The following is a 288,358-nucleotide window of genomic DNA, read 5'->3' as shown; positions in this document are numbered from 1 at the left end:
TTGGCTCTCTCTGTCAAATGTCCACCTCTGACTCTTGCCTTCCCTGATCTGAGGGATGGACTAGAATACAGTATCCACCATATATGTTCTGGGCCTCCTCCATTGTCAGAGTGAGGCCTAGCTCAAAATGGAGGAACAACACCTCTTATTTCGCTTGGGCAGGTTACACCCCAGCGGTATGAATATTGACTTCTCTAACTTCAAGTAACCCTTGCTTTCCCTCTCTCTTTCCATCCCTCTCCCAGTTCTCTGACCAATCTGACTGCCCCGCTGATTACATTGTATCTGTTTGCTTTGTTGTCACCTTCCTCACGCTAACAAGTTCAAGTTCAAGTTCAAGTTAGTTTATTGTATGAATAATGGTCTATTCTACATTTTCCTTCAACTTCATCTCTTTTGATCTCTTACACTTCCTTACCTCTGTAACTCCCACTCCCCTGACACTCAGTCTGAAGAAGGGTCTCAACCCGAAATGTCACCCATTACTTCTATCCAGAGAGACTGCCTGAGTTACTCCAGCATTTTGTGGCTACCTTCGATTTAAACCAGCATCTGCAGTTCTTCCCTAAACATCAGGATATTAGATTAGATTTCAATAATAATTTATTGATTATTAGAATGAATTGCAGCATCCGTTGGTTTCTTTTCCGTTGTAATATCAGATAATTATTCTGGTTCTGCCATTTAACGTTTGCGGACTGACATTTGTTCCCTCACTTGTTGCTGGAAATCTGAACTAAAAATAGATGATGCTGAAAATACTGAGTGGATCAGGCAGAGAGAAGTGAATCTAATGTTTGAGGTCAGTGACCTTTATTGGTGCTTAATTGCTTCTTAATCTTAATATCACCATCTTGTACATTTATATTTTTATGCTTTTTGTCATTTAATCTTTCCTGCTTTCCACCTTATCACTTCATCCCTTTTTGGGGGTATTTCAATATGCAGGGTAACTCGGGTTGGGACTGCATCCCATTCGAAGGAATTTGTAGAATGCCTATGAGATAGCTTCTTAGAGCAGCTCGTGGTTGAGCCCACTAGGGAAAAGGCAATTCTGGATTTGCTGTTGTACAATGAAACAGATTTGATTAGGGAGCTTAAGGTGAAGGAGACAACTTCATCAAGGACCCACACCATCCTGGCCACTCACTCATCTATCTGCTGCCATCAGGTAGAAGGTACAGCAGGGCTCGAAATTAACAGTTGCCCAGGTGCCAATGGCCACCTAAAGTCCCGCCAGGCAACCTAAAAGCTGTGCCATTTTGCCCGGCTTGGCAAGCACCCGGGGCACCTGCCATTCAACTCTGAGTGGGGCCCCACTCTCTATCTCTCTCTCTCTCTCTCTCTCTCTCTCTCTCTGTCACTCTCCGTCTCCGCCCGCCATCCGTATCTGGGCTGCCGGGCTCCGCTCTGTGATCTTTGGCCGGGTCTCCACTCTCCGGCCGCTCCTCATCCGTCAGCACGGCCGGCCGCCTTCCACATGCGCACTGCTACGGCTTACACATCCTCCCCCTGCACATGCACACAACCACGGCCAGCACATCGGCCGCCCATCACATGCGCACTGCCATGGTAACTCGTCGACGCTGGGCACTTTCTCACTCCCTTTGCATTGTGGGAGATCCGGCCGCCATCCTGTGGCCGCCTCGCCGCGACCGCTGAAAACCAACGCAGAATCTCTCCCTGGAGCTGGAGTAACTCCATGGAGTAACTCTTGCTTCAGGGAGTAAGAGTTGCTCCAAAAATATTCTAATGGAATTTAAACTGGAGGTGGTGAAGGATCCACCACCAAACTCCAAACTTTGAACAATAACAGCCTATTGCACTTTATCTGTTTATTTATTGTGTGTATCTATATGGTCTATAGTATATAGACACACTGAACTTTATCTCCTGTTCTGTATTATGTTTACATATTCTGTTGTGCTGCAGCATGCAAGAATTTCATTTTCCTATCTGGGACACATGACAATAAAACTCTCTTGACTCTTGACTTGGACTTAAGCAAAAAAGGGATCTTGGGGGAAAAAGAGCTACCTTAAATTTAGTTGCGTCTGGTTGGGTAACTATGGTAGGGTGAAGACTATTCCATGCTTTAATTGTGCGGGGGAACTCCATGGAGCAGCCAGCATCTCTGGATAGAAGAAGTTGGGTGATGTTTTGGGTAGAAGCCCTTCTTTAGACTCCCTTTGGTTTTAGTGTTTTTAGTTTAATTTAAAGATACAGCGTGGAAACAGGCCCTTCGGCCCACCGAGTCCATGCTGACCACCGATCACTCGTACACTCGTTCTATCCCACACATTAGCGATGCAAGTCAAGAGGGTTTTATTCTCTCACATCCCAGTTAGAACAATGAAATCCTTACTTGCAGCAGCACAACAGAATATGTAAACATAGTACTCTGTAAACAATGTTATAAACGAGAAAACAAAAGTATATTTATATATGAACATATAACTATATAAATATATATATGTGTGTGTGTGTACCCACACACGCATGATTTCCCTCCTAGGATTAATAAAGTTCTATCGTATAGTATCGTGTGTGTATGAAGGAACTGCGGATGCTGGTTTAAGCTGAAGATAAAGCTGGAGTAACTCAACAGGTCAGACAGAATCTCTGGACAAAAGGAAAATATTACGCTTTGGTTGGGTCTGAGAAAGGTTCCTGCACACCTTTGGAATGTGGAAGGAAACAAGAGCACCCGGAGAAAACCCATGCGATCAAAGGGAAAAGGAGCAAATTCCATACAGACAGCACTCGTATTCAGGATGAATTCCGGGTCTCTGGCACTTTTAGGCAGCAACTTTATGGCAAATGTATTGCCCCATAGTCTTGAACTGAATTAATACATACAGTAGCTGTAAAGGGGACATAGCGTCACTTATATTTAAGACTGAAAATTGATACTTTCTTTATTTTAGTAACCAAAGTTATCAACATATAATTTTCTCTGTTGGAACACATAAATATAATGGCATAGCTGGTAGACTTGCTGCCTCACAAACACCAGAGATCTGTGTTCGATCCTGTCCTCGGGCACTGTCTGTGTTGAATTTGCACATTCTCCCTGCAAGCATGTGGGTTTTCTCCCATATCCCAAAGGTGCATTGGCTTTGTAGGTTAACTGTATATGTAAAATTGCCCCAAATATGTAGGGAGTGGGTGAGGAAAGTGGGATAACAGAACTTGTGTGAATGGGGAGACAAATGCTGGAGAAAGTCAGTGGGTGAGGCTGCATCTATGCGGTGAAGGAAATAGGTGATGTTTCGTCGAGACCTTTCAGACTGATGTGAGGGTGGGAAGAAGAAAGAAAGAGGAGGAGGCATTGGGCTGAGGGAGAGCTGGGAAGAGGAGGAGAAAGCAGGGACTACCTGAAATTGGAGAAGTCAATGTTCATACCGCTGGGGTGTAAACTGCCCAAGCGAAATATGAGGTGCTGCTCCTCCAATTTACGGTGGGCCTCACTCTGGCCATGGAGGAGGCCCAGGACAGAAAGGTCGGATTGGGAATGGGAGGGGGAATTGAAGTGCTGAGGCACTGGGAGATCAGGTTGGTTATTGCGAACTGAGTAGAGGTGTTGTGCAAAGCGATCGCCAAGCCTGCGCTTGGTCTCACCGAGGTTGATCATACGCTGAATAATCCAGCCACATTTTTGTTTGTAAGTGGAAAGAAATAATAGAAATTCCATTCATTGCAACGTGTAAAAAGAGATACTGTATTATAATTTTGCTGCATGTCGTTGTGGTATATATCATGTCTTTATTTGGTGAATATGTTTAGTTTATAACTTTAAAATGAGGTAGAGTTGAGGTGATTTAAGGTGGAGTTGAGGTGATTTAAGGTGGTTGAGGTGATTTAATGTAATTTAAGGTAGAGTTGAGGTGATTTAATGTAATTTAAGGTAGAGCTGAGGTAATTTAAGGTGATTTAAGGTAGAGTTGAGGTTATTTAAGGTAATGTAGCATTGAGGTAAGAGTTGAGGAGATTTGAGGTCAATTAAGGTAGAGTTGAGGAGATTTGAGGTCAGTTAAGGTAGTTGAAGGTAGAGTTGAGGTCAGTTAAGGTAGTTGAAGGTAGAGTTGAGGTGATTTAAGGTAGAGTTGAGGTGATTTAAGGTAGAGTTGAGGTGATTTAAGGTAGAGTTGAGGTAATTTAAGGTAGAATTTATGTAATTTAAGGTAGAATTTATGTAATTTAAGGTAGAATTTATGTAATTTAAGGTAGAGTTGATATTTAATTTAAGGTAGAGTTGATATTTAATTTAAGGTAGAGGTGATTTAAGGTAGAGTTGAGATGATTGGAGGTAATTTAAGGTAGAGTTGAGATCATTTAAGGTAGAGTTGAGGTGATTTAAATAGGGAAAGTTAAGTTAGAAATAGGGAAATTTAAGGTAGAAATAGGGAAAGTTAAGGTAACGCTAAGGTAGAAATAGGTAAAGTTAGGTAGAAATAGGGAGCGTTAAGGTAGAAATAGGTAAAGTTAAGGTAGAAATAGGGAGCGTTAAGGTAGAAATAGGGAAAGTTAAGGTAGAAATAGGGAAGGTTAAGGGAAAGATAATGTAGAAATAGGGAACGTTAAGGTAAAAATAGGGAAAGTTAATGTAAAAATGGAGAATAGAAAAAACTGGGGGGAAATTAGAGATAAAAGGGGAAAAAATTTGAGAAAAGGGAAAAAAATTAGAGGGGAAAAATTGGGGGGGGAAATAGAAAAAAGGGGGGAAAATAAAAAATAGATATATATAACACACACACAGTACTGTTCTGTATTTATGCTTACTATATTCTGTTGTGCTGCAGCAAGCAAGAATTTCATTGTCCTATCTGGGACACGTGACAATAAACTACGTGACTTGACTTGACGATCATAATACGATAGAATTTAATCCGCAGTTGGAGAGGGAGAAGCTGAAATCAGACATGTCTATATTACTGTTGAGTAAAGGTAACTACAGCGGCATGAGGGAAGAGCTGGCTAAAGTTGACTGGAAGGAAACTAGCAGGAATGACGGTGGAGCAGTAGTGGCTGGAGTTTCTGAAAGTAATGCGGAAGACGCAGGTTCTTGTTTTGTTTAAAACCATTTCACTTCCTAATTTTTCTCCGTTCCATTAACCTAAAAAGTTTTGACGTAACAATGTCTGTTTGTCTTTCAACAGGTGCTTCTGATCTGCTGGATGTTTTCAGCATTTTCTGTTTCTCATTTTCTGGTCTCTGTTTTTATTTTAGACTCAAAGTTAATGCTCTCTTCTGATTTAGTGTTGACGTCTTGTTTTTTGGCCTACATATAGGAATAGGATAGATACTTAAGCAGAAGTTGAGTTTAGGGGGAAAGACCCTAAAAATAGCACCAACTAGATTCTATTTGAAACTGTTGGTGCAGAGTTGATGGTTGAGATTGTCTTTGGAGTGAAATAACTACTTTTATAGTTCTACACTGATTGTCAGGAGGAGAAATGCTGTTAAACTGGGTGGGTCTTGAAGTAATTGGATTCCACATTGATATAGAAATATTGAGAGCTGGTGGTGTTGTGATATTTAGCGCATATGATGAGTATATAATGGCACCTTGTTACTCTTGCTGGTTAAATGTTTTGCTTTTTTATCCCCAATCTTGCTGGACAGTTATTCAACAAGCAGTCGTTATCCTTCAGTCCTTGACCAAAAGTCCTGGTTCATTTAAGTTGAGACCTACTAATCTCTATTTATGGCAATCAAAATTAGTTTATTTCCACTTTTACTTATTTCTGTGCTGACAAATCGTCTAAGCCATCCACCAATTCAAGCCCAAAGCTATAGAACTTTGTTCCTAAACTTTTCCATTTCTCCACTCTTTTTTAAAAACATACCTATTTACTAAATTAAAAAGTGCAAGTTATTCATTGGTAGTTCTAGAAACATAGAAAATAGGTGCAGGAGGAGGCCCTTCGAGCCAGCACCGCCATTCATTGTGATCATGGCTGATCATCCCCAATCAATAACCCGTGCCTGCCTTCTCCCCATATCCCTTGATTCCACTAGCCCCTAGAGCTCTATCTACAGAAACATAGAATATTGCATTTCTTAAATGCATTTTGCACGGTTCAGGAATGATTTGTGCTGGTGTTGTTCATGAGAACGTAGTGGAAAAAGTCCCAAAAACCAGGAAACCATTCATGCCGTTTTAGAGGAGATGAAAATGTGCTAATCATATATCAAAGAGTGGAGGAACAGGTCAGGCAGTATTGGGGACTCTGATCCACCATATGATAGTTTCCTGCAAAAAACTTTCAATTATAACTAGCATTGCCCAATCCCATGGCGGAACAAATAAAACTAGACTGCCAAGAGCAGAGTATTAAAAGAAGCTAACGCACAGTGGAAAAGGGATAATAAATGGCCAAAGAAATGGATAAACCAACTGCTTTACATTTAGCATTTGGATTAAATATTTATTCTGTATAAAATATTGCACTAAATTTGTACTTGTGTTTGCAACTGTTTCAGTTTGCATAAAATAACGCAAAAAGGACCGAACATTGTCAGAACTCCGCTGCTGTTGTGACTTGTTAATCTAGTTCCTTGTTGCATATGTTTAGATGCCTTTGCAATCTCCTTGCCGAGTACCGAAGTACAATTTTTAAAATTTGAGTTCTCAACCAAATTCTACCGCACCTTCACAGCCATCTCTCCCTTGTTGTGGCAAAATGTTCTGACATGGCACTCATGTTTTTTGAGGATGTAAAAGAAATGTTCTAAAATGATAGACATCATTAAACTGATGCTAAGTGTGGATTCTGGTTCTGAAATTGAAAACATTAGTGATAATTAGTCTCATGTGCCTGCTGCTCTCAGAGTTAGGAGGAAAATTAATGTGCAACATTTGTACCTGCTGATTAACCCTCCAGGTAAAGTAGCTTTGTATGTTGCTGTCGTGAGTGTGTGTGTACAATACTATTCAAACAGAAGAGCTCTGGTAAACAGTCACTTAGGACCATTGTTTAAGTAGAAGTAATTAAGGTATCTGGTGTAATTAATGATAAACCGAGTGCATTCCTCGGGCAATAGCATTTCAGGACAAACATCAGGAAATGAGAGGGCAAAAATAAATCCATTTATAAATGGAAAAAGTGACAGCTCTTTATATACATTGAAATGTAAATGGTGGTAAAGGCAGTTATTAAATAATTAAAATTAATAGTATATGTTAACATTTCAGTTCAATGATCTGTCATCAGAAGATGTAATGAATATAATTTTCCTCTTCATTGAATACTGTCTTTAAAACAAATGATTTGGGAGCAAGAGAAGTGAGTTTGGTTTAGTTTAAAGATACAGCGCGGAAACAGGCCCTTCAGTCCGCACCGACCAACGATCCCCGCACATTAACACTAACCTACACACACTAGGGATAATTTACCCCAAGCCAATTAACCTACACACCTGTATGTCTATGGGGTGTGAGAGAAAACCAAAGATCTAGAAGAAAACCCACACGGTCACGGGGAGAACGTACAAACTCCGTACAGGCAGCACCTGGAGTCGGGATCGAACCCGGGTCTCTGGCGCTGTAAGACAGCAATTACCACTGCCCCACCGTGCCGTCCCACAAGGCTGATCCACCACTTGGTATATTCATGGAAGGTTTGAATGTAACCACAATTGCATGTGCATCTACCCATCATAGATAGCCTTTCAAGTCTTGTTTAGTAATGAATCATCAGTACCTAACATTGTTGCCTGTAAATAGCTGATAAACATCAAGAAGTTTTTCATTGTGTTTGTGGCTAAAACAAAAGGCAGAAAGAAAGCTTGTATTGATTTTCATATCCATTACAAAGTTACCTTAGCAATTTGTCTCGGAAGTCTGAAGAAGGATCTCAACCCGAAACATCACCCATTCCTGTCTCACTGAGTTACTCCAGCATTTTGCATCTATTTTCCTTAACAGTTTATTTCATCTTCTCTTTGCCACAATAACACTGATCTACTATATTTATTGTTAACTTTAAAGTTGCAGGGGAATCAGCTCCCCCCCCCCCCCCCCCCAACGAAAGCAGATATGGAAGTTGGAAATAAAACAAACCGTGAGATGAAAAAATAATAAGTAAGGGTCCTGACCTGAAACATCACCTATCCATGTTCTCCAGTTGCTGCCTGACCAACTGGATTACTCCAGCATTTAGTCATTTTTTTGTAGACCAGCATCTGCAGTTCTTTGTGTCTCAATGATATATAATTATATGGTTTTGGTGGAGCATAGGCTGAACCTTGGTGATGCTTGCACCATTTCTGAGGGGACAGTTGAGATCAGTATTGAAACTGCGATCTCTCGTATAGATGGGGTCCGTGCACTCTGCATTATTTACCCCGGACTGCTGAATGTTCCGAATGCATGAACTTGAGGTTTTCCACCGTATCTTGATGCAGGAATCATTGGGAGATGTTTACAGGCAGAACAGTTGTTCTCGTGTCAAAGCTGCACGCCGTGGTCAACAAGCACCAGACGGCTTACCCCGAGGCATTTACCACCGTAGCCGGGGACTTCAACAAAGCCAACCTGAAGAAATCGTTCTCTAACTTCCACCAACATGTCTCCTGCAGCACCAGAGGATCAAACACCCTCGACCACTGCTCAAAGATGCCTATCGCTCTATCCCTCGCCCTCACTTCGGAAAATCCGACCATTCAGCGGTGCTGCTTCTTCCTGCATACAGGCAGCAACTGAAGAAAGCACCCCCAGAGGTGAGGTCTGTACAGAACTGGTTGGGTGGGGGGGGGAAGGGGCAGAGGAACAACGCCAGGACTGCTTCGAGTCTAGACTGGACAATGTTTAAGGACTCAGCAATGGACCTGAATGAATATGCCACAGTCGTTACAGACTTCATAAGGAAATGTGTGGAGGACTGCGTTCCAACAAAAACCTTCTGAGTGTTTCCTAACCAGAAGCCTTGGATGAACCATGAGATCCGCATTCTTCTGAAGTCCAGATCCCAGGCATTCAGGTCTGGTGATGCAGAGGTCTATAATAAGTCCAGATACGACCTTGGTAAGGTCATCAAAAAGGCCAAAAGGGACTTCTGCTCTAAGCTGGAGGATGAGACGGATGTATGGCAACTGTGGCAGGGCTTGATTGCCATTACATCCTACAAGGCAAAATCAGGAGGTGGCTCAAACGACAACGAAGCATCACTCCCTGACGAGCTCAATGTATTCTACGCACGGTTCGATGGGGAGAACACTGATGTGCCTTCCCGAGCCCCCATTCGCCCTGACAGACACAGGCACAGAGGCCGACGTCAGAAGGTTCTTCAGGGGGGTGAACCCTCGGAAAACACCTGAACCTGATGGTAACCCGGTCGAATTCTCAAGACCTGTGCAGACCAACTGGCTGGAGTTTTTGTGGACATTTTTAACCTCTCACTTCTGAGGTCTGAGGTTCCCACCTGCTTTAAGAGGGCATCAATACTGGTGCCCAAGAAGCGTAAAGTGACATACCTCATTGACTATTGACCAGTGGCACTAACGTCTGTGGTGATGAAGTGCTTTGAGAGGTTGGTTATGGTGCACATGAACTCCTACCTCGACAAGAACCTCGACCAACTACAGTTCGCATACCGCCACAACAGGTCAATGGTAGATGCAATTTCACTGGCTCTCCGCTCCGCATTGGACCATTTGGACAATAAAAACACTTGTGTCAGGCTGTTGTTTATAGACTACAGCTCGGTGTTTAATACCATCATCCCTTCTAAGCTGGTTACCAAGCTCACAGAACTGGGCCTCTGTGCATCCCTCTGCAATTGGATCCTCAACTTCCTCATCCACAGACCACAGTTTGTTCGAATTGGAGGAACCACTTCACCCTCAGTAACAATTAGTACGGGAGCACCTCAAGGCTGCGTGCTCAGCCCCCTGCTGTACTCACTCTATACTCATGACTGCGTAGTCAGTCATAGTGCAAACTCCATCATAAAGTTCGCCGATTACACCACTGTGGTTGGACGAATCACAGATGGGGACGAGTCAGAGAATAGAAGTGCCAGTCCATCACCGGCTTTCACCTCCCCACCGTCGAAGGGATCTATCGTAGTCGCTGCCTCAAAGGCAGACAATCATCAAGGACCCACCCCATCCTGGCCACACATTTATCTCACCACTGCCATCAGGAAGAAGGTACAGGAACCTGAAGACTAACGTCCAGGTTCAGGAACAGCTTCTTCCCCACAGCCATCAGGCTATTAAACACAACGACGAATAAGCTATGAGCTCTGAACTGCAAAATACTATATTATTATCTGTTATTTGCACTATATTTGTTATTTATTGAACTTTTTTTTGTTTCCCGTTATATACAATGTTTATATATTCACATATTCTGGTGTGCTGCAGCAAGTAAAGGGCCTGTCTCACTTGGGCATCATTTGCGCTTCACGCAGATGGCGCGCAAAGATTTTGTACATCCCAAAATCCTGAGGCGCCGCGCGTCACTGCTTACGTCACCACGCACCATGCGTGCGTAATGCGCACCATATATAATACACTTCTATAATGACATCACGTGACGCGTAAATGATGTCGCATATGACGCCCAAGTGGGACAGACCCTTAAGAATTTCATTGTCCGTCCGGGACATATGACAATAAAACACTATTGACTCTTGAATAAGGAAATTCAAGGTTCTTGTAAAGTTAATACAACTTTCATTAGGGATTTCAATGTACATTGGGCAAACTGAATTAGTACAAGCACCACAATGGATAAATTCCTTGAATATAGATGCCTAGATCAGTTGCAACAAGAAAAAAGTGAATTAAAAGGGAACATATTAAGAGAAACCATATTAAGAGAGAATTTCACGTTAAGGTTGAAACTGATGTTGTATCTAAATGAAGGAATGGGAGGGGCAGCTTGGCAGCGTGTAGTGGTGAACTACATTTCAAGGTATGACGAAGAAAAAATAAACTGGGGAAACACCGTGAGGCAGGCAGCATCTGTGGGTGGGGAATGAGCAGATAATGTTTTATGGTAAGGTGGGACTTTGTAATAGTGTGTCTGAAATTTTCTCACCACTAATGAAGTTTTCCACAATTAAGCTATTGTTTTTCTAAAGCCTTTTTTTTGCTATTACATGTGATTTCTTAGGAATGCAACCAAGTGGGACAAAGGAATGCACAGCCAATGAAGCACACTTGAGTTGCGTTTACCTGCGATTCAGTGCCATCACTCAAAGTTCAGTAAAAGCTGTGAAATAAAAGATTTCAGTGATCTGTTTCAGTGTTGAATGACAAACAGATATTGGCCAGGACTTTCAACAGTCCAGAGTGTTTAATTGTCATTTGTACTGACATCAGAACAATGAAATTCTTACTTACAGTACATAACAGGCCTGTAAACACAATACACATGGAGAATATATTTAACACATAATCTCAGGTAAATGAATAACCCCAATAGTATTGCAAAAAACAAAAACAAAGTCATGGTGCGACTAAAGACAATACATTAGGAATACTTAAGTTTCCAGATATTTTACATCCACGTGAAAGGGCAGGGAAGGCATCCAGCCTTTCTGCAACTAGCACTATCAACTAGACAGCACCTCCTCTGAGAATATGCTGTTATTAACCAGAATTTTTTTTGACTCCCTATCTGAAATTGTGAACCACACCTAATTTGGAACTGTTTCTTTGATACAAATTTGGTGTACAATGCCATTCGAGAACTTCCTGACTACAGGTGCTGTCTGTACGGAGTTTGTACGTTCTCTCTGTGAGCGTATGGGTTTTCTCCGAGTTCTCCGGTTTTCTCCCACACTCCAAAGGCAGGCAGGTTTGTAGGTTATTTAGCTTCTGTAATTGTAAGTTGTCCCTAGTGTGAAGGGTAGTGCAGATAGAACGGGTGATCTCTGGTTGGCATGGACTCGGTGGGCCGCATGGTCTGTTTACATGCTGTATCTCTAAAATCTTAACATTAGAACATAGCACAGGAATATGCCCTTTGGCCCACTATGTCTACACAACACTTATCTACCTGCACCCATATCCCTCCATTCTCCGCACATACATATACCTTTTAAATACCACTAACGTATCAGCTTCGAACACCACTCCTGGAAGCACGTTCTAGGTACTCACCACCCTTTGTGTAAAAAAAGGAACGTGTGGTCCATCTCCTTTAAATGTTACCCCTCTCTTTTTAGAGCCATGTGTTCTAGAATTTTAATGTTTCCATTATGGAAATAGATTTTGACTGTCTACCCTATCTTTGTGTACTTCTATAAGATCTCCTAGTAACCTCTGGTGTTCCAACAAAAACAATCCAAGTCTGTCCAACCTCTCCATGTAGTTAATACACCCAAATACAGGCAGCATCCTGGTAAACATCCTCTGCACCCTTTCCTAAGCCTGCACATCCTTACAGTAATGGGGTGACCAGAACTGCACATAGTATTATCCGATTCAGATTCAGATTCAGATTCAGATTCAATTTTAATTGTCATTGTCAGTGTACAGTACAGAGACAACGAAATGCATTTAGCATCTCCCTGGAAGAGCGACATAGCAAATGATTTAAATAAATAATAATAAGTGATAATAAGTGTCCGGGGGGTGGGGGGGTGATTGGCAGTCACCGAGGTACGTTGTTGAGTAGAGTGACAGCCGCCGGGAAGAAGCTGTTCCTGGACCTGCTGGTTCGGCAACGGAGAGACCTGTAGCGCCTCCCGGATGGTAGGAGGGTAAACAGTCCATGGTTGGGGTGAGAGCAGTCCTTGGCGATGCTGAGCGCCCTCCGCAGATAACGCTTGCTTTGGACAGACTCAATGGAGGGGAGCGAGGAACCGGTGATGCGTTGGGCAATTTTCACCACCCTCTGCAATGCCTTCCGGTCGGAGACAGAGCAGTTGCCATACCATACTGTGATGCAGTTGGTAAGGATGCTCTCGATGGTGCAGCGGTAGAAGTTCACCAGGATCTGAGGAGACAGATGGACCTTCTTCAGTCTCCTCAGGAAGAAGAGACGCTGGTGAGCCTTCTTGATCAGAGTTGAGGTATTGTGGGTCCAAGAGAGGTCATCGGAGATGTTGACTCCCAGGAACCTGAAGCTAGAAACACGTTCCACCTCCGTCCCGTTAATGTGGATGGGGGTGTGCGTGCCGCCCCTGGACTTCCTGAAGTCTACAATGAGCTCCTTGGTCTTCTTGGAGTTAAGGGCCAGGTTGTTGTCAGCGCACCATGCTGCTAAGTGCTGGACCTCCTCCCTGTAGGCCGACTCATCGTTGTTGCTGATGAGGCCAATCACCGTTGTATCATCTGCATACTTGATGATGGTGTTAGTACCATGTACAGGTGTGCAGTCATAGGTGAAGAGGGAGTAGAGGAGGGGGCTCAGCACACAGCCCTGTGGAACGCCGGTGTTCAGGGTGAGGGTTGAAGAGGTGTGCTTGTCTAACCTAACAGACTGGGGTCTGTTGGTTAGAAAGTCCAGTATCCAGTTGCAGAGGGAGGGGTCGATGCCCAGGTTACCGAGTTTGGTGATCAGTTTTGATGGTATAATGGTGTTGAATGCTGAGCTGTAATCGATGAACAGCATTCTTACGTAAGTGTCTCTGTTGTCGAGGTGGGAGAGGGCGGAGTGAAGTGCCGTTGAGATGGCATCCTCCGTACTCCTGTTCTTGCGGTAGGCAAACTGATAGGGATCCAGTGTGGGGGGTAGGCAGCTTTTGAGGTGTGCCAAAGTTATGTGGTCAAAGTTCTATAATGCTGCATCATGAAGTCTTATTCTGAAATCTTATAATTGTACAATGAATGAGGGGGAATCTTATAGAAACATATAAAATTATAAAAGGACTGGACAAGCTAGATGCAGGAAAAATGTTCCCAATGGTGGGCCAGTCCAGAACCAGGGGCCACAGTCTTAGAATAAAGGGGAGGTCATTTAAGACTGAGGTGAGAAAAAACGTTTTCACCCAGAGAGTTGTGAATTTATGGAATTCCCTGCCACAGAGGGCAGTGGAGGCCAAGTCACTTGATGGATTTAAGAGAGAGTTAGATAGAGCTCTAGGGGCTAGTGGAGTCAAGGGATATGGGGAGAAGGCAGGCACGGGTTATTGTTGGGGGACGATCAGCCATGATCACAGTGAATGGCGGTGCTGGCTCGAATGGCCTCCTCCTGCACCTCTTTTCTATGTTTCTATGAATGCGATTTTTTGGGGTGGAAAAAATAAAAGAGGAAGATTAACATTTGGATAAATTCCACAATCTCAATTTGTATGAAAACAAAAATGATTTCACAAAACTAATGTCCAAATTTAAATTGTAACAAATCATTTAAGCACTAAAGGCCAATGTTTGAAACTTTAGGATGGGAATAAGGAGGTGCCAGGTAGCTCTCTTATACTCAAGGAATAATGAATTCTGAAATAACTTGTCAGGGATAATCATTTGAGATGAAAATATAAGTGAATTCAAGAGAGAACTATTTTTCCTTTAAGAGTAAGAAAGGATGGAGGTATTTACTGGAAGGTGGGGCACTGAGTTAATCTATATCAAGGATGAGGCAAATTTGACAACAATTCTTTTGTTCTTCAAAATTAACAACTTTTCTTTCTTTCAAAGATGCCCGAGAAAGCGATGTTCTCCAAGAAAGCCAAGGATGGACACGACCCGAATGGTTTTGAAATGTACATCTGTGTGACCGTTTTCTGCTTTTCCTGAGAAGACATGAACTGCAGATAGTGACTTTGGAGAAATGTCGATGACAACTGAGTGCGCGGCAGAGGTGATGCCATCACAAAATGCCAGCCGCTACTTCAGCTACACACTGGAAAGCCACACGGTGGAGGCCTTTAAAATAATGAATGAGATACGTCTAAATAAGCAACTCTGCGATGTGACACTCAGGGTGAAGCACAATACTGTGGAAGAGGAATTTGTTGCACACAAGATCGTTCTTGCTTCCTGTAGCCCTGTTTTCAAGGCCATGTTTACCAATGGCTTGAAAGAATGTGGAATGGAGGTGATACCCATTGAGGGTATCCACCCTAAAGTCATGCAGCGTTTGATTGAGTTTGCATACACTGCCAGTATTACGGTGGGAGAGAAATGTGTGCTGCACGTTATGAATGGAGCAGTTATGTACCAGATAGATAGCGTTGTGAAAGCATGCTGCGAATTCCTGGTGGAACAATTGGATCCAAGTAATGCCATTGGTATCGCCTCATTTGCAGAGCAAATTTCCTGCCTTGAGTTGAGTCAAAAGTCCAGAGAGTATATATACCTGCACTTTAGTGAGGTAGGTACAAATATTGGTTATTTAAAATTTTGTATGGGTCAATGAGATTTATCTGGTGCTTTTGGAACATAGTAATAAGAGGAGGCTATTAAGCCTATTGTTTGCTCCATCACTTGGATCACAGCTGATTAGTGAACTTCTGCTCGAAGGTGTGTCTCCATAATGCTACTTCGATATAATGCGATCATTGAATTAGGAAACACTATTTGTATTAAATGGGCTGAATCAATTGTAACCAATTTCTTTCAGGAACCTGAGAACCACTTAAATTACTTTGAAATTGTGCAGAAATAAAGCTCTCTTGGGGGGGGGGAGAAATGTTTCTGTGCAAACCCCCGAAAGTAATCAGACACTATTGTCTGTTAAGAACACAACATGGAGCAGCACAGTGTTGTAGCTGGTATAGCTGGCTGCCTCACAATGCCAGAGACTTGGGTTCAATCCTGGACTGGAGTTGCTCCAGTTTCTTCCCACATCCTGAAACGTAGGTTAATTGGCCTCCAAAAATAGCCCCTAAAATAATGTGTAGAGGGAGTGGATGCAAAAGTGAGATAACAGAACTGGTGTTAACGGGTGATCAATGCTTGGTGTGGGCCGAAGGGCATGTTTCCATGCTGTGGGCCGAAGGGCATGTTTCCATGCTGTATCTTTCAAACAATTTTTAAAAACCTCCTTTATTGTGGAAGGCATTTGAACTTGGCAAACAATCTCCTCTATTGACACTTGTGCAAAATTACTCTATTAAACACTCTTTCAAGTTCAAGTGAGTTTATTGTCATGTGTCCCTGTATAGGACAATGAAATTCTTGCTTTGCTTAAGCACACAGAAAATAGTAGGCATTTACTACAAAACAGATAAATGTGTCCATATACCATGATATAAATATATACACACATGAATAAATAAACTGGTAAAGTGCAAATAACAGAAAGTGGTTGTTAATAATCAGAGTTTTGTCCGAGCCAGGTTTAATAGCCTGATGGCTGAGGGGAAGTAGCTATTCCTGAACCTGGTTGTTGCAGTCTTCAGGCTCCTGTACCTTCTACCTGAAGGTAGCAGGGAGATGAGTGTGTGGCCGGGATGGTGTGGGTCTTTGATGATACTGCCAGCCTTTTTGAGGCAGCGACTGCGATAAATCCCCTCGATGGAAGGAAGGTCAGAGCCGATGATGGACTGGGCAGTGTTTACTACTTTTTGTAGTCTTTTCCTCTCCAGGGCGCTCAAATTGCCGAACCAAGCCACGATGCAACCGGTCAGCATGCTCTCGACTGTGCACCTGTAGAAGTTAGAGAGAGTCTTCCTTGACAATCCGACTCTCCGTAATCTTCTCAGGAAGTAGAGGCGCTGATGAGCTTTTTTGATAATTGCGTTAGTGTTCTCGGACCAGGAAAGATCTTCAGAGATGTGCACTTATTTTTATAACAATATTTTCTATAGCATGAGGTTTCTTAGGAATACAACTATTGTGTTATAGCAGAACTCATTGTACCTGGATTCCATTTAACCACTCTCTCTTAAATACTTTGGTACCCTTGCTTGAATTGAATTTACTGGTTTTGAAACTTTCAAATGGTTCACAACTACATATCTCAAAAAAGGTATGTGTTTGGGTTTTGGGGTGGTTAGTGCAAAAAGCAAGCCTAGTTATTAAATTTCCAACATTTATTAATGCATTCTGGTTGCAGTCATAAATAATCAGCCACTGACATCTGATAAAGAAACATCCTGAGTACTGAGGTTGCATGGATGAAGCATCGTGCATGTTTGGGTCATCAGAACAGAGAAGCTGAGTTGGTTGCAATTTTAAAATCAAATCTGAGTCCTTCTGAATTCTGTCACATGACCATTTTGCAATTTTGGCAGGTTAGTTAGGAAGGATGACATTGCATTTATTACTGGAGGGACAAGTTACATAGAAACATAGAAATTAGGTGCAGGAGTAGGCCATTTGGCCCTTCGAGCCTGCACCGCCATTCAATATGATCATGGCTGATCATCCAACTCAGTATCCCGTACCTGCCTTCTCTCCATACCCTCTGATCCCCTTAGCCACAAGGGCCACATCTAACTCCCTCTTAAATATAGCCAATGAACTGGCCTCAACTACCCTCTGTGGCAGAGAGTTCCAGAGATTCACCACTCTCTGTGTGGAAATTTTTTTTCTCATCTCGGTTTTAAAGGATTTCCCCCTTATCCTTAAGCTGTGACCCCTTGTCCTGGACTTCCCCAACATCGGGAACAATCTTCCTGCATCTAGCCTGTCCAACCCCTTAAGAATTTTGTAAGTTTCTATAAGATCCCCTCTCAATCTCCTAAATTCTAGAGAATATAAACCAAGTCTATCCAGTCTTTCTTCATAAGACAGTCCTGACATCCCAGGAATCAGTCTGGTGAACCTTCTCTGCACTCCCTCTATGGCAATAATGTCCTTCCTCAGATTTGGAGACCAAAACTGTACGCAATACTCCAGGTGTGGTCTCACCAAGACCCTGTACAACTGCAGTAGAACCTCCCTGCTCCTATACTCAAATCCTTTTGCTATGAAAGCTAACATACCATTCGCTTTCTTCACTGCCTGCTGCACATGCATGCCTACTTTCAATGACTGGTGTACCATGACACCCTGGTCTCGCTGCATCTCCCCTTTTCCTAATCGGCCACCATTTAGATAATAGTCTGCTAAGACTGTTAGAATACTCTTCACTTGCCTGGGTGAGTGAAACTCCTCCAGTGCTGAAAGCTCAATATCATTCTGGATGCAGCAGCCTGGGTCATTGACAAGGCTTCTACCAGGGTAATGTTCATACCCGGACATTGACCTGCCTACACTATTTTGAAGGCACTTCCCAAATCAGTGCCTTTTGCCACAAGAAGGATAAGAATTAAAAGTAGCAGGTTCATGGGAATACCAACAATCACAAGTTATCCTTTTGCAAATATCTTCAGTTTCTTCATGGTTATTGGGTCTAAATCCTTGAACTCTACCCGACACCAGAAGCATTGTAGTCGTCCTATAAAGCAGCTTGCTTCTCACTTCTCTGTAGTGATAAATGCAATATTCAAATTTGTTAATGATTTTTTTTTAAAGTAATGATAAGCTTGAAACTACTGAATTATTCTGATGCTTAGGTTGCATTTTTTAGAGGAACTAATCTGATGTCCATAATCTTATTTGGCCTTGATGTGGGATTACCTATGGTAACATTGTTCACTTTTTCAACACTTCGCTGAAATGGCATTTGGTTATTTTCACCATCTTCCCAAATTAGGTATGTTGACCTTGCCAGATATATATACATGTCTGGACCTGAAACGTCACCCATTCCTTCTCTCCAGAAATGCTGCCAGTCCTGCTGAGTTACTCCAGCATTTTGTCTATCTTCGGTGTAAACCAGCTTCTGCAGTTCCTTCTTGCACATAAATGCATATCTTGTCAGATTTAACATAAAAAGAGTAGGACATATCATTTATATGTCCATACATTATGGGCTAAGACAAATGTTTCTCCATATTGGCACATCTATCAAATGTCTGGGGTGGCAGATTAAATGCATCCTTTGCAAAATAAATTATTTCCTGCCCCTTTTCCTAATTTGCCTTGTCCAACAACATACAAACAGGTAGGAATAGCTATGAATACCGAATCAACAGCACAAAAAAACAAGCGACTTAATTGATCTGAAAATTCATTTTATTATAAAAATAATAACTTTATTTGGATAGTAGTTTTCATAAAATTGAATTCAACCCAAATGCTTTCCACAAAAACAAAAAAACAATTTAAAACAGTAAGGACATAGACAGTTAATCGCATAAAAATCACAGATTTATATAAAAAATATAAAATAAAAGAATAAAAAAATGGAGAGTATAAAAAGACAAAAAACAAAAGCACTGAGGTTAAATACAGAGTCCCATATACTATATGAGCACACAAGTTGCTGAAGGGTATGCTGAAATAAATACAATAAAGGTAATTTTTACAATGTCAGAAGAAGAAGTAAAGTCAGTTAAAAGCTTGATTGAAAAGATAGGTTTTTAGCTGCCATTTTAATAACGTTATTTCATGATCAACTGATTAAAACAGTTTCATAAAAGATTGCATAATGATAAATAATTGAATGTTTTGCAAACAATCTAATTCGATTTGTCTTGAGCAACAAGGCTTCTATTTTTTTACCCTTTGGGTACATCTGTGCAGCTATTCCCAATTCCCAAATTCCTTTCCATTTCCGCTATTAAACTGTCAAATATCTGATGTCTGCCTTACTAGTGCCAGCTACTACTAATTCTGGACTTGAATCAAAGTTTTAAATTGCATCCATGAACTGGGGGAAAAATAAGGACAACTCATTAGGCTAGAGTAGAACGGTTCAATAATGCAAAGGAGCTATCTTTTAATAAAAAAATAATGTGGGGTTAGATGTGGAGAGTGGGAGTTGATGCGGGGAATAGGATTTGAAGACTCCAATTGATCATGCATTGACTTTGGAATCACCACCCTTGGTCTTGCTAAGCCTGTTCATCCTTTTATTGTGATACCTGTCATGTTGTTCTCAAGAAGCCAGATTTATTTGGCACAACTTGAGCAGCAAAATTATCATTTACAATGCACCGTGGAACCCCGATCCCCAAAGCGCTTCCAAAAACTGCTCCAGAGTCTTGACCCAAAGTCCTTCCGAAGATGCCATCTATCCCGCTGAGTTACTCCAACTTTTTGTGTCTATCCAGGGTTCAAAGTTATGATGAGCATTTAATTGCTCTGGGATTTTAAAGCTCTTAAAAATCAAGTAATCAAGTAAATTTCGCACTTTTTAAAGAAAATAAAACAAATTTAACGTAGAACTGAGGTTTTTTTAGAATGGCTTGCCCTTTGTATGGCAGCAGTAAAGGAAGCAATCCGCGATGAAAGTGATGCAGCATCTGAGCTGGTTTTTCATTTTCTGCCCCAACATTAATGGAGAGGATCGTTAGCAAGACACCACTTTGCTGCTGTTGCTTCCTGCAGAGAAGCAAGCTGACACATTTGCATTCCAAACCTATTAATGAGCTCCAGACTAGAATAAATTCTGAACATCTGCATTTTGTTTTGACGGTGTGTGTGCAGAAGTTCCCTTTATCAATAACATCTGGACATTAAACTAAAGAGGAAAAGAGGGGGGGGGGGGGATAAACAGGAAGAGATGGCACCAAAGAAAATGTCACCATTTGTTTGTGTCTAATGTTTACAGTGATGATCGAATACTTGGGCAGCTTGTTGTAGAACAGCAACAGGTATCTCTGCTTTAAAGGAGTATTCCTATATTTCCATCTCCATTTATTTAAAAACAAATTGAAAAAGTAAACCTTGGAGGGTGGGTTGGTGTGAGGATTGTGATCATTATTTATACCTGGAATTGGTTGGAGTAGATAGGACTTATTTACTGAAAATCTTTGTATCCCCATGAAGCTAAAGCTGGATTTAAATCCAAGTTCCTAAGCTGTAAGATCACGTCAAGCTTTCTTTACCTTTCCCAAATGATTTTTGTATTGAAGTGTATTACTATGATACCTCTTCAGTTTCAATGGTATTTTGGGGAATGTAACATTCCATGAGTAAACCTGTGGGAGCAGATGATTTATTTTTACTGAATTGGGAGTTGTACAAAGGCTCAATAGATCTAGTAGATGTGAACGCTACAAGAAGGTTCTATGCACTTTTAATGCTGAGAACCTGTCACTAAAGCACCAGTCTGACTTCTCATTTAAAAGTGGAGAGAGTTTTTTGAAAGAGAGAGGGGAGAAGGAACAGAAAGTATTGGCACTAAAGAGGATCTTTAATGTGAAGTATCTTCTTCCATTACCCATTCCAAAAGCTCAGCAGTAAGGGGAAAGATACCAAATCATTTTTTTAAAGTGTGCTAATTAAGATTGGAGTGTGAAGGTGTATTATTTCTGAGAATAATTTGTATAAAGATGTGTTGAACTCTTCCTGCAATTACTAGAAGTTTGTTTCGTAACTACCACATTTTAATAATTTTTTAAAGATATGTATTTTATGAAAAGACTGATCAAATAAAGTTAAATAGGGATAATATTTTACAAGAGCTATGCTTCACTATCTTCCCAAGAAGTAACAAAATTCTACTGCATTTTTCTGATAGGTAGCAAAACAAGAGGAGTTCTTCAACCTCACTCAGTGCCAATTGGTCAGCCTGATCAGCCGAGATGAATTGAACGTGCGTTGTGAATCTGAAGTCTATCATGCTTGCATCGAGTGGGTGAAATATGATCCTGAGAACAGACATCCATACGTACATGCATTACTAAATGCAGTGAGGTGCCATTCTCTCACCCCAAACTTCCTGAAAACTCAACTGCAGAAGTGCGAAATACTCCAAATGGATTCCAAGTGCAAAGATTACCTCGTGGAAGTCTTTAAGGAGCTGACACTGCACAAACCGACCAAGGCATGTCCCTGCCGGTCTCCAAACGTTCCTCAGTTAATGTACACCGCAGGGGGCTATTACCGACAGTCGCTGAATTTTCTGGAAGCCTACAATCCTCTGGAGAACTGCTGGATCCGATTGACGGACATGCCGATGCCTCGGAGTGGTTTAGCAGCCTGCACGGTGCATGGGCTTCTCTATGCAGTCGGAGGCAGAAACAACTCGCCAGACGGCAACACCGATTCAGATGCTTTGGATTGTTACAATCCTATGAACAATCAGTGGTCCCCCCGCACACCAATGAATGTTCCCAGGAACAGAGTTGGAGGAGGAGTGATTGATGGCCTGATCTATGCTGTTGGTGGGTCTGAAGGCTGCATCCATCACAATTCTGTGGAAAGGTTTGAGCTACATTTCATGAGATATATTTATTTATTTTTCTGCGTCCTTTTCCGCTCTCCCCACTCGCGCTCTCCTAAATCTGAGACTTCTGAATCTTAATGCAACGTCTGGTGGCCCTGCTGCTTATCTCAGCAGTAGACTACAGTGAGCAAGTGAGCACTTGTGTGTACGACTACATCGTAACATAGCACATTACCAAGCTCTACACCCCAAGATAGAGGAAAAGATTGAAAACAAACATATTTGTCGATAATTACTCAATGCTCATTTGGACACCATTCCAATAGCTTAATGTCTTTGTTTGGTAAAGTGACCTGCAGTTGTGTTGGTAATTTCAAAGTACCGTTATATGATAAGAAAACCAGTATTTGTTTTTGTTTAATATACAAAGATGCAGCACTGCCCCATTCATCCTTTTGCGTAGCAGATCAGAGAATTTAGTTTGGGATTGTAACATGAACGTTTTGAAATGTCAAATTATAGTTCTGAGTTCAAATTATTTCTGAATTGTTTTCATTCTTCTAATCGCTAACTTGGCAATGTCTCTGACTTTGCTTTAACTATGCTGAATCAACTTTTTCAAAAAAATTGGAAACTGTTAGATGTAAAACTCAGTAAAGATACTAGATCCCAACCCGGAAACGTCACCTATCCATGTTTTCTAGGGATGCTGTCTGACCCGCTGCGTTACTACAGCACTTTGTGTCCTTCTCTTAAAGATATATCAAGCCCAGTTTCTGAGGATTGTGTGTTTAGAGCTAATTGAGAACAATGGTGTATGTATTTGCAGGTATGATCCAGAAAAAGACCAGTGGGAGTTTGTGGCCTCCATGTCGACCAGTAGAATTGGTGTCGGTGTTGCGATCGTAAATCGCCTACTGTATGCATTCGGTGGTTTTGATGGAACCAATCGTCTCAATTCAGCCGAATGCTATCACCCTGAAGACAATAGGTGGACCACCATTGCATCAATGAACACTGTGAGAAGTGGAGCAGGTGAGCCAGTGGAGAAGATTCATCAAATTGGGCAGGTTCTTGGGAGCGTTGACATACAGAGGGACCTTGGGCGTACATCCATACTCGCTGAAATTGGCAACACAGATGGATAGAGTCGTGAAAAAGGCATTTGGGAGGCTTTTTGTCTTCAAGGGCTGAGGCACTGAGTGTGAGTTGGGATGTTACGTTGCAATCAAAACTGGACCGCATGCGAAATGTGGTGTGCCGTCTGGTTGCCACATGTCAGGTTCACCAGGACGTTGCCTGATGTGGAGGGTTATGGTTATAAGGAGAGTTTGGTTTGGTTCTCACTTGAACATGGAAGGCTGTGGGACAACATTCAGAGGTTTAAACAATCAGGCACAGATAGGATAGATGGTCAGAATCTTTTTTACCAGGGCAAGGAAGTCTAGAACAAGTGGGCTCTAGTTTACAGTGAGAGGGAAGAAATTCAAAGGAAATCTGAGGGATAAGTTTTTCACACAGAATGGTACTGGAATTAGCAGATGGTTATCTGGAACAAGCTGCCAGAGGACGTGGTAGAGGCAAATATGATTACCAGGTAACTAGAGGAGAATGGCGTAGACGGATACAGACCTAATGCAGGCATAGGATCAGCATAGATAAGCATCACAATCAGCATGCACAGTGTGTGCCAATAGGGTCACTTTCTATGCTGTATGATTCCATGAAGTTTAAAACTCCTTGTAAAAGGAAGGATCGTAATGGAATAGTAAATAAACAGAGCAGTGTGGAATTTAGCCTTTCAAAGATTACAAGAGAGGATTGCTGAAGTGGCTGTACTCAATATGACATGTTGCTCAACACTTTCCGGTTGCTCTAGCCTGAGGTTAGATCGCATAGGATCCTGGAAGAGCTAGCTAACTGCATACACAGATCAGAGTCTGAAGAACGATCCCGACCCGAAAAGTCACCTGTCAATGTTCTATAGAGAAGCTGCCTGACCTGCTGAGATACTCCAGCACTTTATGTCCTTTTGTGTATTAACCAGCAACTGCAGTTCATTGTTTCTGCAAGGAACTGAATTGATTTCATAGAAGGAAGCAGAAAATGCTGGTGAAATGTGTACTTTTGGTACACTGGCCTTCATCAGTATTGAATATGAAGTTGGTACATTATGTTACAGTTAGTAAGGCCACATTTGGAGTATTGTGTTCAGTTTTGGTCACTCTGCTATAGGAAGGATGTTATTAAGCCGGGAAGAGTGCAGAGAAGATTTACGAGGATGTTGCCAGGGCTCGAGAGCCTGAACTATAGGGAAAGGTTGAGCAGGCTAGAACTCTATTCCTTGGGGTGCAAAAGGCTGAGGTGATCTTACAGAGGTGTATAAAATCATGAGGGGAATAGTTAGGGTGAATTCACAGTCATTTACCCAGGGTAAGGGAATTAAGAACCAGATGGCATAACTTGAGGGTGAGTGGGGCAAGATGTAATAAAAACCTGAAGGGCAACTTTTTCACTCAATGGGTGATGGGCATATGGAACAAGCTGCAAGCGGAAATAGTTGAGGTAGGTACTATTTAGGTAGCATTTAAAGGATATTTGGGCAGATAAATAGATAGTAACGGTTTTGAGAAATATTGACCAAACACAGGGACAATGTGACCAACTTAGATGGGGAACTTGGCCGGCATGGACAAGGGGCCGAAGGGCCTGTTTTCATGCTGTATGATTCCATGACTCCGGTGAAGGTCTACAGCTAAATCATGTCAATTGCATTGAAATGGTTCGCCAAACAAATGTATTTTTTGCCAGATTAAATCAATCGTGATGCATTCACAATTTCCAACTATGACACTAAAAGAAAGAAAATGGGGAGTGGATAAAAATATGAACTGGGTCAAGGTAAAGAATTTTGTGTGTTTGCGTTTAGGTATCTGTGCGGTAAACAACTCTGTCTATGCAATCGGAGGATATGATGGCGTCAATCAGCTGAACAGTGTGGAGCGATACGATGTTGAGTTGAACAACTGGACATGTTTAGTACCAATGAAGCATAAGCGTAGCGCTCTCGGAGTGACTGTCTATCAGGGCAAAATCTATGTGCTCGGTAAGTTTGAATATTGAACCACTTTGTTCCCACAGTTTTGCTTTCAATGCGAGGGGCATTGTGGATAAAGCTGATGAACCTGGATCAGTGCTTGGGATTATGATGTGTTGTGGCCATTGCAGAAACTTGTTTGCGAGAGGGACACAACCTGCAGCTCAACGTGCCAGATATTTCAATATTTCAAACATGATAGAGAAGGGAGGTAAAAGAGGTGGAGGAGTTTCTTCACTAATCAGGGAGAATGTCACAGTACTACTCAGAGAGGACATACTGGGAGGGTGTGTCAACTGAGGCATTATTGGTTGAGCTCAAAAATAAGAAAGGAGGAATTACTCTAATGGGATTACATTACAGACCACCCAATAGCCAGCCATGTAGACAGGTTAAGGAAGGATGCAAGAACCACAGGGTTGTTAGACTTTAACTCCCTAATATTGACTGGGACTTACTCAGGGCAAGAGCGTTAGATGGGGCAGAATTTGTTCAGTGTATCCAAGGAGGTTTCCGTAAAGAGTTTATGGAGACTCCGACTCGAGGAGGGACCATACTGGACCTTGTATTGGAAAACAAGCCTGGTCAGATTACTGGTGTCACGGTGGAAGGGCATTTTGGGACTAGTGTTCACAGCTCCATAAATTTTAAGATTGTTTTGAATAGGGACAGGTCTGGATGTTTGGGGGAAGGTAATTAATTGGGGAAAGGCAGATTACAATGTCATTAGGCAAGTTCAAAGTAGGGAAGTGGGCAATAAGAAGGACCTTAAAGGGCTATGAAATGTCACTGATGAGAACGGTGAGAAAAATCCCACGGCTCTTTAACATGTTAAGAACACAAAGGTGAATGTAAGGAGAAAGTATACAGTTAATGGCAGGACCCTTAACAGCATTGGAGTCCAAGTTCCTAACTGACTGAAGGTGGCAGCACAGATAGATAGGGTGGTAAAGAAGGTGCATAGTATGCTTGTCTTGATTGCTAGGGGCATTGAATATGAGAGTCAGGAAGATGTGATGTAGCTCTATAGGACTTTGTTTAGGCTGCATTTGGAGCACCGTGTGAAGTTCTGGTCACCCCATTACATAGTGACCTCCATAATGTTTGGGACAAAGACCCATCATTTATTTATTTGTCTCTGTACTCCACAATTTGAGATTTGTAATAGAAAAAAAATCACGTGTGGTTAAAGTGCACATTGTCAGATTTTAATAAAGGCCATTTTTATACATTTTGGTTTCACCATGTAGAAATTACAGCAGTGTCTATACATAGTCCCCCCCATTTCAGGGCACCATAGCAATGTAATGTAAATGAAAGTAGTCATGTTTAGTATTTTGTTGCATATCCTTTGCATGTCTTGACTGCTTGAATTCTGTGATTCATGGACATCACCATTTGCTGGGTGTCTTCTCTGGTGGTGCTCTGCCAGGCCTGTATTGCAGCCATCTTTAGCTTATGCTTGTTTTGGGGGCTAGTCCCCTTCAGTTTTCTCTTCAGCATATAAAAGGCATGCTCAATTGGGTTCAGATCGGGTGAGTGACTTGGCCACTCTAGAATTTACCATTTTTTAGCTTTGAAAAACTCATTTGTTGCTTTAGCAGTTTGGGATCATTGTCTTGCTGTAGAATGAACCGCCGGCCAATGAGTTTTGAGGCATTTGTTTGAACTTGAGCAGATAGGATGTGTCTATACACATCAGAATTCATTATGCTACTACCATCAGCAGTTGTATCATCAATGAAGATAAGTGAGACAGTGCCTTCAGCAGCCATACATGCCCAGGCCATAACACCCCCACCACCATGTTTCACAGATGAGGTGGTATGCTTTGGATCTTGGGCAGTTCCTTCTCTCCTCCATGCTTTGCTCTTGCCATCACTCTGATATAAGTTAATCTTCATCTCATCTGTCCACAAGACCTTTTCTTGAATTGTGGTTGCTCTTTTAAATACTTCTTCGCAAACTGTAACCTGGCCATCCTATTTTTGAAGCTAGCCAGTGGTTTGCATCTTGCAGTGTAGCCTCTGTATTTCTGTTCACAAAGTCTTCTGCGGACAGTGGTCATTGACAAATCGACACCTGATTCCTGAAGAGCGTTTCTGATCTGTCGGACATGTGTTTGGGGATTTTCCTTTATTATTGAGAGAATTCTTCTGTCATCAGCTGTGGAGGTCTTCTTTGGCCAGTCCCTTTTCGATTAGTAAGCTCACCAGTGCTGTCTTTCTGCTTAATGATGTTCCAAACAGTTGGTTTTGGTAAGCCTAAGGTTTGGCTGACGTCTCTAACAGTTTTAAAGCTCGTCCCACGGTACGAGTTCATTCCAAGAGCTCTCCCGAGTTTGCCCTGATTTGAACTCGGAGATTTATGGTAATGGCCACTCGTCAGTACTTGGGGCTCTCGTGGACATTTTTCAACATGTTGAAAAATCTTCACGTCTTCCTGTGCTTACCTGCCGTTAGCGAGTCTTCCTGAGTACCTGCCGTTAGCGTTACGAGCCGCTAAGAGACGTCCCCGAGCTCCGACATACCCGCTACGTTCATTCTCCGTGCTTACCACTAGTTTGATTTTTTTTAAACCCAGGAGAGCTCTTGGAATGAACTCGCACCGTGGGCCAGGGCTATTATTCATGTTTCTCAGTCTCAAAATGGCTGCTTTGACTTCCATTGGCACAACTTTGGTCCACATGTTGATAAACAGCAATAAAGTTTCCAAAGGAAACTTGATGGAAAGACTGGAGGAAAGACTAGGTGCTGAGAGCGCTCTTATACCTGCATTAAGGAGGTAATTAAACACACCTGAGCAATCACAAATGTCTGTGAAGCCATTTGTCCCAAACATTATGGAACGGGGGACTATGTATAAACACAGCTGTAATTTCTGCATGGTGAAACCAAAATGTATAAAAATGGCCTGTAATAAAATCTGACAATGTGCACTTTAACCACATGTGAGTTTTTTTCTATTACATTCTCTAATTGTGGAGTACAGAGGCAATCTTTGCCCCAAACATTATGGAGGGCACTGTAGCTCTATAGGACTTTGTTTCGGCTGCATTTGGAGTACCGTGTAAAGTTCTGGTCACCCCATTACAGGAAAGATGTGGAAGCTTTAGACAGGGTGCAGAGGAGGTTTACCAGAATGTTGTCTGGATTTGAGATTTTCAGCTACAGGGAGAGGTTCGATAGACTTGGACTGCACTCTCTGCAATGGTAGAGGCAGAGGTGAGATGTGATAGACGTGTATAAAGTTGTGAGAGGCATAGATAGGGTAGACAGTCAGAACCTTTTTCTCAGGGTGGAAATGTCCTATTCTTGAGGGCATACCTATAAGGTGAGAGGGGGAAATGTTTAATGGAGATGTGCAGGGCAAGGGTTTTGTGCAATTAGTAGTGGTAGGTACCTGGAACCCAATGCCAGGGGTGGTGGTGGAGGTTTTTAGAAAGGCACAAGGAAGTGCAGGGAATATAGCGATAGGGATCAGATGAGGCAGATGAGTTCAGATTAACTTGGCATCACATTTGGCACAAACATTGTGGGCCTAAGTGCCCATTCCTGTCTACTCTTCTATGTTCTAATCCTGTCTGAGCTCCCCCATGCAATGGAACTACGCCTTGTTTCATGAAGTTGTGGTTGACTGTTTATGCTGTAAGATAATTAAGCCTTCCCATTTGCTTTCTCATCAAAACCCCAATTTTCCTCTGCAAGTCATCTCGCTGAAATCTGAAGTTTCATTTACATATTTTTTTAAAATGGCACATGGTTCTTGATATGCAGAGGGATAAAGAAGATATACTTTCTGTTCTTTCTGAAGTGCACTGGTTGTGGCAGACAAATTCCTTTTGAATTATGCATTTTGCTAGAATATTTTGATATGGCTAAAGAATAAAAATAAATGAAAGAACTAGAATAACCTCCCTGCTCTCCATGCATACAACTTGGGATCAATTCCATTCATCTTGAGCAAGTAAATAACCATGGTTTAACATTTCAACAAGGAGAAGGTGCTTCCAACAATTCAATCATCCTTCCTCCGCTCTGACTGTAGTGTCTGTCTTGATTCTGTGTTGAAGTTTCAGGAATTCAGCATTGATTCCTGATCTTAGCTTATTATTCACTGTACTAGGACAAAGATGTTCAAAATATGTAATTTAATTCATTCTATCATAACAAACATGACGTATTCTCATTCAAGAGCATGCCATTTTGCACACTGAGAGGAGGTAATAAGATCATGTGATAGGAGTAGAATTAGGCCATTCGGCCCATCAAGTCTACTCTGCCATTTAATCATGGCTGATCCACCTCTCCCTCCTAACCCCATTCTCCTGCCTTCTCTCCATAACCTCTGACACCTGTACTAATCAAAAATCTATCTATCTACTGACTTGGCCTCTGTGGCAAAGAATTCCACAGATTCACCGCGCTCTGACTAAAGACATTTCTCCTCATCTCTTTCTTAAAAGAATGTCCTTGAATTCTGAGGCTATGTCCTAGACTCCCCCACTAGTGGAAACATCCTCTCCACATCCACTCTATCCATGTCTTTCACTATTCTGTGTGTTTCAATGAGGTTCCCCCTTCATTCTTCTAAACTCCAGCGAGTACAGGCCCTGTGCTGACAAATACTCATCGTAGACTAACCTACTCATTCCTGAGATCATTCTTGTAAACCTCCTCTGGACCCTCTACAGAGCCAGCACATCCTTCCTCAGATATGGTGCCCAAAATTGCTCACAATATTCCAAATGTGACCTGACCAGCACTTAATAGAGCCTCAGCATTACATCCCTGTTTTTGTATTCTAGCCCTCGAAATAAATGCTAGCATCTTGGTCTTGGGTCTGCTTGGGGATACAAAGAAATTGCAGGAATATTAAGTGTAAGTGGATGTAATCTGTGTATGCTTTAACTTTATATTTGTTCATAGGTGGCTACGATGGACAAGATTTTCTCAGTAGTGTGGAGAGCTTCGATCCAGACACTGGGCAATGGACAGAAGTGACAGAAATGACCTCTGGGAGGAGTGGTGTTGGTGTTGCTGTCACTATAGAACCGTGCAACTTGGCTCGGTGCTAATGTTCCTGATCACCGGGTCAACCTCAATCTTAACAATTCTCTTGGACTTTCTGCAGTGATCATCTTTTTTAAAAGACTTTACCAGCACTTTGGTGCAAATACCATTTTCAAATATGGAGGGCTTTTTGCACTTGTTTTTTCTGTAAATCGGAAGAAAATTTATATGAACTCCCACAATTTGACATTTAATAACTGAAAAGGAACATAACATTTCTGAAGCCCACAACCAATGCGATTAGAGATTTTAATGAATACATGTTAGATATTCACAGGTGGGTTTGTGTTGCAGGCCTTGCCTTGCGCACCAATCTGAAATCTACAGTGTTTATCACCTATTCCCAAAGACAATTTCCATGTTCTAATGAGGATGGCATCTTGTAACAATATGCTAATTACTTAAATTAATTAACTTTGATATTTGCAATTACCCACTTCTTGAACAGCATGCACTAAATAACTGTAATAGGCGGGCATATGGTAGTAAATTGGAGCAGAAGTCTGGCTGCTCCATGTATAAGTGCAGAATCCAGGTCGGATTACATCAGCTGCAGAGAGCTGGAGGAGGAGGAGCAGGGGGATGGGCACTGGAGCAAACATCCATTTAAAAGATTTTCTCTCTGAACATTACATCTGGTTCTCTTGTGCTGTGTTGAGAAGGGGAGGTGTCATTTATCTGCGGCTGTTTCCCTGTGCCATACCACTTTATTTTGCACTAGTACTTGGGTAAAAACATCCCCAAAAAAGTAATTGAATCCATTCTAACAAAATGAACATCGTTGACTTAATTTCTAAGACAGTATTTTTAATAAAATGTGTTCACTTTAATAAACATTGTATTTAATAAATAGACTGTAATGCAGTGGTCTCCTTTATTTCACAGAATGCTCTTTTCCTGAGTGTGACCAGAGTCACATCTGTGCAGATTTTTAGATAGCTTGCGTTTTTGTTGGCTTTTTACCAAGTATCAATTTAGCTGCCAAATCCAGGGGAATATTTGATTACTTGGATGCCATGTTACAGGGTTAGGAGTAATCTTGTTGACCATTGTGCCTCTCATTTGCCCATTGATTTAAAAAAGGCCAGTGGTGGGTTACTCCAACATTTTGCATCTATCTTCAGTGTATATATAAACTCCTAATGCCCCTGACCCACTTAGGAAACCTGAACAGAAACCTCTGGAGACTTTGCGCCCCACCCAAGGTTTCCGTGCGGTTCCCGGAGGTGGCAGGAGGTTGCAGGTAGTCGAAGCAGGTAGGGAGACTGACAAAAACCTCCGGGAACCGCACGGAAATCTTGGGTGGGGCGCAAAGTCTCCAGAGGTTTCCGTTTAGGTTTCCTAAGTGGGACGGGCATTACAAAGGAAAATATGCTAACCTGCTGAGCAGTTAAAGCAATGTGTAGGAAGGAACTGCAGATGCTGGTTTAAACCGAAGGTAGACACAAAAAGCTGGAGTAACTCAGCGGGACAGGCAGCATCTCTGGAGAGAAGGGATGGGTGACGTTTTGGGCCGAAACCCTTCTTCAGACTGATTAATGAGCAATTAATCAACCTTTCTCTCCTCCTGATTGCAGTATCTTTCACCCTTGGGTTTCAAGGTCAGTTTATTATCACATGTACCAATTAAGGCACAGTGAAAATTGAGTTAACTTTTTGTGGCAAATTAGTCCAATTTAGAATTGGACTCTATTTGCACCAAACTTTAAAATTTATAAAGCTGGAAACTTGGCAAAGCAACAAATTTTGGGAACTTTTCTTTTGAAAAATTGAATGTGCACCTGTAGGTTTCAAAAATAAATGCCTATCACAAAAGCAGAGGTGAGACGAAACCTACAACAATTATTGGTTAGATGGTTTTGGACATACAGATTTCAGTTGGATGGCAGGACTAGTGAAACAATACTAGGGAGATTTGCTGAGCTAGTTAGGAGGAGGGCCTTACTTACAAAATTGGAGATCAGGAGACTTTTCTCCTCTACATAAGGCTGAGGAAAAATATCTGATGGCAGTGTCTGACCAGTTAAATAGGAAAGAAACTGCTGCAGTTGATCAGTATGGAGTTAACTGAAGAACAAGGCTAAGACGATCAAAGTAAAAGGAGGGTGTGAAGGTTTGTTCATGAACTTAGTGGTTTGCAATGCTTTATCATACCAGAAATAATAGTGGGGAAATAGTCCATGAAAGTAATTTTTAAATAGTGACCATTTGAAATGGGAAGGGAGGGGACACCTGCGGTTCCCGGAGGTTGCAGGTAGTGGAAGCAGGTAGGGAGACTGACAAAACCTCCGGGAACCGCACGGAAACCTTGGGTGGGGCGCAAAGTCTCAAGAGGTTTCCATTCAGGTTTCCTAAGTGGGACAGGGGCATTATTATGACACGGCTTGTGTTTCCACAGTGGGTGTAAAACAACAATGTACCCAAAGTAAAATAGATAACTGCAATACCCTTGTTTCTGTTGCTCCCTCTTGTTTCGGCCCGAAACGTTGCCTATTTCCTTCGCTCCATAGATGCTGCTGCACCCGCTGAGTTTCTCCAGCATTTTTGTCTCCATCTTTTAATATTGTGTTTGCTGGAATTTATTTTACTGGTTAATTATTCTGTTTTACCCATCTTTGCCACTAGGGGCGCCACATTGACGACAGCCTTTGCCTACAGCCTGTTTGTTTTTCAATTTTTAGTTAGTTTAAGTCTGTTTTGGGGGGAATCTTTGACTTTTCTATGTGGGGGAGGGGGGCAGGGAAAGGGGGAAACTGTTTCCCAGTCGCTTCCTGGCGGGGACGTGACTATTTCTCTGAGTCGCGTCCTCGCCCCCCTCGCGGCCTACCAGCTGGATCGGAGCGGCCTTTCTTACCGGGAGCCGGACCAGAGCGACAACAGCGGCGGCGCGGCGCTGAATTCACCGCGGAGCGGGGGATGCCTACCTGGATCGCCGTTTGGAGCTTTGGAGCGTTGGGCCGCTGCTCCAACATCGTGGAGTTGCGGTTTGGGAGAGCTTCCAACGCGGGCGGCGCTGACCGTCTTCGCGGAGTCCTGGGGCCCTTTGCCGAGGGCCGCCAGCGTTGCATCTCCGCCCAGCGCGGCCTGCGGACTTTGGGAGCCGCGGACTCCGGTAGGAGGTGGCCGACTCTGATGTCCAGGCCGCTGAGGATGTCCTCCAGCCCCAACGTCAAACTTACATCATCCTGGCGAGCGGGCCTGAACATCGGGCCGCCCGTAGCGGTGACTGTGGAGGGCTCGGGGAGGCCCCGACCACGGGTGAACATTGGAGAACATTAGAGGAAGAGACTGACTTTGGTGCCTTCCCTCACAGTGGGAAACTTTGATTCTGCTGTGGGGATGTTTTTATGTTGAACTCTATCGTGTGTTGTGTTCTTTATTTTTATTGAATGGCTGTATGGTAAACACATTTCACTGTGCCATTAGATTAGACTTAGATCCTTTATTTGTCATTCAGACCTTTCAGTCTGAACGAAATGTCGTTGCCTGCAGCCATACATGTAATAATAAACAACAAAACACACAATAAACACAAATTAACATCCACCACAGTGAGTTCACCAGGCACCTCCTCACTGTGATGGAGGCAAAAATCTTAGGGTTACTGTCTCTTCCCTCCTCTTCTCCCTCTGCGCTGAGGCGATACCCCACCGGGCGATGGTAAGTCAGTCCCGCGGCTCACCGAGCTCCGCGAACGGGCCAGTTCAAGCTCCGCGGCCCGGGGTGGTCGAAGCTGCCGCCCTCCAGTCCAGCGGACGCAGCTGTTGCCGCGGGAGCTCCGGAAAACAGGCACCAGCCTGTGACCTGCGAGACTATTTGTCACCATCTGGCACATGTGACAAATAAATGTTTCTTGTAAGTGATCTTGTAACAGTGGTCTATAATTTGCGATTACTTTGTAACTCTGCTAATCGCTCCAACAGGAGCTCTGCAATGGACTAACGTGGCTTTTGGAAATGAAATGGCTAGATGTTTGCACTCAAGTGCTTACTCCTGACAGTAGGGACCCAATGAATTGAAGTTATGCTCACTGTGAATTAACTGTTATTCAATGGGAAGGAATCACAAGTAATAAGTGCTTGCATAAAATGTCAGATACCGAACCACTACGGGATAAATGTAGAAACAAAGAATTGCAGATGCTGGTTTTTATCAAGATGTCTAAAGAAGGGTCCTGACCCAAAATATAACCCATCCTTTTTCTCCAGAGATGCTGCCTGACCCACAGATTTACTCCAGCCTTTATGTCCAGCTACAGAATAAATCTGCCTTCAACAGTTGGTAGAATGCAGAAGGGTCAGTAAATCCTATAAAACAAAGGGATGAGCTTGGAATTACAATATATTATCGATTTATCTAATTTGTGCTGTGGGTGTCGATCAGAAGCATTTTCCTGAAAGAAAGAAACCAGTTCTATTGCATAATTCTATTGGATAAATAATAAAAAAATCTGATCAAAATGATCCCAGTTGAGCTAAAACTTTAAAAATAAGTTGTAGTTCATTTGACTTCACTTTTTTGTTGAACTACAATGTATTTCCAAACCTTTGTTCTCTGAACCTTTGGCGTGGCCACCTTTAAAATTGGAGGAGCTGCTTCCCATTAGAGAATGAATCTAGTTCGAGCACGGCGGTGCCCACTTTTCATACATTACCATACGATAGAACGTTATTTATCCCAGGAGGGAAATTGGTCTGCAAACAGTTATAAAAACATCAAGGTACATGAAGCTAGAAATTAAAGTGTCAAGTGGAAAGGATGGGGGATGTGTAAAGATTGGAGGGAGGGGGTGTCAGTCTACCCCACGACAGTAGGGGGAGGATTTGTAGTTTGATAGCCACAGGGAAATAGGAACTCCACTGGGAAAAAAAATACGACGCAGACATATTTATACCCTCACTGGAGCAGTGATGGATGGCAGGACTGAAAATCTTTCATGGCTGGAATATCCTCTCTAGTTGCTTATGATTTTACCACGGCTTGTCTAGGTTGCTGAATACTTCAGCAGCGTCTCACAATAAAGCTGTCCATCGCAGCATTAAGAAAGTTAGACGGGCTGTTGATGCAAATAATAGCATAATCACCATCCTTCCTCCAATCCACCCAAATGGGGAGCAGAAGAAGCACATACTTTGGAAATATAAGCTTTTCCTTTGTGCAGAGTGGAATGTGTTACACAATGTCTCATAAATGGTTCAAGAGTACAACTGCAAGCTGTTGCATTTCAGCAAATGTGCAGATTATGAGCAAGCTCATTAAAAAGATATTTATGGTGAATACCAGAAACCCGTGGTATTGGCACGGCTCATCTTGCAACCATCAGTAGTACATGCTATATTTGAGTTACCCTGCCAGATTAGTTGGCTGCTGTTTGAGAAGACATTTCATCATCTAGACCCCAATCATCATCCTGTCAATGTGCATAAATAAAGTGAAGCAGTCTTGCAGAGAGAGAGAGAGAGAGAGAGAGAGAGAGACGTGCATCCACAAAGAGTACTGTGGAATCTATCATCCGCTCAGCAGGCTGTGGAAGAACAAAGGTAGACACTTTCTGACGTTGTCTTGCAGATCTATTAGTGAGACTGAGTTGGATTGTTGAAGTTCAGGTAATAAGCTGGATCTGGGTATCATATACAGCGCCCTCCATAAACACATCATTTATTTATTTGCCGCTGTACTCCACAATTTGGGATAATAGAAAAAAAATCACATGTGGTTCAAGTGCACATTGTCAGATTTTATTAAAGGCCATTTTTATACATTTTGGTTTCACCATGTAGAAATTACAGCTGTAATTGCTAGTTGCTTATGATGTTACCACTCGGCTTGTCTAGGTTGCTGAATACTTCACAAACCCCCCCTTCCTATTTCAGGGCACCATAATGTTTGGGACACATGGCTTTGGGACAGGTGTTTGTAATTGCTCAGGTGTGATTAATTGCCTCCTAATGCAGGTATCAGAGAGCTCTCAGCACCTAGTCTTTCCTCCAGTCTTTCCATCACATTTGGAAACTTTTATTGCTGTTTATCAACATGAGGACCAAAGTTGTGTCAAAGAAGCCATTATGAGGAACAAGAATGAAACTGTTAGAGACATCAGCCAAACATTAAGCTTACCACAATCAACTGTTTGGAACATCATTAAGAAGAAAGAGAGCACTGGTGAGCTGACTAATTGCAAAGGGACTGGCAGGCCAAGGAAGACCTCCACAGCTGATGACAGAAGAATTCTCTCTATAATAAGGAAAAATCCCAAACACCTGTCCGACAGATCAGAAACACTATTCAGGGGTCAGGTGTGGATTTATCAATGACCACTGTCTGCAGAAGACTTCATGAACAGAAATACAGAGGCTACACTGCAAGATGCAAACCACTGGTTAGCTGTAAAAATAGGATGGCCAGGTTACAGTTAGCCAAGAAGTACTTAAAAGAGCAACCACAATTCAGGAAAAAGGTCTTGTGGACAGATGGGACGAAGATTAACTTGTATCAGAGTAACTTATTTCAGCTTCATACATAAGTTCTTTATTAGCATAAACATATAGAGTGAATACACATAAACCGTTGTAGGTTCAAGCTCCAAGATGAAACTGAAAAATATCCGAGCCGGCTCTCTAGATGACGTAGTAGAAACCCGAACTGGATTTCGGATCGGGTGTACAACAGTACAAAACAGGCATGGATCAAACCAGCTAATGGTGATTGATCTACAGAAGGTGCCAGAAATGTTGGAGAATGATGTGTTGATTAGGGAGGGTGGGGGGGGGGGTGCAAGGTAAGTACCAGGGAAACTATCCTTGTTCTGTTTTAGGGGAGGGGCGAGAGTGCAGAACAACAGGACACAGAGAAGGTGCAGGTGAGGGATCCATCTATGATAGCAGCTGGAGAAACCATGTTTCCTAAAGAAAGAAGACATCTTGGACATGGACTGCGCTTGGTATTCTGCTTGGCAAGCTTATAACCTAATGGTATGAACAATGAATTCTCCAATTTTAGCCAACTAATGTCCAACTGTCTCTCTTCTATCTTCCTCTCCCCCCCTTTCCCCTCCTCTTTTCCCTATGCCCCACCTGGAAGCTCAGGCGGACCCATTTCTCCCCGTCCCACCTCTCCACCTCCCCTTCCACCTGTATTCCTTCCTCTGGCTTTGTAATTGACAATTATTCTACCAATACTTATCTCACTTTATATCTCCTCATATCTGCCCTTTGTCCAACCATCTACCAATCAACCCCCCCCCCTCACCTGTATCCACCTATCACTTGAAAGATTCTGTCCCGCCCCCACCTCTCTTCCCGCTTCCCCCCTCCCCTGACTACAAACCGTCTGAAGAAGGATCCTGACCCGAAACATTGCCTATCGATGTCCATCAGACATGCTGCCTGATCCATTGAGTAACTCGAGGATCTTTTTAAAAAAAATCTCCCTCCAATGCTTATCATCTCGGCATCAGCTTGAGCATAATTAACCCATGCAGGTCATTGTTACTATGTTTCCACTAACCTTTACCTATTCCACTGTTGCATTCTGTTTAATGTTAAGTGACTGCTGCATTGTCTACAAAGATGACAGTATAACTGAGCCCAATTCATGAGTGGGCATTGTGATAGATTTTTCCACAGGTCCACTTAAGCCACTGGGTAACGTACAAACTCAGGACCTTTTGTTTAATTTTTAATTTAGAGATACAGCGCCGAAACGGGCCCTTTGGCCCACCGACTCCGCACCGACCAGCAATGTCTGCACATTAACACTATCCAACACACACTAGGGACAATTTACATTTATACCAAGCCAATTAACCTACAACCCTGTGTGTCTTTGGAGTGTGCGAGGAAAACGAAGATCTGTGAGAATACCCAGGCGGTCACGGGGAGAGCGTGCAAACTCCATACAGACAACATCCAGAGTCGGGATCGGACGTGGGTCTCCGGCGCTGTAAGGCAGCAACTCTACCGCTGCACCACCATGGCTGCCCTTGATCTGGTCTGGGATCTTCTAGAAAAAAGATGCTGTTGCACTGTGAGGAAAAAATGGATTCAATTGGTTGTGGTTTTAGTGCTTCTGCTGTGGAGCCTCTGCCTTCAAAGCCAACCAGGAACAGTGGGTGAAAATTCTCAGGGTCATCCTGCTTCACTGCATATTTAGATCCTGGAGATCTTATCATTAAAGTTTCAGTACTTGGCAGCACTCCTCTGTGGGTCAGCTGTGAGGAGCCTGCTGGCCAATCTGGATCAGTTTATTCAGCTTTAGGTAATGAAGAGATGACAAGGCTTTTACTGTACGCCAGTACATTTGGCCATAAGCTCCACGGGAATCACCCTTCTGATGTTGGAGCTGCCTGCTTTGGTATCTAGTTCTAATTACTGGACTCGGGTGGGAGCAGGTTATATTGTGAAGAGTTGGAGACTGATTGTTGGAATGTAGGCTGTTTTTGAAGAGGTGAAAATATTTATTTGATAATTCAACACAAATTGAAGTGCAGTATTACTTCTATTCATTTGTTGGGGTGTGGGCATCATTGGTTAGATGTGATTTAGGTCTGTGGAATTCTCTGCCTCAGAGGGCAGTGGATGCGGGTTCTCTGGATTCTTTCAAGAGAGAGCTAGATAGGGCTCTTAAAAATAGCGGAGTCAGGGGATATGGGGAGAAGGCAGGAATGGGGTACTGATTGGGGATGATCAGCCATGATCACATTGAATGGCGGTGCTGGCCCGAAGGGACGAGTTGTTTACTCCTGCACCTAATGTCTATTGTTTATTGTCTATTGTCTATTTATTGCCAATCCCTCATTAGCCTTGACTGGTCATGGGAGGCGTATTTTGTAAATGGGTACAAACTGCTTGCCCCGCCACTTCCCCGCACATCACTCTTCCAACTATCCTCCCTCTACTCCGTCAGTCTGATGGAAGGTCCTAACCCAAAACATTGTCCGTGCATTTCCCTCCTCAGATACTGCCTGATCTGTTGAGTTCCACCAGAGGATTGTTTATTTAACTACAGTGCACTGGTGTTTGTGGACGTTTTCCCAATTGAGACACTATTCACAAATATTTTATGAGGAGGACAATGCAAGGTCGATTGGGATGACTTTGTCTGAATGAGATGCCAAGTTGTCCACTTGGTTGTATTCTTCTTTCTGTTGTAACTAGCAGCTATGATACAACAGTGGGTTGTTAGGGGATTGAAGAGGCCATCAAAGAGACAAACACATTCCTGCAAGTCTGGACTCGAATGTAAGGCAGATCACACACAAGGATGTCAAATTGCACCCTCCCAAGGACATTAGAAGGCCACATGAGTTTTTTGCAACAATGCAGTAATTTTATGGTCTCCATTGAGACAACTTAAAGAATGATATAGATTATTAAGTGAATATAAACTCCACAGCTGCCTTGGTGGAATTTGAAGTCACACCTCCTGAGTGCTAATCTAAGTATGTGGGCTACTATTCCAGAAATCTAACCACTATATCACTGACATAATTTAACTGAGAAAAAAAGATGGAGAGAATTTAGGAATAGTCTTATTCGGTGTTCTGATTTCTAGCCAGTGATATTTTCTAAAAGGGGTATATCACCCTCTGGCTTTTGGATGGGTCTATAATATAATCCCGTTAGAGTAATTACTCCTTTCTTATTTTTGAGCTCCAGTATTGTATATCCTCTCTGAGTACCGCCGTGACATTCGCCCTGATTAGTAAAGCAACTCCTCCCCCTCTTTTACCTCCCTCTCTATCATGTCTGAAACATTGAAACCCTGACACGTTGAGCTGCCAGTCGTGTCCCTCTGGGAACCAAGTTTCCGTAATGGCCACAACATCATAATTCCAAGCTCGAGGTACAGTAAACACTCGCAATAACGGACCTCTAAACAGTGGAGTTTGGTTATTACGGACCGAGGTTCCAGTCGCACCTCCCCCCCACTTCTGCCGGGTCACTCAATGAGCTGGTGTCTCGTAGCGGGAGCTACCAGCTGTGGGAGCGGAGAGCGTGAGTAGCATGAAGATGGAGTGAGTACTGGACCCGCACCACGTGTGGGGTCGGGGGCTCTGTGACTCTCTGGCCTTTGAATTCCCGCTTATTTACGCAATGCTGTGTTTCTTCTCTCATGGCTTTGAGTAAAACTTTACCCACCCCCCCCCCCCCCTCACTCGGTTATAGAAGACAATCCGCAAAAACAGACAACAGTCCCCCCACTCCATGGTCCGTTATAATGAGGGTTTAGCCCCAATCTTGCATTGAAGTAAACACACTTCAGCTCTTCATCATCCCCATATTCATGAACCACTCCCTACCTGACCTTCCTTTGAGATCTACTTGTCATATCCACCGCTGTCTCATCAGCCCTTCCATTTGCTAACCTGCAACTCAGGTTCCCAGCCCCCTGCCATTCTAGTTTAAAATGTTCTGAGTAACACTAATAAACCTTCTTGCAAAGATGTCTTGCGGAGTCTGAAGAAGGGTTTCGGCCCGAAACGTCGCCTATTTCCTTCGCTCCATAGATGCTGCTGCACCCGCTGAGTTTCCCCAGCAATTTTGTGTACCTTCTTGCAAAGATGTTAGTGCGCCTCCTGTGAAGGTGGAACCCATCCCTCTTGTGCAGGTCACCTCTGCCCCAGAGGAGATCTCAATGGTCCAAAAATCTGAATTCTTGGCCCCTGCACCAACTCCTCAGACACACATTCATCTGTCCTATCCTCATCCTGCTACCCTCAGGAGCACGTGGCACTGGTATTAATCCAGAGATTACCCCCCTCATCCCTTTTCCTATATATGTTATTTACGTCATCATTACATGGTAGATGAACAATCAGTTTAGATTAGTTTAGAGATACACTTTTGGCCCACCGAGCCCGCACCGACCAGCGATCCCCACACATTAACGCTACCCTACATACACTAGGGACAATTTTACATTTATGCCAAGCCAATTAACCTACAAACCTGTACGTCGTTGGAGGGTGGGAGGAAACCAAAGATCTCAGAGAAATCCCACGCAGGTCACGGGGAGAAAATATAAACTCCATACAGACAAGCACCTGTAGTCAGGATCGAACCTGGGTCTCTGGTGCTGTAAGGCAGTAGCTCTACCGCTACGCCACCGCGCGGTCCTTTGAGAAGTAATTATATGTAAGGAAATTCCAGTTGTTTCTTCAATTGCTCTACCCATTTGTAGCTTGAGAAACAATGATTGGTCTTATCATCTTTCAGCCCAGAACCAAAGGTCTACAGTGTACTGATTTCTATCTAGTAACAGTTGTTAATATAAATCATAAACACAGCTCAGATGAGGTGGGAGAGTCTCCTTTACAAAGAGAATCTGGAGCCCTTTCAATTAAGGCTGATTCAACACAGATTGACTGAAAATGATTTATTTCAAGTAGAAAAGCATATTTTCTCACTGCTTTTCTTAAAGCAACATCTAATTAATATGTAGACTTTCAGCTGTCAAAACACTGTTTTAGTTTGCAGGATCTTTCACAACTACAAATCACAGCTTTCCCAACTCAAATGTCACCTCATATCATCAAGTGTCTTTTGAAAGTCAAAAGAAACTCAAATGTTAAATTGTATCCAGGACAAAAAAAAAGTCTTCTTTGTAAATGCTCATTTGTAAATCAATTCTGGATTTATATCTCAACTTGATTTTCAAAGATGACCCTGAACCGTGTCCTTAACAATACTCACAATTAGTTTAACAACATCTATCAAGCTCTCCGGATTAGAATTCCCAAATCCCCTTATGAATTGATACCAGGTTAGCTGCTTCTCAGTCATCTGAGGTCTCCAAAATATTTTTTTAATATATAAATTTATTATATAACCAGTATCGAGTACATTGCTATCAATGACAACAATTTTCCTTCCAGTTTTTTGCCTCTTATTAAACTGCTGTTTCATGCTCTAGTGCAGTTCACATTCTGCTCTCCAGTGCATCAGTACATCATTCATTGGAATTGCTTCATTATCGCCACAGGTGAGATACAGACAGCAACTTTGTTTTGCATGCTATTGAGTCAAATCATACCCTACATGAGGACAATCAAACCATACACATGTCACTTGGAGTAGAGGTTTAAGAGGAATGATAGTAATGGATGACAGTAGATCGTAGCTTGCAAAGAGTCGCCGTGCTCTGGCACCATCTTTGCAGAATGAAGGGAAGTCATTATTACTGACAATATCCTCAAAACCATCAGACAAATGAGTTGTGGCCCAGATTTTTTTTAAAGAAAGTGGTGATCCTCATCTAGCTGTTCCTTGGAGGATGCACAGAGATAATTGATGCAAATTAACATTTTTTAATGATTCTGGGATATTCAACTATTGGCAAGATTGCAGCGTGGGCTAAAATACATATTAATGTACATTTAAAACAAATATTTCTGAGCGTTTCTTCTTTACATCTATCTATACTATTACTAAAACTCTCATCTTGACCACTTCCGGTTTGCTTTTAAATTTTTTAAAAATTAACGGTACCATATATCGCTAGGATTTTTTCGGCACATTACCCACCGTTCTCTGCTCCAAGCGCACCAAGTTTTGTTCCAATTGGTAGAAGATTACAAAAGTTATGATGGTTTAAAAAATCGAGAGATCCGCAGATTGGTCTTCACCATAAAGGTAACGCCCCTTCCGGCACCCGCTGCAGATAAAGCCCTAGAGGCGAGGCTGAGTCCGTGAGCACGTCTGGGAGCCATCTGTCCAGAAGCCGCCCGTCCAGAAGCCGCCGAGAATAGAGCTGAAGCAGCGGAGTGTGGGCTGTGTTCCGTGAGCGGGGGTGGGCTGTGTTCCGCAGGCGGGCTGTGTTCCGCAGGCAGGGGCGGGCTGTGTTCCAGGGGCAGGGGCGGGCTGTGTTCGCGGGCGGGCGCTGTGAGCGTGACAGGCGCTGGGGATGGGATCAACTGAGTGAGTCCAGAGCCGGGAACCGGTGAGCCCACACAACCCCCTCCCACACCCCCCTACCCCACCATCCCCTCCCCCACACCCCCTTCCCCACTCCCCCACACCCACTCCCCACCACCCCTCCCCCACACCCCCATTTCAGCATTTTGTGTCAATAAATTGGTCAGATCATAGATTAGATAAACTAGAAAAACGCTAGATTATCTTGAGTGAACAATGAAAACCAGAGCAAGAATTGTTGTGTATCTTAAACATATTACTGAATGCAGGGGGCTTCTCAATGATGTAAAGCAATATGTGTTCTTATGAAGAATCATAGAGGTCAAGGAATACCCAGCTTCAGTTGGTGTTCAATACTGTTATTTGATTTGAGCTTGTGCAGGTTACACGTGACACCAATGTGTAAGTGAGGAAAGGGGGAAAACATTCTTGTAGCATTTTACCCGAGTAAATGTGAAAAACATTTCTGTTAACACTGGAAAATTGTATGGCTGGATGAGTCTTCACTTTCTGAAAAGTGGTCAAAATAAAAAATGGGAAACTAAGGGGAAAACCCCCCCAAAATATTTGACCACGGGATTTGTAGGAAAGAACTGCAGATGCTGGTTTAAATCAAGGGTAGGCACAAAATGCTGGAGTAACTCGGCGGGACAGGCAGCATCTCTGGAGAGAAGGGATGGGTGACGTTTCAGGGCTACACTGAAGAAGGGTCTCGACTCCAAACCTCACCTCATTCCTTCTCTCCAGAGATGCTGCCTGTCCTGTTGACCACAGGATTTCCTCGATCAAATGTTTGTTAGGAATTCCTCAGGCAGTGCCTCCAAGCGTTCTTATTATTCTTGTGACTGATTCAAATGATCTTACTATGCTTTAATTCCATCATTGATGCACCAGGCTCTTTTCTGAATTCAGCAGGTACAAACTGGAACTGCATTCTACAAAGTACACAATCTAAAAATAGATATTCATGCCAAAACATGTAAATGTGCAATATATAATTTGAGGCTGCTTCCTGAATCTACTTGGTAGCCTAAATATAATCTGTCATTATAGGATTTACTTTCAGAATGAGTAGGTTGTTTCGTCTGTATATAAATAAAACAAAAGGATTGTTCAAAGCAGATTGTTCCTACAGCATTGCACACAGATATCCTGTAGCATTACTGACAGTATTAGTAAAGTGTACTTGGTGGTTGCAACTAAAAAAAAACTTCAGATTTTAATGGTATTACAGCTTTAAATATTTTTACAGTATAAACTGAAAAAAATTGCTAAACCATTACCTGTGACTTTTTCTATAGTACACACGTAGATAGTACCATTAACAGTTCACAGTATCAATTGTCCTCATCTATTGCAAGAAAAGCAGATAGAGGGTGAAAGATGATCAACAATATAAAAACTCATCTCCTGTCGCCTATTTGCTAATCTCTCTCTTGCTCCTTCTTCTTTCTTACTTCTCTTCCTCACGATCTCTTTCTTTTTTATACACACTACACGTTTTTCTACTCTCTACTATCTCTCTCTTTCTCATTTCTCTCTCTAAAAAAATAAAAAAATAAATGAAGTTGTACAGAGAATGTATCATGTCAACGTATATTTGGCACCTGAAAAAAGCTACCACTGTATTGTACTTCTAATAAATAAAATTAAAAAAAAAGAAAAGCAGATGGTTGCTAGACAATTTGATTTGGACCATTACTGGTATTTTATCCCTAATACATCAACTGCAAAATATTCTTATAGTTGTAAATTGATAGGACCCATTGCATCATTGCACCATTGTATAATTGCAGATTGTGCGCTGTCCTTCGAGCTGCGTGATTTGCAGCTGTCAGCAGATGGCGCTTCGTTCACACTTTAAACACGTCCCTTGGGTTGGAAGTCGGAGAGTCCTGGTCAAAATGTGTACGAAAGAACTGCAGATGCTGGAAAAATCGAAGGTAGACACAAAATGCTGGAGTAACTCAGCGGGTAAGGCAGCATTTATGCAAAGAAGGAATGGGCGACGTTTCAGCTGGAGACCCTTCTTCAGACTGATCCTGGTCAAATATTGTTCTTTATCACTTTGTGCATTTTTCACGATGATTCATTCTCCCACATCTTCTTTTAAGGGCACTTTACAGCATTTTAAATTTGGCTTTAAGCTTGATGTGTTAACTTTATAGAAACAAGGAACTGCAGATGATGCCGGTTCATACACAAAAAGACACGGAGTACTGGAGTAACTCAGCATCTCCGGAGAACATGATATTCATGACTGTTCAGTTCCTCCAGCATTTTGTGTCCTTTTGTGTTTACTTTATATTAGGCCCTGCTCAATAAAGACAATGTTGGTTGATTAAAAATAAATCTTTGATAAAATTGGTAGTTTTAACATATTTTGAATATACCAGATTACAAAAGGGTCAAAAAGAATGCCAACATTTAATATGAACTTTCTTTGTTCATGAAATAAACAGGGAACTGAGAACAAGCAAAAATAAAGTGTGAGAAATATGATTAGAGGGAATGCATAAGATGGAAAGAGAGGGAGGACCATTAGTGACTTTTCTAAACAATAACAATGTTTTTCAATCAATGGAACTAGTGGCAGTCTGCGATGAACAGGAAGGTAAAAGATGGCTGCACAGTCCTTTAGAGAGCGCGGGGGGGGGAGAAAAGGGGAGAGAAGGGGGGGGGGGAGAAGTAGTGGAGACACTTTTAAGAAGCCAGACAACTTATAGAAACATAGAAAATAGGTGCAGGAGGAGGCCATTCGGCCCTTCGAGCCAGCATTGACATTCACTGTGATCATGACTGATCATCCCCTATCAATAACCCGTGCCTGCCTTCTCCCCATATCCCTTGGCTCCACTAGCCCCTAGAGCTCTATCTAACTCTCTCTTAAATCCATCCAGTGATTTGGCCTCCACTGCCCTCTGTGGCAGGGAATTCCATAAATTCACAACTCTCTGGGTGAAAATGTTTTTTCTCACCTCAGTCTTAAATGACCTCCCCTTTATTCTAAGACTGTGGCCCCTGGTTCTGGACTCGCCCAACATTGGGACCATTTTACCTGCATCTAGCTTGTCCAGTACTTTTATAATTTTATATTTTTCTATAAGATACCTCCTCATCCTTCTAAACTAAACTCCACCTATAATAAAGTTTAGCAGGCATTTAAATTACCGGCCGGTTTTCCTTTGTCCTGAAAACTCCACTGAGCCAATAGTGGGGTGTAGGGGGCTGTGGGGGAACGTGGGGGAGGGAAAACCTTCATAACTTTTGTATTATTTCACCGATCGGAACAAAACTTATTTGACTTGCAGCAGAGGAGAATGGTGAGTAAGGTAGTGAAAATTCGTAGCGCTATGGGGATCCTTTTTGCGTAAAATTAATTACAACGCAGACAGGAAGTGGTCAAGATGAGAGTTTTAGTAATATATATATATAGATATAGATATTGATAGAAGGCTGTATGGTAATTCCAGTTTCACTGTACCATAATTGGTACACGGGACAATAAACAGACCTTTGAACCTTTGATGAAAAACTTATCTCAAAAACTTTGCACATTAGTTTCACTTTCGTACATTATTATACTGTAGTTCCTCCTCATTGAGATTCTCAATCCCAACCACATTGTAAATGCTACTAATTTGTTTAAATTGTGTAAATGTTGGTTCATTGAATGTTCAGCTTTCTTCACAATACCAATTTGCTGCTGTTTGTTTTGGTCATTCCAGTCATTAGATTGCTGTAACCTCAAAGGCAATCCTGTCCAAAGGGAACTTCCTGAAACAGCTCATTAATACCGCAGCTTCCCTGTCCGCAGCCTGACTCAGCATAATTGGAATGGAGTCACACTGGGTATAGGCCAATGGGGCAGCTGGGAAGGTGATAAAATAACGTTCCGTGGGATATAAGATGTAGTGTGGAAAATAAAGGGGGGCATTGCAGCTAAATAAGAACACACTTAGGGGTGGGGGAAATGATTCCATCTCAGAATATTCTCCTCCACATCATACACTCTGTATCGTGCTGTGACCTCTGTGGACCTGGTGAAACCCAATAGTGTATCCTTTATACAATCTGCAGTTAGACACAAAATGCTGGAGTAACTCAGCGGGACAGGCAGCATCTCTGGATAGAAGGAATGGGTGACGTATCTGAAGAAGGGTCTCGACCCGAAACATCTCCCATTCCTTCTATCCAGAAATGCTGCCTGTCGCGCTGAGTTACTCCGGCACTTTGTGTCTATCTTCGGTTTAAACCAACATTTGCAGTTCCTTCCTACACATACAACCTCTCAGTTTCTACTTTCAGTATTCTTACATCCTGCTGCTTTCTCTGGTCTATCCTCAATTTTGTGCAAAGCATGGGATATTTGTTGGAATAGTGGTGAAAGTCAAGTGAGATTTGTATTCCTCTGGTTTGATTTCAATAGATTTTGAATGATCACTATTGAATGAGGGTGCAGATACTGTACGTACAAGTTTCAATACTTTCAGAGTCATGGATCATTGTTGAAAAACTGTGGCGGCTTAAGCTTTATCACCGCAGACCACCGGATATTCCCCAACACTTTCTTGGATCTTTAATGCAATAAGCATTCCTTTTTAACTTCAGCATGATAGATCTAACTGGAATATAAAGGGACATTCTTCCTGTAATTAATGAAGCATCCTGATCCTGAACCTGCCCTTTACATTGGCCACTGATCAAAGGAAATATTGAGGAACTTGTTACGCTTCAATCTTTTCCATCCAAACAGAAACATTCTATTTCTGAACAGTTTTAAAGGGAACAGAAAATAACTTTTTATCAAAATGAAGGAAGTGAAATTGAAAATAAGGTTTATTTTACTTAATATACTTTACTGTTTTGGCGAATTTATGTGTCATTCATGTTTAGTATCTTGTTTGAGTCAAAGTCCCTTCCGATGCTGCTGCAAACAATATATTTATTGTACCTGTGTCTCACCATGCTTATGCATATAAAGAAGGGTCTCGACCCGAAACGTCACCCATTCCTTCTCTCAAGAGATGCTGCCTCACCCGCTGAGTTACTCCAGCATTTTGTGTCTACCTTCGATTTAAACCAGCACCTGCAGTTCTTTCTTACACATGATAATAAACTCAGCTTATCAGCAATTTCCCTGTCAGATTTGGTGCAAGGGCCCAGCAGCAGGGGAGGTACTGGGTTAGTTTCCTTTATGGCCTGTCCCACTTAGGCGATTTTTCAGGCGACTGTCAAGTTTCCAGCAGTCGCCTGAATAACAGGCGACTGGAAAGGCGACTGTCAGAGTGGAACACACACACACACATCGCTTCCTTCACCAGCCCGTTATGAAGGCGGGGGACAGGGCAAGCGGGGGGAGCGCTGTTTGAGTGAAATTCATACGGTGCAAAGCCCAGGTGATACAAACAGACACCGCGATGAACAGGAAGGTTGGCACTGTAATTAAGACGGCTAAAGCACAGTGTACGGTAAGTCCTTTAAAGGGGGGGGGGGGGGGAGTGAAGGGGGAGAAGGGGGGAGAAGGAGTGGAGACAACTTTTAAGAAACCAGACACACGGCCATTAACATTACCGGTCGGTATCCTTGGTTCTGAAAACTACTGCTGACGTTTTTTTTCCCAATGAGCCAATGAAATTCACCAGTCAGCACCGGCTCTAACCTACATGAACCTACAAGAACCTTCGACCTCCTGGCAACCCACTAGGACCTCCTGGCGACCCACCTAGTGCACGGGAATTCTCGCTACTCTCCATGGCGGCTTCAGTCTAGTCGCCGCTAATTATGTAACATGTTGAAAATTTGCAGCGACCATAATGAGGCCGCGACTAGTTCCGAGAATGCGGGAACTCCTCACGACCATGAAGGCGACTCCCCAGCAACCACCTGCATGTGTCGACCATGTGGGACAGGCCCATTACATATACTAAAGCTTTAGGTAGGATTGATACAAATGACTTGAGTGCTACTTGGTTAGGAAATCATAAATCAGCTTTGGTGCTGACTCCTCAGTGTCACCTCGCTGAGAAGTGCAAATCAGGATTCATCAGCCAAGTAGAGAACAGAGTTGTACCAGAAGGAACTGCAGATACTGCTTTAAACCGAAGATAGACACAAAAAAGCTGGAGTAACTCAGTGGGTCAGACACACGTCTGGGGGTAATAAGTAACGTTTCGGGTCGAGACGGGTCTGAAGAAGGATCTTGACCCGAAACGTAACTTATTCCTTTTCTCCAGGTATGCTGTCTGACCCACTAAGTGACCAGCTTTTTTGTGTCTATCCAGAGAACAGAGTTGTTTGTGATGGGTTTCACTATTGGATAGGATTACTCACCTACAAAAAGGGATCTTTGGCTGTGATTCTTGATGGGAACCAGTGCCTGTGTAACGGCAAGGCAACTCCACGTATTAGACATTTTGTGTGCCATGGTTAAGTGGCTGTTCCTCATGTGTGTGCATCAGTGCTGACATGCTGCTTTACTTCTGAACAAGTAAACGTCGCCCATTCCTTCTCTCCACAGATGCTGCCTCAGCCGCTGAGTTACTCCACATTTTGTGTCTACCTTACTGCTTCACAGATTGTATTCATGGACACACTTTCCAGTGTTAAGATTTTCCTTTCTTATCTCAAGATTGTTATGGTAAATTAAAATAAACACCCGAACCACCTGACTACGCTTGATGTGTACCACGTCTCAGACACTTTTAATCTTTAAAAAATATATTTTTTTATTAGAAGCATATACATATCATAACCAAAACACGATTTGTTTATCAGTAACATATTAACACAGCTTCTGTTTATTTTTTTAATAGATTTTTTTGAAAGAGAGCTTTAGTAAGAAGGGAGGGAGAAAAAATAAAAACATAAAAGAAATTACCAATAACACAATTTTGGAGATAGGTCTGTAGATTATAAAGTGTAATTATTCATCCAATCCTGGATTCAAGCTTCCGTGCTGAACCAGTTTACCCTTTCAGAAAATCAATAAATGGAGACCATATTCTGGCGAATAATTCTGATTTGTCAATTAAGACAAGTCTAATTTTTTCCAAGTGTAGGGTCTCAGACATCTCCATAATCCACATTTTAATTGTGGGGGTTGTTGGGTTTTTCCAAAATGTTAATATTAATTTTTTCCCAATTATACTATAATCAAGAAAATTTATTTGGTTTATTGTAAGTTTTAAGCTTCCTACACATACAATCTGCAGTTTCTACACTCAGTATTCTTACATCACGCTGCTTTCTCTGGTCTATCCTCAATTTTGTGCAAAGCATGGGATATTGGTTGGAAGAGTGGTGAAAGTCAAGTGAGATTTGTATTCCTCTGTTTTGATTTCAATAGATTTTGAATGATCTCTATTGAATGAGGGTGAAGATATTGTACGTACAAGATTCAATACTTTCAGAGTCATGCATCACTGTTGAAAAACTGTGCCGCCTTATGATTTTATCACCGCTGACCACCGGATGTTCTGATATTCCTAATATTATTAGTTTTGGATCAGGATCCAATTGGATATTAACAACTTCAGACATAATTTAAAAAATACCCGTCCAGAAATTTTTTATTTTTGTACAGTTTACAAAAGTATGAGTTAAATTAGCTTCTAAATATTGACATTTGTCACAGATAGGAGAAATATTTGGAAAAAATCTGTTTAATTTTGTTTTAGAATAGTGCAGTCTATGTAGTACTTTAAATTGTATTAAAGTGTGTCTGGCATTTAACGAGCATTGATGTATATGTTGTAGATTTTCATCCCATATATCTTTCATTATATTTTTGTAACACATTTATGGTGATCACTAAATGCTTTTCTACTTTGCGTTGTGTAATTACAGTGGTGCTAGGCAATGAGAGGAAGTAACTGGGCTTGAGCAGGCTAATGGGCAACTAAATGCAGAGCATAAAGAGTCTCACTAGCAAAAACAAGATGATACGGACAGCCAAGGGTGGAGCGGGGTATCAAGTAACACAGAGTTGTAACAACATGTATATTCTACATAGCAGGAGATAGACACAAAAAGCTGGAGTAACTCAGCGGGACAGGCACCATCTCTGGAGAGAAGGGATGGGTGACATTTCGAGTCGAGACCCTTCTTCAGACTAGGGTCTTCAGACTAAACCGAAGAAGGTCTTGACCCGAGACGTCACCCATTCCATCTCTCCAGAGAAGCTGCCTGGCTCACTGAGTTACTCCAGCATTTTGTGTCTATCTTTGGTTTTCACCAGCATCAGCAGTTCCTTCCTACACATTTATACAAAGCAAGTGATTTCAGACGAAGTGTGTAAGAAGGAACTGCAGATGCTGGTTTAAAACGAAGATAGACACAAAAAGCTGGAGTAACTAATTCCCCTTCCCATTCCCACAATGGTTATGGCGCATATCAACTCACCAAGACCCTGCACTCACTACAAGTCATCTACTGCCACAACAGGTCAATGGAGGATGTGATCTTACTGGCTCTCCACTCTGCAATAAACCACTTGGACAATAAAAACACATATGTCAGGCTGTCGTTCACAGTCTACAGCTAGGCGTTCAACACAATCATCCCCTCCAAATTGTTTACCAAGCTCACGGAACTCAGTCTCTGTGCACCCCTCTGCAACTGGATCCTTGACTTCCTCATTAACAGACCACAGCCTGCACAAATTGGCAGCAATACTTCCTCTTCGATAACCATCAGTACGGGAGCACCTCAAGGATGTGTGCTCAGCCCCCTGCTCTACTCACTGTATATTCACGACTGTGTAGTTGGGCATGGTTGCGAGTCCATCTTCAAATTCACCAATGACACCACCATTGCTTGACGAATTACAGATGACGATGAGTCAGAGTGTAGGAGGGAGATCGACCGACCAACAAAATGGTGCCAGAACAACAACTTTGCTCTGAACGCCAGAAAACCAAGGAACTGATTGTTGGCTTTGCAAGAGGAAGGTTGAGGATCCACAAACCTGTCTTCATCGATGGGACGGTGGTGGAGAGAGTCAAAAATTTCAAAATTCCTGGTCATTTCTCAATCATAACGAAAGCCCATCAATGCCCTTCTACTTCCTTAGATGGGATCTATCGAGGGGATAAACAGGCCCTTCAGCCCAACTTGCCCACATTGGCCACCATGTCCCAGCTACACTAGTCGCACCTGCCTGACCTTGGTCCATATGCCTCCAAATCTGTCCAATCCATGTGCCTGTCTAACCGTTTCTTAAATGTTAGGATAGTCCCAGCCTCAACTACCTCCTCTGGCAGCTTGTTCCATAGACACACCACCCTTTTGTGTGAAAAAGATACCCTTCAGATTCCTATTAAATCTTTTTCCCTTCACCTTGAACCTATGTCCCCTGGTCCTTGTTTCCCCATCTCTGGGCAAGAGACTATGTGCATCGACCCGATATATTCCTGTCATGATTTTGTACACCTCTATAAGATCACCCATCATCCTCTTGCACTCCAAGGAATAAAGACCCAACCTACTCAACCTCTCCTTATAGCTCACACCCTCTAGTCCTGGCAACATCCTCATAAATCTTTTATGAACCCTTTCAAACTTGACAATATCTTTCCTATAACATGGTTCCTAGAACTGAACACAATATTCTAAATGTGGTCTCACCAATGTCTTATACAACCGCAACGTGACCTCCCAACATCTATACTCAATACTCTGACTGATGAAGGCCAATGTGCCAAAAGCCTCTTTGAGCACCTTATCTACCTGCAACTCGACCTTCAAGGAACCATGCACCTACACTCCTAGATCCCTCTACTCTACAACACTACCCAGCTCTGTGATTTTGATTTGAAACTCAAAAAGCAGCAATCTAGAATTTTTTTTCCATGTATGATGGGGATAAGACTATCATTAGTAAGCTGTTTTTATTCATTTTGCATCTGGAAAACTATTTTAAAAATGATAAATAGTATCAAATTATTGCTGAAAATGTTTTTGAAACCTTACTGGAAAGTGATAAATAATTTATTCCTCTGATGACTAATTATTTTCTTTACTATCTCACAAATATGTATAACTGGAGCTGCAAGGAACTGTAGATGCTAAAATCTTGAGCAAACCTCAAAGCACAGGATGATTTCAACGGGTCAGGCAGCATCAATGGAAGGAATGGATAGGCGATGTTTCTGGTCGGGACCCTTATCCAAACGGAATTACCAATGTTTTTGGTGAAAGACAAATTCTATGTTTCAGTCACCCAGTGAAGCTGGTCTGGCATTTCAGGACAAAGTAGTGACACAAAGTTTTGAAAACTTTTCCTTTGAGTGGACATGCTGTAAATCCTGGCCAAAATAGAGCTAAAATAGAGCCAAAATAAAGCAGAAGATTCATGCATTCACAAGGCCTTTTTGGCCATTTCTGTATAAGAAGACACAGGCTGCTAGCTGGTGCCGGGAGGTCTAGGTCCCATTCAGAACCTCAGATAAGGGAGGGCTAAGTATCTTTGTAATTGTTAGTATGTATGAGAATCTTGCAGAGGACCTCCAAGGTATTGTAAATGCATGAGTTTGATTGGATTGCTGCAAAAGGATTGTAAATAATGTTGCAAGACAGTTACCCTGCTGGTTGTTGATTGGCCAAACTGTTAAGCCCTGACAGAATTGTTTTGAGTTCCAGGGTAAATGTTGCATTATTCAGTTTACTAGCTTCCTTCCAGAAGCTTCTGTAAGAAACATTGTTTATGACTCTCTGTAATTGGGTTGGGGAACTGGATTGTTTGGGGACCACCCCTATGTAGTTCGGCCCCTCAAGGTTCATGGACCTATAAAAGGTAGCCCCATTTAGGATCGATGTCGATCTTCTGGAAGGGTGCTTGGGACTGCGTGACCTTTTGGGTAGTGTCTGCTTGCACGAGGCTGAAGGGCTTGACCAGGCAGAGACAAGGATCGAACCCGCGGTGGTTTAGGTATCGTATAGGGGAATTTGTGTTTGTTCTAAAAATAAAGATTAGTTGGTCCAGTGCTTGAGTCAGTGTTTTTACTGAACTAGACTGGGGGGGGAAGCTTTAGGAGCGTATTTACAATGCCACCTACAATGAATAGGGATGCAATGCTGAGGCTTTATAAGGCGCTGGTCAGACCGCATCTGGAGTTTTGGGCTGCATATCTGAGGAGAGGTGTCGATGTTGGAGATGGCCCAGAGGAGAATGATCCCAGGGATGATCGGGCATTTGATAAGCGTTTGACGGCTATGTGCCTGTACTTGCTGGAGTTTAGACAGATCTGGGGAATCTCATTGCAACTTACCGAACATTGAAAGGCCTGGATGTCGAGAGGATGTTTCCACTAGTGGGGGAGTCTAGGACCAGAGGGCACAGCCTTTGAATAAAAGGATGTACCTTAAGAAAAGAGATAAGGAGGAATTTCTTTAATCAGAGGTTGGTGAATCCGTAGAATTCATTGCCACAGACGGTTGTGGAAGCCAAGTCATGGTCTATTTTTAAAGCGGAGATTGACAGGGTCTTAATTAGTAATAGTGTCAAAGGTTGTGGTGAGAAGGCAGGAGAATGGGGTTGAGAAGGAAAGATAGATCAGCCACGATTGAATGGCATAGACTCGACGGGCTGAATGTCCTAATTCTGCTCCTCTGTCATGAAATAATATGAATTAAAAGTATAGGCTTAGTTCAAAGGACACCATTATCTATGCACTTATTAAAACTTAATGTACTGCCTCCTACTCCTTTCAGTCATTGTCATTTGTGATTTTACTACTGGCTAATGAAGCATTCTGCAGGTCCAGGTTAATTTTTAGCTTGGTTGCATGCCTGTTAAATATAGGGACGCATCAGCCGGTAAAGCTGTTGCCTCACAGTGCCAGAGACCTGGGTTAAATCCTGACGCTGCCTATGTGACTGTGGTTTTCTCTGAATGAATGAATGAATGAATGGAGTAAGTTTATTGGCCAAGTATTCACGTACAAGGAATTTGCCTTGGTGCTCCGCCCGCAAGTGACAACATGACATACAGTAACAGGTAGGCATGACACATGAAACATGCTCCGGTTTCCTCCCACATCCCATGCACATGTGGGTTAGTAGGTTAATCGGCCACAGTAATTGCTCCTAGAGTGTAGATGAATGGTAGAAGTTAATGGTAATATGATGCTTGATATTTGGTGTGGATTCAGTGGATTAAACGGCCTGCTTCTCCCTCTCTATCACTGGGAAGGCGGATGAAGGCTGCAGCAGAAAAGGGTCCCCGGTCGTCTTGGATTCGATATCATTGGATTCTGACCCAGATCTGTCAAGGCCTGTGTGGTGGCTGTCTGTGCACCAGTCTCCCCACGTTAAACAAAGTCACGCACAGGGGTCCTCCATGAGAGGACAGTCATATTTGTTTCGAGTGACCGCCGATGATCACTGTATCCCTCTCTATCACTGTATATCTCTATCAATGTGTAAGAAAGAACCGTTGATGCTGGTTTAAATCGAAGGTAGACACAAAATGCTGGAGTAACTCAGCGGGTGAGACAGCATCTCTGGAGAGAAGGAATGGGCAACATTTCGGGTCGAGACCCTTCTTCAGAAGAAGAAGTCTGAAGAAGGATCTCGACCCAAAACGTCGCCCATTCCTTCTCTCCAGAGATGCTGCCTCACCCGCTGAGTTGCTCCAGCATTTTGTATCTCTCTATCACTGCATCTCTCTCTATCACTGTTTAAGAATCCCCAATCTACCTCTATCTGTATTGTCTGGAAATCCATCAAAGGTTAGGAGCCAGCTCACTGCGAAGACAGCATCGAACATGAAAATTGCCATTCCTTCCAGTTAAACTCCCAGCCTTTAACTGTGTGGGGAAGTGGATATTTAATGGATGGGTGCAGTACTTCTTGATAGAGTAGTGCCCCCTGCAGGCATCTCCAAGCACTGGGGAGATACCAACAATGGCGCACAATACTCCAAATTCACTGGCAAGAAAATATTGTCCTTTCTGATGCCAACAACACCAGCACTGAGGCTCTACTTACATTCAGCTAGTTCTGATGGGCAGGACATTTCTATCACATGTCCGTCATTAAACTCCAAAATAGGTACCTCAAGTTCCATTACAGCAAGAGATTACCAGGACAACAATCTTCTCAAAACCCCAAAATGTAAAAGTCTCACCAATAACTGGCTCATCATGGGGGAGTAGGCAGAACAACACTGAGACCCATCCAAAATGGCAGGAACAGCACACCACCTCACACACTATCTATCAACCTGCCCAGCCTAGCATGTTCTGCCCCACACTAACCTCATCAGTCACCTCAGCATCCACAAACCTGGCGTGAAAGCAGGTCACCCTCAACTCCAAGGGACTGCTAAGAAGTGAAATGGAACCAATACTTTCTGTCACAGAGTCGTACAGTACAACAGGAAGGTCCTTCGACTCACCACATCCATGTATCTCACTGCCGTCAAGACTTTAGCTATACTAAGCATCTATCCATAGGAATTACATAAAGTAACCCCCATTTTCCAGCACTTGGGCCCTCCTCTTCCTTGCCTTGGCAATTCAAGTGCTCATTTCAATACTTCTTAAATGTTATGGTAATACCTGACTCCACTATCTGCTTTTCAGATTTCCATCACTGGGTTAAGGTATTCCTCGAATCTCTTCTGAGTCTCCTATCGCATCCTTAAACCTGTGCCCTCTGTTTAAAAGTGCATCTGCTAGGGAGCAAATTACTCATTGATTATGTTGATGTCGCTCAAATCTGTGTTATATCTCCCCTCAGTGTTCTTGCTCCAAGGAAACCCAGTCACCCCTCAAAGGTGTAGTGCTCCATCCCAGGCAACATCTAGTGAGTCTCCTCAACACGTTCCAAAAACTCACTATTCCAAAACCTCAGCAGAATCCTAAGTTCAACATCTTGAATAAATGCATTGAGGAGAAAATAAATCTCAGTATAACTGTATTAGTTTTTTATTGCAGTTTGGTTGAGATTTTCCAATTACAGCCAGTATCTTTAGGCTCCTCCGTGTACACTCTTGAATGAGCCCGAATTCTGAGTTGTGGAAAGATAACAAGACAATAAAGGGAGCATGTTTAAGTTAAAAAAGCTGACACGTTGAAGCATTTTGTCTTTACCCCAAAATCGTATTTAGTTTTTTTCCCCACAGAGGGATCTCTTAAATTCTGAACCAAGAATTGTAACGTTCTTTTTATAAACAGCCTTCACAAGGCAGATTTTAAAATGGGCTATGTTTCATTGTGGTCACACCATTATTTCTACTGCTAAATACAAACAGATCTTGTACAAACACCTATAAGTAATTTAAAATCGACCAAAGGCGAGATTCATGGGTTCAAACTATAATTCTGGTTGTGGTCACAGAATTGACCGATTAATCAACATATGTTTATACATCATGCACAGGAAGCTAGTTCTGAATAATTTAGTGCAAACCATCATGTGGAAGCTGAAGAAGTTAAACACTGGGTCCAGACAGTTAAATCTCATTGCAAACGTATAAGGTATGGCTCGGGCGTTTCCTACAGGAGTTGGTTGGATGCGGGGTCTCACATTGTTACGAACTGTAAGATCTGAACAAACTGATAAACATCCCAATGCCCGTCCCGGACCTAGTTGCTGTCCTCCGGATGATATCCATCTGAATGGAAAACTACTGCACATCACGTGTGTACAAACTGGTTTTGTTCCATCATAAACTGTTGCACCTCTCCTATTCGCACCAAAGGAGCATCGAAAGGGAGAAAGCGTTTATTGAAAATAAAGATAATGGTATAATACTCATAACGAGTGACTTGAATTTAGTAGTACCCTGAGATAACTACCTCTCCTCATGTTAATTTTTCACCTGAAGCACATGCTCTGCGTTGCATGCGCCTCTGATCATGTGAGGAAGGAGAAGAAGGGGGGGGGCTTAAACATTGATTTAAAACCTAGTAATTAAATTCTGGATTTGTACAGATCGACAGTTAACTCTGCGCGAACCTAACATCCTTTCAATGACTGAGTGGTATGGCGGGAGGTGGGGAAGCGAGCGGCAGAGTTTGTTAAAGCAAAAATATGTCATTATCAGACGAGTAATAGAAACAAACGCTATTTAACACAGGGACACCAATCAGAATAAAAAATCCAGAAAGTTTACCGGGTGAATGCGACAGAAACTTAGAGTCAAACAATGGATTTTTTTCTCTCTCTCTCTCTCTATTTGGACTTTAAAGCGAGTGCTGTATTCTGTGCCAGGTTTTTGCAGCAGCCGCCGAGCGGGGGGATGCTGTGCTAACCCGGAATAGTGGGAGGGAGGGAGGTGGGTGGGTGGTTAGAAACTGCTGGCTGTGCCGCTTCTAGGCTGCCCGCTGTGGATGTATCGGTTCAGCCGACCAATGGGTGCAGCGGGTGTGTGTATCCAACTGGCCAGGTCCCGCCCCCCTGCCCGGACTTGATTGGCTAAGGGGGAGCCGTCCGCTGGGGAGACGTCACTGGCGGCGGCTGATTGGGCGAGGGTGGTGTCACTCAGGCGTGTGGGGGCGGGGCCGGGCCGGGGCGGGACTTTGCGCTGCGCGGACGCGGCGCTTTCTGCTGCTGGAGTTGAGCTGCGCTGGGCGGTGCTTTTTGCTTTTTGCTGTCGGGGCTGAGTTGAGTTGAGCTGCGCTGGGAGGCGCTTTCTATTGCTGGAGCTGCTTTGGGCGGTGCTTTCTGCTTGTGGAGCTGAGCTGAGCTGAACTGCGCAGCGCTGGGCCGGGCCGGGCTGGGCTAGGCTAGGCTGGGCTAGACTAAGCTAAACTAAACTAAGCTGGGCTGGGCTGCGTGCGGACGGACGGGACGCGGCGATGGGGTCGCCCCGGGTTTGATGCTTTGACAGGTGCCCGACGCCAGGCAGCTCCTTCCCCCCCCCCCCCCTAGAAAGAAAGCATGTTCGCCAAAAGCAAAGGCTCGGCGGTGCCCTCGGACGGACAGGCACGAGAAAAGTAAGTTTATTTTATCTTTGTTGCTGGGATAAATAGGAAATTTCTCAGCTTTTGCAGGCTCCCCGAGCTGGGCAGCGACCGCTGCAATTCCCGGGGATTCAATTGCTTTTCGCTATTATTATTATTATTATTATTGTTATTTGCTTCTGACTCGCACGCTGTGCGTTTCCGCTTCTTTGCAGAAACTGGGTTAAAGATTGTGTCCGGCGGGTTTAGCTGGGTGCAACGCCGCTCGATGACACCCCCCCCCCCCCTTTCCATCCTCTCACTTGCTCTCTCTCTCGCTCCGCATTCCTGCTGTAATAAATAGATAGCCTTGTAACCAGCTTCTTTGTGTCCCCTTCGCCTGCAGGTTGGCTCTGTACGTGTACGAATATCTGCTTCATGTCGGGGCACAGAAATCTGCACAGACCTTCCTCTCAGAGGTAACTGTATGTCTCCATCACTCCGCTTTAGCCTTTGTTTCTCAGGCGGACAATCTCGCCTCCATTTTGAATTGTGTTAACCTTTTGCCATTTATTGTGGCTACAAAACAAAAAAAAATCTATTCAACTGACTAGTTTTGAATACTGACTTCCCCCGCCAATAACCCTTCCTCTCCCTGTTTTTCACCTGCGCTTATTCTGAGTTTAAAACAAAAATTTGGTTTACAGATACGATGGGAGAAAAATATTACATTAGGAGAACCTCCTGGGTTTCTACACTCCTGGTGGTGGTGAGTAGACAATTTTAAGTGTCCCACAATGGGTTTGTGCAGAGTTCCCATCATTGCACCCAGTGTTAAATATATTCCATGATACCTTGATTCTATTTAACTTTTAGGCAACATTAAAACATGATAAAGAGGGATCAACGCAAAAGGCTACAGTAGCAACAGGCATCCCTTGATAAAATTAAAGTTTTGGAAATGATTAAATGTCATATAATAAATAGTTCATATATTTTTAAATCAACATACTAGATTGTTTACAATCTGCGCCACGCAATATGATAGGATTTGAAATGTGCAAAATGTTGTCAATTAGTGTTAAAAACGTTTCTTTAAGGTGTAATGTGTATGAATGATAGTTGTGTTGTTGGTTTTAAGACTTTGGGAACTGTGTGTAGATAGATGTGTAGGTGTAATTTTCTCTTACAATCATTCTTTGATCTTGTTACTGTGTGAAAAGTGCCTGTGTTTAAGATGGTTATTAGAACTGGCAGGTAATAACATTGTTTCAGTTGTTATCTAGACCTTGGAAATTGCATCAGGCATGGGGAGCAGGTCAGAAGGAAGCATCTTACAATTTTTTTTACCTTGATAAAGAATGTTTGGCCTTTTTGTTAAGGTGGAATTAATTCCACAGTGGCTGTCAAAAATCTCATCCCAGCAGCCATTCTTGAAGTCCAGTCATGTTAGCTGACAGAGGTGTCCATCAATATTAAATATTTCAGCATTACTTTTTGCTTGGGTTCTTGCCCAGCATTGATTCAAATATCTGTTAACTTGAATGGAGGCAATACTTATTAACTACCTCTGTTCCACTGTCCTCCCCAATTCAACTCAGTACAGGCTGGCGTATCAGATGTGTTTTCTATGAATTGTGTCCTCACCAGGATGACTTTATTGCAGTTAACTTTGCTTGTTGGTATTTAGATGGATAGGACAATATGGTGGAGTCTCTCTATTTGCCATCAGTGGGATCTTAATTGGCTGAAACCTGAATTGGAAACTACATAGCAGTTGCAAGAGAGATGTCTAAACAGGAATGTTTAATTGCTTTTTGAATAAATGATATTTTGATGTGGAGTTTTGTTGCATGCGTTTGTCTATAGCAGACCATGTCAATTGCCATTGGGTTAGTGTCAATAAATATTTACTGATTTGTATACGTTTACATGTAAAATACAGATTTAGTTTAGTTCATGAGTCAGTTTGCTTGTACCTCCATAATTTGCTGTGGGCACGTTTTCCTTTCTCATTGGGAAAAGTATTATTTTGCTTGGTAACTCCATGCAATGTCAGTCCTCATAGCTACACTGGACGTTATGTTTGGGATCCATTTCTTTCTGGGATGTGATATTTTTCAATACTGAATGTCGTGCAGTGAGAGTTAAATCATTGGAATGTAATAATACATTACTTGGAATATTGAGCAAAGGCAAAATGTTGGAGTAACTCACTGGGTCAGGCAGCATCTGTGAAGTTATTGGATAAATAAAGTTTTGGTTTGGAACCCTTCTTCAAAGTATGAAGAAAGGTACCAACCAAAAATATGAGTCCGAAGAAGGGTCCCAACCCAAAACATCCCCAATCCATTCCCTCCACAGATGCTGCCAGACCCTCTGAGTTACTCCAGCACTGTTTCGCTCAAAATTCCAGCATCAGGCGGCATGTCCATGGAACATTACTGTAGAAAAATACACCATTTTATTTTTAGCTGTATTATTGCAACATTTGATCAACTATTTTCCTTCATTCTTTGGTAGTCTGGCACAAATATTTGAACGTTTTCCTGCCAGTTCTAGATACTCAGCGGTACCGATATTCCTTGTTTACGTGAATACATCTGTTCATCGGTGGGACAAAGTTTGTGAATCATGGATACTGTAATCTGGTTGTTAAATACATTCCAATTCCAATTCATTTCTAGTGGCGGCACAAAAGTGTACTTATTGTACTTTCTAACTTTCCTATTGATTGATCTATTTCTTGTTTCAGATGTTATTGACTTGTGCTTTTGTAGGACTATGAGTAGACACCGAGTGTTTGGAACTCCTTGTGTTTCTCGGTTGAACTTTTGGAAAAACTCTTTGGACTTCATCTGGTCTGGAAATATCATCTTTGTAACCAAGAATAGGAATTGGTTAACACATTTTGTTTATATCCCTAATGTTCTGGTGAAAAGACTACCAGAGATGCTGCCTGTCCCGCTGAGTTACTTCAGCATTTTGTGTCTATCTTCGGTGCATCTGCAGTTCCTTCCTGCACACTTCAAGAGTCAAGTCGAGAGAGTTTTATTGTCATGTGTCCCAGATAGGACAATGAAATTCTTACTTGCTGCAGCACAACAGAATATGTAAACATAATACAGAATGGGAGATAAAGTTCAGTGTGTCCATAGACCATATATATACAATAAATAAACAGATAAAGTTCAATAGTAATGAAAGACTGTTATTGTTCAGAGCTTATTTGATGTTGTGTTTAATAGCCCGATGGCTGGGGGGGGGGGGGAAGAAGCTGTTCCTGAACCTGGATGTTACAGATTTCAGGCTCCTGTATCTTCTTCCCGATGGCAATGGAGAGATGAGTGCGTGGGCAGGATGGTGTGGGTCTTTGATATTGGCATCTCTTTTGAGGCAGCGACTGCGATAGATCCCTTCGATGATGGGGAGGTCAGAGCCGGTGATGGACTGGGCAGTGGTCACAATTTTCTGCATTCTTTTCCGCTCCTGGACGTTCAAGTTGCTGTACCAGGCCACGATGCAGCCAGTCAGTATGCTCTGCTGTGCACCTGTAGAAGTTAGAGAGAGTCCTCCTTGACATACCGACTCTCTGTAAACTTCTCAGAAAGTAGAGGCGCTGATGTGCCTTCTTCATAATTGCATCAGGAAAGATCTTTGGAAATATGCATGCCCAGGAATTTGAAGTTTTTGACCCTTTCATGTTTTTGATTACTGTTCAGTCTATTGCCAGCGCTAGTACTAATGCAAATGTGACAGTGGTGCAAGGCATTGCATGTTCATTCTCAGACAGCTCCTCCACCTTCCCCTACTGTGATTGTGATGTTGCCTAGGTTGTTAATGTGAGGAGTTCAGTGAAGGCAGTATGTTGTGGAATTTAACGGCATAGGCTGGGAGCAAATTGTCCAAAAACGCAGTGTTTAATACGATTTAAGTTTGATTCTTACTGATCACAATAACCAGGTTCAGCCTGCAACTTGGGTAATGTCTGTGTAGGCACTGGGGTGCCATAAATGTCCATGGTGACACTTGAGATAGGGAGATGAACAACTGGGTAGAGATGATGATTGTTGACTATCAACTTGTGTTCGAAGGGCGTGTTGTGTTTGTGTGTGGTTTTAAATGTCTGCTTTATGTAATTATCTGAAATATATTCTTGTGCACTACTTTGTTACCTTTTGTGTCTGAAGTGTCCAGATATATTTTGTAATCTTAATCGTGCAACCTGGTAATGGTGAATGAGGGGGATTATTGTCAAAAAACATCAACTGAAATAGTAGTCGCCCTGCGATTTAAGGATTGAGATAATAATTATAAGGTGGTAAAAACATGTTTTGGTTAAACATTGAGGGGTGACTCATTAAAAACTGTAATTGATACTTGGACTGGTTTACCGACTTTTGTCCAAAAGACGGTGTTATCCATTTAATGGATTAAACTGGGGCAAACAGGTGTCCTCTGTTTATTTGGGAATCAGTATGTTAATTTGGTAAAGAGATAAGGGACCTGGTGGAAGAGCTGGAAGCTGTGGTTTAGATTTTTTGCTTGCAGCTACTGCTGCTTGTTGCAACATATCTTGATAAGAATTGTTGCATCGGGAGAGTGTTTTGGTTTGAATTTGAGTTGATGGTGACATGGGGTGGGGGAGCAACTTGTGTGCACCATGGTGTTTATGACAGTGCAAGCAGTCTACTTAAAATGAGGCAGGATTTCATTTTGAGAGCTGTGGAGAGGGTAGAGTACAAGTTGAAGAGATATCGGGGGAACATTAATTATATGAAGTTATGACAAACTAGCTGGCAAATTAATGGGTTCTGTCAGGTGAATGTTTTGGTAGAGCACGTGCTGGTACAGGCCGACCTAGGTTGGAACCAGGGATTTGTTAATGTGCAGCACACAGCATGGATGGATGGATGCCTTGAAGTAGAATGAGAAGCTGCTGCATTCGAATTATAGATGTTTTCTTGCAGGTATTTCAGTTAAAGGCCATGAACCTTCATTTATTATTACTCAGCGTAAACAATCCAAGCGTTTTTACTCTTATTTTTTTTTTTAATGTCATTTCATTAAGTTATAAATTGTAACTGATCTTGGAAGATTCAATACTTATAAGCTTGTTTTTTCCCATCAAGTATTATGATTTGCCTGAGTCAGCATTTTATAATATGTGAAATTAATTGTCTTTTCTTTTCCCCTTCAGTGTATTTTGGGATCTTTACTGTGCAGCTCCTGAAAGACGAGACACGTGTGAACATTCAAGTGAAGCAAAAGCCTTTCATGATTATGTGAGTTAATTAAAAGTTCTTCATTTTTTTTCAAAACATGTTGTCATTTGTGTGATCACTTCCTGACAGGACCATGTTAATGTTTGACACAGAATCTAAACTTTTGGGGAGGACAAATTTCATTGAGAAATCTGTGCGAATTGCAGAATCTGTTGTAAAACTCTTTGGCGGAAAGAATGGACACAATCGATTGTGATTTTCTTGCTTCAATATCCTCAAGTTGACTTGCAAGTGAATTAGTTTTAATGTATTTGTTGCAAGACCTATTGACCATGCTTAAAAAAAATGCAAGTGGAAATCATTGTTTTAAAGTGGCATTAAATCTGTCATCGTTTCTGGTGGACGTATTAATGTCAATACATCTTGTTTTAAGAATATTTGAGATTGGAATTTTGTGTCGAAAGTTTGAAATGTAGTTGCAGTATGAACATGATGGTTCGTTTTTGGTTACTGTCCTGCCTGCATACTGGTACATGTAATGATTTTCAGCAGGTGCCTGGAGGACTTTAATGCAATGACTCCAAGAACACTCTGCTTTGAATTCAAGCTCTGTTATCGAAGCATTCAGGATTGTATATTGAAGATTGCTCTGCATAATTTAAGAACCTGCTATTATAATGTGTTCATCACAGAATGCAAATCATTTTATGCAGATGGAAAATAACTTTTTTAATGGGTTTGATGAAAAAGAAACTTGTGTAGTTTGATACAAATTTACCGTGAAATTGTCGTTTTGAAACAATGAGAAATTATGTACTGGTGAGAAAGAGCTGTATTGAGGGAAGTTTTGTGAGGGGGGGGGGTTGCTCGGTGAATGGCATTGTTCACGTATGGATCTGTGGTGATACGTGCTCTGCACAGTTCATCTTGGACACGGAGCCAAGATTGAATATGCTAGTAAATTATATTATAAAAGACTTCAACATGAAGCTTATGCTTGAAGAACAAGCAGCCTTTTTGTGGGTGTATTCTATTTTGGAAAAATATGATTGTTGGTATATCTAAAGCCGTTTCAAGAATTAGTTTACATAAGTGCTTTTATTTCAAATTAAATAATTGGATCTTGTCTCCGCTCGTATGCAGACTATTTGGGTTTAAAATATGGTAAAACCAATGTGAAGTTCTGAATGTATGGGATGCCTGCCAACAGATGTTATGCGATGCTTTTTAATCCTGCTGTTGCTCGTTGGCATAGTCGGTAGTGTAACCATGACTGGTGATATATCACTGGTTCAGCTGAGTTGAGGTCTGTCATTTGCTTGCTAATGGAACACGATACAGAGTCTGTGCCTGTGTAAGAGTACCTTCCCAGCATGGCTACTAGAGACTAGAACATGTATAACCCTGGCAGAAGATTTTGTGCGTTGGCTAGGTGACAGCAAACTGTTTATGATTAACTGCACTGCAGGTGGAACTCAGCGGTTGAAACCTGGCTAAAATGACCAGTTCAGTAACAGTTTACCAGGCTTGTAGGAAAAGGTGTTAAAGCGCATATGCTCTTTGATTTTTGCATTACTGCCCTGTTCTGCAATGTATTAAGGCAATACATTAGTGACCATGCAAATTATGCACATTCTATCTTGTTATATTATCTATTCAACCACTTTATTTAGTGGAACAAAATAACTGAATTTCTTGTCCTTTAAAATTAGTTTACATGGAAAAAGATTGTCAGTATATTTAGATCCTTCATTGTTAAAGTCACATCTGTATATCAACGTGTTTATTACATCAGCAGGTTTCACATTTATTTTGCTGTCATTAATAATAATGGAAGCAACAAACAAACGATTTTAATTGGTCACCACAAATGTGTAGGTAGCACAGCTTACTATGAGAATGAAAACCTACGAAACTGTTTACTGTTATAAGGTTGGGGTGAGGTGTGCAAACTGAGGATATTTAATGTGTAAGAAGGAACTGCAGATGGTGGTTTAAACTGAAGATAGACACAAAAGGCTGGAGTGACTCAGCGGGACAGGCAGCATATCTGGAGAGAAGGAATGGGTGATGTTTCGGGTCAAGACCCTTCTTCAGGCTGGAGTCTGAAGAAGGGTTCTCGACCTGAAACATCACCCATTCCTTCTCTCCAGAGATGCTGCCAATCCTGCTGTCACTCCAGCTTTTTGTGCCTATCTGAGGATATTTAATATTCTACGAGTTGATTTCAACTCGGTTGGACCTCTCTACAGGTAAAACAAAGATGTGTAGTGGTAAATTGAAGATGCTCAATTTGGACTTATACTGATGCTTAAGTTGTACAATCAAGGATTTTGTGGTGATGCGCTAAGTTATGTCGGGCTTATTTGTGATGTGCCTCTTTGATGACCCTCGGACTATCCCCCTGATTGGGCTTTGCTGGCTTTATCTGCACCAATCATTATTCCTTTATCATGTATCTATACACTGTAAATGGATCGATTGTAATCATGTATTGTCTTTCTGCTGACTGGTTAGCACGCAACTAAAGCTTTTCACTGTACCTGTGACAAACTAAACTGATCTTACCAAGTTGGCTATTTTGGATTGGGGTGGCAGCAGGGAAATAGGCCCTTTGGCCCAACTCATCAACACTGACCAAGCTGGCCTATCTAAACTAGTCTAATTTGCACACATTTGGTCCTTATCCCTCTCATCCTTTCCAATCCAAGCGTGTTTTAAATGTTATATAGTACCTGCCTCAACTATCTCCTCTGGCAGCTCGTTTCATATCCCACCACCCTCTAAGTAGCAAATTTAACCCCTTTGGTTTGTATTAAATCTTGCCCCTCTCACCTTAAACATGTCCTCTTGTTTTTGATTCCCCTGCCCTGGCTAAAAGCATGTGCATTCACCCTATGTATTCCTTCATGATTGCATATACCACTAAGGTCACCCTTCAGCCTCCTGCACTCTAGGAAATAAAGTCCTTGCCTGCCCAACCTCTCCCTGTAGCTCATCCCCTCATGTTTTGGCAACTTCTCATGAATCCTCTCTGCACTCTTGCCAGCTTAAAGACATTACGTTGATGAGATCAATAGTAAGCTTGGCTAAGATAGAGGGCTCACTGATTGAGAATGCCATCAACTTTGGGTATCAACTTGGTGCCCATGGTTGGACTGGCTGTTAAGTCTTTTTTTTTGTATGAATGTCAGATGCTATCCTTGCCCATGTAGATTTTTCTGAGAGTTTCAATTCCATGGCCACTGAAATTCTCTTCTGAATGAAACAATTGAAGGGTGAATGACATGCCCAAGAAAATGCTGCTTTTAATGGATGTGTTAATGGATTATAGCAAGGCTGCAATTAAAAGAAGAAGCACTGTGCCTCTGGAACTGCCAGTGTATGAATGCTTAAAGGATCTGAAAATTTGCTTTCTGTATACCCATTTGGATAAATTGCACAGTGGAATACCAACTTCTACAGTGAATCGTTCAAAATCAATGTTTGCCATAAATATGTACTCTGTGAATTATGGGTTTGTACATCTAGTGTGCCATCCTAGTAGTTGGGTTCCAGGAGTAAATGTCGCAACTGGAACCAACTCGGATCATTGCCAATTTCCAATGGGTTGTACACAGTTATGCTTTGAAAACATACGTTCCTTCTGTGTAAAACATGGGTCGCAAATTGTTTCCTGTTCTGCTTCATCTCAAGCTCTCAATAGGATTCAAGCCCAAATTCAGCTTTAACAGAGTACAACAGTATGGCCACGAGTTATGTGTCAATGGATTGTTTGGCTGCAGGAACAGTAGCAAAGCCTTTGTTTTAGCCTTCTCACAATGTTGAACAGAAGGGATCATTAGAGAAAGGTTGGGCACAAGTGTCGGTCTTGGAACGTGACGTTAATTATCCTAATTGCTGCTGAGATAACCAGAGTGGGACTTGAATTTGAGACCTTCTTGTACCAGACTTTACATGATGTGCTTTACCTCCTAAGAATCGGAGGATGTGTGTAGTTTATGATTGCCTTGTAATATCAGCTGCAGTTGTATGCACTTGTTCAGTGGTTTAGAAAGAGACAGCCATTTGTGGTGTACATGTCACTTTCTCGAATGACTGCGACGGACAACTAGCAGTTAGGGTGGGGTTTATTAAAACCATTTATTTAGGTCAAGTACATGTCATTCTTGTTGCCAGCCCAGGAGCCAGTGACCTTAGTTGGGATGAGACAGCAAGTGTCAGCAGTATTTGGGACGGGTTCTGGCTTGGCAGTTGGTTGAGTGCAATCTTTCTGCATCACTGAGGGTTTTGTTCATTACTAACTCGTGCCGCCAATAGATATATTGCTTATGTCCCTACTGAGGTTGCCTACGTCGAGTAAAATTGTCTCTTGCTCTCCAGGTATGAGTGTCTCCAGACCACAATGGTACACTGCTATGTACCGTTGTGTACTGGTTCATTGTCACGCTTTCTGTGCACATTTTGCTGCGACTGTCATTGTGGGTACAGCTTGGTGTAATACATCGCGTAACTTCGGCCAACCAAACCATTACGTGTATAATTGAGAGTTTCACTTTCTGAGGTTTGAGCTTCATTTTGTGGAAGATTTTTTTACTTTGACTAGCAATAAACCAGTTAGTTGCTGTGGTTTATAATTGCAATTGGTTGTAGCTGGACCGTGACATTCAGATGTAATGGGTAACTGCCAAGTTGGCTTGGCTTTGTTTTGAATTATTGTGCATAGTTCACTAAAAATTGGTTTGCAAACTAGTGAAAATAGAAAGATTTAACTGGAATAAAATGAAAATAGTTAACTGGATATAACTTTTCATTGTGTAGTAATGTGCAATTACCAATGTTTTCCAATTTGCTGCTATGTTTGGTTTTAATTTAAAAAAATATTGTGCAGAATGTTCACGGGGAAATTTTGTGCAGATAATAGAAAATGGTGATGGATGACAGAATGATCAACAAGAATCAATACAAGCTGAAGCTTTCACAGGGTTTGAACTTGGGCCCTTACAGGTCATTGCTCTGTTCTACACAAGATAATAGCTATTAAATATCTTGGATAAGTGGACTTTCTCTCTTTTTTGCGTGCCTTAGCAGATGCTGTTAGGAGCTTGCGGAAGATATCTCAGCAAATCTGATTCAATATCAACATCTATTCAGAGAAAGCCACTGAATGTCCTTTACCCTTGATTTTTTTTTTTTTTGTTGAGGGCCATTTTTGTGATCCTATTATTACTCTGGCTGGGTTCAGCAAACTCTGCCTGCCCCATGTGGAAATTGTACTTGGGCTTTCTATTCAGCACTTCACAGACAGTGAAGCACATTAGAATGTCTTAATGTCTCAGCCGACGCTGTACAAATGCAGAACGTTATGGCTCAATACAATGTAACTTGCTGATTTATTGTCTCCAGCACTGGAGGAGCTTGTGAATTGCCTTTCAGACAGCCACTTTTCTGGCAGTTTAAAAATTTGTAAATCTGGGGAACAGATTGGATAAGTGCAGAATTTACTGAAGCTGTATAGCAAGGGAAATACACTTTATTAGAGCCTTGAGTTGTGGGGCCAACTGGGAGCTATTCCTTTTCTCCATATTCTAACGTAGTCTTCAGTCAAGGCTCAGCGATGTTTGTTAAACATCCAGGTTGATCTGACATATTTCCAGCTTCAAATTCCTGGGCTTTAACATCTCTGATGACCTGTCCCAGGCCCAGCATGTAGATATAATCACAAAGAAAGAATGCCAGCCCCTCTACTTTCCTGGAACTTTAAAGTGATTCAGCATGTCACTGAATATTATTACAAACCTATACAGATTTGCTGTATGGAGAAAGTCTTCTGACTGGCCAGGTACAGCAATTCCAATGCACTGGAACTGCAGTGTGTGGTGAAGGCAGCATCCATCATGCACGATCCTCACTGCTTGCTGTTATCCTTGGGCAGGAGGTAGAGAAACCTGAATTACCACCACCACCAGCCTCTGGCAGCCAGCATCATCAGAGACCCACACCACCCTGGCTACATACTCATTTCACCCCTGCCATCGGGGGAAAAAAGGTATAGGAGCCTGAAAACTTAACGTCCAGGTTCAAGAACAGCTTCTTCCTTACAGCCATTAGGCTGTTAACCACTGCAGCCTCAAAGAAGCTGAACTACATAGACTATTATTGTTATTGCACTATTATTTATTTTTTATATGGGTGTGTGTGTGTACACACTGAACTTTAGTTTTCTCATTTATTATTTTGTGTACAGTGTACTATGTTTACATATTCTGTTGTGCTGCTGCAAGTAAGAATTTCATTGTTCTACTTCAACAACAGAACACAGTTGACCTCTTGCACTATATCATGTATTTGTTTTCTATGTGTTTTGCACTAAAGCGATTTTCTTTTCGCTGTCTTGTAAAATTTATAAATGCATTTTTCTTTCATGTGGCCTGCTCCTGTTGCCTGTAATGTTGCTGCATTACAGGCAACATCTTGTGCATATGACGATAAGTGTGACTATTTTTGATACAAAAGTGAAGTTGTCAATTCAACACAGTGGAAATTTAAGTGGGTTACGTTGGGGAAAAACGGGGGAAATGTTTTATCCTTTTAGGATGGAGAAATGTTCCGGCAGGCTTGTTCATCTGGATTTGAAAACTAAGTCTAGGTTAGAGTAGAATGTCAGAGTTAGATTGTGTGATGCAAATGAGACTGTCACCTGTGGTCTGTTTTACAGTTGTACTTGTTTGAAAGACTGGTAAATTATTTCAATCACTTGCAGTGTTACACTTGTGGAATCTTAGATGTAGTATCAATGATGCAATTAAACAGGTAATACAAATTGCAAATCCCATATTTGATCATTGACCTGATTGATGAATTTGACTAAGATGTTGTGAGGAATAACATGAGATACACGCAAGTGAACTAGATACAAGATGCTGGAGGAGCTCAGCGGGACAAGCAGCATCTCTGTACAGAAGGAATAGGTGATGTTTCGGGTCGACACCCTTGTTCCGACTGATGATGGTGAACTAGATATTCTGCTTCGCATGGGTGCATGTGAAGATCTTATGCAATGTCTCAACGACCTAATACAATAGGAGTAGACTCCCCTTCTCAGCTCTTCCACAGCCCTCTGGCTCCTCTTCCTTTCTTCTACCCGCTCCCCCCCCATCCTCACATCAGTCTGAAGAAGGGTTTCGGCCCGAAACGTTGCATATTTCTTTCTCTCCATAGATGCTGCAGCACCCGCTGAGTTTCTCCAGCATTTTTGTTTACCTGCCATTGAATTTAATGTAATTGACAAGTTTAAAAAGATTATAATCAATTCTCTTCTCCAAATCATTGCTACATATTGTGAATGGATTTGACCCCAGCACTGGTGTCATCTAACATCCCAATTAAGATCCCCTTTATTCCTTTTTGTTTCCTGTTTGTCACCCAGTTTTCCGTCCATGCCAGTGGATTCCCATGTGCTTTAATTTGCTTTAATTTTCCACTTTAACCTCATGGTGGTTAATCAAAGACCTTCTGACGTTGCAAAGCCGACTTGTGTTCCAGCCATTCGTTACAGATGTTCGCTCTCAGGGAATTCGCACATTACTGCCCAAAAGTCTTCAATGCACAATAAATTTCACACTTACAGAATTGTAAATAAATACAAAATGTGCAAATAAAAGTATTGTGTTCAATTGGTGCTTTTAGTCACTCAGAATCATTGAACAAAAAGATTTGGATATGACGTTACTGCATCAATTGGGTTGGCAGTTAGAGCTGAGTACCTCCTTTACCTTGCCCTCTGCAGTGATGATGTGAACAGATACATAGAAACATAGAAATTAGGTGCAGGAGTAGGCCATTCGGCCCTTCGAGCCTGCACCGCCATTCAATATGATCATGGCTGATCATCCAACTCAGTATCCCGTACCTGCCTTCTCTCCATACCCTCTGATCCCCTTAGGCGCAAGGGCCACATCTAACTCCCTCTTAAATATAGCCAATGAACTGGCCTCAACTACCCTCCGTGGCAGAGAGTTCCAGAGATTCATCACTCTGTGAAAAAAGTTTTTCTCATCTTGGTTTTAAAGGATTTCCCCCTTATCCTTAAGATGTGACCCCTTGTCCTGGACTTCCCCAACATCGGGAACAATCTTCCTGCATCTAGCCTGTCCAACCCCTTAAGAATTTTGTAAGATTCTATAAGATCCCCTCTCAATCTCCTAAATTCTAGAGAGTATAAACCAAGTCTATCCAGTCTTTCTTCATAAGACAGTCCTGACATCCCAGGAATCAGTCTGGTGAACCTTCTCTGCACTCCCTCTATGGCAATAATGTCCTTCCTCAGATTTGGAGACCAAAACTGTACGCAATACTCCAGGTGTGGTCTCACCATACACTATTCATCTCTGGCAATTTCAGTGATGAAGTAGCCATGTTGAACTCTGACATTGGTTCCTTAAAGTAATTCCTCTGCCTTTTCCATGCTTCTACAAGTCATTGTGCAGGAAGGAACTGCAGATGCTGGTTATACACCAAAGATAGACACAAAATGTTGGAGTAACTCAGAGGGTCAGGCAACATCTCTAGAGAAAAGGAATAGGTGATGTTTCAGGACAAGACCCTTCTGCTTGGAAAAGTCATCTATTTCTTTTTTACTGAAATAATGCTGGGTTAATCCAACATTTTGTTTCTATCTTCCATGTCATTGCACTTTAGCCCATTGCCCCCTGAACTCATTCTACAGCACCATATTCCGATCAGTAGTTTTAGTTTTCTCCCTCCCTCCACGTTTAAATTGTGCCAATTTCAGCTGTAGGAGCTGTTCCATATTTATAGAATTTCAGAAAATGACAACCAATGCATCCACTGTTTCCATATCTTTCTATTTTTAATGTCTCTAAATTCAGATTATCAGGTCCACAAATTTTCCCAGCATTTTTTTTTATCTTACAAATAGCAATTTCATTTAATTGCTTTCAATTAGGCTCTTAGTTCTTCTGCGTGTCTTGGAAGTTGTGTCCTCATCTGTGAAGGCAACTAATGAATTTGCTTAATTTTTCTTCCATTTCTTTCTTCCATGATATAAATTATCCTGTTCGTGGCATTAATAATTTTTTAATGAGTAAAAGCTATTACGGTCCACTTTTATGCTCTGAGTTTACTCTCTTTTTTGCGCCCTTAACTGGTCTTTGTCCATTGTTGTTCCACAGATTCTCATCTGTTCCTATTCCTTGTGTTTGCTGCTTCCTCTGGAAACATTGACTCCTTTTTGGATCAAAGTAGCCATTGCCAATGCACAGTCGTGCTTTTCTGTGAAGCTTGCTGAGGTGCCGTGGCCAGTTCACCCATATATTTGTAGTTACCTATAACATTTAAGATGCTGGTTTTGCATTGCACTACTTCACTTTCCACCTTAATGAACAAACCGATCAGTCACTCTTCCCTAAATGATTTGACAGGACACAATTACTAACTAATCATTTATCTGCACCATACCCAAACTGGAATAGCCTGTGGTCAACTTCACTGCTTAAACTACTGCTCTAAAATAAAATCTACTACACACTCTACAAATTTATTATCCGTGATGATGTTATTGCTCATTTGGTTTGACCTGTCTATATGTATGGCTACCCATTTTAAATGATTCTCCAGTTTTTTGTTGTATGTTCCGTGTATTATCACTACTATTTGCTGGCAAAAGGACAACTTCCATCAATATTTACTGCCAAATCGACTCTCTGATTTTGGAGTGTACATCCTATCTTGTTATTTATGGTATACATACATTGCCATGCCACCCACCTTTTCCTTGTGGATCAGTTTTGGTGTCCATTGAAATCGTTGTTGGCCAGGCTGATCCACGACTGATGCCTACTTGATGGTCTACCTATGGGCACCTGAGTGTTTGTTTTGTGACCCAGTGAAGAATGAATGTCTTCAGAACAGCTTGTGCAGATGGCAACTGATAAGAAAATGTGGGAGATAAAGGCTTTAGCATGAAGCTAAGTGACAAGAACTGGTTCAAAACTGGTGGGTAAAAGTAAGTGGCATATTTTGACACCAAGATTTTGAACTGTTCTACCATCATATTTGGCAATGAATGGACTCAGTGGCCAATTGTGTGAATGTTGAAGTGAATAAAAGGGTCACGAGACTAAATGGGAGTGGGTAGGAAGGAATTGCAGATGCTGGTTTAAACTGAATTTAGACACAAAGCTGGAGTAATCTCTGGATTAAGCATTTCTGGAGAAAGGGCATAGGTGACGTTTCGGGTTGAGACCCTTCTTCAGACTCAAGTGGAAGTATCAGATTTTCAGGGTTGGGAAGAAACATATCTTGAATTTTTCTGCAAGTGAACCTCCGCGTCATTCTGCATAGATTCTTGATAAATTATATCAGTTCTGTGAAGTACGTGCAGTTTTTAGTATGTTAAGAACATTGATTCATGGTTTATTGACAGTACACTGGTTGACTTGGTGTAACTCTGCCTGATATTTTAATGCAGTTAATGTTGAAAATGCTTGTTCAAAATCTGGGGATATATTACAATTTACAGAATAATCCATTGCTATCTATTTCCCAGTTCCATTTGCCACTTGGTAGTGCTGCCACTAATGTGTTGCTGGAAGTGACTGGCATAAGATTAAGTTGTTGTGGCTTTAGTTTGATACCAAGGATCAATGGTGTCTCCTCACAATGGGAAACAATGTCAGGTTAATTGTCCATTGATAATTGTCTTGCTGTGTAGATGAATTGGGGGGGGGGGGGGGGGACACTACTGGAACATGTATCCAGTTTTAATTGAAAATGCCATCTGAAGAATACCTCTGGAAATGCGGTACAGTTTCTGCCAGGCCTTTTCTGTAGAAAGAGAAACAATTAATGTTTGTGTACATGACCTTTCATCCAAACTAACCTGAGCTTGTCCAACATTTTCTGTCTGAATCTAGTTGATGCCCAGTTACCAAGAATGGCACATGGGAAATTGTGAGTGCATTACAATAGAAACATAGAAAATAGGTGCAGGAGTAGGCCATTCGGCCCTTCGAGCCTGCACCGCCATTCAATATGATCATGGCTGATCATCCAACTCGGTATCCTGTACCTGCCTTCTCTCCATACCCCCTGATCCCTTTATTTGATTTGATCTGGCAAAAAACAAATTAGTTTGATGAGCCATTTAATTGCAATTGACGTTATGTAACTGCAGATCTTATACTAGAGTCCGTTACAGTACTTGCCTCGAATAACTCTTTTGAAGATCGTTCTATGTACCCACCACCATCTGAGTGAATGTCACCCCTTGGGTTCCTATTAAACCTTGCCCCTCTCATTTTAAATATCTTCTGGTTCTTGATTCCCCTATCTTGGGTAACATACTCTGTGTATTCACCCTATCTATTCCCCTCATGATTTTATACATCTCTAAGATCACCCCTCAGCCTCCTGCACTTCAAATAATTAAAATCATAAGTGATAGGAGTAGAATTAGGCCATTCGGCTCATCAAGTCTACTCTGCCTGATCTATCTCCCTCCTAACCCGATTCTCCCGTCTTCTCCCCATAACCCCTGACGTCCATGCTAATCAAGCATCTATCTCTGCCTTAAATATATCCACTGACTTGGCCTCCACAGCCTTCTGTGGCAAAGAATGCCACAGATTCACCACTTTTCGACTAAAGAAATTCCTCTGCACCTCCTTCCTAAAAGAAAGTCTTACAATTCTGAGACTATGAGCTCTAGTCCTGGAGTCTCCCACTATGTGGAAACATCCTCTCCACATCCACTCTAACCAAGCCTTTCACTATTCTAGTGATAAAGTATCAGCCTGACGAAACTTTCCATGTAGCTTAGGCCCTCGAGTCCCGGCAACATCCTTGTACTACTCTTGAACTTAATATATTGCCTCTTTTTCTCTCTGCTCTCTCAGAAGGGGTATTGGGATCTTTTGCATGACCATCTCCTGGTGCATCATCGAGGTAGTTATTCTTTGCATCTGTCATTCCATCTGTGTGTTTGTGGGGGTGGGGTGGGGGGGCCAGCAGGCTTAGTATTTTATGGAAGGCCAACCCTGGCCTCGGCTGATTTGCTCGTGCATTTTTCCAACATTGAAAGTGTTACCCATGCTCATGGTTTCCAGTTTCGAAGGTCTGAGGCCCAGTTATGGTCCAACATCCAACTGGTTAATTTACTGATTAAAGGGTTCTTGAGACCTTGCTTGTTTTGAAACCTGAGTGATACATAAATATAGAGGGCAAAAATATACCTGTTTTACCAAAATTAAGGCAAATAGGTAGATACTGTTTGTTCTTGTGTTTTTAATGACAAAATTATGAAAGATTACTTTGGATCCGTCAATGTGATTTTTTTTGTTTTTGTTTTATCTGTTTGCGTGCAAATTTCAATCTCATCCTCAACTTTCTCTCTATATCAAGCAACTAACTCTATGCTTCTTAAATCTTTACATACCCAGTGAAGGATCATCAAAATTCCCTGATGAGGCAGAAAGATGAAAAAACAGGTCACGTAAAGGATAACAGATTTAAAAAAAATCTTAAAAGTGCTGTCCCAAAGCTGTCTCTTAGTCGCCAAGTGCAAGATAATTGAATCTCAATAGTTCACAAACAGATGGAGCATTTGACAGAAGTGAGTAAAATTTAAAGAGCAGTGTGCAGTTCAATTCTGTTATCTCAGTTTAAAAAAGACTGGTGAAAAAGCTTCATTTGAGGGTTTTTTATGGTGCCTATAAATTTAGTTTGTCTTCCCTTCGTCATAAAATTACATAAATTAAACTACTGGCATTGAGTACTTAATTTGTTTTTGTCCTGGGTGCCCTATATCTTTTTGTATACATGTATATAAACCAGCATCTGCAGTTTGTTGAGTCCCCTATATAAATTGCCTCTCACGGCCAGGTTAAAATTTTCATGTCCTGTAAAGATTGCTGGGTGATTCTTGAATGAATCCATTTGGTCTTGAATATAAAGCTGTGATGTACAGTAGCAGAGCCTGAGTTTCAGCAACCAATGGTTTCTTCTCGGCCCTCCTCCTTCATAAATGTGGATTTGCTGTGTGCAAGTGTTTAGCGACAAGCCTGGTGATAGATACTTGTGTTTACCAGCTCATGTTCTCCTGCTTTACCCAAGTATTAGATGACGTTTTGGAGTATATAAATTTATCAAACATTTCCTGGCTGTGGAAGTTGCATAAAGTAAATGTTTGCTTCATTTAAATTTCAATCTATTGTCAAAAAATTGCAAAAATGAATTTAAATGGCGCGTGTCAGATTTTTAAAAACATGAAGTGTTAAGTGTAGAGAATTGAGTGGTCTTCTGAGTTCATCAGCAACAGCATGACGCTGGCCATGGCTTGATTTTTTTTTTTTTCTGTTCACTACCACAACAACATAAGATATGCCAATGGCTCAGGAATAACACCCAGTTCTCCATATGAACAACCTTCACCACTGTTGCCACTATCCTGAGTTTAAAATAAGTGTTTGTTTTGAGTAGCAGCAGCAGCAGAGCTGTTGCAAGGAGCGAGCTGCCTTTTGTTTGAAGAATGTTGCTCATTGTGATGTGGCCACGTGTAATAGGGGCCAACATTCAGATCTGCCTTTGTGTTAGTGTAGAGACGGCTAGTGCTGGCTAAGTTGCACTTTCAGGCATCTGACCCTCACTAGGGAATGGGTGGGTTTTGGAGGGTGGGATCAGGAGCCTTTTTTTTATGGGTAAAAAGCCGAGTTGCAAATTTGTAGCTTTTGGTGGTGTTTGGGCCTCTGTCCAGATTCTTTCCGCAGTCTCTAAAGGACAAAAGGAAGACAAAAGAGGGAGATTTGCAATTCGTATTGGAGGCTGCAGTATGACTTGCTTTATGAACCACGAAATAAAAAGCTCTGGTTATTTGGGCTCTTCTATTCAAACGGGGCATCTGTCCCTTGTGTGCTCTTGACAGAACATCGTAAACTCTATCCTGCTTTCTGAAGTGGTGTTGTATCTGGATTTATTTGCTTTTTTAGGTTAGAACGTTGGGGGAGGATCCGCATGCATAACCCTGTTAAAGATCGCTAGAAATTCCAGCGTTATATTCACAGTGGGGTGATGGGGATGGGGGTGTCAGTAAAGGACAAGAGAGGGTCATTCCACTTTCCACAACCAGTTTCAGTATTTGCTGAAATTGTTTTTGTATTTGTAAAATATTCACTTGATGAGTAGAGAGGAGCACAGCCTTTGCAAGAACCAGCTGCAGTTGAGTTTTTTGTTGTTGTTGTTGTGTGCTAAATAACCTATAGAAGAAACAAGGAACTGCAGATGCTGGTGTACAAAAAGAACAAGTGCTTAAGTAACACAGCGGGTCAGGCAGCATTTCTGGAGAAAGTAAATAGATGATATTTTGGGTCAGGACCCTTTTTCAGACTTGGGGCTGAAAAAGAGCATTGATCCAAAATGTCACCTATTTATGTTCTCCAGAGATGCTGCTTGACCTGCTGAGCTTTTCCAACCCTTTCATTTTTTTTTGCTAAATGACCTTTCTTAAGCTAGGGTCAGCATAATATCGAAGTGCAGATTGGTTTACTGCTATATTTTCACAGTTGTGAGTCTGATATTAAGAATTTCCGTGTTTGCTGCTGAAAACGAAATTGAGATAATCCAGGTGGCACCTAATCAAATGGCTGCAGTCGGGACTGTAGAAAGGATAGTGGCTGATTTCCAACTTGTCAACTATACACTTTAAAGAGGTCAGCGGATGATCAGGAGGTAGATTTTTTTAATTTTTAAGTTCCCCACCCTAAACCACAGGTTGGAAGGCACACCCCGAGTTTCCCACGGCTAGGATCAGTTAATTTATCGAGTTGATCATGTAACTTTCTACTTTATGCCTCCATTGCAAATGCTGAGTGGGATACAGAATCTGGCCTTTTAGAAAACTAACAAATAAATTAAACACCTCAATCTTCCCTAGTCCAGAGTAAGTTTAAACATATTGTGACTTTTAAAATCTTAAGGAAGTGAATTACAAATTATCCCATGCAAACTGTAAAATTATGTAGATGCTTTACTACTGGAGTTATTAAACTAACTCGTTCAGGAAAGCTGGAACTGAACTTTAATTAACCCTCCTTTTTGCCCCAACCCACCACAAAGAAAAGCTGTACCAGATGGCAAGGATTTATCTTGCGTTGATACCTAATTTGTCTGAAAACATTAATTTATCACTTCAAAAGCTCTTTGTGAGATCCTAACCAAACTTTTCTAAGTAGGTCTGCGCTGGCTGCACATGTTATTTACATGGCTGTAGAATGTTTCTCCCTGGGTTTTTGCAGGTAACTTCCTCTTGTCTATCATGTGGAGTTGATCCAAAGCTGCATTGTCAGATGGACAGAGTCTGGAGAGGTTATACTTCAACACAAACGCTCACCTCAGTTATGGGCCTGTCCCACTTAGGCGACTAGGCAGTCGCCACATGGTCGCCGGCCAGGGTGTCGCCTGTATGGTCTCCTCAGTCGCCCAAATAATCGTAGTGTTTTTCTGGTCACAGCTGGATTTTGAAATGTTCAAAACTTTTTGGCAACAGATGGCTTGTCATAGGTGCTGACTTTGGTGAATTCCATTGGCTACTACCTACATCAACCGGCGACAGGTACCGAGAACGTCGCGGGTGGACGTAGGTTGTCATAGGTGGACGTCCTAATGGGTCACCTGCTACAACTATGACAGTCGCCGAAAAAATCACCTTAGTGGGCCAGGCCCTTAAAGCATAGAAACAGTCGAATTGCATTTCTTTTATACCAGAATTATAACCTATCTCAAATTTGTACTTTATATGAGCTTTGTCATACAAAACTCTACTATGTACTGGCCAACTCATCCAACACTCATGACATTACTGATCTATATCAGATGCTGATTCCCGAACAACTTTTAAAATTAAATCCTCTCAGCCATCTCAATTTCTGTAAACTTCTCCCTCCCTGTCGGTTGCAGTTCCCTTTACTTTCGAGCATTGGCAGAGGTTGTCTCAGTTGACATATCCATCCGTGCTTTGAAATATTCTTCCTGAAATCCTCAATCTTGCCATTTAAAAAAAATCTCCAAGCAACTAAGTCAAAGCTCCTTTCTGTATCCCTGTATTTAAATGGGCACCTCATATTAGTTAGCTGTGTATCTCTGAAACAACTTTGTGTTGTAAAAATGCGGATTATTAACTTTTGTACCAAGAGTGAAGTATATTAAGTAAATGTATGTACGTTTATGTAGATGACACATTTCAACATCTCTGCAATGTTTAGATGTTTTCATTGATGTTTACTGCGGGAAATTGGGAAAAGCTTGCAAGTCCATCAAGCTTGTGCCATTCTGATGGAGCTATGATCCTTGTCTGATAATGCCCTGCCCCTCTTCCAAGTCATGCCATGTGGTGGCAATTTAGGCCAATCAAAAGGTGCTATGGAGGGGGCTTTCTGTATGCTGCTGCTTCTTGCATATGGTGTGCACAGCCTAAAGTTGTAGATCAAGGGTAGACATCCAGGCCAGGACAGTATTAGTTACTGGGTGGATGGCTTTGATGCCACCAGGGGAAAGCCTCAGTGAGCAGTGATGGAGGTCAAAACCCAGTTTCACTGTGGGGTCTGTGATAACCTCTCTGTTTCACTGTGGGGTCTGTGATAACCTCTCTGTTGTTGGTGTTGGCATCTTTCCTAGCTCTACGCCACTCAGTCTTGGAGTCAAAGTCTTCCAGGGATTTAACGGAAGACCAGAAGGGTTTGCGGGACTTCAGGCGCATGTTGGGCCGATTGTTCGTCAGCATTGGTGGGAAGGTCAGGGTTAGCCTTTATAGTGCACCAATCTTTCAACATCTTCTCCGTTCTGCGTATGCTGGGAGGGGCGATATGAAAGAGGATGGAGTCACTGCAAAGGTGTTGACTTAAGCATCCCTGTGAGTTTTTTTGCAGAGTTAAGGACAGTGTCAACTCGTTTGGTCTGACAGCTATTAGCCCAAGCTGTTGAGCAAAACTCGGCTGTTGAGTAGACTAGGGCTAAGCTTGCGGTACGGAGGGTGTGTGCATTGGATCCCCATCTGTTGCCTGCAAGTTTCCTGATGATGTTGACCCTTGCTTTCAGTTTATCAGCCTCCTTCTTCAGGTGTTCATGATAGGTCCGGGTGCGATCCAGGGTGACTGATGTACTTGGGGAATTCTTCATTATTCACCAGCTTACCACAAAAGGACACTGAGTTTTGCATTGGTGAGCCGATTGCTGAGGTGGAAGGCAGTGACAGTTGTCTTAGATGGGTTAGGGCGAAGTCGCCAGAAGATGGTGGTACTCCATCCCCTTCAAGTCTTGGGTTAGCACTCTGTGATATCCTCAAGGGCAGTTCCCTGGTAGGCAAGGGCAAGGTTCATCTGCATATGCAAACTTCCTGGATGAGGTAGTTGGCATGTCACTCACATAAATGTTGAAGAGTAGGGGAGCTAGGACAGAGCCCTGGGGGAGACCATCATTCAGGGACCTGACAGAGCTGGTCTGGTTCCCAAGCGAGACCCTAAATCTACGGTTACTGAGGATAGTTGAGGGCACGTATGGTGGTTTGGCACTTCAAGATTCTGGAAGCTTTCAGCAACAGACCATGTCTCCACACGGTGTCATAAGCTGATGACAGATCGATGAGAGCAACACCAGTTTTCAGGGCACGTTGGAAGCCAGCCGCTATAATGGTAGTGAGGGCAAGGACTTAATCTGCACAGCTTCTACCAGGTCTAAAGCCAGCTTGCTTTCTGGGCAGAACAGGTTCTACCAATGGAGAAATCCTGGCAAGCAGGGGGCGCTCAAACAGCTTGTAGGATGTACACAAGAGGGAGGTGGGTCGGTAACTAGCTGAATCATCAGCAGGTTTCCCAGGCTTGTAGACGGCGATGACCTTAGACTCTCTCCAGGCCTTAGGGACAATTCCACTACAGTGGACATGGGTGAAAAAAGCAGCCAGCCACTTGTGTCCATGGGGGCCCAGGTTCTTCAGAAAATCCAGGTAGATCCCATCAACTCCTGCTGCTTTCCCAGCTTCAGTAGAGGACAGGCCTTTGTCTACATTACAGAAAAATAGTTTTGGATGACATTGTTAGGATACTATTGGTGAACCGATAATTTCATAACATGACATGAATATCTAGTTTGGAAAATCATTTCTATTTCTTGACAAGAGTAAAAATGTGGAAAAACAAGGAATTGTGCACTTAAAACATCTGGTAATGAAAACTAGAAATGTGTATGTAGGATTAAATATAGATCGTGGAGTATAAATTGATTTATGTACTGAGGAACTAAAATGCAGAACTATTTTTGTTTACCAAACTCATATTTTCAACTTTTTTATATCATGTTTATTTCAGAAATTGGCGATCTGTAAAGATTTTCCTGTATACTGGGACAAATCACGAATTAGTGGTTGGTTCCTTTTTGTATTAATAGCGATGACTGAATTGTGGACAGGAAGCTACCCTAGCGATAAACAGATTGGTGCATCGGAAGTATTAAATGAAGACAAAATTGCATCTATGTAGGAAAAGTAATGTTCCAAGGAAGAATGGTGTTAGAAAAGCAAAGTTCTGTAGTTTTGTAAGAAATGAGGAACAGCACTTCATATTCTGCTCGGGTAACTTATCACCCAACAGCATGGACATTGAATTCTTCAATGTTAGTTAACTACAAAGCCCTCCCCCTCCACCGTGCACCATCTGGACTGGCACCTGTTTCTCTCCCTCCCCCCCCCCCCCCCTCCCCGTTCCACCTCATTCCTACCTCTAGCTTCACAATTTGTAACTTTTGTCTCACACTTCACATCTTTTCATCTCTGTTCTTTGTCCACCATCTGCCTGCTACCCCCCCCCCCCCCCCCCAATCACCTGTATCAACTTATTATCAGCCAAGCTTTGTCCTGCCTCTTCTCTCTTCCAGCATCCTCCCCCACAATCAGTCTGAAGAAGGGTCCTGACCCAAAATATCATCTATCCATGTTCTCCAGAGCAGCTGCCTGACCCATTGAGTTACTCCAGCACTGTCTTTTAAAAAAATATAGACCAGCATCTGCAGTTGCTTGTTTTTGATCTTTTACAGAAAAGCTTTCAGGTTGCATTTGGTGTATTGTGTAACCTTTGCAAAGATAACGCAGAGAAATTGGCCTGGCTCCTGAATATGAATTGAGGTTGGCTTGTGCACTGCAAGTACATGTATGCCAACAGTACTTGAAGCCAACAAAACGGAGGTGACCTTGTCCTTGGGACAAAAGAAACTGAAGGTGAATGTAGTTCCTTCAGGTGCCAAGGGGATTACTTTGTGTGGAAAGAATGGTAATTCATGATGTTGAGCTTGTCTGCAGTTTCTATAATTTGGTTGTGACTGCTTACCTTTTTTTTTTTTGATGGCTTTGAACCTGTTTCTTGTTTTCCCTCTTGATTCTTTTTTGGCTTTTACGTCTAAGAAATAAATGGGTGCAGATTAAGGTGCCCTGTTCAGATGTGCCTTCCTTGATAAGCAAGTTTCTGATGCTGAATGTACAAGGAATGATTTTAATGGATGCGTGGCAAATTATCCTCCTTTGTTACCATCCACACGTTACTGAGCAAGAAAATTGGTCAACTTTGCAGAGTCTATGGAATTTGGCAATTTACAAGCTGTATTCCACATAACAGTACATCGCTGAGGGTGATGTTTTGTGTACGAACATATTCAGAGCATTTATGCTCCCTGCCCTCACATCCCTTACTCTGACATTTGGAGACATTGAAGCCATTTCAAATGAGGTGTTTAATTAAGAACACAGAACATCAAACATGGAGCAGTACAGCACACAAGGGCAGGCCCATGATGCCTGTAGTGACCACAATGCCAAAACTGCACATCAACTTGCATTTCTTGCCTGGTCTTGTCTGTCTAAATGCTGCTGAAACATTGCTGTTGTTTTCTACCATTGCTCTTCCTGGCACAGTTCCAGACACCAACCACTATGTTAAAAAAAAACAACCTGTAAATCTCCTTTTAAACTTTCTCCCTTGCACCTTAAAGCTGTGCCCATTACTATTTGACATTTCCAGCCTGGGAAAAAGTTTCTGGCTGTTTACCCTATTTATGCCTCTCATAATTTTACATGTCTACATCATGTCTCCCTCCCTTGACCTCTGACACTCCAGAGAAAAGAATCCAAGTTTGTCCAACACTTCCTTATAACTAATACTCTTTCTAGTAAAGGCAAAATCATGGTGAACCTCTTCTGTACCCTTTCCAAAGCTTATACACGCTTCCTACAAAGCGGCAGACAAAATAGCGCACAATATTCCAAGTATGCCATGACCTAAGGTTTTTGTTTTTGTGCAGCTACAAAACTTTCCAACTTGTACTCGATGGAGGTCAGCATGCCGTGTACTGCTTTTGCCATCATGTCTACTTGAGTTGCCACTTTCAGTGAGCTTACAAGCCAAGCTCGCTCTGTACATCAGTGCTGCTAAGGGTCCTGCTGTTCACTTTCCTTTGATATTTGACCCCAAATTGCTACACTTCACACTTGTCTAGGTGTACCCCCATCTGCCATATCTCCATCCATATTTCCATCAGATCTATATCCTGCTGTTCCATCTGTCCTCACTATCCGCATCTTTGCCAATTTTGTTTCACCCCTGCAAACTTGTTAATCAGCATTTCCGTCCAATGTCACCAACTACAGAGGTCCCAGAACTGGTCCTTATGGGATAGCTGGTCACAGACCTCCAGTCAGAATAAATGCCCTTCCCACCAGCCTAAGGCCAATCCATTTTTTAATCCTATCTACTAATTCTCCGTGCCTTAATTTTGAAATTCACGCCACCTTTACAGATCTTGTCGAAGACATTACTGAAATCCATGTACGCAACATCCACCACCCTATCCTCAGCAATCATCTTTGTCATCTCAAAATCTCAAAATCAGTCAAGTTGTTAGGACATTACCTCCTGTGCACAAAGCCATTTTGACTTGCCCTAATAAGTCTAGTCTCTTCCGGATGTGGGTCAATCCTATCGCTCAAACTTCTCCAATAATTTACATGCAGCTTATTTAATGCTCACTGCCCTGTAATGTCTTGGTTTGTTCCTATTGCCCTTAAACAGAGGAACAACATTGCCTATTCTTCAGTCCTCTGGGATCTTGCCTGGGGCTAGAGAGATTACGAACATCCCTGTCGAGGCCCCAGCAATCTCCATTTGTTTATCTCAATACCATTGGGATATATGCCATCAGGCTTTGAAGTTTTATCCATCCTAATGTTCTACAGGAGACCAAACAGTTTCCTTTATATCAGTATACTCCTTCCCAGATCTGACTATACCCATGTCCTTCTCATTGATATCAATACCGATGTGAATGTCAGTACCGCACCCACTCCTAGCTCCAGGGATAAATTCCCTCCTCCCTCCTTGAGTGGTCCTACCATATCCTTAGCTACTTAAGAAAACAAAGAATGAAATCGCTTTAGTTCTACTCAGCAAGGATATTTCATGGTCGCTTTTAGCCTCCCTGATTCCGTTCAAGTTCTCTCCTGCTTCTATATTCCTGAATTTTCATTAATTCATAAAATATCAAAAAATATTTTCATACTTTTTTTTTTTGTTTAAATTTGCAATATTTCTTGCCATCCAAGGTTCAAGCATATGTTGGACTTGAATACTGACCACCTGGACTCCGATATGCCAGATGTGAAGAAGGGTCTCCACCCGAAACGTCAATCTGAAGAAGGGTCTTGATTCAAAACATCACCCATTCCTTCCCTCCAGAGATGCTGCCTGTCCCGCTGAGTTACTCCAGCTTTTTGTGTCTATGCCAGATGTGAACTTGGCCGATATCAGTTGCTCCAAATCTCCCTCTGCTTTACAGCCTTCCCCGATTTAGTATTTTGCTTCCTCCCCTTTGTGCTCCCTTCCCCCACCTTGTCCCATTGCCCTCTCTCCACCACTTCTTTGTGCTTCCTCCCCCACATTTCCCCTCCCCCATCTCTGCTTGTATGAATGCCAGCCCCACTGGTGAGAGGGCGGTGTCAAATGTTTGCTGGCAGGAGTCGGGTTTCCTGTCATCTTCTCCGTCATACTCTTGCAGTCTATTTACTAAATTGCCCCACTGAAGTCCTGCACAAGATTCACTTGAGTATTTGCAATTTCCATGACCTTTAGTTCAGTGCTTACTCAGTGAGTGGAAAAACTACAGTGTGTGTGATATCTGACACTGTCAATTATGTAAAACTTGCTGGCTCCAACATTGGTGGATAAATGTTCCAAACGGGTTACAATTGCAAGAAGTTTGTTTTGAAGCAGCTAATTAACGTTTTGCGTAATTTGCTGCTGTCAGCCGAATTGAAATAGTTGTCTTATTCACCGAGGTTACCTCAAATGACAGAAAGGAATGTGCATCACTCTGGGGGTGTGGATCACGATGGGTTTAAATTACAGGGTGGTGGTTCATACAAACACTGTATTGTTGAAACAATGTGCATCTTTCATGAGTGTAGTTCTTAATTGTAATATTAGTCTTAAGCATGCAGTAGTATGCACATTTGCCTTGCCCTCTGTGCCTCAGAGCTAGGGAGGGGAGAAGTTGGTCTCTGTTCTGAACCACAGACAGGTCATGCTTTGGTTTGCTGCGCATTCATTTCTTTCAGAAATGGAGTTAATGTCTGCAAGATCGTGATGTATGACACTGTGACAGCCATGCACGGCATTACAAAAAGAACAACTGTGGATGCCAGTGTGTAAGGTTGTACACATGCGTGATGCCAAACACGATCTACATGACCCCTGCTTGCAAAAGCATGGCTTTGAAAATGTCATTCTCTTTCTCCATGTAAGAATCCTCTAAAGAGATGGACCTCCCAGTGGCTGTGAGTTGGCACAATGTCTGGGAAGCCTGTACTTGGACAACACAGTTCTAGCGCTGCTACTATTATGCTGATGAGAAGAATTAATTTGAAACGGATCGGAGTTTAATCCTGATCCTGTTTGCTAAATTCTTAGACTAACTGATCTATGATCTGAGGAAAGCAATTCGCTGTTCTTGATGCAGAGTTTTATTCAGGAGCATTGACAGATTAACCACCTTTGGAAACCTTCGCCGGTTAGTCTCGCAGGCATTTACTTTCAAGGGTTGTTGATGGCAATCAGGAGAAATTACAACTATAACCCACGGCTGTTCAGAATGATTACATTTCATTGCATTGCTTGGCCATGGTTACTGGGATCAACCGTGGTCTCAGCAAGGTTCAGAGGAAAAATCTGAATTGCTGAAATCATTTGTAATAACCTGAGTTAGGGTTGCACAGTGCATTGAAAACTCCAGGGAGAAACCTGTTTATTAACGATTTACCAGTTAACTTGAAGAGTATATAGAGCTTAAAGATTAGGTTACCAAGAACTCATGCCCATGGTATGTTGAGATTTAACAAAATGAATCTAAATTAAAGCATTGAGATTTTGGAGTAGGAATATATGTTATGTGCAACTTGTATGTTGCGGCCTGGCATTGAGATCTCCTGTGCCTCATTGGTGTAGTGCCATGGTGGTGGGCTGTTGGGGCAAAGAAAGGGAAGAGGGTGATTCTTAAAAATGAAACCATATCCAAGGAGGTGGTAAATTTGGATCCCAGGCCAGCTTCCTGTTGTGGTGAGGCTGTCGCCACAAGATTGTTCTGTAGCATCACAGCCCACTTGGGTTGTTCGTTCCATCCTGTTGACATATGCAGCTACTTGGTGCTCGATCTGTCATCTGGTTCTGCTTTTGCTAAAAGGGCAGGAGTGGGGCCATAAGAGTTGCCAAGGGACTTGAACTGAACACCACTTCACAATGTGTTTTATTTCAGCACCAGCTTTGTAGCCTCAAGTATTGTCATTTAATTTGAACGAATGCTGTTGTATGTCTCTGGAAAAATAACTGGTTTCATTTTATTCAAGAGGTCCAAGAATTAAAAAAAGTATTTTGTTGTGAGAAACAATTTTGGGGGCTAAAAGCCATTTATTGTTTGGAAATATTTATTTGACATTAGTGTCCAATATGAATTAATTTTTCCCCACAATTAATGCACTTGTTTTTACAATGGAGAGACTATAAATTGTGATGCCAATGAGACATTTTTTGGCGTTTACCCCACTAGTGGCATGAAGAAGGCAACAAATTGGACCCTTGATTCACAGACATAATTTCTCCTTTCTACATGTCCGGCTTCACTACGCAGTCCAATCTGTTTAATCAAACCTGAGGAAGGACATTATTGCCATCGAGGGAGTGCAGAGAAGGTTCACCAGACTGATTCCTGGGATGTCAGGACTTTCATATGAAGAAAGACTGGATAGACTCGGCTTATACTCGCTAGAATTTAGGAGATTGAGGGGGGATCTTATAGAAACTTACAAAATTCTTAAGGGGTTGGACAGGCTAGATGCAGGAAGATTGTTCCCGATGTTGGGGAAGTCCAGGACAAGGGGTCACAGCTTAAGGATAAGGGGGAAATGAGATGAGAAAAACATTTTTCACACAGAGAGTGGTGAATCTCTGGAACTCTCTGCCACAGAGGGTAGTTGAGGCCAATTCATTGGCTATATTTAAGAGGGAGTTAGATGTGGCCCTTGTGGCTAAAGGGATCAGGGGGTATGGAGAGAAGGCAGGTACGGGATACTGAGTTGGATGATCAGCCATGATCATATTGAATGGCAGTGCAGGCTCGAAGGGCCGAATGGCCTACTCCTGCACCTAATTTCTATGTATCTATGTATCAAATCTCTCTAGTTATTGCCAGTCAGGGAAAAAATCTATACATGAGGACAATCAACCCATCCACAGTGTGCAGGTAAAGGGTACCCTGTTTAGTGTAAGATAAAGTCTGGTTACAGATAGTTCAAGGGTCTCAAATGAGATAGATGGTAGGTCAGGACTACACTCTAGTTGGTGAGAGGATAGTTCAGTTGCTTGATAACAGCTGGGAAGACACTATCCCTGAATTTAAAGTATGCGTTTTCAAACTTAAATGGACGTGTGATCTCGTGGACCTATCTTGATGGAGTAGGGGATTGATCCCATTAATCCTTCCAGGTATCTGTCCTTCAATCAACATGACACAAATTGGATTATGTAATCAAAATGACATTGCGGGAGATCCCTGAGCAGAAATTTGCTGTGTCCTGCATTTCAGCAAAACTACGATAGTGATTGAGATGGTTTGGGATGAGTTAAGGTCAATGAAACACTAGGACTAGTCTATTCTGTCCTTTTTGAGTTTACCTGCCTCTTGAAGTCTGTGCTAAACAGTGATCAACTTATCATATTATTTCATACTTTGCTTTCTTGCTGTTGTAACATTGGATCATTTTCATCTTGTTGAATTCTATAAGGTTGCTTTTAATGTCCAAGTCCATCATTGTTGCCATGGTAGGATCTGGATTTGCTCTGATAACACAGGTCGTTGATATGAAATATTAATGTTGATTTACCACAGATGCTGCCTAACCTGCTGAACATAACCCCCAAGTCTGGACATCTATCGTCTTGAATTCTCGTCCTGGAAGGAAAGTGTTGGGCAAGGGACACTTTATGGGCACCACACAAGAATTCAATTGGCTCCTGTACATACTTTTCCCATCCTTCCCTCGGTTAAGTTTATTCCCAAGGGAAAGAACATTGGAAAAATAATCTGTGCCTTAATATTTGTGAGAGAGTGCAATAGAAATCTTAGCATTTAAAAATTGCCAATTATAAATATTTAATGTATAACATTAATAATAATATTTAATTTCACATCATTTTCATGAAATTTAGCAAAATGATTTTATGCAGCAGCTAGCTACTGGTGCTAACAATTTATTTTTATTTAAGTGGAGAATAATTAGCAGATGGAATGAACAAAGGGAGATGTAAATCATTTGGTTATTTTTCCCTTGTGAATTGTGTTTTGGAGAATTGTAAAACTTTGTCTGTGAAAGGTAAAGGTTTGGTTGCAAATGCCACAATAACAGGTCTGCACTGCAATAAGATGAAATTATGATCTTCCTCCTACTTCGGGAGTTTCAGGGCTCCAGATAAACAAATATACTTTATGGCCATTGCAAATTACAGTAAGTTACAGATTTTCTATTTCCTGGTCTGGTCTGTAACTTAGAGGAAGGTGCTGGTAATGGGAGTGAGCAAGTAAATGCCGAGTTAAGAAGGGTCTCAACCCAAAACACCACCCATTCCTTCTCCCCAGAGATGCTGCTTGTCCCGCTGAGTTACTGCAGCATTTTGTGTCTATCTAATGCATATCAATCCTTAATTTTCTGCAATTTGTTAGAATAGCCTCTGAAGAGTTAATCAATGTATGACTTTTTATTTCTACCAAAGTGCAAGTAGCTGGCACTTAATTGTGGTGCACCACGTGTGTGGAAAAACACATTGATAGTTCTGATAATATTGCCGTGGCAACCAACAAGCAACTAGAGGAAAGGAGATTGTAGCTGTTGTGCATAGAATATTTCTTTTTTGACTATGCAAACCAGTTTAGGTTTTGTGGCTGATTTTCTTTTTTTTCTTTTAATATACTTTGTTGTGGAACAAAACATTACGCTTGGCTTAACCTGCAGTCAATCAGGGTGGATTTGCTCATCGGTTATCTGATGTATGTAATGTTGAATTTACACCACTTATTCTCTGAAACAGCCGTCTTTATTGGTGGGTTCTAATGAATTTAAATCAACAATGGACATATGACAACAAAACGCTCTTGACTCTCTCGACTCTTGGCTAAACAAAATGGTGGATGGAAATTTGAATGTTCTGGAATATGTGATGGGGTGTGGAGAGACATTTTGTTATGCCAATTTTAACTTTCAAAAGAGCCAATAATGTTGATGTTGAGCAATAGCGAGTTGGTTTAGTTGATGATGTGAATCTGATATTTGCTTAGAATTATTTCACTGACAAGCAGCACAATTTAGGTTGGTGTCTCCAGTATACACAATAGGTTTTTGCACCTTTGATAAAACGTTGAGCATTTTGTTTTACTATAACCTTTTATCCAACTGTAAATAACGTTCCAGTGCCATGGGAAGTGGGTGGGGTGGGAATAATTAAACAAATCACACTCTGACCTGAGAATTTTAAATTTATTTTCCTTTTGCACTGAAATCAGCTTTTTCAGTCTCTGTACACAGCCTTTGTAAACATTAACTGATTAGAACTAGTCAAGTGAGTGATTTCATGAACTTATCAGTATTCCAGCTGCTACTGCTTGTACCTATCTGCCTGAGGAGACATCTGAGCTATTTAAAAATTCAGTGCGGTTTCGCCAATGCAGATAAGAGTTTTTAAAAACACTGGCTCCCGATTTCATGATCACTCTTGGAAGGTGAAACGGAATGCCTTAAAATGTGACGAATGATGAAAGGAGGCCGTTGTAGCAATACAATTCCAACTGTTCATGCTGATCTGTTCAATTCCATCTACCATCGTTTAATTCTCTCTTAATTAATCAACGCCTCTGTTTGATTTTCTGTTCGTTCTATGCTAGTTGTTACACCAACTGAATTTAGGTTATCTGGTAAAAATTAGGGATGGTTATGGTTATTAAAATCATTAATATCTATAGTTAATGGGTGAGATCTTTATGGGATAGTTTAGTTTAGATTCAACGCGGAAACAAGTCCTTTGGCCTTGCGTTCGGACACTAACACTATCCTACGTACACTAGGGGCCATTTTTACAATTATACCAAGCCAATTAACCTATGAATCTGTACGTCTCTGGCCACGCCACTCATTTCCTTTCAGTTTAGTATCAAGTTACTATCCTTGTCTTTTGGCCATCTTGTCAATCATCTATCCAATGCAAGCATTTGCCATCAGTTCTGTAATCTCAAATTTACCTAAGCTGCTTACATGGTGCCTTGTTCATCCTGCTGGCTTTGTGAATGGTTTGTGGAAGGCAATGTTTACACTGCCCGAACCTACCATGTCAACCTGACTTCCTACTGGTGAATGGGGAGAATTGGTTATAAAAGTTTTGATACTTCAGAGTTTAGAAAATCTACTGGTCAAATTGTGCATTTATTTGCTGTGGGGGAAAGAAATCATTGCGCACGTCAGCCAAACCTCTTGCTCATCTTATTTTCTTTGATCTAGCTGCTTTACGATATAATGCTTGGCAGAGTTGAGTGAGCACAGTTGGAAGTTGTGATGCTATCTAATATAAACAGAATAATATGTTACTCTCTTTATCCCAATCTTTTTCTCTCTTAATTTGCACTAATAAATTTGCTGAGCTTCAGGGAAGCAGAACTCTGTCCAGTTTTATTTTAGTCATGGGTTCTGCTACCAGAATTGGGAGCCCAGGATCTGATGTAAATTCAGCTGAAGCGGGCTCAAGTGCCTGTCAAAATAGATTGTAAAATAAAACTCTGATTTACTTGTCTCAAATTTAAAACAAAGCATTGTGGCAGAAACATTCTCATTGCAGCTTTCCACACACGTACTGGGAGCTCCTTGATTAAATTTTGGAGGCCTTTCAAATATTTGCAAATTCATTTCTCGGATGTACTAGATTTATGGAAGGTGAGGTAATATGAGAATTGTATCCGTGACGTTTAGGTAGTCAAAAACGAAATGGGTGAATAAATCATGGCCCTAAGCTCATATGTATTTTGAAATTGTAGATGTGTCGGAAACATATTTTCTAACTTCAAAATCAGTAGTACATTATTGGACCAATATGTTAATTGCCTATTAATCACCAAAGAGCTTTCACAGAGACCAATTAGTGTGACGCAGGCAAGAATATGCAAGTCACAGAGCACAGAAAGAGTCCTTTTTTGTCTTGTGGTCATATTAGATATGACTAATTTTTTGGACGAGCTTTTGCTTCCAGTGACTGTCCTAGAATGTTGGTGACGAAGAAAACAATTGGCTGATTCTGTAGCTGAAAGCCAAGGCACGATTACGATCAAAATATTAGATTAGCAAATATAAGCGATGAGTAGACCTTGTATGAAATTCTGTACAGAATAGCTAGTGTTTTTTCCTTTTAATGTTTCAGTTTTTGCTGTGCTTATTGATCATTTCATTATTGAGAATTATCTTGAGTAGTTTTTTTTTGATTCTGGAGAAAATTGCATGATTTAAAAAAAAATGTTTTTCTCAGAAATAGCAAATTGAATTTACTACTTTTCCTGATGTATAATTGTTGTCTGTTCAGCAATGAGAATGCCAGGAAGTTATTTTAAATTTATTTTGGGCTGCTGTGGCAATGGAGTGGGCAATTGAGCAGTCTGCTTGCTATTTCTGTTGTGTTTAATCTTTTAGTGTAAGTGTGAGGTTTTCAGAGTTCTGCTTAGAATTATGAATGTGATAATAGTTCTGATGACGAGATGGCATGTGCTCAACTTATTCTTGACAATCACACTTGCAGAGCCAAATGTTTTCGACTTATTTATTACTACTATCAGTATTGTACTTAGGACTTGTATATGATTTCCTTTTTATGCTCTAGAGAATATGGAGTGGTCCTAATTGGTAATGATCCAGTGAAATCCATACGCTAACTGTAAAACAGTATGTGAGAGGAATGCTGTGAGCTGTTCCTGGCTGTGTGTGTGTGTACTGAGGCCGATGACGGTGCTGTTTTGAGAGTGGCTGGTTAGATGAGGGTCTGCCATGAATAGCTAGCTGTTCAATGGAATAGTTTATATCGTAAGGGCATAGTAGAGATTTGGATTTGGTTGCTCGGAAACTGCAAGTGCATGATCATACGCCTTCTGCGTTGAGGGTGTGGCTAGAGCACAGTGGACCTGAAACCCAACTCTTTAAGATAGCGGGCATTAATTTGCTGCGTCATCTGCCGAATGGAGCTGAACTTTGTGGTGCAAATCAACCTTTCTAATTATTAGAAAATAAAGACTGGGAATCTATCGTAGCCAATAGAAGTGCCCTGTAATTTATTTCATTTTCAATTGATAAAATGAGCCATTATATTTATAGAGATGGAAGCATATTTCTGGCAGTCATTTACTTCAGATTCCTGGTTGTTCAAAACAGCAGGAAGCTTTCACATGTTTAATTGCACACTGACTGATAACCTTTGCACTGTTGATTTCTGCTAATTCATTTTCTAGCTCTAGTTTTCACTGGCAGATTGTCAAATTTGATCAGGATTGTTCATTGAATTAAAATTTCCCTTTTAGATTGTTTCAGTTTAGTTGTATTGTTACATGTACTGGGGTACAGTAAAAAGTTTTTTGTTGCGTGCGATCCAGTCAGCGAAAAGACAATCATTACAATGAAGCTGTCCATAGTATACTGCTACAGGATTCAGGGAATAGTGTTTACTGCAAGATGAAGTTTAGTAAAGTCTGGTTAAAGGTAGTCCGAAGGCATGTAATGAGGCAGATGATAGGTCAGAATCATTCTCTAATTGGTGCTTGGATGGTTCAGTGGCATGATAACAGCTGGAAAGAACTCCCCTTGGATCTGAAGGTATGCTTTTCAAACTTTTGTACCTCTTGCCTGATGGAAGAGGGAAGAAGGGAGAGTGACCGATGTGAGATTTGTCCTTGATTATGCTGGTGGCCTAGACGGGGCAGTGTGAAGTATAGATGAAGTCGATGGAAGGGAAGTTGGTTTGCGTGATAGTCTGGGCTATGTTCACAACTCTCTACGCTCTTGGGTGGAGCTGTTCCCAAGCCATGCTATGAGGCATCCTGATAAAATGCTTTCAAAGGCGCACCTGTAGAAGCTGGTGAGGGTTGTTGGGGACATGACGAACTTCGAAGTCTTCTCAGGAAGTAGAGGCGTTGGTCTGCTTTCTAGGCCAATACTTCGATGTGGCTGGCCCAGGACAAATTGCTGGTGAGATTTAATCCTTAGAACGATAGGATAGATAGAATATCAAAATAGAATTGTTAGAATAGCATCTTTTCCAGACCCTTCCACCTTGTCTTTCACATTACTTTCACCAAACCCTGTGGCCCACAATCCCTACTGTTCTGGTTTCACATAATGAAAATACTGGGAAACCCAACTAATTCAGAGAGCATCTGTGGAAAGAAAAGTAGAATTAATATTTCAGGTCAAAATCCCTCAATAGTGCATACTTATCATTTTTGGTATTTCCTTTTGATCACAAATTCCTGTATTCAACCACTAAGGCATTTGGGAAGCCTAATTTATGATCATGTCCATTCTTTTAAAAAAACATATTGGCTTTTGAAACTATTAACACTGCAGGTTTTCTTCAAAGTAAACCTTTTCTATTGTTTTCTTCTTATATACCATCAGGAACTGCCCATACGTACATTTTGGTTTAGTAAACGCTTATTTGGTGGCCTGGTCAAAATAGGGATTGGGTAAAACTGAGGTGAACCTCTGATCCACAGAGATTGTTAGAAGTGCTAATGTTAATCAACACAAAATTGTGGAAATGATCTACAAGATAGTCTTGTTTCCATCCCCAGTTGCTATTCAGTGTGCACAAAGATGGTGAGAAAGGGACTTGCATTTTTGCATCAATGTGAAACATAGCATTGAGCTTCTATAATAACTGCATCGCAGAAATGAATATTTACAGGTCATGGCAAGAGCAATCCTGTCGTAGTTAGCGACAGGCTCAGGGAATTGAGTATAAAAGGAATCATTTGGTCACATTAAGTATTGTGGAATTGGGTTGAGCTGACTCAAAAGATTTGATGTTCTTTGGTCTAATAGCGTTTACCTGCTCATTAGAACACAATGTTTTAGAGATTAATCAAAAGATGAGTGTCACATACCAGAAGAAGCTCTTCATGATGTGCTAGAAGTTGTGCCCTGTTGTTTTGCTGTCATAGTTGGGAGTTGTCAGATGTGCCGCCTATTTACCCCATGAATAAAGGTTCAATTAGAAATTGAGGGGTAAAAATGAAGGCTATTGTTTTGTTGAACTGTACAGGTTGTCTGGCTGTAATGCTAAATATTTTCCCCAGTTGTCAGATGCAGAAACTTTAGATGGAATTCCTTAATGGGATATAAGAAAAGTGCATTTTTTGAAGACTTGACCAAAAAGGTCGACGAGGGCAGAGCTGTGGATGTTGTATACATGGATTTCAGTAAGGCATACGACAAGGTTCCGCATGGTAGGCTTCTCTGGAAGGTTAGATCACATGGGATCCAAGGAGAGATAGCTGAATAGATAGCAAATTGGCTTCATGGAAAGAAGTAGAGGGTAATGGTGGAAGGTTGTTTCTCGGACTGGAGACCTGTGACTAGTAGTGTGTCTCAGGGTTCGGTGCTGGGCCCGTTACTGTTTGTCATCTACATCAATGATTTGGATGAGAACATACAGGGCAAGATTAGCAAGGCTGCTGATGATACAAAAGTGGGTGGTTTTGTAGATAGTGAAGATGGTTGTGAAAGATTACAGCAGGATCTGGATCGATTGGCCAGGTGGGCTGAGGAATGGTTGATGGAATTTAATACAGAGAAATGTGAGGTGGTGAATGGTAGGGCTCTGGGTAGTGTTGTAGAGCAGAGGGATCTAGGAGTGCAGGTGCGTGGTTCCTTGAAGGTCGAGTTCAGGTAGATAAGGTGGTCAAAAAGCTTTTGGCACATTGACCTTCATCAGTCATATTGAGTATAGGTGTTGGGATGTCATGTTGCAGTTGTATAAGATGTTGGTGAGACTGCATTTAGAGTATTGTGTTAGTTCTGGGCACCATGTTATAGGAAAGATATTGTCAAGTTTGAAAGGGTTCAGAGAAGATTTACGAGGATGTTGCCAGGACTAGAGGGTCTGAGCTATAGTCAGAGGTTGAGTAGGCTGGGTCTTTATTCCTTGGAACGCAGGAGGATGAGAGGTGATCTTATGGAGGTGTATAAGCTGCCAGAGGAGGTAGTTGAGGCTGGGACTATCCCAACGTTTAAGAAACAGACAGGTACATGGATAGGACAAGTTTGGAGGGATATGGACCAAACGCATGCAGGTGGGACTGGTGTAGCTGGGACAAGTTGGCTGGTGTGGGCATGTTGGGCCAAAGGGCCTGTTTCCACACTGTATCACTCTATGACTGAGTAGAATTTCAATCTGTACTTTGTTCTTTCCCCATCCTTGATCGCTCGCACTCTCCAGGCTCTGATATGTGCTGCTGTTATTTGTGAGCTCATCATTTTTGTTATGTCTGGTTCTACTAAGCAGCAGATTGAACGTGCCATTACCTTCCAGTTTGGAGAGCTGGACCATCCATACCTTGAGTTAATTTAGGGATTGCCGTGTGACCGTTGAGGACATTCTTTTATATCGCTTCTATTCTGTTATCTCCAATTGCATCCTTAATTAAAAATTAATTCTACGCCTTGATATTTTAAAAACCAAAACTGAGGGTAATATTTCCCTGATGGGTTGTTCAGCATACACGCTTGGATTGAGAAGGACATGAATGATTAACAAAATCCTATCCCTGTGCTATATCTACACCCTTAGCTTTTCTGGAAAGGGTTACAGAAGTGGAAACTGTGGATGATCTGTTCTTTCCTTTCTTCATTCTTCTTTACCGAAGCCCAATGTATGCAAGCTAGTTACACCACTTAATTACTAAACCCTGCTGTGTTGTCTCCTGGCAATTTAGAGGAAATACAATGGAAAACAGAGTGGGCAGCCTACCCATTGCACGCTATCTCCATCTAATTATGGCACGTGAATAATTTTGCGCCTTATCAATTGGTAGTTATGGGATAATATTGAAACGGGTCACAATTGCACAATATATCTACAGAAAATGTAGGTAAATAAGTATTTGTAAAATGCATAAATACCGTATTGAGGGTTACAAATCCGTTTTTCAGCAACAATCAGACCTTTTACAGGGCATATGGTGCCAATAGTGAGATGCTCTAGGAGAGAGTGGCTGCTGCTAACTTCTCTGAAGTGCAGACACGTTATTTTGCCAGGTTGGTCTCTGTGGCTTGCAGTGAGCATATTGATGCTGTTACTGTTCCCCCTTTTCAATGTAATTTTATTTATGGGACTCTAGTATTATTTTTCCTTTCACACCCCAAAGAAGGAATTCCTATGAGGGAGCAAATAGTTCATGGTAAAGAAGGCTTGTTGCATTAGAGGCCGGTGCGAATGTCTACCTGGGTTCTGGAGTGGAACTGATGGCAAAACAATGGTAATGAGCAGCACCTTTGGGGAAAGATCTCTGCTCATGTGTAACAGCTGAATAAGCAAAAGTCAGTTCTTGACCTAAATTTGGAGGGGAGATGGTAGGGGAAATAAATTGCAAACATTATTGTTGGAAATTATGTTTTTGATAAGTATGCTTTTAAATACACACCTTTAAAGGCCAGTAGAATCTCTGAGTGTACTGTTGCATTTTCTTTGCCTTGAATGGATGTATTGTCTTTAACTTAATAGTAGTATTCACATTAAAGTGGGTTTTAATAAAAAATAAGTATTTTGTGGCCAAAACCAATTATTAATGACAAATTCCTATATATTACCTGAATATAAATTCTGCAGCTACCATATGGGATTTTACATTTGGGTTTCTGGATTTGATCCAACTCACTCTGTTACCTGTTAAGATGACATTTAGAAATCGTGTGTTCTTCATTTGTAAGCAAATAGGGTAAATAATTCTTGACTTTCCATACTTAGTGAAATCCAAACCGTAATCTAGACACATTTCTGTATCCCTAATTCCATATTAATTTGATCTTTGGTATTAAACATTTTGAAGTTCTTCCAAATCCAGATTACTTTGGATTTTGGGCGATTTAGAATTTGGATGAAGTTTGGAGCACACATCTTTATGTTGAAGATGACAAACATGTGTATTTGGCAGCATTCACATCTTTGGTGTGTTCCTCAGTAATCCGTAAAGATTTGTTTTTTCCAGCTGCAGTCAAGGCAATGCAGGGAAATGTGGCAATCCATTTCTGCGTATCAAATTTATACGTAGCTAAGAGGTGAATAACTAACATGAATTTGGTTTTAATTGAGGGTGGATGTTGACCAGGATATTTATTTGAAAAATAGCATCCAAATTATAAGGCATTACAGCTGATGTTCATTTTAACAATATACTGAACCTCAATTAGTGACAAAAAAAAGACAAAGTGCTGGAGTAATTCAGTGAATCAGGCAGCATCTGTGGAGAACATGGTCAGGACCCTTCAGACATTGTAGTAGGGGCGGGGGAGGTGAAGAAAGCTGGAAAAGAGGAGGGGTGGTGCAAAGTTTGTCAAGTGATAGGTGGATACAGATGAGCAGGCTTTTTTATCGGCAGATGGTTGGACAAAGGCCAGAGATGAAAAGGCTTGAAATGTGAAATCAGAGGAAGGAATATAGGTGACAGGACCACGGGGAAAAAGGAGAAATTAAAGCGTGGGGCAGTGGCGAGCAGGGAAGTGAGGGAGGAAATCCGGTGGGGGGGGGTGTGAGTGTAGTGAGGTTTGTCGGTAAGTTACCTAAAATTGGAGAATTAAATGTTCATGATGTGTAGGAAGGAACTGCAGATGCTGGTTTATAATGAAGATAGACCCAAAATGCTGGAGTAAGTTTTGGGTTGAGACCCTTCTTCAGAAGACGGGTTGAGACCTGGACCATCGCCCATTCCTTCTATCCAGAGATGTTGCCTGTCCCACTGAGTTACTCCAGCATTTTGTCTGTCTTCAATGTTTATATTGTTCATACAGGACAGAGGGGAGGGACAGTATCAATTTCCGGTGCAACATCAACCATTTTGACCTCCACTCCCAGAGCACGAGGAGAGAACCCACGTGTTCACAGGGAGAATGTGCGGACTCCGCACAGACAGCACCTGAGATCAGGATCAAACCCAGGTGTCTTGGTAGATCTGCTAGCTGTACCACTGTTACCTTTATTGTGCATTGGTCTCCTTGTTTAAGGATAAATGCAAAAGCAGTTCAGTGAAAGTTTGTAGACTAATACATGGAATTGTTTTAACAAAGAACAGCAGATGCTGGTTTACGAAAAAAGACATTGCTGGAGTAACTCGCTGCGTCAGGCATGATCTCTGGAGAACATGGATAAAACTGGACTCTTCTTAAGACCTGAACTTCAACTACATGTTCTCCAAAGAAGCTGCCTGACCCGCTGGGTTATGCCAGCACCGTACTTTTTTTTAACCTGGAATGGGTTGTTTGTCTTAAAGGTGAGAGAGACTAACCTTGTATCGGCTGCGATTCAGATAAGTGAGAGGAGATGATTGAAACATAAGACTGAGGGATTTTGACAGGGTGGATGTGAAGAGAATGGTTCCTGTTATGGGCGAATCTAGAATCCGGGACAACTGAGTCACGAGCCTTTGGTACTCTGCTTCCATGGTCTTTTGAGGAGCAATTTTTGAAGATTTGCACCACAGATTCAGATATATCCTTGATATGAGATAATAGGTTATTAAAGTTAGGTAGGAATGTGGAATTTGCAATCAGATTAGTGAGTATTTTATTGAATGGTGGAGATGGATTGTTTCGATGAGGGGCCAATTCCTACACACAATTAGTATGTTCAGGTGAAATGGTGTTGTCAGTACAAGGCATGGAATAGATGGTCTGAAGAAGGGTTTCGGCCCGAAACGTTGCCTATTTCCTGCACTCCGCACCCGCTGAGTTTCTCCAGCACTTATGTCTACAAATAGATGTATAATTCTAATGGCTGATCTTGATTTAATTTTATTTACCTTGTTCTGAAGCTACCTATGATGAGATTGGAAAATTGATGTTTCTCTGTGAAAATATCGTTTGCTGTTTTTGTTTAAAATTGATTGCAAAAAAAAAAGTTAAATTAGCTGTTTTCAAATTACAGTTTTTATCCTGAAATATTTCAGTATTCAGCTTGCTCATAGTGAGCTGTGATGTAAATATATATGACATATGCTTATCCAGAAGTGTAGAACTCAGCAAGGGATTGATGACGTTTATGTGATCAAGGTAGTTGCATAGTCACTTGGATGAGGAAGTAGGTGAAGAAACGTTTAGTCTTCTAACATTTCCAACATCAGCAGCATTTCAGCACTGTTGGAGAAAATTCTCAGACACCATAACCGATGCTTATGTGGGTAAATGTGTGTTCCACTGTGGTACTAGAGGTTGATGTGGTGGTAATTGTGGAAACAAAGGTTAAATCAAAGGGATGCAAGGGATGACATAAAATCAGAAGATGGAGAATCCTTGTGGTATCTCTGAAAATTGGCAGACGCATGATGAACAATGGCTACTTCGGATAAACTTTCCTTGTGATCAGATTTCAGGCATGGTTCTTGCGACAGTCCAACTCTTCTAGTTTTGTGAATATGTGTAGGTGCTGGTGTTGTGTAGGTGCTGGTGTCTTTGTGCTGTATGTGTGCTTCCCCATTCCATAAATGTAGATCTAATGCAGACACTGCCTAGTAAGCCTACCAGACTGAGGACATTTTCATGGAGCCTTTTGGTTGAGTGGCAGGCTGAAGTGTTGACCTTAAAATCTGTTGGATTTATAGTGTGATTGCTTCCAGCTGAGAGATCCACAGAAGGGGAATGTATGAACTTACTATTGTTGATGCAGGGTGTGGCAAACAATAATAGCCAACACTGGTGTTTGATTTTAACATGGAGATGAGTGTGAGAGCAGAGGAAGGCAAGACAGTGACACATGAATACTTGCCCATTTGTTCTTCACCCTAATGTTAATTGTGTCAGTCAGGGTATGATAAAGCATAATGCTGGTTGGCAGACCATTTTTTTAACAAGGTGGAGCTATACAATTACCATTGTTTAACCACAAAGAGGGTTGAATCGATAATCTCTGGTAAAACTTCTGAATTGCAAGCAGTTTATCTTCTCCGTGTATCAAAGGAGTTCAATGCCCAAGGTGCCACCCTAACTTAACTTCCCACTTATCGCCACGCAGTGGCTGTGCAGCAATTTTCAGTAGTTTATATCAGAAAAGGGGAACTGCAGTTCTGTCCCTTTAAAGGCAATTAAATGTTTCACAAAAAGCTGCATGAAAAATATTCTACTGTGGAAAATATAGGATCAGCAAAATAAATCGGTTTATATACAGCTGAAAAGAGCTTGCATGTACATTGACTGTGTAATTAAGTAATGCATCACGTCCAGCTGTGTTGCAGCCGTACCCGCATCTCCAGATTAAGAGAACTTGCTGATTGCACATTACATTGTTTTTCAAAATGGGAGCTATGGCCCTCCGATGGGAGACTATAAAAATGGGTCACTGCCTTCGCTCATTTCGATAAACACTGGTCCATAGATCAGAGGACTGTTATTGCACAAGATCCAAAAGCATGAAAGCATACACCACCAGATTCATGAATAGCCTCTTCCGTGCTCCTATTATTAGACAATGTCAATCCAGACAACAGATCTGATGAATAAAGATATGTGCTAACTTTTTTAAATTAGGAGGGTAGCAGAAAATTATTGAAGCAGTGGTGTGTTTGCTTGAAAATAGTTGGTCCCCTATGTAGGTGAGAGGGAAGTGATGATACATGAGCATCTTGTTGGTTACGGTAGTAGTGGTCAATAATGATTGATCATGGGAACGGACTTTTATTTTATTGTTTTCTGCTATTTAATGGAGGAATGGTGGCTACAGAACTTTGTGAATAATTCGGAAAGTAAAGGACCCGAATGATGCAGTGCAGTTTCCATGTGGGTATGTGGGAAATTTCTCATGGTGTTACTCTGAGCAGTTTTTTGTGATGCATTTTTAATTGCATTGAGCAAATTCTTGATTGTATTGCGTGAGGGAATTGTTCACATAAGTGTGATTCTCTGTGCCAGGTTTTCTTGCTGGTATATTGTATGGATGACCTCGAATTGAATGTGCAGCTGCAGCAGCTCTGGTGCTCCAGGCGTAAGCACTCTTCACTGTTATTGCATCAGTCTTTCCCTGCGTTGTAAACTGTTCTGCTGTGGATGAACTCATCCGGATTTCGATCCCTGGTCTTCACAGCTTTTTACCGAGTTCAAAAGCTAGAGATGGGATTTTCCTCCAACCCAAGGATTGGACTCTGATTTGATGCTCAATTTGAATAAATTAAGTGGTGTTAATATTTTTGACGTTGTTGAATTGGTTTAGATTGCTTAACCTCTGACTTGTCTTTTTCTGAAAATGCACGGTATTCGTAGCATTTGCAAACATATAATGTAGTGCATGTAGTAATGTTACCATTATACCATTCCATTTGTTTACAAGATTAGTTTAGTTTATTGTCACGTATACCGAGGTACAGTGAAAAGCATTTGTTGCATGCTAACCAGTCAGCAGAAAGACAATACATGATTACAATTGAGCCATTCGCAGTGTACAGATACATAATAAGGGAATAACGTTTAGTGCAAGGTACAAGTAAATTATTCTTTATCATCACATGAACTTTTATTTCACAAACATGCCAGATATTGTCACATGCACCAGTACTCTGCGGAGCAGGTACAATGAAAAACTTGGCTGCTGCAGCATCACAAGCACATAGACTCAGACAATGCACTAAACATAAATTATACATAAATTGTGCAAGACTGTGATAATTACTGCAAAACAATGAGACATTAGTGCAAAAAACACAGTTAGAAACACATCTGAGACAGTAGACAATAGATGCAGGAGTGGGCCATTCGGCCCTTCGAGCCAGCACTGCCGTTTAATGTGATCATGGCTGATCATCCACAATCGGTGCCCCGTTCCTGCCTTCTCACCATATCCCCTGACTCTGCTATCTTTAAGATGCATGAGGTGGTCTGTAGAGTTCAGTTGCTGAGGTAAGATTAAGGTTGAGCGGTTGGTTCAAGAAGGGTGTCAGGGTTATGGGGAGAAGGCAGGAGAATGGGGTTAGGAGGGAGAGTTAGGTCAGCCATGATTGAATGGCAGAGTAGACTTGATGGGCCGAATGGCCTAATTCTTCTCCTATCACTTATGATATGAATGGCAAGTTCAAGGAGCTTTTCAACTGCTTCCAGCCTTTTTGGTGCAAGGTTATGAGAGCTTTAAACGACCTTTCTCAAAAAGTGTGTTGCTTAGTATGTAACTGTAGATATTGAAACATGTGCCACATTGCAGCATTCATGAGTGAACACCTCTAGGGGGGGGGAAGGAACAGGACATGGAGATAGCAAGATGGATATACAGTGTGGTGTACAATAATATGTCTGGCCATTTTGAGATCACTTCTTTAAGTGGTGGTTTTGGATCTCTTGAAGAGCATTAAGATTAGTGAGTCCCAGGGCTTGATGCACTCTGTCCTAGAGGCCAGGAAGGAGATTGCTGTAGTCTTGGTGAAGATCTTTTTACCCTCTAGCCACAGGTGATGTCCTGAAGAACCGCAGAATAGCCAATGTTGTTCCTTTATTTCAGAAGGGAAGTGGGAATGATCCAGGAAATTATAGGCTAGTAAGATTCATTTCAGTGATAAGTCTGCTACTGGAGAGGATTTTTAAGAATAGGATTTACCTACGTTTGTCAGAGAATGGGTTAATTAGGGCCGTCAGTATGACTTTGTGCAGGGGAGGCCGTGTCTTAGACGATGACAAAGGTAACTGATGAGGACTGAACAGTGGATGTTATCTAATTAGACTATAGACTGTTTTAGACTAATTAGACTGTTTTACAAGGCCAACTCCTGGTAGGCAGATCCAGAGGATTAAGATGTATGAGATCCATGCTGACTTGGATTCACAACTGTCTTATGCATGGAAGGCAAAGGGTGGTGGTGTTGGAAGGGTGATATTTTGGATGGAGTTCAGTGATCAATGATGCTCCACAGGCATCTGTGCTGGACCCCTGTGATACATATGTGGTGTCAATATAAATGATCTATGTAAATGTAGATGAGCTAGTAGGTTTGCAGGTGACAATAAAATGGGGAGAGTTTTGGACGGTGAAGAAGGCTATCAAGGGATGCAGCCAGATAGAGATCAGTTACAGATATGGACAAGGAAATGCCAGGTGGAGTTTAATCTGGCAAGCTTGCGATGTTGCATTTTGCGAAGCCAAATGCAAGAGGAAAGTGTGCAGTTAATGGCAGGACTCTTAACAGCATTAATGTACAGAGAGATCTTGAGGTCGAAGTTCGTACCTCCCTAAAATTGACAACACAACTAGATAGTAGTAAAGACGGCATATGGTATGCTTGCCTTCATTGGTCGTAGCATTGATTATCAGATTCAAGAGGTCATGTTACAGCTTTGTAAAGCATTGGTGGATCTATATTTGTGAATTCTCTGGATGCTTTCAAGAGAGAGTTAGATAGAGCTCTTAAAGATAGCAGTCAAGGGATATGAGGAGAAGGCAGGAACGGGTTACTGATTGTGGATGATCAGCCATGATCACATTGAATGGCGGTGCTGGCTGGAAGGGCCGAATGGCCTACTCCTGCACCTATTGTGTGCAGTTTGGGTGACCCCAATACAGGAAGGAAATGAATGCTTTGGAGAAATTGCAGAAGAGGTTTTACCAGGATGCTGCCTGGATTAGAGGGTGTTCAAAAGGGAACTGCAGATGCTGGAATATCGAAGGTACACAAAATTGCTGGGGAAACTCAGCGGGTGCAGCAGCATCTATGGAGCTCCATAGATGCTGCTGCACCCGCTGAGTTTCCCCAGCAATTTTGTGTACCTTGGATTAGAGGGTGTTCGCTTGAAGGAGAAGTGGGTCAAACTTGTATTGTTTTCGCTGGAGTTTCAGAGGTTGATGGGAGACCTGCGAGAAGTATATAAAATTAATAGAGACATCCATCGGGTAGACAGGCGGGGCCTTTTTCCCCAGTGTGGAAATATCTGTCAAATGTAAGATAAAGGGCATTGCTGTAAGTTGAGGCAGGGAAAGTTTAAATGCGATTTGTAGGGTAAATTGGAACCCACTGCCAGGCTGGATCGTGTACAGGCAGAAGAGATTTGTTTAAATAGGCAGTGGAGCAGTTTTTATAGTAAAGATGAGATAGTGGGGGCCTGGAAAACGGAAGTGATTGAAGAGCCGAAAGGCGTATGAGGTGCTTGGACATAGGTCTATAGGGGCTGGACCACAGGGGATTGGATGGTGTTATGTGGATTTTTTTTTAAATATAGTAAAGATGAGTGATCTTTGATCTTTAACCAGTCTGAAGAATGGTCTCGACCCGAAACTTCACCCATTCCTTCCATCCAGAGTGGCTGCCCATCGTGCTGAGTTGTGCCAGCATTTGTGTCTATCTTCTGTTTAAATAAGCACCATGTTTGGCACAGACATTGTGGGCTGAAGGGTCTTTTCCTGTACTGTTCTGAACTAAAATGCACCTTTGAACAAAATGATAATCTTGGAGCAGCAGTTTAAATTTGCCTTTGTGAGTTTCCCGTGCTGGGTCCTTTGAGTGCAATTGCACAGGCTAAACCTGAATAAAACTGCTATTTCCCTGCACAGACATCATTGGCAGATGTGGATTCCATGGAGGGGATAGATGTCATTTTTTTCTTCACTAGTTTTGAAATGAGTCCTGATTGATGTCTCCCTGGATGAATGTCTCCATGTGATTTGAGCTTGTCAGCCATGACATAACACAGTTTAACGTTCTGAAACTATCACAGCATTTTTCTTGTTTATCATTGTTCAAAAAAATCTCTCACTGCACACCGTAACATATTATTTTCCCGTTCTTAACTACTACTCCTTTGAGGCTGTTGATATCTCCAAAATTGTAGACTATATTGCATCCATTTGCAGGGTTCCCTTGCTCTAATTTCCCATGGGAGTTTGCTATCAATTGGCTTTTGTGTCTGTCGGTAGTGAGTTTAACCAAAGTTAGACCAAAGAATATGGAACATTGATCTAACTTGGGTTACTTGTGATAATTCATAGCCGTGATCTTGCTGCTAACTGAAGAGTGCCTGAGGGTGTGGTGCATCTGCCATCAATATCAACATATTACAGGCATACAAAATGGGGTCATTCAAAGGCTGCTCGTGGGTAAATCCACGTTACAAAATAGATTCCGGAATTGGAGGGAAATCAAGAGAAGGGGCTGCATGATAAATACAGGCACTCCTCAACTTGGGTAATAGGCGACTTGCATTAAATCGCGCTTGCTTGCCTAAACAATTCACGATAGTTGACCCTGTTTTGGGAATGACCTGTGTTTTTGCAACAAGAGAATGGCCAGAGCATCCTGTCCGCTTCATGGATATTAGAGTCGCCCGGCCTCGCTGCTCTTCCAGTTTCGATGTGACATTGTGAAGGTGAACGAGAATGAGGGAGGCGGTTTAGATTAACACCTGGCCAAGTCGCCAACATCTTCCACAAGGGGCACCAGCGAGTCCTTCTTCACCGACTGCTGCAGCGCCCGGTTGATGCGTCTGTTGTAGCCCCTGGCCGACAGCACTTTCTTCAGATGTTGCCACCGACAGGAGGTGCCCAGCACTGGGGCTCCTTCCCCTCTCACTAGCTGGTGCTTCTTCCAAATGGCCATCGGTTTGACCTATGCCCCCTCCACGGCTGTTGCAGCTGCCTCGCCCTGTCACTTTGTGCACTCGACTCCTCCCTCCTCCACCACTCCCGCCTCCCAGGTAGAAGATGTTGGTGACTGCGGAGGAGAAGGGGGCGAAGATGGAGGGGGCGAGCGGTCAACAGCAAGAAGCTACAGCTGGTTGGTGAGAGGGGAGGAAGCCCTACAGTGACCGAGCGCATCCTGTCGGTGACGGAGACCTGAAGATAGAGCTGTTGGCCAGCGGCTACAACGTGAGCCGCATCTACTGCTGTGTCAACCTTGCGGTGCAACAGGAGGTGAATCAGGGCTCGTTGGTACAGACTCCTCCGTTGCCATGCGGTGAGGAATGGAGAGGTTGAGAAGGAGTTTCTTCGCAGAGGCCATTCGGACTGTAAACGCCTATCTCACCAGGGACTAACTCTACTGAACGTTTTTCCTTCCATTATTTATTATGTAAAAGAATATGTGTGTTATGATTGTGTTTATAGTATGTTTGGTTGTTTGTCTTTTTGCACAAAAGTCCGCGAGCATTGCCACTTTCATTTCACTGCACATCTGGTATGTATATGTGACAAATAGACTTGACTTGACTTGACTAGCAGCATCAGGGTCTAGTTTTAAGGTGAAATTACACAAAGTGCAGGAGTAACTCAGCAGGTTGCCTGCATCAGTCTGAAGATGGGTCCCGAGCCGAAACTTCACCTATCCATGGTCTCCCGACGTGACCTGCTGAGTTACTCCAGCACTGTCATTTTGTGTATTAACCAGCATCTGCAGTTCTTTGTATCTACCTAGTTTTAAGGTAATTCCCACTTGCTTAAAATCTAACTGACACAGTTGTATACGGGGCGTGACCTTGAAGTCGGGGAGAGTCTGTTTTAAGACACTTAGTTGTGTAGAGGAAAAGGATCTTCCACAGTGCACTTTCAAGATCCCTGAAGACAAAGATGGCTGAGTAAGGTGATTATTAAAGCCGTATGAAATGTTCCTTTACAGGGCTCTCGCTTAACTTATTTCCCTGTTGCCAGCCGGGCAACCTTGGCAGCTTTTTAGGTTGCCAAATGACAGTTTAGGTGGTCATTTAAGACGGCTTGCATGACGCGTGCGATAATGTGCTCGGACGAAGTGTGTAGTTACCAGTCGGAATTATACTCAATGAAGCATTCACATATTATTTCTGCTTCAAATAAAGTCACAAACAAAACATTCACCAATCAAGATATGATATATACCACAATGACATGCAGCAAAATTATAAGACAGTATCTCAACTCTTTCTACACATTGCAATGAATGCAATTTCTATTAGTTCTTTCCATTTCCAAATTAAAATGTGGTTGAATTATTCAGCGTATGATCAACCTGTGTCAATAAATCCTGGACCATGGTAACATATATGCGTGCGTATAGTTGTGAATGTTGCTCATTAAATAACTACAGTACTGATATTCCATATTAAGAGCATTGATTTGCCGTTAAAATGAATTCTGTAATAACGTGTCAACGGTAGCAGTGACAATCGAACACTGCGGTTTTAACGTTTCACGTGTTCACAATATAATTAATCCATCTTTATGGATTAAAACAAATAATAACATTGGGAATTAAAACACATTTGATTGCATTCCATTATCAAACATAGTCAATGTTCGCTCTGAAGACATTTCCAGGACAATAGGGTCAGGGAGGGGGGTGTGTGTGAATCAGTGCGGGGTGGATAGATGGTGGGGGGGTTAGAAGACAGTCGGTGCAGAATGGATGGATTGAGGCAGGTGAATTAGTACGTGTTGGTTGGAGTAGGTGAAATTGTGAGGGAAGAGCACGGGGGATGTCTGATGTTGAATGGGGGGGTTCAGTACGGGATGGATGGGGTAGACAAAAGTGCTGGAGAAACTTAGCGGGTGAGGCAGCATCTTTGGAGCGAAGGAAATAGGCAACGTTTCGGGTCGAGACCCTTCTTCAGACTTCCCCCCCATTCTTCTTGAATGGGAGGATCAGTACACGATGGATGGGGGAGATCAGCGCAGGATGAATGGGGGAGGGGGAGGGGTCAGTACAGTGTGGATCGGAGGGTCTGTGCAGGATGAATGGGAGATCACTACAGGATGAATGAGGGGAAGGTGCAGGGTAAATGGAGGGTGGGTCAGTACGGGATGAATGGGTGGTTTAGTACAGGATGGATGGAGGAAAAGTGCAGGATGGATGGGAAAGGGGTAAATACAGGGTGAATTGGGGAACCAGTGTAGGATGGATTGCAAATCCGTGCTTCCAAATGCTTGCAAATCCGCTAACTGCGCACTTTCAAAACAAACCCTCCCGCACGCCGAGGCCTCCTCCCTCCCTCCTCCCGGCCTCGGAGTGCGGGAGGGTTTGTTTTGAAAGTGCGCTGTTAGCGGATTTGCAAGCAGCGGCCGCTATCTGGGCGGGCGGGGGGGCGGGAGGAGGAGGAGATGGAGCCGCTGCTGCTGTCGCTGTTCGGGGGCCATCATTCGCTGCGACCCTTCATCACCCCGCACCTAGTATCTTTCCCACGCAATACAGCCGTCTCCGCCGACACAAAATGTTGCGTTCCTTTTCTCCAGAGATGCTGCCTGACCCACGGAGTTACTCCAGTTTTTTGTGTCTATCTTCGGTACAAACCAGTATCTGGTTGCCAAGCAGGGCTCGAAATTAACGGTTGCCTGGGTGCCATTGACCACTCAAAGCGCCGCCGGGCAACCTAAACACCGAGTCATTTTGCCCGGCGGCGCTTTGAGTGGTCAATGACACCCAGGCAACCTTTAATTTCGAGCCCTGCTTTATTGATAAGGGGCCATGTTAAGCTAGGCCACAGAATACTGTGTAAATTACCTTGCCACACAACAGGAACAATGCAATATGAGTGTGGATGTGGAGGAGATAGAAACATAGAAAATAGGTGAAGGAGTAGGCCATTCGGCCATTCGAGCCTGCACCGCCATTCAATATGATCATGGCTGATCATCCAACTCAGTATCCTGTACCTGCCTTCTCTCCATACCCCCTGATCCCTTTAGCCACAAGGGCCACATCTAATCCCTCTTAAATATAGCCAATGAACTGGCCTCAACTACCTTCTGTGGCAGAGAGTTCCAGAGATTCAACACTCTCTGTGTGAAAAATGTTTTTAAGATGTTTGCTGGGGTTGGATAACTACAGTTATGAGGATCGACTGGCCATGCTGGGCTTGGTCTCTCTTGAAGCAAAGGAGGTAAAAAGGTATAATTCACGAGAGGCTTATCCAAGGTGAGTGGAGAGAGCCCACTCAACAATTAGGAGATGTAAATGCAAGGTATTTGGTAAAATGATGAGAGGATCTGTTTGAAAGAGTAATTCATTAAAAAAAAATAAAAAATTATACCCGAATGAGCACTGGACATAACATGGAATACTGAAAGCAGGAGTGGATCTTAAAATACTTTTCTTTCAATTGGCTGAATACGATCCTCCTATGCAGTAAATATCTTTGATTAAATATTGTAATGGTTACTCTCTCCTTTACAAACAGTTATTGTTGATGAAGAATTCAGATTGGTTTATTATCGTGTACACCAGGGTGCAGTTGAAATTCCTCGTTCACATGAAGCTCATAGTAATAATAAATGCAATGACGTGTAGAAACAGCCGAATCGTTCAAAGTTCTGTAATCTGAAGTCGTGCAAAAAAATAAATTAATTAAAGTGCAATAAGGGAATGACTGACCGAGGTGGAGATGCAATGTTGCAATGTTGAAAAGGATTGTCACAGGTTTGGTTTGTGTTGTAATGTGCTTCAACATGTTATGAGGAGGTAGACACAAGATGCTGGAGTAACTCAGTGGGACAGGCAGCATCTCTGGAGAGAGGGAATGGGTGACGTTTCGGGTCGAGACCCTTCTTCAGACTGATGTGATTCAGGGTCTCGACCCGAAACGTCACCCATTCTTTATCTCCAGATATGCTGCCTGTCCCGCTGAGTTACTCCAGCATTTTGTGCCTGCCTTCGATTTAAACCAGCATCTGCAGTTCTTTCCCACACATGTTATGAGGAGGTGTTATGCTTATTACAAATAAGAGTTTATCTTTAATTGTGTTTGTGCAAGTTATTCGAAGGACCAAAATTTTTTCAAAAATGAATTGACTTGTATCACTAAAGCTCTCAATTGTGCAGAGAGCAGAGAAAGCTGGTGCTTGCTGAAGGGTTCGGGGGGGGGGGGGGGAAGTCTCTACGACACAGGCTGAAGTGGAGCAGCTGCAGCCGAGGCCATATTTGCATTTACCAGTATTTTTGTAGTGACGGTTAAAGGATTAAGTCTTTGGGACTTTTCATATCAGACCAGAGTGACAGGAGGATCACAAAACAGTTTATATTTATGTAAGCTCGTATTGCAACAAAGAACTTAACGCTTTTTCAGCACAAGGTTGTTACACAATGAGCCAAGAATATGAACACAATGCTTAAATGTCTGAGGAAGGGTTCCGAGCTGAAACATCACCTATCCATGTTCTCCGTAGATGCAGTCTGACCCACTGAGTTACTCCAGCATTATCTTTTTGTAAACCAGCGACTACAGTTCCTTGTTTCTACAGTTAACTGTGGTGGTTTTAGTGCAATGTATTCGAAGGAATGTGAACCAACCGGCAGGCTGTTGTCATTCTTGAATCTTATTTTCATTGGTGTGGGAAGGGATTTCCAGACACTTAAAATTCATGGGAGAAATTTCTTATCATGAATGCTTACTGTAGCCGAAAAGCAGAATTGCAATGCTTGCTGTTGCCATCCCGGCCTCCTTTGGTGTATTGTGATTTGTCTTGTTGCAGATGCAGTGCTATAAAAGATTGAAGCCTGATTTATTGATGCTGCCTGCAGTATCTGACTTGACAATGACATTCCCTCTGGGGCTTGTGGTCAGTGTTGTCATGTGATTGATGCCTGTCAAGCTGCAGGTTTAGCAGATTGTGAGGGGTGGAGAACAACAGATGCTGGGCTGTGTGTTCCATATGACACAGAATCTGCGGCAGATGGGAGCACACTCCCTGCATTGAACAATGTCTTGCAAAGGTTTATTTGCCGGAACAGAACCGTGTTCGTAAAAGAAAACAAGTGATTTCTTTGTATTGTGTGTGTGTATATATATCAATCAAGGTGCCCAGAAAAATTGGGAAAGATTAACAAAAACAGTCAACATATTTTTTGACTTTGCAAGTATTTGAGTTACAATAATTTGAGGTGGAAGGGTTGAAATATGTTTCTAGGAAATGAGAGGCTCAGGTCAGCACAACACAATCTGGGGGATGGAAGGGTTGTGGGGGGGAAGATGCATGGGTAGTGTGGGGGGGGGTTATGTGTGGGGGGGGGGGGGGGGGGTGCAGGGGTTGTGGGGGAGGGGGTGCAGGGATTGGGGGGGGGGGGTGCAGAGGTTTTGGGATGAAGGGCAGAGAAAATGGCAGAAGTGATGTTTTGTGCTTATGCCTCAAAACCACCGGTCATTTTGAAGATCATATGGATTTGCACAGCATAAACGAGGCCCTTCAGCCCACCAAGTCCATGCCGACCATTGACCAACCATTCACAATGTCCCTACACTAATTCAATTTAATCTCGCCACATCCCATGAACTTCACTTCCCTAGATTCTACCACTCACCCACGCAATCATTTGACACCAGTGGCCAAATCATCAACCTAATGTTCCCGGGATGTGGGAGGAGAACTGAACATTTGGAGGTAACCCATGTGGCCACAGGGAGAAATTATAAACTCCACAGACACAGCACCAGATGTCAGGACCAAACCTGGGTCATATATTTTCAGTTCAAACAAATGCCGTGCTCGTAGTTTTAAACCATGTAAGTGGAAAATTCAAAATGTTTCATGAAAAATGTGCTGGAGGAACTCAGTGGGTCAGATCTTCAGATGACACGAATGACTATCTGCCAGCTTATTTGCTGCTGAAATAGTCATAGTGTCTTACACTATGGAAATTAGCCATTTGGCCCAACTCGTCCATGCTGGCCAAGAAGTCACATCTAAGCCAGTTAGATGCCCCTTCTATTTACCAATGTGTGGCCTATATCGATCAAAAGCTTTCCTCTCCTTGTACCTGTACAAATGGCTATTGTTATTAATCTGCAAGGGTGGTTTGAGATTAAGGAGATGGTGAGTCTCTTGAAGAGCAATAAGGTGGATAAAACCCCAGGACCTGATGAGTTTCTTCCAGACTATTGAGAAGCAAGAGAGGAGGTTGGAGGAGCCTAGACAAAGATCTTTGCATCTTCGTAGCCACAGATGAGGTTCCGGAGGTTTGGAGAGTAACTAATGTTGCTTTTTTAAATTAAGAAGTAGAGATAGTCCAGGGAATAATAGCCTAGCGTTGATGGTACAGAAACTTATGAAGAGGATTCTTTGGGATAAGATTTGCTCCCATTTGGAAGAGAATGGGTTAATTAGGGATAGTCAGCATTGCTTTGTGCATGGCAGGTCATGTCTTACTAACTTGATCGAGTTTATCGAGGAGGTGACAAAAGATGATTGAGAGTAGGGTGGGGGAGTTCAGTAGGAATCTGTACTGGGACCTCTGCTGTTTGTGACATATAAATGACTTGGACGTAAATGTAGCCGGGTTGCTTGGTAAGTTTGCAGACGATACCGAGATTGCTGGGGTTGTGGACTGTGAGGAAGGCCATCAATGTAGAGCGGGATATAAATCAGCTACAGAAAAAGGTGGAAAAATGTCAGATGGAGTTTAATACGACCAGTGTGAAGTTTAGTTTAGGGATACAGTGTGGAAACGGGCCCTTTGGCCCACTGAGTCCGCGCTGAACAAAAATCAACTGTACACCAGCTCTATCCTACATACTAAGGGCAATTTATAGAAGCCAATTACAAACTCGCACATCTTTGGAGTGTGAGGGAAAACCGGAGCACCCGGAGAAAATCCACGCAGTCACAGGAAGAATGTCCAACCTCCATACGGACCACACCTGAAGTCAGGATGGAACCTGGCTCTTTGGTGCTGTAAGGCAGCAACTCCTCCACTGTGCCGCAAAATGGGTTGCACTTTGCGAGGTCAAGTGTGAGAGGAAAATATATGACCCATGGCCTTTAACAGTATTGATCATGTGTACCAGTTTATAACTCCATGAAAGTAGCACACAGTGGCAGAGCTGTTGCCTCGTTCGATCCCGACTAGGGATGCTGTCTGTGTGGAGTTTGTATGTTCCCCCTATGACCATGTGAGTTTGCTTCGGGTGCTCTGGTTTCCTCCCAGATTCTAAAGACATGCAGATTTATAGACAAATTGCCCCTTTGTGTAGGATACAAAAGTGGTATAACAGTTTACAGGTAATCAATGGCCAGCATAGATTCCAGGGGCTGAAGGGCCTGTTTCCATGCTGAATCTCTATCTCTAACTCCACATTCTGCACTCTAGACGGACGCCCCTAGATCTCACTCTGAACTAATGAGTGGGCCAGGTACCAAAATGGTGGCATTTCTGAACAATTTAGATGGCAGATTGGAGTTTTGGCACATTTATTTTACAGTGCCTATATTTGACAGTGTATAAATTGGTTCAATAGACAATAGGTGCAGTAGGCCATTTGGCCCTTCGAGCCAGCACCGCCACTCAATGTGATCATAGCTGATCATCCACAATCAGTACCCCGTTCCTGCCTTCTCCTCATATCCCCTGACTCCACTATTTTTAAGAGCCCCTATCTAGCTCTCTCTCGAAAGCATCCAGAGAACCGGCCTCCACCACCCTCTATGAGGCAGAGAATTCCACGGTTCCTCAGATGAACTGAAGATTGAGCATAAATGAATGACCCTACAGAAAACAATGGATTCAAGAAACTGTTGACTGAAGAATATGGAAAGACGTTATCAGATGATATGAAGATTTATCATCAGAAATGGTTTCTTAAATCCAAGCACCTTTCACAGATCCTAAAGTTACTTGTTCTGGCACTTACAAAGTAAATATTTGTTCTGAGGGCAAACTTACTTGCCCATCTCAAATCTAAAGTTGTTTCATCCTGATAAGGATTAGAAAGCACCTTTTCTCAATTCTTTGAATAGGTAATCCTAATTTTCAGAGCATGTACAGCCTGGAGTCTGATGGGCTCAAGAAAAAAATATCTTCAATTTTACTTGAATTTGAGGACAATCTTGGTTTATTTGTCTACTACCATTTCATCGATTATACTATGACATCAACTCAGCAGTTGATGTCACAGAGGTTGTTTGGTTAGTGAGAGGGCTGCGATGGTCCTTCTTGGCTATGGATAGGAGGTGGACAATATTCCCACTTTTGGTCACAGTTTGGTGCATTCTTCTATGAAATAATACATGCACATTTTGGTAAAAGTCATGTAATACAAGATGAAATAGTTCACTATTGACCAATTAGTTGCCGGAGTGCTTCGTACAAGAATGTCCCAAATCTACACAAGATACAGAAAACTATATTCTGAATCTGAAATAAAATGAACATAACGCTTGGCAGGTTGGGCAACATCCAGAGAGACACCATGCTAGCGTTTTGGATTAAAAATAGTGCTGGAAATCAGTGGGTCAGGTAGTATCTCTGGAGGGAGAAAAACAGATCAGTGATACTTCACCAGAACTGTAATAGTTGCCAAGAGTGGATTGTAAATATCTGCGCTGGGATGGAGACCCAGGTTACCCTGGAAACGTGCATACTATTTAGTGGCAGCTGCTAGTGAGTGGAAGAAACCAAGTAACATATTGGAATTATGAAAACGACTGCAGCATTTGCTGTAAATCTGAAGCAAGTATATCCTGGAAATACCCAGCAGATGGGGCAGCATTAGTAGAAAGAGAAAAATTAATGTTACATCTCTCATAAGGAAAATGTTTCATAATGCTACCTTTCAGGGCAGGGCAGGGCAGGGCAGGGCAGGGCAGGGCAGGGCAGGGCAGGGCAGGGCAGGGCAGGGCAGGGCAGGGCAGGGCAGGGCAGGGCAGGGCAGGGCAGGGCAGGGCAGGGCAGGGCAGGGCAGGGCAGGGCAGGGCAGGGCAGGGCAGGGCAGGGCAGGGCAGGGCAGGGCAGGGCAGGGCAGGGCAGGGCAGGGCAGGGCAGGGCAGGGCAGGGCAGGGCAGGGCAGGGCAGGGCAGGGCAGGGCAGGGCAGGGCAGGGCAGGGCAGGGCAGGGCAGGGCAGGGCAGGGCAGGGCAGGGCAGGGCAGGGCAGGGCAGGGCAGGGCAGGGCAGGGCAGGGCAGGGCAGGGCAGGGCAGGGCAGGGCAGGGCAGGGCAGGGCAGGGCAGGGCAGGGCAGGGCAGGGCAGGGCAGGGCAGGGCAGGGCAGGGCACTTGAGAAGAAAATCATGAGCCAAAGTCTATTTGGTTTTGTGAAATCCAAATCACCGTTGTCTTATTTATCGGACAACTTTGAAGAAGAGACATTCAGTGGATAAATCCAGGTATACAATAGTTGTTGTACACCTGGATTTCCAGGAAGCCTTAGCTAAGGTGTTGCGTCAAGGTATTTTGGAAAATAAAGACTCTCAGTGTAGGTGGAGACAATATAAATAGAAGATTGGCTGGCCAATGGATAACAGAGTGTAGGTCCGTTTTTTCTCCATTCCTTCTCACCAAAGTTGCTGCCTGTCCCGGTGAGTTACTGCAGCATTTTGTGTCAAAGATGTTTATATTAGGGCCTCGACTTTTTACAAATGGCGTAATTAAAGGCGGCAATATGGATATTTGATATTTTTGATGGAGACAGAAAGATGCCTCAGAAATTAAATTGTGAAAAGGAGATGAGGCTGCGAAGGGGTTATTGTTGTTTGTCACTGGCCAATGGAGTATTCTATGGAGGTGAGTTTTCTTTGTGCCAAAATCAACAGAAAGTTATCTAAAAGTCTCCATTCACTCATTAGTTTATGGTTACCCAAGCTGTTTTACCTGATCAGAGACATTCACAACCCGCGCCCACCTTTCTAACAATGTAAGAAGCTTCTTTAGTCTCCTATGCAGTTCTGATAAAGGGTCGGCAACCGAATCATTAACTCTTTTCTCTTCCCACAGATGCAGCCTAACTTGCTGAATATTTCTAGCACTTTCTATATTTTGTTTTGGATTTCTAGCATTTGCATTTTGTTTACATTTTACTTTTCATGAGGAATGGAGTGTATGAAGCCGAGTCGTCGAGGGTCATCGGCCTGTAACGTTGACTTAGTTTTTCTCCCTGTGCTGCCTGATCTGCTGGGTATTTTCAGTCAACGTTCACTTTTCTGTCAGATTTGCAGCAACTCCCATGTTCTGCATCTCTCAGTTCCCAAGTTCTTTTCTTTATTTCAGCAAAGTGCCAGCATAGAAACCAATTATGTTACGTGGACAATCACTTCCTGTACGTTGTCATAAATCCTCTTCCACACTTCTTCCTATTTAATGCTTTACTTTTCCATTTCTGATGGAGAGATAATAACCTAAACTGTTGGTATTGTCTTTTCCTTCACAGGTATTATCTCATCTGCAGAATGTTCTGTGTGTTTTTTTTTGCATCAGATTCCCAGCATCTGCAGATTTTCTTTTTGCTTTGGCTGATGATTTTGCTCAATTGCCTTTTAAGAGAACTGGAGATAGCAACGAAAAAGTCAATTTATTTCCTTGGGGAAAGAGACTGGAATATCTCTACATGATGGCATAGACTTGAAGCATTCAGGATCAGAATACATTGAAAGGTGCTACATCTATATAGGTTGTTGCAGATTTGAATTGAAATTCATTATTTTTCCCATCACTTTTTTTGTAAGACCATGGAGTGTATCAATGTGCCTGACGTGAGACTTGTACAAAAGAGGGTGTTATGATTTTTAAGAATATTTGATTTACTATCTTTTACTTGCTTTCTACTTAGAATATCTTGGGAGGAAACATTTTGCAGCACTTCGTATTGTTATGGGTTGGAACTTTTCAGATGTTTGATGGATCTATGAGGAATTTGGATTTGTTTACAATTAGGATATCAGTTCCTTAATTTGAACGTAATTACTGCTGCTTTGCAGAATCCTACACACCTGGCCTCAATACTTTCAGCAGATAAATGTTAGATTTTCTTTGCTCTCTTCCAAGTGTGGTGGGAGTTGCTACACGACATGATTTGAAATGTTCTTGCAAATTTTTTCTCATATGAACTTAAATAGTGCTCATTGTGCAGAAGACATGGTAAGGAACAATTTTTTAAAAAGAGGGTAATTTGGGGAGCTATGATTGAAGAGGAGACTTTTTAACTTACTGAGTTGGATAAAATGGTCTGAAGAAGGGTCTCAACCTGAATCGTCACCCATTCCTTCTCTCCAGAGATGCTGCCTATCCTGCAGTTACTCCAGCATTTTGTGTCTATTTTTGGATAAGTTGAGGAAAGAAATGAGAATTTTCAGAGGGGAGAGTTTCACAGTGATTTGGTGAATGTTGGATTTGGTTGTGGGAAAAGATTGAGTACAATTCCAGAAGGTGAATGGATGGAGAATGCTCACGGGGTGATACAAAGGTGTGAGGAGATTTTAAAATGTTAGTCCGAAGTTGACAACTGTTGTACATTTTGGGGTGATATCAATAGCGGGTTTGACCCATGTGGGAACTGATGTATGTGGAATGTGCTGCTGCACTATGGCTGTGCATTTTGAGTAGACTGCCATGAATTGAAAGTTTGTGGCTAAAAGGATATGAATAGTTTGTGGCATTTTATCGTGGTAAAGTGATTTTATTTTTTAGTAATGCTTTATCATTGCCGTGTGTACTGAGAGAGTGAAAACATTCTATATCCAAGTACAATCAAGCCATGCACATGTACAACAGGTAGGTAGGCAAGGAGAAAAATATCGAAATGCAGAATATAGCATTGAGAAGAAAAATGCCAAAATACAGAATATAGCATTACAGTTAAGAAAGTGGTTGTTCGGGATTACACCCCCAGTTTATGAGGACCATTCTGTAGTCTGATAACAGCGGGAAAGAAGCCGTTCCTGTATCTGGTGGTAAGTGTTTTCAAGCTTTTGTACCTTCTGCCCAGCAGCAGGAGGGAGAAGTGAGAATGACCGAGGGAAAAATAGTCCTTGATTATGTTGGCTGCTTTCTTAAGGCAGTCAGGTGTAGATGGAGTTGATTGGGTGAGGAGGGAGGTAGGCTGGTCTGTGCGATGGACAGGGCTACATCCACAACTCTCATGCAATTTTTTGCAGAGCTTTTGCCAAGCTAAGCTGCGATGCATCCCGATAGGATGCTGTCTATACTTTCTAATGCTTTTTGCGTGCTTAATACATGTAGGGAAGGAATTTTATCAGAGTTGTGTTTTTTCCCAATATTTAAGAATGTAGTTGCCCAGTGCCAGAGACCCGGGTTTGATCCTGACCTCGGGTGTTGTCTGTGTAGAGTTTGCATGTTCTTCCTGTGCCCGTGTGGGTTTCCTTCCACATCCCAAAGACGTGTGGGTTTGTAGGTTAATTTGCCTCTGTAACTTGCCCCTACTGTGTTGGGAGTGGGTGTGAAGGTGGGATAACATCTAAATGGAGACAGAACCCAGAAATCAGAGGTGCAAAGGGACTTGGGAATGCTGGTGCAGGACTCCCAAAAAGTTAATTTGCAAGTTGAATCAGTAATAAGAAGTGCAAATTCCGTGCTAGCATTTATATCAATCTCTTACCTCGACGGAGATGCAATTCCCCCCCCCCCCTGTATTGTATATCCGTTCGCACTGCGGCCTAACATCTTGGAGTTGGCAGCCTTTCCTGGAGACCGACCTGGCGCTCCAAGCCGTGGGAGTCTGTGGGACTTTAACATCGCGGAGTTTGCGATCCCTTTACAGAGGAAGTGTTTCTTCTAAATGTTTAAGTTATGCATCCTAACCCAAATTTAAAGTTACATTTTATTTGTTGTGTTTACAATGATTTGAACATTGCTCTTGCATAGAGAAGACATTGCCTATTTTGGCAAATTTTGTTGTTGCCATCTGGTTTCTCCACACTTTTTGTTCCTGTAATTTTGGAGTTGGTGTTCAGTCTTTGATTTTTCCATTTAAATATTTAAATAAAACAATCAATTCCATATGGTAAATAAGAATGTTTGACATTAATCCAGAAACACATCCAGTCTCCCGTATCTCGTCATTCAGTTTTCTCATGCTCTGTTTAATTTTTAATGCTGTGTGTCTAATGTGTTTTTAATGTGAAAAACATTGCTTACCAGCTATCACTTTTCCCAAACCTTTCACATTTACTTGGAAGTTATTGCAATTATAGTTAGAAGTAGACTGAATCAATTCTATGCCAGACCGTCGTGGACTACTGTAGTAAGTTCCATTTCTATTTCGCTCTATCTAAGCTCCCTAAATCTTACCTGTCCGATTCCCTCTTGAAAATGCTGATCATGTCTTTTTTCATCACCTCAACAGATCATGAATTGCAGATTATAACTAATCAGAATTTTTAAAAAAAAAGGCGTTTTCTTCCATTCTCTTTGTATCTTTGCTGAAAATCCAAGAAGGTTTCCTTAAAGTATGTGGATAGTCTGACTCGAGGAGGGACCATATTGGACCTTGTATTGGGAAAAGAGCTGGCCAGGTAACTGGTGTTGTGGCGGAAGAATAATTTGGAGAAAGGAACCATGGAGGTTGCAAACTTTGTCAGGAAGAAAAAGGAAACGTATGTCAGTTTAAGAAGGTGGCATGAGACTGGGCTGATGAGGAATATAAAACAAATATGAAAGCACTCAAGCGGCTAATTAGAAGCGCCGAAAGCAAAAGTCATTGGAGAGTCGGATTAATGAAAATCCCAAGGCTTTTTATACGTACATTACAAATAAGAGGGTGACCAGCAAGAAGATAGGATCACTCAAAGGAAATGGAAGGAATCTATGCTTGGAGTCAGAGGATGTAGGTGAGGTGCTAAACTAGTTCCTTGCATCTGTATTCACTGAGGAGAAGGACTTTGCGGACAACAAGATCAGTGTAGAGAATACAAATATGCTAGGATAGTTTAAAATCGAGAAGGGGGTGGTGCTGAGACTCTTGAAGAGCATTAAGATGGATACGTTCCCATGGCCTGATGGGATCTATCCCAGGTTATCGAGGGAGGCAAGAGAGGATATTGCAAGAGCATTAGTGAGGTTCTTTGTTTCTTGCTGAGGTCCTGGAAGATTGGAGAGTAGCCATTGTTGTTCATTTATTTAAGATGGGAAGTAGAGAGAATCCACGGAACTGCAGGCCAATGAGCTGCACGTCAGTAGTAGGGAAACTATTGGAGAAAATTCTTCGGGATAGGATTATTCCTCATTTGCAACAGAATGTGCTAATTAAGGATAGCTAACGTGGCTTTGTATGCAGCAGGTCGTGTCTCACTACCTTGAGTGAGAATTTTGAAGAGGTGATGAAGGAGATTGATGAAGGTAGGGTGGTGGATGTTGAACACATAGATTTTTATAAGGCTTTTGATAAGCCCCTCATGGGAGACTGATCCAGAAGATTAGGATTATGGGCTTCACGATGTCTTGGTCGTATGGATTCAGAACTGGCTTTTTTGTAGAAGACAGAGGATTATGGTTGAAGATAGATATTCTGCTCGGAGGTCTGTGACCAGTGGAATTCTGCAAGGATCTGTGCTGGGACCTCTGCTGTTTGTGATATACGTATCTATAAATAACTTGGACATACAGTGCATTAGAAAGTATTCGGAACCCTTCCACTTTTTCCACATTTTGTTACGTTACAGCTTTATTTTAAAATTGATTAGATTCATTTTTTTTATCATCAATCTACACACAATACCCACCGAATGCAGAAGTGAAAACAGCTGTTTAGAAATTTTTGCAAAGTAATTAAAAATAAATAACTGAAATATCCCATTTACACAACTATTCAGAGCTTAGGTTCATCCTGTTTCCATTGATTATTCTTGAGATGTTTCTACTACTTGATTGGAGTCCATCAGTGGTAAATTAAATTGATTGGACATGATTTGGAAAGGCACACACCTGTCTATATAAGGTCCCACAGTTGACAGTGCATGTCCAAGCAAAACCCAAGCCATGAGACGAAGGAATTGTCCGTAGACCTCCGGGACAGGATTTTTGTTGAGACACAGATTTGGGGAAGGATATAAAACAATTTCTGGAAGAACTTTGGAACCACCAGGACTCTTCATATAGCTGGCCACCCGGCCAAACTGAGCAATCGGGGGAGAAGGGCCTTGGTCAGGTAGGTGACCAAGAACCCGATGGTCACTCTGACAGAGCTCCAGAGTTCCTCTGTGGAGATGGAAGAACCTTCCAGAAGGACAACTATAACTGCAGCACTCCACCAATCAGGCCTTTATGGTACAGTGGCCAGACGGAATCCACTCCTCAGTAAAGGCACATGACCGCCCGCTTGGAGTGTGCCAAAAGGCACCTAAAGGACTCCCAGACCATGAGAAGCAAGATTCTCTGGTCTGATGAAACCAAGATTGAACTCTTTGGCCTGACTGGCAAGCGTCACGTCTGGAGGAAACCAGGCACCGCAGCATCATGCTGTGGGGATGTTTTTCAGCGGCAGGAACTGGGAGACTCATCAGAGGGAAAGATGAACAGAGCAAAGCACAGAGAGATCCTTGATGAAAACCTGCTCCAGAGAGTTATGGACCTCAGACTGGGGCGGAGGTCCACCTTCCAACAGGACAACGACCCTAAGCACACAGCCAAGACAATGCAGGAGTGGCTTCGTGACAAGTCTGTGAATGTCCATGAATGGCCCAGTCAGAACCCGGACTTGAACCTGATCGAACATCTCTGGAGGGACCTGAAAATAGCTGTGCATCGACGCTCCCCATCCAACCTGACAGAGCTTGAGAAGATCTGCAGAGAAGAATGGGAGAAATTTCCCAAATATAGATGTGCCAAGCTTGTAGCGTCATACCCAAGAAGACTTGAGGCTGTAATCGCTGCCAAAGGTGCCTCGACAAAGTACTGAATAAAGGGTCTGAATACTTATGTCAGTGTGATATTTCAGTTTTTTATTTTTAATTACTTTGCAAACATTTCTAAACAACTGTTTTCGCTTCTTCATTCTGGGGTATTATGTGTAGATTGATGATAAAAAAAAGAATTTAATCCATGTTAATATAAGGCTGTAACGTAACTAAATGTGGAAAAAAGTGGTTTGAATACTTTCTGAATGCACTGTAAATGTAGGTGGGTTGGTGAGTAAGTTTGCTGGCAACACCAACATTGGAGGAGTTGCAGACAGGTGAGGAAAGCTGCCAGAAGAATATAGATCAGCTGCAGAAATGGGCAGAGAAATGGCAGATGGAATTTTATCCAAGCAAGTTTGAGGTGATGCACTTCGGGAGGTTGATTGTAAGGAGAGCGTATATTTTCCAGCATTGATGGGCAGAGTGATCTTGGAGTTCAAGTTCATATCCAAGTTTCTTCTCTCCTTATGTACTATGTTTACATATCCTGTTGTGCTGCAGCAAGTAAGAATTTCATTGTCCTATCATGGACATATGACAATAAAACACTCTTGACTAGCTCACAGAAGGGTAGCAGCACAAGTAAATAATGTGGTTAAGAAGGCGTATGGTATGCTTGCCTTCATTGCTGGGTGCATTGAATATACGAGTCAGCTGTTGATGCAGCTCCAGAGGACTTTGATTAGGCTGCATTTGGTGTATTGCGTGCAGTTCAGGTTGCCCCATTGCTGCAATGTTGTGGAGGCTTGGGAGAGTGCTGAAGAAGTTTGCCAGAATGCCGCCTGGATTAGAGTATTTCAGCTACAGGGAGAATTTGGATAGACTGATTGTGTTCTTTGGATCGTCAGAGGTTGAGGACAGACTTGATAGAAGTATATAAAATTATGAGAAGCATTCATAGGGGAGATGACCAAAACCTTTTTCGCCAGGGTGGAAATGTCCAATACCAGAGGGCATAGCTATAATGTGAAGAGAGGGAATGTTTAATGGAGATGTGCGGAGCAAATGTGTTTAGAGTGGTGGAGGAAATGCAGGGAATAAAGGGATATGGATCATGGCAGATCAGATTAGTTCATGTTCCGAACAAACACTGTGGGCCTAAGGTCCTGTCTGTGTTCTAAAATCGAGTCTCCACCAGAGAAAAACTTCTCTCTATTCACACTCTGAAACAGTCATGTTCCCGAACACCTTTAACTTATTTCTCGACATTCTTTGCTTCAAAAACAACTTCATCTGCCCCAGCCAAGAATGTATTTGTCGTATACAATAGATATGAACCGGAACTGAAACTTTCACTTAAGGATTATAATAATCCTTAGATGCACTATTGGTGCACCACCAATAAATATAAAATAAAACATCAGTTATCTAAGTATACTAGAGTGCAAAACCAAATTGTGTGGAGCAACCATAGTATTGCAGGTCCATTGTGGTTTAGCAGGGTGAAGGTGGGGTTATGCTGTGTGTGTGGTCACATACCACATAGCTGAATTGCTCGTTGTTGAAAACATTTTTGTAAATCTTGCCTGCACTCACAAGAGCATCCTAGATCATTTTAAAGTGTAGCAACTGAAATTGGGTACATTACTCCAATATTTTGTTTGGGTTTAACATTATTTGAAGCATTTATACTATAGGTCTTTATTTATGCATTCCAAGATCCCATTTTCAAGGATTTATATACATGTTCATCTAGGTCCCATGATCTCATATTCCGCTTGGGGAGCTTGGGGCATGAACATTGAATTCTCCCAATTTTGTTAGCCCTTGCTGTCTCCTCCCCTTCCTTAGCCCTCGAGCTGTCTCCTCCCATCCCCCAGCCCTCGGGCTCCTCCTCCTCCCTTTTTCCTTCCTTCTCCCCCCCACCTCCTATCAGTCTGAAGAAGGGTTTCGGCCCGAAACGTTACCTATCTCCTTCGCTCCATAGATGCTGCTGCACCCGCTGAGTTTCTCCAGCATTTTTGTGTACCTTTCCTCTAGGTCCCACCGTTCCTGCATGCCTATTGAATGATACCATTTAGTTTACATTGTGCTCTGCCAAAATGTATCACTTTGCAATTTGTTACATTTCATCTGCTTGTTTTCCCATTCAGCCAGCTCGTTTGTGGATTTGAGTCTTTTGTGTTTACCACGCTATGTGATATCTGCAAATTTTGAAAATGTCCCTGTTTGTCCATGCCAATTTCATTAAAATGTTTAAAAGAAGCAGGGGACTCAACACAAGCTCCTGGGAAGCATCTTTATTGTTACTCTCTGCTTCTTGTTCTTATCTATGCTACTTGATCACTTGTTGGGTGCGAGCATAAAGGGCCTGTCCCATTATACGAGTTTACCCAAGAGTTCTCCCGAGTTTAAAAGAAAAAATCAAACTCGTGGTAAGTGCGTAGAATGTACGTAGCGGGTACGTCGGAGCTCGGGACGTCTCTTAGCGGCTCGTAACGCTGGCGGCAGGTACTCGGAAAACGCGGCTAGCTCGTGAATTTTTTCCAACATGTTAAAAAATATCCACGAGAGTCCCGAGTACCTACGAGCAGCTATTACCGTAATTCTCCGAGTACAAATCGGGGGAAATTCGGAAGAATTCTAGAATTACCTCGTACAGTGGGACAGGCCCTGAAGGCTGACATTGCAAAATTCCAGGCAAATTATTTATTGAGTAGACATGGAAAATTCATAAAATCAAATTGGATGCAAAGGCACATAATATTCCACATTTTTGCAATTCTAGATAATTGAATCGCTGTCTTTCACACACATGCAAAGAAGGTTGGAGTGGCATTGATGTGCATAATATCCTTTGCCTGTAGGTCCCTTGAACAGGCTTATGGAATAAAACAGATTAAGTACTACTGTAATTTAGTTTGCCGGAAGACAGTGCTGTCACTTAGTCAAGTAGGCTTCTGATAGATCAACCAAGTTGACCTTCAGGCAGTAATTGGTGAATGTCTGGATTGGGTCCCAGGAATTCAGCCTGTTATTGAACTAAAAACAAAACCTTTGTGTGTTTTGGGATGGGACCGCCCTTTAGACCTTCTGTTTGTCCCAGCCTGAACCGTCACCCATCCATGTTCTCTAGGGATGCTGCCTGACCTGCTGAGTTACTCCAGCACTATGTTATTGAGCTGTTGAGGAAGAACTGGAACATTTATCAGTACTTCTGTTCACTTCTCCTTTTGGGCATGGTTATATTCCACAGGAGATGGATGCTGATCCCATATCCCATATCATGGTCTCAGCAAACTGGATAGCAAACTAGTCAATGATATTTTAGCTTCTGTCCTAGTTGTACTTTGCTAGATTAACTACTCTATGTAAAACAGATACTTAATGAGTAACAAATTCATCTGGTAAAATTAAAGGACACAAAGTGCTGGAGTCAGGCAGCATCTCTGGAGAACATGGATAGGTGACGTTTCGGGTTGGGATAGGTGACGTTCGGTTTGGGTTTCAGTCTGAAGGAGGTTCCCGACCGGAAACTTCACCTCTCCATGTTCTCCATAGATGATGTTCTCTCAGTCCTTTTGTGTAAACCAGCATCTGCAGTTCCTTGTCTTCATCTATGAAGACGATGGTCCCGGTTTGCTTTCTGTCGACATATGTACACAAGTGCATGCACCTTTCCTCCTTTCAAGACTGAGTAACAGATTCTCACCCATTTCATTCTTTTTCTGGAGTTCAATCTTGTGTGTTGTTTGTAGTAGTTGATTGTTTCTCTAGAAGTTGATTGTTTCTCTTGTTTCCAGGTGACCAACACTGAGCTCAGCAGTTGCACAAATCAACAGAGATTAGAAAACTGTCTAAATTATAAATGTTGTGTTACCAATGTAGCAAAGTAATGTGGCATTGTGCATTTTGCTGCTCCACACTTAATGTGTTAATTGGCAAGTCTAACATCTTGTTATAGCTTAGTTTAGAGATACAGCATGGAAACATGCCCACTGACTACGCCGGCCATGCTTTAAAACAAAATGTTACTCTTGTTTTCAAATCCATTTAAAACCTAACCTAATGTTGTTTTGTAACCATCTGAAACATCACAGTTCTCCTGGAAATGGGGAAATGCAGAGTTTGTGAAGGTCTGATGTTTCAAGATATTACAGAGATGGAGTCAAGGCAATGAAGGGTGGTTGAACTGAAGCATTCCTTTTTGTTGTTCTCCCCCTACAGTTGCTGACTGGCATGTTGGGTGTTCCTATAATTGCCTGTTTTAATATAAAATTTCCCGCTTTTACTGCTTTTTGACTTTTCAACGACTACAGGGCATTTGAACCACAAACAAGTTTTTAAATAGATACACATCGCAAATTAAATTAATGCTTGTTAATCCAAACTGGAATGATCAAGTTCTTTGAGTTCCACTGATCTCAATACTCTACCTGTAGTGCTAATGTCACTGCTGGCCTGCACTCGCAAATCTTCATAGATGTCAAGGAGTACAGAAGATCTCAATTTGGAAGGTGGTACGGAGGGAAGTTGCTGGAAATGTTGACAAGTCAGGTAGCAAGCGTGGAGAGAAAGGTTAAAATATCAAAGATTTGACCTTTTGGCAGAGTGGAAACACTTCATTTTGTGTGTCGAAACTTTGCCTCGGGAGCTATGCAGTTGAAAGGTGTGGTGAATGGAGATGAGATTTTTTTCCCAAAGAAAACATGGCGTGCTTGCCTTCTAAGATTGAGACATAGAATATAAAAGATGGTTTTGCTGCAACTTTGCAAAATACTAACTACACGGTGGATGAATTTGGGGCTTGGGTAAATGTATGGGATTGGGATATGCCTGTTACAGAAATGTGATGGACAGGACTGGCAGCTCAATGTTCCAGGGTACATGTTTTGCAGCATGAGTGTGACTGAGCTTGGAGGTAAGAGAGGATAGGAAGTGTGGAGAGATCCACACAGGCTATATACATATCAGAAGGTTATAACTTTCATGGGATTGTACTCTTGGCGCCACAATTCAGTAAATCTCACAATTCAGTGAATCCCTTTAGATATTATACATTTTTGGATATAACGGAGGGACCTGCCGATGACACCCCTGGCTCGCACCATCTCCTTGGCCGTTTCGAGCCAGGGCTCGCTGGTGCAGTTCAGCATCGGCGCCTAGTTTTAAGATGAAACAACACAACGTGCTGGAGTAACTCGGCAGACTGAATCGGTCTGAAGAATTGTCCCGATCAACTATCCATTTTCCCCAGCACTGCTGCCTGACCTGCTGAGTTACTCCAGCTCTTTTGTGTATTAGCCATCATCCGCAGTTCTTTGTTTCAACTACATACAACGATAACACCTTATTCGGTTATAATGTACAATTGGCAATAATGGACACCATTCCCACCCCCCATGGTCCGTTATAACAGGGACTTACTGAAGTTAGCAGGAATTAGAGGTGCAAAAGTGTAGGGAGATTGCAGATGGCTGTAAGTTATAATAGCTGACTTGGATGGTGTGGAATTTGTTAACTGTATCCAGAAAGGTTTTCTCTCACAAAACCTAGATCGTTCGAGGAGAGAGGGAGCAACACTGGACCTCCCATTGGGAAATGTGGCAGGGAAAATGACTGAAGTGGAAGTGGGGAAATATTTTGGGACCAGTGACCATATTTCTATTCGTTTTCAAAGAGTTATGGAAAAAGATTGGATTGGATTAGTTCACGTTAAAATCCTAAATTGGGACTAGGCATTAGACCAGAACTTGCAAAGGTTTTAGGGAGAGGCAGTGTGTGGGTAAAGATCTGACTGGCTAGTGGGAGGCTTTAAAAAATAAGTCAGTTCATTAAACCTAGAAGAATACAGCAGAGTGGCCCTTCCGCCCACAATGTCTGTGTTGAACATGATGTTTTTAAAATAACCTATTTGCCTGCATGTGATCAAAGACCCTGCAAATCGATGTGTCTATCTATAAGTCTCTTAAATACCATTATAATGTGTTCACCTGTGTATTAATATCCCACACTTATCCCACTCTCTATGTCCTTACCTTGGTGAATACAGATGTAATTTATTTGTTTATAGACACCAAATACTGGAGTAACTCAGCGGGACAGGCAGCATTTGTGGAGAGTAGGAAGTACTTGTTTAGTACCTTGCTAACATCCTCTGACACCAAGCATAAATTCCCTCCTTTATCCTTGATTAGTCCTACATTCTCCCTCATTACCCTCTTTTAAAGGTCTAAAAAGTCATGGCATTTTTTTAAAATCTGACTTGCCAAGACACGTGATGGTCCTACCTATTGGCCCTTCAAATTCCCTGCTTGCGTTCTTACCTGCTTGCTTTATATTCTTCAAAGGTCCTGTCTGATTTCATCTTCCTGAATCTTACATATGTATTTTTTAAATCAAATTTGCAACCTCTCTGGATGTCCAAGGTCCAAGGTCCCCCTACCTTATCACCCTAATCCTCCCTCACCAGAACATGCTGGTACTGAACTCTGATCATCTGCTCTTTAAATGGCTCCCACATGTCAGATGTGGACTTGCCCATTAACAACTGCTCCAAATTTATTTTCTCAGAACCCTGCCAAGTAATGTGTACTCTGCCTTGCCTCAATTTATTACGCTTTCCCACCCACAAACTCCGCAAGGTCCAGACCTATCCTTATTCATAACTATCTTAATACTTATGGGGCTGTGATCGTTGTACCCACAATAAATACTCTTTTACCTATTACCTGGCCAGACTCGTTTTCCAATGCAAGTATATTCTCTCTGAGTTGAATTATCCACATGTTGTTTTGAGAAACCCTCTTGGATACAGCTAACAAGTTCTGCTCGATCTAAGCCTTTTGCGTTAAGAAAGTCCAAGTTAATATTGGGGTGGTTAAAGTTGCCCACTATGACAACCCTGTTGCTTTTACATCTTTCCGTTCACAATCTGTGCTATCATGTTCATGTTGGTGAAGGGCAAGGCCCTCAGACATAGGGAGCTGAGATGAGGGATACTGGAGCTCTGGTCAGGAGCAAGGCATATGTCAGGTATACAGCGCTGGGATCCAGTTAACCCCTTTAGTGTAGAGTAAACAGGAGTACACTTAAGCAGAAAATCTGGTGGACGAAAAGAGAATATGAGATAGCTTTGGTAGATAAAGGAAAACCCTAAGGGATTTTATAAATATTAGAGTTACTCAGGTGAGAATATACCGTTTTTAGTTTTGTTTAGAGATACAGCGTGGACACAGGCCCCTTGGCTCACCGGGTCCGCGCCAAACAGCGATCCCCACACACTTGCACTATCCTAAATACACTGGGAACAATCTGCAATTAGACCAAGACAATTAACTTACAAACTTGTAAGTTTTTGGAGTGTGGAAGGAAACTGGGGCACCCAGAGAAAGGCCACGCAGGTCACGGGAAAGACGTACGAACTCCGTACAAACAGCACCCATAGTCAGGATCGAACCCGGGTCTATGACGTTGTAAAGGGCCTGTCCCACTATGGCGACCTAATTTGCAAGTTTAGGAGAGTTTGCGTTCGCCACAAGCTCGCAGCATGGTCGAGACGTGGTCCTAGGAGGTCACTGGAACTCTCCGTCATGCGAGAGAGAAGTTCCCGCATACTCGCGGCCTCAGTTTGGTCGAGGAGAAATTTTCAACATGCTGATTATTTTTCCGCAAGTAAAAATTGGTCGGCATGGTTCTTTTGAACTCGTCGTGCAGTGGAGTGGGGTCAGTCGATGTAGCCGTACGCAATCTCCTCTGCTGACCGGGCATTTTAATTGGCTCATTGGGGGGAAAAAAACGTAAGCACGAGTTTTCAGAACCACGAAAAACCGACGGGTAATGTTAAATGCCCGCTAAACTTGATTAAAAGTTGACTGGCTTTTTAAAAGTGTCTTCCCCCCCCCCCCCCCCCCCCCCCCACTTTTAAAGGACTTCTGTAAACTGTGCCAGCCGTCTTTTACCTTCCTGTTCATCGTGGGTGTGAATTTCAGACAGCGCTCCCCCGCTTTCCCTGGCCCCTGCCTTTGCGGTGTGTGTGTGTGTGTGCGCGCAGACGGTCGATCCAGCTCCTGGTTTCATCTCTGCCGGTCGATCCAGCTTGTGGCGTTTCAGGCGAGTGCCCTCGAGCTTGAAGGTTGAAGACAGTCGCTGAAAAGTCGAGTAAGTGGGGCAGACCCTTAAGGCAGCAACTACCGATGTGCCACCATGTCACCCTGGGCCAGTGTGGTCATCTATGAGCCACTGGAGATGGACGAGGTCTAAATTAATATTTATTGACAGTATTATGAGGCAGGTCATGGAAGCTACAGAATTTGGGGAAGAATGTAGTACCTCGGAAGGCAAATTTGCTCTTTAAATGTTGGCGAAAGGGAGTAGACGAAGACTTGGTGTGGTGTTCTGATATCCTCAGTACATTGATTACCCAACTTTGATCATGTGTGCAAGTACTGAAGCACTGTTGGATTCTACTGCTTTCTAACGAGTGTTGTGGCAACTGACCCAAAGATGACCACCTTGTCAAATTGGTGCAGCTGAGAAATCCCCAAAATCCCAAAAGAGATCCCAGAAATGAACGTTGGAAGATATTCAAATTCTCTTGACATTCCTATTGAGTGTATTTCATAATATTTTAATAACATAGGAATTGTCTAGCAAAACAAGTATAATATCAGTGAAAAGCCTTTCTATCTATTGAAGGTGCTTATTAAGATCTGTCTTGATTGATTGATACTTTATTGTCACATGCACTTGGTACAGTGAGATTCTTTGCTTTGCATACAATACGCAATTATGCAGTCGCCATGTATAGGGCCTCCGACAAAGTTGCAAAAGCAGTCAAATGTGGTCATCTCTTTGTGGTCATCACCTCTTTGTCCCCCCCCACCCCCCCCGCGTGCCGAGTCCCTCTTTCTTCTCTCCATGGTCCCTTTTTGTTCACGGCAGTGCCAACTTGACTGACCTCGGTCCTCGGCTGTCTGTAGGCACTTGCAATGGCCCAACCTCGACCACCGGCACTCATGCGGTCGACATCCCCACCCCCCTCGCTCTCCGCTGGCCCGACCTTGTCTCTTGTTCTCAGCGGTCACTTTGGCTGCCAGCTGGGCAGCTCCATGCTGGCTGCACAGTGCTCGCTGGGAGGCCCCTTCTGTGCTGACCGAGGAGGTCTCGAGCAGGCCAGCAATGAAACGTCACTATTTATCTTTGAGCCTGAGAGAGAGAGAGAGAGAGAAGTTCGCTATAATTTTCCGTTTTACCATTCAATGGTGGCAGCTTACACCCCAGCTGTATGAACATTGACTTCTCTAATTTCAAGAAACCCTTGCTTTCCCTCTCTCTATCCCTCCTCCTTCCCAATTCTCCAACCAGTCTTACTGTCTCTGACTACATTTTATCTCTGTTTGCTTTGTTACCTTCTCCCAACTATCAATGATCTATTATACATTTTGATCTCCATTCCCTTGTCCTGTTTTCACACCTTGCAATTCCTTATCTATGTACTTCCCTCTCCCCTGACGTCGGTCCGAAGAAGGGTTTCGTCCTGAAACATCACCCATTCCTTCTCTCCAGAGATGCTGCCTGTCCCACTGAGTTACTCCAGCATTTTATGTCCATCTTCGGTTTAAACCAGCATCTGGGATTCCTTCCTCCACATGGCTGTTAGAAATCTACCTTCTGCAGTCATGTTGTGGGTAGGATACCTTGTGCATGGCTTCGAGGTAACAATTTGAGGCAGATACACTGCACTTTGTCGCAGCCTGAGAGTCCAGTCTGCTTACAAAAGGGAGACCCTGTTTTTGACTGAATCTTGGTACATCTCTGAAGCTCATTTTATGATGGTACAAGTTCAATAGAATTTCTCCTTCATTTTGTTTAGGTCAAGATATTGTGTGCCTGACAATCTGCTTTGTCAGCCTTCTACTGGCAAGGCTATTGAACTAGCTCTCAATCCTGTAGGACTGCTGCATGGTACCTTGCTCATATACCACAGCTGAGAGTTTAAATGTTGACCTTTTGGGGGATTATAAATCCCAGCCACATGTCAAACGTCATAAACTGCTTGTTACTGTGCTTTCATGGATTGCCTTCATGCTGCCAAATGTGGGCATAATCTGTTTGGTGTTAAATAGAGGAAAGATTATCACCTGCCGCCTTGACAACGGTGTCAAAATATCTTTGTTTTGCTGGATTGCTGCCATGGGGAAGGAAGATGTTGCTGAGTGTGGATCAGAGAAAAGTCTAAAGGCAATGTTTCATATTTTGTGAGTTGAAGATTGCCCCTTGATCTTGGATATATTCAGCCATCCATATGGCTGTTGTACCAGTCAGAAATAGTTAAATAGAATACTTCAGTTTCATACAGGATTTTACGGCACAACATGCTCCAGTTCACTTGTCCTTTAGTAACCTGTTACTGAAAACAGGAGGTTCTTGGTTATCGCTTAAGGCTAAACAGCCCAGTGTAATTCCTGCAGAGAGAAGTGATCAGAGTTGATGATTAACTAATCCAGCCAGGACCGGTGAGGCAGAGATCACAAACGGCTGCTTCAAGGGAAGGGGTCAGTGAGGGGGCTTCACATGAGAGTGGTTTTGTGCAGTTGCATTCAGGAACTTCCTCGGCCTCAGTGGGAATGCTGTGTGTTTGAAATGCCTCAAAGTCAGTGTCATTTCCTGCTTGTCGAGCGACCTTCAGCAGTGCCTTCCGAGAAGTGGTTGCTCCCCCTTTTTCCGCTACCCTTCTTATCAGATGCTGTTCTAATGAGGCTGTCATAGTCAGCAGCACTGCAAACGAGCCTAACGCAGATTTTGTTATGTACTTGCAGTATTTGTACGGTCTGTACCAGTGGGATTGCGCAAGTGTGACTAATGCTCTCAGAACGATATTGACTGTTGGCATCATTCCAAACGAAATGCAGCAGTCTCATGAAGCCCTTGTGTCTGGAGTTTACAGCAAGTAACTATGGGAGGAAATAAGGGCTGGTCACCCATTCCTGTTTATTGATTCCTGCAGTGATTACAGTTTCGTTTATTTGCAGTTTTCTTATGCCCTCCAAAAGGTCTTGACTCATAACTCTGGAATCTGCTCGGGTTGTCCCTTAAGATGGAGGGTAGTTTGTTTCGACATTATTTGGGGGAACAGAGGTGGCTGATGTGAGAGGCCAACGTGAGACTTGCAGACTCTGCCATAGGTGTTTGACAGGTGGGTGGATAGTTTGTGAGGTGATGGACTCTTCCTGGCATTTTCACGAGACTTCTACACGCTCGGCAGTAATACTTGAGATCTTCAATGCAATCTCAAATGCTCCTCCCTCATTACGAGCAGATATGAACCAGGATTCCCATGGGAACATTGCACTTTTTCCATAATGTTTTAGAGAGGTTCTGAATTTCCTTGCTGCCCTTGATAGTCTCTTGCTGTGATGGTCATAAGTAATAGGAGTAGAATTAGGCCATTCGGCCCATCAAGTTTATACAGCCATTCAATAGCTGATGTACCTCTCCCTCCTAACCCCATTCTTTTGCTTTCTCCCCATAATCTCTGACACCCATACTCATCAAGAATCTATCTATCTCTGCCTTCAATATATCACTTGCTTTGCCTCCACAGCCTTCTGTGGCAAAAGAATTCCACAGATTCACCATCCTCCATCTAAAGAAATTCCTCTTCACTTCCTTCCTAAAAGAATGTCCTTTAATTCTGAGGCTATGACTTCTAGTCCTAGATTCTCCCACTAGTGGAAACATCCTCTCCACATCCACTTTATCCAAGCCTTTCACTATTCTGTATGTTTCAATAAGTTCCCCCCCCTCATTCTTCTAAACCAGAGAGTACAGGCCCATTGCCAACAAACGCTCATCATAGGTTAAATTACTCATTCCTCAGTATAGCGAACGCCTGTTGTAAGAGTCTGGTGCTGGACATGTGAATCATCTCGAGTATCCATATGTCATGCATTTGGACCCTGGGAAGGAACTGTGCAGGAGGACAGAGATTGCTACTGCCTGGTGGACCGTGAGCTTTGTGCTGGTTTGGGGTCTTGTTCTTTAAGCACATTGTTCTCTCAGAATGCCAAAGGTGCACTAATGGCAATGTCTTCCTTGGTTGAGATGTGGCTCCCGAGAGTTTTGGCAGTGCTAGGGACCTCCCTTCTGCCTGCCTATGATCCATATATCTATATTCCTGCACCTGTTTAAATGCCTTTTAAACATTGCCATCATATCTACATATCTATACACCACCCCCACGCAACTAGAAAGCACGTCCTTGGAACCTACCCTCCCCCACTGTTTAAAAAAAAAAAAAAACACGTTCCTCTCACATCTCCTTTCAACAATCTTCCTCTTGCCTGAATGCTATGGCCTCTTGTATTTGATTATTGAAAAATCATTGCGTTAAGGTACAAATATTAGGAATAATTCACACTATGGACATAATTTCAAGGGAGAACGATGTCGAGGCTGTATCATTGCTGCAACCTTTTTTCCAATATAGTGCTGTCATTCACCTCTAGGGTAAGCCTAGTCCATAGGACAAATGGGAAACTATTCAAACCTGAACTCTGGAAAACCATTTCAACCATTGAGCTGCAGTTAGCTGATAGTGTGTGTGTGTGCGCTCGCACATTCATTGGCTGAACTCGAGTCATTCCAACTGGTTCATGGAAGCATATGTGAAAATGGCTTTACATTTAATATCCACAATAAATGTCCTCTCCCAATATACCCCCACTAAACATTGTTGCTCTCACTTTCCAAAAGCTCCCATCCTTGGCATTGAAAATCCATTAAAAGACCCTGGAAAGTATTGACTCTTCCCATATAGAAACATGGAAAATAGGTGCAGGAGGAGGCCATTTGGCCCTTCGAGCCCGCACCGCCATTCATTGTGATCATGGCTGATCATCCACATTCAGTAACCTTCTCCCCATATCCCTTGATTCCGCTAGCCCATCGAGCTCTATCTAACTCTCTTTTAAATTAATCCAGTGAATTGGCCTCTGTGGCAGAGAATTCCACAAATTCACACCTCTCTGGGTGAAAAAGTTTTTTCTCATCTCAGTTTTAAATGGCCTCCCCATTACTCTTAGACTGTGGCCCCTGGTTCTGGACTCTCCCAACATTGGGAACATTTTTCCTGCCGCTAGCTTGTCCAGTCCTTTTATAATTTATATCTGGGGAACTACCCCTCAACTCAGGAGATGTAATTCAATGTCGCCTTCAGATGGCCAGCACTGCTGTTGGTCAGTGGTGACCTTCTATTGGCCATCTGCCAGGTAACTGAACCAATGTCAACATCCTCTGCCAGATATAGTGAAGCAGACTCCTGAATCAGATATTCTATCAAGGGAAGAGATGACCAGTTGTGCAGAGGAAAAGATCAAATAATATAACATTCATATAATATAATAAAGATCAAAAAATGTAACATTTCCACCAACTCTTGAGACTGTAGCCAAGATGTCTCAGAATGAAAAAGAAACATTTAGGATGCCATTTTAAAAACTCTTGGGGCCCGTCCCACTTTGGCCGTCAGTTTCACGACAGCCCGTTGGCGCGCGAAGGTTTCATACATGACGAAGTCCACACTCCTCCACGCCACTCCACACTACTCCGTGCGCCCGCGCTACCCACAAGCTAGCAGATCGCGTAAATGGCGCGTGAATGACGGCCAAGTGGGACAGGCCCTTTTGACTGTTTTCATTGGGAGCACATAGAACTCCAGCATCGACTATGGAAGGACCATTCCACTTCCCAGACTATCCAACCCATAAAGTGATGCAGGTTTACTGTGGCCTCATCAGCCACTTGAGATCCCACAAAACTGGAGTTGGAGGGAGATGAGATTCAATTGAACAATTAAACAGCAATAACGCTGCTCTTCCTGCAGCTCATGGGTTGTTGGGTTTTGAGGCTAAAGGGTGAGGTGGCCTTTCTTTCTTGGATGAAAGTAATAGTCGTAGGAAACAGGAAGCTGTAATGTGCATATGGTCAAGAGATGCACTTAAATTGTACCCAATCCTCTCTTTTTAAACAAAAATCTTGAGTACTGAAAGAGACATATGGATAACACAGTGCAAGCCCTTATCACCTCCCACTAATGTATAGTTTGTTGATGATGGGTGAGCCCTTCAGGAAAGGGGTTAGATGCACTTTCAACTAACCCCTTTCCTGTTTTCAGCTCTAAAAGCAACTTAAATTGAAAACAGGCGTTTCTTCTATGCACAGTACGAGCAGCAGACCTATGCAAACTTTAGTAGGTTCCTCGGATTTCTCTGTTTCTTATTTGCCTTGAATGGAGAAAATTGGCTCTAGTCCAGAACCCCTTATATCACATTGTCTACTTGATGGTAGACGTATGTACAGTTGTATGTATTTCATATTTTGGGCTGCTTGGATACTGTGGCTCTCCACCCTTCCAGCAGCAATAAATGATGAGACAAATTTCAGGATAGGAGGTGGGTTGATGGCAGTGGGAAAGGCTGTGTTTTGTTTTTGGATTACCACTGCAGAATTGTTTTTGAAATTTGTATGCTCAATAGACATCAAATGTATCTCACATCTTTCACCTCAAAGCGCTTTAAAGCAGTGTGATCTGTGCAAGGTGGTTAAACACTAAGATCCTAAGATAAACGACTGACTGATCTTTGTTCGACACAAAATGCTCGAGTAACTCAACGGGCCAGGCAGCATCTCTGGGGAAAATAAATGGGTGACATTCGGATCGGAACCCTTTTTCAGACAAAGTTTTAGAGGAGGCCAGAGCAAAGCAGGGCCGGCAACAGATGTCCTCGGGAAGGGTGTATTCCATAATGACCCATTGTTGGCTGGGGAAGATGTGCTAATGACAGGGATACAAGGATGTGAACAGTGGAATTAATGACGGGGGGGGGGGGGGGGGGGAAGAAGAGAAACAGAGAAGCAAAGAGAAATACAGGAGACACTTGAAATCAGATAAATCAACGTTCATATTGCTGGGTTATAAGCTGCCCAAGCGAAAGAGGTCTTATTCCTCCAATTTGCATGTGGCCTCACCCTGACAATGGAGGAGGCCCGGTCAGCATAGGAATGGGAAGGGGAGTTAAAATGTTTGGCATCCTAAAATATGTCTTTCTTCGGCATAAACCAGCATCTACAGTTCTTTCTAACACATCAGGGCGGCACGGTGGTGCAGCGATAGAGTTGTTGTTTCACATTGCCAGAGGCCCGGGTTCAATTCTGATTATGGGTGTTGTTTGTATGGAGTTTGTACGTTCTCACCGTGACCTGCGTGGGTTTTCTCCAGGTGCTCCGGTTTCCTTCCACACTCCAAAGACTTACAGATTTGAAAGTTAAATGTAAATGTTAAGTTGTCCCCAGTGTGTAGGATAGAGTCACTGTAGGGGATCGCTGGTCGGCGCGGATTCTGAAGGCTGAAGGGCCTGTTTCCGCACTGTATCTCTAAACTAAAACTGATCTTTGTAATGGTTTAAACATAATTCCTGGTCTGGAAAATGTGTATATATATGCCACTTGTATCAATTCTCAAGCTGCACAAGTCTGTATGCACAGTACTTTCTCTCTACATCATCTCAAATATGTAATGTGACCCACTCTGCACCAACACCTAAATAATTATGTTCAATTGGCTTTTTTTTTTTTGCAGCATGGTTTCTGTGTGTGAATAACTAAGAACGTAACACCACATTGAAGTAGTTTCATTACTGAAGTTGTTTGCAGGGACGAGCTGCCAGAGGAAGTGGCAGAGGCAGGTTCTGTTAGAACATTTAAAGACATTTGGAAAGGAACGTAGAATGGACCGTTTTAAGAGACGAGATTTTCATTATGATATATCAAGTGCTGATGGGTGAAGAATTATGACCAACCAATTCTGAACTGTTACTGTGCTTAATCAATTGGGTTGAAATGTTAAAAGGCAGAACTTCTCATGATGAATGAGCCAAGAAGCTCATTCGTCAAACACCATTGTTTAGTTGAGTTTATTGTCACGTGTGTCGAGGTACAGTGAAAACCTTTTGTTGCATGCTATCCAGCCAGTGGAAAGACAATACATGATTACACTTGAGCCATTCACAGTCCACAAATACATGATAAAGGAATAACGTTTAGTGCAATGTAAAGCCATAGATTTATTTTGTTCATAAAGGTTCCATGTTCTTAGCAGAAGCAGCACTCCGAGTTCGGTGAATTCCTCTTTATTTTGGCCTAAAGTGTTTGGTTAGTGCATTTACTGAAGATGCGTTCAGATTTATTACTAAACTGGACTAAAATAAAATGTAACTGTTACAATTGTGGAAACCGAGAGCATACTGTCGTGGCTGATCCTCTAGCTCAGTATATATTCCTGCCCTCTCCCCATGCTGTTTATTGTGTCTCACAACCTATCTCCTTGAAAGTATTCAGCACCATAACCTCCTGCCCCTGAGGATTCCAAAGTTTCACTACCCTCTTGGTGGAACAGAATTCTCAGCTTAGTCTTGAATATCTTAACCTGTATCCTAAAGCTTGGACTCTTGGGTTTTTACACCTTCCTATGCAAGGGGTACAATTCTTACCAGGTATGGCCTGTTGGAATTTTGTTAGTTAAGGGCCTGTCCCATTTGGGCCGTCACTTACGCGACAGGCCGGTAGTGACTGACGCGTGATTGTCCCGCCAGAGTCGCGCGCGTGTGTCATCATGCGTTCGCACAACCGTCTGGAGCGCGTGACGTCATTTGAAGATAGACACAAAATGCAGGAGTAACTCAGCGGGACCGGCAACATCTTTGGAGAGAAGGAATAGATGATGTTTCGGGTCGAGACTTCTTTAGTCTGAAAGAAGGGTCTCGACCCGAAACGTCACCTATTGCTTCTCTCCAGAGATGCTGCCGGTCCCACTGAGTTACTCCTGCATTTTGTGTTTATCTTTAATTTTCTTGGCCCCGCTCTGGGAGTAGAAATCAGGGCAGATCCAGACCGCAAGGGCCGTGAGCTCCAGGCCGAGCTCGGCGATCGTTTGCCTGCTTCTGCTGCTGTTGAAGGTGAGACGTTGCGCCGCGCCAAGGTCTTGGGCCTGTCCCACTTTGGCCATCAGTTACGCGACAGGCCGGTGGCGCGCGAAGATTTTGTGTAGGACGAAGTCCACACTCCTCCACGCCACTCCATGCGCCCGTCCCGCGCTACCCACACGCTAGCAGGTCGCGTAAATGGCGCGCGAAATACAGCCAAGTGGGACAGGCCCTTTACATACTACTTCTGCACATACTTGCATTTCACTTCTCACTATTGTCCTGCCATCGTAACACACTCTCGGCAAATTAAATGTTGAATAACTTGGAATGACTTGCATTCAATCATAAATGTGCCCCAATGTGCACTGCGTAAACATCTAAGAAACAGAGCAAGAAATTATAAAATTATTGATTTATGATGTACAATATGCAAGCATCCTTAAGACGTGTCTGTACTTGCAGTCAAATGTGAAATCAAATCCAGCGGCTGTGGTAATATGGTGTTATATTGTTTGGTGCTTCATTTTGTGTACAGAATACATAATGTGAAACAGGAAGACTTTCAGCTTTGGGAGATAGATAAGATTGAGTGGTGCAACCTTCCTGAGGTGTGGAAGGAAGTATTGGAATAATCTAATGCATGTTAGCTGTGACAGAATGTTTCATGGGAGGCTAAATCCCAGTAGCCATTTTCACTCTTGAAATGGGAGGAGGAAAGAAGCATGCTGCTCTTATTGAAACGGGTGCAATGGGCAGTGCTAATGTCATTGATCCTTTTAGATGTGTTGACTGGATTTTTATTGTGGTGGAGATTTCAAATTTTCAACTTCCTAACATGCCTGGGAACAAAAAGACAGTGCTGGAGTAACTCAATGGGTCAGGCTGCATCTTTGGAGAACATGAATGGGTGATTCAGTTCGGGAAGAAGGGTCACCCTATCCAAGTTCTCCAGAGATGCTGCCCGCACTGCTTAGTAACTTCAGTACTTTGTATCTTGTTTTATAAACCAGCATCTGCAGCTCCTTGTTTCTACATTTATTATGCCTAGACATTGTTACCAGATGTGCACCATGCAAAAGAAAGATGATGCAGGTTGAGCAAGAAAGGGTGCTCCCAACTTCTTTCCCGCCCCTCCCCAGTCCCCTCCAATCTCGAGCAAACTTTTTGCACTCTTTCCCAGTTCTGATAAAGGATGTTTGACCTGACACGTTAACAGTTTCTCTTTCTACATATCCAAATTGTTGACCGTATCCTGTGTTTTCTATCTTTGTTCCAGATTTCTAGCATTTTTTTTGAAGATATTTTCTCCCAACTTTGGTTCTGTATTTAGAGCTCAGACTTGGTTGAGCAGGTTACGGGGCAGTGATTTGCATCTATGAATTACTCTTTTGTGTTAATTTTAAAAATTCATCTCTGGCCTTGTGTTCTTTTGGAATGAATTCCTCAGTCAGCTGGTGGCTTCCTGTAGGAAGGAGCTAAATGACCTCAGCAAAAACATGTTGCCAATAGACTACTTGTTTGTCACTTTTCCTGCTGTACAAAGTACTTTTAGTTCAAGATTAAGGTCAGCTGTACAATTTTGTTCATTTTCCTATTTTTTTACTGGCAATTTCTCTGAACTTTATTCCAGGCAGAAGAGAAGAGTTTGGGCTTTGACAAGTGACACAGCTTGAGAAAAATAGTAAGGGCCGATGGATATACATTGGCCTGAGGAAATCAGTCAGGCAAACATCAGTGGAAAATTAGAAGTGAATCGGTGGGTGGAGGGAGAAATTAACAGGCACATTGAAGAGATTTTAGATAATTTACGGGAGCCAGGCAGTTGTGTGAAAAGGCAGCGTGTGTTTGGTTAACCTAATTGAATTTTTAACTTTATGTAACAGAAGGTTAATCAACGAATACACTGGGTGGGTTCAGACAGATTTTAGTTTTTCACAAGTAAATTGAGGCTTATGTAATAAGAGGATGTGTTAAGACACAAAAAAGCTGGAGTAACTCAGCTGGTCAGCCAGCATCTCTAGAGAAAAGGAATAGGTTTCAGACCCTTCAGATCTTAACCCGAAATGTCACCTATTGCTTTTCTCCAGAGATGCTGTCTGACCTGCTGAGTTACTCCAGCTTTTTGTGTCTTCGTTTTAAAACAGCATCTGCAGTTCCTTCCTACACAGGGTGATGTGTTAGCTTGGATAAAATGGTATCCTAAAGAAAAAAATTAGCATGTAATGTTAATTCGAAGATAAACACAAAAAGCTGGAATAACTCAGTGGGACAGGCAGCATCATCTGGAGGAAATGAATGGGTGATGTTTTGGGTCGAGACCCTTCTTCAGTCTTGACCCGAAACGTCACCCATTCCTTCTCTCCAGAGATGCGGCATGTCCCGCTAAGTTGCTCCAGCTTTTTGTGTCTACGGTTTAAACCAGCATCTGCAGTTCCTTCCTACTCATGTTATGGTAATTGATTGTTCTCCAGCCTGGAGCTTTAATTTCATCAAACGGTCAGTGCTTGGTCCACTGGGGCACAGTGGTGTAGCGGTAGAGTTGCTGCTCTTTCAGCGCCAGAGACCCGGGTTCGATCCTAACTACAGGTTCTGTCAGTACAGAGTTTTCCCTGTGACCGCGTGGGTTTTCTCCGGGTGCACAGGTTTCTTCCCATATTCCAAAGACGTGCAAATTTGTAGGGTCATTGGCTTCTGTAAATTGTCCTTAGTGTGTGTAGGACAGAACTAGTATACTGATGATTGTAGTCAACATGGACTCGGTGGGACGGAGGGCCTGTTTCCACGTCGTATCACTAAACTAAACTCTGCTTTTATTTGGACATCTTTAAATAATTTAGGTATTAGTGTGCAGAGTTGAAGTGCCTTGTTTGTTCCCAGAATTTATGTTCACCATGGATTGCTACAAACAAATTTGAACCCGAGGGATTGACAACATTTGTTCTGGCATCTAGATGTGTGCAAGCAGTCTTCATGAACAGTAGAGGTAATGGTTCTAAGTGACTGAGACTATAGTTGAGGTCGTGAGCAATTATAATAAGATAAAGATCTAAAAGATTAAAGTCCTCTTACCTCCTTACAGGCCCGTAAAATCTGGGCTGCCTAAGTAATCTGCTTTATTAAAGCCTCACTTCTGTCTGTCACCAACAGTGTCTTATGAGCCCTAAAGGTGTTGATAGCTGCCAGTTAACCAGGACTTCATCTCCATGTCCTCGGGTGTCATTTAAAGTGAACGGTAATTAGCTAGCAGGCTGGACAGGAATTCTAAAATGTATTCTTTTGTAGCTGCTTGTATTCGCAGGCTCTTGATGTATGTGACGTGCCGGACTTTGTTGCAATTCCCAAAGTAAACCTAGCCTGATTTATGAAAGCAGATGGCAAGGAATATCTCTACCGTGCCACAGTTTCAATTGGAGCACAACTTGATTTTTGCTTAGAGGCTGATTGATGGTGGTGGATAAAACCATTGGGACTGAGTGTTTTATTGTCATGTGTCCTGAACCAGAACAATGAGATTATTTCTTGCAGCAGCACACGGGATATGTAAACACGGTATTCTGTAAGCACCACACAAAAAAGTTCAGGTAAATAAAAACAAACAAACAAATAATAGTACAAAGACAAACATTGGCCCATATTCTATGTAGTTCAGAGCTTATTTGGAGGATGTAGTGTTTCGTAGCCTGATGGTTGTTTGAAAGAAGCTGCTCATGAACCTGGACATTGCAGTTTTCATGCTCCTCCTATATATTCTTTCCGATGGCAGGAGTGAACTGAGAGTGTGGTGTTTGTCCCTGATGATTGATGCTGGCTGCCTTTTTGAGGCTACGATTCCTGTATATCCCCCTCCTACATAAGAACAATTCCCATGATGGACAAGGCAGTGTTTGCCAATTTTTACAATCTTCGTTCCTGGCCGTTTGAGTTGATGAACCAGGCCGTGATGCAACCAGTCAATATGCACACATGTAGAAGTTCAAGAAAGTATTTGTCGACATAATAATAATAATAATAATAATATATCTTTTATTGTCATTGCACGTCAGTGCAACGAGATTTAGTGTGCAGCTCCACTGATGTACAAGAAAGGTAAATAAATACAATACATAAATAAGCAAGCTGAATTGATTGACGTGACCATCTGAGGGAGACTGTCCAAAGGGAGTGGGTGGGGGGGCACTCATTAGGGCCGGTTCAGAGCCGCTATAGCTATATACTGTATATATATACCGCTATAACTATATACTGAACCTCTGCAATCTTCTAAGGAAGCAGAGACAGTGATGAGCTTTCTTTGTGATTGCATCGATGTGCTGGGTCAGGACAGATCTTCAGAGATGTGTATACCTAGGAATTTGATGTTTTTAACACTCTCCACCCCCATCCCGTCAACGAAGCCAGGTTGGTGGATCACCTGCCCTCCTCTTCTAAGGTCAATGATCAGTTCCTTGGTATTACAGATGTTGATGGCAAGGTTTCTATTCTGGCAGCATTCAGTCGATCGATCTCCCTCCTATGCTGATAATCCTCGTTATAATGTACTATGGGGTGGGGGAATAAGTATTGGTCGTTATGTGTAGGAAGGAACTGCTGATGCTGATTTAAACCAAAGATACACAAAATGCTGTAGTAACTCAGCGGGACAGGCAGCATCTCTGGAGAGAAGCAATGGGTGACGTTAAGGGTCTCAACGTGAAATATCACCCATTTCTTCTCTCCAGAGATGTTGCCTGCCCTGCTGAGCTACTCCAGCATTTTGTGTCGATCTTCTGTTATTACTGATTGTCTACTATAACCGATTAATATGTACAGTATTGGAAAAACAGCCAATAACCATGCACTAAATAAGAGACAGTAAACAGGAAAGGTAAACAGATCGACTTCAACCACATAGCAGTCACTTCAAGATTGACTTCAAGATTGTCGTCAACCACGTAGCAGTCACTCTGTGAAACAACAAACACGGTTCTTTGTTGCCGACACGAACAGATGCCTCGGTTATAACAGGTTTTGTGCACTATAACTGAAATCTGTTCATAAGAGGTTCATAATCACGAGGGTAGATTGTACTCTGACTCGTCATTATCTGTAGTTTGTCCAACAGCGCTGCTGTTGTCAGCAAGTTTAAAGATGCAGTTGGAACATTGTCCAGCTACACAATCATGGGTATAGAGTGAAGTGGTGGGCTAAGCTCCTGTGATGTGCTCCTGTGCTGATGATTATTGAGCAGGATGTGTTGCTACCAATTTGTACTGATTATGTTCTGCTGATGAGAAAGCTAAAGATCCAGTTGCAAAGGGATATGCATAGACTCTGTTCCCTGAGCATGGTAGCCAGTTTTGAAGGGATGATGGTGTAGAACACCAAATTGTGGTCTATGAATAATAGCCTGGCGCATGTGTTTTTATTGTCCAAATGGTCCAGTACAGAGTGGAAAGCCAGTGAGATTGTATCTTGCGCCAACCTGTGGTGGTGGTGGGAGGCAAACTGTAGTGGGTCCAGGTTCTTGTTGACGTAAAAGTTGATTTGCGTTATAACCAACCTGTCAAATCATCTATCACCTCGGACAATAGTGCCACTGGGTCGGTAGTCGTTGAGGCATGTCACCTTGCTCTTCTTGGGCACCGGTATTATTGATGCCCGTTTACAGCAGGTGGGAACCACCGTAATGCTGGAATGGAGGGGCAGAACAAAGCATGGCAGGTAATAGGTGAACACGGGCGAGGGGGTGTGTTTGATATCTAGATGGATTTATAAAAGCTAGAGATGCAAAAACAGAAGGTGTGAGAGAGAGAATGATTGCAGAGGTGGGAATTATGAAGCCAGGGCAGGCATGTAAGAAGAGGGGGTGGGGAGAAATAGGGAGGGCATAGAAGGGGGAGGGGAGAGGTTGTTGGAGGTTACCTAAAGTTGGAGAATTCAAAGTTCATACCATTGGGTTGGAAGCTCCCCAAGTGGAATATGAGCAGCCGTCCCTCCGGTGGTCTCAATCTAGCAATGGGGGAGGGCCAGATAGAAAGGTCAGTATGGGAATGGGAGTTAAAATGGTTAGCAATCGAGAGATCCAATAGGCCTTGGCAGATCGAAATGATTGATTTCATTAACTTCACCACTAACTTCCACCCTGCCTTCAAATTCACCTGGGCTACCAGTGAGAACAAGCGTAGACTCGGCCTATAGGATCTTCTATTGGATCTCCCGGTTGCTAACCATTTGAACTCCCCCCCATTCCTATACTGACCTTTCTGTCTGGGCCTCCTCCATTGCCAGAGTGAGGCCACCCACCAACTGGAGGAACAGGTCCTTGTATTGCACTTGGGTAACTTACAACCCAATGGTATGAGCATTTAATTTTAGGAACCTCTAACACACCCACCCCCCCCATCCCCTGTGCCCCATCTGGACTACCCGGACTTGTTTCTCCCCGCCCCCCCCAAGTTCCTTTCTCTGGCAACTGTTCAATCCTTTAGTCCTACACCTTTTTTTCATCTCTGGCCATTGTCCGTCTATCTGCTTATGAAAAAACCCCTTGCCTGTGTTCATCTACTACATAACATGCTTTGCCCAGTCCCCCCCTCTCTCCCAGCTCTTCTGTCCTTCACCCCCCCCCTCCCCAACCCACAATATCACCCGACCCAAGTTTCCCAGAGATGCTGTTTACACTGCTGAGTTACTCACGCACTTTACTTTTTTTTGTAAACCAGAATTTGCAGTTCCTTGTTTCTATGGGTTCAAACATGATACTGAACGAGAACAAAACTTGCTGTTTAAAGGGTTCCCTGCAGCTGAGCGGCACAAGTAAGCTCCATTAGTACAAGTGTGAGAGCTTACATTTGTTGTACTTGTCGAGCTGCAATGGTGCTGCTAAGAGAATAAGTAGGCCTGCAGCAGTTGATAACCCTAGATGTTGTGAAATAACCAGCCTGATAAGAACTATACATTCATAGTTGGCTATGCATAATGACAATTCATTAACAGACAGAAGAAGTAGGACAGAAGAATAAAAGTATACAGTAGAATATCTTGAAGTCTATATCTTGGCTGTGTTTGGGACTTTGAAAGTTTTTGGACACACTTTGCAGCCAATTTAACCTGGTATCATTGCAACGAGAATTTAAAACCCCTTTCTTTGCAGTACTTAAGCATAACAGTATTGATACACTTGAAGGTAGAAATCAGAGGCTTTATTAAACTACAGCTTTTCTGGATTGGAGTCAATCAAATTTGAGGGCATGGATATATAGTGCCCTCCATAATGTTTGGGCCAAAGACCCATCATTTATTTATTTGCCTCTGTACTCTGCAATTTGAGATTTGTAATAGAAAAAAATCACATGGTCACGTGGACATTGTCATATTTTATTAAAGGGTACTTTTATGCATTTTGGTTTCACCATGTAGAAATTACAGCTGTGTTTATACATAGTCCCCCCATTTCAGGGCACCATAATGTTTGGGACACATGGCTTCACAGGTGCTTGTAATTGCTCAGGTGTGTTTAATTGCCTCCATAATGCAGGTATAAGAGAGCTCTCAGTGCCTAGACTTTCCTCCAGTCTTTCCATCACCTTTGGAAACATTGCTGTTTATCAACATGAGGACCAAAGTTGTGCCAATGAAAGTCAAAGAAGCCATAATGAGACTGAGAAACGAGAATAAAACTGTTAGAGACATCAGCTAAACCTCAGGCTTACCAAAATCAACTATTTGGAACATCGTTAAGATGAAAGACGGTGAGCTTACTAATCGCAAAGGGGCTGGCAGGCCAAGGAAGGCCTCCACAGCGGATGACAGAAGAATTCTCTCTATAATAAAAAGAAACCCCCAAACACATGTCTGACAGATCAGAAACACTCTTAAGGGGTCAGGTATGGATTTGTCAATGACCACTGTCCACAGAAGACTTTGTGAACAGAAATACAGAGGCTACACTGCAAGATGCAAACCACTGGTTAGCTGCAAAAATAGGATTGCCAGGTTACAGTTTGCTTAGAAGTACTTAAAAGAGCAACCACAGTTCTGGGAAAAGGTCTTAGCAGATGAGGCGAAGATTAACATATCAGAGTTATGGCAGTAGCGCAGTATGGAGGAGAGAAGGAACTGCCCAAGATCCAAAGCATACTGCCTCATCTGTGAAACACAGTGGCGGGGGTGTTGTGGCCTGGGCATGAATGGCTGCTGAAGGTACTGAATTTGAATTGAATTTGAATTGAATTTAGTTTTATTTGTATAGGGACAGTGCATATTAATAAACATTTACATGTAATACGCAAGATTGTAGCCAGTAGCTAATTTCCATCTTTAGTCCCTCTGGTAAACAAGGTAAACACATCACAACACAATCAATCAATAAGAAAAGAGACAAAACAAAAGACAAAAACAAAACAAAACAAACAATATGGTTTAGCCTGGCTCACTTATCTTCATTGATGATACAACTGCTGATGGTAGTAGCATAATGAATTCTGAAGTGTATAGACACATCCTATCTGCTCAAGTTCAAACAAATGCCTCAAAACTCATTGGCCGGCGGTTCATTCTACAGCAAGACAATGATCCCAAACATACTGCTAAAGCAACAAAGGAGTTTTTCAAAGCTAAAAAATTGTCAATTCTTGAGTGGCCAAGTCAATTATCCGATCTGAACCCAATTGAGCATGCCTTTCATATGCTGAAGAGAAAACTGAAGGGGACTAGCCCCCAAAACAAGCATAAGCTAAAGATGGCTGCAATACAGGCCTGGCAGAGCATCACCAGAGAAGACACCCAGCAACTGGTGATGTCCATGAATCACAGACTTCAAGCAGTCATTGCATGCAAAGGATATGCAACAAAATACTAAACATGACTACTTTCATTCACATGACATTGCTGTGTCCCAAACTTTATGGTGCCCTGAAATGGGGGGACTATGAATAAACACTGCTGTAATGTCTATATCGTGAAACCAAAATGTATAGAAATGGCCTTTATTAAAATCTGACAATGTGCACTTCAACCACATGTGATTTTTTTTCTGTTACAAATCTCAAAGGATGGAGTACAGAGGTAAATAAATAAAGGATGGGTCTTTGTCCCAAACATTATGGAGGGCACTGTATTTCCACAATAGCCCCACCCTAGCAGAGGCCTATATAATTTTCTGATCACTACATAGTGCATTACTGACTCAGTAAACAGTAAACAGAATTGAATTGATATTGTGACTTATTTGCCTTAAATGTACTTGTAGTACTGAACCACACGACCATCATTTGACCTTGATTAAAATGTGTATTTTATAATGATTTATAGTGGGCACTTCATCAAAACAAAAATGTGACTGAGTTGCAAAAGGTAATATTGGGACAGTAGCATCCCAGGAGTATGGGGTGGAGAATATTGAGTGAGGTAATTATACCAGAGATTTATGTCTTGGTATTAGATTGCTTGTTTACTTGTGGTGCAGCAATGAAAATTGGGAATGCTCGTAAGCCTAATGTGGAGAATTGCAGAGAAATGTACAGCCGAGGACAGGGGTGGGGAACCTTTTCATGTTGGAATGCTGCATGAAGTTAGCTGAAATCTAATAAGGCCGCATCGAAGATACTTCAAAATGTACATTATTTTGTAAAAATCTACTGTGTCCTAACTTCAAGAAAATGAAAAAAATTGTGCGAATCTAAAATTAACTACCCTTTTAATGACTTTGTTGTGACTGCTTTTTATGGGAACGCATTTGAATGTTTGGTTGCAACATGGAGGTACGCAGTTTCAGCTGATCTTCTAGATGGATATCCGTCATTTGTGACCTTAAGGGCGTCTTGATTTGGGTTAGGTAGGAGAATGTAGATTCGCAGCAATAAGTGGTTGAAAAGCAAGAAAGCATTTTTCGTGCATGTTGCCGAAGACGTGGGTATTCTATTGCATTTTTCCATATTTCAATCGGATCTTTTTTTGCGTCAAATAAGGACTTTAAAATGTCATCTTCTGAGACCTGAATCAATTCCATCTGTAGTTCTTTAGGAGACCAACTAGCTGAGGTTGAAATGCTAATTTGAGTTTGATTATTTAGTTGAATCTTCTTTTACTCTTTGGCATTTTAAATACGTTCATTTTAAGATTATAATAAAAATAATAAAAGACGAACAAAAACATTTCAATAAAGAGAAAATAATTTGTTCTACAAAATTTGGATTCATTCAAAAGGCCACACTTAATGGCCTAGAAGGCCGCAGGTTCCCCACCCACAAACCAATTTGAAATGTTGAGGTATTTCTTAGCCAGCAGCCGATGTATTTTGGCAAATACTGGGCTCGTGGCAGCATGCAAAAGGACAAGGAAGCAACGTTTTGGGTAACCTTGAAGTTACACAGCATAGAATATGCGAGGCCTGCTGAGTGTAGTGGAAAAGTAAATATGAATGTCTACGTCAAGGTGAGCTGAGGCAAAAGAAGATGGACATGGCTGGTGTGGATGAAAGCTCACTGGAGTCCGGGTGTGATACCAGGTTTACAAATATGCAGATGGAGTATAACCCAGTGAGGTGTTGCACTATGGAGGGTTAAATTGGATGGCACTGTGTGGGTTGAGGAGAAAAAGTAGGGGACATGAGCAAGAAAATATCATTAAAGATATCAGAAGTTAATTAAGCTGCCATCTGTACCTGAAGCAGCGCAGATCTTGAGCAGACATGACCACATTCAGATTATGATTTGGATAATGGAAATATTAGCCTGAGTTCCCATTCCTAGTTATTGGGAGTCAATCCTGAAAGTAGGCGCACAACCCAGATGAAAACAAATAAGCATGAAAAGAAGCATCAGGGAACAAGGAGATCGTCCTTTAAGTGTAGTGTTACTTGATTGCTGACCTGTGCACTTGGGCTGTATCTATGACCACAACTGGGATTTAAGCTGTGTATCCACTTGAGACCGGAGCTCAGTTTGGCGTGAAGCAACCTGGAGGAGAATAGCAAAAAAACTGCACATGTTGGAAGTCTACAATAAAACCAGAAAATATACAAAGTTCTCACCCGGTCAGGCAAAGCAAAATAATGCCGTGTAAAGATGCTGCAGTTGTGCAAACTTATTGCATGTTGTATATTGAACCATATAATTCAGTGGAAGTGGTTTGAAAAGCAAATTGGGCGTCAGTGGAGCAGAACTCTGTTGTAAACAAAAAATAGCAGAAATATGATGCATTTACTGATAAACAGCTTCCAAATGGTATACACCGTATTTCCCGGTGAAGACGCTATTTTTTTTACCCAAAAATAAGGCACGAAAATTTACTTGGACTTGGAGGCCGAAGGTTAGGCTGTTAGCCAAGAAAGATAGACTTGGCTATCCCTCAGTACCGCAAAATCAAGAACGATGTTGCTGTACTGAGGGATAGCCAAGTCTATCCCTCATTGCTGGCAGCTGATGGGAAGCGGCTGTAAAAGGACAGCGCCGCTGGGGGGGGGGGGGGGTGGAAAGAGTTCCTTTCACAGTGTGTGGGGAGTCTGGCCCGGGTTAGCACGGGCAGGAGCGTTGAGAAGGAGAAGGTCGGGGATCATGCCAGCAACTCACTCACCGCTGCTGCGGCACTCCACCACATTGTGGCTGGGGAGGGAAGTAGCTCGGGTGGGACTGGACAGCAGAACCAGCCGCCACCTCAGCACCTTCTGCCGGCCCAATCACCTCTGGCAGTGCTCACCGTCTGAACACCTCTCTCCTGCGGTTCGCCGGCCTCGCTCATGTCAGCCGCTTCTCGCAAATCTTTAAATTCTGATTGCCTGATACAATTCAAAGTATTGCATAGGTTATACTACTCAAAGACCAAATTGAATAAGATCTTTCCCACTGTCTCTCCTCTCTGTGATAAGTGTCACTTCCAAGAAGCCACCCTAACCCATTCTTTTGTATCCTGTATAAAAATACAAAACTTCTGGACACGAATATTCAATATCATTTCTAAAACACTCAAAATTCAATTGGAGTCAGATTCAAAATTAACAATATTAGGAATGTCAAGAGGGCTGCCCTAAGTTAACGATATTCCAAAGACGCTTCCTTGACTACAGCTTATTAACTGCGAAAAAACATACTTAAATTCTGGAAAAAGAGAACAGTTCCCACAGTGAAGATGTGGATCACAGAAATGACCGAGACACTACATCTAGAAAAAATAAGGCTTGTTTTGTCTGACAAACCAGATCAATTTTCCAAAAAATGGTCTCCTTTCATTGAATTTTTTCAACAACATAATGGTTGAACACAAATTCAAAACCGACGCTAGGGTCTGGTGAGCGGGCGTAGGGAATATATCTCCGCTTTTTTCACTTCGGTAGTTCAGGGGTTTTTCTTTTTTCTCTTTCATGTCTTTTTGGAATTCTTTCTTTTCTTTTTCTTTTCTTCTTCATTTCCCTTCTTTCCTTTTTTCTTCTTTCCGATTTAGTTATTAGTTTATAAAATGTTAAAATTGAAGTGGTACGAAAATTGTATAATTGTTATGTCGATTATTTTCGCCTTGTACAATTGCTTCTAATAAAATATATATATTTTTTTTATTCTGATTGCCGCCGGGGAGGGAAGTAGCTCGGGTGGCAGCGAGCGGCCGCCGGGACTAGTCAGCAGAACCGTCCGCCATTCTCGTTATCCCTATTTTTGACCTGGTGCGGAGACCGGACAGTGAGGGGACCAGCTCAACAGCAAAGATCATAGAGCGGAGCGGGTCAGCGTGCGATGGATAACAGGACAGCGGGCGGTGGAGCTTACTCCTGTGTCAGCGCGAGGAACCTAAATTGGTCCCTTGAACTAGTATTGTCATTCAAATAGATCACAACTGATTCAACTTGTCCCGGTGTGCTCCCGTTTTTCCCACCATCTCTCCACTTGACGTCAACCTCCACCCCCCACCCATTCAGTCATTCAGAGTGGAGGAGATCTGGAGCCTTGGGCAAATTGAATTGTCACTTTCTTTATTTTTATTTTTTATTTTTTTTAAGCGTGATAATTGTTATGTCCCGCCAGCCTTTTTTTCAAAATTTAGCAACTCAAAATGGTGTGTGTCTTCATTGCCGGGAAATATGGTATTTAAAAAAAATAGTATATTGCTGTAATATAAATGAGCATATCTAATTTGTTTTTAAAAAAGTTATTTCCGGGCATCCTCCTTGAAGCAGATAACCATCGAATTTTAAGTCCAAATACAATTGAAAAAATCTGATTCTTAATACTAATGCATCCAGCAATCTTGTTAGAGGTCTGAATCCTGCTAATGCAGGAAAATAAACTGGGATTCATTTACACAAGTGGCAGTATTGATAGTGTGCAAAATATTTGCAGCAAAATGGTTAGGTCAGCTAATCTATTATCATAGTACCATTTTTAAAAGTATTTACTTTTAGTAAATGGAATACTATGGTTTTTAAAGATGTTTTTACTGGATCAACAGATTTTCTTGAGTTGTCTGCTTTAATTAACTAAAATATTAGTTGTGCCATTCTGGCTATTTACTGTGTATAAAATACTAGATGACCTTGATTTATTTTAATTGCACCCCTTACTAAAGAACTGGTTAGCCAACCTGAAAGCCAGCTCCAGAAAATGCCCCAAGATAGTAAAAACAACCAGGCCTTCCATTTCAGTAGGCAATCTGAATGCATACGTCATATGACTGGTTCATAAATTTAAAAACTAGTTGGTGTTGAAGCCATTTGAAAGACCTTTCCCTTTATTAGCTGCTCCTTGCATGATCAGACAGTTCATGGTTTGGTTGCTAAACCTTCTGTTAAAAATGTTCTGAACCAGTCAGTAAATATTACAAAAAATGAATGCCACGGTGGCCGGTACAAATTAAGGCAGATCGATCTCATTCTGCTCTGATTTACTTTTTGTCGTTTCCTGCATGCATTATATAATTCACTCATGATGAATATTGAGTATCCAGAAAAGCTTCTAATAATGCATGTGAATGCTTTAGGTGGATACTGCTCTTGCAGTGAAAGACGAGTCTCGAGTTGTGAAATTAGTATTTATTACGTTTTTCCTTCTTCGTCCCTTTTATATTCAGAGTTGTAAATGTGAGCAGGGATGTGATATATTCAGCAATTAAGGCAATTTATCAACAATATACTTTCAAACGACATCTGAATCCATTGGGCTAAAATAAATGAAATTTGAAAAGCCAACTCAAATGATTTGATATATATAAATTTGCAGAATTATGACAAATGAAATTAAGTAGAACTCTAAAACACTTTGCACATGTTTTCCATTCTGCCCAGTGTGTACTCTGAATGGGGTGGAAATAGCCAGGGAGGGAATTGATAAAGGTCTATGGGGGAGGAGCAGTGACTTAATTCTCAACATGTTTAATGAACCTGAACGTAGCAATGGTGCAAGGCAATGCTGTTGAAGTCACACAGCCAAACTATTTTTACATGTTGGAAGAAGTTGTGATTGTAGATATTGGAGTACAGGTCCTTAGCTCCCTTCAAGTGGTAAGACAAGTTGATTCGAGTGGTAAATGTGTATGGTATGCTTTCCTTCATTAGTCGGGCCATTGAACACAAGAGTTAGGAACTTATGTTTCAGCTTTGTAGGACTTTGGTCAGGCCCCATTTGGTGTATTGTATGCATTTCTAGGTTCTGTTTATAGAAAGGATGTGGAGACTTGGGAGAGGGTGAAGCAGAGGTTTACCAGGAAACTAACTGGATTAGAGGGTATTAACTATAAGATGTTGTTGGTTGAACTTAAATGATTTTCTCTACAGCGTCGAAGGCAGAGAATGACGTGATAGACGTATATCAAAATTATGAGACGATCAGAATATTTTTCACAGGATGGAAATGCCAAAAACTAGAGGGCATAACTTAAATCATAAGGTCATAAGTGATAGGAGTAGAATTAGGCCATTTGTCCCATCAAGTCTATTCCGCCATTCAATCATGGCTTATCTATCTCCGCCTCCTAAACCCATTCTCCTACCTTCTCCCCATAACCTCTTGACACCTGTACTAATATTAAAATCTATCTATCTCTGCCGTAAAAATATCCGCTGACTTGGCCTCCACAGCCTTCTGTGGCAAAGAATTCCACAGATTCAGCACGCACTGACTCAAGAAATGTCTCCTCATCTCCTTCCTAAAAGACCATCCTTTGATTCTGAGGCTATGACCTAGACTCTCCCACTAGTGGAAACATCCTCTCCACATCCACTCTACCCAAGCCTTTCACTATTCCTTCACTAAATGTGAGAAGGGGAAAGTTCACAGGAGATATGTGTGGCAAGTGTTTTTGTGCAGACTGGTGGGTGCCTGAAACACTGCCAGTGGTGATGGAGGCAGATATGATGGTGGCATTTGAGGCTTAGATGCAGGTTGACTGGATTATTTGAAACTAACATCATGTTTGCTGGAGACGTTGTGGGCTGAGGTTTATTCCTGTGCCGCACCGTTCATAAAACATAGTTAAACTGTTCAATAAAACGTGTGATCTGACATTACTGCATCCATTGTATCTTATCCATTTCCCCTGCCGCTACTGTCTTTGCAAGTTAAAATTACTGATTTTTAGGAAACAATTCGTTCCCAGTTCCAGCAAAGGCTTAAGGGCTTGTCCAACTTGGTGATTTTTTTCAGCGACTGCCTGCATCATAGACTGACGTATCAGGTCACCGAAAAATTTGCGGCATGACGCGGCGTGTTGACGTATGACGCGCAGTGTTTTTTCAAGTGTCGCAATATTTTTTTTGTCGCAGCTCGATATTGAAATGTTCAAAATCTTTTGGTGACCCTGATATGACACCGGCAGTGGCCGAAAAAATCGCCAAGTGGGACAGGGCCTTAACGGACCTGAAATGTAAACTGTTTCTCTTTCGGCAGATGCTGCTTGACCTCTTGAACATTTCCATATTTTTCTATTTCGGATTTCCAGCAAGTACAGTTTTTTGGATTAACTCGGGTCAAACTACAGATTGCTGTGCTATAACTTTTTTCCATACGCGAATTAGATGCAATGCAATCAATGAATGAGGAAACATTATTTGTATTACGAGGGCCGTAATGCTTATAAGGCGATTTCAATCAGAAACTAGAGAACCACTTAAAAATTAGTTTGGAAATTTGAGCAGAAAAAAGCTTTCTTGCAAATAAAATATTTCCATCTAACCTCCCAACAGTAATCATACACCCATGTCTCTTTAGAACACAGTTGCTACTCTAACCACGGGTGGTCATTGACATTGACAAGCGATAATTTCCACTGGGAGTTGTGCAATGATATTCTATTAAACAGTATAACATACAGGCTTTTGTAGATTGCTGTAACAGAAATAAACTTAAATCTTATATATTTAACCTTAAATAGAGATCTTTATTTTTTTGATATTCCCTGCAGGAATTTCATTTCGTTGGATCTGAAACACACTGGCCCCAAATCTCCCTTTTCACCACTGACAAAATTGACACAATTGGTATTTATAGTGCGATTTTCTATAATCTGAGGTTTCTTAGGAATACAACTCTCAAGTTTAGTTTGGAGATAAAGCACAGAAACAGACCCTTTTGGCTCACCGAGTCCGCTCCGACCAGCGATCCCCGCATATTAACACCATCCTACACACACTATGGACAATTTACACTTGTACCAAGCCAATTAATCTTTGGGGTGTGGGAGGAAACCCGAAGATCTCAGAGAAAACCGAAGATGGACGCAAAGGTGGAGTAACTCAGTGGGACGGGATGGTCCAGTGGAGGTTCGGCAGCGGTTTACGGGGCTGGAGACCCGGGATTGATCCTGGCTGTGGATGAGGCGCAGGTCTGTGTCCAGGGCTTGTGACCTGAGCATGCAATTCAAGCTCCGCTCCATGATCTTTGCTCCATGGACGTCTCCCCCTCCAATCATCACGCTGAATCATCATGGTTCCTTCGCCCCTCCCCCCCCCCATTGCCTGCTGACCGACATCTCCCTCGTCTAATCGGCGCCCTCGATCATCAGTCCCATCCCCGCTGTCTCACAGAGTTTTAAAATCCGGATTACAAAAAATGGGGGGGAATCGTGCCCCCCTCCCCCCCCCTGGTTAGGGATAAGAGAAACGAGAAATATAGACGGTGATGTGGAGAGATAAAGAAGAATGAATGAAAGATATGCAAAAAAGTAACGATGATAAATGAAACAGGCCATTGTTAGCTGTTTGTAGGGTGAAAACGAGAAGCTGGTGCGACTTGGGTGGGGGAGGGATAGAGAGAGAGAGAGAAATAGAGAGAGAGGGAATGCCGAGGCTGCCTGAAGTGAGATAAATCAAAATTCATACCACTGGGCTGTAAGCTGCTCAGGCGGAATACAAGATGCTATTCCTCCAGAGAAAACCCACACGGCCACGGGGAGAATGTACAAATTCCGTACGGACAGCACTTGTACTCGGGATCAAACCCAGGTCTCTGGAGCTGCAAGCGCTGTAAGGCAGCAACTCTGCTGCTGCCCAGTAGAGTTATAGCAGAACTACCGATAAATCTACTTAGTATTGTGTGCTTTTGTAGGTTGCACGACTGTAATGGAAACATTCTGGTTTTGAAAACGTTGCAGGAATTACCCCAAAAAACTCTCATTCTAATGGAGCTGAAGAAATGTCCTTCTTTCGATCATTCAAGTAAACGATTATTTTGGAGGCATATATTTGTACTGAAGTAGTTAATTTATTTGTGGCAAAATGTCTGTGAAAAGCCAATATGGGATTAATATCAAGAATTTCTTATAAAGTGACCAACAAGCAGAATGAACTTGGATAATAATACAATAGAGGTAAAACCTATGTGATAATCAGAGGAACAGTATGATATTGCAGTGGGTATTCGGTGTTAATATGAATACATAAGTTAAGTTAAACTTTCTTCAGCAATAACAAAAATAAAGTTGTGGAGGAACTCAGTAGGTCCAGCAGCCTGTGTGGAGGGAAGGGACACCTGACATTTCGGGCTGAGACTTTTCTTCAGACTGATGGTGTAGGGGGGAGAATGTTGGGATTTAGGGGCTGGAGCCTGGCAAATGATTAGTGGATGCAAGTGAGAGGAGGGGTTGATTGGCAGATGGCTGGAGATAATTACAGGCTAGAGATGAACAGGAGACAAAAGGGTATCAGATGAGGAAAGAATAGGTATGAAATGTAAAGGCAGAGGCAGGGGAATGAGGGTAAGTAGACAAAGGGGAGAGAAAAGAGAAGATAGACACAAAGCTGGGGTAACTCAGTGGGTGGGACAGGCAGCATCTCTGGAGAGAAGGAATGGGTGACGTTTTGGGTCGAGACCCTTCAGAAAGAGGAGGGATGAAAGGATGAAGGGGGCATAGGATTGGGGGACGAGTGCATGGAGCTGGGGAAAGGAGCAGGCTAACTAGTGTGGTCGAAGAAATGTGGGAGTAGGGGGAAAGACTTCTTGGGCGTATTACTGGAAACGGGAGAATTATTTCTTCATACCATTTGGGTTATAGGCTACCCAACTGGAAAATGAGGTGCTGTACTTCTGAAGAAGTGTCCCAGCCCAAAATGTTGCCTATCCATTTCGTTGGCAGATGCTACCTGACCCACTGACAGACACCAGCTTTTGGTGTTTTGCTCAAGATTACGGCATCTGCAGTTCCTTGTACAGGTGCACAACCTTTTATCCGAAAGCCTTGGGACCAGACACTTTTCGTAATTCAGAATTTGTCGGTCTTCGGAATGGAATTTTTTTAGCGTAGATTTTAATGGCTGGCTCAGTGGTAGTGCTCGGCTCATATCCGCAAGGTCGCGAGTTTGCGCCTTGATCCCGGCAGTTACTCGGTCGCGAGTTTGAGTCTTCAATGTCGTTTTTTCTTGCAGAATAAATGTTTGTATGAAATGCAGTGTAGGAGAGGTGTACTGACTGTGTGGGCAGAACTTTGGAAGTGATTGCCCACCAGTCTAAAAAGCCGCTGTGTCTCCCTGTCCCTGGGGTAGCAGGCGGCGATCAAACAGCACAATACCCCCCTCCCCCTCCAACTCCAGAGGAATCCGCTCCCCGATGGGCCGCTACGGCGACAAGTAGCAGTTTGCCCACAGCCCGAGCTGCGCCCCCTCATCCGCCACCCCAAGAACAAGACGTACCTTGCACACCATCAGCTTCTGCCCCTACGTGTTCCTCTGGAGTTGGAGCGGGGCTGGGCTGGAGTTGCTGCTGGCTGTGGGTGTCTGGGATCTCCGTGCTTGCAGTGGGCCTGGGGGCCAGTGTCCCGATGAGGGGGCGCAGCTCGGGGAACGGCTTCTGGTGGTCCTGACGTCTCCGGCCAGTTTGCAGTTTTCCTCTGTAGTTGGAGCGGGGCTGGGCTGGGCTGCTGTTGGCTGTGGGTCTCTGGGATCTCCGTGCTTGCGCTTGAAAACGTTCACCGAGGGCGGCCCGCAGAGGTGACAGCGGAACCTCCGGTCGGTCCTCGAAGAAAGGGGAACTAAATCCCCATTTTAAAAGAGAAGGTGAGGGTATATTGCGCGGGAAGGTTAATAATTGACAATATGCTGCTGCCTGCCAGCTGAGTTAAAAAGTTCTCACGCAAGACTCACGATACACTGTGTATCGTCAGTCTACCGTGGGAACTTTTTAACTCAGCGGGCAGGCAGCAGCAGATTGTCAATTATTAACCTTTCCGCGCAATATACCCTCACCTTCTCTTTTCTGAATGGGGATTTAGTTCCCCTTTCTTCGAGGACCGACCGGAGGTTCCGCTGTCACCTCTGCGGGCCGCCCTCGGTGAACGTTTGCAAGGACCTTTCTTCAAGGACCGAAAAAATGGCCGCTATTCGGAGGTTTTCGTTATTTGGATCTTCGGATAAAAGGTTGTGCACCTGTATCTCTAAATTAAAAAAATGTTTTGTACTTGGAACTAGCAATTAGAAATTGCTTAGACATAGGTGTGGTTTCAGTGGCATGAAACAGAAAGAAGGCTAGGGAATGACACTCAAGGTGGAGTGGTGCCTTCTTGTTTCACCTAACCATTTAAATACTTTAAAACAAAAAGTTTTTTTTATATTGAATTGGTAATACAAATTGAGGGAATAAATACCGATGGTCTGAGCAGTGCCTTAATGTGAGTGTAATTTGTCTTTGGTGCAGATTAAGGCTTTGATAGGTTATCATGTAAAGTGAAGAACTGACACTTAATGATTGCTTCTCCTGATGGCGTTCCAGTCTATTTAACAGATTTCTAGCGGTGCAGCCAAATCAACATGCTGCCATTTGTGCCCAAATGTCAAGAGACTGGGTGAGCAGACACCTACAGATAATTTGAGTACACTGCCCCGGTCTCATTTTTTTTTCTTCTCATCCTTAATTGCGAGCTACATCATTCTTGATTTGCAATGCTGTATTTTCAGGCAACAGTAAGTAATAAATCAATTAATGACTCAAAATCATTTAATGGACTAACACAATAACATGAAAGCCAACAGCTTGTGTCTCTGCAGTAATATTAGGGACTGCTTGTTGATTGGAGTAGAGTTCAATAGTGCTCGTTATCTCAATTAGCACAATTAGTATAGGATTTGAATGCTGGATTTACACCGCATCTGCTTGAACTCAGTTCTATTTCAACATGTTATTTATGCAGCAAAGGTGACCTTGCAACAATGCTGTGCAATATTGAGGAAGTGTGGGGCAGAGGAGAGGGCAGGGAAAGGGGAATGATTTTAACACATTTTAGCAATAACAATGTATTTCCAAGTTGGCAGATCTTGCTTCATCCTGACAGACAAGCAAATTAAAAATAAAGTGTGACTGCCAATTATGTTCATCAAATAATCTGATATGGTGGCAGGAATTGAGATTATACTGTATCTCAGATTCAAATTTGTACAAATTATTCTTTAGTTTAGCTACAACCAGGATAGGTACAACATAAGAAATGTGTGGATTCAAGTTTCCCCATTGTGTTTGAATGGCATAATCTTAATCTCAGAAAGCTCTTTGCGTGCCAGCATGCTTTCACTTTCAAATGCTTACTCAATCCTTAGTTTACAGAATCACCATTTTGTCAGACAAATTAGTGAACATTGTGTTAAATAGTCTGATGTGCTTTAAAAAGGATGAAGCTGCCCTTATTCACTGCAACTGAAGGAGAGGGATGTCTTCAGTTGATCAGTTTTGACAGCATTGATCACTACCCCATATGAAAAAAATAACTGGATGTATCCAACCCTAATGCTCATCGAAGTAACTTTTCTGGACATTTGTACGGAATTGGTATTTAGTAATTAGAATTGTCTATTGCACTAAGAAACCCCTGAAATTTAAAATATATAAATCTTTCTCTGATGACTTGCACTACCAAAGTATAATAGAGATCAATCAGGGCATCATGGCAATACATCAGCAATGCTTGTTTCTTGTCCTTAATCATTTTCACTGAGGAAAATGGCACAGCAATGCCAATGGGTTCTTGACTGCGAGCGGCTGAAATAATGAGATTACATTTATGTGAAGTCCAGAGACGAGGAGTGCAGTGTTCAGAATTCCTATCATATGCTGGTTTTGGATTTTACTGATTCATGCTGGAGTTCAATTTGCATCTTTTTGCATTGTACATTAAGCTGGAACAAGAAATATGTATGAGATGGTGAATACTTCTGTGAATTCCGTTAATGATTCTGTATAAGTTATAGGTCAGTGGCCTCAAGTCATTGCAACATTTCCCCCTATCTAGTCTCCTGATACAGCCTTCAAGTCCTTTCTCAAAAGCAGAAAAGCTGCAGACGTGAGTGTATAATTCAAACATCTGGTTAAGCTGGATGCGATTACATTTGGTTTTTATTACAAACAGCATAGTGATGCCCTGTTTTGGCCAGCCACAAATGCATGACATTCCATACATGTGCCATCGTTAAGATTACTTACTGCTACTGACTTAGTTTGACGAATGCTAAACCCTAATCCATAATGGTTACCATTTCCAGATTTGACTATTCTGTTGTATTCCTGGTTGTCCTGCTACATTCTGTCCTTTGTAAACTTAAATTAATCCAAATTGTAACTGGTATTTCTCATTTAAGCTGTCCTTTGATTTCAAAATTATTGTCACTTCAAATCCCACCAGGGCCTTGCCCTCGCTCCATATCTCCATAGCTACCTTCTGTCTAATGATCCTCCAGTGTAAGTATTGCCAAATAAAATGAGTTGGGTGGGAGCAGATCAAGCCATTACTATAAAAGCTCAGTCTGAAGAAGGGTCTCGTCGACCCGAAACGTCATCCATTCCTTCTTTCCAGAGATGCTGCCTGTCGCGCTGTTACTTCAGCATTTTGTGTCTGTCTTCACCATAAACTAAAGGTTGGCTGGCAAACCCATACTCCCAGATTCAGTTTTTTTGAAGATTTTAAAATACCAAATGTTTCAGCTACCCAGTGATATTCAAAACAGTTTAAAAATAGTTTTTAAATGAAAATATAGACGAAAAGGCTACATTACATGCTTGCTATTTTAATACCTGACACTGGAAGTTCACATGGATTTCCCAGTAAGTGCAGGGGTATTATCTAGTGCTACCACCCACCCACCCACACAAAAAGCGGAACAATCACATTAGATTGCATGCATCACATATAAAATTATAAAAGGACTGGACAAGCTAGAAGCAGGTAAAATGTTCCCAATGTTGGGCGAGTCCAGAACCAGGGGCCACAGTCTTAGAATAAAGGGTAGGCCATTTAAGACTGAGGCGAGAAAAAACCTTTTCACCTAGAGAGTTGTGAATTTGTGGAATTCCCTGCAACAGAGGGCAGTGGAGGCCAAATCACTGGATGGATTTAAGAGAGAGTTAGATAGAGCTCTAGGGGCTGGTGGAATCAAGGGATATGGAGACATGATCACAATGAATGGCGGTGCTGGCTCGAAGGGCCGAATGGCCTCCTCCTGCACCCGTTTTCTATGTGTCTATGTTCATTTGCATTGATTCATTGACCTACAAGATCATGTAGAAGTCCTTGCGTTTTTCACATGCACTGGAACAAATCAGCAGGTGTGTGGTTAAATGGTGGCACAGCGTTAGAGTTGCTGCTTTACAGCGCTTGTGGTGCCGGGGAGCCGGGTTCGATCCCGACTACGGGTGCTGTCTGTATGGAATCTGTACGTTCTCCCTGTCACCGCGTGGGCTTTCTCCGACATCTTCGGTTTCCTCCCACACTCTAAAGACGTAAAGGTATGTAGGTTAATTGGCTTGGTGTATGTGTAAAATGTCCCCAGTGTGTATAGGATGGTGTTAATATGCGGGGATAGCTGATCGGCATGGACTCTGTCCCACCGAGATAACAAAATATGGAAGACAACAGTATTTCCATTTTTTTTCCTCTCTTAGTGATTGGAATGCGAATTGTTTCCCAGGTGCCCATAAAAATTGCAGACAGTATTCTAACTTACTATCTGGTCACCCCTAGTTTTGCATATTAGGGAGAATTATTTACTGTCTTGACAAAACATTATATGGAATAGTTTACTTTGTAAAAACTATGAATATTTGCAGCATTGCCATTGTCTGTTTGCGGTGTGTTATCTATGTAATGAGCTATTTTTCGCAACAGTGAGAAGTTTGCCACTCTTGGTGCATAAGAATACCTTGCACCAAGATTCTACTTTGACATTTTGCCTATTATTTTCAATTTACAAAATGAAATGGGTTCCAAAAAATATATATATTTGTAAACCGAGGAATAGCAATATTGGCAATCTGCAGAGTGTGGCATCATTAGACCCGTTTTCCATTGTGATGTAAAGCTTTTAGGAGAAATGGGAAGGAACGTTGGGGAAAAAAAACAAAGCTTAATCTAATTTAATGAAACTGATGTATTCGGGTTCAATGATGGGAAATCATTTTATGCTGATGCTGCAGTTATGATGAGAATTGTGCTTGAATGAAGTGCTAGGCTTCCATCTAATACTGTTAGAGCAGTGCAACACATCTGCTTTCCTTAAGGGTCGGTTTGAGCTCTCACACCCAATTTACATGCCATATGTTTATCGTTTTGAAGACAAAACAGCTGCATGGTGCAACTAAATTGGTAATGAATATAGTAAGCTGTGTTGCCTCTTTTCCTTAACACGTGAATTTGTTAAATGGGCAGATGTTTGGGGATTACCAGTATAAACATTTACTTGCTGTGAATTAGACCATGGAAATTTCTAATGTGGTCTAACCCAAAGATGTGGGTTGCACATAAAGCTTGTTGTGAAGATATGGTTCCTTTGGTGCAATCCGCACTTTCAGCGGCTGAGTTTTGATTAGACTAATGAAAGCATTCTTGCATTCTAATCGGTCACTGAATTTCCATTAATGTACATGATAAACAGCATCTGAAGAAGGGTCTCGACCCAAAACATCACCCATTCCTACTCTCCAGAGATGCTGAGTTACTCCAGCATTTTGTCTATCTTCGGTTTAAACCAGCATCTGCGGTTCCTTCCTACACATGTACATGAACATTTCAGAATAATGTCCCTTTGTTGATTAATGCTGTAGAACTGTTAAACTCGATGCAGAATTTACACTGTTTATATAGCATGTCAACAGGTTTGTATAATACTCCGGTATTGATGAACACAGACTCGTGTAAAAATGAATGTTTCTTGGCTGGCTCAGATTGGAAGGGCCACAGGACCTATATCTGTGCTATAATCCTCTAGAACTCTGACTATTTTTGCACTTTGGCAAAAGGTGTCTGTTTTATTTTAAAACTGAATCGTTCTGTGATAAGTGCCGTACAGTTATTCATTTCAAATTATTTTGAGGGGAATGCTTTGGTTGTTCTGCAAAAAGTGAAGGGAATAGAGGAGTGAAATGGCATGCATTTATAATCCTGTGAGGAATCTAAAATAGAGTTTAAATGTATTTTCGTGATCTTGTGGCAGACTAATAACTTTTTTTTTTTTTAATTGCTGTATGCATCACTGTAAATTGCTGTATATCCAGTACCAGAGCAGGCAGCACTTCTGTAGCACACTGAATTTGATGAGCTTTATTCCAGACCACTACTCCCAAAAATGCTGCTAAAGATGTTGAGTTTATGACTTTGTGATACATAGACAATAGGTGCAGGAGAAGACTATTCGGCCCTTCGAGCCATCACCGCCATTCACCTGCCTTCTCCTTGGTTCCCCTTGATTCCGCTAGCCCTAAGAGCTCTATCTACTCTTGGATGGCCCCTTGAACCATTGTGCCCTGGTCAGGTTGCTCATCCTTCCCCCGGTCCTCCATTCACGAGATCACGTAAGAGCATGGATAGTGATGTATGTGCAGTTCAGTAATATTGCGCTATTTGGAAAGTAGCTTGGAGGTGATCCAATTGATGCCTTTGTCCTTCCATATTATGGAATTTTCATAAGCTGCCACTGTTAAAGAAGCCTGGGTGGGTTGCAGCATAGGATTCTTCAGGTGGTGGGTGGGGTACAGACAGAATGTCCTAAGCATCCTGCTGGGTATTATCATCTTTTGGCTACATTTAAAAAAATTAAATCACTTTGAAATCTCTCTTTGTTTCATTGTATGAGCTGACTGATCAGGATGTGCTAAGAAAAATTGGTTTCTTACCAAAGCTGTGTTTTGCTGCAAGAATTAAGGATTCTGTGCTCTTTGCCCTCTGTGATTTTTGTTCTCTGGTGTTTATCATATTTCCCCCAGGCAGATGTGAAAAGCTTCTGTTGTATATAAGGGATGCACTAACTCCAACTTGGGTTAGGATTTAAAATGAATTGCTCGGGGCGCATTTATAATTTGGATCGACTCAATTTCTACATTCAAACCATGTACACATTATTCCTTGATATGAATTACAATTCTCCAGCTGAGCTCGGCAAATGGGAAAAGATTCAGCTTATAAAATCTAACTGGCAGTTTCAAGGCTTGGGGGAGAAAAACAGCTGATCTGGTGATTCGGATTTTGCGAGCTGAGCACTTCCTGTAATTGAGTACATGAACTGAATGCACAAAATGAATACATCCAAATTATAAATGCACCCTAAAATTTCACTTCTGCTCAAATGGGTTTAGATTTGGTGTAGCTACTATGATGTAGGAAGGAACTGGTTTTGGTTATGCCAATCTGCAAGAAAATCCACTTTCCTTGCATTGGGAAGTCAAATAAGAGTCAAATATGAATAACATCTGGAGTGTTTGACAGCACTGGGCCTGCACTCGCTGGAGTTTAGAAGGATGAGGAGGACCTCATTGAAACTTACCGAATAGTGAAAGGCTTGGATAGAGTGGATGTGGAAAGGATGTTTCCACTAGTGGGAGAATCTTGGAGCAGGGTAGGTCACAGCTTCAGAATTAAAGGACGTTCCTTTAGGAAGGAGATGAGTAATTTCTTTAGCCATAGGGCGGTGAATCTGTGAAATTCTTTGCCACAGAAGGCTGTGGAAGCAAAATCAATGGATATTTTTAAGGCAGAGACCGATGGATTTTTGATTAGTACGAGTGTCAGGGGTTATGGGGAGGGCAGGAGAATGAGGTAGGAGGGAGAGGTATGTTTGAATGGCGGAGTAAACTTAATGGGCCGAATGGCCTAATTCTGCTCCTATCACATGACCTTACAACCAGGATATAAACAGTAAATGGTGGGTGGTTCAGGAATATTGATGAAACAAAGGGACCTTGGATGATCTGTAGTTTCCTGAGAGTGGTGGCACAGATAGATAAGGTGGTGAAGAAGACCTATAACAAGCTTGGCATAATTGGTTGGGGCATAGAAAATAAAATATGGAACAAACTATTACATCTTTACAAAGCACTTGTTAGACTTCACTTGGAGCATTCTGTACAGCTCTGGTCATCACTAGAGGGAGGAAGTGATTGCATTGGAGAGAGTGCAGAGAAGACTCACCAGGATGTTGCCTAGATTGGAGGGCTTAGTTATAGGACCACATTGGGTAGGCTGGGCTCGTTTTCCTGTAAAGTGGAAACATTTTTGTGCCTGATGATAGAGGTACATAAAATTAAAAGAGGCATGAATAGAATAAATGTTTTTATAATTCCATGGCAGGAGTATCAAAAATACAATGGCATAATATCAAGGTGACGGGAGGGAATGGGAAAGCTGTTTTATACAAATTGATGTCTGGAATCTGCTGCCATAGATTATGATGCATCCAGATACAATCAATATGTTTAAAAAAACATTTGGGAACTTAAATAGGCAAGACAAAGAAGGATGCAAACCTAATGTAGGCAAGTAAAATTGTTTAGCTGGGCAGATGGGTAGGCACAGATGTGGGCACAAGAGCACATTTCTATGCTGTTTAGCTCTGATTCAATAACTCTGCCTTACCTCTGCAGCAGGGCTGTGGAGTGGATACCCAAAGCACCCGACTCCGACCTAACCCCTAGGTATAATAATTCTAAATCTGCTATGATGACATCGCACAAGATGGCATTTCATAAGAACTGCATGAATCATCAGGCTACCTTTTAAACCCATGTCCTTAAAGTTTTGAGTCTAATGGTTGTAGCTATGTTATTGTGGCTTTTTTATTGTTTATTCTTGAAAAATAAAACACAATTCATTATGCTAAAAAAAAAATAATTACATATAGGACTATGACAAAATTAAAATTCCATTGAATTAAATAAAAATTATGAAAGCTTTTCTCCAAAATGTATTAAACTAAGGCCACAGGTATGAGCTAAATGGCTAAATTATGACAAATAACATCCTTAAGTGCAATAGAAATTAAAACTAAATGCATAGGTAGTTAAGTTTGCTACAATAGTGCATACCTAAAATGTATTAATAACTTGTCCTGAGGAACAGAATTGTTTCTGCCAGATCCTCTTTCATTAAAGCCCTTAAATCTGATTTAATTATTTTCAGTGCAGAGAACTGTCTCTTCACGCTGACCTGAGTGGGTGGTATGGCTGTTACTATCATAGCTGTAAATGTTACTATTTCTAGATAAGCAGAATTTACTACGATTTCCGTAGTCTCTGAAATTTATGTTGAGATCGGAGTCGGGACTTTTTTACCGAAACAGCAGCACCAAAATTACTCCCGACTCCGAATCGACGACTCTGACTCCACAGCCCTGATTCCACACCTGCAGACCCCTTGGACCCCATGGCTAAGGTAACATGAAAATGACCTGAACTAGCTCTCAGTTGATGCCGTTCCTCCATTTGGAAGCAGCATCGCAAACATTCAGATAACTGATTTATGTAGATCCTGGCTGAAAGTTCCTGTTAAAGGCACCAGCTGAGCCCCCCGGAAGCCAACACAAATGTATAACAGCAATTCCAACTGCCTTGTTTGCCACTTCATCGTGATCAGTTAACTGCGCAATCTTGAGCTTGGCTCCATCTGCACAGAGGTTAGGAAAATTGTAGTGTGGATTGAAGCCCTCAATGAACTAATTCCAGGGAATAAATTTTTTTTCCCTTTCTGTCTCTGTCTTTAAGAAGACCTTTGGGATTTAGGATGAATTGATTCCCTCTCCAATTCATTGGTGTCTGATGAAATGAGTGGGACCCATTACAGATGAGGCAGGAGATGCTGTCAGATTTCAGGCAGGTGGGTTAGCAATACGAGAGACAGCGAGACATTAAAGGCTGGAGTAACTCAGTGGGACAGGCAGCGTCTCTGGAGAGAAGGAATGAATGGGTGACGTTTTGGGTCGAGATTCTTCACTTTGTAGAAGGGTCTCAACCCAAAACGTCACCCATTCCTTCTCTCCAGAGATGCTTCCTGTCCCGCTGAGTTACTCCAGCTTTTTGTGTATATCTTTGGTTTAAACCAGCATCTGCGGTTCCTTCTGACATACGAGAGGCAGTGTTCCTTCTGTCATTTTGCTGAGCTTCTGCATGTTCCCAGCAAAGACACCAGAAGTTGACAGTGTTCCCCAAGTCTTCCTTTCTCCAATTTGATCAATCATGGAATTCCACGCGATGGAAAGGGTGTTGTACTTCTTCCAATGAAGTGCTTTTGAGAATGTACATGGTTTTTTTCCTGTTCCCTTGCTGAGATGTCTTTGTGGAGACTGCCTGTTTTGGAACTCTCGTGATGGGCATGTGAATAATTGGACTTGCTAATTTGAGCTGATTAATTGTAATTTGAACTGCAATGCTGGGGTGTTGGCCTGGGAGAGGATGTTGATATTTGTCCATTTACTGTGGATTTAGAGGATTTTACAGATACTACTTTGGTCTTTGGAGCAGAGAGGACGATGCGTACTCGCACATTGAGCTTTGTGCCAAGTTTCAGGTCTTAATTTTTTAGAGCACTTTCTTCCTCAGGTATTCAAGGGCATGAGAGGAAATACTGAATTTCCCAAAAATCATCCATTTTGCTAGGATCTTGATTTCGATCTTTATTGTCAGGAAGGGGGATGTTTTTGTGTAAAGGGGAAGGTTAGAGGGAATATTTTTGGTTGTGGATGCTTAGTGTAAGGCTCATTCCGCTGTATGCTTCAATAAGCAAAATGTCTAGGGACAGCTTGGCCTCTGAGAAAGCACACACTTAATGTGGTCTATGTCTTACAGCTCAGTGAACGATGTTGCAGTGACGTTAATTCTGTAATGAGGTTGATTTAGGACGAGCTGTTTCCCATTTGCACTACAGATAAACTCCACTCCCGTGCAACAGTTGCTGAAGATGAGCCACTTTGCAGGGAACAATACTCCACTTGCTTCATAACCCTAGTAAGACTTTCAGTTGAATTGTGTGTTGCTTTGGACTATATACCACAGGAGGGATATTGAAGCAATAAAGGATGATGCTGGTACTCTCGGCTGTTTAGTGTGAAGACCAATCCTTTCAACGGGGAAGATTGAGGGAATTCATTAGAGGAATTGAAAGATGAGAGTGAGAGGAAATGGAAACTGACTCCTCTTGAGCGCTCGAGTTCCAGAACACATGGATATAAATTTAAAATTTTGGATAGTAAACAAGAATGCTTTTGTTTTACATGTAGGTGGTGAAATGACAAAGATCACTTTAGTAATTGGAGCTGAGACCAGGTTAATGTTCCAAAAGTGCCTGGTTGTAGGAGAAAAGTGAATAAAAGGATTTGAACAGTATGACATTTCCACCAAGATATTTAGTGTCCATTCATTTTATTCTTGAATTCTTTAAGAAGCAGGACTAACGGGTTGGGTTTGGAGGTGGGAGTGTAGAGAATGAGCATGTGCTCCAAGGGAACAGTGCAGAGACAAAAGTGCTAACCTTGGAAATGCCCATTAGAGAGTGGTGGGAATGATTTATACTTGTTCCAAAGCCCTGCTCTAGTTGTGCCCACAAAAAGGAAGATAGTTTAGTTTAGAGATACAGGCCTTCAGCCCACCGGGTCCGTGCCGACCAGCGATCGCCGCAAATTAACAGTATCCTACACACACAAGACACAATTTTAACATTTACCAAGCCAATTTACCTACAAACCTGTACGTCTTTGGAGTGTGGGTGGAATCCGAAGATCTCGGAGAAAACCCACGTGGTCACGTGGAGAACGTACAGACAGCACCCGTAGTCTGGATCAAACCCAAGGCTCTGGCGCTGTAAGGCAGCAACTTTACTGCTGTGCCACCGTGCTGCCCACTGCAACAAATGAGAATGCTCATTTAAATTTTCCTTGCTGTTCGTGCGATACACAAGCCAAAGTATGAGGGGGGATGCTATTATTTACTTGGCTATCTGCCATTGTAGATGAGGCTTTAATTTTTGTCATATAATGCCTCGGGCAATCTTTGTGATAAAGCAAAATCAAAGTAACTTCATGGAAAAGTCTGGATGGGCACCTTTGTTGTATGCAGGAATATTCGGGATAGCAGCTTTAAAAAGAGAACATAGAAAGACTGGTGTATCAAGTGAGCAGAGGTATCCACGCGGCAACTATGAATGGTGACAAGAGTTCTCTCTCATAATATTCCACGAGATGTAGAAAACCAGATTAAAAAAGATAACATGCCATTTCCTGCAACTTCCTTTCTCCATTATCTCCACCTCTTAGAATTGAATACATAAGCAAAAGTTCACGAAGACACAAAAAATGAAGCTTCAGTCTTAAGAAGGGTCCTGGCCCAAAACGTCATCTGTCCATTTCCCCGAAGAATTATCTGTCCTTTTCTCTCCAACGACACTGCCTGGCCTGCTGAGTTCCTCCAGCAGTTATTTTTTTGCCCGAAGGTTCATTGCCTAGGTGTGAAAAATAGGAATGTGGATGAGATAATGGTGGCTTTGGCTCCTGTAGAATTGTACAGCATTTCTGGATTAGTGAGTGTTTTAGTGGAGAACGTGTAAAAATTGTTCTGTGTTGATGAATTCTGGACTCTTTACAAATCTGAAACTTCAGCGTGCATGGAACTTTGATGACAGACTAACACATTTGCAAGAAATTAAAAAAAAAACCTGATGCTGGAGTGATTCTGTGGGTCAGGCAGCATCTCTGGAGAACATGGATAGGTGAAGTTTTGGGTTGGGACCAACCTTCAGTCTGACCCCCTGAGTTACTCCAGAACTGTGTAAACCAGCATCTGCAGTTCCTTGTTTCTCAATTTTTTAAAATATTCCAAACCATTGGATGATATTTCTGTTAGTGCCCCAAAACTTTTAATTGACTTTTTATAGACATTTCATTGTAATAATGAAATTATACCAAGATAATGGTGGAGTGTGGTGACTCTTTGCTCTATCTACCTCCTGTAAATCTATCACCATTTCTAAATGGTTGAATTTTTGTTTAATATTCTGCACTTTGTATCTACCGCTTTGCTCTACCTAATGTACATGAAGTATAGTTGTGTGCCTCAGGGTTCGGAGCTGGGCCCGTTACTGTTTGCCATCTATTCTACATCAATGATTTGGATGAGAACATACAGGGCAAGATTAGTAAGTTTTTCGATGATACAAAGGTGAGTGATTTTGCAGATAGTGAAGATGGTTGTGAAAGATTGCAGCAGGATCTGGGTCGATTGGCCAGGTGTGCTGAGCAATGGTTGATGGAATTTAATACTGAGAAGTATGAGGTGTTGTATTTTGGGACGTCGAACAAGGGCAGGACCTACACAGTAAATTATAGGTCTCTGGGTAGTGTTGTAGAGCAGAGGGGTCTAGGAGTATAGGTGCATGACTCCTTGAAGGTCGAGTCGCAGGTGGTCAAAAAGGCTTTTGGCACTTTGGCCTTCATCAGTCAGAGTATTGAGTATAGAAGTTGTGAGATCATGTTGCAGTTGTTGTCAGGAGACTTTGGAGAGACTGCATTTGTGTTCAGTTCTGGGCACCATGTTATAGGAAAGATATTGTCAAGCTTGAAAGGATTCAGAAAAGATTTACGAGGATGTTACCAGGACTAGAGGGTGTGAGACTAGAGGGGAGAGGTTGAGTAGGTTGGGTCTCGATTCCATGGGGCGCAGGAGGATGAGGAGGGATCTTATAGAGGTGTACAAAATCATGAGAGGAAAAAAATCGGGTAGATGAACAGAGTCTCTTGCTCAGAGTAGGGGAATCGAGGACCAGAGGACATAGGTTCAATGTGAAGGGGAAAAGATTCAATAGGAATCCGAGGGGTAACTTTTTCACACAAAGGGTGATGGGTGTATGGAACAAGCTGCCAGAGGAGGTAGTTGAGGCTGCGAATATCCCATCATTTGAGGAACAGTTAGACAGGTACATGGAGAGGACAAAATGTGTTGGAAAAGAAAGGTCTCGACCCAAAATATCACCCATTCCTTCTCTCCAGAGATGCTGCCTGTCACGCTGAGTTACTCCAGCATTTTGTGTCTAGGTGGATGGACAGATTTGGAGGGATATGGGCAGGCAAGCGCAGGCAAGTGGGACTAGTATAGCTGGGACATTGTTGGCTGGTGTGGGCGAGTTGGGCCGAAGGGCCTGTTTCCACACTGTTTGAAACAGTGATATGAAATAGTGACTGTAAGAGTCTAAGTCTGAAGAAGGGTTGCTGCCTGACCCGCTGAGTTACTCCAGCACCTTTTCTGTCCTATTGAGTTTGACTTGTATTTATGTATAGTATTATTATTTGATCTGCTTGGCTAGCATGTAAAACAAAACTTTTCACTGTGCCTTGGTACACATGACAATAATAAACCGAAACTTAACTTCCCAGTAAACCGGGCAGGTTTAATGGAAGTACAGGAACTGAAGCCGTAGAGAGTGGAAAGGGAGCACGTGAGCCAGATGCCAAACCAACAAGATCTTCGAATAATTGGATAGCAGATTATCACTGTTTTACTGATTTGAAAGAATTGGCTGTTTGATTATTCATAATCTTTTGAATCATTATATTGTATACTTGCATTGTTTGCTGTACTTTAAGCTCTGAGTTTTTAATTTATTTGATGGCAACACTTCTATGTTTGCCATTTTAATGAAATTAATGCATTCTCACAGATATATTCACCGAGTGTAAGGAAAAATGGCAAGTCACAATATGTTAAACCCTGAAGTATATGTTGTGGTGTATGAGTCTTTTTTTTGCATTCTCAATGTGCAGTCTGTTGAGTTGGGAATTCTACCTCCAGTATCTGCTGCAATTGCCTGAAATATATTTAATATTTAATGAACTGAGTACTGCCGCTGTTATATATGAGATTGCAAGGGAAGGTAAAAAATTATGCAGTAATTTCCAGTGCAGTTTTTGTTACTTGCTAGTTTTAATTGTGACTATTGAGATGTTTTATAATTATTTGGAAGTTTGTGTAAAGGTGGTCGTGGTTGGGTTGACTCTTAATACATGAAGTTATTTTTCTCTGTTCTTTATTGCCTCTAAGCTATGGAGAGGGCTGTGTGATCCAGCTGGAGATTGTCATGGCTCTTGCAGGCCACTGAATAAATAATGGGGGATGGGCAATCTAGTAAAATGGTAGCCTCTACAAATATCTCCTTCTGGAGTAAGATGAGTGACCAGAAAGACACATGAGGGTAGTTACTCAAATAAGAATGGAGGTTCAAAGGTAGTGAAGACAAAATGCTCAGCGGCAAGTGTTTGAAAACTTACCACAGATAGATGCCGGAAACCTGAAATACTTTCTAATTAAAATGTCCTCTCACCTCTGCCGAGTTTCACTGGATAAATATGTTCCTTGTTTAATGATAAAGACCAAGAAGATCCCATCTTTGACAGGTTGGCTGTCACCAATTTTGCTCGGATAATGCAGACAAATATACATCATGGTGACCACCTGAATGAGGGTCACCAATTTTGCACTTTGTTTAAATATAATATGAACTTGAAATATGGATAATTTTGACATGACTTTGTTTATTCTTAGTTTCCTTTGATCAGCTTTGCATTGCATTGTTATAGCTGTTGCAATTTGCCTTTAGGAAAGATGTCAGATATTTGGTTAGGTCAGTAAGTAACAGGAACTCGTGTGTGTGGTACCGGCCTAAGTGAGACTTGTTGAATTTAGTTTTCCAGATGAGGTTTGATGGAAACTTTATTTTTGATTTTTTTTAAATACTGTATCACAACAGCTGCGTTAGTTACTTGATCTCTTGATCATTCTCCTCAAAGCAGACCTGCCGAGAGAAGCTAAGAGTCCCTTAACAGATGCTGATTATAGGGTCATAGAGTCATTGAGCGTGGAAACAGGTCAGCCCAACTTGCCCACACCGGCCAACATCTCTCATCTACACTAGTACCAGGTACCTGCATTTGGCCCATATCCCTCTGAACTTGACGGGTCCCTCTAAATGAAAATGTTGAATATAGGATTTCTTAATCTGGCTGTTCTGTTGTCACTGTTCAATATTGCTTCTGATATCAATTACTTCCTTGGTGATTGAGTTGTAGAGATGGGAAATTTTTGCTTTTGATCACATTTTGGGAACATTTTGTAAACATTTTAGATCTTAGTACAAAATAAACATCTGCTTATGAATAATTTTGCAAACATTCTGAATTTTGGGCTTTTTTATGGGTTGTCAGATGTAAATAAGAGTAATCTTAACATTATCTTCTACTTGTTTTCCAGAATTTTTCATCTTCCCTTTTTCCTCCACCTCTTCTGCTAGAATGTGTTTTATGGTATTGCACCCAGTTTTGACTTCAGATGGTGAGGCGACTTGACCTGGTAGTCTGATCTTGTTCCCCGGACTGTGGTATATTTCAAGATGTGATTTTGTTTCTCTCTCCAACCAAGCCAAGTGACTTGATGTCATTACAGTGACCACATCACTAATGGCGGAGGACTTGTTTAAGTATATTGTGGATTCAATGTGAATGCTGTTGCTTAAAAGTCGAGTGTAAGAAAGTGCACGTTCTGCTTTCAACCGTGCTAATTTATTTTGATTGATCCTTCTTTACCTTCTCTTCTTAAAAACTGTAGCCAATGTTGATTTTCTCTGTACCTCCTTGATTTGCTCTTGCTCTTCATACAATAATATATTGTTAGTGTAGGAAGAAACTGCAGATGCTGGTTTAAACCAAAGGTAGATGCAAAAAGCTGGGATAACTCAGCAGGTCAGACTGCATCTCTGGAGAAAAGGAATGGGTGATGTTTTGGGTTGAGACCCTTCTTCAGACTTTAGTCTTTGCCATTCTAAATCCTGTTTTCTTCTCTGCTCTACCACCACATTCCAATTTTTCTTCATTTTCTTGGTGATTATTTCTATGAATTTTGGTCTGCATATTGCATTCCGCAGGTAAGCGATAAATCAATCGTCACTGACCTAGAAATCTGCTATTACGATCTAATACTTTGCATGCCAAGCACTATTTGCAGTGAGCCTTGAATCCTGGGGGGAGGGGGAGGGGGAGGGGGGGGGGGAATGCCCATCAACCTGCTGAAAGGGCAACTGCACCAATGAATTTTCGCAACAAGTGAGAAGTAAAAAGCTAAATTTTAGTAATATTTTAAACATTTTGTGGTGTGCAAAAATAACGATTGGCACATTTTTGGTGTGAAACGGTTGAAATTTAAACGTAAAAATGAGCATTTTAAAAGCCATTGTTTTTAAATTAAATTAAAAATTACATGTAAATTTAGTTATTGGGGTTACTGAAGTTATTTAATTGCTGTGGCTTGGGTGGCAGTTTAGAAACTTGCTTCCAGCACTTGTTACAAATCAGGGTAGTTCACTGGAATAGTTGGTAACCATCTGTGGTTCTCACACCGATTTCTGAAGATCCTGTTGGAAATGGTCTCAAAACAATGCATGCTGGTGAAGGAGCAGGAAATCAGGGACAACAATTTCTGGATTTCGCCATCTTAATTGCATATTTGGGATGTTGTACTTTTAATTGCAAATAAGAATAGTGAATGCTGACAGCTTCATTGTAGCTGCAAGTCTGGGTCATTCATTTACTCTCTATGGGTTAGCTCTGTTTACTTTGAAGAAGAAAATACCATTCACTCTTTAAACAAGACCCAAGCCGTAGTAAGTTTAAAAAATAAATAAATAAATAAAATGATTACATATCAAATGAATCATTAAATAATATTGGAGTTAATGTTAAGGATGTAAATGTGTTGACTCTAAATAGAGCCGAATTGGATAAGAATCAGAATGTGCGATATTTACTACAATCAATTCTTATAAAAGAACAGTACTGCTGACTAGCTTAGTTTTATTTAATAAAAAACCAATTGAGGTTCAAAATATCTCAACTGTAAGATAACGCTGCCAGCAAATAATGTCCTGTCTTGGAACAATTAGCATTCTGTTCTTAATATGAAATGTGAGGGTAATTGTATATCAGCAACTTGGTTAGAAACAATTTCTAAACAGCTCAGTACAAAAGACATGATACTACCTCGTGTTCCATCTGGTAACGTGTGCTCTGAAAATCCATTAGTGAATGCCAAGTCTGGCCATAGCCCCCTAATTGCACCACTGCTACACCCCCTCCATTTCCTGTAGCAAATTGTAAGGCCAAAGATAAGGTGGTGGTGGGTGTATTGAACAAGATGCCAGAGGAGGTAGTTGGGGCTGGGACTATCCCAACTATTAAGAAACAATTAGACTGGTACATGGATAGGACAGGTTCGGAGGGATATGGACCAAACGCATGCAGGTGGGACTAGTGTAGCTGGGGCATGTTGGCCAGTGTGGGAAAGTTGTGCTGAGGGGCCTGCTTCTGCACTGTATCACTCTATAATGACAAAGCATGTTGGTGCATGAGTCATCTAATGAAGTGTTACAGAGTTTACATGTTAGGACAAAACCTTGTGGAGTGTTTTGCAAATATTTTTCCAACTGAGCTATAACAAACACACTGGGAGTTATAATGGCACAAACCATTGAATTTCTGCACCCTTGTTCTGCTAGGTTCTGAGGCTTAAGATGCTGAGATGTAAACTTGTCACGGACCATGCTTGCTGGGAAGAGAAACGGCACCATTAGATGTAGATAAAACGCGAGGACAGAAACATTACACTTTTAAGAAGAGAGAGGGTGAGAAGAGGACACGTTTCTAGCATAACGAGCTTACAAAAGGGTCTGTTTGGTTTAACAGCTTCCAAGTGTGTGAGGAGAACAGTCAATTTAGTAGGTGAAAAGACTGTGACATAGACTGTGACGAGCTTCCAGAACCATGCAAAAAGGAATTGTGGTAATTGGGCACAGATTTATTTCTCTTGTAAGAGGATCTTGTACTGTGGCAGTGAGTATATCGAGTATAAATGTCCCAATTTTGAACTCATTCCTGTTTTGAGATATCAGATAAAAATCAGCTCTCCCTCTTAATTACTGTCTAGTGACCCCCTATTGGAAAATTCCTACGTGGACAGGCTTAGATTCAGCTGTGGTACTGCAGGTCAAATAGAGGGCTGGGTTCCAATGTGAATGCTGACACGTAAACTGCTGCAAAGAACTATTTCCAAGGAATTGGGACACTCCTGGGGGAAAATATGGGAAGATTGTAGGATGTAGTTGCCAAGTAGAAAGGACGTGGAAGGTGTGAATAGAAAGCATTGGGTGTGAGAGAACAGAATTGATCTGATGTGGAGGAAGGTTTAAACCATGCAGATGCTGGTTTAAACCGAAGATAGACACAAAAAGCTGGAGTAACTCACCGGGTCAAACAGCATGTCTAGAGATAAGGAATAGGTGACATTTCGGGTTGAGACCCTGACCCAAAACATCACCTAGTCCTTTTCTCTCAAGATGTTGTCTGACCCGCTGAGTTACCCCAGCTATTTGTGTCTATCTTGAATTTAATTGATTCGCACCAAGTCTAACCTTTGCTAACAGAGGAACAGTGAAGTCTGTCAATTACAGTTTGAACCTGAATGTTGGTTTTATTTCTTGCAGAGTGCAGCAGCGGCACCAAGTCCAGTGCTTGGAAACATTCCACCCAGTGACGGGGTACCAGGCCCTATTCCTCCGGGATTTTTTCAGGTAACAAAAAAGTTGTCTTATCCTAATTGTTTTGTCCCATTTATGCCGGATTTAACAAAACCTGTTTGTGTTATAAAATACTATTTTGCTGAAAAAGTGTTATTTGTTTCTTTGAAGAGTTTACTATGGTTGGGGAAAGTTATGGGTGATTTAAAGCTCACTCAAAGTGTCTTCAATCGGTTGATCCAGTTTTATGGTGTCTGTGATTGAGTGGGTGAGCCATGCACCATTACATTTCGTAGGCTGAGAGTCGAGATTCAAATGGGCAGCTAAAAATGGCAGGCAGATGGAAAAACAAAGTTTCCTTCTCGGTTGAGTGTTCTCAATATCCAAATTTTGGTCTGCTTGCAGTGCTTTTTAATCTTATTTTTATCTTTGGTCGTTGTAAGTTTTGTTTGAAGATCTGAAATATTTGCCTGGTTGAAGGTGCCTGGAATAGCTTGAGATGTCCAGCAGGCAGCCTGACAACAATCTGATTTCTGTCCACTAATTCCTCATTGGAGTCTTGTATCAGGGGATGGTGCTGATGAAGCAGAGTGTGAGGCCCCTGCCATCTTATTAATGATTAGTGTTTCCTTTATTAAATGCTTTAAAAAAAATAAGCTGTGGTAACACTTTATAATTTCAAAATGTCCCCTAAACCCTTTACAACCAATTAAGTGCATGCAAAGATCAATTGCCATTGAAACATCCAAAGGTATTAATATAGAGGTCTTTACACTGAAAATCAGTCAGAATCATGCACATAGAAATAGGACTGACCAGCTCACTGAGTCTGTGGCAATGAAATACCCATTGATAAAAATCTTAAATAATCTCTCTTTCTTCTTGCGTTCCCATCAATTGTTCAAGTTCAAGTGAGTTTATTGTCATGTGTCCCAGTATAGGACAATGAAATTCTTGCTTTGCTTCAGCACACAGAACATAGTAGGCATTTACTACAAAACAGATAAGTGTGTCCATATGCCATAATATAAATATATACACACATGAATACAATGAACACACACACACACACACACACACACACACACACACACACACACACACACACACACACACAATTGCCCTCAGATTCGACCTCTCACTTGCACACTAAGGGGCAATTTGCAGTGGCCTGTTAACTTTGCTCCTGCTATCTTTGGGATGAAGAAATCAGACCATGTGGGAAGAAACTAGAGCGTCCAGAGAAAACTGAATTGGGCACAGGAAATATGTGCACGCTCCATACAGACGGCCCTTGAGGTCAGGAATGAACCCGGGTTCCTGGAGTTGTGGAACCGCAGCTCAGTTAACTGCACCGCCGTTACACAAGAAAATGTAGGAGCATTTTGCAGGAGCATTATTGAAGAAAATTGATCCAGGGTCTTATGAAATTGGGGCAAGTGGTCAGAGAGGTAGATTTAAAGGCACATCTCAGAACTTGATTCCTTGACAGCTGAAGACATAGATTCCAATGATGGAGTTGTGAAAAGCTGATCATTGCCAAAATTAGAGTGGGACAGATGGCACAAGAGATTATAGGGATAATGATGGGCAAGGCTATGGAGGAATTAAAAAATGAATGTTTAATTTCAAAATTAATTTTGAGTAAGTCAGTCAACACTGGGTCAATGGTGAATCCAGCTTAGCAAATGTTTAGACGGAGGCAGCAACATTTTAGATTCCATCAAATTTACGGTAAGTATGCTGGCCAGAAGAGTGGTGATTGTCACAGATGCAAGCAGCAAGGGTGAGAGTTTGATAGGCTAGCCAAGCTGAGGAAAGGATGGAGATCAGGAAACATGATATTGACAATAACATGGATGTGCAGTGTGATGCTCATCTCGAGATTAAACAGAAAACAAAGACTGCAGACAATCTTATTCCATTTTTGTTATTTGCCAGGAAAATGGACGAAGCCATTAGCAAAGGGAGGGGTTTGCAATTCCGATACGAAGACAATGGGATAGATTTTCCAAGATAATACTGTTCTGTGTTCTTGAATGGAAAGATTTGCATATCCATCATAAGAGAAGATACTTCTTGCATTGATTCCTCTACAATCCAGACCATCATCTGCCATTTCTACGTACCAACCACAAATTGAGTCATAGAATCAAAAGAAGGGATTGCTTTCTTCAAGAAATAGTTTTGTTCATTGAATTTGGAACTCGTAGTTGAATTGGCATCAGGATTGAGAGTATTTTGCTAGATTTAGTATTTGCCCTAGCTCAACCTGTGTTTGAGTTTACCCAAATTTCTATTATGTTTTCGAACATATGTCATGTAACAACAATTAGGAATTGGCCATTTGTCCCTCCAACCTTGCTCTGTTATTCAACTTAGTTTATACTTATTCCCCAGCCTTGTCCCCATACCCTTTGATTCCTTTGATATCAGCTTCTTGTCTGTCAGCCCTTCTGTTTTAACATTCTCAACTTTGTTTTAAATTCCATCTTAACTTTGCCCTCATGTCTCATTCTATCTTCCCAGCCCCACTAATCTCATGCCCATGTTCACCTCCAATTCTGGCCTTTGAGCAATGGTCTGCCAATTCCTTGGTCTGCCGTTCAAAGCCACCTCAGAGGTTCCAAGCTCTGACATTTTCTCCTTAACTCCCTCTCTCTCATCATATTTTAAGGCACTAATTTAAAATTAGGGTAACTTGTCATTGGTTCTCCGCACTGACTTGTTCATAATTTGGTCCTGAGAACTGCCTTGGGATGTTTTACATTGTTTTAAAATTATGTTGCCTGTTGGCTTTGTTTCTGTTGGTCACTACTGCTCTAAAATGTTGTCAAGTAGCTGAGTTTATAAAAACAAATAAAAATGGGAATGCTGGAAATCTAAAATATGATCAGCAAATGCTGGCAATACTCAGCAGGTCAGGCGGTTCCTGTGGGAAGAGAACCGTTAACCTTCCAGGTTTCAGGTTTGATCCTGACACGTTAACTTTGTTTCTCTTCCCACAGATGCAGCCTGACCCTGCTGAGTATTACCAGTGTTTTATGTTGTCATTGTAGCTGAGTTAGTAGATGAGTCTTGAGTCTGGTGTGAAAAAGCTTTATAGACGGGGTAATTCTAGAATGGATTCTGGTGGTGTTACTGATCTCTGTCCCGGAGTAGGGAGGAGAAATAAAACCTGAGGAATATGGTAACCCTTTATTGGCGTCTGTTGGAAGTTGGCACATTTTGATGATCATATCTGGTGGGCTTGGACATAGGACCCTTGCATTCCATCAACTTTATAGTGCTCTGTAGGAGTTCCTTTCCCGAATGGGCTATTACAGAGCAGCAAATGTCCAAACAGCAATATTCTTTTGTACCTCAGCATCCTTGAATGATAATCTGCTGGCTCTTTGAAAGGGTCTCACCCCATAGCCATGCATGAGTTTCACGACACATTCCTCTCTGAAAGTTACTATTAATTCAGTATTCATGAACACTTTGGACAATACAATCTAGATCAGTGTTGATTTAAAACAATCCAGCGCATCCCTGATGGTTTTAAGCCGGAGACTTCTAATTAAGGTTCTGCTTGCAATTCGAAACAGCTGCCTGTTTCCTATATGAAAGTATTTTGCAATTTTGAACCCTGTTCTAACTTTGGGTTTAACAAGAACAATCTCAGATTTTTAGTCTCGTTCTGCTAGGTCTATTCACTCTCATTGAGGCTTTGACAATCAGAAAGGGGGAAGGAAAGACCTGAACTGATTGTGAAACATATACATTGGCTACAGTAGAATGGATGGTAAAGATTGCTTGCTTTTCTTGTAAATTGAAAATTTGAATGGGGTTATCATTGTATAGCTTTTAGCTGCATTGGCCCAGCGATGGTTAAAGTAATAGGTGTTGCTTGTTGTGGAGAGCATCCGTTCAGAACCTCAGGAGGGGATTTTATAACAAACATGCTGTCAACTCACCAGAGACCAAGTTTAAATAGGGTCACATAATGGAAAAGGAAAAATGACATTCATCACAAAGCCAGCAGGCAGACAAGTTAATTATGCAAGCACAGGAAATATGTAAATAGGTATTAGTCTCACACAGGGTCAGAAACTCTGCTTGTCCCAGACCGGGACCAGCAGAGATTATTCTTCAAAGTTTGAGCTAATGGACTTGAAATCATGGACAGGAAAAAAAAATTCTCCAGGGTCCAAATGAGATTAAATACTTGCAGCTCTACCATGGATGGATGGCATTACTACATTTCAAGGGGATTTGTTTTTCAAAAGTACTTCATTGGTTATAAATAACTTAGAGACATCGAGAATGCATGAAGTGCTAAATATGAATGCAGATTCTGTATTTTGCATTGTATCCCTTAGAAAATGGCCTAGAACTTTTAGAGATCTTTGCAACAAATGACAGAGCAACAATTAAGTAAATATCAACAAAATGACATGTAACGCACTGTGAAATAGAATTCTTGGTGTGCATTAAATATTTTGTCTTTTTTTAATGTTATAGACAAACATAAATTAGCAAGTGGGAAACATGTTGGTTTAGTATGTTTTGTTTTCCCTATATTTGTGTTTCAACATTAAATAAAACATGATTATTGTCACAATTGAAGGGGAGGCCAGTTGTGCTCTTGGTCTTTAACTGTTTAATAGTACGCATGCATCTTGGAACAAAGGGAATTTGCTGCTTCCCTATTCAGCCTTTGAATACTTTCCTGAAAACTGTTCCCAGAAACATTACGAGGAATTCTCCTTGGCTGATATGGCAAAAAGAGTGATCATAAATGACTTTGAGAAGTGGGGGGTTTTTTCCCACATGAATGTCATCTCAATGTTTCTCACTGCATGGTGAACAATGTGTACAACAAAGAGTGCAACTTTAGTTTCTCATCATGATGGCGACCAGTATACAATCCGATCAGCACTGGTAGCATTTTGGTAATCAGCGTGAGAGTCGATGATAAATGTTGGCAAGATATCTAGTAGTAAATAATGAAGCTAGGTGAACTTACCCCTGGCCCACGGTTTAAATCTCGTGTTTGCATACTACCTGTCCACTCTTCCCATTAGAATTTCCTATGTCTATAATTGTAATGGGTTCAATGTATATTATGGCATTGCAATTACATTTGACTGCCAATGGAGATGCTGCAGCATTACCAGATTATCGTTAAGTATGGATAATTTACATGTGGCACTCATTATTCCTACAGCGAGAACAATTTTAAATAAAGCTTTTTAAAATGAGGATGTTATTACTTGTGAATACGCTGATCTTTAATAGTTCTGTCCTCTTACAATACCTTCCCATATGAAGATGCTTGTTGGCGTTTCCTGCACAATCACAGAACATTCACTGGTGTAGGTTCTCATTGCTGCTGTGGGTCTTGAGTAGTCAAAGAGGGCATCTTGCGAATTTAATCCTCAAGGCCATTGCAAATGGAATACCCGAGACATAATGTCAGTGTGGAGTCAAACCAAGGATATTTTGAATGTCAGGGTAACAAACAACAAAAGGTGGTGCATTTATTCTGAGCTGTTCTGGGCACTGAAAAGATAGATGTGCCTTTTGAAGATTTTATCTTTAACATTTTTAGTACCAGAAACAGAGGCACAGATGTTTCACCCGTGTATGGGAGAGATCCGAATTGTTACTGTTCTTACAATTTGGCACCACTGACATTCTGTCAGCATATGCCACAGGACAGCACAGTGGTAGAATTGTTGCCTTAGAGGCAGAGACCAGGATTTCATGGGTGCTGTATGTATATAGCTTGTACATTCTCCCCGTAACTGTGTGGGTTTTCTCCGGGTGCTCTGGTTTCCTCCCACATTCCAAAGACGTGCAGGTTTGAAGGTTAATTTGCTTCCATGACTTGTCCCCAGTGTGTAGGATAGACCTAGTGCACGGGTAATTGTTGGTTGCCGTGGACTCAGTGGGCCAAAGGACCTGTTCCCACACTGTATCTCTAAACTGGGCTGTCCTGTATCACTTCACTTAAAAGAACATTAATAAGTTCAGATAATCAGAATTGGCTGGCCATTCAACCACACGCTGGCGTTGCAGACCATTTGATTTCAGCTAATACCTTTGTTGCATAGATACATCATCCAACAGTTTAATTCCATCTCTAAATGATCAGAACTAAAATCCATGTTGACTTCCTCTTTCCCTTGCCCATTCCACCCCACCCACTCAAACTAAGTAAATGGTAAGTTGTAGCATTCCCTACTTTGAATTATCTTGCCGCCTGTTTTTTTTTGGTGCAAACTTGCTAGGTTGGTGTGATCACTTTGTCTCGCTTCTTTTGTGAAGAATGATTCTTTATGAAGAAAAATCTTCGATTAAAGGTATAGTTTTTGATTTGGAATTCATGGAAGATGTTTATCTTTTATACCTGAAATCGGAAACTTTTGGGCTGCAGCAATCAGCGTTACTTTTCTACAAAAACTAGCCATGTAGAGTTTGAACTACCACTGATGAAATGGAAAGTTGCTCATAAATCAATGTCCACTGCTGTGTTTGCTATGTACCAGCAGTTAGCCTGCAGCGTCTTGAATAACAAAGCAGTGAGGATTGTGTGCCAACACTGCCCCCTAATGTTTTTGTAACGTGTTTTTAAGAAGTGAACAATAGAAACATAATCTAAAATTGTGTAGGGCTTTCACAACAGTAGACAGTAAAAATCTTGTGTGCAGGTAGAATTTTTTTGATGACTTTTGAGAAGTGTTGGATGGATTACTGTGTAAACATCGCACCCAGTAAAGTAACGTGACCAGAGATGTTGCCTGTCCCGCTGAGTTACTCTAGCATATTGTGTCTATCTTCAGTGTAAACCGGCATCAGCAGTTCCTTCCTAAACGAATGTGACTGTTCAGTTGTCAACTTCAAAAGATGTACTATTCCACAGTCCCACATACGCTTTGCAATTTCTATCAATCGTATACATCCATGTTTTTTTTTTTTAATTCCCAGTCACTGCCAACGTAACAATTGAGACCTCACGAGATCAGAAAGCCCTGGATGCTGGTCTTGATACAATAGACCTGATCCATAACTGGTTGGGCAAGCTTCCTGCAAGTGTACACATTGCAATTAGACTTTATCATCAAAGTAAAACTGCCAAATACAATTTTGCACCGCTTCATCCAAAATCTGGATTCTTATCCTTCAGGATAAACTGCTGCTTAAATGTGAAAGGATATCCCAATGAAAAAAATGTCTGTATGAAGATCTGTCACCAGCAATATATATATATTAACTATGCTTTGGGGCAAATTTACCTGACATTGGACCCTCACCTTTACAGTAATGCAATTTATGAAGGAGCAGATATATTTAAGTCAGATTAGTACTGCAAATGCAGGACTATGTGTACATTGTGTTGTCTGTTGGGTATTCTGTGCAGAGCTCTGTCTACATTGTACATGCTGGTTATTTGTGTGCAGGGCTATATGTACATTGTGCTACATGTTGGATTTGATGTGTATTGTGCGATATTTTGTTTGAAATTAGATTTTAAGCTGATTTTAAAATAGATGACGGTCACACATTATTCCTGTTCTTGATTAGGTCTAAATATAATTCTAACCATACACACTTTTTCTCTTCCTCCCTGATCTTCTGAGCTCTTGTTCCCCTCCCTCTCCTCCACAATAGTGACTACCATGCAAATATAATGAACTGGAGAGTTGATCGCACATGTAAAAAAAAAAACATGACTAAGATTTTAAACCAACAGATTGCACTCCATTTATGTTCTCAGAATATTTCTGTAATGTGAAACCAAATAAGATTCCTCCTTAATCTGCTTGTCTCGTATGCATCCTGTTTCTTAGTTACAATAGGAATATTGAGGTGCAGTGCGCAGTGTTTTCAGATGCAGTGGACAGCCACAGTTTTAAAATGCTTTCGTCATGCAGACTGCCAGGCCCCTTCGACCCTTGCAGCTTAACCTGGGAGGAGTGGTTGCGTGTTTATATTAATGCTGCATCTGCCACGACATTGTCCAGAATATATCTATCAGAAACATTAGTCCAAGGAGTTGCAGTTGCTGCAAGGATTTGATTCCTCCTTTGAAAAGGTACTGCCAACTGGGAGGTTTTGTGAGATCTAGAATTTCTTGGTAGAGCATTGATGGGTGTATGTGTGTTTGCAGCAAAAACAGTTGTGTTACAGTAGTTCCTGCAAACAAATTGTGATGTTTATTTGAGCTTCTGTGCAGTGTAAAGCTAGCTTGAGTATTTTGACTGGGAGGATATATTTCAGGTAATGGAGAAATTATCATAAAAGTTGTAGAATATAGTGAAATGTTACAGAAAATCTGAAGGGAAACAAAAATTTCTATTTGAACACGTTCTTCAGGTCAGATTTAACAGATCAAACCAATCTAGCTTGGTGGAATTAGTGTTTTAAATGTTTTGGCATTCAGATTTTTTCAGTCCATATTAACTCAAATTTTGTGGAAAGACTTCTGTTTTGTGCTTACTTTGGCAGGGTCCCTTCCATTATTATACTGGGGTTGACAAGGTTGGCTTTCTCGCAACTGTAGTTTTGGAAAAAAGAGCTGGCTTAGTGAATTAATGGATTGTCTCTTGTGTTGCTGAGGCAGACATGTCAAGATTATGGCTTATTCTGTCCAAAGTTTGTTTGTTTCCCAGTATTAGACCTCAACTGAAACATAATTTCAATGTTACACTGCAGCAGGGATGAGGATGGATTGTAGGTAAAATAATAAAATAAAATCAGGACTTTTGTGGAATGCAGGAAGTCCAGATGGGACTAACGGACGAGACAGTGCAGAGTTTTGTTGTTATGCCTCTTTAATTGAATACCATGTCCGGCTTGAGAAGTCCTATTGGTGCTTAATCCAACTGCATTCCCAGGAAAAGCTGAAGCCTTCAGGGGAAGAGGAGGAGATTCCTTCCTCGGGGTGGTTAATTATCAGAGTGTTTCTGACTGAGACAGCGTGTGGTGGTGCAGTTTTGATTAGATTGTTGGAGGTGATGGATCTTCGCGAGTTTCACTTTTAACTAGCCATTTAAATCTGAAATTTGATACCTATACTGAAATGTTAAAAATTGATGATGTAGTGTTGCATTATGTTTTGTTACAGAACTAAATCTATCTGATTAATCAATGGACATGTTGGAGGAGTACTTTCACGTAAGGTCCTCCTCCGCCTTGTCCTGGCCTCTTCCCCTCCTCATCTGTGCTGTGAGTTTAGTTTCTCCCCTCTTCAGTTTCCTGTGAAACCTGAAATGGAGAATTCAGTGACACGGAGAACTGGTAATGATTACAAGGAGTTAGAGAAGCTTCTTCTCCTAAATCTAGAAATGGAAATGGTTGGCTCAGTATCAAACTAATTGGTTCAAAAGCTTTATTTACAGTGTTTTGCCTTGAATCCTTTAATGAAATGATGAGATGTAAATTCTGTAGTGTGTTCTGTTCTCACCAACACAAAAGAACTACAGGTGCAAATGCATTCCAGCTTCATTAACTTCCACTCCCTTTTAATTTGCGTAATTTCATTTTCTCTCTTGCTCGTTGCTGTTAATTAGGGCACCCTCTAATCAGTACTATTTATCACAGTGGTACTCATGTTTGGTAAAGCTGCTTTGCAGAATTGCTAAATGACTAATTAATGTCTGTTAATTAAGAAAATTGCTCGTGGTAACAAACGACATTGTTGCTGGCAGCAGCCTAGAGACTAACACTTGTTGAAAGCACAAACATGGCAGGTCTGCAACAGCTGTGATACTTTAAAAAAAAATCTTTTTTTTTTGAATGGCTCTACAATTCTCCGAGCCTCCTGCAACTTGATGCACTGACGCTGTAACCCCCCTCCTCTGCTCTCTAACCTCTCGCAGGGACCCCCAGGTTCTCAACCCTCGCCACATACACAGCCGCCTCCTCACAATCCTAACAACATGATGGGACCCCACAATCAGGTAAAGAGCGGATGCAGTCGCTTGGGTTCTTCAATTCAAAAAGGGGCAAGAATTTCTACATTTGACTAATGATTTGACTTTGCTTGTTTTTCTTTTATGTACAAAACTCCAGGTTGTCCCCAGCAGTGAAGCTTCCGTCTAGGCCTTTATTCAATTTTTAATAGATTTGGTTTTGGCTTCTGTTCAGTACACGGTTACTTATTTAAATTATTTTTCTTTTCCTAGCGCTCTTCTGACCTCTCCCAAAGATGGGCTGTGGTCCGGCTGCCCTCTTGGGCCATGGCCATATTTTAGAGGTGATCCTTGTCAGTGAATACAAGGAGACTTTCGGCACGCAAGCCATCACAGCCAAGCCCAGCCCAGTCTTGTCCTGCCATTCACACAGACACATGTGCATTTGTCCGTAGGAGTCGATGGATGGTGAACAGGAAGAGGAACCCAAGTTGATTGTTTCCTTGCCCCATTCCTTGAAACCACCACCCATCCCACAGCATTTACCTTTCAAGTCCAGATCCACTGAAGTCAATAGCACCTTGGGCTTTGCCCTGACTTGGGACAATTTGGCATTGAACCGAAGCTGAACCTTGTACCTCCTGGTTCACATGGTTCAATTCCAACCCATATAGAGCATGCATCCACTAGGTGAGGTGAAAAACCCTTGTCTGAAACTCAATGTCATAAATTAATTTAATTGACATTCTAGCATTTTTGGAATATGTGCAACTTCAGATGGCAGGACTAATTAGTTTTTATTTGGAAACTTAGTAAGGTAGTTTGGTGGCTTGATATTCAAACGTACATGATCCATGGGGATTAAGAAGGTTCACTCAAGGGATAACCAGATTGGCCTTTTCATAATATGTCTTTCCTTGATTGTAAATACTTCTAAACCTACTTGGCTTAGTGCATAGTTCACTGCCCTGATACTGGGTCTGTGAGCATTTTCATTTATTTCAGTGTGTGGTTCAAAATTGGACGTGTTGGTTATGTTTTTGGTGATTTTGTTTTGTCTGTATTTGTCTGTCTCTCCATGTATTAAATGTACAGTACCCTGTTTGCATGAGTATACCACGTTATCTGCAGTGTTGAGTCCCATTGAATGTTGCCATTGAGTTCTCAATCACTGAGATTCTTGGCAGTAACAAGATCACTGTCTACAAATGTTGCATTTTACTCGTGTTTTGAATTGTTTAAACACAAGTCAGATGAGAAACTATTTAAAAAACGATGATACCTCCAGCAACATGTATGTGATTCCAGTTTGTTTTGTTAAGGTTCCTATTTAATGCCTTATAAAGTGTACATACAATTTTATTCTAAAATAACAGCTTTACATATTAATAAATTTCCTCTCAACCCACATTGCATTGGGCTGGTGCTGCTCCATAAGGCATTCAGTGATACCCAAACAAAGGCAGAATAATTATTTTAGATTGTCCTTCCCTTTCCACTTGTGCATTTAAAGAAAAAAAACAAAATTGGCAAATATTGCAAATCGTGATCCCGCATAACCTTTACCTGTTATGTGGATGCCTCAAATGTTTCAATGAGTGCATGGAAGATGCTGTCATTATTTTTCAATTTCCAGCATCCACTGCATTTTGCTTTAGTGTCATTTTTTTTATGGCTTTGTTTGTTGGGAGGAAATAATTTGAGGAAATTTGTAAGATTGTTTAGTATTGACTTCAGTTTGTTTACAAAGTGAAAGGCGTTCATGAAACTACGCAGAAATTGAGTTGCATTCTGTCAGTTTTTCTTTGCAACTTTTAGAGTCTCTTTCCTTTAAACTTTAACTGTAAAGTGCAGCACCACTGTGAAGAGAAACTTGGCAAGATTAGATTCCTTTTAGCTTCAAATCAGTGCATGACCCTTTAGTATTTCTCACTACACTGTAAAGTGGAATATGTTGCTTAACTACTCCAGACAGGTTGTTTTGTGAAGGAAAATGATTCCATTTTAAAGCGATAAAGGCTGCTCAAGGAAGTTGAGTTGTCAAGGAAGTTGAGTTACAATAGATGGTATTCAATTTTTGTTTAACTATATTTTTATATGCTGGTGTTCATTGGGATATTTGAAAATAAATTACCTTTTTTAAAGCATAGCATGTTGTTTAAAAAGTGAGTTATGATTTTCATTGTCACCTCAAAGTCCTCCTTATTTTGATCCAGATCCAGTAATCAAGACATGGCCATGGCAAGTGATTTATTGCCATGCGTGAAAATACTCAGAATCTACCATTTTCAATTCCTCCTGGACCTTGCATGTAAAATAGCATGGATTATAAATTGTACCGTGCACACTGAGTGCAGAAATTCTTCATGATTGTTAAGTTACTGCATTGCACATCACCAAATCACTTGCCTTGGCTACGGTAATTTTTTTTTTAATTGCATGGAGTTACAGGTTTTCCACATGTATAAAAATGTTTTAATTGTGTGAAATAAAATTGTTATTTTAGCAGATTGTAGATTTAACTAATTCTATGTGATTGCAGCCTTTTATGTCACCACGATACGCAGGAGGTCCAAGACCCCCAATCAGAATGGGAAGCCAGGTACTGTACCCATTGTGCTTCTATCACACTGCCACAATTAGCAGTCCCATCCTCCACCAATATGGCTGAGACTGAGATTTTAATTACGCCAGAATCACAGGAACAGATTATGATGTCCAGCCCCTCGACCTTGTTTTGATGATTGGTGGGGTTGTGGCTGACCTGAATTCCACCCCTCTCCCCTCACTTGCTTCATATCTCCTTTATGACCTTGACTGGCTAAATGTAATCTTTCTTGTATTCAAAGTTATTAATTGAGCTAGCCTCTTGGGAGACATTTTGTGTAAGACATTTCTGTTTCTGTCACACTCTGCAGACGTCTTTTGCAGGAAGGAATTTCTCTTGAATGGCCTGGCACATATTTTTAAATCTGTCTTTGTCTTAAACTTTCCCACTGGCATAAAAAAAATGTGGTATATCTAACATACCTTCCCTTTGTATGATCCTAGGGACGTTCAAACAGCTCACCCCTTAACCCATCTTCAAGGGAAGACCAGCCTCATTTATGCCATCTCTCTTCTAACTAATCTTCAGTGTGCAAATAACATTCCTGTAAATCTTTCAACATTTTGTGAATTTAAAATATACCCACCTACATTTTGTTGTGAACAAAACTGACTGTCCTTATGGTTTATCACGTCCAATGTTAAGCCATCCTGTGAGTGATGTTGCACCACCTGTGGATTTTTAATCTCTTGTATAAATATGCTCAGTTGGTTTGAATGTCAGGTCTGCGATGGTATTTGTATCCACTCTCGCATGAGGTTTTCACCAGTATTAATGGCTTGACTGAGAAACTTAACGGCTATTACTGCTATTCATTGAAATGTCTGCAACACCTTGGCATGTGGGATGGTTTCAATGATGGTTCTTTGTTTTGGTCGTATAATGTATCCATCCTGTTGGGACATGGGACAGCTATTAGAACATACTTGCCTCAACAATTTATCTTGAAAGCACTATTTCATGGTAACCATCAAAATGATCATGGTCCTGAAACTGGACATGAAGCATTATTTTGGAATGCAAGTACACCTTCGATTGAAATGTGTGTGTTTGTTTCTTCTAGTTTTCAGTGTGTTGAATCTTTCCATTGTTTCCATTCCCTCCCATCTTCACATCCTTCCAATTCCAATGCATTAACAATCCTCTATCGTTCATGAGATGAACTGAGCTCAGGAGGTATGACTAGAACTGCCTCTAATCCTACTCTCTATTCCCACACTTTGAATGTGGCTGCATCAGTAGCAGGAAATTTCACTGCCCTCTTCCTCTCTCGCTCACCTACTCTTTATAGGTGGTGGCATATTAAGAGCAGTTTTAATACTCATGTCACCACCAGTTCAACATTTATCATCAGGACTTTAGCATGCCAGCCTGTTACAATTTGAACTGATTATTTCCTCTTCCTGATCTCTCTTTCCCCTCCTGGCACCATTAGCAAATACTAATAAATAAATTCATTTCTTAGTAGGTACATTTTGCACCACATAAATTAGGTTAATCTTGACGCATTTGTTTTAATTGCTAGACTGAATCATTATCTTCTTAAAGAAAGATATACACAGTAATAGTGGGGGTTTTTTCCAACAAACTGAAGGATTTTGTGTAAATATGAAGCTGCAGCTTATGCAGAGCTTGGGTACAGTCTTTACAAAGTATTCATGTTCCTAACACCCAATTGCATCATGATAAATGCTTCCATTCCCTTTTATGCGGCGCTGAACTTGCATGTTATTGTTAGTCGGCTCCAGACTCCAGTGCAGAGACGCCACATTTGAGGATGGATTAAATAACTTTTAGAACCCACCCTTCCTTCCTAAAATGTATCTGATGTCATCGGAATTTCTCTTCCTGAACAGTACCCAAAGGCTACCAGGAAACTGAAGAGATTTCTGTCCATTCAGACTGAAACGGCAATCTTAAATCTCCAGCATTAATATCCTCATCAATATTTCTCCTGAGGATCGTTCTGAATTGTTGTAACTTGCAGTGTTATTGATTGGTGGAGTACAAGATAGAAATTCTGTGTTGTAATGACGTAAATTCTAGTTATTGTTCAGGTTCAGTTTAAGAGAAAACATTTCTCCTTTTGGAGAAGCTGCATCAATCCATGCAATTTTCTTTTGCTGGAATGCACGAAAATGGCTTTAAGTTTCCATTGACTACTGTCCATAACCAGTCAGGCCATGAATAGGTGAGAAGATACTTTACAGACACAAGAAAGAAGATGAGGTGAGCCTTCAGTAAGCCCAGGCTGCTGAACCCATTCAGAGTATTTGTGACTCTCTATTTTATCGAACTGGACTGACCCCAAGGCCAGTGTAATGTGGATCTTGTGCAGTGAGCTAATTGGCTGGATCATTTTCATGAGATATAAAAATGATAATGAGAAAGTCCCTCATCCCCCCCCCCCCCCCCCCCTCCCTAAATTTAGGGGGAATCCTAATTGTAAGATTTCTGTCTTTTTGGTGGAGTACACTGGACCAGAATTATTGCTGTTTTTAAACCTTTGGTAAAGCGTTATTTGTGGCCAAAAATTGTTTAATTCCATTTTTTAAATCTTTGCTTCAGCTGTTTTGTTAAATTTTATTCACAAATTAGTTATTTTATTGAGCGTTCTCAACATTTTCTTTTTACAGCACAGATTAAAACACGTCCTTTAACCCACTGTCTATGTAAACTTTCATGCCTCTCTATGTGAATACCATGCCTGTGTTAATTTTATATCCCTCTATAACGTACTTATTCATGTACCTGTTAAAAAGGGTCTTGAATGTTGTTGTTCCTGTCTCCAGCACCATCTTTGGCAGCTCATTCGAAATGTCATCTACCTCTCGTGAAAAATATACATCTATCTCTCTCTTTCTCTATCATCCTCCAGTTTTAGACACAAACACTAGCTATCTATCCTATATATGCCTCTCATAATTTTATATGCCGGTATTGTGTAACTCTCAGCCACCTCCACACCATGGGAAAGAAGACCTAGCCTTTACAAACTCTCCAGATAACTCCAGCCTCAATACTGGCAATAACCTTGTGAATCATTTCTGCACCCTTTCTTCCTTAATCACCTCCCTCTGATAGTGTGGAACCAGGACTACACCCAATACCCCGAATGTGGCCTAATCAATCTTTTGTACAGCTTTAACATGATGTCCCAACTCTTATACTCAATGCATTATCCAGGAGATGCAGGATCATTTCATTCCAAAGAGGAAGAAAGATTCTAAGGGGGGTAAGAAGCAACCGTGGCTGACGAGGGAAGTTAGGAACGGTATAAAACTAAAAGAAAAGGTGTATAACATGGCAAAGAGTGGCGGGAAGCCAGAGGATTGGGAAACCTTCAAAGGACATACAAAGGTAATAAAAAGGCCAATACGGGGTGAAAAAATGAAGTACAAAGATAAGGTAGACAAAAATGCTGGAGAAACTCAGTGGGTGAGGCAGCATCTAGGTAGCGAAGGAAATAGGCAACGTTTCGGTTGGGACCCTTCTTCAGACTGATGTGGGGGTGGGGGGGGAAGAGCTGGGAAGGGGAGGGGAAAGAAGGAGAAAGCAGGGACTACCTGATATTGGAGAAGTCAATGTTCACACCACTGGGGTGCAAACTGCCCAAGCAAAATATGAGGTGCTGCTCCTCCAATTTACGTTGATCCTCACTCTGGCCATGGAGGAGGCCCAGGACAGAAAGGTCGATTGGGAATGGGAGGGGAAGTTGAAGTGCTGAGTCACCGGGAGATCAGGTTGGTTAATGCGAACCGAGCGGAGGTGTTGGGCGAAGCGATCGCCAAGCCTGTGCTTGGTCTCACCGATGTAAAGCAGCTGACACCTAGAGCAGCGGATGCAATAGATGAGGTTGGATGAGGTGCAGGTGAAACTCTGCCGCTCCTGGAAAGACTGGTTGGGTCCTTGAATGGAGACAAGGGGGGAGGTAAAGCGACAAGTGTAACATTTACAAAGTACAAGTACATAGATAAGCTGGCCAAGAATATAAAGAAGGATAGCAAAAGCTTCTTTAGGTATGTTAAGAGAAAAAGATTAGTAAAGCCAAACGTGGGTCCCTTGAAGGCAGAAGCAGGTGAAATTATTATGGGGAACAAGGCAGAAGAGTTGAACGTACTTTGGTCTGTCTTCAGGAAGACACAAACAATCTTCCAGATGTACTAGAGGATAGAGGATCTAGGGAGACAGAGGAACTGAAATAAATTTGCTTTAGGCGAGAAATAGTATTGGGTAGACTGATGGGACTGAAGGCTGATAAATCCCCAGGGCCTGATGGTCTGCATCCCAGGGTACTCAAGGAGGTGGCTGTAGAAATCGTAGACGCATTAGTGATCATTTTCCATTGTTCTATAGTTTCATGATCAGTTCCTGTGGACTGGAGGATAGCTAATGTTATCCCACTTTTCAAGAAAGGAGCGAGTGAGAAAACAGGGAATTATAGACCAGTTAGCCTGACATCGGTGGTGGGGAAGATGTTGGAGTCAATTATTAAAGAAGTACTAACGGCACATTTGGATCGCAGTAAAAGGATTGGCCCAAGTCAGCATGGATTTCATGCAAGGGGAAATCATGCTTGACTAATCTTCTGGAATGTGAGGATTTTGAGGATGTGACAAGTAAAATGGATGAAGAAGAGCCATTGGATGTAGTGTATCTGGACTTTCAGAAAGCTGATAAGCGAAGACGATGCTAGGAGTTTGCAGGGTGACTTGGACAGGTTGGGCAGATCCTTGGCAGATGCGGTACAGTGTAGATAAATGTGAGGCTATCCACGTTGGCGGCAAGAACAAGGAAGCAGATTATTAAGTCAATGGTGTCAGATTAGGAAAAAGGAAAGTGCAATGGGACCCGGGTGTCTTTGTACACCAGTCACTGAAAGTAAACCTGCAGGTACAGCAGGCAGTGAGGAAAGCTAATGGCATGTTGGCCTTCATAACAAGAGGATTTGAGTATAGGAGCAAAGAGGTCCTTCTGCAGTTGTACAGGGCCCTGGTGAGACCACACCTGGAGTATTGTGTGCAGTTTTGGTCTCCTAATTTGAGGATGGACAGCCTTGCAGTTGAGGGAGGCAGCGTAGGTTCATGAGGTTAATGCCCGTGGTGGCGAGACTCACATAAGAGTAAAGATCGGAAAGACTGGGCTTGTATTCACTGGAATTTAGAAGGATGAGAGGCAATCTTATTGAAACATATAAAATTATAAAAGGACTGGACAAGCTAGATGCAGGAAAGAAATTCCCAATGTTGGGGGAGTCCAGAACCAGGGGCCACCGTCTAAGAATAAAGGGAAGGCCATTTAAAACTGAGATGAGAAAAAACTCCCATAAAGTTGTGAATTTGTGGAATTTCTATGCCACAGGAGGCAGTGGAGGCCAATTCACTGGATGAATTTAAAAGAGAGTTAGATACTCTTGGGGCTAGCGGAATCAAGGGGTATGGGGAGAAGGCAGGCACGGGGTACTGATTGTGGATGATCAGCCATGATCACAATGAATGGCGGTGCTGGCTCGTAGGGCCGAATGGCCTCCTCCTGCTATTTGTTTCCATTTGGCATGCCATATGCCTGAACCACTTCCCTGTCCACCTGTGTTTTAGTTTTGAGGGAACTATTTGCTTGTACCTCTGGGTCGCTCTGTGCTACAGCACTTCTCAGGGTTATGCCTTTCATTGTGTGTGCCTGCCTGTTTCAGCTTCCAAAAATGTATCACTTTGCATTTATCAGAGTTAAATTCCATCAGCCACTTCCTTACCCACTTTACCATTTGATCTATATCCTGCTGTATCATCTTGTAGAGAATTTATTTCACTGTTCACTGTACCATTAATTCTGGAGTTAACTGCAAACTTACAAATCACATCATCGCCATTATCAACCTAATAATGTGTGCAACAAATGACAGAGGAGGCAGCACTGATCCCTACGGCATGCCATTGGTTTGCATATCTCCAATCTGGAAAAACAACTTCCGTTACGATCTTCTTCCTGCTGCCATCAATCCATTATTTTATACAATTAGCTAAAAGTCTAGATCCCATGGGTTCCAACCTTACGAACCAGCCTACTCTGCGGGACCTTGCCAAAGGCCTTGCTAAAGTCCACATCAATGAAGAAAAGTTGGCGTGTTAAGGGCCTGTCCCACGTGGGTGTCATTTGCGCATCACGCGGATGGAGCACGAAGATTTTGTACATCCCAAAATTGTGGGGTGCCGCGCGTGACCGCACGTCACTGCGTACGTCACCACGCACAACGTGTCGTGCGTTGTGACGCATAGATGATATTGCGTAAATTACACGCAAATGACGCCCAAGTGGGACAGGCCCTTTACTTGGAACATTTGAGAAGATTGTAGATGAAGAAATAAAAAGATTTTTAATCAAAGAGAGCTTCGTAAGCATACTTTCATTAGATGTGTACTTTTTGAATGGATCTGCATTTTGCAATAAATAAATAAATAAATGACCCATTCAGTAGCTGAGGGTACAGTTGATCCCTATGCAAGGTTTATTTTTGTCTTTGCTTGATTATGGATCCCAGCTGGAATTTGGGTTAGTTTCCAAATTGCCTTGGGGAAACTCCACGAGGGAGGTACGATGTTCAGAAGTGTTTCTGCTTTGCATCGCTATCCAGTGGCCTCCCAGTGTAAAGATTGCTCTCAGCACTTTGGATTTTTGATGCTTCCAGCAGTTGAAAACGCAACTTAACACTTGCTACTTTGTTCACACACAAGATGACCACTTGAGCGGAGCATCAGTGGATCCATAATTTTGAGGCGTGGGTAGGAGTAGAAAATCCACTAGGAGAGGAGGGGACACAAAGGAAGAACACAGGAGTTGTTTTGGTGCTTCAGTATATGTCATTTCATGAAACTTTGTTTTTATAATTTCTTCATGATACTTCAAGTGTGCAAGTTAAAATGCTATATTTAGTAAGTTGAATGCAGGAAATCTGCAATGATTCATCCTTTGTAGCCACTACTACTGTGAACCTGCACACTTTGCCTTGCTTCGCCTCTCCTTCGTTAACCGTTTGGCACATGAATATCCCTTAAACGTGTTGAGTAGAGGGAGCTTTTGTGAACTTGGATGCAGTTGAGTAATTCTGCAATTGCTTTTAGCCTCCAGGTGGTGTTCCCGGTGCACAGCCATTGTTACCAAACGCACTGGATCCCACACGACAGCAAGGTGAGATATATTCCCAACTCCATTTAGGAGTCGAAATAAAATTCTGTGGTGTTCACTTAATAATGTTTGTTCTCCCTATTACAGGACATCCTGGTATGGGTGGGCCAATGCAGAGAATGAACCCTCCTCCACGAGGGATGGGCCCAATGGGACAGCAGGTAAGCGGTACAGAAACATCTATCAACTTTTAGTCTTGCACATGGTGATTATTGTTCACGGGATATTCAGTAATTTTCATTGCCCACTAGTGATCAACAAGCTCTTTGCACTTTTCCACCAGAGGGAGAGAGAGACTAGTACTCGAGGTCATAGGCTCAGAATTAAAGGACATTCTTTTAGGAAGGAGATAAGGATAAATTTATTTGGTCAGATGGCGGTGAATCTGTAGAATTCTTTGCCACAGAAGGCTGTGGAGGCCGTCGATGGATATTTTAAAGGCAGGGATAGATAGACTCTTGATTCGTACAGGTGCCAGAGGTTATGGGGAGAAGGCAGGAGAATGAGCTTAGGAGAGAGAGATAGATCAGCCATGATTGAATGGCGGAGTAGGCATGATGGGCTGAATGGCCTAATTCTACTCCTATTACTTATGACCTTATGACCTAAGCCCTGGTATGGCTGAGTAGCTTCTTCCTGCTTCTATGATGAGTGTTTTATTTTGTTAATTTAGGTTCATGCAGATCAGTTGAAAACGACCCCATTTAGTGAAAGTAGTATTTCCAATGGCCACTGAATACACAATGTGCCACTAAAGTCTCAGTTTAATCTTAGTTATCCGGTCTGGATTTGGTAATCTTGGTTGTTCACAGTAGCCTTGATCTCGGGAGATGAGGAACGTAGGCCAGTGAAAGTTCCTGTCTCAGCCCTGGTTCTTTGGATATTATTCTCACTTCTCAGTCAGAAGGTTGGGGGTTCAAATCCAATCCTAAAAAGTGAAGCACTTCTGTTGTATTTTCAGCATATCACACCATTTCCTACCTTCATCTTCTACAGTTCAGTAGGATTTTAAAAATTGCACCTCCAAATGGCAATACTGTTGAAGGTGCAACTTGTAATACACTAAACTGCTGAATTTGAAGGCATTACATGTTGTGTTGTGCATAGGCATGTTCAGCCTCAATTTTGTACTAAATTGGATATTTTTTGCTCGGGTTACCCTTTAATTGCTGATTAGGTATTTTAAGGCAGTTGGGTTGTGGATGGGTATGGGGAGGAAAATCACAATTGATATTTGTGCTTTTATTACTTTACGAAGGGGCTGAATGTGCAGTGCTTATGACACCTGATTACATTTGGGTAGATGCCAGATGATCAAAGTAATTATCCTCCTGGGACTGTAAGACCCCTTTGGGTTTGAAATTACCAAGAAAATGACTGCAAATTGAGACTGAGAATCAGCTTGACATCAGTTGCCACTGTTTTCTTTTGGCACGTATTGGGAATGTGTATAATAACATGAACTTTTTTTTTCTTCCCTTCCTTGCTCTTCACTGGTTTCCTTCTCGTTATGGTAGTCTGATCCTTGGTTATCGTTGCAGAACTATGGCGGTTCAATGAGACCTCCACCCAATTCAATAGGTCCCGGCATGGCTGGAATGAACATGTAAGTTTCTTGCTTGTGTTCACATAAATTGTTAAAAAGTGGAGATAAGTAGGTATAAACTTCCAATATATTGTTGATTACAAGGTATTTCCTTTGCTTGCATGACTTCAAACGTGTGAGGATAATGACATGTTTATAATTTTTGGTCCTTTTTACTACTTGGATATTCTTTTATACAATTTTGAAGCTTGCACCATGGATGAGTTTAGTTGATCTGAAGATTAAAGATAATTGAAGGTTTAATGGAGACTTATAAAGACTTAGTGACGCAAAATTGAACCAAGAGTTAAAATAATGTATTTAAATTTCAGGGGTCCCGGGGCTGGACGACCATGGCCTAATCCTTCTAATGCTAACTCAGTGAGTAATACTGCTTTTACATGCTGTTACACATGTGTCACAGTATAGTAATAAGGCGTTTTCCCCAACAGATCCATCCCTGTGTTTGCATTCCACACAGTTTATTGTGTCCTCTACCTTTAATATACCATTCTATTCCTTTATTTATCATCCTTATAAATACTATTTGTCTTAGCCGCTCCGTATGGAAGAGCATAAGAAAATAGGACTTGCCTGCTCAGGCCTCAGCTCCTCATCTGTGGTGGTACCCCATCATCCTGATCTTACAAAAATGTATTAACTCTTTACCAATGCCCTGTGACCTGGCCTCCGCAACCTGCCGGGTAGAAAGTTCGAGAGATTCACTGCCCTCTGAGAAATTGCAACACTCTCATGGTAATGAAGCACTCATGAGTTCCTCTTGGATTTTGCAATGCTTTGATGCCTTCAAGTGGGAATAACTTCAAGTCTACACTTCTGCTGACATCAAGATCTCCATTAGATCATCTTGGAAACGCTTGGATTCTATTTGGTATCATCTCATACGGCACAACTCTTTTGCATCCATTTTCTTTGTTACAAATATCTAACAGCCAATAAAGAACCATATAAAATTGACAACATAGGAGGCCATTTGGCCCATCATGTTAGTGACGGCAGAAAGAGTAATCCCACCTTCCACCACTAGGCCTGCAGCGTGTAAATTTATCGGTTTCCACGTACACATCCAAATACAGTTTAAATGCAGTTAGGGTTTCTGCCACAACCACCCTTTCAGAATTCCAGAGCACTATCACGCTCTGGGAGAAAAATTACCACCTTGCATCACCTCCAATAATTCACCAATTTCTTTAAATCCTTGTCTCAGGTTTAGGATGTTCCACAGAAGGGAAATATGTTCTTCCTATTTACACTGAACTGCATAAAATCTCTCCCCCTAAGTTTCTGTTTCAAAGAAAGCAATGTTAGCTTATTCAATCTTACCTCATGTCTGCAGTTTCTCAATGTCTTTAGGTCTTTTCTGCACCCACTCTGGCACAATTGCTTCTTTCCAGTAACGAGGTGACCAGAGCTGTACAGAATATTTGTGCTCTGTCTGGCAAAGCTAAAATTGCCAAAGAAAAAAAAAGATGGGAATGTTTTGGTGGGTAATATAAAGGCAACCTGTAGGATCTTTTATTGGAACATAAAAAATAAAACATTAACAAGGGCGTGGGTGGGCCTTTTGCAGACCCGCAAGAGAATTTATAATGCAATTAAGATTAGTTACTTTTCGTCCATTAAGGATGACCCACAAGATCTGCCTGGTTTACTCGGTCAAGAGTGTACTGTAAGTGGGGAAGTGAAGGGACTCTGTTAGACACAAAAAAAAAAAAGTCAATCCATCAGTTACGTAAGGGTTCCGTGCCAGGGAAGTGTCCATAAGCCAATTCTTCAAGTCAGAAACACACATTTTCTATAGTAACGCACATCTTATCAGTTTGTGTAAACTTGCTGTAATTTAATTGAGTAGCCACCTTAATAATACCCATAATTAATCTAAAGAACATGTATTGTTTCCAGACACCAGAGAATATTGCTAGCATTAAAAATGATTTACAAATGTATGGAGAATTTGTAGAAAATCAGATTACTGAAAAACAGGTTAATTGTTACCCAGAGAGCCCCTGTACTGGTGCAGTTGGTAAACTTGAAAATTGATCATTCATAAGGATTGAATGGTTTACAGTTTTGAATGAGATGGTTTTGGAGATGGTGGTTGTGGACGCAATCCAAACCATTATGCAAAGCAACGTAATGCTTTGGCTCCATCTCCACCACGCTGCATCAGCAGGCCACCATCATAATCAAGGAGCAGTCTCACCCCAGTCACTCCCTCCTCTCCCCTCTCCCATCAGGCAAGAAATACCGGTTGGAAAACACATACCTCCAGATTCAGGGAGAGTTTTTTCCCAGCTGTTAAAAAGCACTGGAATAGTGCTCTCGTGCTATTCCAGGTCCTGATGATGGCAGCATAGTAATACTGTTCTAAATTGGGATACTCTGGCTTAGAGGGGGACACAATTTAGAGCACAGAAGTCTCCACTGAGGCAGCGCTTGGATGATCCACAGAATAGAAACACTTTCTGCTCTTCCAAGTAAATATTAAAGATTCCATAGCTCTACTTTGCTCATTCTGAGTGATGTATGTCTTTAAGAAAGCATGGGATTTTGCGGATAATTCCCGCAGTTATTTATCGAACTTTTGACACGTGTCCACTGAGTTCAGAATTTTTTTTTTATTGGGCAGAACCGTGGCAATAAGATGCTGCCTCTCAGCACCAGAGACCTGGGTATGATCCTGACTTGGGGCATTGTCCGAATGGAGATTCCACATTCTCCCTCTGATCACGTGGGCTTATTCCAGATGCTCCAGTTTCACCCCCTCATCCCAAAGACGAGTTTGTAGGTTAATTGGCCTTTGTCAATTGCCCCTAGCATGTCGAGAATGGATGAGAAAGTGGTCTAACATGGAACGAGTAGGAACGGGTGATCGATGGTCGGAATGGAGTTGGCGGGCTGAGGGGTTTGTTTCCACGTTGTATCTCTAGCTTAAACAAGCACGGGGCAAAGTTTCAATTCCCCAGCATGACATTTGGGAATAATGGATAGAAATATTGTCGCCATTTATTTAGTTCCTTCAGACGTTACTGAAAGGTCTGAATAAAAAAAGTAATTAATAATTAAATAGAACATTTTTTATGTATTATTTAAAAGCACTGATGGTATTGTGCTTTTTGATAACTTTTTAAACTTAATCGTTGTAATTTTTCACTTTAAGCTGAACAGCCATCTTTTTTCCCTGATGGTGTTGTCAGACAGCTAAATAAGAAACATGGCTGAATCAAATGTCATTCTTGCGGAGGTTTAGTGGGCCCCACCTCTAGCATCTATCATGTGATATCTGCCTGAAGGCACAGAAGTCTTACCCAGGCAGGAAATTATAACATAATTTGGTTATTATTATATTGCTGTTTGAGATTTTTGTACATAAATTGGCTGTTGAGTTTTTATTACATTAATTGCAAGAGTACATAAAATTATTCATTACTTTTGGGGGTGTCATTTGCAAAAGCTGTTACAAAGACATGTCCCTTTGTTGATGCTGATAGGCAGGAGTGGGATTATATTAGACAAAGAAAAATCACCTTCACATTAATTGTGCCAAGAGAATTCCAATAAGCAATGCCTGGCAGGATTGTGATAGACCATAAAGCCATCCTGTAAATAGTTTGACCATGTTTTTGATTGGCTTGCCTGTGAACACAGGACATGTGGACTTCTGAGGATTTATAAAGAGAAGTGTGCCTATGAAGCAACAGGAAAAAAATAATCTCTCACACACACTCACACACGCACACTTTATCCATAAGAGATTTTAAATTTCTGTTCATTGTTAAGCAAGTATGATCTGAAGTCTCTAAATATTGTTTTTTTTTATTTGCAGATTCCGTACTCCTCTTCGTCTCCTGGTACATATGGGGTATGTATTTGCATTTTTGGGAATATCTTGCATGAGGCAAATAAGTGTAAATGAAGAAAAATTATTTGTCCAAAGCAATTGATGATAGGTAAAAGGTTCACTATTGACTGATCTAAATGAGAAAGTAGAAAGAAGGTAGCTTCTCTCCACACCCAAGGCCAAGTAAAGTATGTCTTGGTAAATTTTTAAAAATGAAGTAATTTGTCTCAGCATTTGGAATCCTACATGTGTTATGATGGTGGAGCTGCTGTCTCACAGCATCGGAGACCTGGGTTTGATCCTGACCTCGGTTGCTGTCTGTGTGGAGCTTGCACGATCTCTCTGTGACTATGTGGGTTTTCCCCGGGTGCTCAGGTTTCCTCCCACACCCCGAAGGATGTGTAGGTTTGAAGGTTAATTGGCCTCCATAAATTGCCCTGGGTGTGTTGGGAGATGATGCGAAAGAAAGTGGGATATCACACAACTAGTGTGAAATGCGTGGACTTGGTGGACGGGTAATTTCAACCAAAGAGGTGCAGGTTTGTACGTCAATTGGCCTCTGTAAATTTTCCCTAGTGTATGGGTGATTGCTGGTCGGCGTGGATTCGGTGGGACGAAGGGCCTGTTTCCACGCTGCATCTCTAACCTAAACCAGAGGGGCAATTCTATGTATTTGATATTTTACTGACTTGCTGGTGTAAAATGCTGAACTTGGTAACTATTTGTCATTGGGTGCAACAGAAAAGTTGTCAAAGCAAAGGGATTTGCCTCCAGTATAAGGTGCTCCAGGTATAACATGTTCAGTTTTGCTCCCACTGAAGTTGGCTATGATAATAGAACAACTGGAAAAAAGGTGGGAGTTGCAGCTTTGTGTTAAGTATTGATTGAATTCCATCTGTGACTCGGGCAGAATTGCCCCTCTGGTTTAGGTTAGAGATGCAGGGTAGAAACAGGCCCTTCGTCCCACCGAATCCACGCCGACCAGCAATCACACATACACTAGTTCTATCTTACTAACTATGGACAATTTACAGAGGCCAATTGACGTACAAACCTGCACCTCTTTGGTTGAAATTATCCCGCAGTTTTGTTTGTGGTCTTTGGAAAAAACCCATGTCTACTGCTTTCTAGTATTCTGTTGAGAGTGTTCAGTGACCCAACAATGCCTTAGCCCAGTTACTGCCAGCAGCATAACCCAGACAATCAATGATTCAATCAAAGGTACACAACAATGCTGGAGAAACTCAGCGGGTGCAGCAGCATCTATGGAGCGAAGGAAATAGGCGACGTTTCGGGCCGAAACCCTTCTTCAGACTGATGGGGGGTGGGGGGGAGAAGGAAGGAAAAAGGGAGGAGGAGGAGCCCGAGGGCGGGGGGATGGGAGGAGACAGCTCGAGGGTTAAGGAAGGGGAGGAGACAGCAAGGGCTAGCAAAACTGGGAGAATTCAACGTTCATGCCATCCGGACGCAAGCAACCCAGGCGGAATATGAGGAGCTGTTCCTCCAATTTCCGGTGTTGCTCACTCTGGCAATGGAGGAGACCCAGGACAGAGAGGTCGGATTGGGAATGGGAGGGGGAGTTGAAGTGCTGAGCCACCTGGAGTTCAGGTAGGTTATTGCGGACTGAGCGGAGGTGTTCGGCGAAACGATCGCCCAACCTCCGCTTAGTCTCCCCGATGTAAATCAACTGACATCTAGAGCAGCGGATGCAGTAGATGAGGTTGGAGGAGATACAGGTGAACCTTTGTCGCACCTGGAACGACTGCTTGGGTCCTTGAATGGAGTCGAGGGGGGAGGTGAAGGGACAGGTGTTGCATTTCTTGCAGTTGCAACGGAAAGTGCCCGGGGAGGGGGTGGTACGGGAGGGAAGGGAAGAATTGACAAGGGAGTTGCGGAGGGAGCGGTCTTTGCGGAAGGCAGACATAGGGGGAGATGAGAAGATGTGGCGAGTGGTGGGGTCACGTTGGAGGTGGCGGAAATGGCGGAGGATTATTTGTTGTATTTGCCGGCTGGTGGGGTGAAAGGTGAGGACTAGGGGGACTCTGCCCTTGTTGCGAGTGCGGGGATGGGGAGAGAGAGCAGTGTTGCGGGGCATGGATGAGACCCTGGTGCGAACCTCATCTATGGTGGCGGAGGGGAATCCCCGTTCCCTGAAGAACGAGGACATTTCCGATGCCCTGGTGTGGAACGTCTCATCCTGGGAGCAGATGCGGCGTAGGCGGAGGAATTGGGAGTAGGGGATGGAGCTTTACAGGGGGCAGGGTGGGAAGACATGTAGTCCAGATAGCCATGTGAGTCAGTTGGTTTGTAGTGTATGATTCAATCAAAGCTGATGTGCTTTTTGTTCACAGGGGCCCCCTGGTGGCGGAGGTCCTCCAGGAACACCGATAATGCCAAGTCCAGCAGGTACAGCCTCACTCTCTCATTACTCCAGTGTTATAATATTAAATACATGCTAATTTTAACTACTATCTGAGATTTATATTAAAATGTGTGCAATCTCCACATTTTAACCTAAATGCCCTGGCAGTATTTTTGTTCTCTAAGATTGGATCCCTGCCTGCTTTTGCTGCCTGTATTTGCTTGTAAGTACTGATCACACAGTTTTATCACTGACTGGGAGGAAGCCAACACTATGAAATTAATAATTCTCTATTAATGGGTTCCCACATGTGTTGGCCAAAATAAGTACCCCAAGCTAATTCCCCAAATTGTGTCATCAGCACTCTCAGCATGATTTAATTACCGCCTTAATTGCACAGTGCAGATGCAGTGGCCTCCATAATGTTTGGGACAAAGACCTGTCATTTATTTATTTGCTTCGGTATTCCACAATTTGAGATTTGTAGTAAAAAAAACAATCACATGTGGTTAAAGTACACATTGTCAGATTTTAATAAAGGCCATTTTTATACCTTTTGGTTTCACCATGTAGAAATTACAGCTGTGTTTATACATAGTCCCCCCACTTCAGGGCACCATAATGTTTGGGACACAGCAATGTCATGTCAATGAAAGTAGTCATGTTTAGTATTTTGTTGCATATCCTTTGCATGCAATGACTGCTTGAAGTCCGTGATTCATGGACATCACCAGTTGCTGGTTGTCTTCTCTGGCGATACTCTGCCAGGCCTGTATTGCAGCCTTCTTTAGCTAATGCTTGTTTTGGGGGAAAGTCCCCTTCAGTTTTTTTCTTCAGCATGTAAAACACATGCTAAATTGGGTTCAGATCGGGTGATTGACTTGGCCACTAAAGAATTGACCATTTTTTAGCTTTGAAAAACTCATTTGTTGCTTTAGCAGTATGTTTGGGATCATTGTCCTGCTGTAGAATGAACCCGCTGGCCAATGCGTTTTGAGGCATTTGTTTGAACTTGAGCAGATCGGATGTGTCTATACACTTCAGAATTCATTATGCTACTACCATCAGCAGTAGTATCATCAATGAAGATAAGTGAGCCAGTACCATCAGCAGCCATACATGCTCAGGTCATAACACCCCCACCACTGTGTTTCACAGATGAGGTGGTATGCTTTGGATCTTGGGCAGTTCCTTCTCTCCTTTCTACTTTGCTCTTGCCATCACTCTGATACAAGTTAATCTTCGTCTCATCTATCCACACGACCTTTTTCCAGAACTATGGTTGCTCTTTTAGGTACTTCTTGGCAAAGTGTAACCTGACCATCCTATTTTTGCAGCTAGCCAGTGGTTTGCATCTTGCAGTGTAGCCTTTGTATTTCTGTTCATGAAGTCTTCTGCGGACAGTGGTCATTGGCAAATCCACACCTGAAGAGTGTTTCAGATCTGTCGGACAGGTGTTTGGGGGTTTTCGTTTATTTTATTTATTTTTTAAATATTTTATTTTATTAGAAGTAAGTACAGTCATATGGCACCAAAGTGCCTAATATATATTTTCATAATACATTTTATGTACAACTTCTTTTTTTTTTTTTGTTACACTGAAAAAAGATTAGAATAAGAAAAAGAAGTTAGATAGTAAAGGATAGAAAGATGTGAAATATATAGTGTGTGAAAAAAGAAAACGAGTAAATGAAGAAAGTTGAGAGAGAGAATAGAGAAAATAAAATAAAATAAAAAGGAAAAGGAGATCATTATTTATAATCTTGACCAACCCTCGTCCAGTCCTGAAACAGTTATTTTTTACAATTGTGTTGCACCATATGATTCCAAAAAAAGGACGAATGGAGACCAACTCGTTATGAATTGGTCTGATTTATCCATTATTATAGAGAGAATTCTTCTGTCTTCCTTGGCCTGCCAGTCCCTTTGTGATTAGTAAGCTCACCTGTGTTCTCTTCTTAATGATGGACAGTTGATTTTGGTAAGCCTAAGGTTTGGCTGATATCCTTGTTTCCCAGTCTCATAAAGGCTTCTTTGACTTTCATTGGCACAACTTTTGTCCTCATGTTGACAAACAGCAATAAAAGTTTCCAAAGGTGATGGAAAAACTGGAGGCGCTGAGAGCTCTCATACCTGCATTAAGGAGGCAATTAAACAAACCTGAGCAATTACAAACACCTGTGAAGCCATGTGCCCCAAACATTATGGTGCCCTGAAATGAGGGGACTATGGATAAACACTGCTGTAATTTCTACATGGTGAAACCAATGTATAAAAATGTCCTTTATTAAAATCTGACAATGTGCACTTTAACCACATGTGATTTTTTCTATTATCCCAAATTGTGGAGTACAGAGGCAAATAAATAAATTATGGGTCTTTGTCCCAAACATTATGGAGGGCACTGTAAATTAACCTTTTGATCATAAGCCATGTTTTCTTTAAAGCACAATGCAGTTCAGGAACAAGCTGATATGATTTAATTTTCAAGTAGCGTGTTTAATTTTTGTACATTAATTGTTCCGGTTTGTTACCGAAAGAGCATTTAGATTTTTTTCGATTATAATAGGTGAGTTTTGCTCTAAATAATCAAAGGACATGTATGAATCATTTTAACCAAATTGAATACTGTAACATAGTTACTGACTTTATATGGGCTTTGTGTTTTTTCTGAGGTTAGTAAGTTGATGGAGATGGTTTTAAATAATTACTCATTGTTGCCTGCTTTCACTGGTTAGGTTCATCTCATTGAATTGGAGGTAAACAATTGTTCAGTTGGAGTGTTGCGCTCATTTCAAGATGATGGATTTGAAAAGTGCGGAATTCATGTTGGACGTATGGAATGTTAATTGGAACACATTTTGGACACTGAACAGATTGTTTCCTAAATTTAGAATAGCATGGGAAGAAGTGAAAATATCTCAAAATGTGATACCAGATTTGGGTGGGTATACCGTGGCAAAACTGAATAGTGTCTCTGTCCTGCAGAAAATAACACACAGTGATGGTCCCATTGATTCAGGATGAGGAAATCCTTTGACAGAGTAGACGTGTTTCAATTTCAGGACAGGTGAACATAGGAGGGGAGTCTTGGGAGTGACCTTGGAGGGGGACAGATGAGAGATAAAGAATAGTGATTATAATTATGAGATGATCCCTGATAAATGCAGTGGCGACTTTGAAAGCCACATTTTATGCAGGATGGTCCAGGGCTGTGGAGTCAAACCCAAAACACCCGACTCCGACTCCTTGATTTCTTGTGTATCCAACTCTGATCCCGAGGCCTAGGTATATAATTCTAAATCTGCTTTGATGAAATTACACAAAATGGCATAAGAACGACATGAATCATCGGAGATGTCCTCATTCGTTAGGGGGTTCCCCTCTTCGACTATAGATGAGGCCCTCACCAGGGTCTCTTCTATACCATGTAACTCTGCTCTCACTCCCCATCCCTCCCACTCGTAACAAGGGCAAAGTCCCCCTTCTCCTCACCTTCCACCCTACCAGCCGTCACATACAACAAATAATCCTCCAACATTCTTGCCACCTCCAACGGATCCCACCACTGTCCACATCTTCCCATCTCCTCCCCTTTCGGCTTTCTGCAGAGACTGTTCCCTTCGTAACTCCCTGGTCAATTCGTCCCTTCCCACCCAAACCACCCCCTCTCCTGGCACTTTCCCTTGCAACCGCAGGAAATGCTACATTTGTCGCTTTACCTCCCCCCTTGACTCCATCCAAGGACCCAAGCAGTTTTTCCAGGTACGGCAGAGGTTCACCTGCACCTCCTTCAACCTCATCTATTGCATCTCCTGCTCTAGGTGTCAGCTGCTCTACATCGGTGAGACCAAGCGTAGGCTTGGCGATCGCTTCGCCCAACACCTCCGCTCAGTTCGCAATATCTCCCGGTGGCTCAGCACTTCAACTCCCCCTTCCATTCTGAATCTGACCTTTCTGTCCTGGGCCTCCTCCATGGCCAGAGCACCTCATATTTTGCTTGGGCAGTTTACACCCCAGCGGTATGAACATTGACTTCTCCAATTTCAGGTAGTCCCTGCTTTCTCCTTCTTTCCCCTCCCCTTCCCAGCTCTCCCACAGCCCACTGTCTCCGCCTCTCCCTTTCTTCTTCCCGCCCCCCTACCCCACATCAGTCTGAAGAAGGGTCTCAACCTGAAACGTCGCCTATTTCCTTTGCTCCATAAATGCTGCCTCACCCGCTGAGTTTCTCCAGCATTTTTGTCTACCTTCCAATTTCCAGCATCTGCAGTTCCTTGTTAAACATGAATCATCAGGCTACCTTTTAAACCGGGTTTTGAGTCTAATGGTTGTAGCTATGCTATTGTGGCGTTTTTATTGTATACGCTTGAAAAAAAACCCATAATTCATTATGGTGAAAGAAAAATAAATCACATATAGGACTATGACAAAATTAAAATTCCATTGAATTAAATATAAAAATTATAAAAGCATTTCTCCAAAATTTATTAAACTAAGGCCACACGTATTTACTAAATGGCTAAATTATGACAAACAAAAAATCTCAAGTGGAATAGAAATTAAAACTAAATGCATAGGTAGTTAAGTTTGCTACAAAGTACATACCTAACATTTATTAATAACGTCCTAACGGGCCTGTCCCACATCGGCAAGTGCAGGAGACTCTGCACTGGCCACATGATTGCCACATGTTCGCTGGTGGTCTCTGGTGAGTCTCCTTCATGGTCGCGAGGTGTTCCCGCATTCTGGGAATGAGTCGCGGCCTCAGTGTGATCGCCGCAAATTTTTCAACATGTTGAAAATTTTTCTGTGACCAAAAATTGGTCGCAATGGAGATAATCAATAATCCTGTAGTCGAAGGTGCAGTTGTAGTGTGGTCGCCATGTAGTTATAGTTAGTCGAGGTACTCGTAGGTAGTTTTAGTTAATCGCCTTTGCTGACCGGGTATTTTCATTGGCTCGTTGGGGGGAAAAAAACGTCAGCAGGAGTTTTCAGAACCAAGGAGAACCGACCGGTAATGTTAAACGTCCGCCGAACTTCACAGCTGTGTATCTCTGGCTTATTAAAAGTTGTCTGGCTTCTTAAATATTGTCTCCACTCCTTCTCTCCCCCCCTTCTCTCCCCTCTTCCCCCCCCCCCCCGCTCTTTTAAAGGACTTACCGTACACTGTGCTAGCCGTCTTAATTACAGCGCCAACCTTCCTGTTCATCGTGGTGTGTGTCTGTATCACCATGGCTTTGCACCGTGTGAATTTCAGACAGCTCTTCCCCCACTTACCCAGGCCCCCGCCTTTGTGATGTGTGTATGTGTGTGTGTGCGTGTGTGTGTGTGCGTGTTCCCGGTTTTTCAGGCGACAGCCAGCAACTTGACATTCGTCGGCAGTCCGCTGAAAAATCACCTAAGTGGGACAACCCATTAGGAACAGAATTGCTTCAGCCAGATTCTCTTTCATTGATGCCCTTAAATCTGATTAAATTATTTTCAATACGGAGAACAGTCTCTCCACGCTGACCTGAGTAGGTGGTTTGGCTGTTACTATCACAGCCGCAAATTGACTATTTCTGGATAAGCAGGGATGACTTCTTGTACTGCAAGTTCAGATGAGCAATCATATTTCTCTATTTCTTTTAAACCACCAAGAAAATCTTGCTTAAATTCCATTAGTTTAACATCAAAAGGCTGCCTTTGCACATTTTAACGGGAACACTTTGCTCTCAACAGTTCAATTTTATCTAAATATTTTGCAAAGCAGCTAACAAGATCTGGTGGTCAAGTAGCAGATCCTCTCTTTTCTTCATTGACAATACAATTCCTTCAGCAATTAATCCTCCAGCTTTGGATAGGTGAAACATTAAATGTTTCCATTCCTATAGGAATGTACCAGGATCCTCTGCTTGCAGCTTTTTGGTGACTGCATGAGGGTGAGCAAGCAGAGCTTCTAATTGTGATACCAACATCCATTGACTTTTAGTCAGTAAGACACTGGGATTATCAATGTCTTCTAGAATGAGTTTTAGGTCAAGCAAATGCTTAACCATCATATGTGCTGCCCCAGCGAGTTGCTTGGTCAAAAATAGCTCCCTTTCCTGCACGTCTCTGGAGGATAGCATCAATTTTAGAGGTTCTGGCTGCTGTAGCTACTTACCTCCCCTTGCCTATCAGAGTAGCTGCATGGCATTCTTTCAATCCTTCTCTTATTGCTAGTTGCAATGTATGTACAGCACAATGCATATGTTGGATTAGACAGCTGACATGCTGTCCGCAATAATATCATCTAAAGTTTCATCATACTGTTCTATTTCTGCTGTTCCGGTTTCAGAATCTGCATCTGAGATCTCCCTTTCAGTAGTAACTTTCATCTTCAATTTTATTAATTTTTTCTATTATGCTTGGCATATTTGAAGCATAATCAGTGACGATGCGTAGAATCTGGTCTTATTTAATTTCAAAATCTTTCAAACTTTCTTCCACTAATTTCTGGAGATAAATGCTCACGATGTGCCTTGGTGTCCTTTACTCCTAATGTCCGTGTTACTATTTTATTGTTTTCATCAACAAATCTAGCATTGATGGCAAAATAGTTAACTCTGTGACGAGTGGTGGCATCCATATTAATGAGCATGAACCGCCCCTTAAGAGTTTTTTGAAGCTTTTCCTTTTCATTCTCGGCTTCTACAAGTATAGAAAACATAGACATAGAAAATAGGTGCAGGAGTAGGCCATTCGGCCCTTCGAGCCTGCACCGCCATTCAATATGATCATGGCTGATCATCCAACTCAGTATCCTGTACCTGCCTTCTCTCCATTCACCCTGATCCCTTTAGCCACAAGGGTCACATCTAACTCCCTCTTAAATATAGCCAATGAACTGGCCTCAGCTACCTTCTGTGGCAGAGAATTCCAGAGATTCACCACTCTCTGTGTGAAAAATGTTTTCCTCATCTCGGTCCTAAAAGATTTCCCCCTTATCCTTAAACTGTGACCCCTTGTTCTGGACTTCCCCAACATCAGGAACAATCTTCCTGCATCTAGCCTGTCCAACCCCTTAAGAATTTTGTAAGTTTCTATAAGATCCCCCCTCAATCTTCTAAATTCTAGCGAGTACAAGTCGAGTCTATCCAGTCTTTCTTCATATGAAAGTCCTGACATCCCAGGAATCAGTCTGGTGAACCTTCTCTGTACTTCCTCTATGGCAAGAATGTCTTTCCTCAGATTAGGAGACCAAAACTGTACGCAATACTCCAGGTGTGGTCTCACCAAGACCCTGTACAACTGCAGTAGAACCTCCTATACTCAAATCCTTTTGCTATGAATGCTAACATACCATTCGCCTTCTTCACTGCCTGCTGCACCTGCATGCCTATTTTTAATGACTGGTGTACCATGACACCCAGGTCTCGTTGCATCTCCCCCTTTCCTAATCGGCCACCATTCAGATAATAGTCTACTTTCCTGTTTTTGCCACCAAAGTGGATAACCTCATATTTATCCACATTATACTGCATCTGCCATGCATTTGCCCACTCACCCAGCCTATCCAAGTCACCTTGCAGCCTCCTAGCATCCTCCACACAGCTAACACTGCCCCCCAGCTTCGTGTCATCCGCAAACTTGGAGATGTTGCATTCAATTCCCTCGTCCAAATCATTAATATATATCGTAAATAGCTGGGGTCCCAGCACTGAGCCTTGCGGTACCCCATTAGTCACTGCCTGCCATTGTGAAAAGGACCCGTTTACTCCTACTCTTTGCTTCCTGTCTGCCAGCCAGTTCTCTATCCACATCAATACTGAAGCCCCAATACAGTGTGCTTTAAGTTTGTATACTAATCTCTTATGTGGGACCTTGTCGAAAGTCCAGATATAACACATCCACTGGTTCTCCCTTATCCACTCTACTAGTTACATCCTCGAAAAATTCTATAAGATTTGTCAGACATGATTTACCTTTCATAAATCCATGCTGACTTTGTCCAATGATTTCACCACTTTCCAAATGTGCTGCTATCCCATCTTTAATAGCAGTTTCCCCACTACCGACGTTAGACTAACTGGTCTGTAATTCCCTGTTTTCTCTCTCCCTCCCTTTTTAAAAAGTGGGGTTACATTAGCTACCCTCCAATCCTCAGGAACTACTCCAGAATCTAAAGAGTTTTGAAAAATTATCACTAATGCATCCACTATTTCTGGGGCTACTTCCTTAAGTACTCTGGGATGCAGCCTATCTGGCCCTGGGGATTTATCGACCTTTAATCCATTCAATTTACCTAACACCACTTCCAGGCTAACCTGGATTTCACTCAGTTCCTCCATTTGACCCCCGGTCCCCTGCTATTTCAGGCAGATTATTTATGTCTTCCTTAGTGAAGACAGAACCAAAGTAGTTATTCAATTGGCCTGCCATGTCCTTGTTCCCCATGATCAATTCACCTGTTTCTGACTGCAAGGGACCTGCATTTGTTTTAACTAAGTATATGTTTTCTGATACTCTCCCTTGCTAGAGAAACTCCTAGTTTCTTAGCCATTTCCTAATTTCTCTCGGGTGGAAATAAAGTGTGCGGTATGTTTAAAAAGTGGGATTTTTTTTCAATTTACGTAGTCTCTGAAATTTATGTTGAGGTCAGTCGGGACTTTTTTTACCGACTCCGACTCCAGCAACACCAAATTTGCTCCGACTCGACGACTCCACAGTCCTGGGATGGTCAGCACATGGAACCTGCTGCCATGTGGGATAACTGAGATGAACAACATCACTGCATTTATAGGGAAGCTGGATTAACATGAGGAAAACCTAAATTAAAAAAACTGCAGATGCTGAAAATCTGAAACGTGAAATGCTGGAAACATTCTGTGGATCGGACAGTATCTGAAAAGATAAACAATTGATATAGTGTTGGAGGCCCTTTGTTAGAAATGTGAATGATTTGGAGAAGAAAAAAATAGGTTTAGGTTCTTCAAACTTGTGTGGGGCTTCATTATAGCGATGCAGGCAGCCACAGATGGGTCAGAGTGGAATAGAGAATTAAAGTGGCACCAGTCACCCCTATTGTCTGATGCAGCTGTCCTGCAAAGTGGTCACCCAATCTGTTAATGTCGGTGAGATCACGTGGAGAAGGCTGTGAAAATGTTGGTGTGGAGCAACAACGTGGTCTTGTTGAGTACAGTGGCCTCATTTTGCTGGAGCAAAGTAACAAAAACTTGGAAAAACACCAAATAACTCATGATAAAGAAACTCTTGATTTTAAAGACTTTGAAAAAGATAAATAAAATAGTTGCCTGTTCAAGTATCACATCTTTGTTCTAATGGAATGGAAGCTGAATTAAACTTGTTTTTCTCATCTTCAAATACAGATTCCACAAATTCCAGTGACAACATGTACACAATGATTAATCCCGTTCCACCTGGAGGAAGCCGGTCAAATGTAAGTTTATCATGAGAGGAAAAGCACATGCAAACTTTCTCCTTGCTTTCACAGAATTGATACAAATACTGTCAAAATGAATGAAACAGGAAATTCTTAACATATGGTAGTCTATAAGTGTGTTCGGTATTTCGACTGCGCATGCTCAGGTCAAAGGACACTGCATAATAATAATAATAATACATTTTATTTATGGGCGCCTTTCAAGAGTCTCAAGGACACCTTACAAAAATTTAGCAGGTAGAGGATAAACATGTAAGGGGAATTAAATAAATAGTAGAGATATGACTAGTACACAAAGTAAAGACAGAAACAGCCCAGAGAAGCAGTGGACCTTAATTTCTTCAGTTTTTTCCAGCTTTGATTCTTCAAGGTAAGAAAATACAGCTTTCAAACTATGAAATAGTTGTATTTGTTGTTCCTTTGTTAAAAGCTAAGATTATTTTGTCGTTTTTATTGCTTTATTATGCTTTGGTGAGTGTGCGAGTTCGTGCTAGTCCGTGGTCGATGTTGGGCCTGGGTCTGTTGAGTTGCTGCTGGGCCGTCCACGTCCCGTCCCGGGGCCCGGCCGGAGTTGAACTGGGGTTGGCTAAAGAATTTCATTGGCTTTCACCCCAGCTCAACTCCCGCCGGGCCAACTGACAGCCCCGGACCGATGACACCAGCAGCCCCAGGCCCACAGCCAGCGCGGAGAAGAAGTGCCAACTCCAGCTAAGTCCTGCTCCCTGACGGGCCAGGGCCCGCCAGCAGCCAACCTCCCCAGTGCCAGCAAAAGCCGAGCACCAGCCATTCATACAAAGTGCTGCAGCCCCCTCCCCATGAAAGCCCGGCCAGACCCCTCCGCCCACGTCCGGACACCCGGGAGGGGACGGGGACGGCCCAGCAGCAACTCAACGGACACGGGCCCGACACCGACCACGGACGAGCTCGATCTCGCTCACTCACCAAAGCATAATCAAGCAATAAAAATGACAAAATAATCTTAGCTTTTAACAAAGGAACAATAAATACAACTATTTCATAGTTTGAAAGCAGTATTTTCTTACCAAGAAGAATCAAAGGTAGAAAAAACAGAAGCAATGAAGGTTCACTGCTCCACTGCTTTCCAGGGGTGTTTATGCCTCGTGACCTTTGACCTGGGCATGTGCAGTTGGAATACCGAACTCGCTTATTAGGATCCATGCATACAAAAACAAGATGACTGCTGTGGATATAGATACTATGTCACAAATGGCTATTAATTGGACCTTCAGATTTGTGTTTGTTCACCCAGAGTTTTGTTGTATTCCTGGATGGTCACCTTAAGTATTACCATATTTTGCTGAACTGTATAAGCCACAGTGGGCGGCACAGTGGCGCAACGGTAAAGTTGCTACCCTGCAGCGCTTGCAGCGCCGGAGACCCGGGTTCTATCCCGACTACAGTTGGCTGTCTGAACAGAGTTTGTACATTCTCCCCATGACCTGTGTGGGTATTCTCCGAGATATTTGGTTTCCTCCCACGCTCCAAAGACATACAGGTATGTAGGTTGATTGGCTTGGTATAAGTGTAAATTGTCCCTCGTGTCTGTAGGATAGTGTCAGTGTTCGAGGATCGCTGGTCGTTGCAGACTCGGTGGGCTGAAGTTTTTCCACGTGTTTCCACGCTGTATCTCTAAACTAAACATAGAATTCGTTGACCTCTTTACAATTTGCTTTGTTTTTCTTCCAGTTCCCACTGGGGCCTGGCTCTGAAGGTCCCATGGGTGGAATGGGCGGAATTGAGCCACTTCATATGAATGGATCATTAGGTAAGTCACCTTCCTACCAGGAGCAATCATAAAAGGGCACTGAAGCCTTTTAAGCAACACGGAAATAACTAAATCTACAGGGCTTCTGAATCCTTGTTGGAATGGAGGCATTGGAATAAATAAGCCATACACAGTTGGGTTTATATGCGCGGATGAGTGAAAAATGAAATTATTCACTGAACCGTATGTTGTCAAAGAATAGAACTTTTCAGTATTTTTCTACCATGGTTATGTCGCGTCAGAAATGTTAATGAAAATATTTGCTTTTACTCTCCCTAGGATCAGGCGATATGGACGGGATCCCTAAGGTATGAGTTTAACTTTAATACAAAGTTTAACAATTAATATAAACATTCAACAGAGATTATGTGATTCTTCGATCACAATCCAAAAGGGAGTGGAATGGAGTGGTCCATAATGTTGCCAGTTCTATACTGAACACGATTCCATTTTATGGAAATATCTACATCTCGAAGTATAAACCACGGCTAATTCCCTATTCATTTTTAACCATAGTTCATTGAACTGGTTTGGAAGATTGCTACATTTTCATTTTATAGATCATGAGTACCTTTAGAGGACATGTACCAACCATCCCAACATACATTTGCTATTCAGATCTAGCCACACATTTTTCTTTGTAATAGTCGTCTGATATTGTGTGTAAATAAATTAAAATCCTAGAAGGATTGATTTGATGGACTTATTTTCCCCTGAAGGCACAGTGAACTGGTGACAGTATTTTATCCATGTGCTGTCTTGAGAGGAAGCAAACTGAGTGCGTTGAGTCTACATAAATTATGTGAAGGAAAGAGATCTGGAATGGCTGAGGGAAAAGTAGTGATCAGATGAGAGAGATTTAAAAGGCGTGACAAAAAAAGGAGGAAAGAATAACAATTGCAGTTATTAGAAATAGAAAATAAAAGTTAGAGTCATTGTCATACAGCATGGAAACAGGTCCTTCAGTCCAGCTTGCCCATGCTGATCAAGGTGCCCCCTCTGCATCAGTCCCACCTGCCCAGGTCTGGCCCATATCCCTCTAAACCTTTCATATCCATATGTCTTTTAAATGTTGTTATAGTTTCTGCCTCAACTACCTCCTCTGGCAACTCATCCACTGTGTGAAAAATTTGCCCCACAGATCCCTATTAAATTTTTTCCCTCTTACCTTAACATATGTCCTCTGGTTCTTGATACTCCTACTCAGGGTGAAAGACTCTGTGCATCTATCCTAACTATCTCTCTCTCATGATCTTGTACACCACTATAAGATGTCTCCTCCTCCTATGCTCCAAGGAATACAGTCCTAGCCTGCCCAACCTCTCCCGATACTTCAGGCCTTCAAGTCCTGGCACCATCCTAATAAATCTTCTGTGCATTCTTTTCAGCTGAACAACATAATTCCTATAGTAGGGAGACCAAAATCAAACACAATACTCCAACTGTGGCCTCACCAGTGCCTTGTGCAGCTGTAACATAATATCCCAACTTCTATACTCAAAACCCTGACTGATGAAGGCCGAAAGCCTGCATGACCACCTTATCTACCTGTGACACAACTTTCAAGGAACCATGTACCTGCTCTCCTAGATCCCTCTGTTCTACCACACATCAGAATCCTGATTTACTGTGAAGGTCCTGCTCCGATTAGACTTCCCAAAATGTAATACTCACATTTATCTGCATTAAACTCCATTAACCATTCCTCTGCCCACTTGCCCAGCCGACCAAGATCCTGATGTAACCTTTGACAACCATCTTCGCTATCACCAATACCACTCACTTTTGTGTCATCTGCCAACTTACTAATAATGTCTTGTAGGTTCTCATCCAAATCACTGATATAGACCACAAACAGCTTTAGGCACACTTGCCACATTCAATTCAATTCAACTTTATTGTCATTGCACAGATACAAGTATGGGTACAACGAAATGCAGTTTAGCGTCAGTCCGTAGTAATAGTGCAATATAGAAATAAAAATACAGAATAAGCAAACAATGTGGACGGAGAGACTGGAGAAATCTATCGGCGGGACTCCGAGTTCAGCAATGTGATAGTGTTTTATCTATTGACATCACTTGCCAATAGATAAATATAGATAAATGTGAAGTTATCCACTTTGGCGGCAAAAACAAGGGGGCAGATTGATATCTCAATGGGGTTAGGTTAGGTAAGGGGGAGGTGCAGCGAAACCTTGGCGTCCTTGTACATCGGTCACTGAAAGTTCGCTTTCAGGTAAAGCAGGCAGTGAAAAAAGCTAATGGAGTGTTGGCCTTCATAACAAGAGGATTTCAGTATAGGAGTAAAGAGGTTCTTCTGCAGTTGTATAGGGCTCTGGTGAGACCACATCTGGAGTATTGTGTACAGTTTTGGTCTCCTAATTTGAGGAATGACATCCTTGTGATTGAGGCAGTGCAGCGTAGGTTCACGAGATTGATCACTGGGATGGCGGGACTGTCATATGAGGAAAGATTAAAAAGACTAGGCTCGTATTCACTGGAGTTTAGAAGGTTGAGGGGGGGATCTTATAGAAACATACAATTATAAAAGGACTGGACAAGCTAGATGCAGGAAAAATGTTCCCAATGTTGGGCGAGTCCAGAACCAGGGGTCATAGTCTTAGAATAAAGGGGAGGTCATTTAAGACTGAGGTGAGAAAAAACGTTTTCACCCAGAGAGTTGTGAATTTATGGAATTCCCTGCCACAGAGGGCAGTGGAGGCCAAGTCACTGGATGGATTTAAGAGAGAGTTAGATAGAGCTTTAGGGGCTAGTGGAGTCAAAGGATATGGGGAGAAGGCAGGCACTGGTTATTGACAGGAGACGATCAGCCATGATCACAATGAATAATGGGCCGAATGGCCTCCTCCTGCACCTATTTTCTATGTCTATGTCTAATAGTTGCCATAAAGGTCTAGAGAATGTGAAAATAATTGCATATAATAGTCAATTGGAAAGAAATTTGGAGAATCTGATTTACTGGTGAATGTCAGAACAAACGGTGGACAACATGGCTGCAGAGCTCCCAAGTATTCCTAGAAAAGCACTGGTGTGTTAGCCCATGTCATCTGAATCTATTGTAAGGCTCAGAGAAATGTGTAATTCCCAGAATTCTTCTGACGGCAACATTCGTGCATTGTAGAAAGTTGTGGTAATTCCTCAAACTTACATTGGATCACTTTTGGAAGCAAATCACTGATTCTTTAAAATTCCGCTTCCGTTATTCCAATTCTACACAGGATTATTTAAATTCTTGCATTATGCCGGGTCTCCTGTGGTTAACTCCCTAGGACTTTCTTCTGCCTATATTTCTTCCTTTGAACAGCTTACCTGGACCAAAGTTCCTCTTGTCCTTGCCTTACACCCCACTACCCTCTGCCTCCAACACATAATTTTCCAACATTTCTGCCACCTTCAACATGGTCCCATTGCCAGTCAGATTTTCCCATCCCCATCTTTTCTGCTTTATGTGGAGCCTGCTCCCTCTAAAACTCCTTGGCTCACTCATCCATTCCCACCCAAACCACCCCTCCCCAGGTAGTTTCCCATGCAACTGCAGGAGATGCAACACCTGTCCCTATATCGCCTCCCTCACAGCCATCCAGGGACCACAGCTGCACTTCCAGGTGAGACAGAGCTTCACACGCACCTCCTACAACCTTGTCTATTGCCTTGTCTATTATATTTGGCGTCCTTTACATCAGTGAAACCAAGCATGCTAGGTCTGTCGAGGCCTGCCTGGATCTTCCCAGTTGCTAACCATTTAAACTCCCCTTTCCATTCCCATACCAACCTTTCTGCCCTGGGCCTCCTCCACTGCCAGAGTGAGGCCACACGCAAACTGGAGGAGAAGCATCTCATTCCGCTTGGGTAACATACAACCCAATGGTGTGAACATTGAATTCTCCAATTTTATGTAACTTAACGAAGAACATCCCTTTCCTCTTCCACCTAGTAACTTCCTCTGACTTCACATTCTTCTCTTTTCGCATCTCAACCTTTTGTCATCTACCCATCTCTAGCCTTTGTCCACCCATCAGCCAGTCTACTCCTGCCCCCCCCCCTGACATGTATCCACCTATCACTTGTCCTGCCCCTACCTTTCACCCAGCTTGCTTCCCTCGACTACAATGAAACTGAAGAAGGGTGCTGAGCCGAGGCATCACCTATCCATGTTCTCTAGAGATACTGCCCCACTGAATTACTCCAGCACTGTCTTTTTTTTAAACCAGCATATGTAGTTTCTCATAACAGTGTATCACCTTTCTGTTGTTCTAATCCTACCTACCTATATGTACAGATGATGTCCAAGTAATTAAAGCATATCCACTTTCTAACATCAGAAGAGATTGGTATTTTGGACTTTGGTTTAGCAGTGGATATAATACCAGCTCCTGGGGTCCTAACTGGTGGATTATAAACAACTGATGTGATCAATGGCAGATTCTTAAATGTATCAATGTACACATGATGAAATTAAAACCTGGTCTTCAGGGACTCTATTGAAGGCAAAGTGAGCAATAAACCTTATCAAGACAAACATTTGGAATTAACTCAATGTGATCATCTCTGAGAATTAAAATTGCCACTTAGCAGCTCTGTGATGTGGTGTTCGCTTGCTTTGACTCTCTTTGGGAGAGAAACTCCATGTTTTAATGAATGAAATTATGTACCTTCCAGAATTCTCCCAACAACATGAGCAGCATTACCAATCCTCCAGGCACTCCAAGGGATGATGGTGAATTAGGAGGCAATTTTCTTCACTCCTTCCAAAATGACAACGTGAGTATGTGAGCATACTAGATACAATGCCCTCCATAATGTTTGGGACTAAGACCCATCATTTATTTATCTGCCTCTGTGCTCCACAATTTGAGATGTAGTAGAAAAAAATCACGTATTTAAAGTGCACATTGTCAGATTTTAATAAAGGCCATTTTTATACATTTTGGTTTCACCATGTAGAAATTACAGCTGTGTTTATACATTGTCCCCTCATTTCAGAGCACCATAATGTTTGGGACACATGGCTTCACAGGTGTTTGTAATTGCTCAGGTGTGTTTAATTGCCTCCTTAATGCAGGTATAAGAGAGCTCTCAGCACCTAGTCTTTCCTCCAGTCTTTCCATCACCTTTGGAAACTTTTATTGCTGTTTATCAACATGAGGACCAAAGTTGTGCCAATGAAAGTCAAAGAAGTCATTATGAGACTGAGAAACAGGAATAAAACTGTTAGAGACATCAGCCAAACCTTAAGCTTACCAAAATCAACTGTTTGGAACATCATTAAGAAGAAAGACAGCACTGTTGAGCTTACTAATCACAAAGGGACTGGCAGGCCAAGGAAGACCTCCACAGCTGATGACAGAAGAATTCTCTCTATAATAAAGAAAAAAAAACCCAAAACACCTGTGCAACAGATCAGAAACACTTTTCAGGAGTCAGGTGTGGATTTGTCAATGACCACTGTCCGCAGAAGACTTCATGAACAGAAATACAGAGGCTACACTGCAAGATGCAAACCACTGGTTAGCCGTAAAAATAGGATGACCAGGCTGCAGTTTGCCAAGAAGTACTTAAAAGAGCAACCAGAGTTCTGGAAAAGACGAGACGAAGATGAACTTAAATCAGAGTGATGGCAAGTGCAAAGTATAGAGGAGAGAAGGAACTGTCCAAGATTCAAAGCATACCACCTCATGTGTGAAACACGGTGGCGGGGATGTATGGCCTGGGCATGTATGGCTGTTGAAGGTTCTGGCTCACTTATTGCCATTGATGATATAACTGCTGATGGGAGTAGCACAATGAAATCTGAAGTGTATAGACACATCCTATCTGCTCAGGTTCAAACTCATTGGCCAGCGGTTCATTCTACAGCAAGACAATTATCCCAAACATACGGCTAACGTATTTCAAAGCTAAAAAAATAGTCAATTCTTGAGTGGCCAAGCCAATCACCCAATCTGAATCCAATTGAGCATGCCTTTTATATGCTGAAGAGAAAACTGAAGGGAACTAGCCTCCAAAACAAGCATTAGCTAAAGATGGCTACAATACAGGCCTGGCAGAGCATCACCAGAGAAGACACCTAGCAACTGGTGATGTCCATGAATCGCAGACTTCAAGCAGTCATTGCATACAAAGGATATGCAACAAAATACTGAGGTCAGTCTGAAGTAGGGTTTCGGCCTGAAACGTTGCCTATTTCCTTCGCTCCATAGATGCTGCTGCACCCTCTGAGTTTCTCCAGCACTTTTGTCTATCTTCGATTTTCCATCATCTGCAGTTCCTTCTTAAACAAAATACTAAACATGCCTACTTTCATTTACATGACATTACTGTGCCCCAAATATTATGGTGCCCTGAAATGGGGGGGGGGGGGGGCTTGATTTGTATAAAAATGGGCTTTATTAAAATCTGACAATGTGCACTTTAACCGCAAGTCTTTGTTTTCTATTACTAATCTCAAATTGAGGCAAATAAATAAATGATGGGTCTTTGTCCGAAATATTGTGGAGGGCACTGTACACGTACATTCTAACACAAATAACTATGATAGATTTTGCTTGAAAATTATTTATTATTATTTATTTCATTTCATCTTAGAGCTACTATCACTCAGGCTTCTATTTCTAGTGTTATTGAGATATTTTCTTTAAAATGCAATTAATTTTCAGGTTAAAAAGCAGAGCAGGTACATGCTAGCAGCTTTTTCGGCTTTGCACTCGTGCGTCATACGCATTCAGCAGATCCTGTAGTATAAAGGCAATATTTTTGTGCATGAGCCTGCTCTCTGACAACACTCTACAAGTAATCTTTTATCCCCCAACTGTCATAATTTTATTTTCAAAATTTTGATAATTTGCTATTAAATAAAATTATAACTTTTTTCAGAAAAAAATTGCTAGTAAAGTTTATTTCCTTTCTTGATTTCACCAGCAAATTTTCATTTTTTTTGGAGGGGGGGGGGTGGGAAATCAGCTATGATTTATAGTAACTCTTCAATGCATGCCATGTTAACTTGTATACAACTGATTCATGTAAAAAGTCACTTAATACTGTGTGATTTTGATAAGGCAAATCAGGTTGGGAATTTGTTAGTTATCGGTAGAAATTAGTAAACTGCAAAAAATAGCAAATAAGAGTTTAGAACTTGATTAAGATATTTGTTTTGCAAATTAGCGATCTGGATTTAGTTACAAACTAGACTAAGTGGGACCCGTTGGGTCCCATGTTCACACGGGAGGGCTGGTCCCTCGACACAATATTCCACCTCTCCACCAATTCCAATATTGGTGGCCAGTGGGGGGGCTTTCTGGAGTGCTGGTATGGGTTCTTGGGGTGGCAGCTCAGTCCTACAAGCCTGATCTGCTGGCAGCTCACTCACGGCTGGTGGGCTGGCAGTTGACTCATGACTATTCCTTGAAATTCCATTTCAAGCAGGGTGCAAGGCCACCAAATTCAAATCCATGTTCCTACCATTTCAAGCAGGGTGCAAGGCTACCAAATTCAAATCCATGTTCCTACCATTTCAAGCAGGGTGCAAGGCCACCAAATTCAAGTGCAGTTTCTTACCAATATGAGCAGGGTGCAAGGCCACCAAATTCAAGTGCAGTTTCCAACCACTTCAAGCAGGATGCAAGGCCGCCAAATTCAAGTGCAGTTTCATTCCATTTCAAGCAGGGTGCAAGGCCACCAAATTCAAATGCAGCTTCATACCATTTCATGCAGGGTGAAACCGCCATAAAACCACACAAAACACCAAACCCACAGTTCAGTAGACATTCAGTGTGTTCAGTTGATTCACAGCTCAGATAGAGTCATGACCTCTCCTTCCCCCATCATGCAGAGTCTGGGCCACACCCACACTTCCGGGTGTTATAACCCCTCCCACCGGAAAAGGTGTGGCTTTCAGGGCTTGATTGACAGGAGAGAGATTCTCAACATTTTTTAAACACTAATAACACTTTTATTTTTCATTGATGGGAAGAATTCTCTGTACCTGCTCAGCGGAGGGGGGACTGAGTAAGATGGCCAAAAATCACAGCCATAAGTGGTAGCGTTTTATCTAAAATCAATATACATGTCAAACAGGAAGAAAGTGCATTTGCAGTAGTGCCTTTTAACTTCAAGACAAAGCACCCAAGCCGCCATTTGCAGTAAGTAGTGCCTTTCAACTTCAAGCCAAAGCACCCAAGCCACCATTTGCAGTAAGTAGTGCAACTTCAAGCTAAAGCACCCAAGCCACCATTTGCAGTAAGTAGTGCCTTTCAACCTCAAGCCAAAGCACCCAAGCCACCATTTGCTGTACGTAGTGCCTTTCAACTTCAAGCAAAGCACCCAAGCCACCATGTGCAGTAAGTAGTGCCTTTCAACTTCATGTAAAACACCCAAGCCACCATTTGAGGCACACCACTTCCTGGTTTTATAGTCCCTCCCCCTCCCTCCAGCAGGTGAAGCAGAGAGAATGGTGATTTTTTTAAACTTCAAGCCAAAGCTCCCAAGCCACCATTTGCAATAAGTAGTGCCTTTCAACTTTAAACCAAAGCTCCCAAGCCACCATTTGCAGTAAGTAGTGCCTTTCAACTCATGCCACCATTTGCAGTAAGTAGTGCCTTTCAACTTCAAGCCAAAGCACCCAAGCCACCATTTGCAGTAAGAAGTGCCTTTCAACTTCAAGCCAAATCACCCAAGCCATCATTTGCTGTAAGTAGTGCCTTTCAACATCAAGCCAAAGCACGCAAGCCACCATTTGCAGTAAGTAGTGCCTTTCAACTTCAAGCCAAAGCACCCAAGCCACCATTTGCAGTAAGTAGTGCCTTTCAACTTCAAGCCAAAGCACCCAAGCCACCATTTGCAGTAAGTAGTGCCTTTCAACTTCAAGCCAAAGCACCCAAACAACCATTTGCAGGCAATGCCTTTTTACTTCAAACAAACCATATTTTCATTTTCACACCACATTAAGTGTACTCATAGTTGTGTAGACATTTGTTCAGTGTTATTCAGAGCTCAGAGCGACGTGACCCTCGGCTTCATCCATCTTGCAGAGAGTGAGTGAGGCACACCACTTCCTGGTTTTATAGTCCCTCCCCCTCCCTCCAGCAGGTGCAGCAGAGAGAATGGTGATTTAAAAAAAAACATTAATATCTCTCTGATTTGTCATCAATGGGAAAAACCCTCCGCACCCGTAAGGCTGAGGGGGGCTCTGAGCGAGGTGGCCAAAAATGACGGCCGTAGGTGGCGGCGTTCTGTCGGAAATCGCAGCACAGTGGGCCAAAAGAGGTCAAGATCAGAGATTTAGTAATATATAGATAGATTAAGCCAGTTGATTAGTTCAAACCATTGAGCAGAAGTTTGATCATGAGAGTGGGGTAAATTGGAGGGAAAGAAGGAAAGAGAGTGGCAGGGAGCTAATGAAAGGTGGCAGGTATTCTGTGTGTTCATTTGTAGGGATCCATAACTCAGTTGTGTGTTTTCTCAATTATAACAAAACAAAATGTAATGATTTACTCCCTCCACACTAGTGGAGATTGAATTGCAGTGTTATATTGGGGTCAATTTCAGCAAACTATATTTGTACGTTTGCCATGTTTAGCTGAACCCAGATGCTGCGAGATGTATGGTTCCAATCCGTGTAATCCTTGTCACTTTCTTTCAGTATTCCCCCAGCATGACGATGAGCGTGTGATTTTTCCCCTTCCCCCTTCTCCAGGACCAGAATGATGAGACAGCTGCCCTTTGGAAGATTAAAGAACGTATGCAAGAAGCAGTTCAACGTGTTGACGAGGAACTGGGGGCAAAACCCCAATTTTGAGTTTCACACAAGAAAAAAGCTGAACTTCTTTAATTCCATAAACATGAAGGACAACAAAAAAGAATCAAGACATAAAACCCTTCTCCTGGAAGGACTGTACGTTACACATCGCATCTTTTTGAAGCAAAGACAAAAATGTAAACGCCTCTAGCACCCGAACAGACCTCTTCCGCTTCATCCTCTGAACCCATGTATCTTTGTGCTGAACTGAATATGGCGCTAGTCTAGGTATAAGATCCGATGTTGTCCATATTGTAGCCATTTTAACTGGGACGTTTACACAATGTGGTTTACTTTCGAAGGCCTATTATTTGGTGGCACAGATTATTTTTTTTCTTGCTTCTGTGAGACTTCCCCCGCCAGGTGCAAGGTGTTAATCAGTTGTTGTTCCATACCTGTGTAACTGAACGATGATATGCCCAGTGGGTTCCAGTTTGAGAGGAGCGTACATCTTTTCCCCCCAAATCTCATTATTCTCTAACCTCCCGAAATCCAACCCAACCCCCACCCCCTGCGCCCACACGTATGTGCATACCTCAAAGGTGGGTTGCTTCATTCCTCTGTTACTTTATTGATCCAGAGGAAAACTCCACACGTGAGAAAGAGACAACTACAGACGTGATTGAAATAGAGGAAAATAAACAGTTTTAATGGCACTGCAATGATGCTGGGATCTCTGTACAATTACACACTACCTGTAGATGGTCTTTTGTTTAAACCCACTTCTATACAATGTGTATCAAGTTATGTAAAATATTATCTTGCCTGGACAACCCTTGTGCTGATTCTTGATAACATTGTAGCTGTTCTGTGTTTCTTACCTTGTAGTCTGGTTATAAAAAAGAAAAAAATCTACAATGTAGTTTTGTGTTCAATATTTGTTGCTAATGTTTTATTGAGGGTTGTTTTTTCTGCAACCCTTTACAGAGTTTTCAGGAACGTCAACTGTGTTGTTGTGCTGACTGCAGGTTATGGGATGTTAACATACTTTGTTTTTGTTTGGGGGGAGGGGTGGTGGGGGTTGGGGGCAATAGCAGGATCTTTCTAAATGAATTGCCTTTTTAGATGTGTTTCAAATCAATCTAACTGTGTTTAGCTGTAGAGTTGCTGAACGAGTATGTAAATCTCCTATTTGCAGTCAGATCGGAACATACTGATGAAATTTTGGTGTTTTATTGTAGATTTCAGTCTCCAGGAAATCGTGCATTTTAAACTGAGAAAAAGACAAGTCTGGCAAATGTAATTTTACAAATTCGCTAAATTATTGTCTTCATTGGGATGGTTTTGAATGAAACGGTTCTTTTCTCCAATGCTGTAATAAATATAAACATAAAACTTAATTTTGATTCTTTTCTGTTAACTTGTTGAACATTTGCTATCGTCATAATTGTTGGAAGAAAAGCTGATATTTCCTGTACCTCATGTTTAAAGGATTTTTTAAATATGTACAAGAAGCTATTTAAATTATTTCCAAAGTGTACTGTTCATAATACTGAAGTGCAGTTGGCTGTGGCAGAGCTGGGTGTGTGTTTAAAAAGGATCATGCTGTCATCAACTCATGAAAGATGGGAAAGCTCTCTGTCACACCAGGAAACGCTCTTTTAAACTGTCCCCTGAATGATGCAAAGGAAATAGATTTTGAAAGCAGCAAGCTGAGAGAACTGTGGGCTGAATTGTCAAATATACACCACGTAAGTGTGCACAAAAGGCACAAATGTGAAGCAACGCAGTCCATGTAACAGTGTAGGTTGCATCTGAAACCAGACCAGGATGATGCTGTCATTCTGTCATCTTGGTTGTGCTTAAAAAGGGTTTGGGAAGACTTGGCTCAATTTGGAGGCCACATTATCTGCAAGGTAGACAAAATTGGCTCAAAGAATACAAGATCTTTTGGGAAATTTAAATCTTGCAGTAGTGCAGCAGATTGTTTGGTTAAATGGATACAATAAAAGTCTGATCAGAAATGTATTCCTGCTTAATGTGAAGCAGCTGAGTTGTCTTAGGAGTCTTTTAAAGGCAAAAGGTCTTTTATTGGCATCTTTGCTACTAAGTTGAGGATGTTTATTAATGATGGATGCCTAAATTAGGAAGTATCATGTTTTATTCTCGAGTATTAACATTTGTAACCTCCAGTGTAACAGTCATGCTTTAAATGATGAGGCAAAGGCCAAGCCCTACCTACTTGGAGAAAGTGTTTTTGAATCGAAAGCTGCAATGGACTGCACTAGGGAAGTGAACTTTAAAATTAACAATTTTGGAATTGAATTCTGGAAGTTAGAAATGGGTATCAGAAACAATGGCAACATTTTCCATCCCTTAGACGAATTGTAGATTTTTATGTAGGAATTTGGCCCAATGCAGCAATGTTTATGTTGACATTACACCAGTGCCATCTATCACTATTCATTTCCCCTACACTTGTATATTTATTTTCAAAACTGATTCATTTTCAAGTGAATGCAACCTTTGCCATTGTGTAACTTTGAATATCTTTTGATATTCAATGGACTTATTCATACAGAAAAAAACAAATGACACTGATCCAAAATGAAAATGGGTGTTTTAAGGGAATGAGAATTAAGTGAAAGTGATGATCTTGTCTACATATTTTGCCTGAGCATATTCTCCTGCAAGCATCAGGTGACTTCACTGATATATATATGCTTTATAATTAATGAAGCAATTATGCAACTAGAATAGAGACCGACAAACTAGCAAAAATGCAATTGTCGGGAATAAGTTGAAAACAGATGCACACGTGTTGAAATATAATACAAAGTGAGAGATGCATAAAGAAAAATGAGCTGAAGTAAATATTAAAATTAAATATTACGACAAGTTGGTCGTGCATGAAAAATTGAAGAAACTGAGAAAGGAAAGAACAATCAGAGTAACAAACTGATAGAATGTGGTTAGGTATATGCATTTTCAGAACTTTACAATGGGCTACATAATTTTGACATTAATGTAAATAGACCTCCATTTTTTCTATTATCTGTGCATGATACTGCATGGAATGACCGAGACAACAATAATAATATGATGAAACAACCTTTTGTAATTTGTTAACCAATGGAACATTCACTGTAACAGTGAAGTACAATTGTTGGAAACAGGACAAATGATATTATGGATGAAGTTGGTAAAATTAAATAATTTAAAGTTTTGATGTGTTTGTTTTCTGAAGACAATACAAAACATGGAACGGTATTGAAGAAACTTACTTAAAGAACCATGGTCTAGTCATTTTGAATATTGTAAAGTTTAGGAGAGGAGGTATAATGTATGAATAAAATAAAGTTATTAATCTCCAACTTTGCATATTATAAGATGAACAGGAAGTTCTCATTTTGAAATGTTCATTAAAGTAAAAATAATTATTTAATTATTTGTTCCTTTTGATGAAATTCTACACACTGTTCTATAATTTAAAGTATATAATGACAAAACTTTCTTGTATTTATAACAGTGCTGCCCTGGGGAAACTGCACAGCTGTAATAAAACTCAAACTTTCTAAAGTATTTATCAGTTATTATCAGAGGGAAGAACTTTAATGTGGTTTGTAATAAATGGTTTTCAGCTTTTGTACATCTGATTTCTTATCCCCTCCCACTGTGCTTTTCTTGTGATTCCCAGGAAATTATTACTAGTCTTTAGACTCTTCATCCACGCTTCTTGTCATAGATTTAAGGTGAGAGGGGCAAAGTTTAACGGAGATGTGCGGGGCAGGTTTATTTGTACAGAGGGTGAGTGTGCCTGGAATGTGCTGCCTGGATGGTGGTGGTGGAGGCAGATAGATAGTAGCATTTATGAGGATTTTAGTTGGGCACATGAAAATGCAAGAAATGGAGGGATAATGGATTGTGTGCAGGTAGATGAGATTAGTGTATCTTAGCATCATGTTCGGCACAGACATTGTGGGTCCAAAGGCTGTTCTGTTTTCTAATAACCAAGGATGTAAAGAATGTGAGATCAGGAGGTAACCATCTTCACTTTGTGGTGTGCCTGAAATTATGAATTTCACCAGTGGAAGAGATATTCTGTTGAGCCAGGCTAAGCTTATTAAATTTAAATGATCATTTTTGGGCAATTTGTAGAGGGCCCTGCAATGAAGAGGCCAAACCTTGACCTTTTAGGGAATTGGATATGATAAGTGACTGAAGTATCAGCAGGTGAGCCTTTTGGGACCAGTGATCCCAGTTCGATTAGCTTTGAAATATGTATGAACAAGGGCAGGGCTAGTCCACAAGTTAAAGTTGTAAATTAGGGCAAGGCCAACTTTGATGGTATTTGACAGGAATATGCAAACGTCGATTGGAGTATGGTGTTTTGAGGCTTTAATAGATGTTGGGCACAGTGGAATGCTATGAGTAGAGCTGCAGGACATGGGCATGGTCCTCAGTGAATATTTATCCTGTGATTTTACACAGAGACATGAAGTGTAGTGAACTGAGGACAGTTGATGGAGATGTTTTGTGGACATTCTGAATTAGCTGAGGAGGTGCTGGACACCTGAAGGTGGATAAAACTCCCAGGCCTTATCTGGTGTATCAAAGGACCCCGTGGGAAGCTAGAGATCTGGCAGAGATATTTGAATCGTCGTTAGACATGGGTGAGGTGCCAGAAGACTGGAGGGTGATTAATGTGTCTCTGTTGTAGAAGGGCTGCAAAGGCAAACCTTGTAACCATAAACTGGTAAGCCTACCTTACGAAAGTTAATGGAGAGGATTCAGAGGGATAAAGTAGACATGCCTTTGGAAAGATGGCTGATTAGTGAAAGTCAGCATGGTTAACACATGGGAGTTTTTTTCTGACGATTCTGAGTGTGTTGAAACAGCTAAGTAGGCAAAGCCATAGACGTAGTCTATATGGACTTCAGCAAGATCTTTTAAGATTCTGCAGGGTGGACTGCTGTGTTATATCACAAGGGTGTACTGGAAGAGCTAGCTAACTGGATATAGAATTGGCTTTTTGGTAGCAATAGAAGGGTGTTTTTCGACCTGAGGTTTGTGAAGAGTGGGGTGCCTCAGGGATTGGTGTTGGACCCATTATTTGTCATTAATATCAACAATTTGGATGAGAATGTACAAGACGTGATTAGTTAGTTTACAGATGACACTAAAATAGGTGGTATTGTAGGGAGTGAACGTGGTTGTCAGGAATTACAATGGGACCTTCATCAGCTGTTCAAGTGGGCAGAGGAATCGTTTTATGGAGTTTAATTTGGATAATAAATGTGAGGTGTTGCATTTAGGAAGTCAAACCAGGGCTGGACCTTCACAGTGAATAACAGGCCTCTGAGGAATGTTGCAGAGCAGAGGGATTTCGGAGTGCAGGTACAGGTGCATATAAGTGGCAGATAGGCTGGTGAAGAAAGCTTTTGGCACAGGCTTTCATCAGTCAGGAAATTAGGTATAGAAGATGGAACATTATGTTACAGTTGTATAAGATGTTGGTGAGGTCACACTTGAATTATTGTGTTCAGCTTTGCTCACGCTGCTTTTGGAAAGATACCATTAATCTGGGAGGCAGGCAGAGAAGATTTAGAAGGATGTTGCCAGGACTCGAGGGCCAGAGAGATTGGGCAGGCTAGAACTTTATTCGAGTGCAAGAGGCTGAGGGATGATATTATAGCGGTGTATAAAATCATGAGGGGAATAGATCGGGTGAATACACTGTCTTTTTTCCAAGATGGGAGAATCAAAAACAAGGGTTTATGGTGAGGGGAAATATTTAATATGAATAGAGGGGGCAACGTTTTCACACACAGGGTAGTAGGTATTTGGAATAAGGTGCTAGATAAAGTAGTTGAGGGAGCCATTAAAATACATTTGGATAGGTACATTGAAAGGCAAACTAGAAAAATAAGGGCCAAACGCAGGTAAATGGTACAAGTTTAGATAGGAGCACCTTGGTCGATTGGGCCGAAGGGCCTGTTTCCGTGTTATTACTTTACGGTTCTATTTCCATACACACCAACAGGATGTTGCTTCCTCACTTAGTACAGGTCCATAAAATGTTAAGTATTAATTTTCGAGGCAGCTGTGTACATTGGCCACATTTTTCCTGAAATATAAAAAGTTGAAGCTAAAGATTAAGTTTGGTGTAAAGGTTGCAAATAAGAGAACGTTCAATCATTAAATTGCATTGCAGTCATTTACTGTTAATGCCCTGCATAAATATCAAAGTCAATCATAAAAGCTCAGTTGCCAACTCGGCAAAGAACAGGAGCCACACTCACAGGATAGTTTGAGAGGTGATTGAACAGCACTTCACCAATTTACAATTGACAAAGCTGGTCAAAAGTACTGCGCGAATAAGGAATATCAGCTTTGTTTGTAATTAGGATTGAAAAATGAACATGCCGAGGTACAGAATAAATTATTACCAAAAAAACCCTGGAATTATGAGGTAAAAACAGTTAGAGCTGATAGACAATATGTGCAGGAGTAGGCCATTCGGCCGTTCGAGCCAGCACCGCCATTCAATGTGATCATGGCTGATCATCCCCAATCAGTACCCCGTTCCTGCCTTATCCCCACATCCCCCGACTCCGCCATCTTTAAGAGCCCTATCTAGCTCTCTTGAAAGTATAAATATGAGAAATCAGTTCTCAGTCTGTTTCCCAACCTTCGTAAATCTGTCAGCTCTCACAGATAATCTTTGGAATGGCAGACAGACAGGATGTTTCAAACATTTGATACTTGAACACCAACAAAGGCTTTTAAAATTAAGAATGTTTTGTCCTAATAAACACAAATGTTGCATCTGACTTAAGAAACATTTTATTTTTTAAATATGAAGTGTGACAGGTGTGGAATTGTCTGTTTTTAATTGCCAATAAATTGTATAGAAATTATCTAATTTATCATAACTGATGTAACTTTCTCTGCATTTGCAAAGCTAAATTGTATCTCATTCCAAATACTGAGACATGCAATCAGGTAGCATCTAAATGATCTGGGATGTGTTTAAGTCTAAGATGTTTCAAATGTTTTTAACTTAAATTGTTCAATGGTTGTTGTACCGTTTTGAATGTTGTTTGCATTGTTCATACACTTATTCATTGTTGCATTTATTCCTTTCATTCTGATCTTACTGGCAATACTTATTTGATTATTAATTGCACCTGGCTTTCTCGCAAATTTGTCAAATACACAGTATGTACTTTTCAAATATCTTTAAACATTCCTGAGTTCTTACCAACTTGAGTCTTTTGTAGCTGGGGCATCATCTTGGCCTGGGTATCTCAAAAGATTATCTGAATTTTACTTTTTTAAAATATTATATAATATTTTTTTTCCATTCTCTGTCAAAATGGTCAAGTATCGTGAAGAATGCAAAGAGATTTGATTGATTTGTAAGTGATAATGATAGGATAAATTACTAGGTAAAACAACAAAAATGAATGATATACATTTTAAATTCATTCTTTCTGGTGGTAAGGAATTAGAAATTAGATGAGAAAACCGATCTAAGGGAATGATATAAATCAAGATGTTCAGCCCACACTGACTTCTGTGCGCCACATGAATCTCCTCATCCTCGTAATGAATCCCCTGGACAACTCATGAATTCTGTAGTTTTAATATTTGACTAGAACAAGAAACCAGTTAAGAACTTAAAATGATTTTATTTTTGTAGAATCTATTAAAGAAATCATTGTGTAACTGAAGTTAAAGTAGAAATGAAAATGTAAGGTGACTTGGATAGGCTGGGTGAGTGGGCAAATGTTTGGCAGATGCAGTATAATGTGGATAAATGTGAGGTTATCCATTTTGGTGGCAAAAACAGGAAAGCAGACTATTATCTAAATGGTGGCCGACTAGGAAAAGGGGAGATGCAGCGAGACCTGGGTGTCATGGTACACCAGTCATTGAAAGTGGGCATGCAGGTGCAGCAGGCAGTGAAGAAAGCGAATGGTATGTTAGCTTTCATAGCAAAAGGATTTGAGTATAGGAGCAGGGAGGTTCTACTGCAGTTGTACAGGGTCTTGGTGAGACCACACCTGGAGTATTGCGTACAGTTTTGGTCTCCAAATCTGAGGAAGGACATTATTGCCATAGAGGGAGTGCAGAGAAGGTTCACCAGACTGATTCCTGGGATGTCAGGACTGTCTTATGAAGAAAGACTGGATAGACTTGGTTTATACTCTCTAGAATTTAGGAGATTGAGAGGGGATCTTATAGAAACTTACAAAATTCTTAAGGGGTTGGACAGGCTAGATGCAGGAAGATTGCTCCCGATGTTGGGGAAGTCCAGGACAAGGGGTCACAGCTTAAGGATAAGGGGGAAATCCTTTAAAACCGAGATGAGAAGAACTTTTTTCACACAGAGAGTGGTGAATCTCTGGAACTCTCTGCCACAGAGGGTAGTCGAGGCCAGTTCATTGGCTATATTTAAGAGGGAGTTAGATGTGGCCCTTGTGGCTAAGGGGATCAGAGGGGTATGGAGAGAAGGCAGGTACGGGATACTGAGTTGGATGATCAGCCATGATCATATTGAATGGCGGTGCGGGCTCGAAGGGCCGAATGGCCTACTCCTGCACCTAATTTCTATGTTTCTATGTATGCATGAATGTGGAAAACAGGCTGCTTTTCTGCAATGCCTACAAATATTTACAGGTGTACCTAAAGAACATTTGCATTGAATTTTTGAATTCTCGCTGTTAGGATACTCCAGTAAAATAGGGTCAATTGTCTCCAAATTGGAGTTGAATTAAAAAAAATCTCTCCCTCTCCCTCTCCCTCTCCCTCTCCCTCTCCCTCAGGCAGGCAGAGAAGATTTAGAAGGATGTTGCCAGGACTCGAGGGCCAGAGAGATAAGGGCAGGCTAGAACTTTATTAGAGTGCAAGAGGCTGAGGGATGATATTATAGCGGTGTATAAAAGCATGAGGGGAATAGATCGGGTGAATACACTGTCTTTTTTCCAAGATGGGAGAATCAAAAACAAGGGTTTATGGTGAGGGGAAATATTTAATATGAATAGAGGGGGCAACGTTTTCACACACAGGGTAGTAGGTATTTGGAATAAGATGCTAGATAAAGTAGTTGAGGGAGCCATTAAAAGACATTTGCATAGGTACATTGAAAGGCAAACTAGAAAAATAAGGGCCAAACGCAGGTAAATGGTACAAGTTTAGATAGGAGCACCTTGGTCGATTGGGCCGAAGGGCCTGTTTCCGTGTTATTACTTTACGGTTCCATTTCCATACACACCGACAGGATGTTGCTTCCTCACTTAGTACAGGTCCATAAAATGTTAAGTATTAATTTTCGAGGCATATGCATCAGATGTTACTTGTTGCCCTTCTTTTGGGAAGAATTGTAATTTTTCCCCCAATTTGTGAATAGGACACATCTGATGTGTTTGTCTCAGAACCAGAACCATCTACCTCAGGATTTGCTGGTGTCACTTTTTGTTCCTTGCACCTTGTGGAAATAACCACGTCCTCCACGTCCTGGGGTCGTACGCCAATCTCGTGTATGCGGGTACGAGCGACTTGTTCCTTCACCAGTTCCAGCCACCCTTCGGTATGGATATTGCCTTCGTTATGGCAATTGTATATTAGATGGTTTACAGAGCCCTGCAAACTTAGGATGTATGTTAGGTCTTATCGTATTTTTACAAATACAGCTTATTTCAAATTGTGCATTACACATCATTCCCATAACATCCTGATGTGACTTTGTCGCATTTCCTTCTTCCAGGTCTCTGGCAATGCCGTAATGCTTGACCACATTAATCTTAGTACCCGCTGTAACCTCATTTCTTGAACGCATACTACAGTGCCCATAACTCCACACTTCACTGTTGACAGATGGGACTACTAGCAGAGCGCAATTCTGCAGGATTTCATATATGTTCTCAATCTCATCCATCATTGGTTCTTCCAAATGATGGGAAAGCAGGTATTTATACTTCTGCTATATCCTCTTTTAGAGGTTGTCCCTTTTTTCTGGGACTAGAGAACTTATGGCCAGCCCTGGTACATTTCTTTTTTGTATGGGCTCTGGTCCTTATATTATTCATTGTCAGAATATTCTGGATATTCCTCCTCATAATGGGTTTCACCTGGATATTCATCATCAGGTATTTCATGCGATGGCTCTCTCATAAGCCTACGCTTTTTTGTCCCTCTTTGGGGTACATCAAGCTCTTCCATTGAGCTGTATATTGGCAGCCCACTTATGTGTGCTGCTCCATATTCTAGGTCTCCTGTAGACCAACGCCTGTATTGTCTTTCAGACATTTCTGGTGCTGCCTCCGTGTCAGGTCAGCCCATATATTCATCTTTATCATCAGGCATTTCGGTCGCTGGCTCAAATCTGGGCCAACGTTTCCCAGAACCTCTTCTGGGTGTTCCATGCGGTTGCTCTTTAAGCACGCGTTTTTTATACTCCTTCTGGAGTTTGTTTTACCCATGAGGAATTCCAGTTTATAAATTCTATCTGACATGATTTATAGTTCAGACTCCTCCGAGTCTTCCAGGCCTATTATTTCTTTATGGCCTTGCTCCCTGTGGGAGTTTCAACGGGACTTTTTCCCCCGTGTAAAATAGTAATTTCTTTACAATCGACTTTTTAGTCGGGCGCCCGTTACTCTCAGACACTTTGTCTTATTGAGTGCTTACTGCGGTGCGCTTACCATTCTTCCCACCTTTCAAGTCAAGTCAAGTCAAGTTTATTTGTCACATACACATACGAGATGTGCAGTGAAATGAAAGTGGCAATGCTCGCGGACATTTGTGCAAAAGACAAACAACCAAACAAACTATAAACACAATCATAACACACATATTCTTTTACATAATAAATAATGGAAGGAAAAACGTTCAGTAGAGTTAGTCCCTGGTGAGATAGGCGTTTACAGTCCGAATGGCCTCTGGGAAGAAACTCCTTCTCAACCTCTCCGTTCTCACCGCATGGCAACTGAGGCGTTTGCCTGACCGTAGCAGCTGGAACAGTCCGTTGCAGGGGTGGAAGGGGTCTCATGATATTGTTGGCTCTGGAGTTGCACCTCCTGATGTATAGTTCCTGCAGGGGGGCAAGTGAAGTTCCCATAGTGCGTTCGGCCGAACGCACTACTCTCTGCAGAGCCTTCTTGTCCTTGGCAGAGCAATTCCCAAACCAGATGGTAATGTTCCCGGACAAGATGCTTTCCACCGCCGCTGCGTAGAAGCACTGGAGGATCCTCGGAGACACTCTGAATTTCCTCAATTGCCTGAGGTGGTAAAGGCGCTGCCTTGCCTTACTCACGAGTAAGTCTCCGTACATAAGACTTGCCTGTGTCTCTGCACGCAGTCTCCACGGAGAAAAGCAGCCTGAAATGAAAGTAAAATACGTACGTTCAGGTTTTCTTTCACTCACCGCTTGGAGGTCCGTCCTCCTACCGCGGTCGCAGCGCAATGCGTCTGATGAGATGGACGCGCGTGCGCCTGGACGGCCTTCACGTAGTCACTCACGTGACTCCGAAGTAAAATCTTTTTATTGCATAGAGCTCTTCGAGCTTTCTCTTTTAGTGCATTCACTGCCATATTGAAGTTCCCTGATGCTTAAACAGTTAGACCGATGTAAGTATAGCTCATAGTGTGTTCGATAACAGTACCATTGAGAGTAAATTTGTATTTATCTTCCTGACATCTGGGTCTTTTCTGAAAAATCATGATGTTGGTTTTCTTTAGATTTACTGCCAGGGCCCAATTTTGGCAGTACTCATCAAGTAGGTCCTCTGTCTGTCTGTCTGCCTGCCTGCCTGCCTGCCTGTCTGTCTGTCTGTCTGTCTGTCTGTCTCTCTCTCCCCCTCTCTCCCGCTCTCCCCCTCTCTCTCCCCCTCTCTCTCCCCCTCTCTCTCCCCCTCTCTCTCCCCCGCTCTCTCTCTCTCCTCTCTCATCTGTCAAACAGTGGCCGCATATTCTGTTTTCTCTTGGTTGCCAGAATCTCTTCTGTCTTCCTTTTTCAACTGCCAAATAGTGGTCACTTAACCTGTATTTGGTGAGGGTCTGTCTCTGCTTTATGTTTCTAACAGTTGAGAGATAGTCTGCCAATTTATAATCTCTTTTTAGGGAACGGTAACATTCTAATCTGCTTTGTCTTTTGGTTTCTTTATCACCATGTTCCAAGTACGTTTCTTTACATTGTTTGATAATTTGGTTCGCTCTAACTGGTGATTGGGAGTCAGTATTGATTTGGGGCCGGTCAGCGTTTAACTAGATAGAGTTTAACTGAATAGGGGTAGTTAGTCTCAGTACCAACTGACACAGGGAACTCTTTTCTGGGTTCCCGTCTTGTGTTTAAAGGGCTTTAAACTGGAGGGTATCTGGGGGGCTAGATTTAAGGTGATTCCAAAAATTTAGTGCTCTTTTCTGGATATTTATTATCAGTCGGTATCTGCCTAGTTCCGCCCTACATGCATTTGTTGGTGTTTTCCTTTGGATACGGAGGATGTTCAGACAAAATTCCGCATGCAGGGCCTCCGTTGTATGTTTTTCCCATTTCGTATAACTATGGTGACTGAGTGGACCCTATACTTCACTACCATAAAGCGCAATAGGCTGGATTACACTGTCAAATATTTTAAGCCAGATTTTAATTGGGATTTGGATGTTGTAGAATCTTCTTTTTATTGCATACAGAGCTCTTCGAGCTTTCTCTTTTAGTGCATTCCTGCCATATTGAAGTTCCCTGATGCTGAAACAGTTAGACCAAGGTAATTATAGCTCATAGTGTGTTCGATAACAGTACCATTGAGAGTAAATTTGAATTTATCTTCCTGACATCTGGGTCTTTTCTGAAAAATCATGATGTTGGTTTTCTTTAGATTTACTGCCAGGGCCCAATTTTGGCAGTACTCATCAAGTAGGCCCAACTGTTGCTGCAGTCCCTGTTCTGTGGGGACAGCAGAACCAAGTCATCCGCATAAAACAGGGATTTTACCTCTCCGTCCAGAAGACAGAGGCCCGGCGCTATGCTCTGGTCAAACTTTACTGCCAAATCGTTGATATATACATTAAACAGTGTCGGGCTCAGATTGCAGCCTTGCCTGACGCCTCTTCTCTGGGCGAAGAGATCAGTGCGTTTGTCCCCAATTTTAACGCCACATTTATCATTCAGATACATTGATTTGATAAAATCATATACCTTTCCTCCTATACCACAGCGGAGGAGTTTGTAATAGAGCCCTTCATGCCAAATAGAGGTAAATGCTTTCTCAAATTCCCTCTCCCTCCCCCTCCCCCTCAAACGCAGAAAGACGACAAACGCAAAAAGACGACGAACCGAAAAGAGACGACGAACGCAAAAAGACAAACGCAAACGCCAAAAGACGACGGACGCAGAAAGACGACGGACGCAGAAAGACGACGGACGCAGAAAGACGACGGACGCAGAAAGACGACGGACGCAGAAAGACGACGGACGCAGAAAGACGACGGACGCAGAAAGACGACGGACGCAGAAAGACGACGGACGCAGAAAGACGACGGACGCAGAAAGACGACGGACGCAGAAAGACGACGGACGCAGAAAGACGACGGACGCAGAAAGACGACGGACGCAGAAAGACGACGGACGCAGAAAGACACACGCATAAAGGCAAACGCAAAAAAACAAACGCAAAAATACAAACGCAAACGTAAAAAGACAAAAGCAAACGCAAAAGACGACGGATGCAGAAAGACGACTCACGCAAAATGACAAACGAAAACGCAAAAAGACAAACGCAAAAAGACAAACTCAAACGCAAAAAGACAAACACAAAAATACAAACACAAACGCCAAAAGACAAAGAACGCAAAAAGATGACGGACGCAGACAGACGACGTATGCAAAAAGACGACGGACTAAAAAGACACACGCATAAAGACAAACGCAAAGGCAAAAAGCCAAACGCAAAAAGACGACGTATGCAGAAAGACGACGGACGCAGAAAGACGACGGACGCAGAAAGACGACGGACGCAGAAAGACGACGGACGCAGAAAGACTAACGAAAACGCAGAAAGACTAACGAAAACGCAGAAAGACAAATGCAAACTCAAACTCAAACGCAAACGTAAAAAGACAAACGCAAAAATACAAACACAAACGGCAAAAGACAAAGAACGGCAAAAGACAAAGAACGGCAAAAGACAAAGAACGGCAAAAGACAAAGAACGGCAAAAGACAAAGAACGGCAAAAGACAAAGAACGGCAAAAGACAAAGAACGGCAAAAGACAAAGAACGGCAAAAGACAAAGAACGGCAAAAGACAAAGAACGGCAAAAGACAAAGAACGGCAAAAGACAAAGAACGGCAAAAGACAAAGAACGGCAAAAGACAAAGAACGGCAAAAGACAAAGAACGGCAAAAGACAAAGAACGGCAAAAGACGACGTACGCAAAAAGACGACGTACGCAAAAAGACGACGTACGCAAAAAGACGACGTACGCAAAAAGACGACGTACGCAAAAAGACGACGTACGCAAAAAGACGACGGACGCAAAAAGACGACTCACGCAAAACGACAAACGAAAACGCAAAAAGACAAAACGTAAACGCAAAAAGACAAACGCAAAAAGACAAACTCAAACGCAAAAAGACAAACGCAAACGCAAACGCAAAAAGACAAACGCAAAAATACAAACGCAAAAGGACAAACGCAAAAAGGCAAACGCAAAAAGACAAACGCAAAAAGACAAACGCAAACGCAGAAAGACGACGGACGCAGAAAGACGACGGACGCAGAAAGACGACGGTGTCCGAAAGACGACGGACGCAGAAAGACGACGGTGTCCGAAAGACGACGGACGCAGAAAGACGACGGTGTCCGAAAGACGACGGATGCAGAAAGACGACGGACGCAGAAAGACGACGGACGCAGAAAGACGATGGACGCAGAAAGACGATGGACGCAGAAAGACGACGGACGCAAAAAGACGACTCTAGCAAAATGACAAACGAAAACGCAAAAAGACAAACATAAACGCAAAAAGACAAACGCAAAAAGACAAACGCAAACGCAAAAAGACAAACGTAAACGCAAACGCAAACGCAAAAAGACAAACGCAAAAATACAAACGCAAAAATACAAATGCAAAAAGACAAACACAAAAAGGCAAACGCAAAAAGGCAAACGCAAAAAGACAAACGCAAAAAGACAAACGCAAACGCAGAAAGACGACGGACACAGAAAGACGACGGACGCAGAAAGACGACGGACGCAGAATGACGACGGACGCCGAAAGATGACGGACGCAGAAAGACGACGGACGCAGAAAGACGACGGACGCAGAAAGACGACGGACGCAAAAAGACGACTCACGCAAAATGACAAACGAAAACGCAAAAAGACAAACGCAAACGCAAAAAGACAAACGCAAACGCAAACGCAAAAAGACAAATGCAAAAAGACAAACGCAAAAAGACAAACGCAAAAAGACAAACGCAAAAAGACAAACGCAAAAAGGCAAACGCAAACGCAGAAAGACGACGGACGCCGAAAGACGACAGACGACGGACGCAGAAAGACGCGGACGCAGAAATACGAAGGACGCAGAAAGACGACGGACGCAAAAAGACGACTCACGCAAAATGACAAACGTAAACGCAAAAAGACAAACGTAAACGCAAAAAGACAAACGTAAACGCAAAAAGACAAACGCAAAAATACAAACGCAAAAAGACAAACGCAAAAAGACAAACGCAAAAAGGCAAATGCAAAAAGGCAAACGCAAAAAGACAAACGCAAAAAGACAAACGCAAAAAGACAAACGCAAACGCAAAAAGACAAACGCAAACGAAGAAAGACGACGGACGCAGAAAGACAGGACGCAGAAAGACAACGGACGCAAAAAGACGACTCACGCAAAATGACAAACGAAAACGCAAAAAGACAAACGTAAACGCAAAAAGACAAACGCAAAAAGACAAACGCAAACGCAAAAAGACAAACGCAAAAAGACAAACGCAAAAAGGCAAATGCAAAAAGGCAAACGCAAAAAGACAAACGCAAAAAGACAAACGCAAAAAGACAAACGCAAACGCAGAAAGACGACGGACGCAGAAAGACGACGGACGCCGAAAGACGACCGACGCCGAAAGACGACCGACGCCGAAAGACGACCGACGCAGAAAGACGACGGACGCAGAAAGACGAAGGACGCAGAAAGACGACGGACACAAAAAGACGACGGACGCAAAAAGACGACGGACGCAAAAAGACGACTCGCGCAAAATGACAAACGAAAACGCAAAAAGACAAACGTAAACGCAAAAAGACAAACGCAAAAAGACAAACACAAACGCCAAAAGACAAAGAACGCAAAAAGACGACGGACGCAAAAAGACGACGGACGCAGAAAGAAGATGGATGCAGAAAGACGACGTATGCAAAAAGACAATGGACCAAAAAGACAATGGACCAAAAAGACATATGCATAAAGACAAACGCAAACGCAAAAAGACAAACGCAAACGCAAACGCAAAAAGATGACAAACGCAAAAACACGACGGACGCAAAAAGACGACGGACGCAAAAAGACGACGGACGCAAAAAGACGACGGACGCAAAAAGACGACGGACGCAAAAAGACGACGGACGCAAAAAGACGAAGGACGCAAAAAGGCGTAGGACGCAAAAAGACGACGAACGCAAAAGGACGACGGACGCAAAAGGACGACGGACGCAGAAAGACGACGGACGCAGAAAGACGACGGACGCAGAAAGACGACGGACGCCGAAAGACGACGGACGCCGAAAGACGACGGACGCAGAAAGACGACGGACGCCGAAAGACGACGGACGCCGAAAGACGACGGACGCAGAAAGACGAAAGACGCAGAAAGACGAAGGACGTAGAAAGACGACGGACGCAAAAAGATGACTCACGCAAAATGACAAACAAAAACACAAAAAGACAAACGTAAACGCAAAAAGACAAACGCGAAAAGACAAACGCCGAAAGACAAAGAACGCAAAAAGACGACGAACGCAAAAAGACGACGGACGCAAATAGACGACGGAAGCAAATAGACGACGGAAGCAAATAGACGACGGACGCAAAAGGACGACGGACGCAAAAAGACGACGGACGCAGAAAGACGACGGACGCAGAAAGACGATGGTCGCAGAAAGACACACGCAAAAAGACAAATGCAAATGGCAAAAGACGACGGACGCAGAAAGACGACGGACGCAAAAGGACGACGAACGCAAAAAGACGACGGACGCAGAAAGACGACGGACGCAGAAAGACGACGGACGCAGAAAGACGACGGACGCAGAAAGACGACGGACGCACAAAGACGACGGACGCAGAAAGACGACGGACGCAGAAAGACGACGGACGCAGAAAGACGAAGGACGTAGAAAGACGACGGACGCAAAAAGATGACTCACGCAAAATGACAAACAAAAACGCAAAACGACAAACGTAAACGCAAAAAGACAAACGTAAAAAGACAAACGCCAAAAGACAAAGAACGCAAAAAGGCGACGTTACACAGAAAGACGACATATGTAAAAAGACGACGGACCAAAAAGACACACGCATAAAGACAAACGCAAACACAAAAAGACAAATGCAGACGCAAAAAGACGACGGACTGAAAAAGACGACGGACGGAAAAAGACGACGGACGCAGAAAGGCGACGGACGCAGAAAGACGATGGTCGCAGAAAGACACATGCAAAATGACAAATGCAAATGGCAAAAGACGACGGACGCAGAAAGACGACGGACGCAGAAAGACGACGGACGCAGAAAGACGACGGACGCAGAATGACGACGGACGCAGAAAGACGACGGACGCAGAAAGACGACGGACGCAGAAAGACGACGGACGCAGAAAGACGACGGACGCAGAAAGATGTTGGTCGCAGAAAGACACACGCAAAAAGACACACGCAAAAAGACAAATGCAAATGGCAAAAGACGACGGACGCAGAAAGACGACGGACGCAGAAAGACGACGGACGCCGAAAGACGAAGGACGCAGAAAGACGAAGGACGTAGAAAGACGACGGACGCAAAAAGATGACTCACGCAAAATGACAAACAAAAACGCAAAACGACAAACGCAAGAAGACAAACGCCAAACGTTGATTTTTTTAATTAAAAAAAAAAAAAGAATGACGACGGACGCAGAAAGACGACGGACGCAGAAAGACAACGGACGCCGAAAGACGACGGACGCCGAAAGACGACGGACGCCGAAAGACGAAGGACGCAGAAAGACGAAGGACGCAGAAAGACGAAGGACGTAGAAAGACGACGGACGCAAAAAGATGACTCACGCAAAATGACAAACAAAAACACAAAAAGACAAACGTAAACGCAAAAAGACAAACGCGAAAAGACAAACGCCGAAAGACAAAGAACGCAAAAAGACGACGAACGCAAAAAGACGACGGACGCAAATAGACGACGGAAGCAAATAGACGACGGAAGCAAATAGACGACGGACGCAAAAGGACAACGAACGCAAAAAGACGACGGACGCAGAAAGACGACGGACGCAGAAAGACGATGGTCGCAGAAAGACACACGCAAAAAGACAAATGCAAATGGCAAAAGACGACGGACGCAGAAAGACGACGGACGCAGAAAGGCGACGGACGCATAAAGGCGACGGACGCATAAAGGCGACGGACGCAGAAAGGCGACGGACGCAGAAAGACGACGGACGCAGAAAGACGACGGACGCAGAAAGACGACGGACGCAGAAAGACGACGGACGCAGAAAGACGACGGTCGCAGAAAGACACACGCAAAAAGACAAATGCAAATGGCAAAAGACGACGGACGCAGAAAGACGACGGACTCAGAAAGACGACGGACTCAGAAAGACGACGGACGGAGAAAGACGACGGACGACGGACGCCGGAAGACGACGGACGCCGGAAGACGACGGACGCAGAAAGACGACGGACGCAGAAAGACGACGGACGCAGAAAGACGACGGACGCAGAAAGACGACGGACGCAGAAAGACGACGGACGCAGAAAGACGACGGACGCAGAAAGACGACGGTCGCAGAAAGACACACGCAAAAAGACAAATGCAAATGGCAAAAGACGACGGACGCAGAAAGACGACGGCGCAGAAAGACGACGGACGCAGAAAGACAACGGACGCAGAAAGACGACGGACGCAGAAAGACAACGGACGCAGAAAGACGATGGATGCAGAAAGGCGACGGTCGCAGAAATACAACCGCAGACGCATAAAGACAACCGCAAACGCAAAAAGACGACGGACGCTAAGAGACGACGGACGCAGAAAGACGACGGACGCAGAAAGACGACGGACGCAGAAAGACGACGAACGCAGAAAGACGACGGATGCAGAAAGACGACGGACGCAGAAAGAAGACGGACGCAGAAAGAAGACGTATGCAAAAAGACGACTGACCAAAAAGACACATGCATAAAGACAAACGCAAACGCATACGCATAAAGACAAACGCAAACGCAAAAAGACAAACGCAATCGCAAAAAGACAAACACAAATGCAAAAAGACAAATGCAAAAAGCCAAACGCAAAAAGCCAAACGCAAAAAAACGACAAACGCAAAAAGACGACAAACGCAAAAAACCAAAGCGGGGATGGCGTGAGCCCAGCGGGGATGGCGTGGACCCAGCGGGGTTCAGCGGGGGTGGCGTGGAACCAGCGTGGGTCAGCAAGGGTGGCGTAACCCCAGCGGGGGTCAGCGGGGGTGGCGTGGACCCAGCGGGGGAGGCGTGGGCCCAGCAGGGGTCAGCGAGGTTGGTGTGGACCCAGCAGGGGTTAGCAGGGGTGGCGTGGGCCCAGCGGGGGTGGCATGAGCCCAGCGGGGGTGGCGTGGACCCAGCGAGGGTAAGCGGGGATGACATGGGCCCAGCGGGGATGGCGTGAGCCCAGCGGGGATGGCGTAGACCCAGCGGGGGTGGCGTGGACCCAGCAGGGGTGGTGTGGGCTCAGCGGGGGTGGAATGAGCCCAGCGGGGGTGGCGTGGAACCAGCGTGGGTCAGCAAGGGTGGCGTAACCCCAGCGGGGGTCAGCGGGGGTGGCGTGGACCCAGCGGGGGAGGCGTGGGCCCAGCAGGGGTCAGCGAGGTTGGTGTGGACCCAGCAGGGGTTAGCAGGGATGGCGTGAGCCCAGCGGGGATGGCGTAGACCCAGCGGGGGTGGCGTGGACCCAGTGGGGGTGGCGTGGGCCCAGCAGGGGTCAGCGAGGGTGGCGTGGACCCAACGGGGATGGCGTGGACCCAGCGTGGATGGCGTGGGCTCAGCAGGGGTGGTGTGGGCTCAGCGGGGGTGGAATGAGCCCAGCGGGGGTGGCGTGGGCTCAGCGGGGGTGGTGTGGGGGGAAGATGGCTTGGGCCCCGGTGGCGGGGAGAGGCGAGGTGAGTGTGCTCCGCCGCAGCAGCGACTGGTGTAGGGGTTACAGCCGTTGCGTTCAGATTCAGCCACTCCCACCCGGGGACGAGAGAACAGAGAACTGGCCGTTTCCAAAGTGGAAACGTTGATTTTTTTAATTTAAAAAAAATATATATTTTTTGGCGATTTTTTTCTTAAGGGAAAAAAAGGGGGGTGCGGTCGCCATGAATGCACTGATAATTGTTCTCATTAAGCTATTTTGTCACACTGTATTAGAGATAATATGTTTCTCACACCCTCCTCCACCTATATTCATACTGATAACTAAAACATATTTATAACAGCCAGGATCTGAAGAAAGGTCCAAACCTGAACCATTGCCTCCCCATTCCCTTCACTGATGCTGCCCTAAAGGCCTGTCCCACTTTCACGACCTAATTCACGACCTTTTTTACTCGTGAACATGTTTCATCATGCTAGAAAAAATGCCTCGACCTAGATGATGCCACGAGTACCTACGACTAGCATCACGGCCTGCTACGATCTACCTGCGACCTCGTGACGACCATGCTGCGAGTATGAGTCAAGTGCAAACTCGGCAGAGTTCGTGAAAGTGGAACAGGCCCTTTACACAATGAGTTCCTCCAGCACTTTGTATTTTGCTGAAGGTTCCAGCATCCGCAGTTCCTTGTGTCTCTAACTTGTATTTCTCCCTTTTCAGATGGAGCCTTTGACCTGAAATGTTAACTCTTTCTTCCCCACCCTCCACACGCGCATGCACACACGCACACATACACACACGCATGCACACACGCACACATACACACACGCATGCACACACACACACATTACGTGACCCTGCTGAGATGTTCTGCTGTTTCCTGACTTTATTTCAGATTTCCAGCATCTGCAGGTTTCTTTGTTCATTTTCAAATTCGGGAGACCTATAATCTTGTAATGACAAGGAACTGCAGATGCCTGTTTACCAACACAAGACTATGCTGGAGTAACTCAGTGTGTCAGGCAGCATCTCTGGAAAACATGGGTAGATGATATTTTGGACATGGTAGGAAATGTTTAGAGGGTTATGGACCAAACACAGGCAGTTGGGACTGGTGTAGATGGGATATATTGGTCAGCATAGGAAGTTGGGCTGAAAGGCCTGTTTCCGTGCTCTCTGACCCTTCTTCAGACTATGTGTGGGGTGAGGGGGTGGAGAGGAAAGCTGGGAGAGGAGAGGCAGTATAGCATGTCTGCTAATAGGTGAAGCATTGAAACATGTAAGATTGTTAAGGGCTTGGACACGTTGGAGGCAGGAAACATGTTCCCGATGTTGGGGGAGTCCAGAACCAGGGGCCACAGTTCAAGAATAAGGAGTAAGCCATTTAGAACGGAGACGAGGAAACACTTTTTCTCACAGAGAGTGGGGAGTCTGTGGAATTCTTTGCCTCAGAAGGCGGTGGAGGCCTGTTCTCTGGATGCTTTCAAGAGAGAGGTAGATAGAGCACTTAAAGATAGCGGAGTCAGGGGATATGGGGAGAAGGCAGGAACGGGGTACTGATTGGGGATGATCAGCCATGATCACATTGAATGGCGGTGCTGGCTCGAAGGGCCAAATGGCCTACTCCTGCACCTATAGTCTATTGTGAACGCCTGTGAGAGGAGGGGAGGGGGGGGTCATCATCTTGTTTGAATCTAATATAGAAAAATATCACCCGCTAAGATTCCATTTAAGTGCAATTTTTTAATCTTTTAATTATACAGAATGCTGATAGAGAAAGGAAATTAATACAGTTTATTTTCCTGGATCCTGTCGACAAACATTCATAAGTCATAGGAGCAGAGGAGGGGGGCACAGCGGTAGAGTTGCTGCCTCACAGCGCCAGAGACCCCGGTTCGATCCTGACTATGGGTGTTGTCTGTACAGAGTTTGTACGTTCTCCCTGTGACCACGTGGGTTTTCTCCAGGTGCTCCGGTTTCCTACCACACTTCAAAGACGTACAGGTTTGTAGGTTAATTGGCTTCTGTAAATTGTAAATTGTCCCGAGTGTGGAGGATAGTGATTGCTGGTCGGTGCGGACTCACTCGGCTGAAGCGCCCGTTTCCTGACTGTATCTCTAAAGAATAAAGTAGGTCATTCGGCCCATCGAGTCTACTCCACATCTTAATTGCTCATGGGATTAAATGAAATATCCCTTTGGGATATAAATAACTCCAAATTGTGATGTGCAGTAGTCCTCCATTCTTAATCCTTTGCTAGCCTTTCTTCATATAGGATGTTCACATAAAGACAGGCCATTCACTCAAACAGGTTCACGAGGCTAATTCCCGGGATGGCGCAACTCTCATATGTTGAAAGAATGGAGCGACTGGGCTTGTATACACTGGAATTTAGAAGGATGAGAGGGCATCTTATTGAAACATATAAGATTATTGAGGGATTGGACACGCTAAAGGCAGGAAACATGTTCCCAATGTCCAGACCCAGGGGCCACAGTTTAAGAATAAGCGGTAGGTCATTTAGAACGTAGATGAGGAAAAATATTTTCACCCAGAGAGTTGTGAGTCTGTGGAATTCTCTGCCTCAGAAGGCAGTGGAGGCAGGTTCTCTGGATGCTTTCAAGAGAGAGTTAGATAGAGCACTTAAAGATAGCGGAGTCGGGGGATATGGGGAGAAGGCAGGAACGGGGTACTGATTGGGGATGATCAGCCATGATCACAGTGAATGGTGGTGCTGGCTCGAAGTGCCGAATGGCCTACTCCTGCACACATTGTCTATTGTCAGCCAGTCCTTACTGACATTATATATCGTAGCTTTTCTCTCACCACTCCTCCTGTTCCCTTCTCCTTCATGTGCTTGCCCAGATTCCCTTTTAAATGCACCAATACTGTTGGCCTGAGTACAACACAGGAACGGGCCCTTCAGCACACAGTCTGTGCCGAACATGATGACAAGTTAAAATAATCTCTTCTGCCTGCAGGTGAAACATCGCTACATTCAGTGCACATCCGTGTTTAGAGATGCAGCACGGAACCAGTTCCCTTTGTCCCACCGAGTCCACAGTGACCATTGATCACCTATTGAAACTAGTTTTATGTTATCCCACTTTATCCTCCACTCCCTACGCACTCCGGGTAATTTATAACAGCAAATTAACCGCATGTCTTTGGGGGGGGCGTGGGAGGAAATTGGAGAAAAGGCTGGTCAGAGGCTGGTCTCTGATGCTATGAGGCAGCAGCTGGGCTTATCTAAAACACTCTTAAACACCACAATTGTATGCCTCTACCACCCAACACCATGTAACAAGCTATAAGGTGCCATTGTCAGTAACAATGTAGCTGAAATATCTTGAATGCAATTCCTTTTACGCTAACTATTGCCCAGGAGAACCCATTCATCTGTGTTGGTTTTAACTCCAGGTCAGATGCAAGCATATCATCACCATCTTGTGTGCTGATGGGAGATTGCTAATTATATCAGTAGGTGTCAGTATTGTGTCAACAGAATGTGAAAAGCAAAGTGAAGATCAATTTTAAGGACTTCTTGTCATCTAGTAAGTGTCAGGAATGTACAAATAAAATTCAAAGCATCTGGAAGACTGAATGGCTCGACGGCAGAGTTGCTGCCTTGCTGCGCCGGAGACACGGGTTCAATCCGAACCATGGGTGCTGTTTATTCCAAAGTTAATACATTCTCCCTATTCTCTGGGTGCTCTGATTTCTTCCTATGTTCCAAAGACGTGCGGGTTTGTTGGTTAATTGGTTACTGTAAATTGTCCCCAGTGTGTAGGATAGTGCTAGTGTACGGGGTGATCGCTGGTCTGCGCGGACCAAAGGGCTGTATCTTTAAAAGCTAAAACTGCCATGTATTTGAACGATACTTTTAAATCTGTAAAAAGATGAGGATCTCTCAAACGCATTAGGATGATCACTTTTTTTTTCAGTTCATTGAAGCTTAAGGCACCACCTGTATGTGGCTGCACATAGAATGATACAAGACATTTTTTCCACTTAGGGATGTTATTAAAAATTATAATTATCAAAACACAGTGTTGGAGCAGGTCAGGCAGCAACCTGTTTTTGCCAGTATGATTCCAAAATGTTCCAATTTTAGGTAATTATTAAAACCTTCCCCTCTCCCCTATGTCCCACCTGGACACTCACCTATTACTCTCCTTTTCTCACTCGCCTTCCACCTACATTCCTTCCTCTAGCTACAAAATTCACAACTCTTCAATCCTTTTGTCTCTCACCTGTCGTCTCATCTCTGGCCTTTGTCCAACAATTTAAAGTCTCCCTTACCTATATCCACCTATTACCAGCCAGGCTTTGTCCTGCCCCATCTCTCTTCCAGCTTCCCCCCCACCCCCCACACAATCAGTCTGAAGAAGGGTTCTGACTTGAAATGTCGCCTATCCACGTCCCGTCCTCCTGCAATGCTGCCTCACCTGCTGAGTTACTCCAGCACTTTGTCCCTTTTTTTTGTAAACCAGCATCTGAGGAAGGAATGGACAGACCCTTCAGTCTTAGGTCAACATTCATGAGTTGTGTAGAGTATTTACAACCAGCTTCCAACAAAAGAGTTGCAGGTTAATAATAAACTTGACTGTATAAGAACAACATTATGGATGGCAGGAATCTGAAATATTCCGCATATCTATCGAGAGAAGTAGTTTGTGCTTCAGGTCTGGAATGTCAGAATTAGTGGGAAAAGCTCTCCCAGCATGTGTAGTGGGGGAAACGGATTTAATGCTTGGAGTCATAGATGGGGTGGAAGTTGACTCTTTTCATCAGGATGGACAGAGTCAAGAATGTTTTATTGTCTTCTGTCTCAGATAGAACAATGAAATTCTTATTTGCAGCAGCTCAACAGAATATGTCAAATACGCAGGAGCACAGCTTTTAGGTGAGAGGAATCGAGTTCAAAGTGGATGTGCAGGGCAGTGGTGGAAGCAGACACGATAGTGGTGTTTAAGAGGCTTTTAGATAGGCACGTGGATATGGAGGGATACGGCAGAGGGGATTAGCCTATTTTGGCATTGTGTATTATGGGGCAAAGAGCCTGTTCCTATGTTGTACGGTTCCATGTACTTTGTAAAAAGATCCTTGTATCTATTCTTGCACTATCCTTAAAGTCACTGCTTCTTCACCAAACGTTCATCATCTAAGTCATAGTGCAATACTATTAAATACTTTTTTAAGCCAATATCTGACAGCGCTAAAACAAATATACTCCAATGAGTATGTTGCGCGGATTTCTGATGTAATGAAAGTGAAAAAGTACCAATTTTTTCCATCTTATACTTTGATGTTTTAAACATTCAAGAGCTTCACTTCATGTTATTATCAAAGGCGTTCATATTATTAACCTGTTCATTGTGTAAGTGTGTAAATGCCCCAATTATTTGTTAATTCTGGATTTTGGCCTCAGTTCTTTGACAAATATCTGAAATCCCGGGATTGATAGCAGATCTGAAAACAATGTGGCTGTGATTATTTTTTTTCCCCATTTGATTTGACATTTTCTACATGACTCCTGCTGGTGGATTAAATAAAAACAAGAACACACTGGAAAATATGAGCAAGTCTGTCTATATCCATGGATGAAGAAATACATTTTATTTTTCAATTTAAACATCTATCACAATACAGGGATGAGTTGAAAATTGGTTTAAAATGCAGAGAATGGAGGGAAGGGGAGAACAAAAGGAAAGCTCTCTGTTAGCTGTAAGGTAGGAGAGATCACATGATGAAAGGGTCAACAGTTCAGGGGAAAAAAAGACGAAGTGCTGGAGGAACTCAGCAGGTCAGCCAGCATCTGAAAAGAAGATGGAAGGTGATGTTTCTGGTCGAGACGCTTCTGATGCAGATGTTCTGAGGTAGGGTGAAAAACCTTTGTTTTACACGCTACACAATAAAATCAAATACTATACTCTAGTTTGACTGGACTGTATGTATGTACAGTAGGTAGAACAAAGGGCAAGATGCAAAGTGCAGAATATAATTCTCAGCGTTGTAGCGCATCAATTCCATAGACTAAGCCCAATGTCCGCAATGGAGTAGAAGTGAATCGGTCAGTACCCTAGCTAATGGAAGGACCATTCGGAATATAACCGAGGAGAAGAAGCGGTTCCTGAGTCTTGTGGTGCGCACTTTCAAGCTTCTGTTGCTTCTGCTGGACGGGAGCAGAGAGAAGGAATGACCAGGATGGGACAAGTCTTTGATTATGTTTAAGAAAGAACTGCAGATGCTGGAACAATTGTAGGTAGACAAAAAATACTGGAGAAACTCAGCGGGCAAAGCAGCATCTATGGAGAGAAGGAATATGTGACATTTCGGGTTGAGACCCTCCTTCAGTCTGAAGAAGGGTCTCGACCCAAAACGTTGACCTATTCCTTCTTCACTCTGAAGAAAGGTCTCGACCCGAAACGTTGACCTATTCCTTCTCTCCATTGATGCTGCCTCACCCGCTGAGTTTCTCCAGCATTTTTTGTCTATCTTTGATTATGTGGGCTGTTTCTTCGAGGCACTGTGAAGTGTAGATGGAGTCAATGGTGGAGAGTCTGTTCTGTGTGATGGACTGGGCTACATCCACAACTCTCTGCAATTCCTTGTGGTCTTGGGCAGAGCTATTGATAAACCAAGCTGTGATGTAACTAGATAGTTTGCTTTCTATGGTGCACCTGTAGTAGTTGAAAGAGCCATTTGCAGACGTCAAATTTCCTAACATTCCTGAGGAAGTAGATACGTTGACATACTTCCATGGCTGTGGCTTCAATGTGGCTGGATAATATTAATGTTAAGGAACTTAAGCAACAGGAGAATTTGTGGAGGTTGATGAGAGAGAACAGGTTGCAGAAACATTAGTGGGGACGAGGATTGGTGCATTTGTTCTGAGGATCTGCATGGATCTGATGGGCCAAACGCGTCAAAATCTGAAGAAAGTATATCTGATACAGGACTGATGTAATACTCTCTTGTGGTCTCCAGCACTCTAGGGTAATTTTTTAGTGTTTTAGTTTAGAGGCACTGTGTGGAGACGGGCCCTTCGGCCCACACAGTCCATGCCAGCCGGTGATTGCATGTATACTAGTTCCATATCTCGCTTTCCCAATCTCACATTGTATATCGGTGGACCAGTTGGGAAGAAACTCTCCCTGAATCGCCTCCAGATTCAGGGACAGTTTCATTCCCAGCTGTTATCAGGCAACTGAACCACCCTACCACAACCAGAGAGCAGTGCTGAACTACTATCTACCTCATTGATGATCCTCGGACTAATCCTTGATCGGACTTTACTGGCTTTATCTTGCACTAAACGTTATTCCCTTATCATGTATCTATACACTGTAAATGGCTCAATTGTAATCATGTATTGTCTTTCCGCTGACTGGTCAGCGCGCAACAAAAGCTTTTCACTGTACCTCAGTACACGTGACAATAAACTAAACTGGAGCTGTAATTCCTTCAAGAGGCAAAGGCGTTTGACTGGAATCATTAACCTCCATTTTCCCCACTTCCATCAGCACCTCCTTTATCCACATCTATTGAATGCTTTGTGACATTTCTTTGTGTCAAAGGCGTATTGTAGATGTGTTTACCACGAGGCTGGGAGCTGAACACCATATTCGCACTTCAAGCACGAGCCGAAGATCAAGGAGGGCACTGACTGCAGGGCGATACGCCGTGCTTTCCAACAATATACTGCACAGAATGAATTTCCTTTAAATTTGGATGGGCTCATTGTGGGGAACCACAATTTCCTCTCTCTGTTTCTTTGTAGTGGAGATTTTTTATAGGCAGCACCTCTTGAGGACTTTGATATGAAAGTACCCTGCATAAAGAAAGGAAACAACATACATGTTGTCTTTGATGCATACAGTTGCAACTATGAAATGCGATGTTGATATCATTTAGCATGGCTTCAGGGGCGGCACGGTGGCGCAGCGGTAGAGTTGCTGCCTCACTGTGCCAGAAACCTGAGTTTGATCCTGACTGTGGGTGTTGTCTGTATGACTACAATAGACAATAGGTGCAGGAGTAGGCCATTTGGCCCTTCGAGCCAGCACCGCCATTCAATGTGATCATGGCTGATCATCCCCAATCAGTACCCCGTTCCTGCCTTCTCCCACATCCCCTGACTCCGCTATCTTTAAGAGCCCTATCTAGCTCTCTCTTGAAAGCATCCCGAGAACCTGCCTCCACCGCCCTCCGAGGCAGAGAATTCCACACTCACCACTGTGAGAAAAAGTGTTTCCTCGTCTCCGTTCTAAATGGCTTACTCCTTATTCTTAATCTGGCCCCTGGTTCTGGACTCCCCCAACATAGGGAACATGTTTCCTGCCTAGTGTGTCCAAGCCCTTAACAATCTTATATGTTTCAATGAGATACCCTCTCATCCTTCTAAACTCTAGAGTATACAAGCCCAGCTGCTCCATTCTCTCAGCATATGACAGTCCTGCCATCCCGGGAATTAACCTTGTAAACCTATTCTGCACTCCCTCAATAGCAAGAATATGGAGTTTGTACGTTCTCCCTGTGACCGCCTGGGTTTTCCATGGGTGCTCCGGATTCCTCTCACACTCGAGGCGTACAGGTTTGTAGGTTGTGTCCCTTGTGTGTAGGATAATGCTCGTGAATGGGGCGATCTGTTGGCGTGGACTCGGTGGGCCAAAGGGATGTTTCCGCACTGTATCTCTAAAGTCTAAAGTAAAGCCTGAGGAGCGTCTTTCTTCAATTCAAGAAGAATAACTTGAGTTTTTCACAACACTGGGACAATTCTAAATAATTTTTAGACAAGGATGATAGTGTGAGAAATTCTAATATCAATTTTTAAGTTCCCGCTAATATTCTGAATTATTTTCTCAGCTTTGCCCATGTGAAGTGAAATTGTTATAATCAAATTCCAATTAAATTTACAGCATTTGACTAATTTACATTGCATACAAATTGTTATATTGCCACAAGCTGCCAGATGAAGTTGCGAAGGCAGGCATAATATCATTTAAAGAATCGACACAAATTGCTGGAGTAACTCGGCAGGACAGGCAGCGTCTCTGGAGAGAAGGATCGGTGACGTTTCGGGTCGAGACCCTTCTTGAGACTGTGAGTGAGGGGAGAGGGAGACATCGAGATATGGAAGGGTAAGGTGTGAAAACAAGAGATCAAATGGGACTAGGGTCAAGGAAAATGTAGAATTGATCATTGTTAGCTAAGGGAAGGTGACAATGAGGCACATAGATAATAGGTGCAGGAGTAGGCCATTCGGCCCTTCGAGCCTGCACCACCATTCAATATGATCATGGCTGATCATATTGTAAAAGTAAAATTTAATCAGGAGGATAGTCTAGCTTCAGAGAACTACGATGGGGGAGGGATGGAGAGAGAGGGAAAGCAAAGGTTACTTGAAGTTAGTTTAGACAGGTATATGTGTTCTGCATTGCACCGCCTGGGTTTTCTCCGGGATCTTCGGCATTCCTCCCACAGTCCAAAGACACAGGTTTGTAGGTTAATTGGCTTGGTAAATGTAAAAATTGTCCCTAGTGTGTGTAGGGTCGTGTTAGAGTGCGTGGATCGCTGGTCGGCGTGGACCCTGTGGGCCGAAGGGCCTGTTTCTGCACTGTATCTCTAAAACTAAAGTGACTACAATAAACCTAAACCAGTATAGTGCTTTCCTGTAGCGTGCTGTGCATGTCACAGGCCCAAAGAACACACATGATTTCCGTGACTCGTGTGGGATCTTGGGGACAGGAGCTAATGTGAGCATTGTGGGAGCATCTTACAGCATCTAAATATGAAAGGGATCTCAATGGGTGGCACAGCTCAAGAGATACAACTTGCCCACACTGGCCAACATTGGAGGGTTCACAGATAACGCCTGCAATTAGTATGAATCATCTTATCTCTCGCTATGTTGCTCTCCAAGTGCTTTGTTGCAAACTAGAAACCTGCATCTTTGGATTAACAAAGAATTTCTGTGTCATTCTACACTTCATTCTGTGTTCCAAGCCTCCACCCATTTCTTCCTTTTACCTTTCCCTGTCCCCTTCCACCTACCTTCCTTCAGCAGAAGATGGACACAAAATGCTGGAGTAACTCAGAGGGACAGGCAACATCTCTGGAGAGCAGGAATGGGCGACGTTTCGGGTCGAGACCCTTCTTCAGACTGAATGAGGGGAGAGGGGAATACAGCTGGGCTAAAACAGATGTGTGGGAAGGAACTCCAGATGCTGGTTTACACTAAATATAGACGGGTGGGAGATTGCAACCTTCACGTGGTCCACCCTGGTTCGCCAAATGCAATTAACCTGGCGTGCACAATCAGAAGATCAAACAGAACAAGTTGTCTTACAACTTTAGGCTGTGCACGCCATACACAAGAAGACTAAATATAGAAACAAAGATGGTCTGAAGAAGGGTCTCGACCCGAAATGTTGCCAATTCCTTTTCTCCAGAGATGTTGCCTGACCCGCTGAGTTACTCCAGCACTCTAGGGTTTTTTTCTGGTTTGGTAAACAAGCATCTGCAGTTCCCTGTGCCTCCAGGCTGGTTGATTACGTGTTAATTGGTTGCAGCAATGACAACACTTCAGACATGCGATAGTGTGGGACACGTTGAGGTGACAGGGAAACTGCAGCTAAATATTTGATGCAAAAGAGGGGAAGACTGTTGTCACTTGGCAATTACCCCTGATTTCATTATCTGTGATGAAGGGGCGTGGTTGAAATCAAAGATCATAGAGCGGAGCAAGATAGTCCACTCATCGAAAAAGCCATAGTAGCTCATGGGTATCCTCAGCTCCATTTCCGTAACTGGCTTCCGTCTCCGCTCCAATCTATGATCTTTGGTCATAGCGTCTCTTCTGGACCCTTCTCACCCAGGTGTTGGATAAAGTTAATTATTTTTCTTTTGATTACCTATATTTGATGCTAGCTTCAGCTCCTGGTTGAGTCCTTCAATCTGTCTCTACTCACCACTGGACCCACGCACAAGCTTGGCCATACACTGGACCTAGTGCTTTCGTCTGGTCTCCCATTTTGTAACACAGATATTATTGATGCCTGCCTGTCTGATCACAGTGCTATTTTACTTCGGAGTCACGTGAGTGACTACGTGAAGAACCCACCAGGACGCATGCGTGTTATATCGTCTAACGCATTGCGTACGACTGGCAGGGTGAACGTGATTCTCCTGCGAACAGTCAGACCTGAAGGTAAGTTTTATCTTCCTACAGGAACCTCTACCTAGAGGTCCTGTTAAAGCCTGGGGCGAGGTCCAGAGGACCCAGTCAAGGGAATACCGGTCACGACCTCGGGCATACCCGACATATAGCCGCATTAAAGACCACGGGAGCGGGCGGCGGTGAATTCGCCTCTCGGGCCGCTGGCGTTGGAGTCAGCAGCTTCACACTGGTGCTGGTGGCACCTGGGGAGATAACATCGGGGATACCCCGTGACACAAGCCGCTTTTAACCATATAACAATTACAGCACGGAAACAGGCCATCTCGACCCTTCTAGTCCATGCCGAACACGTATTCTCCCCTAGTCCCATATACCTGCGCTCAGACCATAACCCTCCATTCCTTTCCCGTCCATATAACTATCCAATTTATTTTTAAATGATAAAAACGAACCTGCCTCCACCACTTCCACTGGAAGCTCATTCCACACAGCCACCACTCTCTGAGTAAAGAAGTTCCCCCTCATGTTACCCCTAAACTTCTGTCCCTTAATTCTCAAGTCATGTCCCCTTGTTTGAATCTTCCCTACTCTCAGTGGGAAAAGCTTATCCACGTCAACTCTGTCTATCCCTCTCATCATTTTAAAGACCTCTATCAAGTCCCCCCTTAACCTTCTGCGCTCCAAAGAATGAAGCCCTAACTTGTTCAGCCTTTCTCTGTAACTTAGTTGTTGAAACCCAGGCAACATTCTAGTAAATCTCCTCTGTACTCTCTCTATTTTGTTGACAGCCTTCCTATAATTAGGCGACCAAAATTGTACACCATACTCCAGAATTGGCCTCACCAATGCAAGTCCGTGGAATGCGGGAGCGGGCGGCGGTGAATTCACCTCTCGGGCCGCTGGCGTTGGAACCAGCAGCTTCATATTACCGGCACCTGGGAAACACAGCGTGGATACCCCGACACACAGCCGCTTGAAAGACCACGAAATATGGGTAGCGGGCGGCGGAGAAGTCGTCTCTCGGGCCGTTGGCGTTGGAGCCAGCGGCTTCATACTGGTGCCAGTGGCACCTATACAGCGGGGATACCACCCGACAATGTATATCGCGGTAATCCCTTTCACAGGGACCGCGGGGATATCCCAGCTGCAGGAACCGCGGGGATACCCAGCACGGCGGGGGGGGGGGGGGGGGGGGAAGGCCCAACTACTAGGGAACCCCGGCTGCATACAAGGACCTCGAGACCAAGTTCGAAGGGGGGTGGAGCGTTGCCCCCGCAGCAGAAGGTTTAAAACAGGACCTGCAGGTAAATTCTTTACTCAGGTTGTTTAGTTCTATTTCTGTGAGGATGTGTTACAGGAAAGGAACCATGGACTAAGTCCAAATGGAGACTGACTGCGGAGCACCGCGGGAGTGCGGGCAGTCAGCAGCGGTTGGCTACACCTGGATCGCTAATCGATCATCAGTCTCCGACCTGGCACCTGCACAGTCGGAATCGACACCTCAGACTGACGGGAAGGCCAAGCAAAGTCGGACAGGCCCGAAGACTCGAACAAAGGCGGGCTGTGAACACTCACCGCCAGCGGGAGCACTGTGATCGCATATCCCGCATGGAGCGGTTGATGGAGCAGATGCTCCAATGTGACATGCTCCGGTATATGGAGTCTAGTCACCATGGGGTCCTAGGACGCCCAAGGCAGCACCTTATTGAGGGCTGCATAATGCATCTCCCTCAACAGAGGGGAGCATTAGGAGTCACTTCTGGGCTGACTCTGAAGACAGCGGTTTGGCTGAAGATACCACAAGTGTGCAGGGGGTGCAGGAATAACACAACCAGCAGCAGGAGCTCGACGAGGGCCATTGGGCTCAGGAAGGCCACATCATCACACAAGACCTCACATCTCCGGCGGCAGCACCCCTACACACCCACCAGCCAACCACGATGCACTGAAGCTGGTGAAAGCTTGAAGGCCGTACAACCAGAACAAAGGTCTTTTTTAGGCCATAGCCCAGAACGGCCTTCCTGGAAGATGCGCCAACCCCGTACTCGAGCTCCTCTACCTCCCAGGAGCAGAAGTGCAAAATCATGCACACATGGTTGAGGCAGCTCCTGGGTCGGGTTGCATAACTCCTCCCATTCGGATAAAGGTATGGAGCCACATCGATGACGTCTCCCATCACGGATACAAGTTGGTAATACTTAAACTGGTTTGAATATTTACACTGGTTTGGGATAACATAACGGCGCGACTCACCCGTTGCAGCGGCCCCTACAGCCTGTCTGTCTTTTTTTTATTTTTTGTCTAGTTAAATGTAGTGTTGGTGTTTTTTAACACTGGTTTTAAATGTGTATATGTGGGAGGGGGGGGGGGCAGGGGGAGACTGTTTGAAATCTCTTCCCTGTCTGTGAGACCCGACCTTTTCCCTGTCGGGTCTCCATTGTCGTTGGGGCCTAGCACCGTGGAGCGGCCTCCAGCCTGAACGACCCGGGGGCTCGGGAGACTGCGGAGCTGCGGACTACTCACCATCGTGGGGCTGGCCGGCCTCGGAACATGGGGAACGGTGGTGACTCGCTGCTGTGACTCGGCTCCTGGGGCTCGGAGGCTCCAGCAACGCAGCCGCAGGTCCGGTGGACTAGGACATCGGGAGCTCGCGGGTCCGGGGGGAGAGAGAGACCTCTTCCCGGAGCTCCCGCAACGCGACTTCTCCAGCCCGTGTCGCGGGGTTGGAACGACCCGGAGCGGGGTCATACATCGCCCGGCGCGGCTTCATGGCCGTGGGACATTACAGCACCCGCCGGGGGCTCCAACTTCGAGACTTTTAGACTGGGAGCGGGGCCGTAAATCGCCCGGCACGGCTTAAAATGGCCGTGGGACTTATCATCGCCCGCCTGGGGCTTCGACATCGGGAGAGACATGGAGAACAGGGGAGAGAAAGGACTTTGCCTTCCATCACAGTGGGTCCACTGTGATGGATGTTTGTGTGAATTAAATTGTGTGTATGTCTAGGAATTGTCTTTGTTTGTATGGCTGTGGAAACAGAATTTCGTTTGAGCCTCACTGAGGCTCAAATGACAATAAATTGTATTGTATTGTATTGTATTAGTTTATGCTGCACAACAGGTATGGTGGAGTTTGCCTTTCAAGGCAGGCTCACAATATGGGATGTGGACTGATCAATGTCAACAGCCTCAACCCGCATGTGCAGTATAGACATTTCTGAATAACTTCCATGTGATCATTTCCTTTCACAGGGTTGAAGATATTTGAAATTTAACTGGATGAGGCAATGATACACTCAGTTCATTGCAAAATGGGCTACCTTCAGTTTCCAGATTATTACCAAATCACTACAATCAGTGCTTCGACTGCACAGAACTAACAAATAAGTGGCATGGCCAATCTGGATGATATTGAACATACTGTATTTTACTAAATTAGCCTTATCAGCCACATAGCTATATTTGAGAAATTGAGGTTCTCACCCGTCCAGTTAAATTCAAATTAAGTTGATACCAACTGAAACTATTGATTATTGGGATACAATCAAACCATTTATTTGTCTGGGATCAGCTCTGAGACAAAAGATTAGACCTCTGCTATTCTCAGCTGAAACTAACAAAGTCACAATGATGGACGAACAGTATTCAGCGTTGCTCCACTAAAAACCTCTCATCTGTAAATCTTCAGTCATTTCCAAACTGATGCTATTGCCGAAAAATGGGAAATCTACTAATACCATCTCTAGTTACGGAGGCAGATGGGATTAGCATGAGTTATCAAGTGTTCAGTTATGGTATCAACTGCCAATGGACACCAGGTGCATTCTGTGCATTAAAGGGCATGTGGATATGCATAACCTGCATGCACAAGTCCAAGGTGATACACTTTGGTGGTGGTATATGTTAATCACAAAGGTACAATCAAATCAAAGTATCCGGTGATAGTTTTACCTAACCGCATTTAGCACCGGTGTATTATCATGCAAAATCAATGACAACACAGAATGAATGTGTGATCACAAAGCATTTAATAACATTGTGGATCGATGGAACACTAACGATTGAGATGCTTGCATCCAGGCTCAATCAACAGTTGCAAAAAATACAAGGCATATTAGTGGCGAAGGGTGCATTCTCGCTACACAGGGAGGAATGTTCTTTATGTCTCCCTCCATTTGGCCTCAATAGACGGGTCTTGCAAAATTCAGCAGGATTCCCGCTTCCAGGTTTCATAGTCCCTGCCTGGGTTATATACCCATGATTCCCGCTGATGTGGGGAATGAGCATAAAACCTTACGTGGTTATTTCCGGATAAAAAAGATGCTGGTTCAGTTGTGATGTTGAAACCATCCTCTGCATGATATAATCAATTCATAGACTTACAGACTCTGAGAGACCGTTTCCTGTGGCTCGGGTTGTCTGACCATAAGCATTAGGAGTGCCCACTGCAGATTGCAGGGATAGCACCAAATAGCAGCAAACCGCATTGGGAGATGGGAAGTATTGTTTATTCTTCTTTACGTTTAACTCGGCACGGATGAATGACACATTGAAATTCAGTTTTATGGGATTATAACATCGTTAAAATTCCATTTACTTTGCCTGAAGTACCTCCTCATCATTTGGCTGCGGAAAATATAAACCACTCTTTCCGGTCTCACCCACTGACGTCTAGATTATGAAGGGTATCGTCAACTAAAAACCTCCTAGGCCTAGGGACACAGAAATATGGGTTGTTAACATTGTGCTACGTCACTTAGCCGATAGGCACCAGCAACATCCCTGTCCTTGGTCAAACTCACGTACTAGTGGTTATGCCATGGTGCTGAGTACAGCACTACGGGTCCAGTTATTGCTACACTGGATAGAATGATCATATCTGTGGGCTATAATAACATGTTTTGTTTATGATTAGTCAAGCAGAGTAGACAGGGACACAAACCAAACTAGATGTTGCATATCCCATGGACCTTGGGTTTGGTGTGATCACGCATCTACGCCAGTATGGCAAGGTCCCTAAGAGCCTCATAGACTCTGACTTGCAATATTGATAGTTACATGAAACCTCGTTAGAAGAAATCACTACGAACCTTCTCCAGAGGGTTAAATGGGTCTGGCATATACAGGAGTGTACATTGAAATTGAGTCTCACTCTACCAGGACCGCTATACCTCAGCAGCAGGCTTATGGACCACATCCTAGCAGCTGCAGGATGGTCAAACTATTAATCTGTACAAATATTCAGAATAAACCCATTGCCAGATCGGGGGTATTTGCCAACTCTATGTTAGGTATGGTTCATACTTCCTCCAGGTTGAGGGAGGTTATGATTCCCACTATTGTTCATTAATAGCATCAACATTTCTATATCTATGTAATGTCTGAATGCTATATTAATGTTCACTCATCATTGGCCCACTGATGCTGTGTATGACGCCTGGACTCGTTTTCCACGGCATGAAATCACAGAGCTTTAAAATCTTCACGTACTCACACACGTGACTCCGAAGTAAAATAGTAAGATTAAACGAAAACTTACCAGTTTGAATTTTGATCTTTATTTTATGAGGAGTAATGTTGAGGGATTACGTGCCCTCCACGCCCACCCTCGATCATAAAGTTCAACTGGTATCCTATTTCTCTAATCTTACTATGTTCAGTTCATTTACTGTTATCTGTGATTTCACACCGCTGCTTTGAAGATTGACACGCATGCGTCCTGGCGGGTTCTTCACGTAATCCCTCAACATTACTCCTCATAAAATAAAGATCAAAATTCAAACTGGTAAGTTCTCGTTTAATCTTACTATTATATTCGATATATCTCTGCCTTTCTCTCCCTCAAAATCCCATCTCCCTGCTCGCTACTCCCGCTACGTTAACTCCACAACGGCCAGTAAGTTCTCTGAGGCTCTCATAGCCGCCCCCGACATCTGCACTATTGAGGTGTCCACCTCCCATCTCAGTACCGACGACCTCATTTCGTTATTCAATACTACCTGCTCTTCCATCCGGGATTCTGTTGCTCATCTTAAAATGAAAAAGCCTAAGCCTAAAGGCTGGCCCTGGCCCAATGACACCACCAGAGCCCTAAGAAGAGAATGCAGAAAATCAAAACGGAAGTACAAATCTGATAAGCTTCGAATTTCCTTTGAACTCCTGAAAAACAATCTTCACAATTACCAGGAAGCGGTAAAATCTGCTAGAACTAAATACTTCTCCACCCTCATCTCCAAAAGCGCTCATAATTCCTAGGTCCTTTTTAGCACCATCACCTCCATCATTTGTCCTGCCCCCAGCACCAGCTTAACTGGGCCCCCTGCTAAGTGCGAGGAATTTACTACATTTTTCACCAGCAAGGTAAAGAATATAAGAACGAATATTTCCCCTCCCACCCGTGACCTGGCTGTCTCATTGGTCTGCTCTTCAAAATTAGATTGTTACTCGTTACTCTACCCTCCCTTGTAAAACTGATCACCACCATGAAACCTGCTACCTGCCCCCTCGACACTGTCCCCTCTGCCCTCCTAAACGATGTCATTACAACAGCCTGTCCCAGCATCCTCGCCATCTTCAACAGCTCTCTGGCCACTGGTACTGTACCTACCTGCATCAGCATGCGGTGGTCCAGCCACTCCTGAAAAAACCTAACCTCGACCCCACCTTGCCAAGCAACTACAGACCCATTTCTAAACTGCCTTTCCTCTCAAAAGCCCTTGAAAAGGTAATTTTAAGTCAACTTATGCCTTACCTTCACCAAAACACTATGCTGGAAACTTTCCAATCATGTTTCAGGGCTCACCACAACACAGAGTCTGCCTTGTTGAAGGTACATAATGACCTACTGCTCACCGTTGACTCCGGCGACTGTGCAATCCTGCTCCTTCTTGACCTCAGCGCAGCATTTGACACTGTCGACCACACCATCCTAATTGACCGTCTCCGGTATGGGGTTGGTATTGATGGCACTGCCCTGAGATGGTTCATCTCTTATCTCAAAGGTAGGAGTTTCTCGACTAACATAGGCAACTCTTTCTCCTCCCCAGCTAATCTCTGCTGTGGTATTCCACAAGGTTCCATCCTTGGCACAATTCTCTTCTCCCTGTATATGCTCCCCTTAGGCCAAGTCATTGAAAGGCACGGCATTCCCTTCCATTGCTACGCAGACGATACACAACTCTATCTCCCCCTGAATCCCAAAAACCAATCAAATCTGCTTAACCTTACCCGCTGCCTCGAGGATATAAAGTGCTGGATGGCCCAGAACCTCCTCCAACTAAATGAGAGTAAGTCTGAGGTCATCCTTCTCGGCCCCTCGGACTCAATCAAAATGATAGCAGGCAGTCTTGGAAGCCTTACCCCACCACACGTCAAAAACCTCGGCGCGATATTTGACTCAGCACTGAAATTTGACAAACAAGTTAATGCCGTGGTAAAAGCTAGCTTCTTTCAGCTTCGGACGACAGCTAAAATAAAACAATTTCTCCACTTTGATGACCTTGAAAAGATCATCCACACATTCATCTCCTCCCGCCTAGATTACTGCGACTCTCGTTACACTGGCATCAGCCAATCTTCCCTGTCCCACCTGCAACTGGTCCAAAACGCCGCAGCGAGACTCCTGACGAGCACCCGAAAAAGGGACCACATCACCCCGATCCTGGCCTCTCTCCACTGGCCCCCTGTGCGGTTCCGTATACATTTCAAGACCCTCCTCTATGTCTACAAAGCCCTCAATGGGCTTGCCCCCTCCTACATTAAAAGTCTTCTCACCCACCACTCCACCTCCAGGTCCCTCAGATCGGCCGACTTGGGGCTGCTGAATATCCCGCGGTCTAGGCATAAGCTTAGGGGCGACCGCGCCTTTGCGGTTGCAGCCCCTAGACTGTGGAACAGCATCCCCCTTCCCATCAGAACTGCCCCCTCCATCGACTCCTTTAAGTCAAGACTAAAAACTTATCTAAAATCCCAAGCCTTTCCTGATGTCCACTGAGCGAGGGCTATATGTATATATGTATGTAGTTTGTTTGTTTATACTATTCTTATAACAAATGTAAAGCACTTTGGCCAACGAGAGTTGTTTTTTTAAATGTGCTATATAAATAAATCTGACTTGACTTGACTTGACTAGCTCAATATGTATGAAATTGTTGCACAGTTTGCTTTAACCAATTTGTCTTTCACATTTACCACCACATTGGTGAAATAGTTTCAGAAATAACAGGCCTATTATCTGCAGCAAGTGAGAATTTCATTGTTCCATTGCTGGTACATATGTATGACAAGTAAACACTCTCGACTTTTGACATTCTTATCTCCCATGATGGACATTAGACTTTGTCTGTGGATCTGGTGCGTGACAATGCTGAGAACTATATCCTGCACTCTGTATCTCCCCTGTTGCGCCACCTATTATCCTTGAGTTTGACTTTATTGTATCTGTGTGTTATCTGATTTGTTTGGATAGCTGGCGGGTATAACTCAGCGGGACAGGCAGCATCTCTGGTGAAAAGGAATGGGTGATGTTTCGGGTCAAGACCCTTCAGTGTCTCAACACGAAACGTCACCCGATCCTTCTCTCCAGAGATGCTGCCTGTCCCGCTGAGTTACTACCTTCGTTACTAAATGGTCAACGCCAACACACTCCCCAACCCATCGCCCAGAGACAACTTCTCCCGTGGAAGCTGTGGGAGGGCCTACCAGTCAAGGACAGGCCTAGCCAGCCGCACCAGGGAATAGGTTAATAAGTGGTAGGAGCAGAATTATGCCATTGGGCCCATCATGTCTACTCTGCCATTCAATCATGGCTGATCTATCTGTCCCTCCTCACCCCATTCTCCTGCCCTCTCCCCATAACCTCTGACACCTGTGTGCAGCTACTGCATGCAACCACAGATGAAACATTCCTCTCTCCAAGCAGGTCAACGTCAAAGCCGCACCATCATCTCCCGCAGATGGACGGATGCCAACACAAAACAAAGCTGATCACTATAACTCAGTCTTCTTAACATCAATAAACCTAAACCTTCATTGTTTCAAAATCCCTTTGAGAAGCCTTGAGTGCTCAAGTCAAATGGTAAATAGACTGGAAGGTCGTTGGTCAGTTTTTAATGGTACTGCGTATATCAATCACAATTATATGATGTCCCTCTTTAGTCAACTCCAGCTGAAGCCCTTTTTGTCAGGGGGGACCGTGTGCGTGGCGGAGGGGTCCCGTGTGTGTGGGAGGGGTCCCCCCCGAGTGTGTCGGGGAGGGGGTCCCGTGTGTGGGAGGGATCCCCGAGTGTGTGGGGGGAGGGGGTCCCCAAGTGTGTGTGGGGTGGAGGGGTCCCGTGTGTGTGTGGGAGGGATGGGTCCCGTGTGTGTGTGGGAGGGGTCCCCCCCGAGTGTGTGGGGGAGGGGGTCCCGTGTGTGGGAGGGATCCCCGAGTGTGTGGGGGGAGGGGGTCCCCGAGTGTGTGGGGAAGGAGTCCTGAGTGTGTGTGTGGGGGGGAGGAGTCCTGAGTGTGTGTGTGGGAGAGGGCCCAATGATGTGGATGATTGGTCAGGACTGCTCTCCAACTGGTGATTAGTAAAGACTACACATATGCATGAGACTTCTACAATCAAACTGTCCACAGTGTACAGATACAGAAATTTGCACGTATGGGCGGTGGAACAACATTCAATATCAATTTCCAGTACTGCTTGCGAAGGAGGCTAAGGGGTAGCATGGTGGAGCAGTGGTAGATTGGCTGCCTTACAGCGCTAGAGGCCCGGGTTACGGGTGTTCTCCTGGCTACGGGTGTTCTCTATACAGAGTTTGCACGTTCTTCCTGTGCCCGCGTGGCTTTTGTAAATTGTAAATTGTCCCTAGGGTGTAGGATGGTGCTCGCATACGGAATGATCGCGGGTCGACGTAGACCCGGTGGGCCAAAGGGCCTGTTTCCACGCTGTATCTCTAAAGTTTAAAAAGATGGCACGATAGATTAGCAAATTAACTGGCTGCCTAACCTTTCACGCCAGGTGAATAGCTGTCTTCTCGTGCATGCCGTTGCTACCCGTGTTATCAGTATCTGATACTTTGTGGTTTTTGAAGATCTTGAAAGAAGGCAGCATCGACCAACTGACGTGGTAGGTGACAAAGACGTGCCTGCAACTGATAAACTACCAGTGGGCAAGTGAAACAGTAAATGACGAGGCGGGGAAATAAAGACATTGAAACTGACTGCAAAATAAAGCTGGATGCAATGTTTCTTTTGTAATATGCAAATATGAACTCCTTTGCATGGTGGCGGGGTAAATCTAAAGGTAGTTTCTTGGTGTGATTTAGTTTACGTTTTTAAGGTTTTAGATACAGTGTGGAAACAGGCCCTCCGAGTCCATGCTGATGAATGACTGATGGAAACCAGCTCTTCAGCCTCCAGGGGTGCAGTGAAAAGCTTTGCTTTGCATGCTCTCCAAACAAATCAGTTCATACAATACATAAATACAATCAAACAGGGGCGGAAAACCCGGGGGGCCAGAGGGGACACGTCCCCCCCATGTTTTGAGAGGTGGGCGACATCCCCGCCAGGTTAACCTGCCTGGGCTTGCGGGAAATATGGCCAGTGCGGAGAAGCAGCGCTGGTATCCCAACAGTCCAGACAGGGCTGTTAGTTAACCCGGTGAGACAGGCAGTTGAGCTGCATTTAGCGCAGGATTGAGCCTCCGATGCCTCGCGCGCGTGTGTGAGTGTGCGCATGCGCGCGCGGCCGCCATAAAATTGTGTCCCCCGTCCCCTCCATGTTTTGATAGTGAGTTCCATTCTTGTAATCAAATCAAGTTCAACAGTGCAATCAGGAAGACACAGAGTGCAGAATATAGTTCTCAGCATTGTAGCGGGTCAGTTCCAGAAACAAAGCCCAATGTCCGCAATGGCGTGGAGGAGAATCAGACAGTACCCTAGCTTATGGAAGGACCGTTCAGAAGCCTGATAATGGAGGGGAAGAAGCTGTTCCTGAGTCTGGTGGTGTGCACTTTCAAGCTTCTGTATCTTCTGCCGGACGGGAGCAGAGAGAAGAAGGAATGACCGGGGTGGGGCAAGTCTTTGATCATGTTCAGTACAGACGTGATGGGTTAATTAGGCTCCAATTTCATATCACAAGATACTGAATGGTAGAACCCTTGGCTGGACCGTGAGGTTTTGTTACCTAACATTTTCTTAGATGCAGTTCCTGAGTCTGGTGGTGCGTTTGGCTAGGCCATCCAATTCTGAGTCTGCCAGCACAATGACCAGAGGCAAGCAGTGCCATGTTTGATGTTACAATACAATACAATACAATATTTATTGTCATTTGAACCTCAGTGAGGCTCAAACAAAACTCTGTTTTTACAGCCATACAAACAAAAAATGATTCCTACTAGACACACAACCATCCATCAGAGTGAATCTCCTCCTCACTGTGATGGAAGGCAAAGCCTTTTCTCTCCCCTGCTTGCATTAGAGTGAGCCGCGGGCTGGTCCGGGATGCATCAGCGGGCGGCACAGTGGCACAACGGTAGAATTGCTGCCTTACAGCGCCAGAGACCAGGGTTCGATCCTGACCGCGGATACTTCTGTACGGAGTTTGGGCTTGGGTTTTCTCCGGGTGCTCTGGTTTCCTCCCTCGCTCCAAAGACGTACAGGTTTGTTGGATAATTGGCCTGGTATAAATGTAAATTGTCCCTAGTGTGAGTCTGATAGTGTTAGTGTGCGGGCATCGCTGGTCGGCGCGGACTCGGTTGGCCAAAGGGCGCTGCATCTCTACGCTAAACTAAATCGGTGATAGTGTACAGGGTCCTGTTGGAATTGCCTGAGAATTCCCTAGTCAATGAAATATGGAATATTTACCGGAGGAACTTTGCAACAGGAGCCCTGGGCATTCCACGTTCCTAGGTTACAAACAGAAAGGGCTGGAAATACTCAGTGAATGAAGCAGCATCTGTGGGTAGAGAAAGGATGTTTACACTACAAGGTGTTGAAATTTCATCAGCACTCACGAAAGGTCATAGTCACACAGCACGGAAAAAGGCCTCGCAGCCCAGATTCCCACCTGCCCCATACCCCTCCAAACAGTTCCCAACCATGCACCTGTCCAAATGTCTTCTAAATGTTGTTATAGTGTCTGCCTCGACTACTCCTCCGGCAACTCGTTCCATATACCCACCTGTATACTGTGTGAAATAGTTGCTCCTCAAGTTCCTATTAAATCTTTCCACCCCCCCTCACCTTAAGATCACCTCTCATCCTCCTGCACTCTGTGGAATAAAGTCCTCGCCTGCTCAACCTCAACATAGTCCAGAACCAGGGGCCACAGTTTAAGAATAAGGGGTAAGCCATTTTGAACAGAGACGAGGAAAAACTTTTTCACACAGAGGGTTGTGAATCTGTGGAATTCTCTGCCTCAGAAGGCAGTGGAGGCCAATTCTCTGGATGCTTTCAAGAGAGAGTTAGATAGAGCTCTTAAAGATAGCAGAGTTAAGGGATATGGGGAGAAGGCAGGAATGGGATACTGATTGTGGATGATCAGCCATGATCACAGTGAATGGCGGTGCTGGCTCGAAGGGCCGAATGGCCTACTCCTGCACCTATTGCCTATTATCTATTGTCTCTCCGTATAGCTCAGTTATTGCCAGAGACAAGAGTGTTTTATTGTCATATGTCCCAGATAGAACAATGATATTCTTACTTGCTGCAGCACAACAGAATATGTGAACATAGTACAGTCACTCCATCACTTCCCCAAGAATTGGCCCATTAATCTCACTCCATGCTCCCTTCCTGATACTCTCCCCCAACCACCACCCTCCAGTCTTTAATTTTGCTGCCCTACCTCCATTTAATGGTGCAGTTAATAACGAAACTCTCGAGAGTCTCAAAGCAAGACTTGATTGAAGTATGCCTCTCAAGGAATGCTTTTGAGTTTCGGGCTGACTGTAATACGTTTCTGTGAACATACAGAACATTCTTATTATTACTTCTGAGGTTGGTAAACCACACAGGAATGCAAACTCCGAGTTGGTTAAATGAACAAGAACATTGTGCCTTTTCAGTTTCCATGCAGATAACAGAAGTCGCTTTGAGATTGGAGGATCTCAGCTTTAATGCCTGCTTTGATGTCTCTGCAAGGTTCACTTGCACCTCCTCCAACCTCACCTACTGTATCCGCTGTTCCAGGTGTGGACTCCTGTAGGCTCGGCGATCGTTTCGCTGAACACCTCCGCTCAGTCCGCCTAAACCCACCTGTTCTCCTGGTTGCCAAACACTTTAACTCCCCCTCCCATTCGCACATTGACCTTTCAGTCCAGGGCCTCCTCCACTGTCAGAGTGAGGCCCACTGCAAATTGGAGGAACAGCACCTCATATTTCACTTAGGCAGCTTACACCCCAGCGGTATGAATATTGATTTCTCTAACTTCAAGTAACCCGTAGGTTGATAATTGTCATACCCCTCCAAACAGTTCCCAACCATGCACCTGTCCAAATGTCTTCTAAATGTTGTTATAGTGTCTGCCTCGACTACCTCCTCCGGCAACTCGTTCCATATACCCACCACCCCCTGTGTGAAATAGTTGCTCCTCAAGTTCCTATTAAATCTTTCCACCCCCCCTCACCTTAAGATCACCTCTCATCCTCCTGCACTCTGTGGAATAAAGTCCTCGCCTGCTCAACCTCAACATAGTCCAGAACCAGGGGCCACAGTTTAAGAATAAGGGGTAAGCCATTTTGAACAGAGACGAGGAAAAACGTTTTCACACAGATGATTGTGAATCTGTGGAATTCTCTGCCTCAGAAGGCAGTGGAGGCCAATTCTCTGGATGCTTTCAAGAGAGAGTTAGATAGAGCTCTTAAAGATAGCAGAGTCAAGGGATATGGGGAGAAGGCAGGAATGGGGTACTGATTGTGGATGATCAGCCATGATCACAGTGAATGGCGGTGCTGGCTCGAAGGGCCGAATGGCCTACTCCTGCACCTATTGCCTATTATCTATTGTCTCTCCGTATAGCTCAGTTATTGCCAGAGACAAGAGTGTTTTATTGTCATATGTCCCAGATAGAACAATGATATTCTTACTTGCTGCAGCACAACAGAATATGTGAACATAGTACACTGTCACTCCATCACTTCCCCAAGAATTGGCCCATTAATCTCACTCCATGCTCCATCCTGATACTCTCCCCCAACCACCACCCTCCAGTCTTTAATTTTGCTGCCCTACCTCCATTTAATGGTGCAGTTGTTAACGAAACTCTCGAGAATCTCAAAGCAAGACTTGATTGAAGTATGCCTCTCAAGGAATGCTTTTGAGTTTCGGGCTGACTGTAATACGTTTCTGTGAACATACAGAACATTACTTCTGAGGTTGGTAAACCACACAGGAATGCAAACTCCGAATTGGTTAAATGAACAAGAACATTGTGCCTTTTCAGTTTCCATGCAGATAACAGAAGTCGCTTTGAGATTGGAGGATCTCAGCTTCAATGCCCGCTTTGATGTCTCTGCAAGGTTCACTTGCACCTCCTCCAACCTCACCTACTGTATCCGCTGTTCCAGGTGTGGACTCCTGTAGGCTCGGCGATCGTTTCGCTGAACACCTCCGCTCAGTCCGCCTAAACCCACCTGTTCTCCTGGTTGCCAAACACTTTAACTCCCCCTCCCATTCCCACATTGACCTTTCAGTCCAGGGCCTCCTCCACTGTCAGAGTGAGGCCCACTGCAAATTGGAGGAACAGCATCTCATATTTCACTTAGGCAGCTTACACCCCAGCGGTATGAATATTGATTTCTCTAACTTCAAGTAACCCGTAGGTTGATAATTGTCATATGAACCAGGGTACTGTGGAAAGCCTTGTTTAGCATGATATCGAATCAAATGTTTTTAGTTTTAGCGATACAGCATGGGAACAGGCCCTTAGGCCTACCGAGTCTGCACTGACCAGATATTACCCTGCCTGCCAGCAATATCCTACACATTAGGAAACATTTCATATTCTTACTGAAACCAATTAATCTACAAACCTGCACGTCTTTGGAGTGAGGGAAGAAACCGGATCACCCGGAGAAAACCCACGTGGTCACAAGGAGAACGTGCAAACTCCGTACAGGCAGCACCGGTAGTCAGGATCAAACCTGGGTTCGTGGTGCTGTGAGGCAGCAACTCTACCGCTGCACCACAGAGATACGCCCCCTTATACTTTACACTAATTCGATCAAGCCAAACTCAAGTATGGTAGGTAGAACAAAGGGGAACTTACAGAGTGCAGAATATACTTCTCAGCATGACAGTGTGGGTTACCTCCAGGTACTCTGGATTCCACCCACGTTCTAAAGGTGTGGGATTGTAGGTGAATTGATTTCTGCATAAAAAGGATAATGACCCCCAGTGCGTAGGTGGTGGATGAGTGGGATAACCTAGAACTCGTGTGAACGGGTGGTCGTTGGTCAGCACAGACTTGGTGGGCTGAATGGTCTGTTTCCGCACTATATTTCCAAGCTAAACAATTAAACATTCAAAACCATGATATTTTTCTCTTTCATGAGATCCAATGAAAGGAATGATTCATATGTTCTGAAGCGTTAATCAACAACGAGATTAAATCTTTTTATATATATATAGTCCATCCAGCCCACCATATCCTGAACCGCCCACTATGTTGTGGATCTAAAGCAGGGTCTACTTTCCATTTAGACAGCTACCCTGCACACTGAGAGATTGCTTAGATTGCTTAGATTGCTAGATTGGCTACTGAAGAACGGCCCCAATATGAAACACCACCTATCCATGTTCTCCAGAAATGCTGCCTGATCTGCTGAGTTACTCCAGGTCTTTATAAGGTCGTAGGTCATGAGGTCATAAGTCAATGGAGTAAAATTGGGCTACTCGGCCCATCGTCTACTCTGCCATTCAATCATGGCTGATCTATCTCTCCCTCCCAACCCCATTAATGCTCCTGTCTTTTCCCCATAACCTCTGACATCTGTACTAATCAAAAATTACTCTATCTCTGCCTTATGCGTATCCAACCCCATTTCCCTTTCCACCCCCCCCCCCCCCCCCCCCCCTTCCCATGTTCCTGTTCCTCCCCCTTCCTGCTTCCACTCGAACGACTGCCCCATTAGCAATTTAACTCCTCTGGCAAATCTGGTCTCTCCCTTTCACAGATATTTCCTTCGTTCTATTCACCATTCTTTCACCTTTCTAGTTTAGTTTAGAGATACAACATGAAAACGGGCCCTTTGATTCACTGAGTCCGCGCCGACCTTCAATCACCCGTTCACACTAGTTCTGTTATCCCACTTCTCATCCACTCCCCACACACTGGGGGTATTTTTTATTATTTTTTACAGAAGCCAATTAATCTACAAACTCGCATGTCTTTTGGGACATTGGCGGAAACCAGAGCATCCAGGTTTGTAGGTTAATTGCCCTATAATTGGTCCTAGTGTGTAGAGAATGGATGCAAAATTGGGATAACACAGTGTAGAACTAGTGAGAATGGGTAATCGAAGGTCAGTGTGGACTCGGTGGGCCGAAGGGCCTGTTTCCATGCTGTATCTCTAAAACTAAATCTAAAACAAAACACAAAGTGCTGGTCAGGCAGGCGGCATCTGTTGAGTGAATGAATAGGAGATGTTTCAGGTTGGAATCCTTCTTCAAAGTGAGAGAAAAGTGGTAGCTGGGAGTGTCAGGGACACAATTTCCTTTCATCTTTCTTTGACACGCAAATGCAGCATGTGAGCGCATTAGTGATAGGAGCAGAGTTAGGCCAATCGGCCCATTAAGTTTACTCAGCAACCTCACCCTCCTAACCCCATTCTCCTGCCATCTCCTCATAACCCCTGACACTCGTACTAATCAAGAATCTATCTTTCTGTGCCTTGAAAATATCAATTGACTTGACCTCCACAGCTTTCTGTGGCAATGAATTCACCACTTCTGACTAAAGGAATTCCTCCTCATCTCCTTCTTTAAGGAACATATTTTAATTCTGAGGCTATGACCTCTAGTCCTGGACTCTCCCACTAGTGGAACCAAGGGCAGGAGCATGCAGAAGTGCTGCAAGGAAGAGTGTGGGTCTCCTTAATAGTCATCTAAAAGATTGGTGGTAGAAGTCAGCTTGTGAACATATAACTCTGTACGCTCTGTACTGGCTAATTACCATCACCCACCATTCCTCCATTAATGACAATAACATGTTTAGCCCTACTTTTACTGAAACAAATGCAACACAATACGCACGTTCACGGGCCTGTCCCACTTGGCCGTCATTTGCACCTCATTTACGCCTCATATGCAAAATAGGTCGACGCGTCGTGTCGCGTGGAGTGCTCGTGGATGACACACGCATTGTGCATGATGAGGCGCGGAATAGCATGCAGTGGCGCGCGGTATCGTGCGGCGCTCCAGGATTTCGTAGTGTGACGTAATCCTCGCCGCCACCTGCGTGACGTATCACGTACGCACGCTGATGCATGACGTGGTGATGCATGGTTACATCACCGTGCATCAACGTCCGTAAACATGCGACACCGCACGCCGTCCATACGCAGTCGGCCCGCCTTTTATGCGTCATGTAACCTCTAACCTCGTCCACACAGACCTCTTCCTGGGTTTCTTGCTAGCCTTTCTTGTTGTACTCCTGCCTGGCTGATATGTAAGTTTGAGGGCTGCTGCTAACAGAAGTCTCTGTTGTTGCTGTAGCAATAAAATCTGTAGTTCCTCCATGATGGTCATGATGCAGAATAGGGAAGCAGGGTATTCTAATGATGTCATGCGTACCAGACAGCTGTGCTGACGCATGACGACACGTGATTGTGCGCGACGTCGCGCGTCACGACGCGTCTACCTGTTTTACATATGACTTGCAAATGAGGCGCAAATGACGGCCAAATGGGCCAGGTCCTTTACACCTCACGCTGCCTCGGCAAGGGCAGCAGCATAGTCAAGGTCCAGTCTCACTCCTTCTTCTCCCCTCTCCCATCAGGCAAGAGTTACGGACGTTTGAAAACACACACCTTCAGATTCAGGGACAGTTTCTTCCCAGCTGTTATCAGGCAACTGAACCATCCTATCACCAACCAGAGAGCAGTCCTGAGCTACTATCTACCTCATTGGAGATCTTCAAACTATCTTTAGTCAGACTTTACTGGACTTTATCTTGCACTAAATGTTGTTCCCTTTATCCTATATCTGTGGATACAATGTGGACGGCTCGATTGTAATTATGTCTTTTCCTTGACTGATAGCACGCAACAAAAGGCTTTTCATTGTGCCTCAGTACACATGACAGTAATAAACGAAACTAAAATAAACATAATAAGAGATAGACTCACCACAGAAAGTAATTTCAATATTATTTTTAACGTTCTCACTTAATGGTTCTCTCTTGCATTTGTTTCCATTTCAAGTTTTCCACTGTTGTCTCAGCATCCCATTAAAGCATTTGGTAAGTTATGGAGCAACTTATTTGCAATTTCAGTAGAAAAAATGTCTAAACCACAGACATAACAGTGATCTCATAATTCCAACCATTGTGGACTCGTATTGTTTTTGTGTTACTTAATTCACACGTTTTATCCTTCCCAGCAGTAGAGTTGCTGCCTTACTGCGCCAATGTCCCGGGTTCAATCCTGACCACAGGTGCTGTCTGTACGGAGTTTGTACGTTCTCCCCTTGACCGCGTGGGCTTTCTCCAAGATCTTTGGTTTCCTCCCACACTCCAAAGACGTGCAGATTTGTAGGTTAATTGACTTGGTGTAAATGTAAAATTGTCCCTAGTGTGTGTATGATAGTGTTAATGTGCAGGGATCGCTGGTCGGTATGGACATGGTGGGCCGAAGGGCCTGTTTCGACGCTGTATCTCTAAACTAAACAAAACATTTCTCCTAGTTGAGAAACACAGATCCTTTTGATAGCTCAGGCCTGTACGTTTGATGGCTCTGGGCCTGTACTCGCTGCAGTTTAAAACAATGAGGGGGGGACCTCATTGAAACTTACTACATAATGAAAGGTGTGTATACAGTAGATGTGGAGAGGATGTTTCCACAAGTGGGTGAGTCTTGGACCAGAGGGCACAGCCTCAGAAAAGATATGAGGAGGAATTTCTTTAGCCAGGGGATGGTGAATCTGTGGAATTCATTGCCAAAGACAGCTCTGGAGACCAAGTCATTGGGTATTTTTAAAGCAGAGATTGATAGGTTCTTGATTAGTAAGTGTCAAAGATTATGGGGAGAAGGCAGGAGAACAGGGTTGGGAGGGAAAGATAGGTCAGCCATGATTGAATGGTGGAGTAGACGATGGGCCGAATGGCCTAATTCTGCTTCTATGACATAAACTTATACACTTATGAATCAAAAGAATGTATAAATGAATCGTAGTCAATTTCACAAGTTATCAGGAGTTAACCGAAGGGCCTGTTTCCCCGCTGTATCTCTGAACTCTAAAGAGTCCAGGTGTACAGGGACCGCAGGCAGTATTATCACTGGGCCAGTATAACGCAGGTTAACTTTTCAAATCAACTAGCTTTCTTCATAAAGATGGAATTGCAAGATTTCAACCGTGGAAAACACAAACCACGCCTCTTCATCACAGATATTGAAATCAGGGGTAATTGCTAAGTGACAACAGTCTTCCCCTCTTTTGCATAAAATATTTAGCTGCAGTTTCCCTGCAACCTCAACGTGTCCCACACTATAACACGCCTGAAGTGTTGTCATTGCTGCAACCAATTCACACATACAGTGGCACATATTCATACCCCTTGAACTTTTCCACATTTTGTCACGTTACAACCACAAACGTAAATGTATTTTATTGGGATTTTATGTGATAGACCACCACAAAGTGGTGCATAATTGTGAAGTGGAAGGAAAATGATGCCCCTAAATAAAATCCAGTGCAACCAATTGCCTTCAGAAGTCACCTAATTAGTAAATAGAGTCCACTTGTGTGTAATCTAATCTCAGTATAAATGCAGCTGTTCTGTGAAGGCCTCAGAGGTTTGTTAGAAAACATTAGTGAACAAACAGCATCATGAAGCCCAAGGAACACACCAGACAGGTCAGGGATAAAGTTGTGGAGAAGTTTAAAGCAGGGTTAGGTTATAAAAAAATATCCCAAGCTTTGAACATCTCACGGAGCACTGTTCAATCCATCATCCGAAAATGGAAAGAGTATGGCACAACTGCAAACCTACCAAGACATGGCCGTCCACCTAAACTGACAGGCTGGGCAAGGAGAGCATTGATCAGAGAAGCAGCCAAGAGGCCCATGGCAACTCTGGAGGAGCTGCAGGGATCCACAGCTCAGGTGGGAGAATCTGTCCACAGGACAACTATTAATCGTGCACTTAACAAATCGGGCCTTTATGGAAGAGTGGCAAGAAGAAAGCCATTGTTGAAAAAAAGCCATAAGAAGTCCCGTTTGCAGTTTGCCACAAGCCATGTGGGGGACACTGCAAACATGTGGAGGAAGGTGCTCTGGTCAGATGAGACCAAAATTGAAGTTTTTGGCCTAAATGCAAAACGCTATGTGTGGCGCAAAACTAACACTGCACATCACCCTGAACACACCATCCCCACTGTGAAACATGGTGGTGGCAGCATCATGCTGTGGGGATGCTTTTCTTCAGCAGGGACAGGGAAGCTGGTCAGAGTTGATGGGAAGATGGATGGAGCCAAATACAGGGCAATCTTGGAAGAAAACCTGTTAGAGTCTGCAAAAGACTTGAGAATGGGGCGGAGGTTCACCTTCCAGCAGGACAACGACCCTAAACATACAGCCAGAGCTACAATGGAATGGTTTAGATCAAAGCATATTCATGTGTTAGAATGGCCCAGTCAAAGTCCAGACCTAAATCCAATTGAGAATCTCTGGCAAGACTTGAAAATTGCTGTTCACAGACGCTCTCCATCCAATCTGACTGAGCTTGAGCTATTTTGCAAAGAAGAATAGGCAAAATTTCAGTCTCTAGATGTGCAAAGCTGGTAGAGACATACCCCAAAAGACTTGCAGCTGTAATTGCAGCGAAAGGTGGTTCTACAAAGTATTGACTCAGGGAGGATGAATACTTTTGCACGCCACACTTTTCAGTTTTTTATTTGTTAAAAAATTTGAAAACCATGTATCATTTTCCTTCCACTTCACAATTATGCGCCACTTTGTGTTGGTCTATCACATAAAATCCCAATAAAATATATTTACGTTTGTGGTTGTAACGTGACAAAATGTGGAAAAGTTCAAGGGGTATGAATACTTTTGCAAGCCACTGTAATCAACCAGCCTGGAGGCACAAGGAACTGCAGATGCTTGTTTATCAGAAAAAAAAACCCTAAAGTGCTGGAGTAACTCAGCGGGTCAGGCAACATCTCTGAAGAAAAGGAATAGGTGACATTTCGGGTCGAGGCCCTTCTTCAGACCGTCTTTGTTTCTATATATAGACTTCTTCTTGTGTATGGCGTGCACAGCCTAAAGTTGTAAGACAACTTGTTCAGTTTGATCTTCTGTTTGTGCACGCCAGGTTGATGTCATTCGTCGAAACAGGGTGGAGATCGTGAAGGTTGTAATCTCCCACCCGTCTATATTTAGTGTAAACCAGCATCTGGAGTTCCTTCCCACACATCTGTTTTAGCCCACCTGTATCTCCTCCTCTCATTCAGTTTGAAGAAGGGTCTCGACCTGAAATGCCGCCCATTCCTGCTCTCCAGAGATGCTGCCTGTCCCGCTGAGTTACTCCAGCATTTTGTGTCCATCTTCTGCCGAAGGAAGGTAGGTGGAAGGGGACAGGGAAAGGTAAAAGGAAGAAATGGGTGGAGGCTTGGAACACAGAATGAAGTGTAGAATGGCACAGACATTCTTTGTTAATCCAAAGATGCAGGTTTCTAGTTTGCAACAATGCACTTGGAGAGCAACATAGCAAGCGAGAGATAAGATGATTCATACTAATTGCAGGCGTTATCTGTGAACCCTCCAATGTTGGCCAGTGTGGGCAAGTTGTATCTCTTGAGCTGTGCCACCCATTGAGATCTCTTTCATATTTAGATGCTGTAAGATGCTCCCACAATGCTCAGATTAGCTCCTGCCCCCAAGATCCCACACGAGTCACGGAAATCATGCGTGTTCTTTGGGCCTATGACATGCACAGCACGCTACAGGAAAGCACTATACTGGTTTAGGTTTATTGTAGTCACTTTAGTTTTTTAGTTTTTAGTTTTAGAGATACAGCGCAGAAACAGGCCCTTCAGCCCACCGGGTCCGCGCCGACCAGCGATCCCCGCACATTAACACTATCCTGCACAAACTAAGGACACGTTTTACATTCACCAAGCCAATTAACCTACAAACCTGTACTTCTTTGGACTGTGGGAGGAATCCCAGAAAATCTCGGAGAAAACCCAGTCAGGTCACGGGGAGAATGTACAAACTCCGTGCAGACAGCACCGGTAGTCAGGATCGAACCCGTGTCTCAGGCGCTGCATTCGCTGTAAGGCATCAACTCTACTGCTGCATCACCGTGACTGCCCAGAACATGCGAACTCCACACAGACAGCACCCGGGGTCAGGATCAAACCCGGGTCTCAGGCAGTGTGAGGCAGCGGCTCTACCCACTGTACCGAACTACAGTGAAAATCTTTGTTAATGCATGCTATCTGATCAGATTAGATAGATATACCATTTTTTTATTTTTTATTTTTTTTTCATTCATTGTATTTTAACTTGTATTTTAACTTGTATTTTAACTTGTTAAGTATGGAAGCTATTTGAGGAAATGTGTGGTGTTATGTCTGTCTTGAAGCTGTCGTGGCACTGTAATTTCCTGTAAAGGATTATTAAAGGTATAATCAATCAATCAATCAATATATCACCGTGCTGGGAGCCGTGTTATAGGAAAAATGTTGTCAAGCTGGAAAGGGTACAGAGAAGATGCTGCCAGGACTCAAAGGTGTGAGCTATAGGGAGAGGTTGAGTAGGCTGCGTCTCTATTCCTTGGAATGCTGGAGGATGAGGGGAGATCTTATAGAGGTGTATACGATTGTGAGAGGAATAGATCAGGTAGATGCACAGAGTCTCTTGCTGGGGGAATGGAGGAGCTTGAAGCTTGCTGTTTGATTTCCAGTATTATGGTTGCCAGTGGTGCAAACTCTTGCGCACAGAAAACCGCAAATCTTTTCTTTTATGAATCAGGCACCTCACAGCGCTGGTGTATTCCTTGTTATCGAAGATCAAAGCGATGGAAAGTTAACATCAGACAATGCTCCATCGCCTACACCAGCTACTCTCTGATTTACATTAACGTTTTCAAATCATAACAGGAATAGATCGGGTAGATACACAGTCTCTTGCCCAGAGTAGGGGAATCGAGGACCAGAGAACATAGGTTCAAGGTGAAGGGGAAAAGATTTTATAGGAATCTGAGGGGTAACTTTTTCACCCAGAGGGTGGTGGATGTATGGAACAAGCTGCCAGAGGAGGTAGTTGAGGCTGGGACGATCCCAACGTTTAAGAAACAGTTGGACAGGTACATGGATAGGACAGGTTTGGAGGAATATGGACCAAATGCTGGCAGGTGGGACTAGTGTAGCTGGGACATGTTGGCCGGTGTGGGAAAGTTGGGCCAAAGGGACTGTTTCCACGCTATATCACTCTATGATACAATCCATGCAAACTCAAGAACAATTGGTAGAGCAAAGGGGAAGATACAGAATGTACTGAGTCCTCTCCAACCAGCGATCCTCGCACACTAACACTACCCTACACACACACGAGGGACAATTTACATTTATACGAAGCCTATTATACAAACCTGCACGTCTTTGGAGTGTTGGAGGAAACCGGAGATCCCGGAGAAAACCCACGGAAGTCACAGGGAGAATGTACAAACTCCGTACAGACAGCATGCGTAGTCGGAATCAAACCCGGGTCTCTGGCGCTGTAAGGCAGCAACTCTACCGCTGCACCACCATGCATTTGCAAGCTCTCAATGTTCGATCTTTGCAATGAAAACTCAACTGGCCGGTGTGTGTTGGCCCGGGCCTGGTCCAAGAATCACCATCCATGGTCCTCCCATGCTCCAACTAACTTGGGTTGGGTGTGGGTTGGGACAAGGTTGTTTGGGAAAATAGGATGGACAGGGGAGATAGGATAGACAATAGGTACGTGAGTAGGTCATTTGGCCCTTCGAGCCAGCACCGCCAATCTCTGTGATCATGGCTGATCATCCACAATTATTACCCCGTTCCTGCCTTCTCCCCATACCTTTTTGGCTCCGCTATCTTTAAGGGCTCTATCTAACTCTCTCTTGAAAACAATCAGAGGTTTGGCTTCCACTGCCTTCTGAGGCAGAGAATTCCACAGATTCACAAACTCTCTGGGTGAAAAAGTTTTTCCTCAACTCCGTTCTAAATGGCCAACCACTTATTCTTAAACTGTGGCCCCTGGTTCTGGACTCCCCCCAACATCGGGAAAATGTTTCTTGCCTCTAGCGTGTCCAATCGCTTAATAATCTTATATGTTTAAATTAGATCCCCTCTCATCCTAGATAGATAGATAGATAGATAGATAGATAGATTCCTTCATTCCAGTGTATACAACCCCAGTCGCTCCATTTTTTCAACATATGACAGTCCCGCCATCCCGGGAATTAACCTTGTGAACCTATGCTGCACTCCCTCAATAACTAGAATGTCCTTCCTCGCATTTGGAGATCAAAACTGCACACAATACTCCAGGTGTGATCTCACTAGGGCTCTGTACAACTGCAGAAGGACCTCTTTGCTACTATACTCAACTCCTCTTGTTATGATTTATTTTCTGCGAATGAACCTCATCTACTGTATCCACTGCTCTAGGTGTGGACTGCTATATATCGGCGAGACCAAGCGCAGGCTTGGCGATCATTTCGCTGAACACCTCTGCTCAGTCCGCCTGAACCTACCTGATCTCCCGGTTGCTCAGCACTTTAACTCCCCCTCCCAATCCCATACTGACCTTTCTGTCCTGGGCCTCCTCCAGTGAGGCCCAGCACAAATTGGAGGAACAGCACCTCATATTTCGCTTGGGCAACTTACGCCACAGAATATCGACTTCTCTAACTTCAATTAACCCTTGCTTTCCATCTCTCTCCATCCCCTCCCCCTTCCGAGTTCTCCCACCAGTCTTACTGTCTCCAATTACATTTTATCTCTGTTTGCTTTGTTGTTACCTTCTCCCAGCTAACAATGATATTTTCTACACTTTCCTTGAACTCCATTCCCTTTGCTGCGGTTTCACACCTTACACTTCCTTATCTATCCATCTCGCTCCCCCCCTGACATAATTCTGAAGAAAGGTGTTGACCCAAAACCTCACCCATTCATTCCTTCTCTCCAGAGATGCTGTCTGTCCCGCCGAGTTGCTCCAACCTTTTTGTGTCGATCAATGGAAGGGAGGTTGATTTGGGTGATGTTCTGGGCCACGTCCACAACTCCCTGCAGTTTCTTGCGGTGCTGGATGGAGCTGATCCCAAACCACGCTGTGATGCATCCTGATAAACCAACAAGACGTTGATGAACCAACAGAGGCTGGTCATTTAGTGATAAAAGAAATGCCTGTCATTTTAAGGAAAATTGAGAAAGTGTCTGCAAAAGTTCTAAATAGAAAAATAAAAACAACTGCAAATCTCATCTTGTTTCAGGTTCGATGGTTTAACCACATAGTCAACAATATTCACTTCTTTACTTTACTGACCAGTTGTGGTTAGTTTGTGAAGCATCAGTGGTGTAAAGGATTTAGAGTCATAAGTGATAGGAGCAGAATTTGGCCACTCGGCCCATCATGTCTGCTCCGCCATTCAATTGTGGCTGATTTATCTCTCCCTCCTAACCTCATTCTCTTGCCTTCTCCCCACAACCCCTGACTCTTGCATCTTCCTAGTCAACATAAACTGCGCAGTCTTCACAATGCATTGAGAAGTAACAGATCTACATTTAACACACAGAGGCTTATTTACCTATGAAGAAGCACACCTGCTACAGCATTTGCAGCTTGGACCTTTATGGTGTGCCAGCGTAGATGTCTGCAAAACAGCTCCGATGCTTGACGTGACCCTGCTGCCAATAAGATTACTACACAAGCAGAGATATAATAGATACAGAGACAGCAGCGTGTTCCGTACATGGAGAGACATTTCATCCCATTCTCTCTTTTGCAAACAACAGTGTCAATAGGATCACATCAGTTTTTTCCTGTTAATTTTGTTTCATTCAGAGATAAAGGGCGGAAACAGGCCCTTCGGCCCACTAAGCCCATGCCGACCAGCGATACCCCGGGGGCACATTACCCTACAAACACTAGGGGCAATATTACATTTATACACATACACCAAGTCGATTCACCTACAAACCTGTACGTCTTTGGAATATGGGAGGAAGCCGAAGATCTCGGAAAAAAACACTCGCAGGTCACGGGGGGAAAATACAAATTCCGTACAGGCAAGTACCCATAGTCAGGATCGAACCCGGGTCTCTGGCGCTGTAAGGCAGCAACTCTACCGGCACGCCACCGTGCTACCCTGGACTTTATCTTGCATTAAAATTTATTCTTGTATAACCTGTATCTGTACACTGTGGATGGCCTGATTGTAATCATGTATAGTCTTTTCGCTGACTGGATAGCACGCAACAAAAAGCTTTTCACTGTATTTTGGTACACGTGACAATAAACTAAACTTAAACTACATGTGACAGTGAACTAAAATAAACTATAAACAAAACTAGCATCTGATTTTCCAAATTATTCTGGACGGCTTGATTGTAATCATGTATACCCTTTTCCCGACTGGATAGCATGCAACAAAAAGCTTTTCACTGTACCTCGGTACACTTGACAATAAACTAAACTTAAACTACTTGTGACACTAAACTAAACTATAAACCATAAACTATAAATAGACAATAGGTGCAGGAGTAGGCCATTCGGCCCATCGAGCCAGCACCACCATTCAATGTGATCATGGCTGATCATCCCCAATCAGTACCCCGTTCCTGCCTTCTCCCCATATCCCCTGACTCCGCTATCTTTAAGAGCCCTACCTAGCTCTCACTTGAAAGTATCCAGAGAACCTGTCTCCACAGCCCTCTGAGGCAGAAAATTCCGCAGACTCACAACTGTGTGAAAACGTGTTTCTTCATCTACGTTCTAAATGGTTTACCCCTTATTCTTAAACTGTGGCCCCTGGTTCCGGACACCCCCAACATCTGGAATATGTTTCCCGCCTCTAACATGTCCAACCCCTTAATAATCTTATATGCTTCAATAAGATCCCCTCTCGTCCTTTTAAATTCCAGAGTGTACAAGTCCATTCTATCAACATATGACAGTCCCGCCATCCCGGGAATTAACCTGGTGAACCTACGCTGCACTCCGTCAATAGCAAGAATGTCCTTCCTCAAATTGGGGGACCAAAACTGCACACAATACTGCACACAAACTATAAAGTAAACTAAGCTAAACTAGGAAGTGATTTTCCAGAGTATTCAGGATCGTCTTATAAGCTATGTTTCAATTTATGAACAAAGACATTCTGTTTCTATACCAGACTAGCTTGGATTTCATCCCTGCAGTTCCTGGCTGTTGTGTCCAAGTGATTAATCGCACTGTCGAGATCCTTCACCAATTCACATCCCGTCACTAATTCTAACCATACACCTGATTTATTTAGCTCTTTAACAGTCATCTTGAAGTGTGTTTTAATTTTCCGTTCATCAGGTACATCTTATGATGGTATAGAGAATGGTTCTGCTGTTAGTTACATTCATAGAGTTATACAGCATGGAAACGGGCCCTTCAGCCCACCTTGCCTGTGCCAACAACGTTGGCATTCTGGGCTAGTCCCATTTGCCCACATAGCTCTTTAAATCTTCCTATGCATTAAGAAATCTTAGGCCCCCATCGGTCATGGCTGACCATGTGTGTCTCCATGGTTGGAGGACGCCTGTGCGTGGCTTTGTTTAACGTTGGGAGACTGGTGCACAGACAGCCACCACACGGTCCTTGACAGATCTGGGTCAGGATCCAGTGGCATGGAGTCCAAGACGACTGGAGACCCTTTTCTGCTGCAGCCTTCATCTGCCTTCCCAGCTGTTGTGACGCTCCACTAAGGTCAGCCATCATCCTCCGCCTGTTCCACCGTTGAGGTCTTGGTTGGATTGCTCTTTGTCCGAGTCCTCCCCCTCGACCTTACCACCATGGGTGGCCCTACCAGGAGCATAGCTCCAGACGGCATCGCTCTCAGGATCTCAGGACCACACAAGCTTCTCCACCACGACAAGGTGACAATCCATGGAGAAGATTAAGAAATAGTTAACAGAAATGAACAGCATATTTTGAGCACTTGTACCCTGTGATCTTATTGAACTATTGTATTGGACCACTCGACTGCTCCATTAGAACCTGGACTGTCGGAAAGAATGACATTGTGTTTCATAGCTTCACATTCTATAACGTTTGTAGATTGAGTGGATGGAAAGTGGGGGTTCATCAGGCAACGATCTTCTCAGATAAGCCACAACCAGCTATTGTACATTCATCTGTGGAATAATTTGTTTCGATGTGGTCTACTCTGAGTAAGTATCCAGTCTGCCTGCCTTCGTTGGTTGGGGCATTGAGCGTAAGAGTCTGGAACTCATGTTGCAGTTTTATAGGACTTGGGTCAGACTGCGTTTGGAGTATTTTTGCTGTTCTGGTCGTCCCCATTACAGGAGGCTTTGGAAAGGGCGCAGAAGGCTGTTTCCACCAGTGGGAGAGTCTAGGATCACAGGCCACAGCTTCTGTATTAAAGGACGTACCTTTAGAAAGGAGATGATGAGGAATTTATTTAGTCAGAGGGTGGTGAATCTGTGGAATTCATAGCCACAGAAGGCTGAAGAGGCCAAGTCCGTGGATATTTTTAGGGTGATGATAGATAGATATTTGATTAGTATGGGTGTCAAGGGTTATGGGGAGAAGACAGGAGAACGGGAAGGGAAAGATAGATCAACCATGATGGAATAACATAATTGACTTGATGGGCCGAATGGCCTAATTTTACTCCTACAATTTTGGAACTTCTGAAGAGGTTTACCAGAATGATGCCTGCATTGGAGGAGAATACCTGTCACTGGAGGTTCAACGAACTTGGATTGTTTTCTCTGGAACGTCAGACATGTGCAGGAGACCTGATAGAAATATAATATTTTATTAGAGGAATAGAAATGGTAGACAGTCAGAACCTTTCTCCCAGGGCGCAAACGTCAAAGATTAAAGAGACAGAGTTTAAAGGAGATACGCGGGACAGCATTGTTACACCAGGAGTGGTGGTTGCTTGGAACGCACTGCCAGGGGTGGTGGCAGGACTCCATCTCAACTCATGCTGATTCGGCAAGGCCAGCAGCATGATCACGGACAAGTCTCACCCCGGCCACTCCCTCTTCTCCCCTCTCCCATCAGGCAA

General features: G+C 42.8%; 2 protein-coding genes across 10 annotated transcripts in view; both read left to right on the top strand.

Annotated features, from left to right (window-relative positions):
* Positions 1 to 31,089, top strand: part of keap1 (kelch like ECH associated protein 1) — a 64,817-nt gene extending 33,728 nt beyond the window's left edge. For both annotated transcript variants that reach the window (XM_033027907.1, XM_033027906.1), the window contains exons 2-6: positions 14,599 to 15,274; positions 21,419 to 22,104; positions 22,896 to 23,101; positions 24,996 to 25,172; positions 30,092 to 31,089. In XM_033027907.1, the coding sequence (XP_032883798.1) occupies positions 14,732 to 15,274; positions 21,419 to 22,104; positions 22,896 to 23,101; positions 24,996 to 25,172; positions 30,092 to 30,240 (1,761 nt within the window). In that variant the 5' untranslated portion in view covers positions 14,599 to 14,731 and the 3' untranslated portion in view covers positions 30,241 to 31,089. The remainder of the gene's footprint in view (positions 1 to 14,598; positions 15,275 to 21,418; positions 22,105 to 22,895; positions 23,102 to 24,995; positions 25,173 to 30,091) is intronic.
* Positions 31,090 to 58,661: 27,572 nt separating this feature from the next.
* ssbp3 (single stranded DNA binding protein 3) lies at positions 58,662 to 230,887 on the top strand. 8 transcript variants are annotated; one of them, XM_033027917.1, is made up of 18 exons: positions 58,662 to 59,093; positions 59,446 to 59,518; positions 59,747 to 59,808; positions 64,240 to 64,324; positions 178,814 to 178,900; positions 188,716 to 188,796; positions 191,291 to 191,350; positions 198,475 to 198,541; positions 198,626 to 198,699; positions 200,056 to 200,144; positions 200,456 to 200,504; positions 203,971 to 204,006; positions 206,337 to 206,391; positions 215,698 to 215,768; positions 217,479 to 217,557; positions 217,837 to 217,865; positions 222,240 to 222,341; positions 227,272 to 230,887. In XM_033027917.1, exons 1-18 carry the CDS (start codon positions 59,038 to 59,040, stop codon positions 227,371 to 227,373), a joined length of 1,257 nt encoding a protein of 418 aa, XP_032883808.1. In that variant the 5' UTR covers positions 58,662 to 59,037; the 3' UTR covers positions 227,374 to 230,887. The 8 variants fall into 8 exon arrangements, with proteins under 8 accessions (XP_032883808.1, XP_032883815.1, XP_032883812.1 ...); XM_033027921.1 differs by having other exon boundaries at positions 58,696 to 59,093; positions 200,080 to 200,144; positions 227,218 to 230,887; XM_033027918.1 differs by having other exon boundaries at positions 58,697 to 59,093; positions 200,080 to 200,144.
* Positions 230,888 to 288,358: the final 57,471 nt, after the last annotated feature.

The sequence above is a fragment of the Amblyraja radiata genome, chromosome 10, assembly GCF_010909765.2.
Source record: "Amblyraja radiata isolate CabotCenter1 chromosome 10, sAmbRad1.1.pri, whole genome shotgun sequence".
Lineage (NCBI taxonomy): Eukaryota > Metazoa > Chordata > Chondrichthyes > Rajiformes > Rajidae > Amblyraja > Amblyraja radiata.
This window is presented reverse-complemented; position numbering and strand designations above follow the sequence as displayed.

Coding starts and splice junctions, on each gene's coding strand:
- ssbp3 (XM_033027917.1), top strand. CDS start 59,038: ATGTTCGCCAAAAGCAAAGGCTCGGCGGTGCCCTCGGACGGACAGGCA. Junction 59,519..59,746: donor CACAGACCTTCCTCTCAGAG/GTAACTGTATGT, acceptor TTTGGTTTACAG/ATACGATGGGAGAAAAATAT. Junction 59,809..64,239: donor TTTCTACACTCCTGGTGGTG/GTGAGTAGACAA, acceptor TTTCCCCTTCAG/TGTATTTTGGGATCTTTACT.